The 214,138-nt window shown below is 35.6% G+C and overlaps 2 protein-coding genes across 2 annotated transcripts; both read left to right on the top strand.

Moving 5' to 3' along the window:
* Positions 1 to 41,839: 41,839 nt before the first annotated feature.
* On the top strand, positions 41,840 to 211,308 carry LOC140164383 (uncharacterized). Its single transcript, XM_072187658.1, has 5 exons — positions 41,840 to 42,157; positions 65,485 to 65,589; positions 121,109 to 121,196; positions 172,433 to 172,999; positions 208,856 to 211,308. The coding sequence occupies exons 4-5, from the start codon at positions 172,476 to 172,478 to the stop codon at positions 209,103 to 209,105; spliced, it is 774 nt and encodes a 257-aa protein (XP_072043759.1). The 5' UTR covers positions 41,840 to 42,157; positions 65,485 to 65,589; positions 121,109 to 121,196; positions 172,433 to 172,475; the 3' UTR covers positions 209,106 to 211,308.
* Positions 141,212 to 148,452, top strand: LOC140163495 (uncharacterized). Its single transcript, XM_072186808.1, has 3 exons — positions 141,212 to 141,391; positions 143,010 to 144,171; positions 148,343 to 148,452. Exons 1-3 carry the CDS (start codon positions 141,212 to 141,214, stop codon positions 148,450 to 148,452), a joined length of 1,452 nt encoding a protein of 483 aa, XP_072042909.1.
* Positions 211,309 to 214,138: the final 2,830 nt, after the last annotated feature.

Below are 214,138 nucleotides of genomic sequence, written 5' to 3'. Positions count from 1 at the left end.
GTTGCTTTGAAGATACGGAATTGAAACTTGGCAAACAGTTACAAGAAGGATGAATAAGTAATATCTGACAAAATGACATTGTTTTGTTGTACCATTACAAATTGTGGTTCATTTTCTACATGTAACCTTTTTATGGGACACCTTGTACATAGACTATAAACACATTAGAAAGGTTGCAATAACTTTTTTGATCAAATATGCCACGAAAAAACTCTTGCTTCTCTCTTTTATACCAAAAACTGAAAAGTCCCATTCTAAGAACGGTTTATTCTGTCACATTCACCTTATAGCCACGGGGACTTTCCATAATGTGCCGGGATAATGTGATTCAATACAATGATGACATTGAGTGATGTGGTAATCCCCAAGATATTAATAAAATCTGACCGGATTGTTATCGAATTATAAACTTGATTCGGGGGCACTTACATTACGTGATGGACACCATGCTCATGTATGGACTCTTGAAACGCACCCTATACAGGTATTACTCAGCGCGTGCAAAACATACCCTAAACAAGTATTTTGCTTTTTTTTAACACTAAGAAAGTAAAAATTCATGTTCAAGTTCTTGTTTAATATTAGTAGTTTGATGTTTCTTAATATTTTACCCTACGATGTGTTCTGATAGAAGCCAAGCATAGCATATTTCACCCTTTTTTATTTTGCCATTACACTTTGGTACCCAAGGAAGTATTGTGTTTTGAAAAGTATACCCCTTTTCCTGATTTTTGGCGTTTTTGACACCCTAAACAGGTACAGCGCTGTACTTGCCCAATGCTGAAAAACAACCCTTTTTACTTGTTTTTGTACACGAGCATGGTGTCTCATCTTGAAATACAATCCCCCCCCCCCGGACTTGATTACATGAGAGGGTATTGTCATCTTTCATGAAATAGCTTTGCATGTAAACAAAGACAAATGATCAAATTAAATTACTCAGCGCACGTCACATTAAAGCATTTCAAAAATTTAATCCTGGGTGCCCTCGTGGCTCCCGGTATCCTATGACCATGATGACCAGTACTCTTATGATACTCCTGGCTCTATGGTGGAGTTCGTGGCCATATCCGCGATATCCGTTTTACTCAATCAACCAATATTTTATTGTTGTATATGTCAAGGGCTTTCAGAAAAACCTGGGTGATCAATCTGAATATGCCTAACTTTTTCTGTAGAGGGCGCTTTTCAAAATGGCCGCTAAATGAACTACTTTTGAGTAGCCTATATTTTAGCTCCAGAGGCTCATAGAGATAAGATTTTGGTGTCTATACATATGTTTTCAGGGTCAAAAACAATAGTATAGACCTAGAATATGAATAACTTTTCTATTGAGGGCGCTTTTCAAAATGGCCGCCAAATTGACTACTTTCGCTGCCATTTGTGAACCCCCAAAAAAACTACTAGTATAGACTAATAGAATATGATTAACTTTTCTATTGAGGCCGCTTTTCAAAATGACCGCCAAATTGACTACTTTTGACAGTATCTTAGCGTTAGAGGTTCATAGACCTGACGTTGGTGTCTAAACATATGTTTTAGGATCAAGGAACCCCAAAATACTACTATATTAGACTTGGACGCAGTAGGGGTGGACAGACCCGGGCGCTTCTCAGCAGTTGGTGGTGATCAGAAGTTGGAGCAGACCATCAACCTTTCATCAAAATGCAGCGATGGTGTCATTGGCCATTCCAAGCAGAAACAGTACATCGCTCAATGGCATCTTATCTATCATGAAATGATGGCTGTGAAAAACCTGCACAGAGAATTTACTGGTGTCGACGGGAGTACCTCAGAGGCATGGCACCATCATGAGTCATCATCATCAGTCACTAACAAACAAGAAGGGTACGTTCAAGAGATGATGAAGTTCATTGAAAAGAGAGGGTCACCGTTCTCTGCAGAGTGCCCCAACTTCGTCACCAAGCAGGTGATGACATCAGAAATCAGAAACGATGTACTAAATGCGTACTAAATGGTTTCAATCCAAGACAAACCCAAGAGAACAGTCCAGAAAGTCATCGCAGCCATGAATATGACTGACAAATCCATCGAAGTGGCTAGATATAGAGGTCTTGGCACTGATGATGCCGTACCTTCCCCATTGCTGTTTGGCGATGACGGTTTTGACCAAACCAGAACAGAACCAACTTGTTCGGGAATTAGAGGAAACCCTCAAGCCTGATGACTATTGCTACCGGCATAAAGACGATTCAGCCTTCCTGATAGATGTCATGGCAGCAATCCGCAGAGTGCCTCTATCAGGACTTACAAGTTTCTCTGATCTACTCTCAAAGTTTGCAGAAGCAACTTCTCTGTATCATCACCATGGCAGATGTGATTATATCTTTGACATTTACCATGACGACCCATCGGTGAAAAACACAGAGAGGTTGAGGAGATGTAGCACAACTCCAGTGGAACTGAGCTCAATTGAACTATCTACACCAATTCCAAAGGACATGTCAACGTTCTGGCCGTCAAGCCAAAATACACTGCTGCTGGAAACACTTGTGTATGCATTCTTGCGTGATAGGTCCATGGAAATGCATAAAGAGCCAACTGTTCTTAGCCAGCTATGCATTGACAGTGACAAATGGAAGTGCATAAAGATCCATAATGGAACAGAATATAACATGCAGGACCTGCAGTCTCGAGTTGAAGAGGCAGATCTCCGTATACCCATGCATGTCCTAGATTGTATCCAACGATACTGATGTAACAGTTGCCCTGCTGTTTTATATGGCTACCTTTCTTCACGTGGGTTTTCAGAGCAGGGATACCCATTTTGTCCCTCTCCACATTCTGTATGCAAAATTGGGCCCTCAGATGTGCACAGTGCTTGTGTATGCATTCTTGCGTGATAGGTCCATGGAAATGCATAAAGAGCCAACTGTTCTTAGCCAGCTATGCATTGACAGTGACAAATGGAAGTGCACAAAGATCCATAATGGAACAGAATATAACATGCAGGACCTGCAGTCTCGAGTTGAAGAGGCAGATCTCCGTATACCCATGCATGTCCTAGATTGTATCCAACGATACTGATGTAACAGTTGCCCTGCTGTTTTATATGGCTACCTTTCTTCACGTGGGTTTTCAGAGCAGGGATACCCATTTTGTCCCTCTCCACATTCTGTATGCAAAATTGGGCCCTCAGATGTGCACAGTGCTTCCTGCGCTACATAGCCTCACAGGATGTGACATCACTAGTAAAATAGGCACAACGAAAGCAGCCCTCAAGGCCAACCCTGTGATTTACTTGCAATTAAGGATTTGGCGCAATAACTCCACTAGGTCCTTCTATCCAGCAGGCAGAGCAGTACTTGGTGCAAGTCATAGATGCTGGAAACAAGTGTAGTAATTTTCTGCAACTCAGAGCACATCAATTTCACTTCTCAAAGTCAGCTTCACACCAGAGTCTGCCACCAACATCTAAAGGTTTGAAACCTCACATCTATACCGTGCATTCTTCAATGCATATGCCACCATGCATGTTCTGGATACGCAACTCAACGTCCAAAAAGCGTATCTAGATCCACTAGACTGTAGTTTTCTACACGAGAATGGAAACCTTCTTCCTTCGACATCATGGAGATCATTGGAGCCATGTTGGAGTGTGGTGTGTCATTACGGCAAATGTGCTCGTGTAACCTGTCCTTGCCGTGCAGCAACGGTGAAATGCAGTGTATTCTGCAAGTGTCAGAAGACAGATAGCTGTAGAAATCTCCACAACTGACCTGATAGACAATATCTATGAACCATTATTCTGGGCTATTATTGAAGATAATCAAGTTCCTTGCAAATCAAATGGTAAATTGGTACGGTTTTCTTTCAATCACAACCTAAGTTTTACTGGCTAATGCCTATTAATGACAGTTTTGGAGGCTCCTGAGAAACTCTGTTGACCAGACGAAACTGTCAGGTTAATAGTTATGTCAGGTTAATAGATGTTAAACTTAATGAATAAGATATTCTTAATCCTCCCATTGGACACTATACAAACAAAAGTATAGCCACCAAAACTATGTCTTTGCTTATACATGTAAATAACTAAGTTATAAATAACAATGTTAATTTTTGGCGGCCATTTTGAAATTCAAGATGGCTGCCTCAAAGGAGGTGCCAGTGACTAAACAACTGGTCTTATTGGATTCCTTGGTAGTAAAAACAGGTCTAGACACCAAAATCGTGTCTCTACGCACTCCAGAAACTGAGATATTGTAAAAAGTAATAATTTTGGCGGCCATTTTGAAAAATGCCCTCTATAGAAAAAGTTAGGCAAATTCAGATCAATCACCCCAGTTTTTCTGAAAGCCCTTGATGTACAACAATAAAATCATGGTTGACTGAGTAAAACAGAGATGGCCACGAACTCCCCCATAGAGCCTAGAGTATGAATAAATAAGTCACCTTCGAGCCTTTATATTTCACCCGTATTAATTGAGCATTCCATTATAAATACTCTGTGAAGGTGGCTTTGGCACGGGGCTTGGGAAAAGTTCCTTAAACTGCATAATTCTCTCCTCGTCCTGGATTTCTGGATCTCAGGCCAGATGTTGGTGGCTCACTCTTCATTCTCAAGGCGGTACTTCCATGGTAATTCATAGGCATTACACAATTGAAAACTGAATGAAGACCTGGCACTCCTCACTTACAAAAATCAGAGCGTATACTTCATACTATGGATGACACGGCCTAAGCTAAACTAGCAAGTGTCATGTTGTTGCAACGGTCGACCCGTGGTGAATAGGCATCACGCAGGCTGGGCTAGTGTAAAGCTACGAAGAAGTATTTAGAATAAAGAAGAGAAGTTATTCATTGGTTATGCACCAGTCGCCTTCGGATCCGCATTTTATCCGTAGCACTCCATTAAGGGATCTAAAATGAGCGTTTATTGCGTTTCGACAGTATTTTTTGTGGACATGAGAGCACCTCAGACCTATCGAATTGCATTCTGAATACGAAGCATGTCTTTCTGATATCAAATAATTTTCATTTTTGAAAATCACAATATAATACAAATTTTATGACAAATTATAAAAATTTGATATTTTTCAAATTTTTGATATATAACAGTCCTCGAAGTAAATTATATAAATCCAATGATATATTCTTAAAGTGTATGTAGCAGGGAGGAAAAGCCGACGGTCAATTGAAAATTTTGACCTTTCATATTGAAGATATGGATTTTTTCCCAAAAAGACCTAATTTTTTTGGTGTTTTGGGAAAAAAATCCATATCTTCAATACGAAAAGTCAAAATGTTCAATTGATCGTCGGCTTTTCATCCCGCCTACATACACTTTAAGTATAAATCATCATATTTATAAAGTTTACTTCAAGTACTGTTAAATATCAAAAATATCAATTTTTAATGATTTGCCATAAAATGTGTATTAAATTGCGAATTTCAAAAAATCCAAATTATTTGATATCAGAATGACATTCTTCGTATTCAGAATGCAATTCGATATGTCTGATGTGCTCTAATGTCCCAAAATAAATACTGTCCAAACGTTCATACCCCAGCCCTTAATCACTTTGTGAAGGTGATGCTGCATATTCTCTCCTTGGATTAGACATCTAGACTTGTTTCTGGACTTCGGACTAGACCTTGGTGGCTGAAATCGGTTTGTGGGTACCCAACCGTCACGCATCCCTCTGAGATTGTTCTTAGTGTTGGTATAAGGTCCATCTGTTGTTGCTACGGCACATCTATTATGATGTAACTGCCTCTTTAAAAGTGTAGTATTCGAGGCTGTGTCCATGATGCGTCTCCGCTTTCCACTTGGAACTCCAAGGCCGGCAGCAATGCATTTGCTTAGTGATGTATTGTAGAAGCCACTGCTTCCAATTTCAAATGGAATGTAGTAGGACTGCTCTGTTTTCACATTCGGCTACAAATATTTGGTACTTGCATTTCTTTCTTGCATAGGCATGTGACAAGGTCCCGTCCATCAGGACAGTAAGTTCGATGATAACTACCTTTTTTGTTCTTAATCTTTCAGAATAGATTGTGATACTAGTATCGGGACGCTTTGCTGTCTCTGTAATTTGAGGAATGAAACTATTTAGTTGTGTCCTACATCCATCAGGAGTTCCCAGTCATTGGCCTTCTATAAGATGTTGGTTGCATCTCCATTTTTGGGATAAGCAAAACTGGGCTCCGGTAGGTTGTACCATCTGCAGTGTGAAATCTATAGTAGTGATGAAGTTGGTGTCATCTGCAGTTGTTAATGTAGGTGATTGGAAACTATAGACTGTGAACTTCGAAAGCTTTCGAAGTCATTTTTGTTTGGTACGATAGCGTTATTGTAGATCCACATCTACAAGATCCCATTGAGCTGACCTTTGTCTGTGGTCTCCTGCAGATGCTTCACAGATCATCTGATGGCATCGTTTTCAGGTCTTTGAAGATGAGTTGGCCAAAGAATCGCATTGGCTGGCTGTGGATGGATGCATTCACTTCTCCGTCTATATTTCCGTCTATAGTCAACATTGGGTCTTAAGCCACTTATTAGGTTTTATGTCCCAATGTCTCCGTGTCTTCATGTTTTGTTTAATTGAAGATGTGTTTGCCAAGGAATCGCATTTGATGATTGTGGGTGTACGCAACCACTCTTCCGTCTATATAGTCAACATTGGGTCGTAAGCCACGTATTGGGGTTTTATGTCCCACTTATCTCTGTTTCTTGTTTAATTAGGGGAAATCTCTTCATGGCGTGTGCTCTACATTTAGGGGGCTATCAAATTCTTCGGAAGGGGGTCCCAAATTTACGAAACAGACGGCGTCAATAAAATTACGACCCCTCTATTTTGGCAACAAAAAATTTATGACCCCCTGCCCCACCACCACCTATACACCTTGACCCCCTAAACAGGCGCTAAAATTGTATTTTTTAATAAAATAAATACATTATCTGTGGTCATCTTGTGAGTCTTTTTTTAAATATAATAAATACATTATCTGTGGTCATCTTGTGACTCCCTACATTTTGGTCATCAAACATTTTATGACGCGCCCTATTTTTCTTTCCAAAAATTTATGACCACCAGTATATTTGGGACCCCCTTCACTTTCGAAGAAAACGATAACCCTGTTTTCGAAGAAAACGATAACCCTTGCCTGTCGTCTTAGAAGTGCTGTATGTTTTACCATGTCTTCCCACACCTTGAGCTAGGTGTGTTGACTGGTTCGATTTACGTTGACCTTCACTCGAAGGGTTTGGCTGCAATGAGCTCATCATACCTAGATATTATCTGATGGAATTTGACATTCTTCAGGCCGGTTTTCCACAAGATGGACAAGTTGCACAAGTGTCTTCTATTGCTAACAGCTTCTCCGTCTGTTGTTGAAGCCCAGAGGTCGATCGTTAAATCCGTCCATTTGGTCCAATCTTCCGCTCCAACTCTCGCATGGGCCCAGGGGTGTCAATCTTTGTACGACTTTGAACAAATATATATGAAGATATGGACCGCAGTCTTTTTAATAACTTAATGATTGTATCAGAAAGTGTCACGTAAGTTATCCCACCTAAATGGGTGGAAACGTTCTTTCTGTCTTGTTGCGCGAAGATGAAAATTTATGACGTAATACGAATTAGATGTGTGCAACTCTCTGAGTTGATCGATCTCATATATGTGTGTGCACACTTATAGGTTTTCATACATCTGCTATGGGTTTCGAATGCGAGCATTGATCTATTTGCTCAAATCACTGTTTAAAACATCAAGTTACGGCATGCAGCTAAATCCATAATATCATGACAATTCGAATGCACTACATTACATAATGTGCTTCCGTAAGAAAGTGCAAATTTAAGTGAAAATGAATCTAGATGATTTCATATACAAATGTTAAATATTCCTTGAAATATGGTTAAAATTCTAGAAATATTTTGATTTGTGGGCTTGTTTTTCTATTGACATGAGGCATTTATGACCCGCAAAACCAGAAACATATCAATATAAAGGTAAGTATATATAGCTTGAAAATGACACCAGATGAGGGAACCATTTTGCCAATTAGGTGTTTGTGTAAATGTAATTAAGAGAAATAAAGCAATGAATCATCATTGGGGAGGGGTAAATAGCACTGAATGATGCAAACTATTAATAATCATCTTTGTGTTTGGGATAAGTACAAACTTACAATTTTAGTGACTCTAAACAGTAAATTTCGGCAAGATTTTGGCAATTGTTATGGGCATAAGGCCCGGCATAAGGTTTATTGCTAACTAATGTCTGCCGACATGTTCCTGGTTTCGCAAGAAACGGGTCATCTTTGGTAAAGATGTGGAATAATATGTAGTTCAATTTACTCACGCTGGAGGCTAGCTAGATTAATTCACATACGCAGGACAACCTCAAAGGAAGATTTCCCTCAACACAATAATCACCCACCTTTATTATTAATCCATTTTTACACTTCCTTTACACCGATAAATTGCCTGTACTTTGTTCTCCTCACGTTTCTCTTTTTATGAAAGGAACTTTTCAAATATAGGTAGCGTCAGTGAGATGGCATTAACGGAATATAGCTGACAAAGGATCATCTCAAAAATCACGGTTCAATATCGACGTGAGACAAAATCAGATCCAATGACACATACACGAGCTATTATCTGCTAACTTGGGGCGGCAGTATATAACATGCAAGACTGCCGAAATACCACGCATGTATTAGTTAGGGGAAAAGTTCAATTTGGTGACCACTCTCTGGCTAGTAAGGTTTGACGATTGATTCGACTTCTATGGACCATTTACAAAAAAAATAGCCACCATGTCCCTCGCGAAAATCCCGGCATTTTTCGCTAGAGGCCAAAATCCAAAATGGCCGCCGCCACCATTTTGAAAATTTAAGTTTTGAACCAGAGCACCTATAATCATGCACAAAGACACTTTTTCGGATATGTCGAGTACAAGGATTCAGATTCTGACATTAGTTTGACATTACGGCATCATTTTCACCCAGAAATCCAAGATGGTGGCCGGCACTATCTTGAAAAATTTAGTTTTGAACAAGAGGACCTAAAATCGTGTACAAAGACACTTTTTTGGATAAGTCGACCACAAGGATTTCAAATTTGACATTACTTTGACATTACGAACTCATATTTACCCAGTAATCCAAGATGGTGGCCGCCGGCGACATCTTGAAAAAAAAAAAGTTTTGAACCAGATTACCTAAAATCGTGTACAAAGACACTTTTTCCGGTAAGTCGACCCCAAGAAATCCGAATCTGACATTAATTTGACGTTATAACATAATTTTTGCCCAGAAATCCAAGATGGCCCCTATTTGGTAGAGCGTAAATGTGATTTTTGAATGAGAGCAGAAGCATAAGTGTGTCATTTCCGCCTTATCTGGGGTTCATGTCCCTTATATGGGGTTTAAACTGCCTTATCTTGGGTTTACATCCCTTATCTAGGGATAAGGCGCCTTACCTGTGGTTTAGACGGCCTTATCCTGGGTTTACGTTCCTTACCTGTGGCTAAGATGCCTTAACCTTAGCATATCGCAGTCTAAACCCAGATAAGGCATCTAAACCCCAGATAATGCGCCGTAACCCCAGATAAGGCGCTTTAACCCTAAATGAGGAACATAAACCTAAGATAAGGCATCTAAACCCCACATAAGGTGCCTTAACTCTAGATAAGAGTCGTTAACCCCAGATAAGGGTTGTCAACCTCAGATAAGACATCTAAACCCAAGATAAGGTACCTTACGTACATGGCGTAGGGGACAGCCATACACACAATAAAGGACCGTGTCGTAGCACGACCGACGGAGTGACACGCTTTGACGATATCGCCGCTGGTAGTAAATTTCTTTGCTTTACCTCTTCTGTTTGGCTCAAAATTAAAAGGAAATTCTGACAGTAGGCCTAAAAGCTAACATTTTTATGAAAAAGAAATACTAATCTATTTTTTTATTGAAACGAATTCACTGAAACTGTCAGTTGTTATATAAACTTTTGTGTCGATTCGATAATACCCATTAAAACTGTCAAAGTGTTTCCCAATAACAAACCTTGGATAACAAAAAGTGTCAAGGACGTTATTAACAGGAAGAAACAAGCGTTTGGTCAGGGTAACAAGACAGAGCTGAAAAAGGTTCAAACGGAATTAAAAAGAACTATTAGGGTTGAAAAGGAGGCTTACAGGTCAAAACTTGAACAAAGGTTTACGCAAAATAACATGAAACAGGTCTGGGATGGTTTGAAACTTATTAGTGGTTATGCAAATACTTCCAGTTCAAGAAATTTCTTGCCTGAAACGACTGTTGAATATGCTAATGATCTCAATGATTTTTACAACCGTTTTGACCAACATGATTTCAGTACTGAGATTAGTAGCCTAAGCACCACTCTCGAGAGCAATATGGTGTTTCACGATGGTCGTGTTTTTGAAGTGTCTAGTGATGACGTATGTCATGAATTCCAAAAATTAAACATCACTAAATCAGCTGGTCCAGACAATATAACACCCAAATTGCTCAAATTGTGCGCTGAACAGTTAGCGGACATTTTTGCAATCATGTTCAATTGGTCTTTCAGATTGCAGCTAGTTCCTGATATCTGGAAGCGTTCTTGCATAATCCCCATTCCAAAGAAATCTGTCATCTCTTGTATGAATGATCTTAGGCCTGTCGCGTTAACATCAATTCCGATGAAAGTGTGTGAAAGATTGTTCAAGAAAGCATTGTTCGACTATGTTCAAGACCACATTGATCCTCTGCAGTTTGCCTACAGAAGTAATCGTAGTTGTTCTGATGCTATTTTGTTCTTGTTGGAGAAAATGTATCATCATTGCGAAGGTACTGCTAGGTTTGGCAACACAGTCAGGACAATGTTTTTTGTTTTTTCGTCCGCTTTCAATACCATTCAACCGCACTTGCTGATTCAAAAATTAATGGATAGTAGTAGCGTGCCTAGTTCTTTCATGGCCTGGATTTTAAATTACTTAACCAATCGTTCTCAATATGTCAGACTTACGTCCAACGGTACATTGTCTCATATGCTTACATCTAATACTGGTGCCCCCAGGGTACAGTTTTAGCACCATTCTTATTCACTATTTACACGTCCGATTTTAGATCGAATGACCCTGCATGTCCTGTTATTAAATTTGCGGACGATAGTGCCATGATTGGGCTAATTGCCGATGATGATGATACTGTTTACCAACAACAGCTTGTTCGGTTTGTCAACTACTGTGATGCCAACTACTTAGAGCTAAATGTCTCCAAAACAAAGGAAATGGTTGTTGACTTTAGAACCTCTAAAAGTCGTTCTCCAGGTCCCGTTGTCTTAAAAGGAGGTAACGTAGAGCGTGTGTCATCATACAAGTACCTTGGCATCATGATAGATGACAAGCTGAACTGGCATAAACATGTTGATCACATGGTTAAAAAACTGAACTCTCGCATGTATTGTTTCAGGAAACTGAATTTCTTTCATGTTAATTCTCGTATTCTCGCTTTGTTTTATGATTCAGTTGTAGCAAGTGTTTGGCGATATTGTTTACTTTGTTGGGAGGAACATTACCATAGGGGACAGACAGAGGGTGGAAAGGGTAATTAAAGAAGCTAGTAGAATCATAGGCTCACCACGACAGGCTTTCGAGACAGTGTATACTGATCTTTTGTTGAAAAAGCTCACCGATGTGATGGAGGATCCCCAACATCCACTCCACCATCGCTTGTCATATCACCATAACTCAAAATCTGGTCGTATGCAACTGCCGCGTGCAAATACAGACAGGTACCTGAACTCATTTGTTCCTCAAGCTATTTTTTATCATAACTTGAAGTACCGTCGTTAATTTATGTTTTCATTCCATTTCTAGGGAGTACCCTTGAATTACATTTTGCTTATAATAACTGTTTTTGTATAATGCTTGTTCTCTATTTAATGTAGTTTTATGATCTCATATGTGCATGTAATTTCCAGAAATGGATTAATAAAGTTTAACTTGACTTGACTTGACTTAATGTTTGCAATTAAGACATTAAATCACACCTAGAACAATTACAGTAAAGATTTACCTAATGGTGTACTTGGGCTCTTTTTCCTTGGGGAAAATTTCATCCAAACAAGAATAGGCTAAAGGTTCCGTGTCCGTATTTGCTAGTGGGAATTTTAAGGAAGGATACTTTTAGGTTGTGCCTAAAATTACACTTATGTCAAAGGAGCCCATAGCGACATTAAGCGAATCCTTACGGTATTTTGGCTTTAGTAAAATACCAGAAAATCTTCCTTTAATAAATAATTGGTAAAGAATAACCAAATTAAAATTTGTTCGAAACCGTATATTATGCATGGCTTTATCACGATTAAGTATAGTTGAGACAAAATATACCCAAAAAAATCAGAGTTGAAAAAAGATTGGACCAAATTCATTTTAAAATATTGTACATTATCGGGTACGTAATCACATTTACATTATATCGTTTACTATAAAAGTTTTATAACAAGGTGGTTAAAAATAAGTACAATACAGTTACCTTTCAGAGAAACTCTAAAAATAAGATAAAGTATTGCCGCAAGAACTCGGAATTAGCGAGCTAAAGCCATGTAACTCAGACATCCAGCCGTAAACTAACAGCTTCAATCTGCTTTTTGTTGAATTGACCGATTTTTTGTTCTATAAACGTTGCTAGTTTTAAGAGTGATAAAAGAAGATGCAACAGCGGCGTAATGAAACGGAACATGCCCTAACGCGTCTCAAGACATGATGTAATGTTACCACGCCAACTTTGTGAAAGTCAGAAGCAAAAATAAAGCACATTAAATGAATAAAAATAAGTCTATATAGTACAGATTCTTTCAGCAAATATGGTTTGCTAGATATTTGATATTAAAACGACAACCGTATATATTTGTAGGTTATAATTTTCCATACACATATAGTTAGGTCAGATTAAATTCAGTAAACAATTTTGTACTAGTGCACTTTATAAAAAAACAAACTTTTTCTTAGATAACTCGCACAATGCTACGTTTAAATTAATTTATTGATAGCATGACACAAATTGCTTTGCTACAAAATTCAGCTCGGAGATTTTTTTAATGTTTAAAAACATGATAATACAGTATTATCATTAACTACGATGCTGTTAGGACCCTTGAAAATAGGACAGGGCATTCAGAAAGCGCTCCAAGAGTTTTTTCAATATTGCTTATTTCTAGTCTAAATTCCTATTTTAGATAACAAATTGAAACTTCTTACATATACGTACATACCTTTTCACAATTTCTTTTTCAATTTAAAGCATTTCCAGACAGATCGAGAGGAAGGAGACACGGATTGTTCGAGAAAGCGCTAATTGCTGGCACACTTAAGGGCTGGGGTATGAACGTTTGGACACTATTTATTTTGGGACATTAGAGCACATCAGACATATCGAATTGCATTCTGAATACGAAGAATATCATTCTGATATCAAATAATTTTGATTTTTTGAAATTCGCAATTTAATACACATTTTATGGCAAATCATTAAAAATTGATATTTTTGATATTTAACAGTACTTGAAGTAAACTTTGTAAATCTGATGATTTATACTTAAAGTGTATGTAGGTGGGATGAAAAGCCGCCGATCAATTGAAAATTTTGACCTTTCGTATTGAAGATATGGATTTTTTCCCAAAACACCAAAAAAAAAATTAGGTCTTTTGGGAAAAAATCCATATCTTTAATACGAAAGGTCAAAATTTTCAATTGACCGTCGGCTTTTCCTCCCTGCTACATACACTTTAAGAATATATCATTAGATTTATATAGTTTACTTCGAGGGCTGTTATATATCAAAAATTTGACAAATATCAAATTTTTATAATTTGTCATAAAATTTGTATTATATTGTGATTTTCAAAAAATGAAAATTATTTGATATCAGAAAGACATGTTTCGTATTCAGAATGCAATTCGATAGGTCTGAGGTGCTCTCATGTCCCACAAAAAATACTGTCGAAACGCAATAAACGCTCATTTTAGATCCCTTAAATCGAGAAGAAAAAAGAATAAGAAACAATTTATACTTATTGCATGACCCTCAGATTAAAAACAAAACACAAAAACACATTAATTTATTAAACGTAAAAATACGTCGTTAACTATTAAATAGTCCACGTGGGCGATTTGTTTCGTGATGAAGTTCGTTCACAGAAAGTAATCTGAAATCTGAATCTCTCTTTTCTGCAAAGTAAGGCACTTCTTTCAATGGTTTATTTAAATATCTCTCATCGTATTAATAGTAGCTAGTTCCTAATGCTAGCGCGCTCTGCAGCAGATAATCTTTCTTGAACCTGGTATTCCTCCAGGCCGTATAATAATGCGCAAACTTGGTAAACGTACTTTTTTGTTTGTACTATATAGATTTGGTACGACTGCTATAATCATTTCTGATATCTCATCAATTTATTCGGTGTCCACTCTTCTTCCTGTTCGAAGAGATTCGAGGAGATTCTGAAAAGAGTTCCTGACTTCAACTACATACTGGTCATTAATTTGATTAACATCATACCGTATATCTTCGTGGAGGAGTGTCTCTTTTGACTGACTTAAGGGTTTGTTCGAGTTTCGGCATCCAGAAATTGGTGGTCTGAGCCATGCTCCTACACGGGTATGTTCTTGCTACCGTCACTCCATCTTCGTTTGATCTATTTGATTTCTCAGTGGTCCTCCCATCTGGTGATATCCAGGTGTATAAAGCCTTCTTTTGGAGGGAAATTATCATTAGTTTGGTCTTGCTGATATTGGTCGTCATATGACTATTGGAACCCAGTTGTTTAGTGACTCTCATTGAAACGAGTCAATATCATCGTTGCTGGTACATGGTAGCTTAAGCTTGTAAAGGGTTATGTCGTCTGCGTGTAGGTTATAGCAATGGTGTAAAATTTTGATAATTCTAGATATTTTTCACAAAATAATAAAGTGTGATATTAGATATGTTTGCTTTTAATTTTGAGCCGAACTGATGAAGTAAAATTTTAAAATTAACCATATTTTCCAGCGCCCAAATCACAACACGAATGCGAGTATCATAATCAGCGAATCTGATTGGCTCAGGATCTCGGGATTCCGGTTATTAAAAATCTAATATTTTATCAAAAATACAGCACATCGACCTTGCTTTCCGCATGACATTTCTAATTTATTAAAGTTCATTCGTGAAAAAAACTCGCTCTTTTTGCTAAATGAAGAACGCCTATTTTCATCTTACAATATTGCTTTGAATGCTTTCTAAGTTTACTCTTTTATCATTCCGAAAATAATCCATGATCATGACATGTCTATCATACACAAAATTTATCTAAAGGGGATTAACCGCCTACAAATTACATTGATAATGCAAGTTATGGAAATTCATCCTCTACAGCATTCACACAGCAGAGCCTTTATTTACGTGACGCCCATTTCAACCTGTATGTTTGATGCTTCAAGTCATTTACGAGCATTTTCATAACACTACGTCAGAATGTCCCCGTGGTGCTTGCATTATAGTACTTCTTTAAAATGTAGCTGGAACAATAATACACAGGCATGTCATACATGATCAAAACAGCAAATGCATAAGATGTAAGGGAATAATATGTGACGTGTCATGTCAAAAGGAGGCACTTTTGGGCAGGATCGTAAATGGAGAAATAGCCAAAAATCTGCTCGGGGTGATTTTTTCACAATTTGGGTTTGTTGCGAATTTGTGATGTTATTAATGTTAAAAATATTGTCTGATAGTTTCAGACCCGAATATAACTGGCATCTTGTATCTTTTGAGACATTTTTCAAGGTAATTCCTACTCTCAACATTGTCATATTTTTAAAGGCCGATATCTCAATTTCCAATTATATAATACTATAACTTACAAACTCTTCGTTTAGGAATGTCCGATTACATTGGGGAAAACGGTATTGTGGAGCAAAATATTTCTATATTTAAAATATGTAAAAACCTCAATATTGATAACCTGCCCAAAAGTGTCTCCTTTTGACATGACACGTCACATATATTGAATGGATTTATAAATAAAGCTCGGGCAAACTGAGATATGTGACCAGCTCCAATAAAACCCGGCACAAGTCGTCAGACATGTTTTTGAGTTATAGCAGGGGCTATTTTAGGAGTGAAAAGACACTGCACATTGTCTCCTAGTTACGTCTGTCTCTGTGCCCAAGCAGGCTGTGCGTTGGTAACGGGGGGGGGGGTGCTCGAGGGCTGTGTTCCCCCTCCAGTTTCTGATTTTGTATTTTAGAAATCACTCAAGGTTGCGAAAGGACTCAAAGGGTAGCCACCAACACACAACCTACTATTTTACCTACTACTGCTTATTCAGCAGATCAATGTAGTTAAGAATGTGCTTTTGGCACGCAGACCAAAAGACAAAAAACTGCTTCTGCGCGCAGGCAGTTGTGATTTGTTATTGTGACACACCATTACACAGAATGATATGAGAGGTATTGTAAAGTGAGCAGATATGATATGAGATGTTGTAAAGTGAGTAGGAATCCTGACAATAATGAAGTCATATTTCTTTATGAGTCAAGAGTAATAGGAGAAGAGAAGTTGGAAGATAGCTGATGACTCTTGCATACTCCTCAATGTGGAGGTTCCAGGATATATTGCTAGAAGTATGGATGCCGAGAAATTTGACAGTCGAAACCTTTTCGACAACTTGATTATTAATGGCTGTAAATTATGCAAAGTATTCTTTTTGGTGGAAATTACCATTAGTTTAGTCTTACTGGCATTGGTCGCCAGATGACTATTGCAACTCAGTTATTCAATGTTGATAATCTCATTGAAAAGAATCAATATCATCGTTGCATACGAGCGTATGGTAGGTTATGCTTGTAAGGGGTTGTGTCGTCATGTGTCGTGTCGTCGGTTGTATTCCATTGTGGCGTGTAGTGATTTTTGGTCATTTTTTTGAAAATTGGCACATATGTTTTTAATGATGTTCTCTTCATTTTTCTAAGACTCATCAGTCAAAATTAGGCAATTAATTAGTAATTAATTAATTAAATGTGGCATATAGTTACAAAGTGAAATTTTGTGTTTTCCATAGTGGCGTATCGACCATACGCCACTGTTTATACACATTTTATAATATCGGCAAAAATGAAAAACATTGTATGTCATAGTGGCGTACACCTCGGCCGTCATAGTGACGTATCGGGCCTATAGGCCATTATGGAATGAAGCCGACGAAAAGTAATGCCATAGGGATTATACGGCGACTGGCGTAAGGTTAACGTTAGGTTAGGGTATTGCGTTTTGCGTGTTTTCCATAGTGACGTATAGTTTTGTGCTTTTTGTTGTCAGTTTTCCAGCAATATTATGTATTAATTTCTTTTGAAAAATATATAAAAATAAAATCGATTTAGTTTACTACCGAAGAAATTTTACATCATTTACAAAAAAATAATGAACGTCTGATTTACACAACTCGATTTTAAATTGGCATTTCTTCAAACCCGATTTTCTCGAAAAGTTGTTTATTCGCGGCGCCACACTATACGCCACTATGGAATACAACCGACGGTGTGTGTAGGTTATAGCAATTGTATAATTCTGATAAATCTAGATATTTTTTCACAAAATAATAAAATGTGATATCAGATCAGTGATCAGATATGTTTGTTTACTTTTAATTTTGTGCCGAGCCGAATCTTTTTTAAATTAACCATTTCTTTCCAGCGCCCAGATCGCCACACGAATGCGAGTATCATGACCCAGCAAATCTGATTGGCTCATCAAATCTCTGGATCCCGGTTATTAAGAATCTCATATTTATCAAAAATACAGCACATTGGCCTTGCTTTCCACAGGACATTTCTACTAAGTTCACTCGTGAAAAAAAATCCGCTCTTTCTGTTAAATGAGGCTCATATTTTCATCTTACAATATTGCTTTGAATGCTTTCTAAGTTTACTCTTTTAACATTCCGATAATAATCCATGATCATGACATGTCTATTATACAGAAAATGTATCTAAAGGGGATTAATGCAAATAATGGAAATTCATCCTCTACAGCATTCACACAGCAGAGCCTTTATTTACGTGACACCCATTTCAACCTGTTGATGCTTTAAGTCATTTACGAGCATTTTCATAACGCTTCGTGGTGCTTGCATTATAGTATTTCTTTCAAATGAAGCTGTGATAATAATACACAGGCATGTACTCGTACATGACAGCAAATGCTTAAGATATAAGGGAATAATATATAAATTAAATGGCTTTATGAAGCTTGGGCAAACTGATATATAATAAATTGAGAGAGCAGAAAAAATCAGGATCTCTTTTTCTGAAAATGCAAATTAGCAACTGTGAGTTTGTATCAATATCCACCTTTAGCATGCTGCAGCTTTTCGGTTTACATCCGGGTTTGCCCTGGCAATTTGTGAACAATATGGTCCGTATAATTTATAACTCATTTATATCTGTATTACTATATTTACTTTGTGAGAATCGCAATGCACCTGAATTTATATGCTGTACGTAACATAATGCTACAGTAATATGCTTGAAGTTTGAATGTAATAAAGAACGCTCGGCGTTAGACGCAACTTGTCTAGTTGTCCTCAGGAGCAACACATTAATTCTCGCTATTCACAATAAGGGCGCCGCCAGCGGTTTGCGATGTAATCGTGATGTATCATGGGAAAAGGTCGACATCCAAGTCCGCGCAATACGAATATTACCATGCTATTACATAGGAACACGTGATAATATTTTTTAGTTTGTCAATAAATAACGGTATTACACGCAAATCGATAGAGAAAACATTAATTGTGCACATTTCAAATCACATTATAAAGTATTATTGAGTATCGATTCGCGTGTAACACCGTTATATTGACAAACTAAAAAAATTGCGCGGACTTGGATGTCGACCTTTTCCCATGATACATCACGATTACATCGCAAACCGCTGGCGGCGCCCTTATTGTGAATAGTGAGAATTGGTGATAGTCAGGGGGCACACGTATTCTACTTCATAAAGTTATGCCAAGTCTGACTTTTCATATGGACCTTGTTATTGAACCCACAAGGAGTTGATTCCAACTTGGTTTGAAATTCTCAGTGACAATTTTCATCACTTGAGGGCGCTTTTTCAAAATGGCTGCCAAAATGATAAAAAAGGCTATAAAAAATCAAAATGTTATGTATAAACTGCCTCAGAAATGTAGCTAAGTCTGATTTAGTATGCAGACCTTGTTAATGAACCCATTAGCGGTTGTTCACGTTGATGTCAAATACTGAGGGCGTTTTTTTTTCAAAATGGCCGCCGGAATGACAAAGCTTTACCAGAATTGAAAAAGTAGTGTATAACATGCTAAATTTTAAATGAGATTACTGTGGATATAAATGATACAGATCATGTAAGATGTACTAGTTTCTCTATGTCTCAGTGTTTAATACTTTTATATACTAACTAGCATCGAAAAGGAACTGAACAAGCCAAATATGCACCGCATAATTCTTACAGCAAGTTCAGTATGCAGATCGCTGTACAATTATAAACTGCTCTAAATGGTTTTAAATGATCTGTTAATTTAAAAACATTGCTAAATCTCTTGGAACACTTCTCCTATTGCAATTTGGCTTGATCTAGTGTACTTTAAAGTCAACAAAAGCTGTAGTTCTAAGTAAAGTGACATTATATACAGTAAGCCAAAAAAATTAAGGTACCAGTTGTGTTCACCCCTGTATATCCTCAATAAAGACAAATGTGTCAGAATTAAAACAAGCAGCCGATACCTGTACTCTTTAGCCCTGATTTAAGACCTTATTTGTTGAAATTGGTTGAGAATTGAAGAAACGGTAGTCCTAAACCAGATGAAGATACGAAATAAAAAGTTGCACATTTGTGTTCTAATCAATGAACGCACAACGCTAGTTTCTCGTGCTAATCAATGAAAGCACAGCGCTAGTTGTCTTGTTCGTGAACGCTTTGTGTACAAATCAATAGGGCATGTAATGTGGCAAATTGCAACTTTTAAATTGGCATCTTCCTCAGGTTTTTGGATCGTCGTGTCTTTATTTCTTAAACAATGTCAACGAATGAGGTCTTAAATTTGAGCTAAAAGATGCAGCTATTGGCTGTTGGTTCCAATTATTACATATATGCCTTTCTTTAGGATACACAGGGGGTTAACGTAAAATGATATGTCTTTCAGTGTACAGGGACCCAAACTATGGAACAACATCCCTTTAAACATCAAGAGTTTCCCCCACTGTAGATAGTTTCAAGAGTAACCTAAAAACTCACTTGTACTGATTGTTGCTGTTTAAGCCTTTTTTCAGGTATTATATGTTTTTGTATATATTTTGTGCTGTTATTATTATTATTATTATTATTATTATTATTATTAAGAACAAGCATGCATCAAACAGAAGAAACGTCGTATGTTCTATCATAAGTATAAAAATTGATGGGTTGTTTTTTCTGCCTACATTAAGGGCTGGGGTATGAACGTTTGGACAGTATTTATTTTGAGACAATCAGAGCACATCAGACATATCGAATTGCATTCTGAATACGAAGAATGTCATTTTGATATCAAATAATTTTGATTTTTGAAATTCGCAATTTAATACACATTTTATGGCAAATCATTAAAATTGATATTTTTGATATTTAACAGTACTTGAAGTAAACTTTATAAATCTGATGATTTATACTTAAAGTGTATGTAGGTGGGATGAAAAGCCGACGATCAATTGAAAATTTTGACCTTTCGTATTGAAGATATGGATTTTTTTCCCAAAACACCAAACAAAATTAGGTCTTTTTGGGAAAAAAATCCATATCTTCAATATGAAAGGTCAAAATTTTCAATTGACCGTCGGCTTTTCCTTCCTGCTACATACACTTTAAAATATATCATTAGATTTATATAATTTACTTCGAGGACTGTTATATATCAAAATTTGAAAAATATCACATTTTTATAATTTGTCATAAAATTTGTATTATATTGTGATTTTCAAAAATGAAAATTATTTGATATCAGAAAGACATGCTTCGTATTCAGAATGCAATTGATAGGTCCGAGGTGCTCTCATGTCCCACAAAAAATACTGTCGAAACGCAATAAACGCTCATTTTAGATCCCTTAAATTGGTATTCAGTTTGAAGCTACATATTCGCGAACAAAATGTAAAATAACGACAACGTATTCATCTTGATAGACATATATGCAACGAAGAGAACACGTAACTTATTAATAAAAGTATAATACATTGATTACCCTGGATTGATTACCCACTTATAGAAATGGAAAAATTATAGAATTCCACCAAAAAATTTCATTTTAAAATTGAAATTAGCACTCCCATTGGTATCGACTTCATAAAGCACTATCAAGTGCCGAGAATATATCTGAATTACACATATCCTATCAGGAATTACCATGTCAAGGTGTCTATTAATTATTTTCTATTGAATTTTTGACACATTAATTGTCATGCGCTACAAAATGTAATTTCGGTTCTCAATATTCACAATGCGTATTACTTACTTTTATGAATGCTAAACTTCATCTTCATTCCCACGCTACAAGTTGTCATGTTAGATTTATTAGTATGGATTGCATTAGCAACATCGCATTGTGTGCAATGTTGTACGACTCGCAAGATTGCACTTTTCAAAGTGATGCACTTTTTGACCTAATGTCCCGGCCTAAAGAGGACGTATTCTTTCTTTTTTCTTGTTACTTTTCCTCTTTTGAATATTGTACCATATTCGATATTAGATTACACTGTAATGAGAAGATGGTAGTCACTCTTCTGATTATAAATTACTTTTTGAATTCAATAGCCATGTTTGAGTTGTTGTGTTTGTAAGAATGTTTCACAGATTATTCAGATGCCAGTTATTAAGAATCTCATATTTAACAAAAATAAAGCACATTGGCCTTGCTTTCCACAGGACATTAATTTTCTACTAAGTTCACTCGTTAAAAAACCCGCTCTTTCTGTTAAATGAGGAGCTCCTATCTTACAGTATTGCTTTGAATGCTTTCGAAGTTTACGCTTTTATCATTCCGAAAATAATCCATGATCATGACATGTCTATCATACACAAAATTTATCTAAAGGGGATTAACCGCCTACAAATTACATTAATAATGCAAATAGTGGAAATTCATCCTCTACAGCATTCACACAGCAGAGCCTTTATTTACGTGACGCCCATTTCAACATGTATATGCTTGATGCTTCAAGTCATTTACGAGGATTTTCATAACGCTACGTCAGAATGTCCACGTGATGCTTGCATTATAGTATTTCTAATTAAGCTGGGATAGTAATACACAGGCACGTACATGACAGCAAATGCTAAAGATATAAGGGAATAATAAATTAAATGGCTTTGTGAAGCTTCGGCAAACTGATATATAATAAATTGAGAGAGCAGAAAAAATCCGTTTCTCTTTTTAAAATCTGAAAATGCGAATTAGGAACTGACGTGAGTTTGTATCAATATTAGCATGCTGCAGCTTTTCGGTTTACATCCGGGTTTGCCATGGCAACTTGTGAACAATATGGTCCGTATAATTTATAACTCATTTGTATCTTTATTACTATATTTAATTTGTGAGAATCGAAATGCACCTGAATTTATATGGTGCATGCTGCACGTAACATGCTACATTATTATGCTTGAAGTTTGAATGTAATAAAGAACGCTCGGCGTTAGACGCAACTCGTCTATTTTGTCCCCAGGAGCAACAGATTAATTGGTGATAGGTCTTTCAGTGTACAGGGACCCAAACTATGGAACAACATCCCTTTAAACATCAAGAGTTTCCCCCCACTGTAGATAGTTTCAAGAGTAACCTAAAGACTCACGTGTACTGATTGTTGCTGTTTTAAGCCTTTTTCAGGTATTATATGTTTTTGTATATATTTTGTGCTGTTATTATTATTATTCTTAAGAACAAGCAAGCATCAAACAGAAGAAACGTCGTATGTTCTATCATAAGTAGAAAATTGATGGGTTGTTTTTTCTGCCTACATTAAATTGGTATTCAGTTTGAAGCTACATATTCGCGAACAAAATGTAAAATAACGACAACGTATTCATCTTGATAGACATATATGCAACGAAGAGAACACGTAACTTATTAATAAAAGTATAATACATTGATTACCCTGGATTGATTACCCACTTATAGAAATGGAAAAATTATAGAATTCCACCAAAAAATTTCATTTTAAAATTGAAATTAGCACTCCCATTGGTATAGACTTCATAAAGCACTATTAAGTGCCGAGTGTATATCTGAATTACATATTTCCTATCAGGAATTACCATGTCAAGGTGTCTTTTAATTATTTTTTTATTGAATTTTTGACACATTAATTGTCATGCAATATAAAATGTAATTTCGGTTCTCAATATTCACAATGCGTGTTACTTACATACTTTTATGAATGCTAAACTTCATCTTCATTCCCACGCTACAAGTTGAAGTTGTCATGTTAGATTTATTAGTATGGATTGCATTAGCAACGTCGCATTGTGTGCAATGTTGTACGACTCGCAAGATTGCACTTTTAAAAGTGATGCACTTTTTGACCTAATATCCTGGCCTAATGAGGACATATTCTTTCTTTTTTCTTCTTACTTTTCTTCTTTTGAATATTGTACCATACCCGATATTAGATTACACTGTAATGAGAAGATGGTAGTCACTCTTCTGATTTATAAATTACTTTTTGAAATTCAATAGCTATGATTGAGTCGCTGTGTTTGTACGAATGATTCACAAATCCCTTTGAAATTCAGAATATTGTGTTTTTGATTGCAACATTATTGGTATCCTATTGTTCTCTGTTTGTAATGGGTATCAACAATTTGGAAGGTACACAATTTATAACATGGAATAACGTAATATTCATAATTTTGAGCTTAAATTAGTATAAATAGTATAAATGAACAGAGAATGAAAAGATGACTCACCAAATAGCTTTACACCGCCAAAATTGACATATGGAACATGTATTTTGGAAAATACATGCACATGGATACTAACTCACCTCCACACCATCATCCCACACCCTATATTGTAACTATACGTTACGTATGAATTCACTTGATAAACACTGATAAAGAGGAACGTTGATTTATGTTTTCAATCAATTAACGTCATAAACAGAAGAATATAGCGTGAGGTAGCGATAGCCAACTATAATTTTCCAGTTGTTTCTAATTCGTGGGCTGAGAATTACGAGGTTCTTATTGACAAATCGATGTTTTCGAGTGAATGGCCTTTAAAGAATATAAAAAAACAATAGAAAACAAAGGAATTTATTGGAATAATTGATTTTTAAATGACAGAGCGACACGCTATATGTCATTTTAAAGCTCACAATTGGGAAAACCTACAAAGTCACAACTTTGTCTGTTCCTCAGCCCAGAAAATGTTTTTCACCATGATAGGAAATATTCAGTGTTTAAGTGCCTTTAAAATCTTTTTCTAATTCTTTCGGTTTACGGACTATTTTGCGGCGTTGGTCTCACGTTGTGTGTCGACAGCTAGTAATTACGACAGCGAATCTCAGTCACAAAGCAACTTAGTATCGAGTTCTCTTCAAGTAAGAGCCTCGTCATCCTCAAAATAATCTCCTACTAGAAATTACCCCGCAAAAGAAAAACAACCGTCCATAATTGAACTAAATCTTTTGGAGTGATAAAATTGTCTTAATCTTACGTGCTTCGGCTGTAATACCGTATTGGTTTTATAGAAATTTTTCCCTATTTCCCGTCATGCACTATAATTCCAGGGGGTACTTCCACATATCATCTCCCCGGGAGTGTACAGAGTTCTGTTCAATACATCCTGGCATACAGACATTTCGACATTTCGACTGGTGTCGTCATCGAAAAAGGAATCACGAATAATGGCACACGATATACCTTTCGGGGGCATAAAAAACATTTCTATGAGTTATTGACAAGGGGTCGTCAGGAAAAAAATTTCCTCTTATTGAAACCTAACCTTTAACCCATAGACCTAGAGGTGAAAAACTCAATGACGGGACACGCATTAATATACGGCTGCGTCCGTTTCATTTTTTTCAGAGGTGAACAAGTACGTAAATAAAAATCTCTTACACAGATGTTCTACATCGCTCTATAACTGCATCACCCGTGCATTTAATAATTATATACATAATTAGTAACAACGATGGCCTTCACGAAAATCCACATAATATGGAATCAGTATGCCCATAATAAGACAAAATTATTGTCAAGACAATCGGATGCACACGATCTATGAGGTTGATGGACTACGTCATTCCCCCTGGAATAGTACATGATGGAAAAAAGGGAAAAAGGTCTATTGTAACTAAAGCGCTGCGGGCAAACGATAATTTCAATTTTAAGTCCACATGGATATGGAACCATTTATCGCCTGAAAGTGTCACAAAACAATCTTGGACATATCGCTACATTAAGGCGAAAAGGATGTATCTTCAGATAAATTAAATATACTGCCCAGTGTTTGATTTCAGCCATTTAGTATCACCGCGCGTGGTAATATACTATTTTTTTTTCTTAAATCATCCTAAATAATGCTTGTTGTTTCCATATGTATAGGGTGTACAATCATGACAATGCATTGGCATACATTAAGGTCACCAAAAGGACTGTGTTGCTATTGGTATTCTAGAATTAGAGTAGATTAAATGAACGGTACATCTAGTGTAAGTAGCCACTGGAAAAATACATTTGAAAGCCAAGCAGTGTTCGCCAGACTGCATACCTAAATAAATAACCTTCTTAAAATCCCATCTCGGACTATACACGACAATATCTCAAATTTCATATTGGTTAAATCCAAGAGATATTGAAAGACACACTATTACAGTATCGTATAAAGAGTTTCTTTTAGTTATAGCTACTTTAAAACCCGATTTAGTTTTATACTTTATTTTATTTTTCTTAATATAATTTTCAATCCTAATGTAGCTCTGTGAACATTAGACTCAAAACAAAAACGGATATAAATGTGTAATTATGTGTTTATGATAAGAAATGGACCTTTTTATTTATGGCGATGCTGTACGATGAAGTCAATATCCTAGTCCTAATCCTTTTCATCAGTAGTTGTATCAATTTAAGTCACACAAGTATCTCACTACTCATCTTGTATGCATTGACCTATAAATCCGTTTCTGTGTTGAATCAAATATTCCCAGAGTGGAATTAAAGTTAGAAAGTAGCGACGGTTGTAGTATATTGCACACTGTAAAGAATATTGAGCATATAAATAATTGTTGAAAAACTTTTTTAGCACTGATTTATTCATACCGCGTTCTAGAAGTGTCGTCAGAGTGTACCTAGTGTCACTTAACACGAAAACAACAGTTTTACTTGTAATGTCCGGTAACTTACTCTAGTGATTTCAGTCAGCTCCGAGAGAGTTAAAGTCTAAGTGGTTAGAAATAGAGCAGAAATGAGAGTGAAATGCAGAGCATAGCAGAAATGACCACTGGGATTTCTTCGGTTTATCTTGTCATACCAAAGTGTATGATTAATGAGTTCCTATTCGTTGTTCTTCACAGGAGCATAACTAGGAAATAAATGCATATGGGTATCTCTTGATAACGTCCATATCGGTCACTGATCTCACCTGCACCATAACCACGATAACAGTTTTTACTTCTATGGAAATAGAGAAGGTGTATATTAATTGTTTTAAATTTGAAAGGTCTTCAGCCCATTCCCTCCCCCCCCTTGGCCCAATTATGACCCTCGACCTCTCGTGGAAAGTATAGGGGGCATAGAAAAAAATGAAACCAATTCTAGTTTTATCCTTTGACGTGTAAGGATGCCAAAAATAATAGGTTCCACTAGTCTGATGTAAGAAAAACTAGATGCTAACTCAAATATCACCCAACACCTGTACCATCCTCCAAAGTCACACATTTATCTGTTCCTCAGCCAGCAGAATGTTTTTCACCATGATAGCAAATATTTAGTGTTTAAGTCCTTTTAAGTTTTGTTTATCTACTTATTTCGGTTTTCGGACTGTTTTACGGCGTGGCCTCACGTTGTGTTTCGACAGCTGGTAGTTACGATATCGAATCTCAGTCACAAGCAACCCAAACATGGAATTCTCTTCAAGAGCCTCGTCATCCTTCCCCTACGTACTAGAAATTACCCCGCAAAAGAAAAGCACCCGTCCATAATTGAACTGATAAAAGTTAGGATTCCCACGTGACATCGCATGGTATAAGTTAAAAGTAGATTGAACAATTTGGTGGTGTTCAACGATGTTTATTGACATAAAATTATATACTTTTAGTATTATAGTATATATTTTTATACATGTATTATATATTTTATGTCAATAAACATCGTTGAACATCGGTTTTCTACATTAGAGTAGATTCAATGAACGGTACATCTAGTGTAAGTAGCCACTGGAAAAATACATTTAAAAGCCAAGCAGTGTTCGCCAGACTGCATACCTAAATAAATAAACTTCTACAAATCCCATCTCGGACTATACACGACAATATCTCAAATTTCATGGTGGTTAAATCTAAGGCATATCGAAAGACAAAATATTACAGTATTGGATAAAGAGATTCTTTTAGTTATAGCTACCTTAAAACCTAATTTAGTTTTATACTTTATGTTATTTGTCTAAGTATACTTTTCAATCCTAATGTCACTCTGTAAACATTAGACTCAAAATAAAAACTGATATAAATGTGTTTATAATATAAGAAATGGGCCTTTATACAACTGCCGATGCTGTACGATGATGTCAATATCCTAGTCCTAATCCTCTTCATCAGTAGTTGTATCAATTTAAGTTACACAAGTAGCCCATCGCTCATCTTGTATGCAGTGACCTATAAATCCGTTTGTATGTTGAATCAAATATTCCCAGAGTGGAATTAAGGTTAGAAAGTAGCGACTGTTGTAGCATATTGCACACTCTAAGGAACAATGAGCATATAAATAATGACTGAAATACTTCTTTAGCACTGATTTATTCATACTGCGTTCTAGAAGTGTCGTTATGGTGTACTTATTGTCACTTCGCTATCTTCTTGTAGTTGAGTATAAAAGTGACAAGTACAGTTTTACTTGCAATGTCCGGTAACTTACTCTCGTTATTTCAGTCAGCTCTGAGAGAGTTAAAGTCAAAGTGGTTAGAACTAAAGCAGAAATGAGAGTCAAAATGACCACTTGGATTTCTTCGGTTTATCTTATCATACAAAAGTGTATGATTAATGAGTTCCTATTCCTTGTTCTGCACAGGAGCATGACTAGAAATACGGTAACCCCCTAAGCACTACCTGCCGATCTAACATTGCTTCTGATTGGTCAATTACATGATATCTTCACTTTAATCACCAATCAGAATGGAGCTTTGTAAATAACTCACCCAATTTTTTGCGTGGTGAAATTATTCTAACAATGTTGCTGATTGGTTCAATTGATAATGGCCAATTTGGCCAATCGGCAGGTAGTTCTCATGGGGATTTATATCTCTTGATAACGCCCATGTCGGTCACTGATCTCACCTGTATCATAACCAAACCACAGATATGTGATCAAACCTTAATTCAATTTTCAAATCACAGATATGTGACCAAACCTTCTTTCGGTTTACGGACTGTTTTACGGCATTGGTCTTAGTACGTTTGTGTCGACAGCTGATAATTACGATAGCGAATCTCACAAAACAATTAAGTATCAAATCTTTTAATTCAATTCTCAAATCAGAGCACAGATGGTCAGAGCCTCGGCATCCTTAAAATAAGCTCCTACTAGAAATTACCCCACAAAAGAAAAACACCCGCCCATAATTGAACTGAATCTTCTGGAAAGATGAAATTGTCTAAATGACCCGTGCGGCTTCCCTGACTTCGGCTGCAATATTGTGTTTATTTAACCAGAGCGCTGCGGGCAAAAGGTAATTTCAATTTTAAGTTCACTCGGATATGGAACCATTTATCACCTCAAAGTGTCACAAATAATCCCGGACATATCGTTACGTTAAGGCGAAAAGAATGTATCTTCAGAAAAAGGTAAATACTGCCCAGTGTTTGATTTCAGGCATTTAGTATCACTGTGGTAATATAAGATGGACAACTGGATTTTGTGTCTTCTGAAGTACAGCGTCTTTATATTTGTGGTATATTTTAGAAAAGAATATTTCGGCTGTCTATCTTCAAGCACATGTTAACTTTTTTTTATATAAAATCCTCCTAAATTTGCCTGTTTTCTCCATATGTATACAAGCATGACAATGGGCATACATGGGGGTCACCAAAAGGACACTGATTCTGGTTTTCTACGTAGTAGATTAAATGAACGGTACATCTTGTGTAAGTAGCTACTGGAAAAACACATTTAAAAGCCAAGCAGCTAAAAGTGTTCGCCAGACTGCATATCTAAATAAATAAGCTTCTTAAAATCCCATCTCGGACGATAAGTGACAATATCTTAAATTTCGTGTTGCTTAAATCTAAGGCATATTGAATGACGAAATCAGGGACGAAATGTTACAGTATCGTATAAAAAGTTTCTTTTAGTTATAGCTATCTTAAAACTTGATTTAGTTTTATACTTTATTTTATTTTTCTAATTATACTTCTCAATTATAATCTCTGTGAACATTAGACTCAAAACAAAAACGGATATAAATATGTTTAAAATAAGAAATGGGCCATTCTACAACTGCCGATGTTGTACGATGATGTCAATATCCTAGTCCTAATCCTCTTCATCAGTAGTTGTATCAATATAAGTTACACAAGTAGCTCATCACTCATCTTGTATGCAGTGACCTAAATCCGTTTCTATGTTGAATCAAATATTCCCAGAGTGGAATTAAGGTTAGAAAGTAGCGACTGTTGTAGTACATTGCACACTGTAAAGAATATTGAGCATATAAATAATTGTTGAAAAACTTCTTTAGCACTGATTTATTCATACTGCGTACTAGAGGTGTCGTCATGGCGTACTTAGTGTCACTTCGCTATCTTCTTGTAGTTGAGTATAAAAGTGACAACTACAGTTTAACTTGTAATGTCCAGTAACGTACTCTCGTTATTTCAGTCAGCTCCGAGAGAGTTAAACTTAAAGTGGTTAGAACTAAATCAGAAATGAGAGGCAAAATGACAACTGGGATTTCTTCGGTTTATCTTGTCATACCAAAGTGTATGATTAATGAGTTCCTATTCGTTGTTCTGCACAAGAGCATGACTAGGAAATACGTTAATATGGATATCTCTAAATGCCCATGTCGGTCACTAATCTTACCTGTATCATAACCAAACCACAGATATGTCACCAAACCTTCTTTCGGTTTACTGACTGTTTTACGGCATTTGCCTTACGTTGTGTGTCGACAGCTGGTAATTACGATAGCGAATCTCACAAAACAATTAAGTATCAAATTTTTTAAATTCAATTCTCAAATTAGAGCACAGATGGTCAGAGCCTTAAAATTAGCTCCTACTAGAAATTACCCCACAAAAGAAAAACACCCGTCCATTGAACTGAATCTTTTGGAACGATGAAATTGTCTAAATGACCCGTGCGGCTTCCCAGACTTCGGCTGCAATATTGTTTTTTATTGTAACCAGAGCGCTGCGGGCAAAAGGTAATTTCAATTTTAACTCGGATATGGAACCATTTATCACCTCAAAGTGTCACAAATAATCCCGGACATATAGTTACGTTAAGGCGAAAAGGATGTATCTTCAGAGAAAGGTAAATACTGCCAAGTGTTTGATTTCAGGCATTTAGTTGGCGTTGGCCTTACGTGAATTAAGTATCAATTTTTTTATTTCAATTTTCAAATCAGAGCACAGATGGTCAGAGCCTCGGCATCCTTAAAATAAGCTCCTACTAGAAATTACCCCACAAAAGAAAAACACCCGTCCCCGGGCACCCGTCCATAATTGAACTGAATCTTTTGGAACGATGAAATTGTCTAAATGACCCGTGCGGCTTCCCTGACTTCGGCTGCAATATTGTTTTTATTGTAACCAGAGCGCTGCGGGCAAAAGGTAATTTTAATTTTAAGTCCACTCGGATATGGAACCATTTATCACCTCAAAGTGTCACAAATAATCCCGGACATATCGTTACGTTAAGGTGAAAAGGAAGGTAAATACTGCCCAGTGTTTGATTTCCCCCATTTAGTATCACGGTGGTAATATAAGATGGACAATTGGTTTTGTGTCTTCTGAAGTACAGCGTCTTTTATATATGTGGTATATTTTAGAAAAGAATATTTCGGGTGTTTATCTTTAAGCACATGTCAACCTTTTTTTAAATATAAAATCATCCTAAATATGCTTGTTGACCTGTGATATATGGGGTGTACAATCATAACAATAGGCATACATTGGGGTCACCAAAAGGACACTGTTTCTGGTTTTCTACATTAGAGTAGATAAGGGAGGTGTAATGAGCGTGAACCTGGTTTGGATTCCAGAGGGAGTGTGCCTGTAACAGACACAGCCACCAGAAAAGGACCAGCTCAGATCGCGCGCCAAATAAGTTTGCAGTCCAGAAATTTCATTTTTTTTCTCAGCCTTGAAAAAATAGGCAGAGCTGGGACTCGAACACGGGACCTCCGTGTTGTAAAACCCAGTGCGTTACCACTGAGCCTATTGACAATTAGCTATGAGAAGTATGAAGGTAATCCTTGATATTGCTGAATAGAATACATCAATACTGATAGGCCTATTTATCTAATGTACGATGCTATTCAAAATTAATAGACGTTCCATAGGGGCCTGAAAACTAGGAATATAATGTGAAATGACTATCAATCGATCAATCGATCAATCAATCAAGTTTGCAAGTTATCAACAATTAATCAATCAATAATAAATCGATGTATCATGGAATATTACTAATTACTAACTAATATACCAAATAAATAAATAATTAAGTCAGTAAATAAATAAATAGGCATAGACCTAAATAAATAAATAAATAAATAAATAAATAATGCAGAATGCAGTTAGTATTTTAGTTGCAAAATTCCAAACATTCTATTATAATTTTCGGCTATTTTCTGCTATACACGCAAAGGACCTGTGCCTTTAATATGTCCGCGCCTAATCAATAATGAGTCTTTCACCATGCTCACACACCATGTTAAACTACTGTATCCCTGTAGTATTATCTACTGACCAGGTCCTAACAACTCAATGAAATGGATGCTATAACGTACCCAATCAAGCGAACATATCAAGGTCATATCAGGGCGTTATACAAAGAATGTTCAAAGATCAACGTTTCCAAAGAAGTATAGTAATTGACGTAGACGCAAGCTTTCGTGCGGGAAACATAAACACATAGTCGCCAGTCGTGTACGTGGTTTTTATGAGATTTGATCATAGTGCAGTTTTGTCCACGGCAAATTCACCGTGACCTTTTCAGCCATAAACCCGCTTAGTGAAGATTAATTCGAAATCTGTAGTACTAAACCATTATAGTAATCGATTGTCCAATGCACATGTCTTGCCACGTGATAATATTAATCCAATGAGCGATCGAATTGTCCGCTACGGTCGACTAATCCAATCGATAATGACGCTATTGACATGTACGGGTGGAGCTCCACTGACTGAGTTTTGGGGATTTTTCACTGGTTTGCTATCATTTACTCATCAAGGCGCTCCACCGTTATTATAAGGACTATGCTAATAATTTAAAGATTGACATGTAGAAAATAAACCATGCTTGAGTGACATAAAGTACTAAATTTGTACCTATTACGGTTTGGTGGCACTCCTCTTCCAAACGCGACCAAGTCAGGGCGGCCCGGTGAAGCAAAATGTGCATTGGATTAACACGGGAGGTTAAATAAGATGGTAGATTTCCTTTCTCATACAAATGCATGCTCCCCCGTTATTAAAGCTTGTACCGGATTAAAAATTGAGATATTTTGAAAAGAATAAGTAATTGAAACATAGAGCAAGTATTAAAATCAGAGCTTTTATACTTTTTGATATATGACGCTACCTAGTTCATCTCCTATACACACAGCACAGCGCTACTAGTACGGGTCAATTACCTATGTGAGTGCCCCTGTGTTGTGTGTTAACAATAACTGCATGATGTACGGCGCTGAAGTCTAAAGCTATTCCAAAATCAGTTCCAGACCGGGTTTCCAGACGACAATGTGTGTGTTGTTTAATACAAGGAATTCAAAGTAATTTTATCATCAAGTGACCCACATAGAGGAATACGACATCTATCGTGAGCCAATCTGTATTCTGTTGCCTGCAAAAGCCGACGATCAGGTAAAAATTCTAAAAGCAGCGTGACTAGATATTTGCGTTAATTTCATGATACGTGTAAAACGCATTGAAAACGCCAAATTGCAGTCATAAAATATATAATATTAGTATATCACCCAAGCGAATGTTAACGTAGGTATGTGGAAAAGAACTGCAATAACAATAACAAACTATGTGCCCAAAGAGTTGTCTTTGGCATGTCGCTTTTTGAAATATCACCAAAATATCGAATTTTGGAAAAACGCCCCAAAATTTAAAACAAACACGAACCTTCAAAAATAAATATATATTAGCACTCGGCGGCCCAGTCACTACCTGCCGCTGTGATTTGGGGTAACTCGTTGCTTCCCCTCTCCAGATACCTGTACTTCAAGTTCGCCCATACCCCGCGCCTTAAATGAACGGTACATCTCGTGTAAGTAGCTACTGGAATAACACATTTAAAAGCCAAACCGTGTTCGCCAGACTGCATACCTAAATAAATTCTTAAAATCCCATCTCGGATGATATGTGACAATATCTCAAATTTCATGTTGGTCAAATCTAAGGCATATTGAAAGACAAAATATTACAGTATCGTATAAAGAGTTTCTTTTAGTTATAGCTACTTTAAAACCCGATTTAGTTTTATACTTTATGTTATTTGTCTAAGTATACTTTTCAATCCTAATGTCACTCTGTAAACATTAGACTCAAAACAAAAATGGATATACATGTGTTTATAATAAGAAATGGGCCTTTGCGATGCTGTACGATGCAGTCAATATCCTAGTCCTAATCCTCTTCATCAGTAGTTGCAGCAATTTAAGTCACACAAGTAGCTCACCACTCATCTTGTATGCAGTGACCTATAAATCCGTTTCTGTGTTGAATCAAATATTCCCAGAGTGGAATTAAGGTTAGAAAGTAGCGACTGTTATAGCATATTGCACACTGTAAGGAACAATGAGCGTATAAATAATGACTGAAATACTTCTTTAGCACTGATTTATTCATACTGCGTTCTAGAAGTGTCGTCAGAGTGTACTTAGTGTCACTTATAAATAAAAAGCGACAACTAAAGTTTTATACTTGTAATGTCTGGTAACTTACTCTAGTGATTTCAGTCAGCTCCGAGAGAGTTAACGTTAAAGTGGTTAGAATTAGAGCAGAAATGAGAGTGAAATGCAGAGCATAGCAGAAATGACCACTGGGATTTCTTCGGTTTATCTTGTCATACCAAAGTGTATGATTAATGAGTTCCCATTCGTTGTTCTGCACAGGAGCATAGTCATCGATATTCACCACAAGAACAACTAAGATTGACTAGGAAACACATTTACATAGGCAATATGGATATTTCACATCCATGACGGTCACTAGTCCCAGCACCATAACCATGATAACAGTTTATACTTCTAATGAAAATAGATGTGTAGACCACTCAAATAGCAATTGTTTTAAACTTGACTTCACCCACCAAAAAAAACTCGAAATGATTTATAGTACGGTACGCACATAGTCGCTAACTACTGTTGTCCCAAACCATTCCATAAACAATTTAACAACAGCACATGAACTCGCAGCTAAGAAGCGCATACCTTATACATACCACAATAGACCTTAGTAGCCAGAATTAGCTCCCCGAGTTCCATTATTGACGCAATTAGCAGTGACTTGCTTGTCTTGTTTTTCGCAAGAACAAACTATACATCACTGCGTGGGCTCAGAAACTTAACTGCAAATGTTATACTACGGTATCTTGATCAGAACTGACTGCCAGGTCTTTGTCATTCACTGTATCAGCCCACAAGTATCATAATTACAGATGCAGTAATGAAGAGAGTGGATAATTGAAAACGATTTCTTTTACACAGGGCTTCAAACCCAAACCACAATCGATGACCTTAACAAGTGTGCCACGCTGCAGCTTTGAAGTTGGTAAAATGGATTTTCTAAAACGGTTTTCCTTCTTTCCTGTGTAGCCCTTCCGTACAATGTAGGTCTCTCCCAACGCGTGAGGTGATTCTTCACGAAACATGGCATTTATTTAGCACGGCCTTTAAGCCACACCAGACGCTTAGAAATATACTAGTCCATGATACCATTCCTCATTTGCGATAAGTCCTTCTGCTTCTTCTTCCTCGGTAAGTGTAACATCATAATTATTGCATGGTGTCAGGCACACTTCAAGTCCTATATCGGAGAAACATCGAGACCTTTTGGTGCCAGACTTAAAGAACAAAAAACGGATGCTGAAAAGGCTACGCAAACAGCATTCACTAGAGCACAAAGACATACCTCCATTTCATGGGAGGATAACAAATCTGGGTTTCAGATCACCTTGCAGAGAAATACCAATCAAACTGAGACGTGGAACGGAACAACAGAAAGCGGTGATACATAAAGGAAGCCATCTGGATAAGAAAGAGGGGCTAAAAAGTCAACCGAGACGAAGTGAACTACTTTCTTCCGCATATATATGACCACGTCCTTACAGCACCATCTACGTCAGCTCCAACAGGAAGTAGGTGACGATGTGCAAGAACTAGTCAGTCAATTGGAGAAAGTGTTCACCACGTCTCACCACGAAACTGTCATCGAGGTCCGTAACATCAACCCAACTTTTTGATTTGTACAAAAGTGTTCTGAAATAACTGTTTTACTGACAATCCTTGTGAACTTAGTTGCGGATCTGCGGTTTACGGATCTATGCCTAGCCATAGGTTAATGTCTGCAGACTGCAGACTTGATTCGCGGTACGTACTATGCTGGTTTCATGCTTGGATGTCGCTTGCCGCTGAGCAGCATGACGCATGAGCATTGCAGACAAACGGATACAATCAAGGTTTATAATTGGCTGATACCTCATGCCGCTTGCCGCTGAAAGTATGACAGAGGCATTAGGCATAATCAAAGAACAATAATCATTGCAAACAAAAAACCAAATTGAGACATCTGCCTGAAATGAGTATACTATTAGTACTACTACGACGATAGCAGATGAATGTACAAGGATAAAGAAGCATCCATAAACACATTATTTTTATCACTTTTATTAGTTTCAAAAGTCTTTCTTACTATGTGACATCTCTGGGATGGTAGATTCTTATGCAGTAAATGTATGAGTGACAAATCTTGCATTAAGCAGTGGAAAATGTGACCAATAAGTTTTCACATGATGGCCATATGGCAGGATATACGAACTGGTAGGCGGTGTCGTGATAAGAATTGAATGCCAACTCGTTGTCATTCATTGCATGTGCCCACAATTATACAGATACAATAATGGATGGTACAAACCCAGACCAGAGTGAGTCAATGACCTTAACCACTGTGCCACGATGTACTTTTTACGATGGCAAAATAACGAATAATCTTAAAACTGATTTAACAAGACTATGCGGTTAACTATATATGCCTTGGACTGGTAGAAGCAATGTTTCTTGTCTCACGGGCTTTAATATAGAACTACAAAGGGTGTATCAAAATAAAGTAAAATTCCCCTAGATTATGATTAAAGGTATGAGGTAATTGGTCAAAATGCTTTAGTTTGTAGCCGAATAAACATCTTGTCCTCCGGTAACATAAACTCACTGCGTGTGACAATTGGTATTAGGACTCAGTGGCTATTTTCGTGAAAATGCAGTTGTGCATAGTTAATTTATATAACATTTCTTTCTTTCTTTACAATAATTGACAGAATACCGGCTTACATTCAGATTGCTTTGAATGACCAAGTAGAATGGTGCTAAGATCTCCTAATCTTACACCTCTGAATTTCTTCTTGTGGGGCTATCTAAATCCTCCAGCAGACCTTGATGAATTCCAAAAGACACATAATTGCACAAGTTGACATCTTCAGGCAGGACAGACCTCTCATAAGACGTGGTGTGAATGCCATGTTAAGGTGGTACTACACCCTTGATAAATTTGTGACTACTTTTGCATTTTTCTCAAAAAATAATAACACACTGGTAACAAAAGTTATGTATATTTTAGGGGCAAGGAATCCAGTTACTACACTGGAATTTCAGTGACTCAAGACAAGCGGTCGTTATATATGATAAAAAAGAGTTACTGCACGAATGTATCTCATTTCTTAACATATAATGAACCACTTGTCTTGAATCACCGAAATTTCAGTGAAGTAATTGGATTTCTTGCATATAATATACATAACTTTTGTTACCAGTGTGTAGTTATTTTATGAGAAAAATGCACAATTAGTCACACAATTATCAGGGTGTAGTACCACCTAAGGAGAGCTGGAATCTGCATACAGAGGAACGGTGGCTATCCGTCGGTGGCAAGTGGGAGACTATGACTGTCAATTACTGTAAAGAAAGTGGTCAAGCATGTAACTTTCATTATTGTTTTCATTCTAATTGACTTGGCGCAACTGCTTTTTCCTCGGCTCACAAAAATAGTCACCGAGTCCTTATTAATGTTCAGCCACAAGTGATTACACAATTGTGGGAGGACAAGATTCAGCTACCAACTATAGCATTTTGACCAAATAACTCTTTAAAAATCTAATGGCATTGTTCAAACTGTTTCCTTTATTTTGACACATGAGACGAGGTTTCAATGTAAAATAAATGGCTCAAAAAGAACATGATATAAGCCATAAACGGGAATGGATGAAATATCTCATTGAATTCAAATGAATCTGCCAAAAGGTCGTTTTTATCAAATTTGTCTTATACGATTATTTACGTACACCGACATCCAGCTCATACCACAATAAAACACTATCACAAAATCATTATTAAAGGTCTCAATGGACATACATGCTTGTCAACATATCGTTCTATAGGATTTTGTAGCGGTTTGCGTTGCATTAGATAGTACACAAGTCAAATTTGATAGCAACAATGATTCTTGGTTGAGCGTGTATAACCAGCAACACGAGCAACTCTTTATGTGTATTCAGAATTGTTCCTGTGTTAAGCCTGAAGCCAATCTCATTCTTTACTGTTAGATTCAATACCAGGCAAATATAAGAAGTGTTTTGATCACAAGTTTAAATGAAATACCGTGAGTAGAATTAAGGAATATTGTATTCTATCATTCCATAGTGCTTTTACTGGATTGACAATACAGATGCGTAGAGCAGGTACATTTATTTATGCATATTATATTGTTCAAGTGTTATAATTGCTTTGGAACTAAAGTGTTATAACAATGGCAAGGCTCGTTGATTATTAGTGGCAAAAGAGAGATTTAATTGACTTAATTGACTTAATTGACTTATTAAAAGTTATATTACACTTTATCGTGACGGGTCAGAGGATGTTTAAAGACTTGTTTTCAAGGCAAACCGTATGGAACACACCACTCCTCTGCTGAAAGAACTTCACTGGTTTCCAGTAAATGAGCGTATTACCTACAAACTACTCACATTCGCTTATAAAAGTAGACATGAAACAACACCACTGTACATACAAAATCTCCTAAAATCTCACACATTTTCTGATGGTATGTTCCTACGATCACATGCTGATGGCAGTCTGCTTGAATGTTAAAGAACTCAAACAACATATGGGAATAATGCCTTCTGCAATTCTGTGCCAGCTCTCTGGAACAAATTACCTGTAAAACTTCGTACTTCACATAGTCTGGCCACTTTTAAATCTAATCTGAAAACCTATTTGTTTCCAAACTAAGTTTTTTATTTTAATTAAGTTGTACATTTTACTGTAGCCTAAGATGTAGTGTAAGTCGTACTTTTAAGATCATTGTAAAGCGCTTTGTTCATACTTATGCTAAGGCGCTATATAAATTCCGTTTATTGTTTATTGTAATAATAGTGATGAAACCCATCATTAAAATCGTGTCAAACTGGTATGTGTCACGGGTGTCTAAGAATACGCGGATTTAGGGTTTCTCTACCGGAAGTCAATTTGTGCCGAAATTCCTTCCCACAATGCAATATGCGTATTGCATAACAAAGGAGCCTGATTAACCTCCGAACTGTGTCTATTGTTATGCAAAACGCTTATTGCATTGTAGGAAGGAATTTCGGCACAAATTGACTTCCGGTAGAGAAACCCTAAATCCGCGTATTGTGCTCGTGCTATCGATATTGCATGTTGGATAATTTTGTTTGATATCCTATTTATACATTTTATGGAATTGGGTGTGCCATTTCTTTACAAGTTGCCAAATTTACATGGATTTTCGAAATTAATGGGGTCAAATCAGAGTCAGTATGAATCCTCAATAGCGTAGCCGGGAGAGCGTGACAGGTTGAATACAGTACGTTAGATTCATTCCTTGGCGTGCCCGGGATAGCGTGACGGGTCAGAGGATGTTTAAAGACATTCCCACAACCCAATGGGGTTTCTGACCTTGTATATCTGGCTTTTGTACACATGTGGTACAGTTGATCATACCTTGCATTGGGGTTGTGTGCAAATATCTGGTGTTTTCATCCTATTATTTAACATTAAAACATCAAGACTTATGAATACAATTTATGCAGTGGGACAATATGAATGTTTCCTGTAAGAAAATCAAATATCAGTCCTAAGTCTCAACTATTAGCTCGTTGGCTGCAGTTTTAAAATTACCATTTTGTGTGTGTGGCAATGGGGAATTAGCCTTTAAAATTAGGTTATATTGATCAAATTTCCCAATAATAGTGCATTGTAGGAATGCCTTTAAGCCTCCTCTGGTGATGGGTCTAATGCAATATGCTTGAGTAGATTCGTTCCGAAAGAAATCGCAAAGTTAAATGGAATTGATTGACTTAATGTACAGGTTGTAACAAAAAATATATACAATTTCGAAAATTGTATTAGGCAAACATGACAATTATTGTACTGAACATTTCAATGAAATATGTGTTCTACAAGCGAAGATATGGCCAATTGTGTAAAAGTTGACCTAAAACAGCTTGGGCCACTTTCGTGTCTTTGTGTAGCAAAAGTGATTGAATTGAGTTGAATCATGAACCATCTGGTCGGTGACTTTAAGATGGATAAATGTAAACAATGGGGCATTTGAAGTAGTATTTTAATTTGCGATTTTGAAATTATTATATTATTTATTTACTAATGTCAACTAAGTGAAAGAAAAACATGAAAACCCTTTGCTTTTGTTCTGAGATCTTGAAGATAGGTCTGAGAGTTCATTTTACGCGGCACAAACTTAAAAATTGGCCAAAAGTGGCACAACCCAAGATTAAGTAAAATCGGGCATAGCGTTTAAACCTGAATTAAGAAAGACACCAAATAAAGTATTTCTGTTAGCCAAGATATTACTGATTCTACTGCATATCACATTAACGCCATGACCCCTTTTATTTTTCATGAAAAGCAAAAATGCAATTACTAATTAGGAAAGTAGATTTTACGCAATGCAAGCTTGATATATTCGAAAATGTTAATAGTTACCAAATTGGTTTCCTGGACGATTTAGTTAATTGAATATAGCGTTTGAGCCCGTAGCAGCAATATAAAGAAACGAATTAAAGTTTATCTTTTAGCCAAGATGTTACTGATTTCAAAGCATCTAACATTGTTGCCATAATCTCTTTTATTTATTTCTGAGAAGCGAAATTGCAATTGTATAATTTTTTATCGTTACAGTCTGTATAATTGACTTTATGTATAATTATGAAATATTGCTTGATATGTGGTTTAAATTTTTAAAATATTTGATTGATTTGTTTTCCTACTGGTAGTTCTAACCGGCAAAACCGGAACAGATATCAATACAAAAATTATTAAACAAACTTTAAAATGGCACCAAATTTATTGTACAATTTTACTAAGAGCTCTTCAGGTGTTATAGTTTAAATGTAATTAAGAGAAATAAATGAATGGGATTATTAAAATTCAAGAGATAAATTATTAATAAATCATCTTTTTCTGAAAAGCTTGGTGCTTTGAGATGAATACAATAGGTATTATTATACAATTTTAAAGAATTTTTCAATTTCTATTGTATATGTAATATTTAAAAGCCTTTATTGTTAAATCAGGTCTGCCGACATGTTCCTGGTTTCGTAAGAACGGGGCATATTTTGGTAAACTGGTGAGATAACACCTCCTGACTGAACGTGAAATAATATGTAGCTCAATTCACTCATGCTGGAGGCTAGGGTTAGCATGTCCATACGCGCGCAGGACAGCCTCAAAGGAAGATTTCCCTCAACACAATCCACCCGCCTTCATTAACAATCATTTTTTACACTTCATTTAAAAACCAGTAAATTGTCTGAACCTTTATCTCCTCACGTTTTTGGAAACAAACGTTTGCAAATAGGCAGTGTCAGCAAGAAGGTATCAACAGACTCATCGCTGACAAGTGACCATCCGTCCATCCCGTGATGTTAACACAAGTAAAATTTCAATATCGACTTGAGACAAAATCACGGCGAGTCAGATCCAATAACACATACACGAGCTATTATCTGATAACTTGGGGCGGCAGTATATAACATGCAAGACTGGAGATACACCACGCATGTATGCACCTGCACCCATTACATTTCCAATATTCACTTTTATCACCGATTGCATGCGGTAAACGAGTAACACACTGTGTGAATCAGCTACTAGCAAACGCGATTTGTGTGGAAGTTGGTTGGAGGTGAGACATACGTCGTTCTTTGTGTGGAGTGTGGATGCTTCAGATGTATGGCTATTACTTTCACACACAAAAAAACTTTGACAACATCACAATGGATATTATAGCCTCTGATTTATCACTTGCCAGAGTTTGACATGTAATATATATAAGTACAGGATTCCTGTATCATTATCCCGATTTGTGATTGCAATATATGCCATTGGAAAATATCTGGCGATCGCTTATTGACGATTTTTCAACTGTACGAACGCACCTGTTGGTAAGTTGTCAAGTGATACATTGTGTAGTTTTCTTAATTAAAAATAATGTTCTCGACTGTTAATTGTTTGCGATTCGTGTGGTTACAGGGTGTATCAAAATGATTGTTACTCATCAGCTTTGTCGTCTAATGGAACACCAGCTTCTTCCAAACTCCACATTAGCTCTTCTTCATAAAAGAAGTACATAAATCTACAAATAAGGTGGATGTTATACTGCATTTTGATGTGGCATGGCAGTCTTGGCCATGCTCATTGGATATCAGTGGGTACTAATCATTTTGATACACCCGGTATTATAACACTACCCCGCTACTAGCAGTTATGGTGTTATACAGTCTCTTACGGTTGTATTGTTTTTACGGATGAAATCCCCACAATACTTGTTTTTTACCGAATTCTATTCAAGATCGACTGATTGACTTTTGTCACAATAAAATGTTGAAGGAGGTGACACATACATATTTTGAAATGGACAGAAAAACATCCACGCGTAACTTTGTCTATAGTTTGAGCCACGAATGTCTGCAGCTGTAAGTCGAAACGTCATAATAATAAATAATAATACCAATTTAGAAATAAAGTATATTTCATTATGCTGTAATAAAATGTAACCTTATATTCAAATATTAAAATACGTAATATTGAATTACATACAAATTTAAATACATATGAGATTTTCAACATAACACTTCGCCTTATGTTTGCTTTCCAACATCGGGGTCATTCCGATGATAAACACTATGAAATTTGAATAAGCAGAGTGCGTCACAGATGAGTACACGGCTGAAAACATTTCGTCAGCCTGCTGCCATAACTCACTTTTCAGCCAAATTGAGCTTTTTGCCTAAATCATGTCTCAATTAGTATGTGCACCTGGTGTAATAATGTCGTTAACATTGACCAATCATAAAGGAAATCTTGAATGGGATGAGTTAGGCAATTTTGACAGTAAAAATGGTGAGTTAGGCATTTTAACACCATTCTAACTCAGCTGTTTGTCTGAAGATTTTGCTCTGATATTTGCCTAAGTCCATGAAGTTACAGGCTAAAGTCATTGCAAGTCACATGTAATCACCCTAATGGTTTCTGATGATTCCTTTTAATTTGTCTCGTTATCATTTGTTCTTTCCGAAAGATTGATGAATAGGTTTATATGTATGCTTGAACCATATTTTGTACTATTCCTCAAAACTACAAAAAGTAACTTGGGCAATTATGACAGCAGATTGACACTTTACGGGTTAATAGGGATGCGTTAGTCCAAAAATGAAAAACACTGCACTAGTCCGAAAAAACAACATGCGCTATAATAGTCCGGAAACGTGCGCGGTATTTGTCAGCTTCGAATTAACGCAATGTCGGACTGAAGCATTTTTCCAGATTCGGTAAAGCGCATAGCATTTTAGATTCGGACTAGTGGTGTGTTAGACTGGTAAAGTTACTGTGGCTAAGAACAATAATCCATATTAATCCATCAACATGGTCAAGGAAATCAAATTGACGTTTCAAGACCATGATGACATTTGCTCTTTCCATACTTTTGATCATCAGATAAGCAAAATTTCTGGCAAGTAAATGCTTGGTTACAGCTAGTGCCGGGAAAGCTGATAATTAAACACAATGGATGATACAACTAAAGCAAGATTTAAAATATTACAAATTGAAAGCCAGACCCAATATTAGAAATATGACTCAAACAACTATCTTTCGAGTAAATTGAATAAGATTAATTTTTACTTCTACATTAAAATAATATACTGGTTTCATTGCAAAATCTAGTAGACTTTAACAAAAGGTTACTTTATAGCTATAATGTTTTCGTCCATATTTCGTGCAAATTACCTCCGACATTTCTAAAGACAAGCACTTCGTTATGGAAGTGTTATTTTCTCCGTTCTACTTAACAAATGAGAAATTTGATTCTGCTTAATTTCATCACGTTTTTGTGTGTTAAACTATCGTATTTCCCACTTGTCTGTGAGTATTAGTATCCTACACGTGCTTGCATTATATTGTATCTATCCTGTCCAATTGCTTAATTAGTTTTTATTACATTCATCGTACACGTCGAATCCTTTATAATCTTGCACTTGTACTTGTCGAGATTTGTTTTGCACAAGGATAGAGGAAGCTGTGTGGCATTCCCATCATGCAATGGAATTTACAGTTCTTTGCTACAAGGTCATGGGTTTCCAGATAATTGGATCTTATCAAAGAAGCGCCAACTTATCACTTTGAAACCAATGAAAAAGAACAGAAACCATGTAATGTCGTGCATCAATATTATTGTAATTAAGGGCTCTGGCATCAACATTTGCAGTATTTTTATGGGACCTGAGTGCACATCGGATATATCAAGTGCATTCTGAATAAGAAGAATGTCCTTCTGATATCAAATAATTTTGATATTTTGAAATTTTGAAATTCGCGATACAATGCACATTTTATGGCAAATGATATTTAACAGTCATCTAAGTTAACTTTATAAATCTAATGATATGTACTTAAAGTGTATGTAGCTGGGATGAAAAGCCGACGATCAACTGAAAATGTTGACCTTTCGTATTAAAGATACCGCCACTACTATACATCCCTGTCCATTTCCAATGCCTCACTCTCCTCCTCTCTACCCTCTTTCTTATTAGATGCAACATATGATGTTCTATGTAAAAATATATGCACCTGCTATACTCTTCCTAGAAGTATCCTACCCCATTGTACACGGCTAGCTCTAGTAAAAACAAGCCAATTTACGTGAACTTAATCCACTTGTCGTTAAAGTTTTCACAAACGTCATTTTATAAACTGATTTTTTACATCATGATCACACACAAAAGTATATTCCAAGCTTGACGTTTGGAACAAAACAAAGCCAATTTACGTGAACTTAATCCCCTTAACGTTTTCACAAACGTCCTTTCATAAACTGTTTTTTTTTTTTTTTGATCACACACAAAAGTATATACCAAGCTTGGACCAAAAATATTTTAACCTAATTCAATCACTGATTTTTTGCCCAAACCAAAATAGATTTCCAATAATTGGTCTTTTAACTAGATAATACATAACTTGTAATTTTGTACTGCATGAGGAAATATTAAAACTATCTATTAAATTGACGAATTTTGTGCTTTTGAACCGCCTTCCGCAAACTCTCTAATGTGGAGTATTAGCATACTAATACTATGCAATATCTTTTATTTTACACCTTCCGTGTCACTTTTAATAATAATGATAATTTACAGTTGCATGTAAACAGGAGAGGAGAAATAGAAACAAATCTCGTACCTTAAGCACAGTTAGCAGGTACGTAAGAAGAATAGAAGAAACGGAATTGTTTGCTCAAATTTGGGTAGAAAATATTAAAGTTTAAGTGATATCAGTAATGGTTATAGCATCGGTAATAAATCAAAGACAGCAACAACCAAAAACACGTATAATTATTGACTATGTTTGTGCAATATTGTGCGGCCTGGAGGATTACCAGTTTCAAGAAAGATTATCTGATGCGCAGCATTAGCAAATAACTACTATGTATACGATGAGAGATGTAAATCATTGAAAGAAGTGCCTTACTTTGCAGAATCGGGAATTAAAGAGAGATTCAGAGTTCAGATTGCTCCGTGTCAACGAACTTCATCATGCAACAAATATTCCAGGCGGAGTACTGGTTATTGAAATATTTTTACGCTTGATAAATTAGTGGAAATTTTTAAAAGTATGTTTTGTTTTCTTGTTCTTTCTTCTTCTCAATTAAAGTGTGCCAGCAAGAGCTTTCTCGTCGGTGTTCGAGAACAATCTGTGCCCCCCTCCTCCCGAACTGCCTCCCAAAATGCTTTAACATGCAAATTGAAAATGAAATTGTAACAATGGTTAACCGATGTACTTGTACGTATAAAAAAGCTTTAAATTTGTTTTATGAGATGGGAAATTAGACTAGAAACGCGCTATATCACCGTAAGAGCATGTGAGTGATTAAAAACTGTGAGTGCGTAATCAATCCCTTTAAATCTATTATCTATACATCTCTTTTTCTATTTGTTTTGTTTCTTTCGGTTTACTGACTGTTTTACGGCGTTGGCATCACATTGTATGTCGACAGCTGGCAATTACGATACCGAGTCTCACAATGTAACTAAGTATCAAATTCCTCAATTCAATTCTCAAGTCAGAGACTCGTCATCATTAATGGAAAAATAATCTTTTTCTATAAATTATTACCCTGCCATAATTGAACCTAATCCGTTGAAATTATGAAAACGTCTTAATTACCAGTGTTTGTTTCCTGACTTCGGTGTCATATTATTGTTTCTTATAATCAATCTTACATCACTTTTATTCATTAAAAAGGAAAACAAAAATATACAAGTCTAGATCAGTGCCCCATGTTGATGGTGGCACGCAAGACATAAGTATAAACACACACAAATATAAAACATGTTACAAAACATTGAATAAAAAGGCATAATATAAAACGACAATCAGAAGAGTAAAGAGAGCAGCCTAAAAACAGACCAGACACCCAGATTAACAATATAAAAATATTAAATTTCTAAAAACGGTGGACAAATCCAGGAAGGCTCTTGTTTTGAATGAAAAATACTGAAAGATGAAACAATTGCCAGTTTTGAAAGATTATCCCTGAATATTTTGAAGGAAGTCGGGTTATTGCACAGTTTCAAGATTTCTTTTAAACGATGAATATTGTCTGGTGTAATATATCCTCTTGAACCTACTTCTAAACAAATAAGACTAAATTCGTAACCAGAGTCTTCAATGTCAGCGACCAGGGGGGCATATTTATTGCACTTTCGAACATGAGCTTTAGCAACGTTGAATTCAAAAGGGACAGTTAGCTCAATGATGACTAATCTTTTAATATTTTTCCAAAAAAGACAAATGTCAGGAACCAGGTTTGTAGTTGAACATTCAAAAGGAATTGTTGTGGGGGTGGAATGTTAGTTGCTCTGGTTACCAAGTCGGACAAAATTTGGGGAAGACTAACATCAAAGCCCAATTTAATGGTTTTGACAATATAATTGAGAATGTTGTTGTGTCTCCATGTGAACCGACCTTGTTCAAGGGAAGTTTTGCAATGGTTAAGCACGTGGTGGAGGCCCGGGGGGGTCACTCCCATTGGGGCCTGTACACCATCCGCGATAATGAAAACGCGTAAAAAGGGTAGTTTTTCGTGGGTAGGTACGATACGCGCGTAACGCGTTTAGGGTGTCAAAAACATGAAAAAAAAAAAAAAAGGGTAGCAAAATTGCAATTGCTAAATACGCGGAAATGAAATTTAGGGTATGAAATTTGATGCAAGGAATAAAATCCCTGTTTAGGGTATTGTTTTAGCCAAGGGTTAAATCCTTGTTTAGGTGCTTTTCAAAAGTTGATTATCGCGGATGGTGTACAGGCCACAATGGGAGTGACCCCCGGGGTGGAGGGTCTCACGGTTCCCGCAAGTTCTGAATTTATCAGATGCTGCTTTGCCCCATCGTTTGAGACTGGTCTTATTATTCATTGTGTCACCAAGGGCATTGACCAAAAATTTCAGGACACCGTGGGGAAGATTGTAAATAATGCTCTTCCAATGGTGACATGTTGTTTCTAGAGCAAGAAGATCGAAAAATCGCCCTTGAACAAGGAGAGTTTTAACATGCGATGGAATCCCCGATGGAATCATTAATCACCTCAAAATGTCACAAACAATTTGGACATATCGTCATAAGAAGAAGTGTCTTCAGAGAAAGTTAAGCGCTTCCAAGTCTTTGAATACCCATTATAATGTAGGAAAGAAACAGAAACGAAAATTTTAGACAGCATCAAACAACTCTTGAAGAAAGGAAGGAACATGTAGAGAGATGGAATTGGAATCCAAAATACACGGAGACATGACTGTAAAATAATCTGAAAGAAGATAGCTGACGATAAGGGAAGATATTCGGAAGGACAACTTTTAGAAGGTTAAGAAAACAATAAACAATAACAGGAACCCGAAGTAAAATAACAAGAAGTTATCCGATCGCAAACAGAAGATAATAACCCTGTTAGACAAAAAACGGACAGAACGTAATTCTACAACGAATAGACGTGTATGGGCCGCATTGAAGAGAGAAATATTTTAAATGTTTTAAGAGCATACTTCAATACTCTACTCTAAACACATGTCAGTAACCAAGCAGCTCAGTGTCCAACTGACTCAACAGCAAAATGCACTACACGGAACAGCTTCCTGGGGCACATTCACAGGCGAATACTTGGCACCCAGCAATGGAAATCTGTGAGAATGCGAATGAGAATATAAAAGAATGTTGGTACTTATTTTGGCATTACTGCATAAAAAAGTCCATATCTATCCACATTTATGTGCCATATAGATATCCCAGCAAACACAAAAACGTTTTGAATAACGTTTTAAATAAGTTACATTTTGGCTTTTGGTTTAGGTAAAAACGTTTTAATAACATTAAAATGTCGGGTTATATAAAGGTCATGATAACGTTTTAAAACGTTTTGTATGAAAACACACTACGACAATATTTTTAAATGTTTTCAAAAAATGTTATTGTAAAGTATTTTTACAAACATTTTTGCCAAATATTGTGTCAATACTTAAATAACATTATGTTGAAATATTCGAACCCAGCAAACACAGAAATGTTCTTAAAATGTTTTTTTCAAAACCTTTTAATAACATTTAAATGTCGGGTTACATAAAGGTCATGAAAATGTTTTTAAAATGTTATTGAAAATATTTTGGGCAAACATTTTTCGCAAAATATTTTTTCAACCCCAAAATAACATTCTGTTTAGAATGTTTTGTATCAAGTTTTCAAGAATATTTTTGGAATGTTATTAAAACGTTTTAATATCCTTTATATAACCAGACATTTAAAAGTTTTCTGTAAAACATTTTTGTTTGCTGAGCAGTAGATTATCAAAAAATGTTTTTTAAGGTTATGAAACCGTTTTATACTCTTAATATACCCTTTATATAACCCGACATTTAAACGTTTTCTGACAACTTTTTATAACCTTTTGCGAATGATGTCGAAAACGTTTTGTGTTTGCTGGGATGTTTATAGGGTGCTTTTGTACAGACATTCAGTGGGGGACCTATTTATTCTAGAAACGCAATTATTTCACCTATTTATCTAGATCTTTAAAACAAATGGAACATTGCCATGATGAAAAATACCTATTTAATACTCCTGGATGCCATAGCTTCAAACAAATCTGTCAAATGGCATTATGTTGTCCAACTGGTGGATATCTTGCAAACTCAGTACGTACATTACAATGGCATCCTGATAAGTCCACGTTGAAACACTATCACAAATATCATTAATGATGGTCTCAGTGGACATAGATTCTTGTCAACGTGTCGTGCTGTAGGATTTTGTTGCGGTTTGCATTACATTAAATAGTACACAAGCCAAATTTGATAGCAAAACTGATTCCTGGTTGAGAGTGTATAACCAGCAACACGTGCAACTTTATATGTGTATTCAGAATTGTTCCTGTGTTAAGCCAGAAGCCAATCTCATTCTTTATCTGGCATACCAGGCAAATATAAGAAGGGTTTTGAAATCGTATTTAGAATTAAGGAATATGGAATATTCCCGGGGTAATATTATATCCATCATTCTATAGTATAACCAAACGGATGCTTACAGCAAGTACATTTGTTATGGAATATTATAATATTCAAGCCTATTAACCCTAACCGCCTAAGGGCTTTTTGGAGACGGGAAGGGAAAGAAGGAAGGAATAAACAGAGGAAAGAAGGAAAGAAGTTGCTTGCTCTGGGTGGGATTCGAACCCGAGACCCCTCGCATCGCATGCCAGGCACTGGGTCGGCGACACTTTGCCACGGGTCTTGGGCTTCGCTGGCCAGCAAAACCGTGCCTATATATCACTTAGGGCGATTGCGTCATCACACCACGTGGGATGCATGCACGAACAGCGCATATATCAAGTAGTATTTTGTAGTATACCGTCCTGTTAGGGTTAATGTCAACCACCAAGGATTGCTTTGGAACTGGAACTAAAAGTAGAAAAGCGTTTAACATTGGCAACGCTCCTTGATTATCAATTAATTAATTGTCTAAATTCAATGCACTTATTAAAAGGTTACTCTCCATCCTCGCAAAATATGTGATTGTGTGGGGGTAGGCCTATGTGGTGTGTGTGTGTGTGTGTATCATGATGAAAAGTTGAAGCTAAGTTATTTAGTAACTTTATTTCCCTTCTTCCTGCAAATTTTTGGATCTGATATGACGCTGTAGATATTATTCGTAGCTGCATGCCTGAAGGCAGGGTAAAGCTACACACGTTTGCTATTCAGGCAAGGCTTTCTAACCAAAGAAAAAACTGAAGAAGAAAATAACATCTTACATTAAAGACAAAACTTGCTATCTGATATGTTGAAATGGTTATCAATAAAATTAAAAAACAGCACATTCCCATGAAAATTATGATTTTGATTGTAATATCACCTCTAGCCGTTGGTACACCTTAAAGATGTCCTGGCCGGTCCCGTTATAATATGCAGAACCTAAAGGCTCCGTCCTAATCAGGTTAATTGAATCTTAATTGCGACCCTATCAAGCAATACAATGACCATTTGATATTAGTAATTTAAAACTATGACCTGATTAGCACAGATTACTCATTTGTCAAAAGTGTACGGCACTTCGTGTATATTATTATTAGGTATGGCGAAATTGGTGTTTAAAGTTTAAACAATAATAACGTTTGTGAAAGACTAATTTGAGGAGGTAATACATAGCGAAAACAATTTGTCATTACATATTACTAAATGTAATATCAATATTTAGGATTTAATCATTACATTGATTACATCGTATGATTTTATTCACCTACAAAATGACATTTTCCCCCAATATTGTTTTGTGCTCTTTAGAATTGTCACCAAATCACAACATTATATCTAAATACATTACAGTCAATAAAAGGTCTCCATGGTTCTTTTTAAAATAATTTTAATAAAATTGTGAAATGATAGAAATTGTATTTGAAACACATGAATAACAAAATAGCAGAAAGTACATTTATATACCATGAATACGAGCTTACATTAAAATTGAGGTTGGAAATTGGGTCATATCCAAAGAGTTCAACTTCATGTACTCATCAAATTAAATGTTTCACAATATTGATAAAAAATCAACTTGGTCAAGTTTAGCATACAAATTGTTCTGAATTCTTAGCGTAATACTCGTGTATGTACAAACTTCCTTCAGTCTAATGTACTTTGTGTCACAGGTAATGACTATATTGGATAGAATGATGTTTTCTCAGAATACCAATATGGATTAGAGATAATCATCTATAGACTACCGAGATATTGGCCCGGGATATTGGGAGGTGCTTTGGCTCAGGGCATGGTTGCTGGTTGTCAGTTACGGCATGGGACGGAATTGAGCATGCCCTTTCTTTGTAAGTTGTAGTATTTAAAATGTATTTTCGGTATTGGAGTTGACATCATTAGCGGCAACTTCTTTAATAAAGGAAAGAAAACAGAAGCGGTTGCTGCACGGTTACTCTGATGCTAGTATTAAATAGCGTTTTTCTTAGTTTTATCTATGAATAAACACTTCAAAGAATAAGAAATTAAAAATAAAGTCACCACTTGATATGGTGGCCAAAACTGCGAGTAAAACTAAAAAACCAATAAGAGCCACAAAAAAAACCATGTTAGCTGAAAGCTGAAAAGACATGCCGAGAAATTATTGAATAAAAGAGATTGGTGCAATTTAAAAGGTTGTAGCATCATATCCTGTGTATACGTTTTAGTGGGTATCGACCATGAAAAGTCTCTCCAGGTTGAAAAGACCGCGGTCAGCATAGCAATCTATAGCACACGCTGACCGCCTTTGACAAGGTCAAGACACCCGAAATTCCTAACAGACTCTGAGTCTCTTTGTGTTTTTCCCTAAATATATTTGGAAAGTCATTATGGCAGACATTGGCAATGTTCAAGAAACCCAATTTTCATCTGTTTGTGATATGAGTCCCTTTGTGTTTTTTACTATTTGTAAAGTTATTATGTCAGACATTGGCAATATTCCAGAAACCCATTTTTCAACTGTTTATTTTGATTTTATACACAATTCTAAAGTTTACATTACATAATGCCTCCTTTTGTATATGTTGCCTGTCATTGGGAAATACAATGTTTGAAAATTGGCATGTAAGGCGCCAGTGCGCCAATCATGATATGATAAGGCTCACCATTAGGCCTACTGCCTTGTTGTTGCTACATGAGAAAGATACAATAAATAGCGTATTTAAAACATGACGCAAGTGGCTACTGGAAAAAGTGGTAGGCAAACTGTGCGCACCCAAATAAATAATCTTCTTTAAAATGCGTATGTCTGAGGATATGTGACATCGTCTAGAATTTCTAGTTCTGTTGGTTAAGCAAAGTCACGTTTTTACTGATCAGATTTTGCAGATTGTGTTACTTTTTAAAATTATTTTATCAGTATTGTTGAAGGTTTATCAAAAGAGAAAACCCATACCTTGAATACCTGAACTGGAAGTTTATAGTTGAATCTTAATAAAAATTCCTTTAAAAGGAATAGGGCGAGCAAATGAAAAATTGTCAAGAGAAATGAAAGAATGAGTAAGTCTTCACAATTAAAAACAGGGAAAATATGACACAACATCGATTTCCAATGGGGGAATAACACAAAACGTATAAACAAAGTTAAAAGAGTTTTTAGCTTTATACGTTTATACGTTTGTTATTCCCCCATTGGAGGTTGTGTCATATTTTCCCTGATTTTAATCTTATCTATTGCTTATCCTTTGTTCTCTGCTGGTCAGTTGGAACAGATTTTCCCTGTTTTTGTATTAACCCTTCACACCATAACAGGAGACGTTTTATGTTAACATTTTATATAAAGCATTGTTATAAAACTTTTGTAGATAATAGTTATTTAAAACATTTTCGTAATCATACCTAGAGGTTTTTTATCATCAGATAGAAAGACTTCTGCTCATCTTCTCTGGTGAGACAACAGGGCAGGGTATCTTTCCATATCAAAGTTTAAAAATCTGTCATATCAATTTCCTCAATATGTTGTTTTGATACAACTTATGAGGGAAAAGTTTGATTTTACAATATTTCGATATTATTTTTAACTTTGTAACTTTATTATGATTAACATAACTGTATTTCAAAGCGTCAAACTATATCATTATTTTGTCCCAACAAAAATAATCCAGGGAATAAAATATTCATTCATATGTTTATTTATTTTATTCAACCTGAGCCGTTTCTACTGGTGCACATGCATTCTAATAATTAGCAAGCATCAGCAAGCACTATTTGTCACAAGATTTGAAAAGTAAATAGCATATGTACACACTGAACACAATGCACATACAAGCTGTATTTAAGTACATGCCGAAGCTGTCAGTACAGTATAAAATTATATATATGACCTTCACGATGCTATTAATTTAGCCCAAAGATTAGGAAAACTAGCAAAACTGGTGAACTGGTACTGTTCAAATAAAAACATCTGCAAATCTTGCTGCAATTTCCAAATAGTATTTCTAGTACTTAAATAATTATTTTGTTATTTCTTTTAATACAAACACATTACTGCCTATGACGACTTTATCGTATTACTTACATATCAAAATCAAGTAATAATTACAAAACTTGCAGTAAACTATCACCTCTGTGGGTGTTTGGGATATAACCGGCACGAATATTTTCCTCAACACTGCGGCATGTGAAAAAGTAGGTCAATATTCAGAGAATATAGGGCGGGTGCGGCACGCCGCACCCGCCCAAAAAGGTATGGAGGAAAGAAAGAATAACGGAGGAGAATTGCGTTATATGACATAATGGAAGAAGCGGAAGAATGGAGGGGTATTTTGGATGTGATTGTCCATGTTTCTGCACCGGGACAGGTTATACATTGGTTGTAAATAGCTTGTTTTTTGCCCGATATCGGCATCCAGGTGAATTTTGGTCAGTAATATTTCAACGAACTCTCAAATAATGAGAGACAGTATACTAACGCATCAAATCTCATCTTTTGCTATACGCCTATAACTATATATTCTCACAACTTCCAGTCCTGGTCAATCGGAAGAAGCGTATCGTTTTTTGTGACGTAACTTCCGTAGCTTATCGGAAAAGCGATTGCTGATAACAGATAAGTCACTGGCAAGTCGTATAGCGTTAAGTAGTTGACAAGAAGGCAACTTTGTCGTTACGGCGATGTAAAAACGAAAAAAGATTTCCCTCAACACAATCCACCAGCCTTCATAAACTCTCTTCAAGTTTCCAATTTTCTTTTTTTAAATTTCTAAAATTTCAGAATTGTACATTTTCAAGACCATATTTTGAATCAGCATGAAAATGCATTAAAATGATTACAAACAAGCCTAGTGGTTCATTGGTTCTTATTGATAGTTCTTGATATTTTGAGAAATATCTCAAAACTTGGGACTTTTCATGTTGAATCCTATAGCTAGAACAAAGAGGACTAACAATCAATTTTCACACTTCGTTTACAGCATTAAATCGCCTGAACCTTTTTCTCCTCAAATGTTTGGAAACAAACGTTTTCAAACAGGAGGCAAGAAGGTATCAACAGAACATCGCTGACAAGTGACCATCTCGTGATGTTAACACAAGTAAAATCTCAATATCGATGTGCGATAAAATCACGGCGAGTCAGATCCAATAACACATACACGAGCTATTATCTGATAACTTGGGGCGGCAGTATATAACATGCAAGACTGGAGATACACCACGCATGTATGCACCCATTACATTTCCAATATTCACTTTTATCACCGATTGCATGCGGTAAACGAGTAACACACTGCGTGAATCCGCTACTAGCAAACACGATTTGTGTGGAATTTTGTAGGAGGTGAGACATACGTCGTTCTTTGTATAAAGTGTGGATGCTTCAGATATATGGTTATTACTTTCATCACACACAAAAACTTTGACAACATTACAATGGATATTATAGCCTTTAATTTATCACTCACCAGTGTTCAACTTGTAATATAAATAAGCGCAGGATTCTTGTATCAGTATCCCGATTAGAGATTGCAATATATGCCATAGAAAAATATCTGGCGATAGCTTTTTGACAATTTTTCAACTGTACGAACGCACCTGTTGGTAAGTAATCAAGTGATACATTGTGTAGTTTTATTAATTAAAAATAATGTTCTCGACTGTTGATTGTTTGCAATTCGTGAGGGTGTATCAAGATGATTGGCACTCATCAGCTTTGTTGTCTAATGGAACACCTGCTTCTTCCAAACTCCACATTAGCTCCTCTTCATAAAAGAAGTACTACAATAAGGTGGATGTTATGCTGCATTTTGATGTAGCAGTCTTGGCCATGCTCATGTGATATCAATGGGTACTAAACAATCAATGGGTACTAATCATTTATAACATTAATATAATACTGGACATATACCACTGGCAGTCGGGGTATTATAAAGGTTTTTTTGCGGTTGTATTGTTTTTACGGATTAAATCACCGCAATACTTGTTTTTTACCGAATTCTATTCAAGAACGACTGGATGAAGGAGGTGACACATAAATATTTTGAAATGCACAGAAAAACATCCATCATTGTTTAGGATATACTTTGGTTAACATAACCTGGTACCTTAATTATTTTGCGTACTGTATTCAGACATGTCATGATTCTAAATGGCTGTCAGAATAACGAACAAATTAACATGATAAAAATGTCACAACAAAAGACTGGTTTACGATTCAGACTTGCATCAACATGGTCAAGGAAATCAAACTGACGTTTCAAGACCATGATGACATTTGCTCTTTCCATACTTTTGATCGTCAGATAAAGCAGAATGTATTTCTGACAAGTAACTGCTTGGTTACTACTGGTGCCGAGAAAGCTGATAATTAAAAATGGATGATACAGCCAAGTCAAGATTTAAAATGTTTGCAAATTGAAAGAATTAAAATATTTAAAATATGACTCAAACAACTATTTGTCGAGTAAAATTTAAATAAGATTAATTTTTAATGTACTGGTTTCATTGCAAAATCTAGTAGACTTCAACAAAAGGTTACTTTATAGCTATAATGTTTTCGTTCATATTCCGTGCAAATTACCGCCGACATTTCTAAAGACAAACACTTTGTTATGGAAGTGTTACTTTACCTGTTCATGGAGGACCTCCATGACCTGTTCTACTTAACAATTGAGAAATTTGATCCTGCTTAATTTAATCACGTTTTTTTGTGTGAAACTATCGTATTTCCCACTTGTCTGTAAGTATTAGTATCCTACACGTGCTTGCATTATATTGTATCTATCCTGTCCAATTGCTTAATTAGTTTTCATTACATTCATCGTACACGTCGAATCCTTTATAATCTTGTACTTGTTGAGATTTGTTTTGCACAAGGATAGAGGAAGCTGTGTGGCATTCCCATCATGCAATGGAATTTACAGTTCTTCGCTACAAGGTCATGAGTTTCCTGATAATTGGATTTTATCAAAGAAGCGCCAACTTCACTAATTCATGCTGTCATACATCACGTTGAAACCAATGTAAAGAACAGAAACCATGTAATGTTGTGTGTAAACTGAATGTTATTGTAATTAAGGGCTCTGGTAGCAACATTTGGAGAGTATTTTTTGTGGAACATGATTGCACATCGGACATGTCGAATTGCATTCTGAATTCGAAGAATGTCCTTCTGATATCAAATAATGTTGATATTTTGAAATTCGCGATACAATGCACATGATGCCTCACCTCACCTAGGCTGTTTCATCCTCTGTAGTATGAAGCCCTCTTTAAGAATCTTCCATTTCTGTCTGTCTTGCGCATCCCTTGCCCAAGTGGTGCCTCTATATGCTGTTAAGTCGTCTCGCCATCTTCGTCTTTGCTTTCCTCTTCTACGCTTTCATGTTCTTGGTTGCCACTCGGTGACTCTTTTTGTCCATCTGCTGTCGTTTTTTCTTGCCACATGTCCTGCCCATCTCCATTTTGCTTCCCCCATCATTTCCATGATGTCTTTGACTCCAGTTTTACTTCTTATGTCACTGTTTCTGATTCTGTCACGTAAAGCTATGTTTAGCATATGTCTTTCCATGGCTCGCTGTGTCGTGGTGAGTTTTTGTTCTAGATCTTTAGTTGTCGACCAGGTTTCAGCGCCGTAAGTCATGGTGGGTAACACACATTGGTCATACATAAGCCTCCTTAATGTCATTGGTAGCTTTTAATCGCAAAGGATGTCTTTGTACCTGCCAAAACAACACCAGCTAGCCTTGATTCTCAGTAAGACTTCCTCTCTTGTGTTGTCCTCCATTTTGACCGTCTTGCCCAGATAACTATCTACTTTCTCTATCGGTTTATTGTCAATTTTAATGGACTCTCTAGTGTCAAAGTTGGTCATGTATTTCGTTTTCCCTTTGTGTATTTTTAGTCCAATTTTCCTGCTCTCAGTGTTCAAACTATTTAGCTGAACTTCCAAGTCTTTGACTGATGGTGATGTAAGGGCTACATCATCTGCAAACCTCAGGTCGGTTAACCATTCTCCATCGATGTTAAAGTCTAGTTGTTTGAAAATTTGTTCCATGGCAGCTGTTAATATTTTTGGAGAGATTGTGTCCCCTTGCCGTACTTCCCTTTGTATGTGGATAGGCTTGGAGACATCCTTATCTATGTGGATTGTAGCTGTGGCGTTTGTGTAAATGTCTTCTAGAATCTTAACATATCCTTCGTTAACTCCAATCCTTCTTAAGGCTGCAAATAAGTCACTATGTTCCACCGAATCAAAAGCTTTCTCATAATCTATAGCCTATACAAAGCTTCAGCTGATACTCATTTGCTTTCTCAATCAGTTGGTTCAAAGCATGCAGATGATCAGTTGTTGAAAAGTCCTCTCTGAAGCCTGCCTGCTCTCTAGGTTGATTTTCATCCAAGATTATCTTGATTCTATTCTGAATGATTCGTGTGAAAATTTTATATGCATGTGACAGCAGACTAATTGGTCGGTAGTTTGTGATATCCTCTTTATCTCCTTTCTTATGTAGAAGAATAATCTTGGCTTCCATCCAGGCTGCTGGTATCTTCTTTTCTGTCAATATTTGGTTGTAGAGTCTTGTTAATTGGTGATGATTTCCGCACCTCCTATATCCTACCTCCGTCACTGGATATATCATCAGTGCCAGGTGCTTTGTTGTCTTTCATTTGTTTTACTGCTGTCTCTACTTCTTTAACAGTTACATTTGGTATGTCTGTTTGATCTGGAGACAAGAAGTTTGGTTTTAAATATTTTTACCTAATTCAATCACTGATTTTCAACAATATGTGGTGTTTATTTTGCCTAAACCAAAATAGATTTCCGATAATTTGTCCTTTAACTAGATAATACATAACTTGTTATTTTGTACTGCATGAGGAAATATTAAAACTATTGTTCTTAAATTGACGAAGTGTGTGCTTTTGAACCGCCTTCCGCAAACTCTCTAATGTGGAGTATTAGCATACTAATACTCCGCAATATCTTTTATTTTACACCTTCCGTGGCACTATTAATGATAATGATAATATACACTTACATGTAAACAGGAGAAATAGAAACAAATCTCGTACCTTAAGTACAGTTAGCAGGTACGTAAGAAGATTAGTAGAAACAGAATTGTTTGATAAAGGTTTGCATTTCATCAAATGTTCGTAATTAATATGATATTCCAGTCAACTGCAATATATCATAACACATGACACATTTTACTCCCATCACTCCCATCACTGATGTACCCTTATAATAAGCATGATATCAAATTTAGTTAGAAATATTAAAGTTGCTGTGATATCAGTAATGCTTATAGCATCGGTAATAAATCAAGACAGCAACAACCAAAAACACGTATAAGTATTGCCAATGTTTGTGCATTATTTGCGGCCTGGAGGATTACCAGTTTCAAGAAATATTATCTGCTGCACAGCATTAGCAAATAACTATATACTATGTATACGATGCGAGATATAAATCATTGAAAGAAGTGCCTTACTTTGCAGGATCGGGAATTAAAGAGAGATTCAGAGTTCAGATTGCTCCGTGTCAACGAACTTCATCATGCAACAAATTGTCCAGGCGGAGTATAGGTTATTGAAGTATTTTTACGTTTGATAAATTAGTGGAAATTTTTTTTTAATCTGAGGGCCATGCAATAAGTATGTTTTGTTTTCTTGTTCTCTCTTCTTTTCAATTAAAGTGTGCTATAGCAAGAGCTTTCTCGTCGGTGTTCGAGAACAATCTGTGTCACCCTCCTCCCGATCTGCCTCCCAAAATGCTTTTACATTTCAAATTGAAAGGGAATTGTAACAACGGTGTACTTGTACGTATAAAAAGCTTTAAATTTATTGTATAAGATGGGAAATTAGACTAGAAACGCGCTATATCACCGTAAGAGCATGTGAGTGATTAACAACTGTCAGTGTTTAATCCCTTTAAATCTATTTTTTCTATTTCTGTTTGTTTCTTTCGGTTTACTGACTGTTTTACGGCGTTGGCATCACGTTGTTTGTCGACAGCTGGTAATTACGATAGCGAGTCTCACAATGTAACTAAGTATCAAATTGTGCAATTCAATTCTCAAGTCAGAGTGTCGTATGAAAAAAATAATCTTTTTCTAGAAATTATTACCCTGTCATAATTGAACCTAATTCATTGAAATCATGAAAACGCCTTAATGACGAGTGTTTCTTTCCTGACTTCGGTGTCATATTATTGTTTCTTATAACTTTATAATCCCCGATGGAATCATTAATCACCTCAAAATGTCACAAACAATCCGGGCAAACAATTTGAACATATCGTCGCAAGTAGAAGTATCTTCAGAGAAAGTTAAGCGCTTACAAGTCTTTGAATACCCATTATAATGTAGGAAACAAAAAGAAACAAAAATATTAGACAGCATCAAACAACTCTTGAAGAAAAGAAGGAACATGTAGAGAAATGGAATTGGAATCCAAAATACACAGAGACATAACTGTAAAACAATCTGAAAGAAGGTAAGGGAAGATATTCGGAAGGGCAACTTTTAGAAGGAAACAATAAAAAAATAATATGAACCTAAAGAAAACTAGCACTTATTAAGTTATCTGATTGCAAACAGAAGATAATAACCCTGTTAGAAAAAAACGGACAGAACGTATGTAATACTACAACGAATAGACGTGTATGGGCCGCATTAAAGAGAGAAATAAACTCAACCAATAAAGTATCGAAACGATTATAGATGGTCAGATATATCAGGAACTGAAATATATAGCAAAAACTTATTTAATGTATATAAAGCGCAGCTTTTTCCTGCGCATTTTGATACCTCTTTTGTTGCTCTACGATATCATTTGGTCGTGTTATGGGCGCCTGAGTGGCTTCAAGTCGGATTTTGAAAGTTGCACTTGGCTCCTATTCAAGCCAAATGCGTTGTACTGTATACCAATAAGTGACCATTGCTTTTGTCCGCCAAATTCAAATGACAGTGATGGTGGGCACACCAAGTATTGAGATGTCAGCAGAAAGAGTTCATGAGATAAGTCAGAGATAAGTAAAGGGTAGCAAGTATTGAAGTTGGAAGTCGAAGGAGTAAAATAAAGTAAAGTTCATGGTTAAGTAAACAGAGCACATCTTTGTCTTTTTGTGATTGTGTGTGGGGGGTGTGTGTGTACGACGAACGCATTTGGCTTGAATAGGAGTAAAGTGCAACTTTCAAAATCCGTCTTGAAGCCACTCAAGCGCCCATAACTCGACCAAATGATATCGTAGAGCAACAAAAGAGGTATCAAAACGCGCAAGAGAAAGCTGCGCTTTGTATACATTAAGTAAGTTTTTGCTATATATTTCAGTTCCCGATATCTGACCATCTATAATCGTTTCGATACTTTATTGGTTGAGTTTATTTTAAATGTTTTAAGACCATACTTACTGACAGAAAAGGACCGCAATTATGACTTTATCACCTACCTCAACTGGGCTCAAAAAGAAACTTATAATTTTTCACAAAGTCATATCTTAAAATCTTGTCCATAAAATGAACCAAAATTACACACAGGATTACTTCAATACTCTACTCTAAGCACATGTCAGTAAACCAAGCATTTGTCTAACTGACACAACAGCAAAATGCACTTACACGGAATAGCTTCCTATACCACATTCACAGACGAATAATTGGCACCCAGCAAAGGAAATCTGTGAGAAAGCGAATGAGAATATAAAGGAATGTTGGTACTTATTTTGGTATTACTACATAAAAATGTCCATAGCTATCCACATTTATGTACCAACTAGATACGTTTATAGGGTGCTTTTGTACTGACATTCAGTGGGGACCTATTTATTCTAGAAACGCAATTATTTCACCTATTTATCTAGATCTTTAAAATAAATGGAACATTTAAAAACAGGGAAAATATGACACAACATCCAATGGGGGAGTAACACAAAATATATAAACAGAGTTAAAAACCCGACGTTTCGAAAAGACAAAACTTTTCTTTTTCAAGGAGTAAAAATGAGACCTGCTCTCAATATAGTGGAGACCAGCTCTGATCATAAAAAGTATGGAGAGTCAAATGGGACAAAAGACTAGGGAAAGGCACAACAAACATATGGTAGGCCAAGCAGGTCACAAAGGGGGAAAACGATGTGGTAAGGGAAAATTGAAAATAACCAAAATCTAATGAAAAGGAGGACCACTGACCCCACAACCCGGCACACGGAGCAACATAGCCCGCCTAGGTGGGACAGCCAAGCGGTACCAACGTCTATGTGCGTTGGCTCCCGCTCCCAGACCATGAAGACGGCATGCCAGGAGTGACGAGGTGGTCCGATTTTGAACAAAAAAGTGAAGTGAAAAAGGTATGGGACAGTCCCATACCTTTTTCACTTCACTTTAGTCACTTGAGGAGGTAATACGCAGAAAAAACAGTTTGTCATTACATATCAATATTTAGGATTTCTTCTAGTATGTAATTTAATTTAAATCGGTAGAATAACTAATCATAATTGATCGCATGATTTTATTCACCTATAAAATGACATTTCCCCAATATTGTTTTGTGCTCTATAGAATAATCCCCAAATCACAACATTATATCTAAATACATTACAATCAATAAAAGGTGTTCATGGTCCTTTTTAAAATAATTTTAATAAAATTTGGAAATGATAGATATTATATTTGAAACACATGAATAACAAAATAGCAGAAAGTGCATTTCTAGATTTAACTTGCCAACCAGAGGTGTGATATATATAATATCACTATGAAAATAACAGTATAAAGATGACGAAATATTTATGAAGCACACATTACACCCCGGTAGCAGTAATTTGATTGTGGTTTCCGAAACATGTTCTAAAAATTGAATTATTATATACCATGCATACGAGCATACACTGCACACGATATAGTTGAGGTTGAAAATTGGGTCATATCCAAAGAGTTCACTTCATGTACGCACCAAATTAAATGTGTCACTACATTTATAAAAATGAGGGAAGATTTCACATTGTACTTGATCCAATTAAGCATACAAATTGTTCTGAAATCTTAGCGTTCTACTCATACTCACCACTTGATTGGGTGGTCATAACTGTGAGCACAATTAAAAAAACCCCAATAAGAGCCACAAAACACCGTGTTATCTGCAAGTGAAACAACAAAGGCCGTGAAATTAATGAATAACTGACATTTGGTGTGATTTAAAATGTTAGAGCATCATATATTTTGGTTAGGGGCACATTTTAATGGGTATCGACCATGCAAAAATCTCTCCTGGTTGAAATGACCGCGGCCAGTGTCGTCAATTAGCAATCTATAACACATGCTGACCGCCTCTGACAGAGGCCAAGACACCTGAATAATTCCTAACAGACTGTGAATCTCTTTGTGTTTTTTCCTACATGTATTTGGAAAGTCATTATGGCAGACATTGGCAATGCATTGGCAATGTTCCAGAAACCCAATTTTCACCTGTTTTTGATATGAGTCCCTTTGTGTTTTTTTACTATTTGTAAAGTCATTATGTCAGACATTGGAAATGTTCCAGAAACACAATTTCAACTGTTTATTTTGATTTTATACACAATTCTAAAATTTACATTAAATAAATGCTTCCTTTTGTGTCTGTTGCCTGTCACTGAGAAAATGTTTGAAAATTGGCATATATAGTAAGGCGTCATTGCGCCAATCATGATATGATAAGACTCACCATTCGGCCTACCGCTTTGTTGTTGCTACATGAGAAATTTGAGAAGATAAAATAAATGGTATATCTAAAACATGACGCGAGTAGTTACTGGAAAAGTGTTAGGCAAACTGTGCGCACCTAAATAAATAATCTTCTTTAAAAAGCGTATGTCTGAGGATAGGTGACATCGTCTCGAGTTTCTAGTTCTGTTGCTTAAGCAAAGTCACGTTTTTACTGATCAGGTTTTGCAGATTGCGTTACTTTTATTTGATCATTTTATCAGTATTGTTAATGGTGTCTATTCTGGAATCTGAAAAAGGTATGGAGGAAAGAAAGGATAACGGAGGAGAATTGCGTTATATGACATAATGGAAGATGCGGAAGAATGGAGGATGCTTTGGATGTGATTGGTCATGTCTCTGCACCCTCTGTTATCAGGACAGATTATACATTGGTTGTAAATAGCTTGATTTTTGCCCGATGTCGGCATGCGGGTACATTTTGTTCAGTAATATTTCAACTAACTCTCAAATAACATACTAAAGCATGAAATCTCGTCTTTCATAACTATTATATTCTGACCACTCACAGTACTAGCCAATCGGAAGGAGCGTAGCGTTTTTTGTGACGTAACTTCCGTAGCTTATCGGAAAAACGATTGCCGGCAAGTCGTATAGCGTTAAAGTAGTTGACAAGAAGGTAACTTTGTCAATACGTCGCTGTGAAAACGATACCAGTATTTGATTGTTGGCTAAGATTTGTTCTTTAACCAAGGAAAGTCCTAATCCTATTTACCAGAAACTGTATAAATTTTATTTACACAAGTATCGTCTTGTATACAGTGACCTATAAATCCGTTTCAGTGATGGATCAAGTATTCCCATAAGGTTCCAGAGTGAATCTAAGGTCTTCAAGTAACGACTGATGTAGTAAATTGCGCATGGATCAGAAATATTACAAACATTATTGAAATGCAATAGCATTTTGATAACATATGTAAATGTATCACGTTCTGGTCTCGTAGTATACGGTTAGTGCATTATTTTGTATACGTTGAGTATAATACTAATAGTGGCAATATTCACTAAACCTACTACAGCGATTTCAGTCAGCACAGAGAGAGTTGAAGTTTAAAGTGGCTTGAACTAAAAGCTGAGCCTGATATTTGAATGAAAATGGCCACTAGGGATTTCCTCAGTCCATTTTGTCAAAGTATAAGTGTATGTTAAATAGACGCTCGTTCGTTATTCTGCATAGTGTATAGTCACAACTTTCAAATATTGATAAACGTAAATGTGAACGTATTTAATGGAGTCTGCAGGATCTACTCGTTTTACGATATAATAATAAATCAAGCGTTGATATCGGCGGAGGTTTGACTAATTATTGCAATGATCATTGAAAGTTTGCACATCTTAATACGAGGAGGCAGAAGGGGCAGATCACCAAAAAAAAGCGATAATAAAAAAACGGAATGAATATCAGCTTCAATTATTCTAGACAGAAAATATTTTGCACTGGGCTGTTCTCAAATACAAGCTGAATTCTTTCCACGGCATTTATCTTAAATTCATAAGCACAGTTGATAACGAGTGTTCGAAGCTTGAAAGGTCTTCAGTCCAAATCCTGCTGGGCATTAAGCGTATCCGAGTACTTTTTTCAGGTAAAGCGAACGCTCCCAGCAAACACAAATGTCCTTAAAACGTTTATTGAAATAACATTGAACTGTCGGCATATTGTATAAAGGTCATGAAGCCGTTTAATAACATTCTATTTCGAATGTTTTGCATTAGGTTTTCACAAATGTTTTGGATGCTATTAAAGCGTCTTTATTCCCTTTATATAACCTGACATTTAAACGTTTTCTGTAAAAGGTTTTGTGTTTGCTGGGACTAACATTACTGAGAAATAATATTGGCTTTAAAGTTTTCAATAACACTTGATACTTTTCTTTTTAAACCCATGAAAACCGGAGTCCCAGGGCCCGTGTCACTTTGTATAATAACTAATTCATTGACCGATTGCTTTTCTCTTTTGTCAATATGCAACTAATAGATCGGGCAACGTACAGCTCTATGTTCAGGAGAATGTCATCTACAAAGTACACACACTGCAAAATAGTATTTTAATATCGCTGCAAAAAGAAGAATTCGACAACCTGTAAGTTGACTATTAATCCAATATCCTATTGAATTCACATGATGAACTCAATTGTAATGTTCTCTACATGAAACAATTAAGGGCTGGGGTATGAACGTTTGGACAGTATTTATTTTGGGACATTAGAGCACATCAGACATATCGAATTGCATTCTGAATACGAAGAATGTCATTCTGATATCAAATAATTTTGAATTTTTGAAATTCGCAATTTAATACACATTTTATGGCAAATCATTAAAAATTGATATTTTTGATATTTAACAGTACTTGAAGTAAACTTTATAAATCTGATGATTTATACTTAAAGTGTATGTAGGTGGGTTGAAAAGCCGACGATCAATTGAAAATTTTGACCTTTCGTATTGAAGATATGGATTTTTTCCCAAAACACCAAAAAAATTAGGTCTTTTTGGGAAAAAAATCCATATCTTCAATATGAAAGGTCAAAATTTTCAATTGACTGTCGGCTTTTCCTCCCTGCTACATACACTTTAAGAATATATCATTAGATTTATATAATTTACTTCGAGGACTGTTATATATCAAAAATTCGAAAAATATCAAATTTTTATAATTTGTCATAAAATTTGTATTATATTGTGATTTTCAAAAATGAAAATTATTTGATATCAGAAAGACATGCTTCGTATTCAGAGACAGGTGATTAATAACGCTAAAGAGTAATATTTCAATTTCCTAGTACTCATGTTATTCAGCACCAGGTAGTACAGGACGTCCCAAAAGTCTCTACCATTTTGAACCTTCAATAATTTCTTTAAATAATTGCCAAAATAACAATGAGTATAATACGAGGGTATTTCAACAATTAGCAAGTGACATTTCCCGGTTTAAAAAAAAACTTCCAACATGTCCAATTAGCCTTTTTTCCTAAGCACACAATTTCTGCATAAATGTCTTGGGATTGGTAATGGTCACTACGATGATATTAATATCAAAATTTTCCAAAAGCTAGACACGACCCTTAATTACAATCATAGTTATGAAAGGGCTGCTATATGCAGAAGTTGAGATATGAGGGTGGAGGTAGAACTTTTTGAATGACCCTCGTAGATTATGCAAATAGCACTTTCACTCCTGGCCCAGTTCGTACTGATGATTGCATTTTAATCTTTAAAATATGCTAGACGGTGGAAGACTTTCAATTGAAAAGAACTACTTTCCTTGGGCTTGCGGTTACAATAGGAAGAATTTTACTTATGTTCAACGTTGACCTATCCATCTTGTCTCATCCACTTAGAATTATTGAGAGTTATATCTATAGGTTTATAAGTCAAATTTGATGTCAAAATAGTTATTCGAGCTTTTGCTATGAAAAGGTACCTATAGCCTTTTTGCTGTTGGTTGCCGAATGCTAGATTTATGAACGTCATGAGATTATTGGTTTCAAACATCATTGCATTCCGGAATGCTGTACTCCAGATTATGAATAGCCACCATCCATTGTAAACATCTCAAAAAAAGTAACTAACCCCCTTAAATAATGGTCATTATTCAAAAAGGGGCTATTTGTATTACAAATCTGCAAAATGCGTTGGAAGCAGAATTTTTTTCTGCGCATTTTGACACATCATTTGATGCGATAGCCCAGAAAACAATAAAACTTACATACAAATTTGTACAATACAAAAACAATCAGATATCATTACACAGATTTCCTTCCATTACACTGAATACAAAATCAATTCAATTTACTGCAACTTTCAAATCTTGGGTTACATTGATTTAAATGTACGCTGTGACGTCAATATTTAGTCAATTGCTGCAAATGAGGTGTCAAAATGTACAGAAATAAATTCTGCTTCCAGCGCATTTTACAGATTCGTAATACAATCACCCACTTTTGAAGAATGGACATTATTTAAGGGGGGTTAGTTACTTTAAGAACAAACAAATACTTGGGGTCATGTGAATTTCACATAGTATGTAAACGTCAATAGGTTGTTTGACCTATTTCTTTACCAATCATACACTACTAATAAGTATGTCTTCGCATCATTGTACAAAAAATGTGGATTGAATTTAATCAAGAAAAAGGCCTCCGATAGGTATGGGTACTCGTCTCTCTTAAGAATCGATGCCTTAACCAAAGCTATAGCCAAAGGCTAAATGTCAGGAGTCAAGACTCATGCGGCTTTATTCGCGGCACGTACCAGGCATATCAAAGAACATCAATCACTGTGCACCAAGCGCCAATGAGATTTCAGCTTTAAACAAGTATCAATACTACTCCACTACAATGATAGCAGATGATGCTTGTACAGGGACATAAAAGCATAGGGACTACGTACACACACACGATCGAATGTAAACTTTCAAGTCATTTCTTTCCTTTTCACTTCGAAAGTAAACCTGAACAGACAACTTTTCTCATACTAATAGAGTGATTCGTGAAACAGATGCACAATGTGTACCTCATCAAATATCTCAGTAACATTTTATGAGTGCCAAATTGTTTGTAAAATGCAATGAAAACAGCTGTTCCTGATGAACATAAGTGAGTTGTTAACTGCTTAGGCATAAGCAGGTGTACATGCATGTTGTAGCCTATCCTAATCCCAGTCTTTCACTGTCTCTGCTCACAATGCAGATGAAGAGAACGAATAAGTTATTGATACTGACTATACCTTCTCGGTTCCATCAATCAAGTCACATACTTAGGCACTATACAAGTAAATAAAATCCTTTTCCCACATCCCAGGGAATGTGGGGAAATGATGGGCCTGCAATGTTCGGATTGGTCTGATTACAATTTAAGTATAATACCCCTAGTAATCACTCTAGGCATTATATGCCCCACAATACTTTTGTTTCTGCCATTGCCAATCGCCCGGGTTGCAGGATCAGGAAATTACACAATGTAAAATGTAACACTCCCCATACTGGGTGCATCAAGTGGTTATGTACAGCCTGTCTCAAAAAAAATTGTGCAAGTGAAAAGCGCCCTCTGTGGCAATTAGAAAATACCTTTGTGGCATAATGCTTACATCAACGTCGTAGCTCTCAAATGCCGTTTAGTCTGTTCAATTTGCTTGTTTTAATCTCGAGATATGCTTACTTAAAGCCATATTATAACATTTGCTGAGGAAGATGCCCTCACTGAATTTTTAAAATTCCTTTTTTTACACGATTAAATTGTACTTTATTAAACCAATATACCCTGCAAAAATCAAGACTCTAGGTGCTGTAGTTTTGTCAAAATCTGAGATTTTGAATAAAACGCCGAATCCGGCGCTTTATTATTACGATGGAATTATTAGTCGAACGCATACACGATGTTCATAACACACAGTACGTACACAGCGTGCGAGACGTTGGTATACACAACAAAGGGTCGTACCACAACATGACCGAAGGAGTGGTACGTATTGGCGACATGTGCGCTGGTAGTAAATTCCAATTTTCTTTGCTTTGCCGTAGTTGTTCGGCTCAAAAATAAAAGGGATATATCTGACAGTAAAAGCTAACATTTTATGGCAAAGAAAAGCTAATCTATTTTGTTTGAAAATGTTATAATATGGCTTTAACAACGAAAGGGTAAAATCCAAATTGTGCCACTTTTACTAGGGAAGAGGGCTGTACATGTAAATCAATGATAGCATCAAGTTTAACAAGAGTTCCTTCGTGAAATCAAAAGAATGCATCAATTACACAACATTGTTTTTAATGTTTTATCATGATAAAGGTATAAAATGATTCTCTTTTTACACTTACAACAAAATAAACGATAAATAAATATTTCACATTCTGCTGTAAAATTAAATACATATGCATGTCAATGATTTTACCATATGGTAAATACTGTTCTTTGTCATTCAAGACATGTTAGACAAACAAATATTGCACACTTATAGGTTAATGAACTTTGACAAATTTGACAAATTAATGAAATTAGACAAAATAATGCACGCGCGCTGCTGTTGATGCGTCTAATGCACGAGCCCCGAAGGGGGGGTGCATTAGACGCATCAACATCAGCTATAATTGATTTACATGTACAGCCCTATTCCCTAGTAAAACTGGCACAATTGTGATTTTACCCTTTCGTTGTTAACTAAACATATCTCGAGATTAAAAAGAGCAAATTTGAACAGAGCAAACGGTATCTGAGAGCTAAGACTGTGCCCTTGACGTTCATGTAAGCATCATGTCACGACGGTATTTTCTAATTGCCAAAGAGGGCGCTTTTTACTTGCACAATTTTTTTTGAGACAGGCTGTATAGTCCCAGCTTACAATCCCGTGCCCTACATTTCCTTGGATAGGGGTGGGTGAAGTGTTTGAATAGTGGATTATATGACTGAGCAAACCTGCATTTTCTAAGATGAAACTAACCTTTTCCATAATCATGGCCGATCCTTCCATGAATGAAATATCTCATAGAATCAAAATGAATCCATCCAAAGGTCATTTAATAATATCTTTAGGATCAGTTACGTACATTGATATCCGGATAAACACTATCACAAATATTATCAATAAAGGTCTCACTGGACATAGATAACCTGCTACCTGAAAATGAGAGGAAAGTCGCTAAATTTTATTATTGAATTTTGCTTATAATCCTACTCGTTAGATCATAAGCCACAGATTGATACATAACTTGTCAGGGTTGCTTCCTTACTTGGTACTCAAAAGTCAATATTTCAATGAGTAATCAATTTCTATTATTTTCAGGCATGTTTATACTGATACCTTGTCGGCTTTCCTTTCATTTTCTTGGAACAGATTTTGGCCTTGTCAACGTGTCGCATGATAGGATTTGTTAGTTCTCTAGCAACGGTTAGTGTTGCACTAGAATAGGCGAAATTTGATAGCAAAAATGAATTTTGGTTGAAAATATAAACCAGCAATATGTTTATTATCATACAAGTCAAACAATTGTGTCGATTGAAATAAAGAATTGGATTGTGTTTTAAGCTCGAAGCCAATCTTATGTTGAAACCAAATTCCGTACATTTAGATTCAATACTGTGACGAGCCTTGAGTAGTAATTTGATTTAATCATTTAACTTTGTTAACGTTTAAAGCTATTTCAGGGGAAATCAAAATACATATTTGGAAAGAGTAAATTCATGCATTTATTTGAATACCAAACATTTTGATACATTTTCCTTCCTTAATAAGACATACTCGACCAATAACCTAAATACCTCAATTGCGACATGTCAATACTGGTAACCAAAAATGTGCGTTTGAAAACTTCAATCTTCAGTCTTCACCTTCTTCTCTAGTAAAATTTCGAAGAAAAATCTTATCTTATTCTGTTATGATATGGTTGATGATGATAAATATGTGTGTAATATGCACAACTATTTCACCGTAGATTATTTATTTTGTTAGTTGGTTTATATGTCAAATTTGGTGTCATAATAAATGCACAAGTTTTCTCTGTACAACGATACTTTTATCTTTGTTGTCGCTTGTTATATACTAGAGTTAAAAGAACGTTTAAATCGGTATCGAAACTTTGGGGACGCCTGTATTTTTGCGGCGTTAAACATTGCATTTACAGTGGATTTAAAAAGCGTGCCAAACTTGCATATGCCATGGGTGTCTCGTTATGTATGATTGTGCTCTTCATATCGATGTAAACGCGTTGCATATGGCATATCTTTTGTTTGAATATCCTAGAAACATGAGAAATGAGGCTAAACTAGTTTTGTTAGCTCCTAGTAACGTGACTTATTTACACATTCTGCGATAGATGAAAACTCGAATGTTTTGTGTATAATGTTCTAAAACTATACATGCTTTGTGTATATTTATCATAGACATTTTGCGTACCATTAGAAACACTGTATATTTGTTGGGTAGTGCCATCGTATATTATAATTATTTAAACATGGGGCTCCAGATGTTGCAATTCATCATTATTTGAAACTTCTGATCAACGTAAAATGATTACAAATTAATGTACAAATGTTTGCAAATGTTTCATGAGGTCATTAGTGATTCCGGCATGATCTTTATTCTGAATATAAAACTTAACATACGTTGTATTAATATACTACAATCCAGGAAAAAAAGGTTGGCACACTTTGCCTATCTTTTGGAATATATCTGCCCCGCTCCCCCAATTCAATGTTGGGCCAAGCCATGTTGACAACAGGTCCGTAAGACCTTCCAACATTGAAAGATGGGGAGTGGGGAAGGGTGAGATACAGGGGGAGTCTGTACTTCACATATATTGCATGCATGTTTCACTCGCCTCTCCAATTTTGATAGGGCACGCATTTCCATTGTTTAGTGCAAGTGTGCCAACTATTTTTTTCCTGGATTGTAGCTACATTGAGTTGGCCCCAAACCGGTTTAACATAAATTTGCCAACTGCGTAAACTGTGTATATACACAAGGCTATTGTTTATGCATTTGGTTACATTACAGTCTATCCTTTAGATTTGTTACTTCAGGAATCCAGTATCATGCAGTATGCATCATTTATACTAAAAAAGGTAACCCTTCCTAACTGGAACTTACGTTTGTTATTTGCCAGTATAGTCGTTGTGTTTTAGTTAATAAATATTTTTTTTAAACCTGTGTTCCCTCAAAGTAAGAAACAATATATTGCAATTTAACTTTTTTTTAGATTGAATGCATAAGCTGATACCTGTTAAGTTGGTTTGGCTATCAATAAAAAATACATTTTCATTAAAATAACGATGTTCTTTGCATAGTTAAAATATTTAGTAAAACATTAATACATCTTCTAGGTCTTCGGGCGAATGGCGATTCACCCGATATACGATTTCGGTCAAATTTTAATTTAGTTATTCGTTGCCAAATATTACAAAATATTATTATAGTGGGAATTCCAATTGAATGAACGCAGCTTTCAATAGCTGTACTCGATCCAACCGCGATCATATATCGCGTATTTCAAACTACAACGCGAACGCACGACCTTGGATACAATGCTAACCAATCACGAGTGCGTTGGCATGGTTAGATTCACTTCTTCGTTGCTCACGCACAGTTGCACACGCTGGCGTATATCGCGGAGTGTACGCAAATATTCGTCATGCTATTGAAAGCTGCGTTCATTCAATTGGAATTCCCACTATAGTAACAACTGCCAGTAAATTTTTAGGGACATTTAAGCCAAACTAATGAGGCAGAATGAAAGAAACTCACTTACTATCTTAGGGTGTACTGTGGGGGATTTTTAACGGTTGGGAGCATTCAAGTAGCGTTCTCCGAAAAGTTTTTCGATTAATTCATTTATTTTTCAACATTTAAAAGTGGAAATTAAAATATAGATGTCCAGGTTGCGAAGCCTACTGAAGCTCTGGGGTTGAATAATTTAATCAAAAGAAATGACACACACTGTGACAGAGGCTTCTGAAAAAAAAAAAAAAATGAAATGAAATGCACTCTGTTCTTTGTTTTTTGTATAATAGTGACAAAATTCTACGAAACATAAACTCCACCCCGTAGCGGTAATTTGAAAGTGTTTTAAAAATTGGTTCAAATCGGAAGAGTTCAACTTCGTATATTCACACAATGTTTAATGTGTTGTCGTCTTCACATCATGTACCGATACGTATACATTTGATATAAACACTTTGACTTGACATACTTTTAGCGACCAATGATTACCTTCTTTTGAATCCAATCAATTTTATATCCACGTAAAAACGATGAGGCAACACATTCATTCTGTGTTTGGTTGAAGTGTATGATTTTTATTGAAAGTAGTTTGATTTTGTCGTTTGCATTTCTCACTAGTGGAAATGTATAATGAGAATTCTTTCAAAGCGATGAGAATTGGAAAAAACTATGAAAGTTGAAATTTTTTTCTCATTTCTATGAAACTTTCTCATCCATATGAATGAGAAATACTAATTAATGTATCAACAGCCTGTTGTTTGACACTGAAATTAGTTTGAGCTTCCTTTTCTCACAAAGAATTATTATGATTACTTAATATTGATGCAAAACACCTATATACATTACATTATTTATGTCCAATTTTATGGGTGTACATGAAATGTAAGGAAGTTATAAACAGTATCACTATCTTGAGACATTGTTAATTTATAATCTCACAAATTTCATGTAATTTTCTTTCTTTCTTTCTTTCTTTCTTTTTCTTTCTTTCTTTCTTTCTTTCTTTCTTTCTTTCTTTCTTTCTTTCTTTCTTTCTTTCTTTCTTCTTTCTTTTTCTGTCTTTCTTTCTTTCTTTCTTTCTATCTTTCTTTCTTTCTTTCTTTCTTTCTTTCTTTCTTTCTTTCTTTCTTTCTTTCTGTCTTTCTTTCTTTCTTTCTTTCTTTCTTTCTTTCTTTCTTTCTTTCTTTCTTTCTTTCTTTCTTTCTTTCTTTCTTTTTTTTCTTTCTTCTATATAACACATTGAAAAATACGGCGTTTGGTGTACGACATTGAATAAAAGGAGCGGGAGGGTCATTGAACTGTGGAAGTGTCGCAGCATCTTGGCACTTGATTGTATAGGTATATAGCACATCAGAATGACGGTTGAAACTTAAATTTCCTCATTTATAACAACGTGACAGGTGGGTGACACGTTAATTAGTATTTCTAAGTCATTTGGATGAGAAAGTGTCATAGAAATGAGAAAATTTTCAATTCTCATACTTTTGTCCAATTCGCATCGCTTTGAAAGATATCTCGTTATAAGTGTCTCCCATTGACAAGTACATACTCTTAGAAATTTATTCAAACGGGCTCGTGTTGTTTTTAGAACAAGTGGTGCTCGGTATTTGATTCTGATTCGAATCGGAATATGTTTACAATCCTTGCAGTGAATATATTTTCTTAAAAATATGAAACGAGCCACTTTCAACACACTTAATTCCTGAGGGCCTGATATATGGGTACTTTCCTATTCAATATCAATATAAGTGGAATCTATTTTCATCTCTTTTAAAACATCATTATAAATATGTACACAATATTAAATGTGATACGTTTTTAACTTGTACCGATGACCATACATGTGTATATAAATGATATGACTTAAATTGTCATTACTTTTTGATACCAATAATTAGATTTGTTATTAGAGTCTTACAAACTCATCTAGATGACGCTTAAAAGCACTGTGATGTGCACCCTTACAATAAAGCAAGAGGGTACAAATACAGTACACTATAAATTGAATATATGAATACAAAACCCACCCAAGTCCATACTTCGGCCAAATTGAGTTAAGCATTGGATAGTGTTGCTATACATAGGCCTGTCATATGTATGAAAGAACAACTCAAATTCATCCTCTGTGTCTATTGAGCATGTGAAAAATAGCATGTATGAAAGAATCAACCCAAGTCCATGATTTGAGTCTTGTAACACATTGATTGAAATCCACATGTATAAAAGTCCACTTGTAACACATTCATTGCTGGAGAGTGACTTTTGAAAAAAAAATGGGTTTAATCAAGGAAAGTGTGTGGTTTATATTACATGGCAGAATGCTTATCAACATTATGCATAACTGCATGCTTTATTTTGTATTATCTTACTAGTGGTAATCTCATTCCAACATTATTGTCTTTCTATATGATTCAAAAAACCACCCAAGTCCAGCATTTAAAATGAACCCCACGAAGTCCCTGAAATGCTAATCGTCATACCTAATACAGTTTAACCCACCCATTTGCACGTACAACTTACCATATTGACCAAGTAAACCTAACTGATAGTAGGGTCATATTTGGACCTCCAGTGACCATCCTTTCTGAACAGCAATTTTTTGATGGATTCTTGTACTTTGGGGTATTTTAAACAAAATAAGCTCCTATGTCCCTCACCAAAGTGTGGGCATTAGCTGGGAGAGGCCAAAATCCAAAATGGCCGCCGGCGGCCATTTTGAAAAAGTGAATTTTCGGTATCTTCTGAACGCTTTGGTCGTTTGAAGTCATTAAGGTGTCATTTTCGACTAATTTTGTGGTGAGAAATCCATTAAAGACATTATTTTACCCATTTTTGGCCATCTTCGTCATCAAATCCAAGATGGCCGCCTTTGGCTGTACTAAAAGTACATTAAATCATACAGTACATTGAGAAACAACTCATAAAAATGTATTACAAGTGAACTTAATTCATCGTTTGTATTATAAATTGAACACCGATTCAATGTTTGTAACATTTATTCACAAATGAGATCGTCTGCTACTGAAAACAATCCAAAATGGCCGCCCATAGCAACCAAAATCCTCATAGCAACGCATCAAAATAACAAAAAAAATCAATGTTTTTTGACATATATGTGCATTTATTATACCTATTCTCAGTAAATCAAGGTTGACTGATTGTAAGAAAGTGAAAGAATGGTCATAGGGGGTTGAGGTAAACAAAAAGTTCCAAAATGGCTGCCCTTAGCAACCAAAAACATCACAGTAATGCAGTAAACCTACTATAAAATAAGTGATTTTTGACCTTAATGTGTATGTAATTAGTCTTATCCTAGCAAATCGAGGCCTATTAAATCTATGAAGATACCAGTTTGATCAAAGGAGGTCAAACAAGTCCAAAATGTTCAAAATGGCCGACCAAAGGAGACCATAGCAACCACATTTTACCTAGCAACGCAATAAAATGTCAATAAATCATGCACTTTTTGACCTGGTTGAGTATTCAATGTGTCTTTTTCTAAGTAAATCATATCCTATTGATGGAATGAAGATAACAATTTGGTCAAAGGTGGTCAAACTACTGAAAAAATATCCAAAATGTTCAAAATGACCGACCAAAGGAGACCATAGCAACCACATTTTACCTAGCAACGCAATAAAATGTCTATAAATCATGCACTTTTGACCTGGTTGAGTATTCAATGTGTCTTTTTCTAAGTAAATCATATCCTATTGATGGAATGAAGATAACAATTTGGTCAAAGGTGGTCAAACTACTGAAAAAATATCCAAAATGGCTGACTTAAGACGGCCATAGCAACCAAATTCCACATAGCAATGCAGTAAAATTACTATAAATCATGTACTTTTTGACCTGGTTGAGTATCAAATGTGTCTTTCATAATACATGAAAGCATGAAATGAAGATAGCAATTTGATCAAAGAAGGCCAAACATATCCAAAATATTCAAAATGGTCGAATAAAGGTGACCATAGCAACCAAAATTCAAATAGCAACGCTGTAAAATTAATTAATGAGATTGTCTGCTATACCTCGTAAAATTTAGAAAATGTATATATTTTTTATATTTTAAAAGTCATTGGCTGTTTTGAACCATAAGGGGTTGTTTCTGACTAATTTAGTGATAAAAATCCATTCCAGGTACTATTGTTAGGTTTTCTGGCCATCTTCATCATTAAATCCAAGATGGCCGCCATCGGCTGCACTACTAAAAATCCACTGAATTTTGCAATATGCATTTATTTAAATGAAACCGATAAAACATATGTTTTGAGTGCATCTTATTCACTGTTTTCACTATTAATTCAAAAGCTATTCAATTCTTGCAATATTTATCCACAAATAAGATCGTCTGCTACCTCAACCAAAATGGCTGCCGGCGGCAATTTTGAAATTTGTAAACAATTTTGTATCTTTTGAACGCCCAGACAATTGTCCCAAAATTAGTTTTACCAAATTTTAGAAATTCTAATTAAGAAGTAAATCTTGTAGCCCGTTATGAAGATTCTATCTTCATTCCATCAATGTGCTTTTATGTATACTCAACCAGGTCAAAAAGTACATGATTTATAGTAATTTTACTGCGTTGCTATGTGGAATTTGGTTGCTATGGCTGTCTTTAATCAGCCATTTTGGATATCTTTTCAGTAGTTTGACCACCTTTGACCAAATTGTTATCTTCATTCCATCAATAGGATATGATTTACTTAGAAAAAGACACATTGAATACTCAACCAGGTCAAAAGTGCATGATTTATAGACATTTTATTGCGTTGCTAGGTAAAATGTGGTTGCTATGGTCTCCTTTGGTCGGCCATTTTGAACATTTTGGATATTTTTTCAGTAGTTTGACCACCCTTGACCAAATTGTTATCTTCATTCCTTCAATAGGATATGATTTACTTAGAAAAAGACACATTGAATACTCAACCAGGTCAAAAAGTGCATGATTTATAGACATTTTATTGCGTTGCTAGGTGAAATGTGGTTGCTATGGTCTCCTTTGGTCGGCCATTTTGAACATTTTGGATATTTTTTTCAGTAGTTTGACCACCTTTGACCAAATTGTTATCTTCATTCCATCAATAAGATATGATTTACTTAGAAAAGACACATTGAATACTCAACCAGGTCAAAAAGTGCATGATTTATAGACATTTTATTGCGTTGCTAGGTGAAATGTGGTTGCTATGGTCTCCTTTGGTCGGCCATTTTGAACATTTTGGATATTTTTTCAGTAGTTTGACCACCTTTGACCAAATTGTTATCTTCATTCCATCAATAGGATATGATTTACTTAGAAAAAGTCACATTGAATACTCAACCAGGTCAAAAAGTGCATGATTTATAGACATTTTATTGCGTTGCTAGGTAAAATGTGGTTGCTATGATCTCCTTTGGTCGGCCATTTTGAACATTTTGGACTTGTTTGACCTCCTTTGATCAAACTGGTATCTTCATACAATTAATAGGCCTCGATTTGCTAGGATAAGACTAATTACATACACATTAAGGTCAAAAATCACTTATTTTATAGTAGTTTTACTGCATTACTGTGATGTTTTTGGTTGCTAAGGGCAGCCATTTTGGAACCTTTTGTTTACCTCAACCCCCTATGACCATTTTTTCACTTTCTTACAATCAGTCAACCTTGATTTACTGAGAATAGGTATAATAAATGCACATATATGTCAAAAAACATTGATTTTTTTGTTATTTTGATGTGTTGCTATGAGGATTTTGGTTGCTATGGGCGGCCATTTTGGATTGTTTTCAGCAGCAGACGATCTCATTTGTGAATAAATGTCACAAACATTGAATCGGTGTTCAATTTATAATACAAACGATGAATTAAGTGCACTTGTAATACATTTTTATGAGTTGTTTCTCAATGTACCGTATAATTTAATGTATTTCTAGTACAGACAAAGGCGGCCATCTTGGATTTGATGACGAAGATGGCCAAAAATGGGTAAAATAATGCCTTTAATGGATTTCTCACCACAAAATTAGTCACAAATGACACCTTAATGACTTCAAACGACCAAAGTGTTCAGAAGATACTGAAAATTCACTTTTTCAAAATGGCCGCCGGCGGCCATTTTGGATTTTGGCCTCTCCCAGCTAATGCCCACACTTTGGTGAGGGACATAGGAGCTTATTTTGTTTAAAATACCCCAAAGTACAAGAATCCATCAAAAAATTGCTGTTCAGAAAGGATGGTCACTGGAGGTCCAAATATGACCCTACTATGAAGGAATTAAAATGATACACAGGTTTTTTTCTCAAAATCGCTTCCCATGGACTTGGGTGGGTTTTGGATTCATATATTCAATTGTATAATAACATAATCAGTATTTAATAACATGATCTGTTTTTATTCTGAGGAATTCCAGATCTCAGGATGTAGTGAATGATGACATCATATGGTTCAATACCACTTATTATTTATTACACATTTTTTCAATGGAAAAATGACTAATTTCGGGCAGAACTTTCTAATATTCAGAAATATTCAGAACTCTCACAGTTAAACGTCAAAAATATCAGGTGAAACTAGATGATTTAGATGCCAAATGTCAAAAACCCAAAATGTACTTTTTTGGCTATATAACTTGGTCAATTTCAGTGATTTTAAAGCAGTCTTTCAGATGCCACACAAACAAATAGATCCTCGTCATATTTTCAATTAGTGGCATAACCATATGGGATCTCAGTGAAATTCATACACGCACTGTTGCAACGTAAAATTGTAATGACCTATTATTAATAATTATTAATAATATATGAGACTTTCCAGTTTACTAGTTAAATTCAAGAATTCATATTACAGATGCAACTTTCAAATCTTACAACATCAATATTGGGACCAGTAAATCAAATGAGACAGAAATTAATTCTGCTTTCAATGCATTTTTCAAATGTGGCATACGATAAATTGTTTTGGGATATTTTTCATTTATTAATCAGGTACAATCAAAGATAAAATTAAGACAAAAAGACTAGTTTGCGTCTGTCGTTAGGGCAAATGCATGGCGTGATTGGTTGCTGACCTGCAGAGTAGGCATTTATTTTTGGTCTGGTTGACAGGACATCACACGCAATTTTAATTCGGTCTCGAATTATAGTTACTTTTCTTGATGTGTTTAATAAGACAACTGCCAGATAAGTAAACATGGTAAATCATCGTAATTCATTGATTTCATTAAAGATGTTATTGACTTCAAATGGTATGCATTCTATGGTGAACTGGGTCAAATCTGATTTTGACCGTCTTTATAAATCTGTGTTCGGTTGAGGTGTATAAATTTATTGAAGTATATAGTTTGGTTTGTTATCTTTCATTGCCAAGTACATACTCTCAGACATTGATTCAAAAGGGCCTGTGTAGTTCTAGAACATGTCAAGTGGTTCTCAGTATTGTATGTGGGTACGAACCAGAATATGTTTACATTACACCATCCTCTTGTGTACTGAATATCGTTCGGTAAAAATATGAACGGAGCCACTTTCAACACACTTAATTCCTCAAGGGCCTGGCATTTGGGTTCTTTTCTATACAACATTTTATTTCACCTTTTTGAGACATCACTGTCTATCAAATTCGTGCATGCTGTTGCACCCTTCTCATTCTCTAGTATTTCAGCGTATCTTCTGATGTTATTTTCTTTTTGCTTCCAGATTTGCAATCATTCCACTTTCTTTGCTTTCTCTTTCTCTCTTTGAAGGTGCCATACTTACCTTCAACAGAGTAGGTATTTATTGTCATATTGATTCCACTTCCAGTACTTCAAATCGGTGTTCCAGCTTCAGATGGATTTTTATTGTTAAAATGTTGATTCTTTAGACTTAGAGATTATAGTGAGTGTGATTTGACAATTGGTCATTTCAAATATTGAGTTTTAGTTTTGGTTTTGGTCACGTAGTTTCTTATTATCATGCCTAAGCTCTAGAGTGACGTCATTATTGATATCTTTGTTTGTACCCTTTGTTAGAAACTTAAAATTGGTAGCAAGGCGTTTCGGTTAATCCCTTGATTTTTGGTTTTTGAACAAAAGAGAAATTAAAACTTGAAATGAGGGAATGACCTACTCTCAATTAAGCCTAGTCTTGCTACCACTGTATCTAAAGTCTTATTCAGATTTCATTTGACAGCTTAACGATCGCGTATATGCTCGCGACGTCAAGCGTGTGCATTGGACCTTGTAAAAATAATACGCGCTGGACGGGTAGCAGTACGCTTAATTTGTAAAAGGGAATCTGAATAAGACTTTAGTCTTGTAACATTGACAATATGAAATCTGTTTGGTTTTTAGTTGATCCATTTCCCAGTAGTGTCTCTTTTGTTCTCTCACATTGGCAATTATGAAGTTCCACTTAAAGGAGCATCCTCGCTGATCTTATTTCCATTTCCAACGTTTCCTAATATGAAGACCTGAGCGCAAGAAGGCCGTAAGTCTACTTAGCCCCTCAACATATATACACTAAAGTTGCGTATAATTTCGTATAGTTTGGTAATGTTTTATACATGTTCAGGGGCCAAAACAAATCTTTCACAACCTCTCATGATGTTTTCACCCTGGAACATGTATTAAACATTATAACACCCTAAGAAACTATACGTAACCTTAGTGTATACATGTTGAGGGGCCAAGTGGACTTACGGTCTTCTTGCGCTCAGGTCTTCATATTGATTCCTCTCCTTTCCTGTTTTGCACTTTCGCACTTTTGCTTTGAAAAGACGCTCGCTCTAAAAAATAATGGTGTATTTTCCTTTATCTTTACCTCAAGGCTTTGTCAATATTGTCCTTGATAGCTTTTCCCTTGATGGCCTTAATAGCTTTGTCAACATCTAAGACTATAATACACTATTCAACACTCCCGCTAGCCATGATACCATATCCCACCTTAAATTGTTTATTATATCACGAAAAATAACGTCATATTCCTATAGATAGAAAAATGATTTTTATATCGAATTCAAGTATAGAGAAGAGTACTTTATCTTTGGTGTGAGTGAGGTCAAGTATTTTCTTTCTTTCAGGCATTGAGTGATACCGCTAATGTCATTTTCCTCAATTGCTTCTATCCAGTCAGTTATTAATTTGCAAAATTGATGATAAAAGATTATCATGATAAAACGTCAAAAGGAAAAAAATAGGAATGGTAATTATGGTTTGCGAAATTGGTTGTCATGCGCAGAGCAGATTTATCGTATTATAGTTAAAGACAGAGATAAAAAGAATTGATCGCGTCTGACGTCATCTGCCAATCAAACTCGAGTTTGGTTTGTTTACAAGTGTCGTGATGATGACTTGCTGAACGCGGCGGTATAACCGGGCGTATTATTGTTAATTTTGCACATTTAAACATGCAAACATCTCAAAAGTTAGGTCTTTATACTAGGAAACTTTCTTTCGCGAAGGCACCATGTCAAAAATGTCAAAAATGCCTAGACAAGCTGCCTTTTGCCTTGTAAAAGTACGCAAATTTTCGCCATTTGCTGCTATTCCTTTTCTCCGATCAGCACCAGATAGATCGATCTTCCTTTTTGCGCTATTAACCTGTATTATCCAATCAAATTGACAGGGACATCAGACGCGATAAATTCTTGTTATCTCTGTCTTTAATTATAATGTGTAACGTAATCACATTAATCCGGGCAGTGCATCCACTTAGTCTATTACCTTGACGTGGCAAAGGCACCTTTGTCAATTTTTACTTGAGCTTGTGGTTTCAGATTATGTTGTTATACATAGGTTTCCTTATCATTGAGGTAGCCTATATGACCAGTTAGGAACGGCCCTAAAATCAAACCACCCCATCTCTTTTGCAATTTGTGCAAGGAATCTAGATTCAACATCTGGAATGTAATGTATGTGATATCTTCCCAGCAAACACAAAACGTTTTCGACATCATTCGCAAAAGGTTATAAAAGGTTGTCAGAAAACGTTTAAATGTCGGGTTATATAAAGGGTATATTAAAAGTATAAAACGTTTATATAACCTTAAAAAACATTTTTGATAATCTACTGCTCAGCAAACAAAAATGTTTTACAGAAAACGTTTAAATGTCGGGTTATATAAAGGGTATAAAAACGTTTTAATAACATTCCAAAAACATTCTTGAAAACTTGATACAAAACATTCTAAACAGAATGTTATTTTGGGGTTGAAAAAATATTTTGCGAAAAATGTTTGCCCAAAATATTTTCAATAACGTTTTAAAACGTTTTTATGACCTTTATATAACCCGACATTTAAATGTTATTAAAAGGTTTTGAAAAAAACATTTTAAGAACATTCCTGTTTTTGCTGGGTTCAAATATTTTACCATAATGTTATTTAAGTATTGACACAATATTTGGCAAAATGTTTGCAAAAATAGTTTACAATAACATTTTTGAAAACATTTAAAAATATTGTTGTAGTGTGTTTTCATACAAAACGTTTTAAAACGTTATCATGACCTTTATATAACCCGACATTTTAATGTTATTAAAACGTTTTTACCTAAACCAAAAGCCAAAATATAACTTATTTAAAACGTTTTTAAAACGTTTTTGTGTTTACTGGGTTCGCTGCTCTTCTAAATTCATATATAAAATGTCCGCCCCAGATCAATATAAGTTGCTTGAACATGCTGAACTTGAAAGCATCAACTGTCATTATTTCCATCACTTCCCGTTTATTTTACATCTCGTTGCTATGAGAGAGAATACCTGTAGACATTTTCTTTGCCTAAAGATTTTGCTGCTTCTATTCCTGGTTGGTTCTTGCTGAATGGAAGTAACAGACTAATACAGACCATGTATCAACAGTCTAAGTCACCGCGCATTGTGAATTATCGCATATTCGTGAGGGCCGATTGTTCGATTGTGTCGTGTCTAACAATCACGCCGGTGTTGCGTGCCATCGCGTATACACGATAGAGCGTTGCGTGTCTTCGCGATTACGCAACAGACCGTAAAAATACGCGGTATTAAAGAGCGTAGCAGTTTTGCCTGTCGCATTTCATGGAACAATCGGCCCTTATTATCGGGTGATGCTGAGACTTTGACTGCTTGTATGCGGTCAGTTATCTTTTTCGTCTACGATGGAAGTATACCTCAGCATCTATCTTTATCAGCGCATAGCAATCCGGTGTCATCCTCTATCGTCTAGTGCATCCTTGTCAAGTTACTGTAGCCGGATGCAACTGTGTTAATTTTGCAACTGTACGACGTAATTCTCTACATTTCCTTAATTTCATGAATGTGCTTCTTTTTGTACTTGTAATGGTCTCACAACACAGACAAATTCGTTTCTAATTATACCTTACTTATTTTCATCTATCAGGGTCATACAAATCTAGTCTATCTTGTAAAATATTGGTGTTATTAATACATGTATGACATTGTATGAGTCTTGTATGAGACTTGTATGAAAAAAAGTCATAAGATGTACACTTTTTAGTATCTGTGGGTGTGTTGGGTGGGGTGTGTGGGGGTGTGTGTTTTATGTTTACATGAAGTTACAAGAAAACAGAATAAATCCAAAAAGACTATTCACGTTCCTTTAATTTATGCATTCAGATCACGACCACGGAATTATTTGACCCCATTACTGGTCAGCTCTCGACTAAGTCCACTTAAGTTCCTACTTAATATGGAAGTACTTTGGTTCGTAATATATTAAAATCTGTACCTTTTGCAGAGTTTTCCTTGTATTTTCATAGTACCTATTCACATTCAATTATTATATTTTGCAAAGATAATGATATTTTGTCTGAGAGGCTAATCATAAGAAATATGGTAGGTATCTATATTTGGTATTCTTCATTTGCATGTAAGCTTTTAAATGTAGGACCTGAACCTGCTGGAATTGCTTAAGGTCTCATTCTTACAGTACTCAGAATAACAATTAGAAGGATCCTTACAATATTTTTAATACACTGTATATGTAGCCACAGTATTTTGATTATAAACGCAATTAAGTATATTTTAGCATCCCGAGTTTTCTTTCAAAATATCACGCTTTTTTTAAGCAATGTGATATATTGTTTTAATGGCTTTTAAAATGTGAAGAGCACCAAGCACCGTCTGAAACAACGCAAACGATATCTGATTTCTTATAATGTGGTCTGTAGTGTTTTCTTTATAACTTGTATCTTGCCGGTATGGCCATGTAACGCTGTAATCATAATGTTTAACTTTAAACATCAGACTTCCAAACCCATTTCAATCTATCAGACTTTTAACAATAGGCAACATATTGAATTATGCTTAAATATTGTAAAAAAACATCTAAGGGCAATAAATGCAGCACAACCCTAGCAAACAAGCACTTTTGGTAAAGCTTTGGTATTAACTCTTCAGATACATTTGGCTTGTATGCAGACATGTTCAAAATTGTGGGATGTGTTCATTAGATTGAATTACCCATGGTTGCAAAACTACTTAGCTGAAATGGAAGTAGCAGTAGGAAAAGTTATGGTACATAATGGTTACTGATGCCTCGGATAAGAAGTTCAGCCGCCAGTCCTATGCAAGATCAAAATATTATGGTGCCCATCACAATCTGCAAAATTTGACAACTATCCAGTCCTTGTGAGTAGTAAACAATTTTGGGGGTCTTTGGATACAAATTCTGACACGATTTATCACGTTTTTGTCTGAAATAATGGGCTCCAGGTGAACCCCATAATTAAAAAAATATATTATTAGGAATCTTGTTCACTCTGCAGTGGGTTAATGGTGAGTGGTGTTTCTAGATCGTATCAGCAATCTGTGAGACTGGTCATGATGATGTCACATCAGGCTAGCGGCACTCTGTACAAATTGCCTATACCGATTTCGAAGACAAAACCTGTGGCACAGTCGCATCCCCTGCTTGTGTGTGTTTATCTAGGTCGACGTGACAAACAGTCAGGGTCAAAGAACAGCGCAATCTGTCTGCTGCCAAGATTCGTAATATATTTCTATTAGTCACCTTTTTGTACCGTTCGCAGAGAGCGTGACGTCTGCCCAACAACAACAATATGGGCATATTTTATTTTATTTATTTATTTGAACGGGCGCTTTTAGGCCTATATCAGTGAACACACGCCTTAATTGGCGGTGCGTTCATATATATATAAGACAAAAAAACAAACATTTAAAACAACAACAACAATAACTCATAGGAAAATGAATCACATACATCCAATGACAGCGCCTTTTCGTAGCTACGTCACATTTAGCTCATTCATATCATTACATATTCAAAATCACCTTTCAGGATTTGTGGCGTGACGAACAGACTCTTATACAGGTATCGAGCTTTCGATGTAGCGCCTCTCTTAATTTAGTACTCTCAGGTCACATGGGTTATTGCCGATTGACATGTAAACCATTTTGATTAAAAAGTGCGTGTTTGCTGGGTTACGACTGCACCCATGGAGTTATCCGATTTGATATTCAATCTGCAGCAGCGTTTTAAGATGTCCACACGTAATATTGAATTGATTAATTAATAATTTGTAAGTAACGTCTCGCGCAGAACTTGTTTTTCCACAGGAGCGCTGAATTTCAGCTTTATATTAATAAAATATTACGTAGATGAAGTACGCAAAGTGGTTTGATGATACAATGAATTGTTTTTTCTAAATTCAGATGTAATGACACCAAAGGTTAAGGTGATACTACACCCCTGATAAATTTTATGACTAATTTGGCATTTTTCTCAAAAAAATAACTACACACTGGTAACAAATGTTATGTATGTTATAGAGACAATTAATCCAATTACTTCACTGAAATTTCAGTGATTCAAGACAAGTGGTTCATTATAATGTTAAGAAATGAGGTTCATTCTAGCGGTACCTCTTTTCTTTATCATAAATAACGTACCGCATGTGTTGAGTCACTGACATCATTACTCGTTGATGGTCGATAAACGTCCCAATAAATCGGTCAGTTCTACAGCATAGATATCCATGGCTAACGATGGTTAACTATGGAAACATGTTAAAGGACATCAAGAAAATTTTCTAAGTTATTTATTTTGAGCTCTTTCGAGACGAGTAATGGATATATTCTGTAGCTTTAGGTTTTGTCTGTGACTGCTAATGTGAGGCCGTAGTAGGTCGTACGAGGCTCAAACTCGGTGGGTGGGTGTAGTTCTGTCCTGGCAAGAAGAAGTTTATGTTCGTTAAGTCATCCGACCACGGGGCCCCCCTCCCAGGGGCCATTTGAGGTCAAATGACTAAAAACTGCCATATGGGCATGAAACTAGGTCCTACGGGACTCAAACTCGGTGGGTGGGTGTAGTTCTGTCCTGGCAAGAAGATGTTTATGTTCGTTAAGTCATCCGACCCCGGGGCCCCCTCCCAGGGGTCATTTGAGGTCAAATGACTAAAAACTGTCATATGGGCATGAAACTAGGTCGTACGGGGCTCAAACTCGGTGGGTGGGTGTAGTTCTGTCCTGTCAAGAAGATGTTCATGTTCGTTTTAAAGTCATCTGACACCGGGGTCCGCTCCCAGGGGTCATCTGAGGTCAAATTACTAAAAAGTGTCGTATGGGCATGAAACTTGGTAGGTACAGTCAACATTTAAAACAACATTTTTGAAGGTCATTTTGGGGTCATCCAAGGTCACCACGGGTCATCTGAGGTCAAATTAGTAAAAACTCATATATGGGCATGAAACTTGGTGGGTACAGTCAACATTTAGAGTTATAAGTTTAGATCATTTTGGGGTCATCCAAGGTCACCCAGGGGTAATCTGAGGTCAAATTACTAAAAAGTGTCGGATCGGCATGGATCTTGGTGGGTACAGTGTACATGTAGGGTCAAATTTTTGGAAGGTCCTTTTGGGGTCGCCAGGGGTCATCTGAGGTCAAATTAGTAAAAACTGCCATATGGACATGTCACCATCAGCCTGGTAATCGCGCCCAGCCGAGAACCGCCAAATATGGTAACCACCTAGTCTATTTTAAAACTGATGCATCAATGACTATATTCATCATGTCATTATTGTATCATTCTCACATACATTAGGAAATGAATTTGGAGAATAGAGGCCTTGCATGTGACCAGAGAAGATGTAATAAAGAGGAGGTTGATCAAGCTATCCTCAAACAAAATATGTGTGAGACCGTTACACTCAAAGTAAATGATGAATCACCCTATTTAGCTGCTTAACAATAGAATACCACAATAGGGTTTGAACCCGGGATGGGTGTGATACACAAGTTGCAGCTAACTGCTTTTAGGATAGGTCAGTGTGTGCATGTCATCATGCTATACACAGCATGCATGCAGACCCTGTCATCTTGTCAGATTTCAGATAAAATATGACTGAAGTTATATGGCAAATTATAATTTTTGCTACTTGTTGCCACTTTCAGACTCTATTATTTAAGATAAAGAATGTTATCAATTATCAGAATATCTTTATTAGGTTGGCAGGAAATGACAGGAAAATATATAAAATAATAAAATAGAAATGATCAACAATCATCACCTCTCTAAAAATCCTAAAAATTTCTTCTTTAGAAATTTATATATTTACAAAAAAACGGTGGATTTGGGGGAAATTTTACAGCACTCGATTTCTTTCTTGTATTACCCACATGTGGTATCCCATCCAAGCAGCAGGTCCTTAACACACACGTTTCATACTTTTTAACAAATTCTTTATAGAAACATGGGAAATATTTTCAATTCTGAAGTGAAAATTGGTCAACCATGGGCGGTCACACACATAACATCATAGGATATTTCAAGTGGATGTCTAACTACTTGAGAATAAAGGACTATGAATAGATGCGACAGGATTACCTACGGGATTATCTCAAGGATATAATTCCGTTGACCCTCCTCTTTATTACATCTTCTCTGATGTGACATATCATCCCGTAAATATGGCGGACTACTCAAATGCATTCAACAAAAGCATGATTGCAATCAAATAGGTTGATGACAACATTTGATTGAATGGACTGCACTCCGCCATAACTACGGTGAAGGACACCGGCTCAAATCCTTTGTTTGGAGCCAATCGATAATTTCATGCAGGGCCTCTATACTTTCTGTTAATAAAATACTATGCTGACCTCACACTCCAGTAATTTCAGATCATTGAGCTCAGTAATACATCAAAGAATGTCTTCCAATTCATGAAAACAAATAGATAATCTGCATATCGGATTAAAAGCTTGAGGCATTTCAATTGCAAGGCCCATTACTTATACACCAACAACAACATAGGCCTACAAGTGTATATAATGTAGCATGTGCACACATTATCATGTTGTGGATGGTGAATCAAGCTGCAGTGCCTACCCATTCCCAAATAAATGCAGTGACCAACCCCGCGGTGTTCACTCATGATTGACGTACTGATCATTATGTATGATTTAAACTCATAGGTTTTGGCAATTTGGGAGGGGTGGGTTCAAAATGACCCCATAGGATTATACGGGGTAAAAATTTCAAATTGCTCAAATACCCCTTTCAAATATATCAAATTATTTAAATAAATGAATGAATGAATGAATGAATGAATGAATGAATGAATGAATGAATGAATGAATGAATGAATAAATAAATAAATGAATGAAAAAAAATTGAACAAATTGTAGCGTAGCATTAAAATCATAATAACCATTGCTGGCAGGCGGATTCGAACCAACGATATTGACATTACCAGTCTGATGCTCTAACACTGAGCTATGCCATCATCTAGTAATGAGGGTCGACTTTTTAGCGTATACAGTGTTTGTCTGTGAAAATGCCGCCTTGTGAAATAAATAAATATAAAGTCTCAATTTTTAATTTAAATTTATTTGATAATTTTCTAACCTATATTTTCTTTAGAGCAGGGACAAATATTTCCCTTTTATCCAATTTGGCCGCTAAATAAGAATCTACTTCTTTTATTACTGATTTAATTCCGCGATTTGTTCCATTCAGCAATATCAAAGATTAATGTCAAGCATCTCACGACAGATATTTAGTTGGCTTAGTGGTTTTGCACAGTGCTTTTTAACCGGGAGGTACCGAGATCGATTCCCACCTCTGCCTGCAATTTTTTTCAAGACTGGAAAATAATAACCTGACATTCGCCGCTGACATTCGTACTGCAGAAGCGGAGTTGTAACTTGTTAAACTTTGCTCCTTCCGTAAAAGGGTACATTATTTTGGCACTACATTATTTCTTTTTTCCACATTGCTGGTAGGCCCCTATTAAATATCAAATGGTCATAATTGGCGGTCACTTCAAATCATCGCCAACTGAACGAGGTTCAGGAATGTACTCTCATTGTTAATTGTTGGTTAATCCACCACTTGAACAGGACTTAACCAAAGCAAACAAAGACTTAAGCTTTTTTACGAATGCTATACATAAGTATAAGCTTATTATCCTCTTCAACAATAGGATTAAAGATTGGTGCTTGACTGGAATTACGTGCTAGTGTCATTGGTTATTGTTAAAGGCAATAAGGTGTGTAATTGCAATATTTCCTCTGAATAGGAAAGACTCTCTACATCGAACCATGGATGCTGGTGGTTCGAATTAAGCCCGATCCTGACTCCACTTCGCATCGGTATTCGATGCTGCGATGCTTTTCAAACATCTCAGCATCCAGCGATGAAATTAAAATGTACAGGTGGAGTCAGTATCGGGCTTTAGGAATAAAAACCCAATTCGAAATGATGCGCTTGAGAATTCAACAATAAATAATGGTAGCTCTATTATAATACACATTAATGATAAAATTCCAAAATATAATACGTTTTCTGTCTTTGCTTGTCACGTGGTAGCGATTATATTTTTAAATAAGTTTCAAATGAATAACAACAAGACAAGTGGCCGAGTGGTCTAAGGCGCTAGGCTCATAGAGTACTAAGCGTTGCGCCGTGAGTTCGAACCCCGCCTCTGCCAAACTTTAAAAAGAAGTAAATTAAAATTTGACTTTTTTTAATTTCATATTTGGGAAATGTGACTGGGAGAATTTATGTATGGTGTGGAGTGGTGTGATAGGGCATGTACTTTAACTGGCCGGCGCGGTCCGGTGACTAAGTCTTTATTGGGCGTTTTATCGGCAGTCAACGAGTAATGTTCCAGTGTAGAAACTGGATTCCTTGCCCCTATAATATACATAACTTTTGTTTAACAGTGTGTTATTATTATTTTTTTGAGTAATTGTATAAAATAGTCACAAATTTATCAAGGGGTGTAGTACCACCTTAATTCATGTATAAAACATATTCATCAAAAATGCAGTCAAGACCTGTCAAGTACAACATCTCAGCTTACTGTGTCGATCAATTTAACAGATATATTATTAGCTATATTCTGATGACTCTATACGTGAAAACAGATGATTTTTACTAAGATGGCATCCTAAATAACCTTTTTTCAAATTTCAATCCGGAAATTACGATGCTCGAGGGTTTTAATTGTGAAAAATTTAAATTCCACTTTCTAGAAACATATTTTTAAAAATGTACATAGGAAATGTCATTTGAACCCTTATCTGCATTTTTCTCCTTTTCTTTCTTCAAAGCAATACTGAACGAGTAATTAGACCCTGTTGAATGGAATAAAATGACAATTATTATCATTTTATACGTATTAATCCATTGGCAATAGATAGTGGAAATAAATCAGTGATTACAAACTAATATGCACCTGTATCAACCGCGTTCCTTTTATTTCAGGTTTGTTGGACATTTGCTTTCCGGCATATGAGCAGTAATTATCGGCGGTAATCTTCAAAATTTGCGGAGTAATGTATATACAAGTGACATTAGTCATGTTAATGTAGACGCTAGCCTTTAGCAAAATCTGCTTTCAATTAATCCACCCTGTAATATAACATGCTATTAATGACTCCAATTAGGTTCAATAGCTCGATTTTCCTCTTAACACCCAAGTGTTTTACTTTCCAGACTCTATTTTCACATTTTTTTCTGTATCCATGTACCCCAAAATCACTTTCACATTTTCTGAACCCATTACAGCTGCTCACGCATTTCTGGTAAAATGTTGCCAATCGACTTGGCTTTGATCCGTATAGCGAGTAATAGCTTGAGGTACTGTTTTGTTTTTTTTATCCTACGATAACCTTAATTTTTGTTGCATATAATTCAAGAATGTGTCTTGTATCTATTTTCTGATGACATAGCTGTCGCTTACATAATCACCAGACATGTTTATATTGTACCACATTACATTAACGCACTCCATGCGGGTGTCGACTGCAGACGACAAGTTTCAATTTTTTTTTAAACAATTTCAAAAATTTCAGAATTGTAGATTTTCATGACCATATTTGGAGTCAACATGAAAAATGTATTAAAATGAGTACAAATACGGCTAGTATTGGTTCAGTGGCTCTTAAGATAGCTCTTGATATTTTGAGAAAATATCTCAAAACTTTTTGTGTTGAAGCATATGGCAAGTATGCAGAGCATTAAGATAATAAATCCATGCTACAAATCCCAGGATCCTTTGTATTGTTTCCGGTTTATTCCTGTAAAAGCAAGCTTTTTTCCCTTTCTTGCAATACCGCGATTTTAAGCGATTCAGCGACTTAACAAGTTAGTATAATTTGACAAAACTGTCTACGAATTACCACATTGAATTCCATGTGATTTAGCAAAGTGTAGCACCTAGGGATCCTCAGAATTTAGCACCAGTTCACCACAACTTTAAAAACAGACTACTTTTGTTGATTGTGTGAGATCTTTATCCCCAGTGACACGGGGCCTCACAATTACGGATAAATCTTTAAGTACTCAAGAATATAATCACGTAATTTCTGAAAGATACAGATAAAAGGGTCGCGCCTGGTGAGATATTTTATACTTGAAAAACAAATTATAGAAATTACTCGGGCGAAAGTAACAAAGATCAATGTATAAATGCATCTATTCGAAGGAAATGGCTCATAACAAAAACTTATCAGTAAGTCTTCAAAATTGGTATAAATCCATTTTCGAAGAAAAAATAGGATGATGAATTTATCACAAAAACAAGTTTTATACATCATCGTACATGTAGGGTAGGCCAACATTTCACAGTTGCAAAATTATAAACTAGATGCTGTTATACTATTTTATCTTATGAAATAAGACAAGCACTTCAATTTTATTCTAAAGAATTGAAAATAAAGCAAAATCCCTGTTAACAAATTTGAATATTAAGAGAGAACATTGAGCTTTGTTTTTATCCTGGGATTGTTATATGGCAGGCTTTGATGAACAATATGTAACAAGGCATGTCGGGAAGACATAATATATAACTCCGATTTCATTATTTTAACAAGGTTTGCACGTTCTAACATGATTTGGTTGTCAAATATTCCCATGTTGAAACTAACAAGCGTGTAATATAAATAAGAACTTTGCCTCAAATATTGAAATGTGAGCATTTTAGTTATGTCACTAGGTGTTACCAACTGGGATATGGTGGTGAAAATGAAATGAAAAATACAAAAGAATACAACCAACTTTACTAATACAAATCATCTTTTCAAATACAATAACTAGTGCACCTAAAGCTGCGATGACTTTTTGACATGTTCCCGATATATCAATGATTCTTTTTACCATGTTTAAGCCCAACTGGCCATTCTCTAACATTTGACCTCATACGAGCTTTGACCTTGAGTGACCTCGGTTTGATTTTGTTCATGCTCCCGTGATATGGAGAATTACTTTTAGCCAAATGCGAGCAATGCGAAGATGGTAATACCCATTAAAAAAAGGAAGATTTTAATCTTCCTTTAAAAAGCGTAAAAACTACAATATTAATGAAATAATGCCGAACTGATCATTATATTTATTGGCGTCATGCGGGTTTCTTGACATCATGTGTTTAGCCTAGAAGGGCAAAGAAACATATCAAAGTTAGTCTTTATTAGTATTTGGAGGTTCACTGACTCAATAAGTAGGCTTGTGTTTCAAACAATAAAAAGAAGTATTGAAACCAAGCCCTACTCGTCAGCAACGGTTTGCCTATTGAAATAGATCTTTCAGATACTGACAGTTGGAGATAAGTGATGCCGAGTAAAACAGCGATGATTACTAATTTATCAAATCTCGGATTTGATATTAAAGTTAGATGTTGCCATCAGCATAAGCTACTACAAATTATTTATCTACTGCTGCAGTTAAATGAACTTGATACTTTTTGGAAAACCGTGTGAATTGCTTTTTTCTCGTTAGGCATTCTATTAATCAATTCAAATACTTAGTATACGGTAGTAGTATTAGGATACACATTCAGCAAAGCCACCATTTTCTTTAAAACGTGGCCGATGGAACTGTACTAGTAGAAGGTAAAGCACACATTATTGACTTTGACAATCCTCAGTTTACAGCGTTGGTCTAATTGGTCTAGCCATATAATTATTATTTCGTGCCTCCTTTTTACGTTGATTAAACTTACCCAAATTACTAGTAACTGAAAGCTTTGACATTCTAAGTCCTCAGTCATTGTAGAATATAGCAAGAAATGTACATTATCATCTTTACCTGAAAAACCTTTCAAGATTGCTTTTAGAGCACTTGCTTTTATCAAACTGCTGCTGAAATATAATGTGTTTGACATGGTGTCTTAAACATCCGAAAACCTTTTAACACCATTTACAGAACAGTTTTGTTTTAAAAAGGCGCCTTTGCTCATGTATTTAACGTATTTAATTTAATGTATCCGTCGCCAAATGACATAATGAATCATTGGATTCATTGCCCATTCACATGTCTTCTACCTTAACCACGACGCTCAAAAAGCTCATTTGGTACAAAATGTGAAGAAATGGCCTTTCGCTATCGCTAAAACTCGAACATCACACCTGATATGATGAAACTTAAACTAACTTAGAGTAGCAAGGGAAACCAGTATTACTACATTGTCAATTCTATAACGTGTAAACATACCTAGAAATGACTCGTGTGTCCATAGATCGGTAACAAGAATAATTGAATAAATCCAAACATAATATTGTGCCGAAAGGTACACGGATGTTTTATCAAAATAAGAAAACAATCTCAAACGTTGTAAAATATGAAATGTAATGTATGCCAGTGTAAATGCGGTCATGCGGCCAACTGTCCTACTACTATTTCGCAAACAGCGAAAACTTATTCTAAAACTGATCACATTGTTATTATGTATGACAGTAAGGGACCCCATCGAGCTTGATGGTAAATCAATGGTAAGACACATGTCTTTGAAATGTGATCATGATGGAAAATGAAAAGAAATTTTTTGGCATAAGTGTTTTAAAGCTATCGCATTATGAACGCGTTAACCATTATTTAGCGTTAGTAAACATTAAACGTTATGGGTCGGCACTATAAACAGACCAATAACGTTTATTGCTGTACAGTATGTATGGAACTGACATCCTTCGAAATCGATGGATATTGCAGTATTACTAGTAATATTCCTGTATATACCGCCACTATAAACAGACAGGGTGCCGCGATACCGTTATTCCTGGCAAATGAGGAGGTTATAAAAACTCGTCGAACTCGAATATGTCGCTGGGATAACATATCACCTCCAAAATAGATACTGATCTGTAGTAATAATATTTATAATGCGGCCAGTATTCTTTCGACGGCAAACTTTTCCAAACTGGCCCCGTAATGTGTACCCAACAATCGAATAATAATGCGCTAAAATCAGTGATTTTTACAAACTCTCCTAATATTATGCACCTGTGTCAACTTTGTTGCTTTCCGACGTATGAGCAGTAATTATTGATGGTAATCTTCAAACGTTCCGAAGTAATGCATAACATTAATGTGCAACATTTTAAAGTAGACGCTAGCCCATAGCAAAATCTGCTTTCAATTAATCAGCCGAGGACTATCAACTTTCTGAAAATGCTAGGTGAGATATTGTCGAACATAAGCGTATAGAGACGGAAATATTGTTTGCAGGAATTCAAGTGAATTGTTTCTTCCTCCAAAGTCCTAATTTTGTTGAGAATTCTCTCATTTAACAAAGCTTTTGCCACCTTTTTTACGATATTAAGTGCTCGTTTTGTGTTGTTCGGACACTTAAACTTTAAACTGCTTGAAATCATACCACTGTGTTAGTCAAATAGTAGGAATACTCTATGACATCTGAATCGTGATATTTTCCGTTCAATGTTACCAAGCGTTTGGAGGTCGGTCTCTCGCTGTATTACATCCGTAATTCTTTCTCAGATCTTTCAATAAATTCATTTGGAATGTTAGATTCAACTGTTAACATAGTTACTTTTGTACAATTCCAAGAAAAATGAAGGTGTTAGACTTACATTTTAGTAACGTTTCACCACTACGCTGATGGTTTAATCAGACTGGCAACCCATCACATCTGACTGCCTCCTTTTATAGGCGACAGGAACCGCCGTAGAGGGCGTGATGAGTTGGACAAAGATATTACTGTCAGGGAAGCTGACAGAGAAACTGACAATACCACTAGGTGGCTGAAATGCCCATTATGTTGAATAGAAAATGAAGTAAAATTCTAAACAAATGTGAGTATGAAGAGTGAACATTAAATGCGTAATTTTGTTTTTATCCGGGAATGTTATATGCCAGGCTTTGATGAACAATGAACAATATGTCAACAATACTCTGGTTTTATTATTTTAACAAGGTTTTCACGTTCTAACATGATCTGGTTGTCAAGTATTCCCATGTTGAAACTAACTTTGGCTCTGAAATTCAAATGCGAGCATGTAAATCGCTTGGTGTTACCAACTAGGATATGATGGTGAAAATGCAAGAAATTCAACCAACTTTGTGTCTCGTCCACTGCGTGATTAAATCATGTTATTAGCAGGTTACGATAAAAGTAAGATTACATCGTATTAAAAAGTTTAATATTAACGGAAAACGCTAAAATAATGGCGACATCATGATTACATTTATTGGTGTCGGGGCGGGTTTCTAAACAAGTATATCGATGTTTGTCTTTATTAGTATTTGGAGGTTCACTGACTCAAGTAGGCTTGTGTTTCAAGCAATATTAAGAAGTATTGAAACCAAGCTCTACTTGTCAGCAACTGTTTGATTATCGAAATAGATCTTTCAGATACTGACAGTTGGAGATAAGTGATGCGAAGATTACTAATTTATCAAATCTTGGCTTTGATATTAAAGATAGATGTTGCCATTAGCATTCATCTACTGCTGCAGTTAAATTAACTTGATACTTTTGTGAATGCTTTTTTTTTTCGTTAGGCATTTTATTAATCAATCAATTCAAATATAGTAGTATTAGGATCCAGACTCCGCAAAGCCAATACGCGGCCGATGGAACTGTACTACATGTAGTAGACGGTATTGACTTTGACACTCCTCTTTTACTCAATTTACAGCATTATTGGTCTAGCCATGTAATTAGTATTTCGCGCCTCCTTTTTACGTTGATTAAACGTAGTACCCAAATTAACTGAAAGCTTTGACATTCTAAGTCCTCAGTAGAATATAGCAAGGAAGGTGCATTATCATTTTTGCCTGAAAAAACCCTTTCAACATTGCTTATAGATCACACGGATTTACCAAACTGCCGCTGAAATATAATGTGTTTGACATGGTTTCTCAAACATCCAAAAACCTTATTTTAACACCATTTACATAACAGTTTGGTTTTTAAAAGGCGCCTTTGCTCGTTTATCTAACGTATTTAATTTAATGTATCCGTCGCCAAATGACATAATGAATCATTGGATTCATTGCCCATTCACATGTCTTCTACCTTATTAACCATGACGCTCAAAAAGCTCATTTGGTACAAAATGTGAAAAAAAATGGCCTTTCGCTATCGCTAAAACTCGAACATCACACTGGATATGATGAAATTTAAACTAACTTAGAGTAGCAGGGGAAACCAGTATTACTACATTGTCAATTCCATAACGTGTAAACATACCTAAAATGACTCATGTGTCCATAGATCGGTAACAAGAATAATTGAATCAATCCAAACATAATAAATATTGTGCCGAAAGGTACACGGATGTTTTATCAAAATAAGAAAACAATCTCAAACGTTGTAAAATATGAAATGTAATGTATGCCAGTGTAAATGCGGTCATGCGGCCAACTGTCCTACTACTATTTCGCAAACAGCGAAAACTTATTCTAAAACTGATCACATTGTTATTATGTATGACAGTAAGGGACCCCATCGAGCTTGATGGTAAATCAATGGTAAGACACATGTCTTTGAAATGTGATCATGATGGAAAATGAAAAGGATTTTTTGGCATAAGTGTTTTAAAGCTATCGCATTATGAACGCGTTAACCATTATTTAGCGTTAGTAAACATTAAACGTTATGGGTCGGCACTATATACAGACCAATAACGTTTATTTCTGTACAGTATGTATGGAACTGACATCCTTCGAAATCGATGGATATTGCAGTATTACTAGTAATATTCCTGTATATACCGCCACTATAAACAGACAGGGTGCCGCGATACCGTTATTCCTGGCAAATGAGGAGGTTATAAAAACTCGTCGAACTCGAATATGTCGCTGGGATAACATATCACCTCCAAAATAGATACTAATCTGTAGTAATAATGTTTATAATGCGGCCAGTATTCTTTCGACGGCAAACGTTTCCAAACTGGCACCGTAATGTGTACCCACATTGCATTGCGGTGACCCCTTTATCCCTTTTCATCCATCGAGTAATAATGCGCTAAAAATCAGTGATTTTTACAAACTCTCCTAATATCATGCACCTGTGTCAACTTTGTTGCTTTCCGACGTATGAGCAGTAATTATCAATGGTAATCTTCAAACGTTCCGAAGTAATGCATAACATTAATGTGCAAAATTTTAAAGTAGACGCTAGCCCTTAGCAAAATCTGCTTTCAATTAATCAGCCGAGGATTGTCAACTTTCAACTTGGTAGGTGAGATATTGTCGAACATGAGCGTATAGAGACGGAAATATTGTTTGCGGGAATGCAACAATGTTCAAGTGAATTGTTTCGTCCTCCAAAGTCCTAATTTTGTTGAGAATTCTCTCATTTAACAAAGCCTTCGCCACCTTTTTCACGATATTAAGTGTTCGTTTTGTGTTGTTTGGACACTTAAACTTTAAACTGCTTGGTCATATAGTAGAAATACCGGTAGGCCTACTCTATGACATCTGAATCGTGCTATTTTCCGTTCAATGTTACCAAGCGTTTGGAGGTCTCTCGCTGCATTACATCCGTAATTCTTTCTCAGATCTTTCAATAAATTCATTTGGAATGTTAGATTCAACTGTTAACATAACATAGTTACTTTTGTACAATTCCGAGAAAAATTAAGGTGTTAGACTTACATTTTTAGTGGTGGTTTCATCAGACTGGCAACTCATCACATCTGACTGCTTCTTTTTATAGGCGAGAGGAACCGCCGTAGAGGGCGTGATGAGATGGACAAAGATATTACTGTCAGAGAAACTGACAATACCACTAGGTGGCTGAAATGACCATTATGTTGAATTAAAAAATAAAGTAAAATTCTAAACAAATGTGAGCATGAAGAGTGAACATTGAACGCGTAATTTTGTTTTTATCCGGGAATGTTATATGGCAGGCTTTGATGAACAATGAACAATATGTCAACAAGACATAACGCAATACTCTGGTTTTCTTATGTTGAAACTAACTTTGGCTCAGAAATTCAAATGCGAGCATGTAAATCACTTGGTGTTACCAACTGGGATATGGTGGTGAAAATGAAACGACAAATGCAAGAAATTCAACCAACTTTATGTCTCGTACACTGCGTGATTAAATCATGTTATTAAAATACTGCAGGTTACGATAGAAGTAATATTACAGCGTATTAAAAAGTTCAATATTAACGAAAAACGCTAAAATAATGACGACATCATGATTTCATTTATTGGTGTCGGTGCGGGTTTCTTGACACCACGTGTTTTGCCTGGAAGTGCAAACAAGCATATCGATGTTTGTCTTTATTAGTATTTGGAGGTTCACTGACTCAATAAGTGGGTTTGTGTTTCAAGCAATATTAAGAAGTATTAAACCAAGCTCTACTCGTCAGCAAATGTTTGCTTATCGAAATAGATCTTTCAGATACTGACAGATGGAAATAAATGATGCTGTGTAAAACAGCGATGATTACTAATTTATCAAATCTTGGCTTTGATATTAAAGATAGATGTTGCCATCACCATAAGCTACTACAAGTTATTTATCTATTGCTGCAGTTAAATTAACTTGATACTTTTTTTGCAAAATCGTGTGAATGGCTTTTTTCTCGTTAGGCATTCTATTAATCAATCAATTCAAATATAGTAGCATTAGGATACACACTCCGCAAAGCTCCCATTTTTGTCTTCAAACTGTGACCAATGGTACACTAGTAGAAGGTAAAGCACGTATTGACTTTGACAATCCTCTTTTATTTAGTTTACAGCATCGGTCTAATTGGTCTAGCCATATAATTATTATTTCGCGCGTCCATTTTACATTGATTAAACGTAGTATCCAAATTAAATGAAAGCTTTGACATTCTAAGTCCTCAGTAGAATATAGCAAGGAAGGTGCATTACCATTTTTGCCTGAAAAAAACACTTTTCAACATTGCTTTTAGATCACACGGATTTACCAAACTGCTGCTGCACAGTGTCATCGCCCCGATATCTTCATGGCAGAAAATGCCATGGTAGGTTGAATCCACAGCCACGCATGGCCATTGTGTTCCCACCTGTTTAATAGTTTTTAAATGCATAGTGGGCTGAAGGACATCCGACTAAGGCTAATGACATTAGCCTGTGACTGACCTCTGTACGGTCAGCGAGCATACATTCGCCATTATCATCTGCTTATAGACTGCCTCTGCGATAGTCTCCTACACAGCCAGTTTGTGTCAGTCGGTCTGACACTCGTCGATCCTGTATGTTCGTGATAGCCACATATAGTATGGCCCGAGACTACCTCCACGAGGGTCTACGCTGCGCTATTTAAAATCTTGAATTTTGGTCACTTTTTCAGCTCAAGACGCACGCTAGTTTCTCAAGACGCTAGCTAACGAAGATAATATCCGTTGAACATATATGTTCAAGTGCAAGGAACCAGATCTGGTTTCTTTATACGAAATCATTTATGGGAGATATTCATCATTTTCCACCCCGGTATCCAAAGATTTATCGTCTGAATATCAATCGTGCATAACACATTTATGTGTATCGATCCCGTGTATTCATTTCAGTGTCTCTGGTTGTATAATGTAATTATTAACCGGGCGATGTCGGTGTGTGCTGAAATATAATGTGTTTGACATGGTTTCTCAAACATCCGAACCCCTTATTTTAACACCATTTACATAACAGTTTGGTTTTAAAAAGGCTGCGCCTTTGCTCATGTATTTAACGTATTTAATTTAATATATCCGTCGCCAAATGACATAATGAATCATTGGATTCATTGCCCATTCACATGTCTTCTACCTTAACCATGACGCTCAAAGAGCTCATTTCGTACAAAATGTGAAGAAATGGCCTTTCGCTTTCGCTAAAACTCGAACATCACACTGGATATGATGAAACTTAGACTAACTTAGAGTAGCAGGGGAAACCAGTATTACTACATTGTCAATGCTATAACGTGTAAACAAACCTAAAAATGACCCGTGTGTCCATAGATCGGTAACAAGAATAATTGAATCAATCCAAACATAATAAATATTATGCCGAAAGGTATACCAATGTTTTATTAAAATAAGTAACCAAATGCGGTCACGCGACCAATTGTCCTACTACTACTACTAGTATTATTATCGAAAACAGCGAAAACTTAATCTAAAAATGGTTATTATCCATGACAGTAAGGGACGCCATTTGAATAGAATAGTTACTTTCCGGCATATGAGCAGTAATTATCAAAAGAAAACTTGAAACGTTCCGAAGTAATGCACACCATTAATGTGCATAATTTTACTGAAGACGTTAGCCTTTATTTGGTTGTCAAATATGCTGATGCTAAATTTGCATCAGAAATTGAAATGCGAGAATTATTTTTGACATTTTATTGATGATTTTTGTTCCAAGACCATTTTTCCCAAACTCACGCAGTCCACCCTCGCCCATGTTCTCATTTACTTTTGTTTGGTCACGTGCAGACAGGCAGATATTATTTTCCTCACTCAAAGCATTTCTCATCATTACCTTCGTTCATCGGTTGATCATACTAGGTTCCATATCCCCCAAAACTCATTGCCCGACAGGTGCCAGGGCCTTTTCAGTCATTGGAGCTCAGCTGTGGAACATGGTCCCTCTCTCCATCCGAGAAGCTGTTTGTCTTATTGCTTTCAAAACACTCTTAAAACACACCTTTTTATGCAATTTTTCTGTTCCTTCTGTATTTTTGTTTGTTTCTATTCCAGCCTTGGCTGTACTTTGTTATGGCGCTTAGACTTTTCATAAATATCCAAATGACAGACACAACGAACATAATAAGTACTTGGTGGGGGTGAACCAAATGAGCATAGGAAAAGCGCTCTCCAATTGAAACTTTAATTCCGTTGCCAAATGCCTTCTACATTGACGCTCAACAAGCTTATTTGGTACAAAATGTTAAGAAATGGCATTTCGCTATCGCTAAACCTCGAACGTCGCAGTGAATATGATCAAGCTTGAACTAACTTACAGTAGCAAGAGAAACCGGTATTACTACATTGTCAATGCTCTAAAGTGTAAACATACCTCAAAGTGACTCATGTGTCCATAGATCGGTAACAAGAATAATTGAATCAATCCAAACATAATAAATAGTATGCCGAAAGGTACACCGATGTTTCATTAAAATAAGAAACATATCCCAAATGTTGTAAAATATATAAAAGGTAATGCATATCAGTAAAAATGCGGTCACGCGGTCAATTGTCCCACAACTATTTCGGAAACAGCTAAAACTTATTCTAAAACAGATCACATTTTAATATAAGTATGACAGTAGTAAGGGACACCTTCGAGCTTGATGCTAAATCGTTACAGAATCGGTCTTTTAAATGTGATCATGATGGAAAATATTTTTGATTGTTATATGGCAGGCTTTGATGAACAATATGTCAACAAGGCATGTCGGGAAGACATAACACGATATTCCCGTTTCATTATTTTAACAAGGTTTTCACGTTCTAACATGATTTGGTTGTCAAGTATTCCCATGTTGAAACTAACTTTGGCCCAGAAATTGAAATGCAAACATTCAAATTATGTCACTTGGTGTATACAACTGGGATATGGTGGTGAAAATGAAATGAAAAATACAAAGAAATACAACCAACTTGATATCTCGTACAAAATGTGATTTCCAGACAATGTGATTTTGTTTTCATTTGCTTTTAATAACAATATACATAGGCCTAGATCGACTGATAGGTGTAAGTTTGTGAAATATGGAAATCGTGGACAGTTTTTATTATCTTCATACATTCGAGGACACTGATGACCACGGACACACAACCCAATAAACATTTCATGTAATTATCATAATAATCATATATAATAAAGGAATGTTACTCTTATAAATTATCACACAAACATCCGAATAAAGAAAAGTGCACACTGATGAAAGTTTCGCAATTTACTTTTCTGTGTTGGTTTGCTTGGTTGGTTGGGGTTGGTTAGTTGGTTGGTTGGTTCGTTGGGTGGGTGGGCGGGTGTGTGGTTGGTTGGTTGGTAATTATTTCTTGTGTAAGGGGGGGTGGGTGGGTGTGGGTTACGTATGTTGGTATGGGTGGACGTGGGTGAGGTGGGTGCTTGTATGTGTTGATAGATTCATAGTATGACTCGTAATTAATTTACCACAAAAATAAAAACAAACATTGCACGCGTGTCCTTCGTATTGTGTTTCTCTAATGCTCATAATGTCGGAAAAGAATCAAAGATGTTATAGGAATATAACACAGCAGCTGATAGGTCTATCCCATCATGCTCTGCGGTACCATAGTAGAACTGCACATGTCATAGAAAGTGTACACAAAATCCCTCACTTCAACGTTTGATTACTCGCTTATATCAGAGGAGCTTAGACTTTGGTTTGTAAAAATATGATCTCTAAAGTTTGTGAAACTATCCATGATAGCTCTCAGTATTTAAGCAGCTCTTACTTATGTTTTGTATGTATTTGCTATGGAGCAAGCAGATAGACTACAATGCATGATGGGATACTCCCTCCAGCTGCTGTGGGAATATAATATGGTATTCTAGTAGCATTTATATTATACGACATTGCAAATGCAACAAAGGGCAATATCTCAAGAGGAACAATGCGAAGATTGTAAAACCAATAATAAAAGGAAGATAAGAGCGTAAAAACTCGATATTGAAGAAAAATAAAAAAAATAATGGAAAACTCATCATTATATTGATTGGTATCGGCGCGGGTTTCTTGACACCATGTGTTTTGCCTGGAAGGGCAAACAAGCATTGCCTATTGAAATAGATATTTCAGATACTGACAGTTGGAAATAAATGATGCTGTGTAAAACAGTGATGATTACTAATTTATCAAATCTTGGCTTTGATATTAAAGATAGATGTTGCCGTCAGCATAAGGTACTACAAATCATTTATGTACTGCTGCAGTTAAATTGACTTGATACTTTTTGCATTCTTCTTATTAATCAATCAATTTAAAAACTAGTAGTGTCAGGGGTCCACACTCCATAAAGCCCCCATGTTTGTCTTCATAACGTGGCCGATGGAACTGTACTAGTAGAAGGTAAAGCACATATTGACTTTGACAATCCTCTTTTATTTAGTTTACAGCATTGGTCTAATTGGTCTACCCATATAATTATTATTTCGCGCCTCCTTTTTACATTGATTAAACGTAGTATCCAAATTAACTGAAAGCTTTGACATTCTAAGTCCTCTGTCATGTCAGTAGAATATAGCAAGGAAGGTGCATTATCATCTTTACTTCAAGATTGCTTTTTTGAGCACTCGGTTTTACCCAACTGCTGCTGAAATATAGTTTTTTCAAACATCCAAAAACCTTATTTTAACACAATTTATAGAAACGGGATTCTTTGTGCAGTACTTTGTGCAGTAGACTTTATTGTCCAAGCGTTAGTGTTAGGAAGATGTTTGTTAAGAGTTTCAATGGTTTGTATTTGAGAGCCGCGATGTCATTATAGTATATGATTAAGGAATCATAAGTTTGATTTTGGCCGATTTAGAACTGAACTTCTAAGGTTTATTGCAAACACAATCATTGAAAATGAAGTAGGGAAGAGATCGAGCACAGGCCCACTGTGTGATAAGCTTAAAGACCTATTCATTAATCCTAACCATTGTCATTATTTAAAAAAAACGTGGAAAAGGTTAACAGCGGTCATTGGCAGTATTTGGCAAAGTTGAAGTCCCATTATTATAGATTCATGTCAAATGTCTTGTTTTGTCTTTAACCCTGACTCAATAAAATCTTATTAAATCTTACAAAGAAAACCATTGTGCAATAAGACAAATAGGACAAAAACACAATTTTCTGTAATGTTATAGGATTAAGCAAGCATTTCTATCCATTATCCTGAAAGCAAAAAGCATTAGAGCAAAATAAGTATTTGAGTGGTCGAAGTACATGCATTTTATTATTTAATCTATCATTCCATTAATTTTGTACTTCAGCATCTTATGACGATTGGCTTTGTTAAAACCCTTTTACTATTAATATAGCTAAAAAATACCGGTATTAAAACCGCGTTTAGGCGACAGCTTTGTTCTCAATCACATAAAATAGAGCTAGTGAGGTATTAGGGACTAACAGGGAATCTGATATTGAGGTTTCTCCATGAAGTTTTCTGTATATAATTCGCCATAATGACTACTGTCTTAAAAATCTGTAGAGGTTTTGCCATTATATTCATGATGATTTGTGGCAGGACCTTTTTTCCCCAAACTCACGTAGTCCACCCACGCCATCTTCTCATTTACTATTGTTTGGTCACATACAGTCAGATATTATTTTCCCAAGAAGAAATGTTTAATACATTCGATTTCAGATAAACTATTGGCCTTTATACCAAATGAAAGTTTACGGCGTATGAGCAGTAATTATTGATAGAAAACTGGATACATTCCGAAGTAATGCACACCATTAATGTGCATGATTTTACTGTACACGCTAGCCTTGATTTGGTTGTCAAATATGTTAATGCTAGATTTGCGTCAGAAATTGAAATACGAGCATTTTAATTATTTTTGGCATTTTATTGATGATTTTTGTTCCAAGACCATTTTTCCCAAACTCACGCAGTCCACCCACGCCCATGTTCTCATTTACTTTTGTTTGGTCACGTACAGACAGGCAGATATTATTTTCCTCACTCAAAGCATTTCTCATCATTACCTTCGCTCATCGGTTGATCATACTAGGTTCCATTCCCAAAAACTCATAGTTCGACAGGTGACAGGGCCTTTTCAGTCATTGGAGCTCAGCTGTGGAACATGGTCCCTCTCTCCATCCGAGAAGCTGTTTGTCTTATTGCTTTCAAAACACTGTTAAAAACACACCTTTTTATGCAATTTTCCGTTCATTCTGTATTTTTGTTTGTTTCTATTCCAGCCTTGGCTGTACTTTGTTATGGCGCTTAGACTTTTCATAAATAACCAAATGACAGACACAACAAACATAGTGAGTACATGATGGTGGTGAACCAAATGAGCATACGAAAAGCGCTCTCCAATTGAAACTTTAATTCCGTTGCCAAATGCCTTCTACCTTGACGCTCAACAAGCTAATTTGGTACAAAATGTTAAGAAATGGCATTTCGCTATCGCTAAACCTCGAACGTCGCAGTGAATATGATCAAGCTTGAAATAACTTACAGTAGCAAGAGAAACCGGTATTACTACATTGTCAATGCTCTAAAGTGTAAACATACCTAGGAATGACTCATGTGTCCATAGATCGGTAACAAGAATAATTGAATCAATCCAAACATAATAAATATTATGTCGAAAGGTACACCAATGTTTTATTAAAATAAGAAACATATCCCAAACGTTGTAAAATATATAAAAGGTATTGCATATCAGTATAAATGCGGTCACGCGGTCAATTGTCCCACAACTATTTCGGAAACAGCTAAAACTTATTCTAAAACAGATCACATTTTTAATGTAAGTATGACAGTAAGGGACACCATCGAGCTTGATTGTAAATAGTTACGACATCGATCTTTAAATGTGATCATGATAGAAAACATTTGTATCGGGGATTGTTATATGGCAGGCTTTGATGAACAAAGGCATGTTGGAAATACATAACATAATGCTCCAGTTTCATTATTTTAACAAGGTTTTCACGTTCTAACATGATTTGGTTGTCAAGTATTCCCATGTTGAAACTAACTTTCAGAAATGCGAACATTCAAATTATGTCACTTGGTGTATACAACTGGGATATGGTGGTGAAAATAAAAACTTGATGTCTCGTACAAAGTGTGATTTCTAGACAATGTTATCAATTGTATGAGCCTTGTTTGGTTACATATTAATGTGTGGGCGTGAAAGACATGTGAATATAATGTGCAATGTGCGTAATTTCAGTCTTTTGATTTTGTTTTCATTTGCTTTTTATGACAATATACATAGGCCTAGATGATAGGTGTAAGTTTGTGAAATATGGAGATCGTGGACAGTTTTTATTGTCTTCATACATTCGAGGACACTGATGACCACGGACAGACAACCCAATAAACATTTCATGTAATTATCATAATATTCATATATAATTATACATTATCACACAAACATGCGAATAAAGAAAAGTGTACACTGATGAAAGTTTCGCAATTTACTTTTCTTTGTTGGTTTGCTTGGTTGGTTGGGGTTGGCACCCATAGTGGGTAGGAGAACATGAAAACTAATATGAGATACTGTATTAGGATCACATATTAAGTATCATGTGAGAGTATACTCTTGTACTCCAGAAGAGAGGATCACATATTAAATATTTGACACCATAGAATATAAAAACTAGTAATTTGATAAGTTAAAATAAGATTTTTAACGGAATAAATCTAAATAATATGATTATGCAGTTTATTCCGTTAAATATTTACTCCCATAATTTCCCTCATTCTTCAGGCCCTGCCCTCTATCGGGTGCTAATTTAAAGTTTAAGCTTGATTGCTATTGTTTCTTTGTAAGCCTGCGGCGCAACCTTGAACAATATTGTCCTTTAGATAACGCCCCGTAGCCACCCCCAGCCAGCCCCATACCTCATTTCAATTTTTAACATACCCATATCCTGCGTTTTATATTCCATAGTGTCGCACATTTAATATGTGATCCTGTCTTCTGGAGTACAAGAGTATACTCTCACATGATACTTAATATGTGATCCTAATACAGTATCTCATATTAGTTTTCATGTTCTCCTACCCACTATGGGTGGGGTTGGTTAGGTGGTTGGTTGGGTGGGTGGGTGGGTGGTTGGGCGTGTGGGTGGTTGGTTGGTTGGTAATTATTTCTTGTGTAAGGGGGTACGTGGGTGGGGTGTGGGTTACGTATGTTGGTGTGGGTAGACGTGGGTGAGGTGGGTGCTTGTATGTGTAGATAAATTCATAGTATGACTCGTAATAATTTACCACAAAATGAAAAACAAACATTGCACGTGTGTCCTTCGTATCGTGTTTGTTTGTTGTTGTGTGTTTTGGGGTGACACCGTATTAACAATAGCTTTAAACCCTAATTCTCATAATGTTGGAAAAGAATCAAAGATGTTATGGTAATATAATATGATATTATAGTAGCATTTACATTATAAGATATTGCAGTTGCAAAAAAGGAAGATAAGAGCGTAAAAACCTCAATATTGGAGAAAAATATCAAAAATAATGGAAAACTCATCATTATATTGATTGGTATCGGTACGGGTTTCTTGACACCACGTGTTTTGCCTGGAAGGGCAAACAAGTATATCGATGTTTGTCTTTATTAGTATTTGGAGGTTCACTGACTCAATAAGTAGGTTTGTGTTTCAAGCAATATTAAGAAGTATTGAAACCAAGCTTTACTCGTCAGCAACTGTTTGCCTATTGAAATAGATCTTTCAGATACTGACAGTTGGAGATAAGTGATGCGATGATTACTAATTTATCAAATCTTGGCTTTGATATTAAAGATAGATGTTGCCATCAGCATAAGATACTACAATTACCTACTGCTGCAGTTAAATGAACTTGATACTTTCTGAAGAAATTATAAAGAACCATGGTTTTTTCTCTCTTTGCCATTCTTTATTAATCAACCAATTCAAAAATAGTAATATTCGGGATCCACACTCCGTAAAAACATGGCCGATGTAACCATGGTAACTGTACGAGTAGAAGCACATATTGACGTTGACAGTCCCGTTTTACTCAGTTTACAGCGTTGGTCTAATTGGTCTAGCCACATAATTATTATTTTGTGCCCGCCTTTTACATTGATTAAATGTACCTAAATTAACTGAATGTTTGGAAAGCCAATACAGTTTGAGGAAACCGCTCGAATTAAGCAAGTAAGTAAGCAAATTAACAGAAAGCTTTGACATTTTAAGGCCTCAATATACATGTAGTAGCATATAGAAAGGAAGGTATATTATCATCTTTGCCCGAAAGAATATTGCAATTTAATATGTTTGACAGAGTCGCCATTTACAGGATTTTTTGGACATAATAGGCGCCTTTGATGATGTTTATAAAAGTGGCGTACCGTGGCCGCTCCTATCCCGGGGGGCTGAAGAATATCACATTTTGCCGCCCCTTCCTCAACAGCCCGAAAAGGTTGATCCAATATTTTTTCGGTGGTTTGAAAAAGTGAAGAGCAAAAAAAAATTTACTAATTCTTTTTGCCGCCCTTCATTTTGCCGCCCCTTCTTCTTCCGCCGCCCCTTCGTTTTTGCCGCCCCTACTTTGACCCCAGGGGGGTGCGCACCCAAAGCCCCCCCCCCAAAAAAATGCGCATGCATAACGTATTGGTTGTTTTTGTCCTCTTTTGACCACATTCAACAAGAGGATCAGATTTTGAGGAAGTAGGAATGATTTTGCGGAAGTAGGAAAAGGCCAGAGCACGGGCCCACTTGGTGTTTTGCCTATGGTAATTCCATTTGCTTGGTATTCCATTATTAGTAAAAATGTCAAAAACAAGAGACTAAAAAATACAACAAATTATAACTCTAATTATGATGCCTTTCTATTCATTAAACCAAAAGCATTAGAGCAACATTAGTAATTAAGTGGACGAGGAGCATACATAGTTTAATCTTTCATTCCATTAATTTTGTACTTCAACATCCTATGACAGGCTTTGTTAAATCCCTTTTATGACTAATATAGCTCTGAGGCACCGTCTTGGAAACTGGGTTTAGGTGACAACTTTGTTAATCATAATCAGAGTGAAATGTAGGTGGTATGAAAGGGAATCGGGTTTTTAGGTGTCTGCGTGAGAAAGAATGTTTGGAACGTTACCACAGCGTCTTCAAAAATTTCTAAAAAAAAAGAAAGAAAAAACAACAACTAGACATTCATTTTGTTTAAAAGGTGAGCATTGACATCTTTTTGAAACTTGTATTTCAGTTAAACGGATTTTATTTTTTCCGGCAAACTATTTCAGTTTTTGACAGCATTAAAATAAAAAGAACCAGAACTAAAAGACTTGATCCTAGGAACTTGAAAACTAAAGTCCCGCCCCTTATGCTATATTGATGCACCCTTGACAGGCTGATAAAATCCTCATTTATATAGTCAGGACAGGTATTGTAAAATATATTAAAAACACTTTAGTACACCGAGGTTCTTCATATTAAGCGCTATTATTATAACAATAAAAAACAATGTTATTCACAACTCAGCAGTGTAATTAACTCCATCAGTATTCCGGTCGTTGCTTCGTCCTGTTCTCTTACCGTTACATGCCATAACGTATCAACAATAATGCATTTACCATACCATGGTATTTGGCAATCGTAGGTTTGTATAGCTAGCAAAGGTAGCATTTATGGAAAAGATATTGGTTTCTTTTAAAATGCTATAAATGGTATTTTGAAGTTAAAATAAAACAGAATGTTTAATCACAACTCAGCAGGGGAAATTAAACTAAATTAGTATTCCAGTGGATGTGCCCGGTAGGTTGGGATGTGTGTAAAAAGGGGAAAACGCACTGCTATCATAGGTAGTTTTCATCATGGGCTACATGGAAAAAGGTCATCAGACTTTAAACAGGGTCCAATTTCAAACTTGCTAAAATTGTGTTATGAACCATACCAATGTATCATACAGATTAAGAAAATGTATAGTTTGGATAAGATCAACTGAGAGCGGAAGAGCACCAAGCCGGACACAGAAACTAAAGGCATGGTAGTTATCCCTTATGTAGAAACTGCAGAGGATATTCCGAAACCATAGGATTTCTGTCGCCATGAAGCCACACAACATGCTGAAAAAATTACTTGTACAAGTCGATACCATCAAGACCAGTGGAGTAGTGTACGATATTGAGTGCAAAGGATGTGACAAGTCCTACATTGGCGAGACGGGCGCCTGTTTGGAGTGAGACTCAAAGAACATCAGAAAGACGCTGAAAAAGTCGCTGATAGGAAATACACCAGAAAGAATAAAACTGTGTCAACAACCGAACTTAACATATCAGCTATAACCGACCACATTGCAATAGAAAACCATATCATAAACTGGGAAGAGCCTAAACTACTCGAGAAAGATAGGAACCAGCAAACAAGACTTATCAGAGAAGCAATTTGGATCAGAAGGCGGGGGGGGGGGGGATAATTTTTCCAGCTAGATAGAAAAATGTAAAGGGACATCTTGCAATTATTTATTATCCATGATATGTAAATAAATTGGGTAGATTTAAAAGCGGCTCCGTCGCCTTGACGTAACCTTTTAATCCCCACTACATAAGTAAACACTTTCTAATGCAGTGTCTAGACCATGAGATTGACATTGTATCTTCCCAAAATGCGATTGATTACGTCAGCGACATAGCATCATCAATTTGAAACAAATTGTTTTAACACTTTGACTTGAAACAACTTGGTTTCGCAGATCGTAATATAAGTGTCTAATTGTGTGTATGAGGTTCTTTGTATTTGATTATGAAAGCTAGTCTTTTATAAACACATTTGCCCCATGAAGATCATACAATTTTGCCAGGTTTTTAAAGTTTTTTATGTAATTGTCTGATGTCAAAACATCATAGTTTGAAGGCCCTGGTCAATGAAGACAACGAATGTCTACATGTCGTGGTCTAATTTTCACGAACAGTGGTGTCGGCGTGGGGGTGTGCGTACATGATAAAAACGCCTATCCATTGATATAAACCATGGATGTTAATTACACCACTTATTCTTCACATTGACAGCACTCGGTATATCCTTCCTGTAAGAGAATACCAAACAAATCCCAACTCTAATCCTAACCCTAACCCTAATCCTAACCCTAAATCCTAACCCTCACCCTAACCCTAACATCTCACATAGATTTAAATATGACTGTAATCCAATTATTACGTAAAACATGTGGCTTCTGTTTTCAGAAAATTGTGGTCAGCTTTTTTAGTAATAACTCTTGACTATTAATTTGTAAACAATAGAGGAACCGCATTAAACATAGCTTAAAACGCCCCTCATATTGACAGGAAATGTGAATAACAAAAGTGCATTTCATATGATTTGCAATGCATTCTGGTAACACATTCGTATTTTGATCGCTCCTGCAGTTTATGAGGTGGACTGAGGTGTTGAATGCTCAATTTAATTTATTTGTAATCTGACTCTAGGCTATATAGTCACTAGTGAGACTGTTTGCAAATAAATATTATCTAACCGTCATTTGATCTGCGCCAGTTGTGATCCGCGAGGCGCGTAACAGGGTTAAAAGGCAATTAAGATGATGACAAAACAATAATGGACGGCATTATTGCGTCATTTATTTAACTTGCTTCATATTGTCAAATGTTGTTGCTGTGTTTTATTTGTTGTTTTAAAATAACCATGATAACAGCAAGTTGTAAAATACCATAAAGAAACCCAATATATCATGGCCATATTTAGACCAGCCAATGTTTGATAAAGGACATCTTTGACATTTATAATTATGTAAGGCCAAAAAATTATTTGCTCGCCCTCTACTGACCGACCCAAAATTGGTCAAAATCATCGTTCTTGGTCCTGTAGCGGTATCGGTGGCCGAAGAGGTACCGAATGTGCTTTTTATCGTACCCTAAACATTTGTACGGTTCATTCGTTTATAATAACATTATGGAACTGTTAATTATTATGCTCGATACAATTTATTATTTCTCCAGGGAGTGATGTTAAGAGTCATCGGTACCTAACCGGGCACCGATAGTTCTATAGGACCAAATTGGATGTGGTGCCTTACCTTTTCCTTGAATAAATTCACTAGGTCTGTGATTTATCTATACCATCAATAATTTCATCACATCAAGGCCCGTCAAAACTTACGTTTCTGGACGTTTCATCAACCATTGGTTGACTTCATCATGTTGCTGTCTTGAAGTGCTGTGTGATATTGAGAGCAGCGTCATTCCCGGTGTCAAAGTTCTTGTGCAACACAGGGTTTTATAGATGGGAAAGGTGGTAGGCCCTCTCATCTCTATTTAGGAGATTGCCACTGTTCTTCCGGATCCAGATTGCTTCTTTGATCGATCTTGGTTTGCTGTTTGTTTCCTTATCTATGATGTTGGCCCTCTCAGTTTATTATGTACATAATTGTCCCTAGCAAAGTGGTTTGAAATAGCTGACCTGGTTTGGTCAGTTGGCACAGTAGGTTTAAAAAAAACCAGAATCATAAGTTACTGACATGTATCATGCATCTAAGTGGAAACTGTATACAATTATTGTTAAATGACCATTGATAAAAGCAATATTCACCCGATATAAAAAAGGCGCGCATCTGTAATGAACACAGGCCCCTACAACACTGGCAAACACGTTAACATGCACATTAGTATGTTTGCATTTCGACTGAAAAAACATTGAGAAAGGAGGCCCAGAGTAAGGAAAGTTAGCATTAGTGGCTTAATTGACGATAACGCTTTTCTTTTATATTAGCCATTTTTATCGCATCTACTTGCTTGAATGTGTGTGTTTGGATATAGAGGGGTGCGTTAGGTGGTTGCCAGCAAACGAGGTCACACACTCGTTTTTCACATTTAAACCGTGGATTACTCTGCAATGGGGTACTGTCCTCGGTTCAAGGAGGTCTGAAAACTACCGCTTGTCTTATGTATTTGTGACATACGTCCTCTATCATCGTACGTGAGATACAATGTCCGTGATCGCAATGTTAAATTCCATGCACATAAAAAGTACACAAACAATGGCGGAAAACGTCCTCAGTATACTCCTAACGGCATCCACGTTTGGAGGCGATTACACATCGGGGTGTGAAGGTATGGGGTTAATGTATGGTAGGGTCTAGGCGGGGGCCTGGGTGTTGCGTGTATGTGTCTGTTTCTGGGTAGATAAAGCGTAGTTCTTCTGTCCAAACAATTTGTTTGGACAGAGTTTTACTTACATCATGGCGTGGTAACTATCTAAAGTTTGTAAAGCACTGCATTTTTGTACGATTCCAAACATCGCTGAACTATAAACCTTTAAAACCACTATTGGCAATTTACTTACTTAACTTTTTATAATTTAACCTTGAAAGAACCCCGTGAAGCCATTGCTTACGGCACCTATGTTTTGCTGCTAGTGTAGTGGTCTTACAAAACTCTTATGTTTGCTAGCTATATCATGTAGCATGTTATCACCAATATAAAGTTTCAAAATATGGTTCAAATCAGATTAAATAACATGGGCTAGACTGGCTCGTCAAGGGAAAAAACTACATCTGTACGTAACAATTGTCAGCGTTGCTATCGCCGTGATATTTGAAACTCATGAATCTGCTCGGGTTTTTTCTTGTTTATTTTTTCGATTGTTGAAAAGGGATACTTACTGACAATTTTTTTTGTGTTGGTTATAATAGAAACATTGTTAAATTAAATCAAATCGTATTGCCTGTACATGCCACAACCTTTACAAGACATAGCAGTATCTGTTTAAAGTTAAAGTTCAATGTCTGGTGGTTTTACTCCACGATGCAGTGATAGAAACGATATCTTGATCATGTAAAATAGCCAAATAAAGCTTCAAAGAAACGGTTAGTTTAATATTCATGACACGAATGGGTACTAATTATATTTAAATAATTTGGGACAACCTCTATTGATTTGATATTAATGGGTGAGTTCAATATACTCAAATGATTAGGTTAAAATCATTCTACAACTAGCAATGTATGCGTCTTACATCATAACCTTATTATCTATACCCATGGATCCAATATTTGATTCCCCGCAAGCTTCGTGAAAATAGCTTATAGCTGTTTTAAAAGTAAACTATTCTTGTTATTACGGGGGTATAGTGGTGCAGTTAGACCAGATTGACAAAGATCGGATGAGATATAAAACGCCATGCGAGAATAGACAGGTATTTTCACTGCATTACTCAGGGGGTCGCGCACTCTCTTCTACGCACATGAATTTGAATGCAACGAATATATAAAATGCGACACTTGAATGAGGACAATAATTATACAATCCTCGGCGAGGCACTAGCCTTTTTGTATTTGAATGTGCAAATATCATCTAGCTGTACACGCTACTCGTCTATAAACAACCTCGGAGTGATTCACAAACATTGCACACAAGCAGAATACAAAATAAACAAACCAAAAACAATATCACACAAGTTACGGGGAGGTTTGCAAACGAGAAGATGCAAGGCAGCAATAAATGTAGGATATTTCTCATTAAGGGATTATGGAAACTTTCGGGCCTCATAACTGCTAAATTGAGAATGGCAAAGACTTGATCAGTTCATCTGTGAGGTCAAATATTGCCCTAAATGCTCATTTTTGGACAAAAATCCTAAAAACGGTTTTATTTTTTAAAAGTAGATAAAAATATATAGATATTTCCTAGATATTTTATCTCTTATTGTTTGGACAGATGTCGTGGTAACAATTAAAAGTTTGTAAAGCACTGGACTTTTGTACGATTCTCAACATCACTGAACTATAAACCTTTAAAACCACTATTGGCAGTTTCCCAGCAAACACAAAACGTTTTCGACATCATTCGCAAAAGGTTATAAAAGGTTGTCAGAAAACGTATAAATGTCGGGTTATATAAAGGGTATATTAAGAGTATAAAACGTTTTCATAACCTTAAAAACATTTTTTGATAATCTACTGCTCAGCAAACAAAAATGTTTTACAGAAAACGTTTATATGTCGGGTTATATAAAGGGTATAAAAACGTTTTAATAACATTCCAAAAACATTCTTGAAAACTTGATACAAAACATTCTAAACAGAATGTTATTTTGGGGTTGAAAACATATTTTGCGAAAAATGTTTGCCCAAAATATTTTCAATAACGTTTTAAAACGTTTTCACGACCTTTATATAACCCGACATTTAAATGTTATTAAAAGGTTTTGAAAAAACATTTTAAAACATGTCTGTGTTTGCTGGGTTCAAACATTTTAACCTAATGTTATTTAAGTATTGACACAATATTTGGCAAAAATGTTTGCAAAAATAGTTTACAATAACATTTTATGAAAACATTTAAAAATATTGTTGTAGTGTGTTTTCATACAAAACGTTTTAAAACGTTATCATGACCTTTATATAACCCGACATTTTAATGTTAAAAAACGTTTTTACCTAAACCAAAAGCCAAAATATAACTTATTTAAAACGTTTTGAAAACGTGTTTGTGTTTGCTGGGTTACTTAACTTTTTATAATTTAACCTTGAAAGAACCCCGTCACGGCCCTGCAAGGTGCTAACTCTTCAAAGTGTTCATAGTTCTGGTCGCTAGGGTTCAAATCCCCGTACATGCATGGAATCCTACGTAATATGTATCATGTTCGCTTCCATCTAGCGATCAATAACCTGAATAACCATTGTGTAATTCAATTCAATGCACAAGCTCATACACATGTGGTTCTTTGATGTCAATCGCATACAATATAACCCGTGATCAATAATGAACGTTGGTCAAAAGACGAGCTTACTGAAGTGAAAAATTATGTACATGCAGATTCATCATTTATGCATATTGCCTTGAAAATCATAAAAAGCAACTGCTTGATCAACCCAAATGATTTTATTAGCGTTATTTCTAAACCAAATTTCAAAACCACAAAGTGTTTTACGTGACTTTTGACCCAGAAATGTATGAATTTGATGAGAAATTGTGATGAAAAATAATATTTTATTCAGATTCAGAAAGAGAAAATCTCATTACACACGTTAATTACATCACAATCCAAACATAGATGGGTAAGTTCATGGAGAATGTTACAAACTGTTGTATCTTTTGCCATATTGTTTTTCTATAGGGAATAATGTTTTATCGTTAAAATCGGACATGAAAACAAATTATAAGAATTGTGACCTAACACTTATGAAGGCTGTATCTTGAGAAAGCGCATGGTCTAATGCTAGAATCTTGGCAAAGACACTCTGGTGAAATAAAGACAAATATATGTGATTGATTTTGTGTGACTTTTGAGCGTTAAATGTTTCAAAATTTAAAAATGAACAAAATGCGAGTAACTATGATGTCATCAACATGACAATAATATTCATGATAAATAATTATTGCTCCCTAAAAAAGAAATGGTTAACAAATGGTTTGAATACATCGCACGACCTTATAGTAACTGTATCTAGAAATTTGTGCAAGTTACTTGTCAATTTTCGTCAGAAACGAGCTTTTTCTACGGTCACTGCCCAGCTCATTAGCGCGATATGGGACCTGGGATATTCTTTACCTCGAGTTTACTGCCCTCTGTTGACGATATGACTTCGAACTCTTATCAAGGAGATCTACGAAGTGCAGGGCCGTGCCGTGAAGCCATTGCTTACGGCACCCATGTTTTGCTGCTAGTGTAGTGGTCTTACAAAACTCTTATGCTTGCTAGCTATATCATGTAGGGAATGGTTAGTTGGCGAGTTATGTGGCGGTGAGTTAAGGGCGAGTTACTGTTAGACCATTGGGCGAGTTACTGTTAGACCAATGGGCGAGTTACTGTACTGTTAGACCAATGGGCGAGTTACTGTTAGACCATTGGGCGAGTTACTGTTAGACCATTGGGCGAGTTACTGTTAGACCATTGGGCGAGTTACTTTTAGACCAATGGGCGAGTTACTGTTAGACCATTGGGCGAGTTATGGTTAGACCATTTGGCGAATTTAATTTGTAATTTAAATTTACAAATTTAAATTTACAAATGGGAACATTTTTTTTGAAGTTGAATTTCTACTTTTTGCATGATTGTAATACTCAATGGTGTACAGCATGTGAACTTTAGACTAGCCTGGAAGAGCTTTAATTACAGTAAAAGTTAAGATTTTGTATAATAAAACCGGAGATCTCCGGTTCACTGATCGAGTGGTGGCTAAACACATTGCATGCATTAATGAGTCATTCAATCAGTGACGTATAAACTGTGTGCATATCGCTATTAGTCTTACGTCTTGTTTGTTCGTCCTAGCTGTGTGAAACTACACCAATATTCATGATAATAAGATGATCGGCGAGCTAACACACACATTGTCTAGGCGCTGGAATGAAATAGCAATTTTCCTCGTTTTTGCCTCACTTGTTTGGCTTAAAATTAAAAGAGGACAATGTGATCAGTGAAAACTAACATTTTAAAAATAGGAATCTATTCTTTATGCAAATCACACATTATGGCTTTAAAGGAACTGACCAAGATCCAAATTTCCAACCTTTACTTTTTTTCCACACTTGCAAACTCAACAACATCTTTGACCAACTCATCATGCCCTCTATGGCGACTGCTGATATAATTGAAGACCAAATTAAAAAGACTAGTTTGCGTCGGACGTCATGGTAAAGGCGCGACTTGATCGGTTGCTGATCTGCGCAGTACAGCATTTTGGTCCAGTTGAGAGGACGTCATATGAAAACTAGTCTCTTTTTTTTGGTCTTCAATAATAAAAACAAGCAGAAAACAAGGATGGGCTGCCAATCTGAAGAAGCTACCAGTACGGTAGTGAAATGGCACTAAATTCGAGTACATATCATCTTTTACTTCCTTTTCCTTAGAACTAGATACAAAGAAAACCAATATACAGTCTTTAATGAATATTCCAAAGATCTGATGTTATTGATTCCCATGATCTGTGCCATGAAAACACAAGAAACTATTTGGGTTTATTGAATCTCACCCCCCCTTGCACACACATGACACACCCCCACCCCCATACACAAAACAACTTACTTTTTGTTTTTTTGATAGAGTTCTGATGCTTAGTTTAGTCATATAATCAGAATGCCCCCAAAATAATCATGCCATTTCTTGTCTTCGTTCAGTAATCATTCCCACCAAATTTCATGAACATACAACGATCTATGACGATTTGACCTTGGGTGGTCCCAAAATGACCGTCACATTTTGTGTCTCGCTTCAGTGTTCGTTCCCACCAAAATTCATAAACCTGTGACAATCTATAGTGATTTGACCGCAGATGACCCTGAATGACCCCAAAATTACCTTAACCCAACTCCCATGCTCTACCCTACCCACCACACCTTAACCCACCCCAAGCTACAGTATAACTGCTTTCCACCCTGTTCCTACACTACACCACCACCATCTTAGCATATAATTATCCACCCAATGGTCTAACCGTAACTCGCCAATTGGCCTAACAGTAACTCGCCCAATGGTCTAACAGTAACTCGCCCATTGGTCTAGCAGTAACTCGCCCAATGGCCTAACAGTAACTCGCCCAATGGTCTAACAGTAACTCGCCCAATGGTCTAACAGTACATTAACTCGCCTAACGGTCCAACAGTAACTCGCCCAATGGTCTAACAGTAACTCGCCCAATGGTCTAACAGTAACTCGCCCATAACTTACCGTCACTTAACTCGCCATTTATCCATCCCCTATCATGTAGCATGCTATCACCAATAAAAAGTTGCAAAATGCGGTTCTAATCAGATTAAATAACATGGGCTAGACTGGCTCGTTCAGGGCTCATCGACTTCCCAAGTTTGAATGTGCTCGGTTTTTTTCCTTGTTTATTTTTCCGATTGTTGAAAAAGTGATATTTACTGACATTTAAAATGAATTTTTTTGTGTTGGTTATAATAGAAACATTGTTAAATCAAATAAAAACGTATTACCTGCACGTGCCATAACCTTTCAAAGACATCTGTTTAAAGCTACAGTTCAATATCTTATCATTGTACTCCACGATGCAGTGCTAGAAACGATATCTTGGGCATGTAAAATAGCCAAATAAAGCTTCAAAGGAACGGTTAGTTTCATATTCATGACACGAATGGGTAGGCCTACTAATTATATCCAAATATTTGGAGACAACCTCTATTGATCTAAAATTAATGGGTGAATTCAACATACTCAAATGAAGCTTTTAAATTATTCTACAACTAGCAATGTATGCGTCTTACATCATAACCTTATTATCTATACCCATGGATCCAATATTTGATTCCCCGGAAGCTTCGTGAAAGTAGCTTGTAGATGTTTTAAAAGTAAGCTATTCTTGTTATTACGGGGGTATAGTGGTGCAGTTAGACCAGATTGGCAAAAATCAGATGAGATATAAAACGCCATACAAGAATAGATATCATTTTCACTGCATTACTCAGGGGGTCGCACACTCTTCTACGCACATGCATTTGAATGCAACGAATAAATTACGACATTGGAATAAGGACAATAATCCTATCCTCGGCGAGGTATTAGCCTTTTGGCATTTGTATGTGCAAACATTATCTAGCTGTACACGTTACTCGTCTATAAACAAGCTCGGAGTGATTCACAAACATTACACACGGAGAATACAAATAAGACAAACCAAAACAATATCACACAACCTCTGATCACACAAGTTACAGGAACTTTACAAATGTTTAAGTTGCGCGGATTGTGTTCATATAATGTGCAGAGTGCACTAATATAAACGCTAATAAAACCGCGTATGAAGGGTACTAATAATTGAGCACTGCATAATGTGCGACCTTATAACCTAAACACTGAACTTTCTTAACTTTAAAAGAAAGGGTAAAATGATATATTACATGTGAAAACTTAAGATTCAAGCCATATTCAAGACTATCCATTCTGAATAATTTGTGCATGCTGCAACAAATGTCATTGGAAGCAGCTTGTGACCGATTGTTCCGTAGCCGATCGATGTTTCGGCTGAGACATAAGAATCAATAAATTAATCTTCGGGTATTTACGTTTAACGCATTTTCTATTTATTTCTTATTACAGAAAACTACGATTTCATCTTCATGAACGTCATTGAAAATATTCCTGTCGGTATATTACCGTATGAATTACATTGACTGGGCGTATACCTGTAAGTATATAACTTCTTTCCATAAATCAGCTCCATTCAAATCCAGGCGGGGTATTGATCTCATAATTCTCTGTATTCACTGGTACCAAAATCTACTACTAGTCAAACGAAAGAAGTATCATGCTCTCAACATGGTCACCCAAGACGAACTCATCTCCGCCAGTCCCCACTTTGTTTACAAAAGGGTAGTCTTAAAATTGCGATGAAATGTTAACATAGGAATCGGAAGCATTCTTATACAATGATATGCAATAAGAAACCTTGAAACAACCCATTGCTTAGAATAAGATTGGTGGTTATTCTGAAACTACACTAATTCCAAATATTCGCTGTTCAAAATAATTGCACACGTGATAGTTTTACCAACATGGCCATAGCTATTATTCATCTTCGGAATAATGGAGCAAAAGACAAAACAATTATCCTATGTGAATGTCGCCTATTGTGATTGTGGTCAACACTGTTCTGAAATTGCGAAAAATCGTTTTTAATTATTGTTTTGTGTATTTAAAAACCTTATAAAAACAGGCATTTCCCTCTCCCTATCTTTTCACGAATGCATTGTATATACTATTGCAAATATGACCCCCCCCCCACCCCCTACCCCCAAACAAAAACAAACTAGAAACGTGAATAAGTCTAGATTGGCTAAGAATATTACAATTAGAGAATAAACGATACATTTTTGTTTTTACTATCCTCTACCGTGTGATACACGAATAGGTCCAATATTTTGAGTAGTGGATGCCGTTAAATATTATTTTGATAACTAAACATTGTTTTATTTAACAAAAATTAAGTTTGAACATTATTAATTTAGACTTGAACACTACTTGTTTATTTCGCTTACCGGGAGCGCTTTCGAGGAACTTCCGCGTCATCAACCGACGTTGTTAGCTCTGACATGTCTGATGTTTTCTTGGAAACGGCTAGAGACCAACCTGATCAGGTGACATCACACTTGATGACGTCACCGAAGTTGGAAGTTTCCCGCCCCTGGTGCCGCTGGGTTTGATCAGGTTGTCCCACACAGGATCTAGTTCCAATCCTGTGTCTCGGTTTAATGAAGGTCCCTGCTGCTTGATCTGGATAGCTTCCAGGACCCTCCTGGGAAATTCTTTTGTTTCTTTCTCCAGTACTTTTACGTTGTCCCAATCTATTTGGTGCGTGTTCTTGCTCGCTTTTACATGTTCTTGTACAGCCGATTTAGAGCCAGCCGCTTTCGACTTATGTTCTGCAAGTCGCTTTTCTACCTTCCTGCCCGACTAATCAGGTTGGTCTCTAGCCGTTTCCAAGAAAACATCTGAGCTAACAACATCGGCTGATGACGACGAAGTTCCTCGAAAGCGCTCCCGGTAAGCGAAATAAACAAGTAGTGTTGAATTCTAAATTAATAATTTTCATTGTTATTACCACTACGTATGAATCTGCAATTCTATATATAAATTAAGTTATCTTCATGAAAACTCCCCTTTTTGTGAATTGAACGAAACTCGTTTACGCTTTTAGTCGCGCGTACTGCGATCTCGTTCGCATTTTATTATAGAAACGCGATTGCTGCCATCTAACGTGTGATAGACGGCATGCAGAAACCAATGAAATTCAGCGCTAACAAGCTAAACCATAGCCACTAACTAAGAATTCCAAATTGATGAAATGTTTCACAGAAGACCTTTAAATGAATTTCAGAATCCTTTTGCGCTATTATGTTAAATTCCCAGCCTGTAATTCCAGGCAAGTAATCATAACAGTGTGAATTATGATTTGATAATCTTACTTGCTTGCACAATATAAATTAGAAGTGGGAATAAAAAGCAATATATTAGGTAGTTTGGTATTTTAGGATAGGAAAATAAGAATTAGGATATCATGATTTGTTCAAAAATATATTTATATGCCTCGAGTGCTTTCTAGGTTATTACATTAAGTTGCGCAGCCATGGCCGTGTATTTTTTTAACTGCCTGAAACTTTCCTACAGTTTGATATTTTGTGCTCAATTTGGGAATGATACTGAATATATTGCACTCGTTAAGACTCGTAATTTAAACAAGCGCTACAAGAATGAATGAAAACTAATCTTGTAAACATGTACGGAAGCACCTTCTATTGTCAGTGTATTAGCACAATGTATGGGTTTCGCACTTTAATTAAACTGTCCGTATCTTACTCGAGTTTAATAGTAAGTTGGCCTAAAACATGTTAATGTGACAAGACCTGTTTGTGTAAGCTCACTCTTTAGAATATATTGTTATAGAATTTTTATCAACAAAGAGAATTTAAAAAGCAATTGACCCGCGAAGTTTCTTTTTGTCTTAAATTTGTTTAAAAATCCATTGGTAAAATATGTTTCAATAGGGTACGAAAACGTGTGTGTGAACATTCACATACCGTGGAAATAAAGGTTATCCGTCGAACGTGGTAATAAGAGAGCAAATTAAAAGCCGTTTTTAAGCCCTTTTTAAGCTAATACGAGGTAATTCCTCAGGTAATTCCCGAGGTAATTGAAGTTTTTTGGTACAGTGACCCAGATGTAAATAGACCCAGTTCTACTAAATTAAGTTGGGAGGTATCCGTCCGCAAAGCACAATCTTTAGTTATTGGATGACTCTGCATGGTATCGGTATTTGGAGCCAATTGTTGTTATCTTTGTGAAAATGATAACAAGTGAAAGTAAACATGGCAGGCTGGTTTAGAAGGAATATAAATACCGTCTTTTGAGGTAGGCTGGGATATTTTTGAGTCAGCTTTCCTTTGTATGTGCACAAGAAGCTAAAAGATTACTAAAACGATCACAAGATCAAATACAACCAAACCTATGAATACCGGCGTATGGGAGTAAGAATGTCAACAATGCAACATTGTTTTGCGCACCGTTGTGCTTTCGGAATGATATTTCAATATCCAAAATGTTTAAATAACTGCTTCTCTTGTGGACTGTTTACAAATAATAATGTTAACATAACATGAATAATGATGAACCAATATTTACTTTTGGATTTATTATGTCATTTTTAGCTGAAGTTGGACTGGAAAACCTGTGTTATTGCGGTTTGAAAATTATGTGATCCCCTATTTCGGTCTGAAAAATTATATGCCCCCCACGCACACATATAGATCCAAAACAAAAGGTCAAGAAATGTATCTTTTATTAGGAATTGATACGAGCTGTAATGACAAAATCACCGTTTCCCAGTTATCACACGAATGCACAATAATAACACACATATACACGTATTATGTACAAGTAATACATTGTGTCAATACGGTTTTATTGGCACGGTAAATGCCGTGCTTGGATTGATATTCTTTATTACAGCATACGTATGGGCACGGTGTACCCCGTTGTCAAAATACCACGTGCTTTAGTAAAGTAATAACGCCCTCTGTTGGTCATAATTCACTTTAGTGCGTATATTCAACGTAGTGAAGAAATAATATTTGAGGTAATATGCGACCCCATAGAATATAAAAAGCAGAATATTTGTATGTTAAAAATCAAAATGATGTATGGGGCTGGGTGGGGGGTGGCAAAACTCAAAAACAATATTGTTCAAGGTTGTGCCGCAGGCTTATAAAGAATCAATGTTGCTCCAAAACAATAGCAAACAAGCTTAAACTATAAATTAGCCCCCGAAAGAGGGCAGGGCATGAAGAATGAGGGAAATTATGGAGTAAAGAGTAACAAATGCAAAAGTATGAAATGTATGACGAGCTTTCCGTAAATATAACAGAATTTTCGTTATCAGCTCGTCACCCTTAAGGTTAGTCTTGCTTTCTTGGTCTGCGGGGCCCTTATATTGGGGTCCCGCTTGAAGTGTTTAGTCGTCGTATGGGAGTCGCAGGCTTCGGACCTGCCGGCCCTGCGGCCTTGATGTTTTTAGGCGATACTGGGCCCCAGCATCAACAAACAATAATGAGTAACCTTAAGGGTTAAAGGGTTTTTTAAATTAACCTTAAATTAAAACTTTGATTAACCTTAATGTAACGACCTTGAAATGTAACTTCTAAAAATACTAGTTTTTATATTCTATTGTGTTATATTACCTCAAATATTTATTCACTACGTTGAAAATACGTACTAAAGTGAATTATGACCAACAGAGGGCGCTATTACTGTACTAAAGTACGTGGTATTTTGACAACGGAGTACACCGTACACTTACGTATGCTGTAATACAGAATATCCATCCCAGCACAACATTTACCGTGCCAATTCAGTATCGAAGTTACGTAATGTTACTATGTCAACGGGATCACGCGCTAGAGTAATGAACCACGATCGAAATGATCACCACATAAAGTATATGGCACTCGAAGGCATACCAAAGTAGCGTGATCCGGTAACCAAGAGAATTACGTAACCACTTCGATGCTGAATACGGCCGTATTGACACACGTGTACATATGTGTGTATTAATAATAACACACTGTTTGATTTAAGTTAACATTATCTGAATTTTTAATAAAAAGTAAAATGTTATTGAGAATGATTGTATACTTGAAAAATATTTGCACATACAGTATAATCACATTAATAATCTACTACTTAACCGGCAGTCTTCGTCTTGTTGATTACAAAGTTCTGTTGCAGTCAATTTTCCGGACGACTGAAGTATACCCTGATTCACTTGTCCTGCGAATATTTTTCATCGAAGTCAATCGTTGACTTGAATTTATATATCCTTGCGTATAAAATCTTCGCACAGATGACAATTCCCAAAATGCTGCTGCTTTCATCTTTTACTCAAAATCTCCGCTAAACAGGCTTTTTCGGGCACTGATCCACTGTATTGACAGTTGCTTTTAATGCAACTTTAGAATTAAATACAGAATTAAATTGGTTTGTTTTTGCTATTTCAATTTTAAATTTGATGCATTCAATTTGAGTTATTTTATGGTAATAAAGGGGATAATTACTTTCTGTGTTGTGTCTCATTTTATCCGAGAACCCGTTTTAGTATGCAGACCCACCTGTCCAGTGCCCCGGAAGACGCACCGATCAAGATTAATTTCCTAATCAAAGAGTATTCCAACGGCAACATCAAATCGCGTTAACCAATGGCGTCCACCCATTACTCACCTTGCCACGATACTGTGGATAATCTACAGCATGTAGCAGAATCGAGTTATAATATAGCCTACATGTGAAGTGCCACAACTTGGTGAAACAGAAGGCTCCGCCATGCAGTACATAACTTAGCTTGGGTATTATTTTGTGAAGCCCAATAAACAATTCATCAAACCATTCACTTTTTGTAAAGATGTTGGTTTTTGGGTTTTTTTTTAAATTTGTTTGGGTTATTTTTGACATCCGTGCCATGTATGGCCAATATTACTAGCTATAGCCCCCAACGCATAGACCATGCACTCGTAAACTTTTCAGCAGTGTAATGGGTCTTTTACTTAAATAGAAAGTCTTGTGTGCCGCAAACCTTTGCTCTTAAAATGATCTACTCATTTTTGAATAGCAACTTGTCAAATTTGACAAGAGAAATTATTCAGATAAGGACATAACATATGTCTCTTCAAAATGAATCAAATATCTTTTCAAAATTAATCTGATAACATGGAAAAAATGACCACTTATGGGTTCGAATTTCAGCCAGCTTAATCATAGAAATTCAGTAAGACGCACTTCAGTGGCTCACTATTCAATAAGAGAGTCTTATCTTCGAAATTGTATAAATAAAAATATCAAATACAATTTCTTAAGTATATTTACTTTGCTCAAATCTTGAATTTGTCACAAATCTGTTCTGACGCGTTGTGTGCTTATACATAACGTTTATAAAATAAATATATTTTCGATCGATGACATTTGTTCGAACGAACAATATTGCTGAAACGTAATACGTGTATTATTGTTCTTCTGGATAGAGCATGAAATTACATTGCACAGACCCGAGTTGTAAAATAAATCGTTAAGTCTTTGCAGCATTTTTTGATTCTGTCTAATAGAAACGAATGATGTCTTTTCACAACGCCATCCATCTTGTGAGATAGTTTAGTTTTAGTAAAACTGAAATGAAAACAACTATATACTGCTTTTATATACCTTGCTGGGTAAATGTACTAGCAGCGCCAAGAAAGTATTCGAACACTTGGAAAAAATCGAATCTTACAGCTCAACTGATCATACTTTTCCTACATTCGACCATGGAAGAAAGAGATAAGAAGGAACCACAACGAACGCATTCACTTTGTCCACTCCCTTTACCGACATTTAATTGACATTGTTATTCATGAGGATTTACTTTGATCAATACCCCGCGTTAAATAGGTGATTGGTATTGTACTCCATGTATTTGCATGTCTTCTGGAGCGTGTCTGAAGGATGATTTGAACTAATGACCTTCGGTGCAAGCACTCTATAGGATTTTCTCTGGTGACGTGATCATCGGTCATTGATGGCCTACATCTTTTTCTTCCATTTCGCCCAATTTTCCCGAACTTTGATGACTTTTTTCTCAGAGTTGGCAGTCTTTGGCAGTGAAACGAGTTAGCTAGTTACGATTATACACATATAAACTATTAAATTAAACAGGTTTTATGTACCGGACTCAACCGGAACATTGCGCATTATTTAAGAACATTTTGCATCTATTTTTCATCGAAAAAATCACCAAAATCTTACCTTATTTGCTAAAGATGAAACTCAGCAAAAAAACGGCCGATTTTGATGACCTTTTCGATGTGTTAAAGGACATTTTCTACACAACACGATCAAGAAAACAGTTTGACTGTAGATCCCAAAACAAAGCTACTATACAAGTTCAGAGCATCAGTGAAATTCCATAATCTTACTTCTGGGTAGCGTTTGTTTGTTCTTGGATGGGTTTGTTATAGTTTTTTTCCAATTATGATTTCGCCAAGCATCGATCGCGGTAAATGGATCATACATGAAAGTAAGTACCATGGATAGCTTTTCTTTTCATGCGTCAATAGATAAGCGGATTAAAACTTGGCCGATCGAAGTCGTTGTGGTTCCTTCTCATCTCTTTCTTCCATGATTCGACCTTGCATGATTTTTGAGTTGACACAGTCATGACAATAACTATAGATACTTGACAAGACCATTAGTAGCCCAGTTCTGAACCTTTTCATTGATCATTCATAACAATAGGTATCTGATGGATCAGTGAAGATAAGAAGGGATTATAATATCCGTAACCTTGATATTATAGTACATCTCGAGGAAAAAGTGCAATGGACATGTTTTCATTTTATGTTTCAAATATCCCGCGCATGAAAATTGAGTATTTAACCCAAAATGGAAAATGGAACAATTTATTGGAAATCTGTTTTAACAGATTTTTTGACATCTTTTTCTGCACTGTATTATACCTAAATTAAGAAATTTGATAAATATTCAAAGAAAATATAGGTCATCCAAAAATTGTGATTTTTACACATTTTGGGGCAAAAAAGGAAAAATAAGCAAAAATATCAAAATCTGTCTAACAGTTTCATTCATCAAGTCATAACAAACGGCCTACATGCTTAATTTCTAATAAAATATTGAAATTGTGAAAAATATAGGTATTTATTGATTTTCATGTTTTTTCTTGCAAATATGCTAATAATATGCAAATTATGAAATTGCAAAATAAAAAGTTTCTACATAGCATACATCTTTCAAGTATGATGTTCAAAATGACAGACATCAAAAAGAGATTCGATGAAATGTAAAGGTGTAGTAAAAATTTTGGCATGGACTGTCTGGTTAGGCAAAGTACGGTAAGTTGAGCTGTACACATTTTGACACCTCATTGATTCAATTGGACCTCAAGATGTAATGTTACAAGCATTTGATTAGACGAAGGTCCAGTTTTAAAAGTAACAAACTGACCTATAAGGCGAAACAATTCCGACAAGCGCAACAAATAGACAACACAGTTTCTTCAGTCAAGCTTTATTGAAAAAACAGTGCGTTTTCATTTTAGTTTTTTCTTCTCTGCACTTTCAAAACTTTTATTTTATTTTTTCAGTTCTTTTGTTTCAGTTTTCGTTTGTTCTTTTGTTTTAAGATTTAAATTTTAAAAAATGGTGAACATTAATTATCCATCCATCTCTATCAAACCGGAAGTCTAGTCCGTGGATTTTTGAATAGGCCAGTTTGTCACTTTTAAAACTGGACCTTCGTCTAATCGAATGCTTGTAACTTTACTTTTTGAGGTCACGTTGGGTTCAATGTAGTGTAATATTGTGCAGGACTAGATAGTGTATCTAAACATGGTTTAATTTTAAAATTGGAATACTTTTCGGCAGAATATATATAGCGGTTGGTTCAGGCATCCGATTCCTATATTGAAGCAGTACCGGGGAAAATTGGGCTTTTGAGCAAAAATTAAATAAACCACCCATTATGCTGTACTTGAGAAATGAAGATAAAGTGCTGACTTGTATATAGGATAATTGACAATCTCAATATCTGAAGGTTTGTGTTTTAAGTAAGATCTCTATTGAAATTAGGTCAGCAGATGAAACGAAAAACACAATAACCCAATTCACTATTTCCGAATCAACTTGAGCCTAATATTTCATCGAGTGACTGACGATATCCATATACTCACATTAGTCAACTAAAGGAAGTAATACACGTGCGTCAGAAAAAAAATTATAGAATTATTCCGGTATGTTGGAATCTGAAAAGCATCACCTACATGTCTACACTAAGTCAAATAAATGAATGAATCGCTTAAAGGAATATTTCGTGATTCTAGCATCCTCTTTTATGGTATGTTGAAGTAGATATCTATGAAACAAAGGTGATTCCCAAGTTGATTCCGATTTTGCAAGTTGTGCATGATTATGTATATTATATTGCTCTATAGGCCACAGTGCTGTAATCTCGAATCTCGTTCTGTGAACAGAACATACACATTTGAAAAAATTTTATCAAGCGAATGAATCTGCAAGTCATTTTTGCACACAAACATTTTGTAGCTAGAGGTTTCCAATGGTATAAAAATCTCAACTTTTTCTTTTAGAAAATAGCAGGGATGAGGCTGTTGATCAGGAAATACTCCCTTATTAACTGATTTACAAACACGGATAACATGCGTGGAATAGGTTCGACATTTATATTCTGTCTTTTTTTTTTTTTTTTTGGGAAAACTGAAAAGTGAAGTAGTTTCTAATGATTTTGTGGTAATCGCTGTTGATTGTAGTCTACTTGTATTCTTGTCACATTAAGACTTTACTCTATGAGAATTCATTAAATGAATTCATTAATTTCTCTTACGCTATATCATTTTCATCAATCAGATAACAACATATTTCACTGCATCTGCGTTTGCAGGTGGCAACGCACCTGCTTACGACGGACCCATAAGTATATGGTCAATTCCAGCGAAAGCGGGACAAAATTCTCCCTATGTTAACTTTCCACTTTAAAATGTCATTAATAAAGGAAATCACGTTATTGATGGAGCATATCATGTCACGTCCAATGTGCTCTCTTTGTGCATATAGGCCTTTACTAGCAAGTCATACCAGGGGACAAGTTATGATGGCTTAAATGAATTGGCGTTACCCACGAATTCAAAGATAAAGCACCATATATGTCATTGAATGTCCTTCAATCAAAATGAAATTATTACCGTTAGAAAGACGTTTGCATGATCTCTCATCATATGTAAAACGATTGAATTCCACCAAAGTTTGTGGACTCTAGAGGCCATTAAGTCAATTTGGCTATTAATAATTTTGCTACCCGCGTATCAAAAATAAAATGATCGTTCTGAAAAATGTTAAGTGAATATGCCATAAATGACTATATCATGAAACGAAGTTTCGTTCTATAATTCTGAGGTCCAAGTGATTATTTTATGCAAATATGTTTTACCCATAAAATTCCATAAAATCAAATTTGACGTTACCCACGTATCAACTGTTACCCACGAGTCCAGCCAATATAATTGCCATAACTTAAATTAACATTTAATGACTTTGGACACTGAATTTAGTTTGACAAGCGCTTAAACTTGTAAATCGTAAAAATACGTTCACCGCTTTAAAAAATAATCTAAGACGGTTTAAACTTTTGTTACCCACGAATCCCGAATAGATGCTAACCTTGAAAAACAAGGAGATTGTTTATTTTAAGTTTAAATCAGCACATATTCAAGCCATGGGTATGCTATAATTTTTACAGTACTTAAAGTTTATGCACCTAAGAAACGCAAACCCAAACGGTACTATAGTACGAATTCGGCGTTACCCACGAATCCAAGGATTTACTCGTAAATTATATGTTTCTTATGCATCTTAACATTTTGAAAACATGCGAAATAGGTTCCAAAACAGTCCTGTTTAATAGCGTCCTCTTGAAGGTATACTGAAGCTGTATCATGAAGTTTTGATTGATTATCCTAAATTACCATTTTTGGGTAAATGCAATTGGTTAGAGAAACGGGAATCATTGAAACACAATGGAAGAATAACCGCATGATGGTTTCCAACCTTCTGTAATATTTTCTATTTTGCCGCTTACCAATACATACCTTCAAATATGTGTTACCCACGAACATTTTAGTTACCCACGAATCCCTACTTAAATTATAGTTAACAATGTATTGATAGTGTTTTAGTTCATAGGAACTCTCAAACACGAGTTAATAGAATATTGCTGCATGAAAATATGGAATGATTTTACTAAAATAATAATATAAAACTGTTTGCTCTGTCTATTTGAATTTGGCAACTTCATTATTCTCAACATTTTATACCCAAAATGCCATAATGATCCATTCTAAATATTCCATGTAGTTTGTATTTTGATTAAAATTCATTTTAGTGCCATTGCAGCCTGAATTATTGACATACGGAAATGTGTTTTTTATTTTTATTTAAAACAATTAATAGGAATTGTTATTTTCCAGACGCTGTTATCCGTCCGAGATCCTCATCCTGCGACGAGATACAAAATCTAACTTTATATTTATATGAAGCATTTATTCTAATCTTTCGAAATAATACAGTAATGTTAAATGACAGCCACTTTGGAAAGAGTTCGAAGAATTGACACAATCTTAACTGTACACCTGGTTCTTTCTTAAAATTTGTAATAACCAAAATATTTCTCTGTAGATATATGTAATAAATTCTATTTTACGTTCAAAGTCTTCACCGATTTCTAGTGTATATGAGTCACACATAAAATATTGAAAGATATTAAAGAAAGTGAAATTTTATGGCGTACAACAGGTGAAAAAGGCTTGAATTCGTGGGTAACATGCATATGCGCATTTAACACTTTATTTGGTCTAGCAAGAAAAGTTATTTTTCAATCCGATGGCACTTCCACCTGATGATTCACTAGATATGATCGTCTCATTTGATAAGTCTAGAATTGAAAAGGAAAACATTTTCAAAATGGCCCCCAGAGAGAATTTTGTCCCGCTTTGGCTGGAATTGACCATATATGGAGGTAATTAATGTTTTTCATACCGTACTACAGGGTGTATCAAAATTAAGTATACAGTTTGAAAAATGCCGCTACATTAAAAAGTACGAGGTCTGTGGTCAAAATCTTCTAGTTGATAAAATAATCGACATCTTGTCCTCCTATAGCTGAAAAATCACTGGCGTGTGACCAATAATAAGGATTTGGTGGTTAGTTTTGTGAACCGAGTACAAAAAGCAGTTGCGCGAGGTCAATAAAAATCAAAACAACATACAATTAAAAAAAAAATTTCACCACTGTCTTTAATGTTTACAGTTATTGACAGTTTTAGTCTTGGTCTTCCACATGCCCACAATTCTTCTGTATGCAGATTTCGGCTCTTCTCAACCATTGTCAACATGGCGTTCACACCACGTCTAATGAGAGGTCTGTCCAGCCTGAAAATGTCAACTTGTGCAATTATGCGTCTCTGAAGTGCATCAAGGTCTGCAGGAGGACTTGTGAAAACATTTAATGCAAACTCTGCTTCATCGCCAATGATGAAATCTTCCAGGACACGTAGGGGATGGGCAAGAAGCCACTGACAGAACACAGTGCGACGTTGGTGATCTGCTTGCTGAAGTTGATGTCTCCTTATCGTCTGATAGGGATGAAATCGCAAGTCAATGATCTTCTGTTAAAGATTGCAGATGGTATTCCAAGTCCATTTCGACGGCAGCTAATTTGATCTCCTGCTTAAATTGCCCCGCCTGCAGAGTGTTACGGACTGCTAGGATATTAGCAGCAGATCTTCCAATTCGGGGGCGACCACAATGTTCTCTGTTCAGATTACGACTCGTTCCAGTTATCGCAACATTTTTGTAAATAGCGCCACGTGAAGGGGGACGTGCATTTGGGTATTGCTGACGGAATCTCCGAAGCACTTCTGCTGGACTCTGGGTGCGATGGTACACTGCAACAAGGAAGGCCCTTTGCTCTGGCGTGTACTGTGTAGTATCCATTTTAATGTTGCTATTCTCCTTGTCAAGTAAAACCTAGCATATGTAAGGAGATAGTTGCCCAGATTTACGTCAAATGTCACATGTTATGTAACTCACACATGCACAGGATTGGGACCTAACAATGAGGACAAATGATCTGTACACCTGCATGTTTCTCTTGTCTGCACAACAATAACAAGCATTTAAACCCAATTGACTTCGCACAACTGCTTTTTGTACTCGGCTCACAAAAGTAGCCACCAAATCCTTATTAATGTTAACACGCCAGTGATTTTTCAGCTGTAGGAGGACAAGATGTTGATTAAGTTATCCACTAGAGAATTTTGACCAAAGACATCATACTTTTTAATCAGGCGGCATTTTTCAAACTGTATACTTAATTTTGATACACCCTGTATATGATATGTATTACATATTACTCCATTTTACTATGTCAACTATGCTTTCGTATTCCTTGCTATAATTTAGGAGACACGACACGGCTTTGATTCGTTCGGGATTTAGGTGAATCGTTGCCGGATTAATATCAACATTTTCTTTTGAGAATTGTCTCTGACATCTCGCCAGAAGTATCACAAATTTATTAATTCAAGTTGTATACTTTCTTTAACACAAAAAATATAGACTAGAAAGGTCAACTAATAGCACGCTTAACGTCGGTCTACTTTTAGGCGTAGTGGTAAAAGTCTAACATTTCCCGCCAATTACTAGCTGATCAAACTATAGTTTCTTTCTCTTCTGTGGCCTTTAGTTTAGAATAAATGCATGATATTAGCTGCATTTTTCAGCTGTTTAAGTAGATGTCCGCCTATTGTACGTCCCGTTGCTGAATTCCATGTGGAAATTCCAACGTGCCTGCGTACCACGTCCATGGGAAAAAAATCTGTAATCTAAGTGATGTGACACAGCAACGTGTGGACAATCAATTTTGACCTTCTGACTCAAAACTGGCGCCACATTCTTATTTCAAATTTTGTGTCAGTGAATTTGTCACCAAATACTCCATCAACGATGCTCGTTAAGAATTTGCAAAAGCATTTTGAAATGGACTTTCCAACTTTGAGAAATTAACCTTTGAATTTGGATAAAGTTGTTTTTGGAGAAAGAGGATCTCTGCTCGTGTTTAACAATGATTCATCAATGTCTTTTCATAATACAGTAACCACTAAGCAATGTCTGAGAACATTATTAGGTTGTGGCATATATCGCTCTCATAACAATTGCCAGCCGTCGTATCATCCTGTCATTGGATTATTGATCGGTCTACATCGCGTGCTCTTACAATGAGTAACATGATCTATATACATGCACATATTTTTGTACCGATGTCTTGAAATTCGAATTACTTAAAAGTTTAGAACAAACTTGATAGGCGTTGATACTAATCCTATTCACGGAATTATTTGTTGCCTTGTGTACTCTACTTAATGATAAGTTGATTTGCAGAATGTGAAATTATTTTGTTGATTACTTCTCCAGTTTTTATTAGATGTTAAGGGCTTCGGTATGAACGTTGGGACAGTATTTTTGTGGGACATGAGAGCACATCAGACATATCGAATTACATTCTGAATACGAAGAATGCCCTTCTGATATCAAATAAGTTGATTTTTTGACATTCGCGATATAATAGACATTTTATGGCAAATGCTTTAAAAAATTTATTTTGATATTTAAAAGTCCTCGAAGTAAACTGTCTAAATCTAATGATATGTACTTAAAGTGTATGTAGCTGGGATGAAAAGCCGACGATCAATTGAAAATTTTGACCTTTCGTATTGAAGTTAGGGATTTTTTCCCAAAACACCAAAAAAATTAGGTCTTTTTGGGAAAAAATGTATATCTTCAATATTAAAAGGTGAACATTTTACTCAAGCCAACCTTGAAACAAAAGGGAAAGTAAAAATTGCATGTAAATCTCAAGATTCAAGCCATATTCTAGATAGGAAATAGATTGAGGCAGAGGCAGCTGCGACAAATAATCTACAAATGCCATTGTAAGCAGCTTGTGACTGGGACGCCTGGTGGGACGTAATAAAAAATACGAACAGTTATCAAGGCTTCACAGATTAATTTTCGGGTATTTTGTTGATATCTTATTACAGATATCTACGATTAAATCTTTTTGAACGTCATCATTAATATCTTCGTCGACAAATAACGTATGGGTCGTAGAGCGTATATCTGTAAGCATATATAATTGCTCTCCGAATTAGCTTTCAATTAAAATCTATATGAGGACTTTACATACAGCGAAGAGATTAAAATAGGAATCGAAATTATTTCACTGTCGATCTTTGGTTCCACTTTTCATGTACATGTACTAGCTATAACAAAAAACTAGTGCAAATGTGACCAAAAGACTTGAGGTTTCATCTCAATTGGCCGAATCTATCCAAAACTTACAATTACAAATTGATGAAATATTCCACAGAAGACCTTTATATGAATTACAGAATCGTTTGTGTGCAGTAAATTAAATTACGATTCCCACTCAAATTGTGATTACCATATGAAATCCCAGGCAAATATATAAAAGTAATCATAATATTGTGAATTGTGATTTGATAAACTTATTTTGTTTGCACAAGATAAATTAGAAGTGGGAATAAAAAGGAATATTGAACAGTCGTCTTGAGATCAGGTAGTTTGGTATTGTAGGAAAATAAGAGTTTAGAATATCACAGGCATATTGTCTAGAGTGCTATTTAGGTTATTGAATTACGTTGCGCAGCCGTGGCCGTTTGTTGTTTTGAACCTTTTATTTTTTGTCTAAAACTTTCCTACAGTAAGACATTTTTGTGCTCAATTTGGGAATAACACTGAATATATTGAACTCGTTAAGACTCGTAATTTAAGCCAGAATGAGTGAGTAGTAGAATTAATATATAAAATTTCATCTGCTAAATAACAGTAGAAACTGGAGTATCTTCTGTTGTCAGTTTGGATGACAACAAACGTATTAGTTTCGAGCTTTAATTAACTGTCCGTAAAAGTTGGCCTTAAATTTGTTAAATGGGACAAAAACATCTTTTTGTGAGCCCACTCCTAAGAATATTGCAAATATTTCAGTATTTTTTTTATCAAAGAAGAAAATGATGTAGTATAACCTGGACCTCTTCAAGACTATGTACGTCTTTAACAAAAACCACGTTGATGCAGATAGCGGCCACATCCGATCATGGTTGTCAATCTTGTCCTTCACATCATTCCGAGAACTAGATATAGCTAAAATTTCATAATTTGCGGTCTGTTACATTTTAAACAAGCATAAGCGTACTATTTACCATTTTTTACCTATTGAAAATGAGTTTTATTGCTTAATATATCGCTTTTATATATCGTCAATAATTTAAGTAACTTGCAAAAATAAAAAAATGAAATTCAGTATAGAGGCACTTTAAATGTTTACTTTTTGCAACGCGAAACATCTTAACGTCAATATTGTATAAATACAAATCTCAAAAACAATTTCCTAAGTATATTTACTTTGCCAAATCTTGAATATTTCATAAATCTGCTGTGAAGCGTTGTGTGGTTACATATAACCTGTAAAAATAAATGTATATTCGATTGATGGTATTTGTTCGAACGACGGTTCTTCGAACGAACATTATTGCTAAAATCATACCTATATGATTGTTATTCGGGATAAGGCATCATATTACTTGACAGAGACCCGAGTTGAAAAATAAATCGCTTTGTCTTTAATTTCCATCATATGTTGTCTCTTACTAGTAGATGTGAATAATGTCTCTTCCAAGCGTCATCCATCTGGTGAAATATTAAGTTTAGTATTAGTAAGACTGAATGAAAACATGCATACCTTCATATCATATTGCTTTTATGCGACTTCGCTGGGTAGATGCCAATTTATTCATATTCTGTTACAATGGTTCAACGGGCAGGCCACTCAACAAAAGGTTGCTTCAGTCATCCGATTCCGATATGAAGCGGTACCGGGAAAATATTAGCTTTTGAGCAAAACTTGAACAAATTAAACGCATACCGTATTATGCGGTACTTAAGAAATGGAGATAAGATTCTGATTTAGATAATTGACAGTCTCAATATCTGAAGTTCCGGAGTTTTAACTCCCTATATACCTACAAAACTCCTGAGAAGCGAAAGCAATACATTTTGAGATCTCTCTCTGTATCAGAAACGAAAACACAATAACACAATTCATGATTTCCGAATCAACTTGAGACTGCAAATTCACCGAGTGACTGAATATTCCACATACTCACATTAGTAAATCAAAGGGAATTATATGTCGGACGAAATTATAAATTTCATTTTCTACAACAAGTCATACAAATAAATTAATTACTTATTTAAATCAATATTTGTTCAAATCAGCCATTGAACTACCAAACTGCAGTGCATTTTAATGTCGATACACTAAGCCAACAATCGCATTTATATTTCCAGGTATTGCAGTTCTTGAGCTAAGGGAAATATATCCAAATGAAACTTTTAAGCATTTACTCTGCCGAGAAATTTTATACCAGAGGAGGGGTTCTTCGAAACATTTTGTATGGGGATGTGCCACGCAGACTTCCGAATGCTGATTTAATCTATACCTTATACCAATTTTTCACAAAAAAAGCCCAAAAGTTTTTTAGCCGGCACCATTGTCGGGCCAATTGGTCTCCGTTGAAAACCGACCCATTGATATACCAAAATCGCTGAAAAGGTGCCCCAAAACCGTGACACATCCCTGTATACCTTCAATCAGAGAACCCCCCCCCCCCCTGATTTGACACGACATTCCTTATATCAAGCATTGAGATCTCTGTTATAAACCCATGCTATTTCCATTGTGTGTTAGTTTTATTTGTTTCAATATTTGAGTGCAAACTCTGCCCGGTTATACTCACTTCCGACCCACCTCAACTGATTGAAAAACGTTAAGGGATCTGGAATGAGCGTTTTGAGCGTTTCGACAGTATTTTTTGTGGGATATTGGCCATAAAATGTGTATTACATTGCGAATTTCAAAAATCAAAATTATTTGATATCAGAAGGACATTCTTCGTATTCAGAATGCAATTCGATATGTCTGATGTGCTCTAATGTCCCACAATAAATACTGCAAACGTTCATACCCCATCCCTTAATAACATACACAGGACAAGTTTCCGCTTTTATTCTGCCTCTCTTTTAAGATTTTCTTTGCTCAAAGGCAAAAGTTATGTAGTTTCTAACGATTTTGTGGAAATCACTTTTGACAGTAGTCTATTTCCATTCTTACCATTCAAAAACAATAAGTGTACCACTTCACACCTTTTATTCTTTATTTTATTTAGGTACCGAATTCTCTTACACTTTATTGTTTTCATCAGTCAGACAACAACATATCTTTCACTGCATCTGCATTTGCAGGTGGTGACGCACCTGCTTACCACGGACCCATACGTATTTTATATGGAATTGATTACTGTTTTTTCACTCAGTACTATGATGTATTACATCTATATGCCATCTATAATGCCATCTATATAGTCAACTAATTCCGTGTTTATTGCTATAATTTCGTGGATATTTTATCTTCAAATGTCTGTCGTGGATATTTTATCTTCAAATGAACTTAGAGTAGGTTCAAGATGCAAAGTACTAAAACTGCATGTTTCATGGTCTTGTGCTAACACCATGTTCTTTCATGTGTTAGCTTTTCTAGCTCGAGATTACTTTATCTTGATGAACGCAGAAACCTGTATAAATCTTTGTGAGAAAATTCCACAGTTAACTTTTTTGACAGTTCACCACATTTAACCCCTTTCATTATTGACATACCTTGTGAAATCTAAATAGCCTTACCCAGTTTCTCTTTGTTTCATCTCAGTTCCATCCGTCTAATTTTCTTTTCAACAAACTTCAAAATAGTGATTGATTTATTGCATATTTTGCTGTTCACAAAAAACTGCCCAGGTGCTATGTTTATGGTCAATCATGAGAAATGTGTAAACAATTTTTTGATAGATGGTCATATTGGTCCCTGGTAAATAACCAGGTCCAAACTCTTCTTCTCACTTCATAATATGTTTTGAGCCATCTGAACTCGGCCTAGATCTGTGTATTATTTTGAGATGAATCATGTATGGGAGGATGTTTGTAAGAGACATCAGAAAAGGACTAACTCGGATCGGGCGCCGAATAAATTAGCATTCCAGATATTGCATTACTTTTCCCTCTTGAAAAAATAAAAGTTGCAGAACTGGGAACCAGGAACGCGTATAAAAACACTAAACCTGTGAGAAGTATTATAACTCGTATTATAACTACAATAAAGATTTCTTCATTTCGAAAACCTGTCATCATATCAAATTATCATGTTAAGGGTAGACGCGGTATTGTTGGTCAAAGCAGCCAAAATATCGAATTTCATTATCTAAATCAATATATTATTGAAAAATTACACTTACAAAAAGTTCATTTTACAAATCATATACTTTGAAAACTTGCTTGCTTATTGTTGTTAAAGAGTTATGTACGTTTTACAAAAGCGTTGTTGTTTCAGCCCTAACTAAAACCTAACTCAGGAAACACAGGTATATAAAAGAAGTATATCTGTGATATTTGAATCCTTCTACATACTTGCTGTGAAATGATCAATGCAATTTTTGCTTAAGCTCCCTACAATTCACAAGATGTTGTGAACTACCAAATCGCAACAATTTAAAATAGTTGCTAACCTTAAATGCACCCATTCATATGAAACTTGTTTGTGAATTAGGTTAAAGCGATCAATTTCACTACTGTCAGAAGAGGCATTTTCTCAAAACTGAATGTGTACTTGAAAAAAAGGCGAGTGTTATCCCCATTTAATTGATTTAATCGTGTTGATTGAGTATCTATAATACAGGGTCCTCTTGGTCATGCACATCTTCATATGTGCGATATTTTTATGTATCTTGGAATATGTTTTTTAATCTGGGCAAATACAATGACGTTAAATGATATGAATTATGTACCTAATATACTTTGATTTTCTATTTTTTGAACGAATATCTACTTAGCCTTTTGGGCATTGGACAATTTTCTATGTTCGACGCAATGTATTGTGGGATACCGTATTCTTTGGTCAGGGGACGATTATGCTCTGAAGGCGGAAAACATGAATGGGCTCATTCATACATCTGTAGAACTGTTGGGAATATACTTTGGCTTTTGTCTGTGTCCACAGTGGTGTTTTTATCAGCACTTCATTAGCAAGTCTGGGTGGAATATATAGGACATGATATATAGGGAACCGGAGCTTGCTTTCTTTCTTTCTTTCTTTGTATGTTGATGTATATTATGATTCATCCAGTCGTAGAAACAGAGGTGAATTATAAATAAAATACTGGAATAACTTACGAATTTTGCGAATTTTCATCCAATCTCATTGGACTTCATCTGGCAACTGCAAAGATGCTCCGGTATTGATCGTAGTCGGAGACTGGTCACGTGTCAATCGGCAAGGAATATTGACAATCGATGAATCCCAGGCGTGCGACAGTTGGAATCTCAGGCCCCTCGTTTGTTGAGGGATGGCTTCTCCACTCGTTCCCAAATCGCTTCACGAACTCCCCGCTCAAACCACCTCTCCTCACGATCTAGAATGATAGATCATTTAGATCCAGGGAAATCTGAAGAACTTAGACAAAGGATTAGTTCTACGTTACGCAACAGCAAACCACCTCCCTCAAATCTAACCAAAGAGGAACGTGCAGCGTTAAACGATCTGGAAAAGGATAAAAGTATTATCATTGTCCCCGCTGATAAAGGAAAATGTGTGTGCGTACTTAATGAAACAGACTATAGAAATAAGTGCAGTGAACTATTAAGTGACAACAACACCTATAAACGGATCGGTTATGAGAACAAACTGTTAATGTTAACTCAACTCTTTCTGACTTTAGGCCAATTGATATTGGTATTCCTCAGGGCTCAATTTTAGGTCCTTTACTGTTTATCATTTTTGTTAACTGTTTACCTAATGCTGTGTCTGAATGTAAAACTGTAATGTATGCTGACGATACCTCTTTAATGTGTAAAGCTAAAAATGAATCTGATCTTAAAATTCAAATGGAGTCATGTCTAAGTAGGGTAGCTGAATGGTTCAAAGTAAACAAACTCACTTTAAATGTTGAAAAGACTAAGTTTATGATCTTTGGTACAAACAAAATGCTTGAAAAGTTCAACAATGTACATTTATTATATAACAACAATGATATTGAAAGAGTAGATGAGTTTAAATATCTAGGTGTAAAATTTGATAGCAAGATGTCTTGGTCAGCTCACGTTGATAATGTTAGTAAAACTATTTCCAAAAGAACTGGTATAATAAAACGTATAAAATATTTCCTTCCATATAAAACCACTGTAATGTTATCAAATGCTCTTGTTATTCCCCACTTTGATTATGGCAGCATGGTCTGGTCAAATTTTAGTGTAGAGTACCATAATAGGCTTCAGGTACTTCATAATAATTTAGCTAGAATAATTCTCTCAGCAGATATAAGGACACCAACTAATGATTTAATGAATACATTGCAGTGGGTTAAACTTGATCAAAGATGGCATAATACTCTATTAATGACTGTTTTCAAATGTTTAAAGAACGAATATCCATCATACTTATCTTCTCAATTTGATTTTGTTCATGATAACCATAATCATATAACTAGAAATCATACTTCTAATACATTGATTGTTCCAAAATTTAAATCAAATTCAGGTCAACGTACTTTTCACGTCAGGGCAGCCTATGCATGGAATTCTTTGCCACCGACAGTAAGAGCGCAGATGGAAAATATGACTTTAGGCCAATTTCAGTCAAAAATTAAAGAAATTTAGGCCTGTCTTTATCTACATTTTGTTCATTTGCTTGCTTATTTTTGTATAAATATAATTATTGTATTTCTGTATTTTGAATCATGGTATTTATAATTTTCTTGTATTTGATGATACCATTATACTTATTTGTAATACTAGTATATTATGTATGCTATTTTTATAAATATTGTGTATCGTAATATATTTTGTTACTATAACATGTATACAATGAGGGCCTGCTTGAAAAGCAGTGCTTGTCACTGAAGCAGTATTACCCTCAATAAAGAAAGAATAAATAAATAAATCCTACAAGTGGTTATAGAAAGAAGGTTTGTCAATTTGTCAACAAGTTAGAAACTGACGGAGCGATTATTGACAAGGAAAAATACAATCTCATCCCTCCTACCGAGCCAAGTGTTCCTGCTTTCTATGGCTTGCCAAAAATTCACAAACCAGAACCAATCCCCCTTCGGCCTATAGTCAGTTGCATTGGTTCTGTGACATACAATCTCGCCAAACACTTGACTAAAATTCTGTCCCCCATTGTTGGTAAATCACCCCATCACATTACCAACACGCAGGACTTTGTGGACAAAATTAAAGACATTGAACTTGGTGATGATGAGATAATTACCTCTTATGACGTCACAGCACTTTTCACCTGTATACCCCCTACGGAAGCGATTAAGATTACAAGACAGTGTTTAGAGGAAGACAGCAACTTGGCAAATAGGACAACTTGGACTATCGACCATATTATTGAAGCGGAACAGTTGTGTCTTGATACAACCTATTTCTCCAACAATGGCCAGTTTTATAGACAATTATATGGTTGTTCCATGGGAAATCCCATTTCTCCAATTATTGCCAACTTGGTTATGGAATGGTTTGAACAGCATGCACTAGAGACATACCAAGGTGTTCCTCCACGACTTTGGCTACGCTACGTAGATGACACCTTTGTGATTATCAACAGACACGAACAGGACAAATTCTTTACACATATCAACAGTATTAGTGACAATATTAAATTCACTCAAGAGAAGTGCACGGACAACAAACTCGCATTCCTTGATTGCCATGTCCAAATTAACAACGAACGGAAGCTCACAACAGTAGTTTACCGTAAGCCGACCCACACAGATCATTACCTGCAGTTTGGGTCGCACCACCCACTCGTCCACAAACTTGGGGTCATACGCACTCTCCACTATCGCGCAGAAACAATCATAAGCGAAGAAATCAACATTCCGCATGAGAAAGATCACATTGATGGAGCTTTAAGGAAATGCGGTTACCCGGACTGGGCCTTTGAGCAGGCCAAAAGAAAAATTGACGCCAAAAAAGCCCCAGTAACCCCCAATGAAGACTCTGAACAAGCCACTCGCAAAACACTGATAACTATCCCCTATTGTGCTGGTGTCTCTGAAAGAGTAAAGAACATCTATAAACTCTTCGGCATCACAACCGCGTTTAAGCCGGTAAATAAATTGCGCGGAAAACTAGTGCATGTTAAAGATAAGCCCCCCAGAGACAAACAGTCTAACCTTGTCTACGGTTATAAGTGTGGGGATTCGGACTGCACAGAAGCGTATGTAGGAGAAACAAAGCAATCCCTTAAAGCTCGTCTTGGTCAACATAGACGGCCTAGTTCTACTGACTGGCAACCGGATTCTGCTATATACGCTCATGCCAAAACATCCGGACATCAAATCGATACGGAGGATGTTATCATTCTAGATCGTGAGGAGAGGTGGTTTGAGCGGGGAGTTCGTGAAGCGATTTGGGAACGAGTGGAGAAGCCATCCCTCAACAAACGAGGGGGCCTGAGATTCCAACTGTCGCACGCCTGGGATTCATCGATTGTCAATATTCCTTGCCGATTGACACGTGACCAGTCTCCGACTACGATCAATACCGGAGCATCTTTGCAGTTGCCAGATGAAGTCCAATGAGATTGGATGAAAATTCGCAAAATTCGTAAGTTATTCCAGTATTTTATTTATAATTCACCTCTATCTGTTTTTGTCATTGTATAATGTACTTTTATATGGTAGCCTTATATACATGATATATGTAAATATTCTCTATTAAGAGATGTGTTAGCAGGCTATATCGTATGACCTACGGGAAAACACATACATATGAATAGAAAACTACTTTGGCATATATATATTTAGATCAGACATACACACGGGGGCATAATATGACATTACTGTGTCGTATAACGACTGATCTAGTTTTCAAAAATATGAGTTGGATGCATGAAATAAATAATAAATATGGAAACTTATTGAGTGTAAGCATCCGTCAAAAAGCCGCAGAGGATAAACTAAAATAAAGAATATTTACCATTAGGATGTACTAAGAAATCAGCTTGAAAAAGTGCATCATTTATTTATAGTCTTCATCGCTGCATGCTTCTCATCAAAGCATGAAAAGATTATATGACAACGATATCCACATTTGGGAAGTCATTCAATCATCAAATGAAATCAGGAAATCAGCAATGAATATGTCATATCCCAAATGGAATAATTTTATGCAGTTATATATTTAAAGGGGCATAGTGAGATTCCACAAAACGTTTTTAACATGTACATAATGTTTGTCATATAATCAGCATCTGAAAGATATAGTATACAAATATTGACTGCTGTGAGGGGCATGGTTAAAATTATAGGCCCGCGGTGATCTCAAAACCATGCTATGACCCGAGGCGCAGCCGAGGGTCATAGCATGGTTTTGAGATCACCGCGGGCCTATAATTTTAACCATGACACGAATAAAGCAGTCAATATTTGTTTTATATGCCTCATTAATATTTTGTCATCTGATTGGTTAAAAGGCCTATTTTATTGTTCATATTAGGCCATGGTAAAATTTACAAAGAAAATTTTTTTCGTTATGAACCGATTGCGTCACCGCAACTGGCAGGCAGCGCGTTGGCGCCGCGTGCGTAATGCGACAACGCCATCGCGCGCGTGGAGTTTGATCGGAACGCACACCGCGTGATGTGAAATGACTATGCCCGGAGAATAGTCTTTTTAAAAGACTATTGCCCGGGGAATAGTTCAGTTTTTACGAAATTCTTAAAAAAGGAGGGCATAGCTAATTCAATGACTGCACTTTTAACCTATTAGATGACAGGAATCTATTATGAGGTATATAATTAGACCTATAATCCGAAATCAGCGTCTTTCATGAAAAATTGTATGATTTTGTAATCAATAATCCCCCGCCCAATAGTTCAATAGGAGATAAGCATATTATGGCGCGCTCAAGCAAAATATGTTTCCATTTTTCAAATTTATATATTTTATCGGTAATATAAAAACCCATAAAACGGATCACATATTTGAATACTAATTGTCCAGTTTCGTGCGAAGAAGCCCAAGGTTTAGAGTTACGATGTGACTTGCTAAACAACGTCCAATGGTTCATCCCGAGAAATAGCTAAAATTTCACAATTTGCGATCTATTACATTTTCAACAAGCATAAGCGAACTATTTACCAATGGTTCCAAAAGAGAATGAGTTTTATTGCTTATATCGCTTTTATATAGTCGATAATTTAAGTAACTTGCCTCATTAAAAAATATGAAATTCAGTATAGAGGCACTTTAAATGTTTACTTTTTGGAACGCGAAACGTCTTAACGTCAATATTGTATAAATAAAAATCTCAAAAACAATTTCCTAAGTATATTTACTATGGTCAGATCTTGAATATTTCATAAATCTGCTCTGAAGCGTTGTGTGCTTACATATAACCTATAAAAATAAATGTATATTCGATCAATGATATTTGTTCGAACGACGGTTCTTCTAAACGAACATTATTGCTGAAACATTATCCATATATGATTATTTGGGATAAGGCATCATATTACTTGACAGAGACCCGTGTTGAAAAATAAATAGCTTTGTCTTTAATTTCCATCATACCGTATGTTGTCTCTTACTAGTAGATGTGAATGATGTCTCTTCTAAGCGTTATCCATCTGGTGAAATATTAAGTTTAGTATTAGTAAAACTGAATGAAAACATACATACCTTCATATCATATTGCTTTTATGCGACTTCGCTGGGTAGATGCCAATTTATTCATATTCTGTTACAATGGTCCAACGGGCAGGCCGCTCAACAAAAGGTTGCTTTAGTCATCCGATTCCGATATGAAGCGGTACCGGGAAAATATTAGCTTTTGAGCAAAACTTGAACAAATAAAACACATACCGTATTATGCGGTACTTAAGAAATGGAGATAAGATTCTGATTTAGATAATTGACAGTCTCAATATCTGAAGTTACGGAGTTTTAACTCCCTATATACCTACACAACTCCTGAGAAGCGAAAGCAATACATTTTGAGATCTCTCTCTGTATCAGAAACGAAAACACAATAACACAATTCATGATTTCCGAATCAACTTGAGACTGCAAATTCACCGAGTGACTGAACATTCCACATACTCACATTAGTAAATCAAAGGGAATTATATGTCGGACGAAATTATAAATTGAAACGAGCTTTTTTACATATGTTTGAGAATAATTTTCTACACTAAGTCATACAAATAAATAAATCACTTTAGGTGAGTGGGGTGGCAGAAGGTATTTTGTTAAGTTTAGCCATTTAACTACAAAACTGCAGTGCATTTCTTATAATGCTAAAGGACAAATTAGAGTAATAATTGAACTCACTGTTCCAATGGAGGAGAACCTGTCCAATGCATACGACAGGAAAAAGAACAAATATCAATAGTTTCTAGCTGAGTGCGAGAATAGAGATTATGCACCCACTACTTCTAAACTGAAGTAGGAAGCAGAAGCTTTTACAATACCTAAACATGCTAAAGCAAATGTCTTGCAGCTTTGGCAGCTCCCAAGTGGGAAGAGAAAAATCATCATGGACACAGCCTTCAAGATTTCAGTCAAAACATAGCATTTAACCAGATGGACCTAACTTCACAAATAGGGCACTTTGTGGGAAGAGGGGCGGTTGAGCGCTCATAAAACCGGTTCAACCCGCCACAGTCTGACAGTGTTGATGTTCAACCTATAAACTATTCTGCAAACACACCTTTCATAGCTCTACACTAGTCCTGCCTGCTGCTTTACATCACCTATAAACTATTCTTCAAACACACCTTTCATAGCTCTACACTAGTCCTGCCTGCTGCCTTACATCACCCGGGCCGACCGTTGCAACGGTGTGGCACTTGCTAGTGTAGCTTAAGCTTTGTTATTCATAGGCTTAAGCTGATTTTGCTTCCGGATGCTGACTTACTCTATACCTACTTTTTGCCAGCCATCAGTAAAAAATACCCCAAAGGCACCAGTTTGGCCTAATTTGGCGCTTTTAAACCGTTGTCGGGCGCATTGGTATCCACTGAAAACCCACCCATCGATATACCAAAATCGCTGAATTAGGTACCCCAAACCGTGACACCCACCCCCGATACCTTCAACCAGGAGAACCCCTTACTCTCTCCCAGGAGTTCATGCATATGGGATGGATATGACACCCCTTATATTAAGCATTGAGATCTCCTTCATAGAACCCATGCTATTCCCCTTGTGTGTCAGTTTTATTTGTCTCAATATTTGAGTGCAAACTTCGCCAGGTTATACTCCCTTCCGACCCACCTCAACTGATTGAAAACCGTTAATAAGTAAAAATACACAGGACAAGTTTCCGCTTTTATTCTGCCTCTCTTTTAAGATTTTCTTTGCTCAAAGGCAAAAGTTAAGTAGTTTCTAACGATTTTGTGGAAATCGCTTTTGATAGTAGTCTACTTCCATTCTTACCATTGAAATTGGTTAAATTGTACCACTTAAAACACCTTTTATTCTTTATATTATGTAGACTGTACCGAATTCTCTTACACTATAATGTTTTCATCAATCAGACAACATGTCTTTCAGTGCATCTGCATTTGCAGGTGGCGACGCACCTGTTTACGACGAACCCATGCGTATTTATATGGAATTGATTACTGTTTTTCACACAGTACTGTGATGTATTACATTATTATGCCATCTTTTTGTCAACTACTTCCGTGTTTCTTGCTAAAAAAAATAAAATAAAAGCGCATTGATTTATAGTGCGCTACGCACAGGCACAACGCTTAGACGTTGATCCACAAGCCTCAGCACACTTTACTTTGCTATAATTTCGTGGATATTTTATCTACAAATGTCTGTCATGCACCTTAAGGGGTAGTATATGGGCGATTCGTGGTTTCAATTCCAGAGGGAGGGTGTTTGTAAGAGATATCAGAAAACTCGGATCGGGCGCCAAATAAATAAATAAATAAATAAATAAATCAGTTACCTTGGAAAAGAAACAGCGTGGTCTAACAGTTACATTGAAACAACGTGGTGACAGTATACAACCTTGCCTTAGACTTCTTTCAACTTTGAAACTTTCTACCATTGCTTGTTTTTACTGTAGATTCCTTGTTTCCATATATCTTGATGTCCAGATTCCCTGTAGGTGTTTGGGGAAGGCTATGTGTTGCACTGTTTTCCATATTTTATTATAGATCACCCAGTCGAAGCACATACACTTATTGCATAAATAGAGCAATAATAAACTCGTATTTTAACTACAAAACAAGTAAACAAGTGTACGAGCTTATGTCGGAATAATGATCGAGAATAAATATTGAATCTGGTTAAAGGCGCACCGTTTTTATTACGTTACGTACGTGACATATTCAAGTATCTGTTTTTTGTCATTGTAACGTAGCCTACTTATGCTAGCATTATATTTGTAAATATTCTCTATTAAGAGATGTGCTAACAGGCTATATCGTATGACCTACGGGAAAACGCATACATACACATAGAAAACTACTTTGGCATATATATATATATATTTAGATCAGACATAGACACGGGAGGCATAATATGACATTTCTGTGTCGTATAAGGCTTGATCTAGTTTTCAAAAATATGAGTTGGATGCATGAAATAAATAATAAATATGGAAACTTATTGAGTGTAAGCATCCGTCAAAAAGCCGCAGAGGGTGAACTAAAATAAAGAATATTTACCATTAGGATGTGCTAAGAAATCAGCTTGAAAAAGTCCATCATTTATTTATAGTCTTCATCGCTGCATGCTTCTCATCAAAGCATGAAAAGATTATATGACAACGATATCCACATTTGGGAAGTCATTCAATCATCAAATGAAATCAGGAAAAAAAAAGCAAAAAAAAAAAGCGCAGTGATTTATAGTGCGCTACGCATAGGCACAACGCCTAGACGTTGATCCCCAAGCCTCAGCACACTTTACAGGTGTTTATGACTCAACAATGAATATGTCATATTCCAAATGGAATAATTGTATGCAGTTGTATATTCAAGGTTAGCAACTATTTTAGACTATTGCGATTTGGTTGTTCGCAGCATCTTGCGAATGGTAGTGAGCTTTGGCAAAAATTACATTGATCATGTTGATCGTTTCATAGCAAGTGTGTAGAAGAATACAAATTCACAGATATACGTTTGTAGGTTCTGTGGTTTCTGAGTTATGTTGTAAAGAGGGCTGAAACAACAACACTTTTGTAAAACTTATTAACAACAATAAATCAAGCAAGTTTTTAAAGTATTTATAGAATGAACTTTTGCATAACATCAAAGTGTTATTTTTCAATAATATTTTGATTTAGTTATTTTGCTGGTTCGACCAACAATACCACAAAAACTTTTTTAACGTACGTAATGTTTGTCATATACTACTCAGCATCTGAAATATATAGTTTGAACTATAATCTGAAATCAACGTCTTTCATGAAAAATTTTATGATTTTCTAATCATTAATCTCCCCCATAGTTCAATAGGAGATAAGCATAATACCGCCCGCTAAAATATGTCTCATATCTTCAAATTATAGATTTTGTCGGTAATTAAAAAAACTATCAAAATGATCACAGATCTGGATACTAATTGTCAAGTTTCGTGCAAGGAAGCCCAAGGTTTAGAATTACGATGTGACTTGCTAAGCAACGGCCAATGGAGAAGGACATAATGGGGTCTTCCACCTGCCGGGGTCTTTCAAAGTTATGGATATGAGAGTATACGTGCGTTCCAATAAATTTATTGACAAAAAGCGGTGAAAATGAAGAAAGAATGCACAAAGGTGAAATGGCGTTTGAGAAGCAGCAACATGCGATGCAAACAGGTGAAGAAGAGCGCAATTTATTTCGACGCATATCCTCTTTAATTTGCATTTGTTTGTCAAATGCCTGCTCCTCCCGTGAGAGCGCATTATCAGCTTTTCCCTGTCTATATCTATAGGCGAATCTGATATGCAGTACGCTCAGCACAAAATTATTGACTGTTGGAATAGTCGAAGACACAAAGGTAGGATTCATTGAGTGCATTGTTAGGGATCGATTCCTTACCAAAGAAATGACAATGTTCATTAAAGAAAGGTAACCCAAAGTTATTAAGACAGTATCAGAACTTGCTGACTATTTACTAAAACGTTCCTAGTTGGCGGGGTCCATTGCATGCCAGGTAAGAATCCGAACAGCAAATGTCTCTATCCTAATAGTATCAAAGGACCTAAGGCAGGTGAAGCTTAAGCAGTATGCTTCCACTATATTTATAAATACGTATTTATATTTAAGTGACTTTCTAAATTATTGTTTATTTTGTTCAACTTTGAGATTATATTGTAAACGTTTCAGTCGATAAATATTTTTTTCCGTCGGCAAATACTTTCAAAATGTTGCTTTTGATAACATATTACAAATTCTGAATCCCCCATGTGTAATAATTTTGCTATTCAATTAATACTTAAAAGAAAACCTCATTCATGTCCAAATTCATTTCAACGGATCATTGGTTGTACTGAATAATGGTACATGGGTAACTGAGGGATCAGAGACAGAAAGGTAACGAAAATACCCAATGTATGGGATGAAAACATCATTTTTGGAAAATGTGATTATTTTTGACCAAAGAAATTTATTTTTGGAAATGGGACATTTTTCCAATTTACAAAAAATAAATTTCAAGTTACGTAAAGAAATGTTTTGCAGTGTTATTTTCCAAACGTCGAACAAATTGATGAAATAGAATTTGAACAAGATGGTATGCCGAAAACACTGGTGGAAACCAGAAGTCAGCGTAGAGACAAGGTAAGGGACCGTCTCCCAATTCTCACGTTAATTTTAACGTGTACTTAACGATGGAAATTTTTAACGGGTAAAATCCAAAATTTAACGTGTGGTTAACGTAGACTTACATACAATTTAAAGTGTACTACCAAGCAAAAGTAACGTGGTGCTTTCCCACTGCGTGAGTGGAAATATCATCTATACATTTTCATCCAATTGCCCCCTTTTAACATTTTAATGTAAGTTATTCCAGTTCATCTCAGTGGTGATTCAATGACAGGCATGCAACACGATGCTATTCGATACCCACGTTACACTCCAAGTTACACTCCACGTTACACCCCACGTTACACTTCACGTTACACTCCACGTTACACTCCAAGTTACATTCCACGTTACACATCACGTTACACTTCACATTACACTCCACGTTACACTTCACGTTACACTCCACGTTACACTCCACGTTCAACTCCACCTTACACTTCACGTTACACTCCACGTTACACTCCACCTTACACTCCACCTTACACTCCACGTTACACTCCACCTTACACTCCACCTGACACTCCACGTTACACTTCACGTAAAATCAACATATGCATATGGGTGCCATCAGCCTCACGCGTACCTTCTTTAATGACATCCACATCTTCCAATTATTATTCAATTGTATTCTATTTTTTATTGTACCGTGTAAAACAAATTAAATTTGATTGCAATTTGATATTAGAAGTGGAGATCCCAAATAAATCATGAGAGTATAGTGTAGCAAATCATGTGGAAAGGGGTCAGGCTAAAATAAAATACTTGAAATAAATATTGGCACATTAGTTTTTATGTATACATAATTGTATCTGCTTTGCATTTTTAACACATTATATTTCTATTCATAATGTCAAACAATAACATTCTCTAAAAGTCTTCGTGAGGGTAAACCATGTAAGCCAGAATCAACTTAACATAGCATATTGAAACTCAACTGCGTCGAATTATGGGGACTGTATTTCGCTTTAATTATAACGAGTAGTCATCGCTTTAGAATAGATACGCTATATGACTCCATCAACACTGGTATTTATTTTATATAAAAATCGAAAGATTCATCAACGCTGCTCACATTGAGCTATTTTTGTATCTTGCTTGCAAATTGGGTCAACACCTCACTTTCTTCCCAATTAAGATCTATTAACCTACTGAAAATTAAACTGGTGTTAATTGCATTTAATTCAGCAGAGATTTGGACTGAACAATTATGCAGTTTTTAGATGAACAACTCCACACGTTTCAATTCCAGTCGTTTTTTCCTTCGCAACATTAATCAATCTAATTTATCGGAGTTAATGTGTTTTATAACAAACTACTACTGCAACATATGTCAAGCAATTGTATCCTCCCATCGATCTTGTATTTAAAGTTGTCAAAGAAAAACGTGAATATTGGCAATCTGGCTCTTTCTAAAAGTAGTGTCAAATGCAAACCAATAATTGTGTAAAGTAATTGTCATTTCGTATTCATCAATCAACATTTGAAGACCAGAGCGCAAGAAGACCGTAAGTCCACATGGCCCCTCAACATGTATACACTAAAGTTACGTATAGTTTCTTAGGGTTTTATAATGTTTAATACATGTTCCAGGGTGAAAACATCATGAAAGGATGTGAAAGATTTGTTTTGGCCCCTGAACATGTATAAAACATTAACAAACTATACGAAATAATACGCAACTTTAGTTTATACATGTTGAGGGGCCAAGTGGACTTACGGTCTTCTTGTGCCCAGGTCTTCATTTAATGACCTGCATATCACGGAAACGTAACTGTAATTTGATATCTTATTTGCAGTGCCGTACGAGTTTCGATCCCTAAAAGCGTTGGATTTTATATATTTGAATGTTCGTACGGGCGCACCATTTACAAAGTGAAGGAGTTCCTGCTTAATTGTTATGTGAAAAAAATCCTTAGCAATACTGGCAATCGAATCTAATGAAGAAGAACAAATAATGAATATTTACTTTTCATCAGCGCATATACGAGTTATCTATATGACAAAATTAGATCTACCAAAACACGTTTCAAAACGTAAAAAGGGGCCAAGTTTAAAAATTCTTTCCTGTGTGGCTTTTCACCCTTTTTAAAACTTGGTCCCATTCAGTAAAGTGGTACCGTAATAACATGAAGAATGAGTCCTAATTTCTACATGCAACAATTAGGTTTAAGACAGTTCGAAAGCGGTGCAATATGACGTAGGCTATGTATTATCATAAACATTTGAAGGTTTATGTTTCATTATATTGCGTGTTCATAAAGAGTAGTAGAGTATTATATATACTTAGCAAATTGACTGTCTGTCAACCTGTTACATATTATAGGCCCTACATCTGTACATAAGGCGCAGGATCGCACAAGACGATGAAGAATTTAACAAAGTGAGTATTTGCTACTTTTGCTTAAATCAAAATACATTATAACGTCTTTACGGAAAAACTTCAATCAAGCACGAACATTAATTAATTTACTCTACAAAATGAACACTGACAATTAAGAAAACAAACAAGTAGCCTAAAGATGACTTCGTATGGGTCTTTAGAAACTTTCATAAATGGGACCAAGTTTAAAAAAGGTGAAAAGCCACACAGGAAAGATTTTTAAACTTGGCCCCTTTTACGTTTTGAAACGTGTTTTGGTAGATATTAATTCTTTTTTGAGGTAAAAGATATTGCGCGGTAAGTGGTTCTTTGTAGCCATGCGAGGCGAAGTAGTTGGATATCCATATTTCGCGGTTAATGGTTCTTTGTAGACCTGCGGGGCAAACTAGTTGGATATCCATATTTCGCGATGAGTGGTTTTTGAAGCTTCGAGGGCAAACTAGTTGGATATCCATATTTCGCGGTTAGCAGTTCTTTGTAGCCCTGCGGGGCAAACTTGTTGGATATCCATATTTCGCGGTTTGTGGTTCTTTGTAGCCCTGCGGGGTAAACTAGTTGGATATCCATATTTCGCGATGAGTGGTTTTTACAGCTTCGAGGGCAAACTAGTTGGATATCCATATTTTGCGGTTAGCGGTTTTTTGTAGCCCTGCGGGGGCCTATGTTCGATATCCTCATTTCGCGGTTAGTGGTTTTTAAAAGACCCGTAACAACCCCAATCAGCTGCATGGGGTAAAAGAATTATTTAAAAAATAATAGATGAACCCTATAGTTTATATATGTATTTTCCTGTCATTTCCTGCAAACCTAATAAAGATATTTTGATAATTGAAAATAGTCTTTATCATAAATCGTATTGAAAGAGTCAACAAGCGTCAGAAATTATAATTTGCCATGGAACTTCGGTCATATTTTATTTGAAATATAACTGGATGTTATAGGGTCTGCATGCATGGTATGCATAGTATGATGATATACAGACACTGACCTTTCCCTAAAACTATTAAGCAGCAAGTTGTGTATCACACCCATCATGGGTTCGAACCCCTTTATTGTATTTTATTGTTAAACCTGAATAGCGTGATTACTTTTGAATGAGCGGCAGCACACATATTTTGTTTGAGGATAGCTGGATCTATTTCCTTTTCCTCACATCTTCTCTGTAGTACAAAGCTGTCTTTTTATCTAGTGTTTAGACAATGTTTACTCAACCATTGCTATCAATGGATGTTGCCATTTTTGACGACTTCTAACTTTTGAAATGCCCAAAATGAATCAATAAAACCGTGTATAAGATATTTGCGGGGATATTTGGGCGCGATTACAAAAATTAGAAAATAAATGGGCACTTCTGGGTTGGGTATCTATAGAGGCCCTGCATGAAATTATTGATTGGCTCCAAACAAAGAATTTGAACCGGTGTCCTTCACCGTAGTTATGGCGGAGTACAGTCCATTCAATCAAATGTTCATCAACCTATTTGATCGTAGTGCAGGGTTATGTGTGTGAGACGAACTGTCACGGTAGATTGCAATCATGCTTTTGTTGAATGCATTTGGGTAGTCTGCCATATTTACGGGATGATACGTCACATGCAATGCCTCTATAGATTCTATAGAATTTAAGTATGATATATTTTCGATGGTAATATATTTTCACTTTCAAAGTTTGTAGTTTTCATAATTGCAATTTCTGAATATTATATAAAAGGTGGGAATAAGTCTATAAATGAAAGAGTATCGGATCATTTTGAATGTTAATAAATACGAAACGCCGGCGGTAGACACCAGCAATATCAGGGATTGCCGCGATTCTTGCAGTAGCTTTTATGAATAGAATACAATAGTGGATACAATAGCGGATACAATAGCGGAACAATAGAGCTCTCTTACGGGCAAATAAACCTCGTCGCGTTTTGCTAAACTTCACTTCTTCTTTTTCATGAACTAACCGTTATTTCATTAAGTAACCGTTATTTTTAAAACTTGGCAAAACCTCGACGCGAGGTTTTTAATTAACAATAACAAAGAAGTAATATGTGAAATATATACTCGAATTAATCAGATTATCTCGTTGATATCACTTCGGCATATTTTAGATAATAATTATAATTGTAATAATTTCATAGAGTGTTTGGATAAATAGAACTCAATTTTAAATGAAATGATCGTCATTAACTGGGCTGCAATACATGTAAAAGGAATTTGTATTTATGGAAACCTAGTAATTCAGATACATGTGATTTTTGTAATACAATGTAGTACAGATAATTTGGAACATTTCTTTATGTGTTCAAATAACAACGCAATTTGGATTAAATTTTCAAACTTTAGCTGTCAAATGGAAAATTGCAACTTGTTTAAAATAAACCTGAAAAACATTTTATGTGGGTGGGATATTGAAAGTAATGGAAAACATTTAGCAAATATTTAAATTGTTTTGGCATGTTTTGCCATTTACAAATCTAGCATAATATACATTGGTATTGGAAAATATATACCTGTATTGATGTTATTTACTCAGGAAATAAAAAGAATTGATCAAATGATGTTGAATTTAAAACAAACACTGATAATAAATATAGATAAAGAAAAATGGAATTACTGTAAAAATATATGGGAATATTAAGTGATGATAAAATATTTACATTAACAGTACCAAACAGAAAAAGAGAAAGTAAGAATATATAAAATTTAAGAAATAAAGGCGTAAGCTAGACAATTTATTGTCAAAGAGAAAAAAAACCGCGCTGCAGTTCAAACATCTTTACACAATTGTAAAATAGCAAACAATATTACACTTTAATGCTTATTAATACCCTACTGTTAGTTGAATCATTTTCTTACGATCCGTGACCATTCATAGCATACCTTTGTTTCTCTGTGGATTTGACTAGATGGACATATTCTAAGAAAAAATAGCTCCTATGTCCCTCCCAAAAATGGCGGGAAAATCTATTTATAGCTCATTTTCCAAAATGGCCGCCGGTGACATTTTGAAAAACATGAATATCTATATACCATGTTCTGGATAGCCTATAATGACAAATAATATGCCGTTTTCCACTATTTTTGGCATGCCCAACCTTTTAAGATAAAATTCAAAGTGTTGAGAGGTCATCTTGACCCCTAAATCCAAGATGGCCGCCAGTTCCATATTGAAAAACATGAAAATCGATATATCATGAAGTGGATAGGCTATAATAACAAACAATGTGTCGTTTTCAACTATATTTGGCATGCAAAACCGTTTAAGATCATATTCAAAGAGTTTGGGGTCACATTGACCCCTAAATCCAAAATAGCCGCCAGCGCCATATTGACAAAAACATGAAAATCTATATACCATGAAGTGGATAGGCTATACTGACAAACAATGTGTCGTTTTCCACTATTTTTGGCATGCCAACTCTGTTTTTGTCATATTCAAAGTATTTGGGGGTCATCTTGAACCCTAAATCCAAGATGGCCGCCAGCGCCATATTGAAAAACATGAAAATCGATATATCATGAAGTGGATTGACTATAATAACCAACAATGTGTCGTTTTCAACTATTTTTGGCATTCAAAACTATTTAAGATCATATTCAGAGAGTTTGAGGTCACCTTGACTCCTAAATCCAAGATGGCCGCCAGCACCATATTGACAAAAAGATGAAGTGGATAGGCTATACTGACAAATATTCAACTATTTTTTGGCATGCCAAGCCTTTTCAAGTCGTATTCAAAGAGTTTGGGGGCATCCTGACCCCTAAATCCAAGATGAGTGTCTAAGCCATGTCGGAAAACATGAACATCGATATTTAAGGCCAATACTTATTTATATTCATACTTATACTATAGATTTTGAAAGTGTTACCTTAGTTCTTTCAGGAAAGTTGCACGTTAAGAGCATGTTATGGAGAACAGAACAGACACTGAAGAGCTACAGAGCAACCAAGTAGAATGCATGCTGAAAGATCATTGCCATGTAAAAGACAGTTTAGAAAAAGTAGAGAAATGGGAGAACATTAAGGACAATTTTTTACAATGGAAGGGCCTTGATAAATTTCAACATGTCAATATAACAGTGGAATGGGATAAAGGACCTAAGGGTTATCATATGCATGCTACTTGTTGTACCACGATGTCTAACACACACGCTCACTGCCAAGCTACAAAACGCAAGCACAAATCTGAGAAATCAAAAAAAAAGCTGGGATGTCATCTTTCTCAGGACCTCCTCCCAAGAAACTTCGTTCAAGTATAGGTGTTCTGCATGATAAGGCATTGTGCGTCCGTAACCGGGACAAAAAACACTTTTGTTACTTTTGACACAAGAGGCATGGAAAAGGTTCAAGGCATTCACTATCTACATTGCAGATGAGGATACAAGAGAGCGGTTAGATATGTTAATACCGTCAATCCCAGACAGGCAAACAGCATTTGGCTTGGAAATCAGATACCACCGTCATTGCTGGCGTCAATATGTCAGCAATCAAGCGAGGGATAATCTCAGTGAAAATGCAGAGCATCTACAGCATGTTAACCTTCGGGAGGGCTCAAGCTTTGTTCTTTCAACATATCCAACAAGTCGTATTTAAAGATCGTGAAATACGCATCCTTGAAGGACTGCTCCGGCAAGATTACATTCGCATTACTTCAAACTACGGGCACTTTTCCCAAGTACGGTCCAGCTACCTCAAGGAACTTCTGATCAAAGAATTTGGAAAAGTCATAGGATTTTACGAACGTATTCAGAAGAATGTTAGTGAGCTTGTGTATGATACAAGAGCTGCTGATACATACATCGAGGCCGCGCTGTTATCACTGCATGGGAGTAACGGATGACCAGTTGGTCAACAATGTCGCAACACGACTTAGAGAACAGGTCATCAAAAGAACCACTATTCCTTGGCCCCCGTACATGCATGAGTTGGAGCAAGATGAAAACTTGAGTGAGGTCCTACTAAAGCTCATTACCTGGTTGAAAAACCTAACACAGGTTCAGCTGATGACAACCCAAAGGTCTGATCAACTTCGTCAATCTTAGAAAGCAATCATTATTTACGACAGGGGTTGGCATTTTGAAGGGGGATCCCGATTTTTTTAATCTTATCTTGGGGGATCGAAATTTTTGTTGAACCAGGAGGGGGATTGTTAAGTTTTAAATAGAGAAATTCGTGAAAACAAGGGCGGAATTTGAAAATTTGCTTTCCCCCCTCGCGTCCACTCAAAATTGTCAGATTCCCCATTTTAAACTTAACAATCCCCCTCCTGGTTCAACAAACAATTTTGCGTTTCCACCTCAAGATCAAATAAAAAAATCGGGTTCCCCCTCAAAATGCCCATTCCCCCCTGTCGTAAATAACGATCTCTCCCTAAGATTGACGCAATTGATCGGACCTTTGGGTTGTCATCAGAATAGACCTGTGTTTTTTCAACCAGGTAATGAACTTTAGTAGGAGCTCACTCAAGTTTTCAGCTTGCTCCACCTCATGTATATACGGGGGCCAAGGAACAGTGGTTGTTTCGATGACCTGTTCTCTGAGTCGTGTTGCGACATTCTTGACCAACTGGTCATCCGTTACTCCCAGTGATAACACCGCGGCCTCGATGTATGTATCGGAAGTGCTTGTATTATACACAAGCTCACTAACTTTCTTCTGAATACGTACGTGAAATCCTATGTCTTTTCCAAATTCTTTGATCAGAAGTTCCTTGAGGTAGCTGGACCTTACTTGGGAAAAGTGCCCGTAGTTTGAAGTAATGCGAATGTAATCTTGGAGCAGTCCTTCAAGGGTGCGTATTTCACGATGTTGAAAGAATTAAGCATTTTCACTGAGATTATTGATTGCTTGATTACTGACATATTGACGCCAGCAATGACAGTGGTATCTGATTTCCAAGCCAAATGCTGTCTGCCCGTCTGGGATTGACGGTATTAACATATCTAACCGCTCTCTTGTATCCTCATCTGCAATGTAGATAGTGTGTGCCTTGAACCTTTTCCATGCATCTTGTGTCAAAAGTAACAAAAGTGTTTTTGTCCAGGTTACCAGACTTTTGTCCCGGTTACCAGACTTTTATGGACGCACAATGCCTTATCATGCAGAACACCTATAATTAAACGAAGTTTCTTGGGAGGAGGTCCTGAGAAAGATGATTGCTGACCGGACATCCCAGCCTTTTTTTATTTCTCAGATTTGTGCTTGCGTTTTGTGGCTTGGCAGTGAGCGCGTGAGCTAGACATCGTGGTACAACAAGTAGCATGCATATGATAACCCTTAGGTCCTTTATCCCATTACACTGTTGTATTGACATGTTGAAATTTATCAAGGCCCTTCCATTGTAAAAAATTTGTCCCTAATGTTCTCCCATTTCTCTACTTTTTCTAAACTGTCTTTTACAGGGCAATGATCTTTCAGCATGCATACTAGTTTATCAGTCTCACTTTCAAAATCTCTAGTATAAGTAATTGAGTAAAAATAAGTAATTGGCCTCATGTGTGTCACATCTTAAATATCGATGTTCATGTTTTTCGACATGGCTTAGACAGTCATCTTGGATTTAGGGGTCAAGATGCCCCCAAACACTTTGAATACGACATGAAAAGGTTTGGCATGCCAAAAATAATGGAATATTTGTCAGTATAGCCTATCCACTTCATGTTTTTGTTAATATGGTGCTGGCGGCCATCTTGGATTTAGGGGTCAAGGTGACCCCAAACTCTTTGAATATGATCTTAAATGGTTTTGCATGCCAAACATAGTTGAAAACGACATATTGTTGGTTATATAGTCAATCCACTTCATGATATATCGATTTTCATGTTTTTCAGTATGGCACTGGCGGCCATCTTGGACTTAGGGTTCAAGATGACCCTCAAACACTTTGAATATGACAAAAAAAGATTTGGCATGCCACAAAGAGTGGAAAATGACACATTGTTTGTCAGTATAGCCTATCCACTTCATGGTAGGCCTATATAGATTTTCATGTTTTTGTCAATATGGCGCTGGCGGCTATCTTGGATTTAGGGGTCAATGTGACCCCAAACTCTTTGAATATGATCTTAAACGGTTTTGCATGCCAAATATAGTTGAAAACGACACATTGTTTGTTATTATAGCCTATCCATTTCATGATATATCGATTTTCATGTTTTTCCATATGGAACTGGCGGCCATCTTGGATTTAGGGGTCAAGATAACCTCTCAACACTTTTAATTTTATCTTAAAAGGTTGGGCATGCCAAAAATAGCGGCAAACGACATATTATTTTTCATTATAGCCTATCCAGAACATGGTATATAGATATTCATGTTTTTCAAAATGTCACCGGCGGCCATTTTGGAAAATGAGCTATAAATAGATTTTCCCGCCATTTTGGGAGGGACATAGGAGCTATTTTTTCTTAGAATATGTCCATCTAGTCAAATCCACAGAGAAACAAAGGTATGCTATGAATGGTCACGGATCGTAAGAAAATGATTCAACTATGTAGATCTTTATAATTATATTGTGACGAACCCGGGTTGTGAACAAAATCATTACTCTATGATTACCGACAAATCAATCAATTGAAAACATTTGAAAACAGGAAATGAATGGAGTGTTAAAACAAAATCTAAAGTGCTTGTATCGTAGGAGTTTATAAGGACTCTTAAAACATCACCACTATAGCTAATATTAGACGCTTCTTAAAAATTCATTGCAAGTTTAAATGTATTCTATTTACCAGTTATTTATAAATCTGCATTAGTCTAACGAACGTGTGAATTAAAACGTCAACAAGTTGTTCGAACTGTGTACCTTTCAATTATTCAAACTTAAAGGCCCACTCAAATTTTTTTTTGTAAATTGCTTAAAAGTGAAGGATAAGTCATTCAAATTGTCATTTGGTATTTTCGAAATGAAAAATTTGGCAAAAAACAAAGAAAACAGCAGTATTGACAAAGTGGAAGCCCCATTCAAATACATGTAGCTAATTTATATACTGTCAGTATAAGCAGGCTATGTTAGCACATTTAGAACAATGACAAAGGTACCAAAATCTGAATTTTGATATTTTTACGATCGTCCGGATGAGAAAATTACTGAATGGGCCTTTAAAGCCAGCGTGCATATTTCATCCACCGACTATAGCTAACATTATTTCTCTAGTCTTCTCTTTGCTATTTAGCTGTTAAGTGCAATCTTACATTATTCAGCCCTCGGTCATTGCTTTATACATGTATAGAAAAGAGTCTGTTTCAAGCACTGTATGCATAAGCATAGCAAATCTTTGCTTTTCGTAATTACTAGACTGAATTGGTCTAACTTTTGGAATAAATTCAGTCAGGAAACGGTGTATTGATCAGCAATCATTAAATCAATATTTGTTATTTTTAATCTTGGAAGTTCATCGTAATGAAAAATCATTAAAACACTCTTTATCGTCGTGTTTTTAGACAATATCGGACATATTTATCGCGAAGTTGCATTCGTCGAAATCCATAACCTTTACTCGCGTTGATACTCATATTTTCAACCAATGAGCTAAAAAAAATTATATTGATTTACCACATATTTGGGTGTGAAATTGATTTCGGGGGTGGGCTGGATATTTGTTACAACAAACCACTCCATGTGCATTTAGGGTAAACCAGTAAAGATCTCCAAATGTTTTCTTTAACAGGTGTCAACAAAATCCCTTATTTTATTATCTTAAAAGTGAAACACATGTCTGCCCATGTGTCAAACAAAAGTGTTTACACCAACTTGTTTGTGGTATCTGTAAACGACAGTTCATCAAGTAAGATGAACTTTGTTCATGTAGGATATCTGAAAATGTCAATTGATTGTGTGTATTTTATTATCATTAAATCAAATATGCAAAAATTACTTCAACAATAAGACTCATTATTATTGATTATATAAAATACAAGACCATCAGTACATTCCCGATGTCTTTCTTGGTGGTAAGTGTTGATTGGAAAGGCAGCTTATTACTCGTAGTGAAAATGTGTTATTCAAATCAGCAATTGTGCTAGATTGTAGAGGAGAATCGTAATGTGATTGAATTAGGTTAAAAACGCGCTAACTCACTTGGGAAGGATAGAGACTTGACGTTTGTTAAGTGTCTGTTTCGTTTCTACGCTCCTGATAAGAGTGAATTTTGCAGGTATAGATCCTTCATTTCGAGCCATCACCCTGGATGGATTAGCAGGCTTTATATAGCGTGTGACCTCCTGGAAAACGCATTATACTAGTTTATTGAGAGTAAGCACACTCTCTATAACACATGTATTTGAATCACAAAGCCCTTGAGAAGCGATATGTGATATATCTGTGGCATGTAAACAAAAGAAACAAATCTTTAAAAAAATCAAAGGATGCATAGGTCAAGGGATACGTTGCAATATTCAAAGCAATCATTGCATTTTGCCTACTTAAATAGCTTTGTAGAGTATCCTCAGAATACTGAAAGTATTAGTAGTTTCAGCGCTTGAAGAGCGTTGTTGGTGTGATGCTGCGATTGCTGGACAGGTGTGGTTATTGTGTTGGTTGTTGGTTGCGTTGTTGTTGTCACTGTTATGGACTATGCTATGTAAGGAATTAATTCTTCTTGCATACGATTATATAAACTGGCCTCAAAAAGAAACTTATAATTTTTCTCAAGGTCATATCTTAAAATCCTGTCCAAAAAATTGCACACAGGATTACTTCAATACTCTACTCTAAACACGGGTCAATAACCAAACAGTTTTCCAGATGACACAACAGCAAAATGCACTGACATGGAACAGCTTCCTGGACCACATTCACAGCCCAATAATTGTCACCCAACACAAGATATCTGTGAATAAATGGAATAGTGTGGAACAAGACCTGTTTCTTGAAGAAAGTGTGTGAAAAGCAGAAGCAGCCCCGTTCCACACTATTCCACTTACTCTTTTGAACTGTGTAAGGATCTAGTACGCATTCTCACAGATTTCCTTTACTGGGTTCCAATTATTCGCATGTGAATGTGGTCCCGGAAGCTGTTCCGTGTCAGTCGAATTTACTGTTGTGTCAGTTGGACAACTGCTTATTTACTGACATGTGTTTAGAGAAGTAATCCTGTGTGTAATTTTTGTTCATATTTATGGACAAGATTTTAAGATATGACCTTGTGAAAAATTATAAGTTTCTTTTTGAGGCCAGTTTACATATTTTATATGTATAGCATTTGGGTCATTCAACTAAAATACATCGATTAGAATGATTTGTGAGTAAGAACACTACTCTACACCAACGCAGAACAAACATAGCATGCTTACCTTCACACATATTGTGAGGTGATTATATGCATACGCTATTCACGGTTGTTTGATGTACAGCCTGTCTCAAAAAAAATTGTGCAAGTGAAAAGCGCTCTCTTTGGCAATTAGAAAATACCGTTGTGACATAAAGCTTACATCAACGTCACGGGCGCAGTCTTAGCTCTCAAATGCCGTTTGTTCTGTTCAATTAACTTGTTCCAATTTCGAGATATGTTTATTTAACAATGAAAGGGTAAAATCACAATTGTGCCACTTTTACTAGGGAAATCAATGATAGATGATGTTGATGCGTCTAATGCACTCCCCCTTTCGGGTCGCATGCATTAGACGCATCAACATCAGCACGCGTGCATTGTTTTTGTCTAATGTCTCTCCCAACAAGTAATACGCGTTCATTAACCTATAACATGTATAAGTGCGCAATATTTGTTTGCCTTTTAACATGTAAGACTAAGAGAACAGTATTTACCATGATAAAATCATTGACATGCACATGCAGAACAGCAGAATGTGAAATCCATTTTTACAGCAGAATGTGAAATATTTATTTATCTTTAAATCTCTTTTAAGTGGAAAAAGAGAATCATCATTCCTGCATCATGACAAAACAGTAAAAACAGTCAAAAATTTTTATATTGTGTAATTGATGCATTCTTTTGATTTCACGAAGGAACTTTTGATCAACTTGATGCTATCACTGTTACATGTAAAGCCCTCTTCCCTAGTAAAAGTGGCACAATTGTGATTTTACCCTTTCGTCTTTGACTAAACATATCTCGAGATTAGAACAAGCAAATTGAACAGAACAAACGGCATTTGAGAGCTAAGACTACACCCGTGACGTTGATGTAAGCATTATGTCACAACGGTATTTTCTAATTGCCACAGAGGGCGCTTTTCACTTGCACAATTTTTTTTGAGACAGGCTGTATATAGAATTGGCTTCATTATTATCCTAAATCATATTTCTTTATTTGCAAGGGGTAGGTGATTAATACCTCCATTAAAACAGCTTGAATAGGTGAAACAAGCAACAAGGAAATTTTATAAACATATTTTATCACACAATAAAAGGAATTATTTGCATTAAAAGCTTGAATGAGTAATTTCCAGTTATTAAATAGCGCCACCAATTTTGTCATTAAATGATATAAAAGTGAATAATTTTGTAAAAAGGGGAAACTAAAGTTGAGAATGACTCAAAAGCATCTGTATACATTAGCATGATATCACATTTAGCTGTTTAAGCCTAAAGTTTGGTTGTGCATGATGTTTTGTTTGAAAAACTAATAAATGATCCCCAATTTTTTTTTTTTCTTGGTGAAATTGTTCTAACAATGTTGCTGATTGGTCCAACTGATACTGAAAACTTCTTTTAGACCAATAGGTAGGTAGTTCTCATAGGGTTAACTTACTAGTTCAGGGTGTCCCAGAATGACCTGTACCGGGCAAGCTGACTTTTAGCTATGAATATCATTGCAATATTAGTCATATTGTTTGTAGTTTTTACCCGGGTTTTTTACATTTAGCTTACTTGAGAATTTGAGATTTTACCTTTTTGTACCTTTCTGATTGCTGGATAATGTACTGGCTGTTGGCAAAGCAACTTTTTAAGAATGGGTCAGTTGATAACAATCACGAAAAGATGAAAGACCGGGAATTAAAGGATGAAAGTTTGTAACAGATTCATCAGGATCGTTAATGAAAGTTCTAAAAACAGATCCAAAACGAATAAATTAAGTACTCACTAGAAATATTTAGATTCTTATAAGGAATTGAACTAATATAAACATCTCGAAAAAGTAATTACCCCTTAAATAATAACCATAAGTCAACAACGGGCTATTGTATCACAAATCTGTAAAATGCGCAGGAAGCAGCATTTATTTCTGCGCATTTTGACACCTCATTTGTAGCAATTCTCGCTAATCGCAATAAGGGCGCCGCCAGCGGTTTGCGATGTAATCGTGATGCATCATGGGAAAATCGTGATGTATCATGGGAAAAGGTCGACATCCAAGTCCGCGCAATACGAATATTACCATGCTATTACATAGGAACACGAGACAATATTTTTTAGGTCAATATAACGGTATTACACGCATGGTAATATTCGTATTGCGCGGACTTGGATGTCGACCTTTTCCCATGATACATCACGATTACATCGCAAACCGCTGGCGGCGCCCTTATTGCGAATAGCGAGAATTGTTTTATTGTTTTCTGAGCTGTCGTATCAAATAAGGTGTCAAAATGCGCATAAATAAATTTTGCTTCCAACGCATTTTACAGATTTGTAATAAAGCAGCCCGCTTTTGAATAATGGTCATTATTTAAAGTGAGGGTAATCATTTTACTTTTTGAGATGTTTACATCATTGACCAAGAGGCAAACAAATTACCCGATGGATGAAAGAGGCCATCTGGATAAGGAGTAGCGGTAACACTATTATGCAAGGGCGAGGGGGCGTACAAACTTGATCGGATCTACGATCAGATCATCGGCAAGCAATTTATGTGACGCCATCAAGATCAGTCACAAAGATTGCCGGTAACATCTAGAAATACTACCACTTACCAAACCAGAATGAACAAGATTCCTGGTAGGAATCGAAATATTTCTAGTGAGTACCTCTTTAGTAATTGGCTTGCTTTGGATCTGTTTGGAGGACTTTTGCTTATCAAAGGATGAAAATAGTTTGAATAGGATTCTTTAGCACTCCCGATGGGTTTAATCTTTGTTATTAATTTATAAAAAGAGTGAAAGTAAACGAAAAGGTCTAGCCTCATATTTTATTACAACAAGTTATTAGCCCCAAATCTTGTTTTCATCATATTTATACTAAATGTATCATAATAGCTAGCATCGTTACCTACCAAATCTCAGATCCCGGGTTAGAAAACCTTTTTATATTCTTTTAACTGGAATGTTAGACGGCGCTATTCCATTTACCATACACCCCGCTTAATAAAATTGAGCCAGCTTAACCTTAAGGGTATACAATGTATTGTTGGTCGAAGCAGCAGAAAAAAAAGTAGTTCACAGCATCTTGCGAATGGTAGTGTGCTTTAACAAAAATTACATCGCTCAATTCATAGCGAGCGTATAGAAGAATTCAAATATCACAGATATACTTTTGTAGGTCCTGTGGTTCTTGAGTTATGTTGTAAAGAGGACTGAAACAACAACACTTTTGTAAAACGTTAACGTATACATAACTCGTTAACAACAATAAATTAAGCAAGTTTTCAAAGTATATGATTTGTAGAATGATCTTTTGCAAAACACCAAAGTGTTATTTTTCAATAATATATTGATTCAGATAATGAAAAAAAATGTGTGGCTGCTTCGACCAACAATACCTCGTATACCCCCGCGTATACCCTTAAGACGTTGACACTAATAAACGCCTTCAATGATAGTGAGTTTGATTTCTTCTGGCGCGGTGATCAAGTGTTTGTTTTCATTTGTTTTCATAAATATAATACGCTGCCAACGCGTCAGATTGTGAGAAAGGGCGTACTTGAATAACACTGTTGGAAGAGCTGTATAGTACATGTAGTAAGCCTTGGGGAGGGGAAATTGTGGGCGCTCTAGCAATTTCACGCAGGGTGAAAGATGGTGTAAAATTTCGTAATAACACAAGAATATATTAGAATGTTATGATGTGATAATATTTACTTTGTTATTTAGGTCCACTAAATATGACCTGAACAAAGAGAATTCAAGAATTATTTCTAACCGAATATTTACTGGGTAACCCCGACGTCAGTGGAATGATTACAGTACAACTGTGAAACATCATCCCTAGTCAAGGTGTGGTGGTAGCAATATAATAGTATACAAATATTAACTCGAGGTGAAAGATGGAACAATACATCTTTCATCGAGTGATTATATTTCGACCATTACACGAATTTAAGACAGTTAATATTTGTTTTATATCACTCATGCATAAATTCTATTACTAAAATACTATTTAAGGTAGGAAATACATTTTTTCATCAACATAACATCATGTTTTGCCGTGATATACTTCACATTTTGGGGTCCACCCCATAACTAAATCGGCGAATCCAAGAGTCAGCGCACGGCTTGGCGCAGGCGCACTACGGCAGAGCACTATGATGGTATTAATATTAACTGGCTATGAGTACGGTCGAAATATAATCACTCGGTGAAAGATGGATTGCTCCATTCCACGAGCCGGAACGGCGAGTGGAATGGAACAATACATCTTTCACCGAGTGATTATATTTCGACCATTACACGAATTTAAGACAGTTAATATTTGTTTTATATCACTTATGCATAAATTCTATTACTAAAATGCTATTTAAGGTAGGAAATACATTTTTTCATCAACATAACACCATGTTTTGCCGTGATATACTTCACATTTTGGGGTCCACCCATATATTAAATCGGCGAGTCCAAGAGTCAGCGCACGGCTTGGCGCAGGCGCACTACGGCAGAGCACTATGATAGTAAAGACTATCACACGGAGAGGGTGATGGTAAAAATGATAAATGGTAATCAACCAATGAACTGTCTAGCATTTATGTATGAGTGATATAATAAAGACTATCACACGGAGAGGGTGATAGTAAAAATGATAAATGGTAATCAACCAATGAACTGTCTAGAATGAGTGATATAACACAAGTTGTGTAATGGGTTTATTTACAAGGTGAATAATGTCCTACTGAACACTCGGTGTTTAATTGATAGGCTTTTGCAATGGGTATTAAAGATACACGTTTTTCATGTTAATGGTTTCATTGGGTTATCCGTCGGACAAGTTTATATTTGTCCGACGGATAACCCGATGAAACCTTCAACTTTTATTCCGTGTCTCTCACCTACTTGACAATTAGTGGATTTTTAGCGGGTTCGCCGTCGGACAAGTTTAGAACTTTGAAGCTTTCGTCGTCATGAATAGCTCTCACTTCTTCAGGACAAAGTACCTAAGAATGTGAAATTTAGACCGCCCCTTGCCTACTGATGGCTCTGTAATGAGCCGTTCACTGAAGACTGCCCCTTGTCTACAGAAACAAGCTCACCTACTTTAAGTTAGGCACAACATCTTATTTGGTCCTATAGCATTATCGGTGCCCCGATTGGTACTGATGACTCTTTCAATCGTACCCTGAACACTTTCATAGTGCTTTCGTTTTTTATTAAAATGAAATACAATAACACTATGCAAATGTTATTTATTATGTTTAATACAATTTATTACATCACGAGGGTATGTCAAAAAGATTCATCGGTACCTAACCGGACACCGATAGTGCTATAGAACCAAGGACGTGGTGCTTTAAGATTTATTGAGGTGCCCGTTTTGTTATGTTTTCTATTGTTTCCTGCTCGTTATTTTTCTTACATTGCAAATTAAAAATATCCGTCATTGGTCTGAGTGAATTAATCAAGCGCAAGAAGTACAATGTATGGAAATGTATTTTGCCATCAGGGGCGAGATGGCCGAGCGGTCTAAGGCGCTGAGCCGTCGGCCGGGATAATACGATCTGCGTGGGTTCGAGCCTTGGGCTTGCCTTTGGTGAGAATTCATTAACCTATCCCAAAATGTTCCTATAAGGTCGGGAATCCTGCAATTATGTTCAGTTACTGTGAGGTTAGTGTATCAGAGATATTTTCTCTGAAAGTGTGAAGCAGCTCTGCTTCGAAGCAGTATAGAATATAATTGTAGAATTCATCTCGCCCCCATACACTACGTAGCACATGCAGATATATGTAGTGTATGAACGGTGTCTCGTGGTTCGGAAAGTCACGTAAAGTTGGTGGTCCCGTGTACAGGAAGAGTCAAATCCTGTGCACGTTAAGTGTCAGAGCTATTCGAAAAGAGAAGGGGGACCATCCCCGGTTCTGATATCTGTATTCACCTCCTCTAAGTTCCAGAGGACTTCCAGTATAGCTCAAATGAGCTGCAATAGGAAGTACTAGAAAGGAAAGGAAAGGAACATGTTCAATTCGCCAACATGACGCCTGGTCACGAGGGGGACATGTCTAAAGTTGCCTTAGAGAGGAAGCCCCACCAGAGCAGTTCTTCTGGGGTGAACCAAACCTGTCTGGTTATCAAATTAATCAGTGACAAGGTTATCTCTGAATTTCACGGGTGCCAATTGATGAAATAACATTAAAACATCAATTAGCACGTCAAATTCAGAAATAACCTTGTCACTGATTAATTTGATAACCAGGCAGGTTTGTTTCACCCCAGAAGAACAGGGCTTCCTCCTTAAACTGGCAAGCACAACATTTAATAATCAAAGTTGCCCATGTAATTTGACGTAATGACAACATTATGAAGGTTGTTTCAGATTGATTACGATGACGACAAAGTTGCCGATTATTGCCAGAGATTGCTTGTCCACTTTCAGCAAATTTGTAAAATGTATGAACCAATTTTGCCGTTTTTCTGGCGTTGGTCATTTTCCTCTGTGACATGTGGTCGGTGTCAATGGGTCCAAACCCGTTGCAACCCTCAAATTAGCTCAATTTGTACTCCATGTCTCCCACCTACTTGGTTGTAAAGTTAAGATTGGTTGAATTATTGTTTTCTATTGTTTATTGCTCCTTTATTGCAACCGTCATTGGTCTGAGTGAATTAGATCGAGTCACAAAAGAGTGAGTTGGTGTATCAGAAAATATTCCTTACCTAAAGTAAGAAAAAAATGTAGAAAGTCACCATGTATGTTGCTTGAAAGATACAGCAGGTCTTATAATACATCTAGTTAACATTGCTTTCTACGGAAGCCCTTACTCCTACTTCTCTCAAAGCCAGCATGCATGGCCTCATTGAATATGAATAAAGACTTTGATCGTCGCCTGAGAGGACAAAAGAGCTATACATAATTAATAAAGGAAGTGAAATACTCAGGGTATCCCAGTGAATACGTATCAATAGGGCTGCTGTATAAATAGTTTAGCTGATAATTTGATACTAAAGCGTCTTTCACGAGATACTGAATGAGAGACAATGATAATAAAAAGAGAATGACAGACAAAATGTGAGGGAAAGATGGCGAGAATGACGTAAAAAAATTGGGGTAGTTACCGCCTAAGAAACTTATGCTATACAGGACATATTGCACATTTTTCCAGTTCAGTGGTTTAGAGAAAATAGAGCCATTCACGGGCTATCACAGTCGGCACATAGTAGCTCACTATACAGCCTTTCCGCCCAAGGTCGGAATTACCAGATCATCAGGAGCTTTTTAAGAAGGTGATTACTGATTTGGCGCACAATCTTGCCTTATAAAATGTAATGGAAGCGAGGTGATATGAATCAGATGACGTGGTTTCCCTTTCATGTTCATAAAAATTTCAAACATTCCTATGTAATTGATATATAAAAATTTACCACTTAATGCAACAACTTTCTTTGTTTGGCTCCAAAAAGTCTTGTGGTTTTACCTTAAAGTGGAAACCATTTATATTGTGGAAATAAAGCAATAACATAGCATTATAAATTTCATCTAAAGACGAGGGTTAAGAATTGTTAAGAATTAGCTTATTTCATAGTCAGAAAGAGTGGACATCCATAATCCAAGTTTCAATGATAAAAGTATTGATTATAAGGAAAAAGAAGAGCGTTATGTTTTATTTGTCATAGTAAAACTATAGCGCGCTCAAGCAGTATTTTTGTGTGCGCCGGGTTGTATCTTTCAGTGCGCATGCAGAGATGCAATGAATAAGTTTGAAATGCTTAGCCAGTGTTTTAGTGGGGGATTGGACGCAAAGCCAAATTTTTGTTCCCAATTTTTTACATTTTGTATCCATTTTAATGACACTTTACTCATTGCCGTTCCCATTTTATCCCTGTAAATTTTCAAAAGCTCTTCCTGGCTGCACCCCTGCACCCGGGATTCATACTTACCTATGCCTCCTCTCCATTTCCTGCTGTACATTGTGGAGAGAAAAAATCACCTTCGAAAAAGAGTATCATTTGGATATTAATCATAATGAAGATGTTCATAATGAAAACTAGAAAGGAGGTCTGAATAACCACGAAATTCTAGTTACTCATGGTTTGTATAATGACTATAAAATGTGTACTTTGCGTGATCTTTTTGAAACATCTGCATAACAGGAACTAATGCACATATTGTTTTATAATTTTATTCGCAGTGTGAAGACTTGATGCTTATGAAACGGAATTATTTGTATCTAGATGTCACTTCGCCTTCTTATACCGCCCTCTATTTTCAAAGTTGCCAAAATGAGGGAACTCAGCGATTTAGACAGATCGGCCGCAGAAGGATTTCTTGATCGAAGACAAAGTGATTATATAGACCCTGATGAGCGAGATATTGGCACAGAAACTTCTCTTATGGAAGATGTCGGATGCGTAGGATGTATTGTTGTATGCCTTCTTATACTAAGCCCTCCTACTGTACTTGTTGGAGTTATTTTACTTTCCACTGGTGCCATATTAGGACAAGCGCCTGTGTTTGGTTGTGGATTAGCCGTGATTGTTGGTGGCGTCGTTATGGGAGCCGGATCTGCCTTCGTGTTTGTGCGCATGCGATCAAAGCCTATACCAATTTCACCCTCCAGAGCTGGATCAACCCGAAGAAGACATTCACATAATGCTCAAGGTTCATTCAATCATCCACGTTCTGGTTCAAGAGGCATAGAACCTATGGAAGCACATACAATTGAACTAACGTTTTGTACTTCAGAATTACAAACAGGGTAAGACAAGTTCAGATCCGAATAAACAAAAAGGGATTTACCTGACAAAGCAACCTAGTCACCTCAATAAAATGATTATATGAACCATTCTACAACTGGTCTTTAAAATGGTCATATCAATCATTTTAGTGCAGTGATAGCGCCATCTGTTGCTACTAAGTTTATGCCGAATATAAAACGTTTTGAAGATGTATTTAACACCATAGAATATAAAAACATGTAATTTGATAAGTAAGGTTACAAAGAAATATTTGTAAGGTTACGTAAGGTTTTTTTAAAAAATTATAACCCAATTTAGTAACAGTTAAGGTTACGCATTCAAGTTAATGTTATTCGTCTGTGCCCCAAAATTTTTATTTTGCCCCCCTGACCAAAAAAGCTGGCTACGCCGCTGCAGGGATGCAAGTTTTCCTGCTTTTGCAGGAATTCCTGCTTTTTGTTACCCCAAATTTACGCGCTTTTATTGATTTCCAGCCCGTTTTGTGGCTTTATAGCACTAATTTACACGCTTTTTCAGGCTTTTCCTGCAAAATCACTTCAGGCCACTTGCATCCCTGAAGATAGTAGTTTCTGAATCATACCTTACAGCAAAAGGTGTGGAGAGATTTAAAAAATTATGGTGATCATAATATGCGCAAAGATGTGTTCTGAGATGTCAATGACGGCAAATAATAGAGAAATCACCAAATTACAAAACGCAAAGCGATGGAAGGGACAGATTCAAACATTTTCACTGCTCTCAAAATTTTTACGTTCATTGCCGGCACGAGACAATGCATGTGCACTATTTGAATAAGGATAGTTGTATGCCCGATAGTTGCACATTCTGTTGAAATTAGTTGGGTCTGCTACTGCGGGAAACGTTGACGGAGGCGTATTACGTAAAACTTTTGAATCTGTACCTTTCATCGCGTTCGCGATTCAAAACTTGCTGATGTCTGTATCATTTACCGCCACTGATATACGGTATTGAATTAAAAACCTACCTTTCGCACATTATGGTCATCCTGATTTTTCTACCTTCTCTATTAATGAATCAGAAACTGCTACCTTATTCCTTGTGCTGACTGTATATACCATACCATAATATACCATACACCGGGATAATAATCTGATAATAATAATATAATAAGAGTGTTATATGCGACCAGACAAGTTTTTCTGGGAGGTATTTAGGGGTTAATCAAAAAACTACTGATTATGCTTTACTTGTCTAATGTACAGTTATTCTTCAAACTGTTTAAACTTCAGACCATATTTGTTCAGTTTTGGTAATTTTGCTTAAATAATACAATTTCTGCTGGATAATACAATGAACTTATATAAAATGAGCCAATGAAACTACTGGTCATATTTATATTTCCATATGTAGGCCTATTGCAGTTATTGAGTTATGACAAATAATAGGCAAAATTAAAGTTTCTGTTCTTTCCCCTCTCCCAGGAAAACCCATACTTAATGGGAGAAAATATCAATATTTAAGCACAAATGCCAAAATCTTATGGTATTTTGGTTGTGTTAAGCCAGAACTTATGGAGTAACCTCTGCCCTGTCATTAAATATTAGGCAGACTTTATGTTAAACGAATTATGCAGATTAAGTTCCCATATTTGAATTAGTATTATTCGTAAACTAATACCGTCAATACGCGCATTTAGGGTTTCTCTACCGGAAGTCAATCTGTGCCGAAATTCCGTCCCACAATGCAATAAGCGTTTTGCATGACAATAGATACAGTTCGGAGTTTAATCAATATTCTTTGTTAATGCAAAACGCATACTGCATTGTGGGAAGGAATTTCGGCACAAATTGACTTCCGGTAGAGAAGCCCTAAATCCGCGTATTGTACTTACAATCAACGAAAAAAGTCCTTGGAACGCTTGGCACACTCTGTCGAAATTCCGTGCAGAATTTCTTATGTTCATGGAAATGACCTATATTGTGTTTGGGAAGAAACATGACATCTACAACAATGATTTACCTTCCCTCTCCCCATCAAGCAATGTTGGAACACATTGGGGAACCGCTGGAGACATTGGCATTTCTCAACATTGTACGGGGAGAGGGGTGACAGTTTTCCGTTATTTACACGCAAGCGTTCCAAGACTTTTTTCTTTGATTGTCTCTACCGAATGCAAAATATTTCATCTAAATTTCGTTTTTGTTTCATAACTCAAAAACGGAATGTCGCATGAGCTTCAAATTGCACACGATTTGAGAGTGGATTATATGCTTTGTAATCATAATAAAATTGTTGCTAAAGAATTTGGTTTATTAAGGAAGTGGTCATTTTAAACACCCCCTATGCTAAATTACTCACGTTTCTTAATCATGGCTCTAAAATGCTCTAAAATGTCGTTTTTGTCCATAACTCAAAAACAGAATGTTGTATGAGTTTCATATTGCACCAGATTTGAGAGTAGATAATATCCTTTTGAATCATAATAAAATTGTTGATAAAAATGTTGGGTTATTTAGGGAGTGGTCACTGAAAATACCTCCTATGGTAAATTACACAAGTTTCGTAATTATGCCTCTACTGTAAAAACCCTCAAAAACACTACAAATACATTTTTTACAATATCACAATGTTTTGCAGCATGTTTCCAAAATATTTTCAATGTTATTAAAACTTAAAACATTTTGTACCCTTTATGATATAACCCAACATGTAAATGTTTTCTCTAAAACTTGTGTTCGCTGAGTATAGGCATATATAAATGTCTTCTGGAAAACTTGTGTATGCTGAGTATAGGCATATCCGAGCGAATCAGAACGATTATGATGTAACAATTTGAAACAACTCATTTCTGAATATTATTTATATTAAAACACGCTTTAGCCATGAGAAAAAACAAGAAAAGAAAAAAAAACACAATTGAATATACTTTTTTTTTTAAAAGACCACCACTGGGACTCGAACCATTCACATCGGTCATAGTCAAAAGGTTATCAGTCTGAGGACTAATCCGCTACGCCACGCTGCCATTTCGCAATCGAAGTAACAAGTTTTGTTCTTTTATAACTTTTATAGTAGTCAGATATCGGGGAAATTGTAAACTTGTATAGAGTGCTTGCACGAAAGGTCATGAGTTCAAATCATCCTCCAGACACGCTCCATAAGATATGCTAATGCATGGAGTACAAAGAATTACTTTGATCAAAACCAGTTAAACAGGTGATTGTTATTGTACTCCGTGCATTTGTATGTCCTCTGGAGCGTGTCTTTAGGATGGTTTGAACTTTATGATCTTCCATGCAAGCACCCTATAGTAGAAACGGCAAAATGTATCAGTTTACCATAATGACAAAATGGTCCAAAATCGACATTTTATGTTTTAGGCCGCATCTCACGAAGCGTCACGTTCGTTTACATTTGCTATACCAATTGAAAATGTTTTATTGCAAAAGGAATGAAACATTCGTTTCATATATGAAATTTGTTAACAGTTAAGTTTATTACCAATTTAAATTGAAATAAATACGCATAAACAACTCATTTCTGAATATTATTTATATTAAAATACGCTTTTGCGATGAGAAAAAAAAAACAAGAAAAGAAAACAAGAAAACAACAATTGAATATACTTTTAAAAAAGACCACCAATGGGACTCGAACCACATCGGTCAATAGTCAAAAGGTTATTAGTCTGAGGACTAATCCGCTACGCCACGCTGCCATTTCGCAATCGAAGTATTAAGTTTTGTTCTTTTATAGTAGTCAGGTATCGGGAAAGTGTAAATTTATTGTATAATGGAAATGGCAAAGTGTATCACTTTACCATAATGACAAAATGGTCAAAATCGACATTTTATGTTTTGAGGCCATCTCATGAAGCGTCACGTTCGTTTACATTTGCTATACCAATTGAGAAAGTTTTAATGCAAAGGAATGAAACATTGATTTCATATATGAAATTTGTTAACACTTTACCATTTTGAATTGAAAGAAATACGCATATATATTTATTTCAATTCAAAATGATACCTGACTAAATAAAAGAACAAAACTTGTTACTTCGTTTGTGCAAAAACATTCAGCGTGTGTAGCGGATTAGTCCTCCGACTGTTAACCTTGGCTATTGACTGATGTGCGCGTTCGAGTCCCAATGGTGGTCTATATTTTTTTTAAGTGTATTAAATTGTTGTTTCTTTTTTATTTTATTTTTTTTTCATCGCAAAAGCGTATTTTGTTATAAATAATATTCAGAAATGAGTTGTTTCAAATTGTTACATCATAATCTTTCTGATTCGCTCGGATGTGCCTATACGCAGCAAACACAAGTTTTAGAGAAAACATAAATTTTATATGTTAGGTTATATCATAAAGGGTACAAAACGTTTAAATAACATTCAAAAAACATTTTGGAAAACATGCTGCAAAACATTGTGATATTGTACGAAAAATGCATTTGTAGTGTTTTTGAGTTATGAGACAAAAACGACAATTGACTCGGTGTCATACAGAAGAGGGCCATAATTACAAAACTTGTGTCATTTAGCATAGGAGGTGTTGTCAGTGACCACTCCCTAAATAACTCAACATTTTTATCAACAATTTTATTAGGATTCAAAAGGATATTATCTACTCTCTAATCGTGTGCAATATGAAGCTCATACAACATTCTGTTTTTGAGTTATGGACAAAAACGACATTTTAGAGCAGTTTAGAGCCATAATTATGAAACGTGTGTAATTTAGCATATGGGGTATTTTCAGTGACCACTCCTTAACTAAACCCAATTCATTATCAACAATTTTATTATGATTGCAAAGCATATAATCCCCTCTCAAGTCGTGTGCAATATGACGCTCATACAACATTCTGTTTTTGAGTTATGGACAAAAACGACATTTTAGAGCAGTTTCGAGCCATAATTATGAAACGTGTGTAATTTAGCATATGGGGTGTTTCAAATGACCACTCCTTAAATAAACCAAATTCTTTATCAACAATTTTAATATGATTGCAAAGTATATGATCCACTCTCAAATCGTGTGAAATTTGAAGCTCATACGACATTCCGTTTTTTTTGAGTTATGAGGCAAAAACGAAATTTAGATGAAATATTTTGCATTCGGTAGAGACAATCAACGAAAAAAGTCCTTGGAACGCTTGGCACACTCTGTCGAAATTCCGTGCAGAATTTCTTATGTTCATGGAAATGACCTATATTGTGTTTGGGAAGAAACATGACATCTACAACAATGATTTACCTTCCCTCTCCCCATCAAGCAATGTTGGAACACATTGGGGAACCGCTGGAGACATTGGCATTTCTCAACATTGTACGGGGGGGAGGGGGTGACAGTTTTCCGTTATTTACACGCAAGCGTTCCAAGACTTTTTTCTTTGATTGTCTCTACCGAATGCAAAATATTTCATCTAAATTTCGTTTTTGTTTCATAACTCAAAAACGGAATGTCGCATGAGCTTCAAATTGCACACGATTTGAGAGTGGATTATATGCTTTGTAATCATAATAAAATTGTTGCTAAAGAATTTGGTTTATTAAGGAAGTGGTCATTTTAAACACCCCCTATGCTAAATTACTCACGTTTCTTAATCATGGCTCTAAAATGCTCTAAAATGTCGTTTTTGTCCATAACTCAAAAAACAGAATGTTGTATGAGTTTCATATTGCACCAGATTTGAGAGTAGATAATATCCTTTGAATCATAATAAAATTGTTGATAAAAATGTTGGGTTATTTAGGGAGTGGTCACTGAAAATACCTCCTATGGTAAATTACACAAGTTTCGTAATTATGCCCTCTACTGTAAAAAACCCTCAAAAACACTACAAATACATTTTTTTACAATATCACAATGTTTTGCAGCATGTTTCCAAAATATTTTCAATGTTATTAAAACTTAAAACATTTTGTACCCTTTATGATATAACCCAACATGTAAATGTTTTCTCTAAAACTTGTGTTCGCTGAGTATAGGCATATATAAATGTCTTCTGGAAAACTTGTGTATGCTGAGTATAGGCATATCCGAGCGAATCAGAACGATTATGATGTAACAATTTGAAACAACTCATTTCTGAATATTATTTATATTAAAACACGCTTTAGCCATGAGAAAAAACAAGAAAAGAAAAAAAAAACACAATTGAATATACTTTTTTTAAAAGACCACCACTGGGACTCGAACCATTCACATCGGTCATAGTCAAAAGGTTATCAGTCTGAGGACTAATCCGCTACGCCACGCTGCCATTTCGCAATCGAAGTAACAAGTTTTGTTCTTTTATAACTTTTATAGTAGTCAGATATCGGGGAAATTGTAAACTTGTATAGAGTGCTTGCACGAAAGGTCATGAGTTCAAATCATCCTCCAGACACGCTCCATAAGATATGCTAATGCATGGAGTACAAAGAATTACTTTGATCAAAACCAGTTAAACAGGTGATTGTTATTGTACTCCGTGCATTTGTATGTCCTCTGGAGCGTGTCTTTAGGATGGTTTGAACTTTATGATCTTCCATGCAAGCACCCTATAGTAGAAACGGCAAAATGTATCAGTTTACCATAATGACAAAATGGTCCAAAATCGACATTTTATGTTTTTAGGCCGCATCTCACGAAGCGTCACGTTCGTTTACATTTGCTATACCAATTGAAAATGTTTTATTGCAAAAGGAATGAAACATTCGTTTCACATATGAAATTTGTTAACAGTTAAGTTTATTACCAATTTAAATTGAAATAAATACGCATAAACAACTCATTTCTGAATATTATTTATATTAAAATACGCTTTTGCGATGAGAAAAAAAAAAAAAGAAAACAAGAAAACAACAATTGAATATACTTTTAAAAAAAGACCACCAATGGGACTCGAACCACATCGGTCAATAGTCAAAAGGTTATTAGTCTGAGGACTAATCCGCTACGCCACGCTGCCATTTCGCAATCGAAGTATTAAGTTTTGTTCTTTTATAGTAGTCAGGTATCGGGGAAAGTGTAAACTTGTATAGTGGAAATGGCAAAGTGTATCACTTTACCATAATGACAAAATGGTCCAAAATCGACATTTTATGTTTTGAGGCCGCATCTCATGAAGCGTCACGTTCGTTTACATTTGCTATACCAATTGAGAAAGTTTTAATGCAAAGGAATGAAACATTGATTTCATATATGAAATTTGTTAACACTTTACCATTTTGAATTGAAAGAAATACGCATATTTTGGACCAATTCAAAATGGTCAATATAAGAGATGGTAAACTGATAAACTTTTATAGCCATTTCTACTATATAAGCAAGATACACTTTCATATATTTTACACTTTTCCCCTGATACCTGATCACTATAAAAGAACAAAACTTGTTACTTCGTTTGTGCAATGGCAGCGTGGTGTAGCGGATTAGTCCTCCGACTGTTAACCTTTTGGCTATTGACTGATGTGCGCGGTTCGAGTCCCAATGGTGGTCTATATTTTTTCTTTAAGTGTATTAAATTGTTGTTTCTTTTTTATTTTATTTTTTTTCTCATCGCAAAAGCGTATTTTGTTATAAATAATATTCAGAAATGAGTTGTTTCAAATTGTTACATCATAATCTTTCTGATTCGCTCGGATGTGCCTATACGCAGCAAACACAAGTTTTAGAGAAAACATAAATTTTATATGTTAGGTTATATCATAAAGGGTACAAAACGTTGAAGTTTAAATAACATTCAAAAAAACATTTTGGAAAACATGCTGCAAAACATTGTGATATTGTACGAAAAATGCATTTGTAGTGTTTTTTTTTTTATGAGACAAAACGACAATTGACTCGGTGTCATACAGAAGAGGGCCATAATTACAAAACTTGTGTCATTTAGCATAGGAGGTGTTGTCAGTGACCACTCCCTAAATAACTCAACATTTTTATCAACAATTTTATTAGGATTCAAAAGGATATTATCTACTCTCTAATCGTGTGCAATATGAAGCTCATACAACATTCTGTTTTTGAGTTATGGACAAAAACGACATATTAGAGCAGTTTAGAGCCATAATTATGAAACGTGTGTAATTTAGCATATGGGGTATTTTCAGTGACCACTCCTTAACTAAACCCAATTCATTATCAACAATTTTATTATGATTGCAAAGCATATAATCCCCTCTCAAGTCGTGTGCAATATGACGCTCATACAACATTCTGTTTTTGAGTTATGGACAAAAACGACATTTTAGAGCAGTTTCGAGCCATAATTATGAAACGTGTGTAATTTAGCATATGGGGTGTTTCCAATGACCACTCCTTAAATAAACCAAATTCTTTATCAACAATTTTAATATGATTGCAAAGTATATGATCCACTCTCAAATCGTGTGAAATTTGAAGCTCATACGACATTCCGTTTTTGAGTTATGAGGCAAAAACGAAATTTAGATGAAATATTTTGCATTCGGTAGAGACAATCAACGAAAAAAGTCCTTGGAACGCTTGGCACACTCTGTCGAAATTCCGTGCAGAATTTCTTATGTTCATGGAAATGACCTATATTGTGTTTGGGAAGAAACATGACATCTACAACAATGATTTACCTTCCCTCTCCCCATCAAGCAATGTTGGAACACATTGGGGAACCGCTGGAGACATTGGCATTTCTCAACATTGTACGGGGGAGAGGGGGTGACAGTTTTCCGTTATTTACACGCAAGCGTTCCAAGACTTTTTTTCTTTGATTGTCTCTACCGAATGCAAAATATTTCATCTAAATTTCGTTTTTGTTTCATAACTCAAAAACGGAATGTCGCATGAGCTTCAAATTGCACACGATTTGAGAGTGGATTATATGCTTTGTAATCATAATAAAATTGTTGCTAAAGAATTTGGTTTATTAAGGGAGTTGTCATTTTAAACACCCCCTATGCTAAATTACTCACGTTTCTTAATCATGGCTCTAAAATGCTCTAAAATGTCGTTTTTGTCCATAACTCAAAAACAGAATGTTGTATGAGTTTCATATTGCACCAGATTTGAGAGTAGATAATATCCTTTTGAATCATAATAAAATTGTTGATAAAAATGTTGGGTTATTTAGGGAGTGGTCACTGAAAATACCTCCTATGGTAAATTACACAAGTTTCGTAATTATGCCCTCTACTGTAAAAAAAACCCTCAAAAACACTACAAATACATTTTTTTACAATATCACAATGTTTTGCAGCATGTTTCCAAAATATTTTCAATGTTATTAAAACTTAAAACATTTTGTACCCTTTATGATATAACCCAACATGTAAATGTTTTCTCTAAAACTTGTGTTCGCTGAGTATAGGCATATATAAATGTCTTCTGGAAAACTTGTGTATGCTGAGTATAGGCATATCCGAGCGAATCAGAACGATTATGATGTAACAATTTGAAACAACTCATTTCTGAATATTATTTATATTAAAACACGCTTTAGCCATGAGAAAAAACAAGAAAAGAAAAAACACACAATTGAATATACTTTTTTTTTTTAAAGACCATCACTGGGACTCGAACCATTCACATCGGTCATAGTCAAAAGGTTATCAGTCTGAGGACTAATCCGCTACGCCACGCTGCCATTTCGCAATCGAAGTAACAAGTTTTGTTCTTTTATAACTTTTATAGTAGTCAGATATCGGGGAAATTGTAAACTTGTAGAGAGTGCTTGCACGAAAGGTCATGAGTTCAAATCATCCTCCAGACACGCTCCATAAGATATGCTAATGCATGGAGTACAAAGAATTACTTTGATCAAAACCAGTTAAACAGGTGATTGTTATTGTACTCCGTGCATTTGTATGTCCTCTGGAGCGTGTCTTTAGGATGGTTTGAACTTTATGATCTTCCATGCAAGCACCCTATAGTAGAAACGGCAAATGTATCAGTTTACCATAATGACAAAATGGTCCAAAATCGACATTTTATGTTTTTAGGCCGCATCTCACGAAGCGTCACGTTCGTTTACATTTGCTATACCAATTGAAAATGTTTTATTGCAAAAGGAATGAAACATTCGTTTCATATATGAAATTTGTTAACAGTTAAGTTTATTACCAATTTAAATTGAAATAAATACGCATAAACAACTCATTTCTGAATATTATTTATATTAAAATACGCTTTTGCGATGAGAAAAAAAACAAGAAAAGAAAACAAGAAAACAACAATTGAATATACTTTTAAAAAAGACCACCAATGGGACTCGAACCACATCGGTCAATAGTCAAAAGGTTATCAGTCTGAGAACTAATCCGCTACGCCACGCTGCCATTTCGCAATCGAAGTATTAAGTTTTGTTCTTTTATAGTAGTCAGGTATCGGGGAAAGTGTAAACTTGTATAGTGGAAATGGCAAAGTGTATCACTTTACCATAATGACAAAATGGTCCAAAATCGACATTTTATGTTTTTGAGGCCGCATCTCATGAAGCGTCACGTTCGTTTACATTTGCTATACCAATTGAGAAAGTTTTAATGCAAAGGAATGAAACATTGATTTCATATATGAAATTTGTTAACACTTTACCATTTTGAATTGAAAGAAATACGCATATATATTTATTTCAATTGGTAAAGTGTTATTTCATATAAGAGATAAACGTAAAACAAATTGTATAGCATATGACGCTTCATGAGATGCGGCCTCAAAAAACATAAAATGTCGATTTTGGACCATTTTGTCATTATGGTAAACTGATACACTTTGCCATTTCTACTATACAAGTTTACACTTTCCCGATACCTGACTACTATAAAAGAACAAAACTTGTTACTTCGTTTGTGCAATGGCAGCGTGGTGTAGTGGATTAGTCTTCCGACTTTTAACCTTTTGGCTATTGACTGATGTGCGCGGTTCGAATCCCAATGGTGGTCTATATTTTTCTTTAAGTGTATTAAATTGTTGTTTCTTTTTTTTTATTTTTTTTTAATCGCAAAAGCGTATTTTGTTATAAATAATATTCAGAAATGAGTTGTTTCAAATTGTTACATCATAATCTTTCTGATTCGCTCGGATGTGCCTATACGCAGCAAACACAAGTTTTAGAGAAAACATAAATTTTATATGTTAGGTTATATCATAAAGGGTACAAAACGTTTAAATAACATTCAAAAAACATTTTGGAAAACATGCTGCAAAACATTGTGATATTGTACGAAAATGCATTTGTAGTGTTTTTGAGTTATGAGACAAAAACGACAATTGACTCGGTGTCATACAGAAGAGGGCCATAATTACAAAACTTGTGTCATTTAGCATAGGAGGTGTTGTCAGTGACCACTCCCTAAATAACTCAACATTTTTATCAACAATTTTATTAGGATTCAAAAGGATATTATCTACTCTCTAATCGTGTGCAATATGAAGCTCATACAACATTCTGTTTTTGAGTTATGGACAAAAACGACATTTTAGAGCAGTTTAGAGCCATAATTATGAAACGTGTGTAATTTAGCATATGGGGTATTTTCAGTGACCACTCCTTAACTAAACCCAATTCATTATCAACAATTTTATTATGATTGCAAAGCATATAATCCCCTCTCAAGTCGTGTGCAATATGACGCTCATACAACATTCTGTTTTTGAGTTATGGACAAAAACGACATTTTAGAGCAGTTTCGAGCCATAATTATGAAACGTGTGTAATTTAGCATATGGGGTGTTTTCAATGACCACTCCTTAAATAAACCAAATTCTTTATCAACAATTTTAATATGATTGCAAAATATATGATCCACTCTCAAATCGTGTGAAATTTGAAGCTCATACGACATTCCGTTTTTGAGTTATGAGACAAAAACGAAATTTAGATGAATATTTTTGCATTCATAACTCAATCAACGAAAAAATGTCCTTGAACGCTTCAAATGCAAATTTTTATTGTTCATGGAAGAGGGGTGACCTATATTGTGCGTTTGTAATCATACATAAAAATTTTACAAGCAATGTTGGAACACATTGGGGAACCGCTGAAGACATTGGCATTTCTCAACATTGACAGTTTTCCGTTATTTACACGCAAGCGTTCCAAGACTTTTTTTCCTTGATTGTCTCTACCGAATGCAAAATATTTCATCTAAATTTCTGTTTTTGTTTCATAACTCAAAACGGAATGTCGCATGAGCTTCAAATTGCACATGATTTGAGATGGATTATATGCTTTGTAATCATAATAAAATTGTTGCTAAAGAATTTGGTGTATTTAGAAGTGGTCATTTTAAACACCCCTATGCTAAATTACTCACGTTTCTTAATCATGGCTCTAAAATGCTCTAAAATGTCGTTTTTGTCCATAACTCAAAAACAGAATGTTGTATGAGTTTCATATTGCACCAGATTTGAGAGTAGATAATATCCTTTTGAATCATAATAAAATTGTTGATGAAAAATGTTGGGTTATTTAGGAGTGGTCACTGAAAATACCTCCTATGCTAAATTACACAAGTTTCGTAATTATGCCCTCTACTGTAAAAACCCTCAAAAACACTACAAATACATTTTTTTACAATATCACCATGTTTTGCAGCATGTTTCCAAAATATTTTCAATGTTATTAAAACTTAAAACATTTTGTACCCTTTATGATATAACCCAACATGTAAATGTTTTCTCTAAAACTTGTGTTCGCTGAGTATAGGCATATATAAATGTCTTCTGGAAAACTTGTGTATGCTGAGTATAGGCATATCCGAGCGAATCAGAACGATTATGATGTAACAATTTGAAACAACTCATTTCTGAATATTATTTATATTAAAACACGCTTTTGCAATGAGAAAAAACAAGAAAAGAAAAAAACACACAATTGAATATACTTTTTTTTTTAAAGACCACCACTGGGACTCGAACCATTCACATCGGTCAATAGTCAAAAGGTTATCAGTCTGAGGACTAATCCGCTACGCCACGCTGCCATTTGGCAATCGAAGTAACAAGTTTTGTTCTTTTATAACTTTTATAGTAGTCAGATATCGGGGAAATTGTAAACGTGTGAAGAGTGCTTGCACGAAAGGTCATGAGTTCAAATCATCCTCCAGACACGCTCCATAAGATATGCTAATGCATGGAGTACAAAGAATTACTTTGATCAAAACCAGTTAAACAGGTGATTGTTATTGTACTCCGTGCATTTGTATGTCCTCTGGAGCGTGTCTTTAGGATGGTTTGAACTTTATGATCTTCCATGCAAGCACCCTATAGTAGAAACGGCAAAATGTATCAGTTTACCATAATGACAAAATGGTCCAAAATCGACATTTTATGTTTTTAGGCCGCATCTCACGAAGCGTCACGTTCGTTTACATTTGCTATACCAATTGAAAATGTTTTATTGCAAAAGGAATGAAACATTCGTTTCATATATGAAATTTGTTAACAGTTAAGTTTATTACCAATTTAAATTGAAATAAATACGCATAAACAACTCATTTCTGAATATTATTTATATTAAAATACGCTTTTGCGATGAGAAAAAAAAACAAGAAAAGAAAACAAGAAAACAACAATTGAATATACTTTTAAAAAAGACCACCAATGGGACTCGAACCACATCGGTCAATAGTCAAAAGGTTATTAGTCTGAGGACTAATCCGCTACGCCACGCTGCCATTTCGCAATCGAAGTAACAAGTTTTGTTCTTTTATAGTAGTCAGGTATCGGGGAAAGTGTAAACTTAATTGTATAGTGGAAATGGCAAAGTGTATCACTTTACCATAATGACAAAATGGTCCAAAATCGACATTTTATGTTTTGAGGCCGCATCTCATGAAGCGTCACGTTCGTTTACATTTGCTATACCAATTGAGAAAGTTTTAATGCAAAGGAATGAAACATTGATTTCATATATGAAATTTGTTAACACTTTACCATTTTGAATTGAAAGAAATACGCATATATATTTATTTCAATTCAAAATGGTAAAGTGTTAACAAATTTCATATAAGAGATTAAGGTGTCATTCCTTTTGCATTAAAACATTCTCAATTGGTATAGCAAATGTAAACGAACGTGACGCTTCATGAGATGCGGCCTCAAAAACAAAAATGTCGATTTTGACCATTTTGTCATTATGGTAAACTGATACACTTTGCCATTTCTACTATACAAGTTTACACTTACCCCGATACCTGACTACTATAAAAGAACAAAACTTGTTACTTCGTTTGTGCAATGGCAGCGTGGCGTAGTGGATTAGTCCTCCGACTGTTAACCTTTTGGCTATTGACTGATGTGCGCGGTTCGAGTCCCAATGGTGGTCTATATTTTTCTTTAAGTGTATTAAATTGTTGTTTTTTTATTTTATTTTTTTCATCGCAAAAGCGTATTTTGTTATAAATAATATTCAGAAATGAGTTGTTTCAAATTGTTACATCATAATCTTTCTGATTCGCTCGGATGTGCCTATACGCAGCAAACACAAGTTTTAGAGAAAACATAAATTTTATATGTTAGGTTATATCATAAAGGGTACAAAACGTTTAAATAACATTCAAAAAACATTTTGGAAAACATGCTGCAAAACATTGTGATATTGTACGAAAAATGCATTTGTAGTGTTTTTGAGTTATGAGACAAAAACGACAATTGACTCGGTGTCATACAGAAGAGGGCCATAATTACAAAACTTGTGTCATTTAGCATAGGAGGTGTTGTCAGTGACCACTCCCTAAATAACTCAACATTTTTATCAACAATTTTATTAGGATTCAAAAGGATATTATCTACTCTCTAATCGTGTGCAATATGAAGCTCATACAACATTCTGTTTTTGAGTTATGGACAAAAACGACATTTTAGAGCAGTTTAGAGCCATAATTATGAAACGTGTGTAATTTAGCATATGGGGTATTTTCAGTGACCACTCCTTAACTAAACCCAATTCATTATCAACAATTTTATTATGATTGCAAAGCATATAATCCCCTCTCAAGTCGTGTGCAATATGACGCTCATACAACATTCTGTTTTTGAGTTATGGACAAAAACGACATTTTAGAGCAGTTTCGAGCCATAATTATGAAACGTGTGTAATTTAGCATATGGGTGTTTCCAATGACCACTCCTTAAATAAACCAAATTTTTATCAACAATTTTAATATGATTGCAAAGTATATGATCCACTCTCAAATCGTGTGAAATTTGAAGCTCATACGACATTCCGTTTTTGAGTTATGAGGCAAAAACGAAATTTAGATGAAATATTTTGCATTCGGTAGAGACAATCAACGAAAAAAGTCCTTGGAACGCTTGGCACACTCTGTCGAAATTCCGTGCAGAATTTCTTATGTTCATGGAAATGACCTATATTGTGTTTGGGAAGAAACATGACATCTACAACAATGATTTACCTTCCCTCTCCCCATCAAGCAATGTTGGAACACATTGGGGAACCGCTGAAGACATTGGCATTTCTCAACATTGTACGGGGGAGAGGGGGTGACAGTGTTCCGTTATTTACACGCAAGCGTTCCAAGACTTTTTTCGTTGATTGTCTCTACCGAATGCAAAATATTTCATCTAAATTTCGTTTTTGTTTCATAACTCAAAAACGGAATGTCGCATGAGCTTCAAATTGCACATGATTTGAGAGTGGATTATATGCTTTGTAATCATAATAAAATTGTTGCTAAAGAATTTGGTTTATTAGGAGTGGTCATTTTAAACACCCCTATGCTAAATTACTCACGTTTCTTAATCATGGCTCTAAAATGCTCTAAAATGTCGTTTTTGTCCATAACTCAAAAACAGAATGTTGTATGAGTTTCATATTGCACCAGATTTGAGAGTAGATAATATCCTTTGAATCATAATAAAATTGTTGATAAAATGTTGGGTTATTTAGGAGTGGTCACTGAAAATACCTCCTATGCTAAATTACACAAGTTTCGTAATTATGCCCTCTACTGTAAAAAACCTCAAAAACACTACATAATACATTTTTTACAATATCACAATGTTTTGCAGCATGTTTCCAAAATATTTTCAATGTTATTAAAACTTAAAACATTTTGTACCCTTTATGATATAACCCAACATGTAAATGTTTTCTATAAAACTTGTGTTCGCTGAGTATAGGCATATATAAATGTCTTCTGGAAAACTTGTGTATGCTGAGTATAGGCATATCCGAGCGAATCAGAACGATTATGATGTAACAATTTGAAACAACTCATTTCTGAATATTATTTATATTAAAACACGCTTTTGCCATGAGAAAAAACAAGAAAAGAAAAAAAACACACAATTGAATATACTTTTTTTTTAAAGACCACCACTGGGACTCGAACCATTCACATCGGTCATAGTCAAAAGGTTATCAGTCTGAGGACTAATCCGCTACGCCACGCTGCCATTTCGCAATCGAAGTAACAAGTTTTGTTCTTTATAACTTTTTATAGTAGTCAGATATCGGGGAAATTGTAAACTTGATAGAATGCTTGCACGAAAGGTCATGAGTTCAAATCATCTTCCAGACACGCTCCATAAGATATGCTAATGCATGGAGTACAAAGAATTACTTTGATCAAAACCAGTTAAACAGGTGATTGTTATTGTACTCCGTGCATTTGTATGTCCTCTGGAGCGTGTCTTTAGGATGGTTTGAACTTTATGATCTTCCATGCAAGCACCCTATAGTAGAAACGGCAAAATGTATCAGTTTACCATAATGACAAAATGGTCCAAAATCGACATTTTATGTTTTTAGGCCGCATCTCACGAAGCGTCACGTTCGTTTACATTTGCTATACCAATTGAAAATGTTTTATTGCAAAAGGAATGAAACATTCGTTTCATATATGAAATTTGTTAACAGTTAAGTTTATTACCAATTTAAATTGAAATAAATACGCATAAACAACTCATTTCTGAATATTATTTATATTAAAATACGCTTTTGCGATGAGAAAAAAAAACAAGAAAAGAAAAAAGAAAACAACAATTGAATATACTTTTAAAAAAAAGACCACCAATGGGACTCGAACCACATCGGTCAATAGTCAAAAGGTTATCAGTCTGAGGACTAATCCGCTACGCCACGCTGCCATTTCGCAATCGAAGTATCAAGTTTTGTTCTTTTATAGTAGTCAGGTATCGGGGAAAGTGTAAACTTAATTGTATAGTGGAAATGGCAAAGTGTATCACTTTACCATAATGACAAAATGGTCCAAAATCGACATTTTATGTTTTTGAGGCCGCATCTCATGAAGCGTCACGTTCGTTTACATTTGCTATACCAATTGAGAAAGTTTTAATGCAAAGGAATGAAACATTGATTTCATATATGAAATTTGTTAACACTTTACCATTTTGAATTGAAAGAAATACGCATATATATTTATTTCAATTCAAAATGGTAAAGTGTTAACAAATTTCATATAAGAGATTAAGGTGTCATTCCTTTTGCATTAAAACATTCTCAATTGGTATAGCAAATGTAAACGAACGTGACGCTTCATGAGATGCGGAATAAAAAACATAAAATGTCGATTTTGGACCATTTTGTCATTATGGTAAACTGATACACTTTGCCATTTCTACTATACACAAGTTTACACTTTCCCTGATACCTGACTACTATAAAAGAACAAGTAAACGAACGTGATTACTTCCCCCACTTTGCCATTACTATACAAGTTTACGATACCTACTATAAAAGAACAAAACTTGTTACTTCGTTTGTGCAATGGCAGCGTGGCGTAGTGGATTAGTCCTCCGACTGTTAACCTTTTGGCTATTGACTGATGTGCGCGGTTCGAGTCCCAATGGTGGTCTATATTTTTCTTTAAGTGTATTAAATTGTTGTTTCTTTTATTTTATTTTTTTCTCATCGCAAAAGCGTATTTTGTTATAAATAATATTCAGAAATGAGTTGTTTCAAATTGTTACATCATAATCTTTCTGATTCGCTCGGATGTGCCTATACGCAGCAAACACAAGTTTTAGAGAAAACATAAATTTTATATGTTAGGTTATATCATAAAGGGTACAAAACGTTTAAATAACATTCAAAAAGACATTTTGGAAAACATGCTGCAAAACATTGTGATATTGTACGAAAAATGCATTTGTAGTGTTTTTGAGTTATGAGACAAAAACGAAAATTGACTCGGTATCATACAGAAGAGGGCCATAATTACAAAACTTGTGTCATTTAGCATAGGAGGTGTTGTCAGTGACCACTCCCTAAATAACTCAACATTTTTATCAACAATTTTATTAGGATTCAAAAGGATATTATCTACTCTCTAATCGTGTGCAATATGAAGCTCATACAACATTCTGTTTTTGAGTTATGGACAAAAACGACATTTTAGAGCAGTTTAGAGCCATAATTATGAAACGTGTGTAATTTAGCATATGGGGTATTTTCAGTGACCACTCCTTAACTAAACCCAATTCATTATCAACAATTTTATTATGATTGCAAAGCATATAATCCCCTCTCAAGTCGTGTGCAATATGACGCTCATACAACATTCTGTTTTTGAGTTATGGACAAAAACGACATTTTAGAGCAGTTTCGAGCCATAATTATGAAACGTGTTGTAATTTAGCATATGGGTGTTTCCAATGACCACTCCTAAATAAACCAAATTCTTTATCAACAATTTTAATATGATTGCAAAGTATATGATCCACTCTCAAATCGTGTGAAAATTGAAGCTCATACGACATTCCGTTTTTGAGTTATGAGGCAAAAACGAAATTTAGATGAAATATTTTGCATTCGGTAGAGACAATCAAGGAAAAAAGTCTTGAAACGCTGGCGTGTAAATAACGGAAAACTGCCACCCCCGCTCCCCTTCAAGCAATGTTGGAACACATTGGGGAACCGCTGAAGACATTGGCATTTCTCAACATTGTACGGGGGAGAGGGGGGGACAGTTTTCCGTTATTTACACGCAAGCGTTCCAAGACTTTTTTCGTTGATTGTCTCTACCGAATGCAAAATATTTCATCTAAATTTCGTTTTTGTTTCATAACTCAAAAACGGAATGTCGCATGAGCTTCAAATTGCACATGATTTGAGAGTGGATTATATGCTTTGTAATCATAATAAAATTGTTGCTAAAGAATTTGGTTATTTAGGAGTGGTCATTTTAAACACCCCTATGCTAAATTACTCACGTTTCTTAATCATGGCTCTAAAATGCTCTAAAATGTCGTTTTTGTCCATAACTCAAAAAAACAGAATGTTGTATGAGTTTCATATTGCACCAGATTTGAGAGTAGATAATATCCTTTTGAATCATAATAAAATTGTTGATGAAAATGTTGGGTTATTTAGGAGTGGTCACTGAAAATACCTCCCTATGCTAAATTACACAAGTTTCGTAATTATGCCTCTACTGTAAAAAACCTCAAAAACACTACAAATACATATTTTTACAATATTACAATGTTTTGCAGCATCTTTCCAAAATATTTCAATGTTATTAAAACTTAAAACATTTTGTACCCTTTATGATATAACCCAACATGTAAATGTTTTCTAAAACTTGTGTTCGCTGAGTATAGGCATATATAAATGTCTTCTGGAAAACTTGTGTATGCTGAGTATAGGCATATCCGAGCGAATCAGAACGATTATGATGTAACAATTTGAAACAACTCATTTCTGAATATTATTTATATTAAAACACGCTTTTGCCATGAGAAAAAAAGAAAAGAAAAAAAACACAATTGAATATACTTTTTTTTTAAAAGACCACCACTGGGACTCGAACCATTCACATCGGTCAATAGTCAAAAGGTTATCAGTCTGAGGACTAATCCGCTACGCCACGCTGCCATTTCGCAATCGAAGTAACAAGTTTTGTTCTTTTATAACTTTTATAGTAGTCAGATATCGGGGAAATTGTAAACTTAGATAGAATGCTTGCACGAAAGGTCATGAGTTCAAATCATCTTCCAGACACGCTCCATAAGATATGCTAATGCATGGAGTACAAAGAATTACTTTGATCAAAACCAGTTAAACAGGTGATTGGTATTGTACTCCGTGCATTTGTATGTCCTCTGGAGCGTGTCTTTAGGATGGTTTGAACTTTATGATCTTCCATGCAAGCACCCTATAGTAGAAACGGCAATATGTATCAGTTTACCATAATGACAAAATGGTCCAAAATCGACATTTTATGTTTTTAGGCCGCATCTCACGAAGCGTCACGTTCGTTTACATTTGCTATACCAATTGAAAATGTTTTATTGCAAAAGGAATGAAACATTCGTTTCATATATGAAATTTGTTAACAGTTAAGTTTATTACCAATTTAAATTGAAATAAATACGCATAAACAACTCATTTCTGAATATTATTTATATTAAAATACGCTTTTGCGATGAGAAAAAAAAACAAGAAAAGAAAACAAGAAAACAACAATTGAATATACTTTTTTTTAAAGACCACCAATGGGACTCGAACCACATCGGTCAATAGTCAAAAGGTTATTAGTCTGAGGACTAATCCGCTACGCCACGCTGCCATTTCGCAATCGAAGTATTAAGTTTTGTTCTTTTATAGTAGTCAGGTATCGGGAAAGTGTAAACTTGTTAGTGGAAATGGCAAAGTGTATCACTTTACCATAATGAAAAAGGTCCAAATCGACATATATATGTTATTTCAATTCAAAATGGTAAAGTGTTAACATTTGCATACCAATTGAGAAAGTTTTAATGCAAAGGAATGAAACATTGATTTCATATATGAAATTTGTTAACACTTTACCATTTTGAATTGAAAGAAATACGCATTTATATTGATTTCAATTCAAAATGGTATAGTGTTAACAAATTTCATATAAGAGATTAACATTCCTTTTGCATTAAAACGGTATACGCAAATTAAACGAACGTGACGCTGAGATGCGGCCTCAAAACATAAAATGTCGATTTTGGACCATTTTGTCATTATGGTAAACTGATACACTTTGCCATTTCTACTATACAAGTTTACACTTTCCCTGATACCTGACTACTATAAAAGAACAAAACTTGTTACTTCGTTTGTGCAATGGCAGCGTGGCGTAGTGGATTAGTCCTCCGACTGTTAACCTTTTGGCTATTGACTGATGTGCGCGGTTCGAGTCCCAATGGTGGTCTATATTTTTCTTTAAGTGTATTAAATTGTTGTTTTTTTATTTTATTTTTTTCTCATCGCAAAAGCGTATTTTGTTATAAATAATATTCAGAAATGAGTTGTTTCAAATTGTTACATCATAATCTTTCTGATTCGCTCGGATGTGCCTATACGCAGCAAACACAAGTTTTGGAGAAAACATAAATTTTATATGTTAGGTTATATCATAAAGGGTACAAAACGTTTAAATAACATTCAAAAAAACATTTTGGAAAACATGCTGCAAAACATTGTGATATTGTACGAAAATGCATTTGTAGTGTTTTTGAGTTATGAGACAAAAACGAAAAAATTGACTCGGTATCATACAGAAGAGGGCCATAATTACAAAACTTGTGTCATTTAGCATAGGAGGTGTTGTCAGTGACCACTCCCTAAATAACTCAACATTTTTATCAACAATTTTATTAGGATTCAAAAGGATATTATCTACTCTCTAAGCGTGTGCAATATGAAGCTCATACAACATTCTGTTTTTGAGTTATGGACAAAAACGACATTTTAGAGCAGTTTAGAGCCATAATTATGAAACGTGTGTAATTTAGCATATGGGGTATTTTCAGTGACCACTCCTTAACTAAACCCAATTCATTATCAACAATTTTATTATGATTGCAAAGCATATAATCCCCTCTCAAGTCGTGTGCAATATGACGCTCATACAACATTCTGTTTTTGAGTTATGGACAAAAACGACATTTTAGAGCAGTTTCGAGCCATAATTATGAAACGTGTGTAATTTAGCATATGGGGTGTTTTCAATGACCACTCCTTAAATAAACCAAATTCTTTATCAACAATTTTAATATGATTGCAAAGTATATGATCCACTCTCAAATCGTGTGAATTTGAAGCTTTATACGACATTCCGTTTTTTGAGTTATGAGGCAAAACGAAATTTAGATGAAATATTTTGCATTCGGTAGAGACAATCAACGAAAAAGTCCTTGGAACGCTTACACACTCTGTCGAAATTCCGTGCAGAATTTCTTATGTTCATGGAAATGACCTATATTGTGTTTGGGAAGAAACATGACATCTACAACAATGATTTACCTTCCCTCTCCCCCCCATCAAGCAATGTTGGAACACATTGGGGAACCGCTGGAGACATTGGCATTTCTCAACATTGTACGGGGAGAGGGGGTGACAGTTTTCCGTTATTTACACGCAAGCGTTCCAAGACTTTTTTTCGTTGATTGTCTCTACCGAATGCAAAATATTTCATCTAAATTTCGTTTTTGTTTCATAACTCAAAAACGGAATGTCGCATGAGCTTCAAATTGCACATGATTTGAGAGTGGATTATATGCTTTGTAATCATAATAAAATTGTTGCTAAAGAATTTGGTTTATTTAGGAGTGGTCATTTTAAACACCCCCTATGCTAAATTACTCACGTTTCTTAATCATGGCTCTAAAATGCTCTAAAATGTCGTTTTTGTCCATAACTCAAAAAACAGAATGTTGTATGAGTTTCATATTGCACCAGATTTGAGAGTAGATAATATCCTTTTGAATCATAATAAAATTGTTGATAAAAATGTTGGGTTATTTAGGGAGTGGTCACTGAAAATACCTCCTATGCTAAATTACACAAGTTTCGTAATTATGCCCTCTACTGTAAAAAAAAACCTCAAAAACACTACAAATACATTTTTTTACAATATCACAATGTTTTGCAGCATGTTTCCAAAATATTTTCAATGTTATTAAAACTTAAAACATTTTGTACCCTTTATGATATAACCCAACATGTAAATGTTTTCTAAAACTTGTGTTCGCTGAGTATAGGCATATATAAATGTCTTCTGGAAAACTTGTGTATGCTGAGTATAGGCATATCCGAGCGAATCAGAACGATTATGATGTAACAATTTGAAACAACTCATTTCTGAATATTATTTATATTAAAACACGCTTTAGCAATGAGAAAAAACAAGAAAAGAAAAAACACACAATTGAATATACTTTTTTTTTTAAAAGACCACCACTGGGACTCGAACCATTCACATCGGTCATAGTCAAAAGGTTATCAGTCTGAGGACTAATCCGCTACGCCACGCTGCCATTTCGCAATCGAAGTAACAAGTTTTGTTCTTTATAACTTTTATAGTAGTCAGATATCGGGGAAATTGTACACTTGTATAGAGTGCTTGCACGAAAGGTCATGAGTTCAAATCATCCTCCAGACACGCTCCATAAGATATGCTAATGCATGGAGTACAAAGAATTACTTTGATCAAAACCAGTTAAACAGGTGATTGGTATTGTACTCCGTGCATTTGTATGTCCTCTGGAGCGTGTCTTTAGGATGGTTTGAACTTTATGATCTTCCATGCAAGCACCCTATAGTAGAAACGGCAAAATGTATCAGTTTACCATAATGACAAAATGGTCCAAAATCGACATTTTATGTTTTTAGGCCACATCTCACGAAGCGTCACGTTCGTTTACATTTGCTATACCAATTGAAAATGTTTTATTGTAAAAGGAATGAAACATTCGTTTCATATATGAAATTTGTTAACAGTTAAGTTTATTACCAATTTAAATTGAAATAAATACGCATAAACAACTCATTTCTGAATATTATTTATATTAAAATACGCTTTTGCGATGAGAAAAAAACAAGAAAAGAAAACAAGAAAACAACAATTGAATATACTTTTAAAAAAAGACCACCAATGGGACTCGAACCACATCGGTCAATAGTCAAAAGGTTATCAGTCTGAGAACTAATCCGCTACGCCACGCTGCCATTTCGCAATCGAAGTATCAAGTTTTGTTCTTTTATAGTAGTCAGGTATCGGGGAAAGTGTAAACTTAATTGTATAGTGGAAATGGCAAAGTGTATCATTTTACTATAATGACAAATGGTAAACTGGTAACATTTGTTATTTTAATGCAAAGGAATGAAACATTGATTCACGTTCGTTTATATATGAAAAGTTTTAATGCAAAGTGAAATATTTTACCATTTTGAATTGAAAGAAATACGCATATATATTTATTTCAATTCAAAATGGTAAAGTGTTAACAAATTTCATACAAGAGATTAAGGTGTCATTCCTTTGCATTAAAACATTCTCAATTGGTATAGCAATGTAAACGAACGTGACGCTTCATGAGATGCGGCCTCAAAACATAAAATGTCGATTTTGGACCATTTTGTCATTATGGTAAACTGATACACTTTTGCCATTTCTACTATACAAGTTTACACTTTCCCCGATACCTGACTACTATAAAAGAACAAAACTTGTTACTTCGTTTGTGCAATGGCAGCGTGGCGTAGTGGATTAGTCCTCCGACTGTTAACCTTTTGGCTATTGACTGATGTGCGCGGTTCGAGTCCCAATGGTGGTCTATATTTTTCTTTAAGTGTATTAAATTGTTGTTTCTTTTTTATTTTATTTGTTTCTCATCGCAAAAGCGTATTTTGTTATAAATAATATTCAGAAATGAGTTGTTTCAAATTGTTACATCATAATCTTTCTGATTCGCTCGGATGTGCCTATACGCAGCAAACACAAGTTTTAGAGAAAACATAAATTTTATATGTTAGGTTATATCATAAAGGGTACAAAACGTTTAAATAACATTCAAAACAAACATTTTGGAAAACATGCTGCAAAACATTGTGATATTGTACGAAAAATGCATTTGTAGTGTTTTTGAGTTATGAGACAAAAACGAAAATTGACTCGGTATCATACAGAAGAGGGCCATAATTACAAAACTTGTGTCATTTAGCATAGGAGGTGTTGTCAGTGACCACTCCCTAAATAACTCAACATTTTTATCAACAATTTTATTAGGATTCAAAAGGATATTATCTACTCTCTAATCGTGTGCAATATGAAGCTCATACAACATTCTGTTTTTGAGTTATGGACAAAAACGACATTTTAGAGCAGTTTAGAGCCATAATTATGAAACGTGTGTAATTTAGCATATGGGGTATTTTCAGTGACCACTCCTTAACTAAACCCAATTCATTATCAACAATTTTATTATGATTGCAAAGCATATAATCCCCTCTCAAGTCGTGTGCAATATGAAGCTCATACAACATTCTGTTTTTGAGTTATGACAAAACGACATTTTAGAGCAGTTTCAAGCCATAATTATGAAACGTGAAATTTAGCATATGGGTGTTTCCAATGACCACTCCTTAAATAAACGAATTTTTATCAACAATTTTAATATGATTGCAAAGTATTTGTGAAATTTGAGCCATAATTTCCGTTTTTGATGAAAAAAACGAAATTTAGATGAAATTTTTGCATTCGGTAGAGACAATCAACGAAAAAAGTCCTTCAATGACACTCTGTCGAAATTCCGTGCAGAATTTTTATGTCATGGAAATGACAATATTGTGTTTGGGAAGAAACATGACATCTACAATAATGATTTATTCTTCCCTCTCCCCATCAAGCAAAATGTTGGAACACATTGGGGAACCGCTGAAGACATTGGCATTTCTCAACATTGTACGGGGGAGAGGGGTGACAGTTTTCCTTTATTTACACAAAAGCGTTCCAAGACTTTTTTCGTTGATTGTCTCTACCGAATGCAAAATATTTCATCTAAATTTCGTTTTTGCCTCTTAACTCAAAAACGGAATGTCGTCTGAGCTTCAAATTGCACATGATTTGAGAGTGGATTATATGCTTTGTAATCATAATAAAATTGTTGCTAAAGAATTTGGTGTATTTATGGAGTGGTCATTTTAAACACCCCCTATGCTAAATTACTCACGTTTCTTAATCATGGCTCTAAAATGCTCTAAAATGTCGTTTTTGTCCATAACTCAAAAACAGAATGTTGTATGAGTTTCATATTGCACCAGATTTGAGAGTAGATAATATCCTTTTGAATCATAATAAAATTGTTGATAAAATGTTGGGTTATTTAGGAGTGGTCACTGAAAATACCTCCTATGCTAAATTACACAAGTTTCGTAATTATGCCCTCTACTGTAAAAAACCCTCAAAAACACTACAAATACATTTTTTACAATATCACAATGTTTTGCAGCATGTTTCCAAAATATTTTCAATGTTATTAAAACTTAAAACATTTTGTACCCTTTATGATATAACCCAACATGTAAATGTTTTCTAAAACTTGTGTTCGCTGAGTATAGGCATATATAAATGTCTTCTGGAAAACTTGTGTATGCTGAGTATAGGCATATCCGAGCGAATCAGAACGATTATGATGTAACAATTTGAAACAACTCATTTCTGAATATTATTTATATTAAAACACGCTTTTGCCATGAGAAAAAAAAAGAAAAGAAAAAAAACACAATTGAATATACTTTTTTTTTAAAAGACCACCACTGGGACTCGAACCATTCACATCGGTCATAGTCAAAAGGTTATCAGTCTGAGGACTAATCCGCTACGCCACGCTGCCATTTCGCAATCGAAGTAACAAGTTTTGTTCTTTTATAACTTTTATAGTAGTCAGATATCGGGGAAATTGTAACTTAGATAGAATGCTTGCACGAAAGGTCATGAGTTCAAATCATCTCCAGACACGCTCCATAAGATATGCTAATGCATGGAGTACAAAGAATTACTTTGATCAAAACCAGTTAAACAGGTGATTGGTATTGTACTGCATTTGTATGTCCTCTGGAGCGTGTCTTTAGGATGGTTTGAACTTTATGATCTTCCATGCAAGCACCCTATAGTAGAAACGGCAAAATGTATCAGTTTACCATAATGACAAAATGGTCCAAAATCGACATTTTATGTTTTTAGGCCGCATCTCACGAAGCGTCACGTTCGTTTACATTTGCTATACCAATTGAAAATGTTTTATTGCAAAAGGAATGAAACATTCGTTTCATATATGAAATTTGTTAACAGTTAAGTTTATTACCAATTTAAATTGAAATAAATACGCATAAACAACTCATTTCTGAATATTATTTATATTAAAATACGCTTTTGCGATGAGAAAAAAAACAAGAAAATAAAAAAGAAAACGACAATTGAATATACTTTTAAAAAAGACCACCAATGGGACTCGAACCACATCGGTCAATAGTCAAAAGGTTATCAGTCTGAGGACTAATCTGCTACGCCACGCTGCCATTTCGCAATCGAAGTATCAAGTTTTGTTCTTTATAGTAGTCAAAGTAGTTTAAGTAGTCTTATCATTGTATAGTGGAAATGGCAAAGTGTATCACTTTACCATAATGACAAAATGGTCCAAAATCGACATTTTATGTTTTGAGGCCGCATCTCATGAAGCGTCACGTTCGTTTACATTTGCTATACCAATTGAGAAAGTTTAATGCAAAGGAATGAAACATTGATTTCATATATGAAATTTGTTAACACTTTACCATTTTGAATTGAAAGAAATACGCATATATATTTATTTCAATTCAAAATGGTAAAGTGTTAACAAATTTCATATAAGAGATTAAGGTGTCATTCCTTTTGCATTAAAACATTCTCAATTGGTATAGCAAATGTAAACGAACGTGACGCTTCATGAGATGCGGCCTCAAAACATAAAATGTCGATTTTGGACCATTTTGTCATTATGGTAAACTGATACACTTTGCCATTTCTACTATACAAGTTTACACTTTCCCCGATACCTGACTACTATAAAAGAACAAAACTTGTTACTTCGTTTGTGCAATGGCAGCGTGGCGTAGTGGATTAGTCCTCCGACTGTTAACCTTTTGGCTATTGACTGATGTGCGCGGTTCGAGTCCCAATGGTGGTCTATATTTTTTCTTTAAGTGTATTAAATTGTTGTTTTTTTTATTTTATTTTTTTCTCATCGCAAAAGCGTATTTTGTTATAAATAATATTCAGAAATGAGTTGTTTCAAATTGTTACATCATAATCTTTCTGATTCGCTCGGATGTGCCTATACGCAGCAAACACAAGTTTTAGAGAAAACATAAATTTTATATGTTAGGTTATATCATAAAGGGTACAAAACGTTTAAATAACATTCAAAAAAAACATTTTGGAAAACATGCTGCAAAACATTGTGATATTGTACGAAAATGCATTTGTAGTGTTTTTGAGTTATGAGACAAAAACGACAATTGACTCGGTATCATACAGAAGAGGGCCATAATTACAAAACTTGTGTCATTTAGCATAGGAGGTGTTGTCAGTGACCACTCCCTAAATAACTCAACATTTTTATCAACAATTTTATTAGGATTCAAAAGGATATTATCTACTCTCTAATCGTGTGCAATATGAAGCTCATACAACATTCTGTTTTTGAGTTATGGACAAAAACGACATTTTAGAGCAGTTTAGAGCCATAATTATGAAACGTGTGTAATTTAGCATATGGGGTATTTTCAGTGACCACTCCTTAACTAAACCCAATTCATTATCAACAATTTTATTATGATTGCAAAGCATATAATCCCCTCTCAAGTCGTGTGCAATATGACGCTCATACAACATTCTGTTTTTGAGTTATGGACAAAAACGACATTTTAGAGCAGTTTCGAGCCATAATTATGAAACGTGTGTAATTTAGCATATGGGGTGTTTCCAATGACCACTCCTTAAATAAACCAAATTCTTTATCAACAATTTTAATATGATTGCAAAGTATATGATCCACTCTCAAATCGTGTGAAATTTGAAGCTCATACGACATTCCGTTTTTGAGTTATGAGGCAAAAACGAAATTTAGATGAAATATTTTGCATTCGGTAGAGACAATCAACGAAAAAAGTCCTTGGAACGCTTACACACTCTGTCGAAATTCCGTGCAGAATTTCTTATGTTCATGGAAATGACCTATATTGTGTTTGGGAAGAAACATGACATCTACAACAATGATTTACCCTTCCCCTCTCCCCATCAATCAATGTTGGAACACATTGGGGAACCGCTGAAGACATTGGCATTTCTCAACATTGTACGGGGGAGAGGGGGTGACAGTTTTCCGTTATTTACACGCAAGCGTTCCAAGACTTTTTTCTTTGATTGTCTCTACCGAATGCAAAATATTTCATCTAAATTTCGTTTTTGTTTCATAACTCAACAACGGAATGTCGCATGAGCTTCAAATTGCACACGATTTGAGAGTGGATTATATGCTTTGTAATCATAATAAAATTGTTGCTAAAGAATTTGGTTTATTTAGGAGTGGTCATTTTAAACACCCCTATGCTAAATTACTCACGTTTCTTAATCATGGCTCTAAAATGCTCTAAAATGTCGTTTTTGTCCATAACTCAAAAACAGAATGTTGTATGAGTTTCATATTGCACCAGATTTGAGAGTAGATAATACCTTTGAATCATAATAAAATTGTTGATAAAAATGTTGGGTTATTTAGGGAGTGGTCACTGAAAATACCTCCTATGCTAAATTACACAAGTTTCGTAATTATGCCCTACTGTAAAAAACCTCAAAAACACTACAAATACATTTTTTACAATATCACAATGTTTTGCAGCATGTTTCCAAAATATTTTCAATGTTATTAAAACTTAAAACATTTTGTACCCTTTATGATATAACCCAACATGTAAATGTTTTCTAAAACTTGTGTTCGCTGAGTATAGGCATATATAAATGTCTTCTGAAAACTTGTGTATGCTGAGTATAGGCATATCCGAGCGAATCAGAACGATTATGATGTAACAATTTGAAACAACTCATTTCTGAATATTATTTATATTAAAACACGCTTTTGCCATGAGAAAAAACAAGAAAAGAAAAAAAAACACAATTGAATATACTTTTTTTTTTAAAGACCACCACTGGGACTCGAACCATTCACATCGGTCATAGTCAAAAGGTTATCAGTCTGAGGACTAATCCGCTACGCCACGCTGCCATTTCGCAATCGAAGTAACAAGTTTTGTTCTTTTATAACTTTTATAGTAGTCAGATATCGGGGAAATTGTAAACTTAGAGAGAGTGCTTGCACGAAGGTCATGAGTTCAAATCATCTTCCAGACACGCTCCATAAGATATGCTAATGCATGGAGTACAAAGAATTACTTTGATCAAAACCAGTTAAACAGGTGATTGGTATTGTACTCCGTGCATTTGTATGTCCTCTGGAGCGTGTCTTTAGGATGGTTTGAACTTTATGATCTTCCATGCAAGCACCCTATAGTAGAAACGGCAAATGTATCAGTTTACCATAATGACAAAATGGTCCAAAATGGACATTTTATGTTTTTAGGCCGCATCTCACGAAGCGTCACGTTCGTTTACATTTGCTATACCAATTGAAAATAAAAAAAAAAAAAAGGAATGAAACATTCGTTTCACATATGAAATTTGTTAACAGTTAAGTTTATTACCAATTTAAATTGAAATAAATACGCATAAACAACTCATTTCTGAATATTATTTATATTAAAATACGCTTTTGCGATGAGAAAAAAACAAGAAAAGAAAACAAGAAAACAACAATTGAATATACTTTTAAAAAAAAGACCACCAATGGGACTCGAACCACATCGGTCAATAGTCAAAAGGTTATCAGTCTGAGGACTAATCCGCTACGCCACGCTGCCATCTCGCAATCGAAGTATCAAGTTTTGTTCTTTTATAGTATCGGGGAAAGTGTAACTTAATTGTATAGTGCAAAGGAATGAAACATTGATTTGTTATATTTTAATGCAAAGGAATGAAACATTTTTTATTATGAATTTACCATTTTACCATTTTGAATTGAAAGAAATACGCATATATATTTATTTCAATTCAAAATGGTAAAGTGTTAACAAATTTCATATAAGAGATTAAGGTGTCATTCCTTTGCATTAAAACATTCTCAATTGGTATAGCAAATGTAAACGAACGTGACGCTTCATGAGATGCGGCCTCAAAAACATAAAATGTCGATTTTGGACCATTTTGTCATTATGGTAAACTGATACACTTTGCCATTTCTACTATACAAGTTTACACTTTCCCCGATACCTGACTACTATAAAAGAACAAAACTTGTTACTTCGTTTGTGCAATGGCAGCGTGGTGTAGCGGATTAGTCCTCCGACTGTTAACCTTTTGGCTATTGACTGATGTGCGCGGTTCGAGTCCCAATGGTGGTCTATATTTTTTCTTTAAGTGTATTAAATTGTTGTTTTTTTTATTTTATTTTTTTTTCATCGCAAAAGCGTATTTTGTTATAAATAATATTCAGAAATGAGTTGTTTCAAATTGTTACATCATAATCTTTCTGATTCGCTCGGATGTGCCTATACGCAGCAAACACAAGTTTTAGAGAAAACATAAATTTTATATGTTAGGTTATATCATAAAGGGTACAAAACGTTTAAATAACATTCAAAAAACATTTTGGAAAAAACATGCTGCAAAACATTGTGATATTGTACGAAAAATGCATTTGTAGTGTTTTTGAGTTAGGAGACAAAAACGACAATTGACTCGGTGTCATACAGAAGAGGGCCATAATTACAAAACTTGTGTCATTTAGCATAGGAGGTGTTGTCAGTGACCACTCCCTAAATAACTCAACATTTTTATCAACAATTTTATTAGGATTCAAAAGGATATTATCTACTCTCTAATCGTGTGCAATATGAAGCTCATACAACATTCTGTTTTTGAGTTATGGACAAAACGACATTTTAGAGCAGTTTAGAGCCATAATTATGAAACGTGTGTAATTTAGCATATGGGGTATTTTCAGTGACCACTCCTTAACTAAACCCAATTCATTATCAGCAATTTTATTATGATTGCAAAGCATATAATCCCCTCTCAAGTCGTGTGCAATATGACGCTCATACAACATTCTGTTTTTGAGTTATGGACAAAAACGACATTTTAGAGCAGTTTCGAGCCATAATTATGAAACGTGTGAATTTAGCATATGGGGTGTTTCCAATGACCACTCCTTAAATAAACCAAATTTTATCAACAATTTTAATATGATTGCAAAGTTATGATTTCTGAAAATTGAAGTTTTATACGACATTCCGTTTTGAAACCAAATTCTTTATCATGACCTAATTTTAATATGATTGCAACAATGATATGATCCACTCTCCCCATCAAGCAAATGTGAAATTTGGGGAACCGCTGAAGACATTGGTTTTCAACATTGTATGGGGAGAGGGGGATGAAGTATTTTGCATTTACACGCAAGCGTTCCAAGACTTTTTTTTCGTTGATTGTCTCTACCGAATGCAAAATATTTCATCTAAATTTCGTTTTTGTTTCATAACTCAAAAACGGAATGTCGCATGAGCTTCAAATTGCACACGATTTGAGAGTGGATTATATGCTTTGTAATCATAATAAAATTGTTGCTAAAGAATTTGGTTTATTTAGGAGTGGTCATTTTAAACACCCCTATGCTAAATTACTCACGTTTCTTAATCATGGCTCTAAAATGCTCTAAAATGTCGTTTTTGTCCATAACTCAAAAACAGAATGTTGTATGAGTTTCATATTGCACCAGATTTGAGAGTAGATAATATCCTTTTGAATCATAATAAAATTGTTGATAAAAATGTTGGGTTATTTAGGGAGTGGTCACTGAAAATACCTCCTATGCTAAATTACACAAGTTTTGTAATTATGCCCTCTACTGTAAAAAAAAACCCTCAAAAACACTACAAATACATTTTTTTACAATATCACAATGTTTTGCAGCATGTTTCCAAAATATTTTCAATGTTATTAAAACTTAAAACATTTTGTACCCTTTTATGATATAACCCAACATGTAAATGTTTTCTAAAACTTGTGTTCGCTGAGTATAGGCATATATAAATGTCTTCTGGAAAACTTGTGTATGCTGAGTATAGGCATATCCGAGCGAATCAGAACGATTATGATGTAACAATTTGAAACAACTCATTTCTGAATATTATTTATATTAAAACACGCTTTAGCCATGAGAAAAAACAAGAAAAGAAAAAACACACAATTGAATATACTTTTTTTTAAAAGACCACCACTGGGACTCGAACCATTCACATCGGTCATAGTCAAAAGGTTATCAGTCTGAGGACTAATCCGCTACGCCACGCTGCCATTTCGCCATCGAAGTAACAAGTTTTGTTCTTTATAACTTTTATAGTAGTCAGATATCGGGGAAATTGTAACTTATAGAGTGCTTGCACGAAAGGTCATGAGTTCAAATCATCTTCCAGACACGCTCCATAAGATATGCTAATGCATGGAGTACAAAGAATTACTTTGATCAAAACCAGTTAAACAGGTGATTGTTATTGTACTCCGTGCATTTGTATGTCCTCTGGAGCGTGTCTTTAGGATGGTTTGAACTTTATGATCTTCCATGCAAGCACCCTATAGTAGAAACGGCAAAATGTATCAGTTTACCATAATGACAAAATGGTCCAAAATCGACATTTTATGTTTTTAGGCCGCATCTCACGAAGCGTCACGTTCGTTTACATTTGCTATACCAATTGAAAATGTTTTATTGCAAAAGGAATGAAACATTCGTTTCATATGAAATTTGTTAACAGTTAAGTTTATTACCAATTTAAATTGAAATAAATACGCATAAACAACTCATTTCTGAATATTATTTATATTAAAATACGCTTTTGCGATGAGAAAAAAAAAAAAAAGAAAAGAAAACAAGAAAACAACAATTGAATATACTTTTAAAAAAAAGACCACCAATGGGACTCGAACCACATCGGTCAATAGTCAAAAGGTTTTGCCATTAGTCTGAGGAAAGTGTAAACTAATCCGCTGGTCCATTTTTAGTTTTTGAGGTCACGCTGCCATTTCAAAGGAATGAAACATTATTTTGTTTTGTTAACATTTATAGTTAGTCATTTTGAATTGAAAGAAATACGCATATATATTTATTTCAATTCAAAATGGTAAAGTGTTAACAAATTTCATATAAGAGATTAAGGTGTCATTCCTTTTGCATTAAAACATTCTCAATTGGTATAGCAAACGTAAACGAACGTGACGCTTCATGAGATGCGGCCTCAATAACATAAAATGTCGATTTTGGACCATTTTGTCATTATGGTAAACTGATACACTTTGCCATTTCTACTATACAAGTTTACACTGTCCCCGATACCTGACTACTATAAAAGAACAAAACTTGTTACTTCGTTTGTGCAATGGCAGCGTGGTGTAGCGGATTAGTCCTCCGACTGTTAACCTTTTGGCTATTGACTGATGTGCGCGGTTCGAGTCCCAATGGTGGTCTATATTTTTTCTTTAAGTGTATTAAATTGTTGTTTTTTTTTATTTTATTTTTTTCTCATCGCAAAAGCGTATTTTGTTATAAATAATATTCAGAAATGAGTTGTTTCAAATTGTTACATCATAATCTTTCTGATTCGCTCGGATGTGCCTATACGCAGCAAACACAAGTTTTAGAGAAAACATAAATTTTATATGTTAGGTTATATCATAAAGGGTACAAAACGTTTAAATAACATTCAAAAAAACATTTTGGAAAACATGCTGCAAAACATTGTGATATTGTACGAAAAATGCATTTGTAGTGTTTTTGAGTTATGAGACAAAAAACGACAATTGACTCGGTGTCATACAGAAGAGGGCCATAATTACAAAACTTGTGTCATTTAGCATAGGAGGTGTTGTCAGTGACCACTCCCTAAATAACTCAACATTTTTATCAACAATTTTATTAGGATTCAAAAGGATATTATCTACTCTCTAATCGTGTGCAATATGAAGCTCATACAACATTCTGTTTTTGAGTTATGGACAAAACGACATTTTAGAGCAGTTTAGAGCCATAATTATGAAACGTGTGTAATTTAGCATATGGGGTATTTTCAGTGACCACTCCTTAACTAAACCCAATTCATTATCAACAATTTTATTATGATTGCAAAGCATATAATCCCCTCTCAAGTCGTGTGCAATATGACGCTCATACAACATTCTGTTTTTGAGTTATGGACAAAAACGACATTTTAGAGCAGTTTCGAGCCATAATTATGAAACGTGTGTAATTTAGCATATGGGGTGTTTCCAATGACCACTCCTTAAATAAACCAAATTCTTTATCAACAATTTTAATATGATTGCAAAGTATATGATCCACTCTCAAATCGTGTGAAATTTGAAGCTCATACGACATTCCGTTTTTGAGTTATGAGGCAAAAACGAAATTTAGATGAAATATTTTGCATTCGGTAGAGACAATCAACGAAAAAAGTCCTTGGAACGCTTAGCACACTCTGTCGAAATTTCGTGCAGAATTTCTTATGTTCATGGAAATGACCTATATTGTGTTTGGGAAGAAACATGACATCTACAACAATGATTTACCTTCCCTCTCCCCATCAAGCAATGTTGGAACACATTGGGGAACCGCTGGAGACATTGGCATTTCTCAACATTGTACGGGGAGAGGGGTGACAGTTTTCCGTTATTTACACGCAAGCGTTCCAAGACTTTTTTCTTTGATTGTAGGTTTCGAGGGAGGGTTCTGTACATCGTACTTTGTGGATTTTTTTTTGAGCACCAAATTTGGAACATACGCACAGTACACTGGGTCCGATTGGGGCCGTTTTTCGGCAATTTTCCTAAAGGGATTTTTTTGCAATGGTTGGGGGCACGTGTCCCCGTGTCCCTATGATGCTACGCCACTGTACAGCGCTCCTAAAAGCCGAGATTAACAGCACTTCATCACTCAAGACTCAAGATAAAAGTCATTTACATGTAGTTTGTGTGTTTCTTATTTTATCGTCAGAATATTGGATAAAGAGAATGTTTCGGATGGCGCTCTACCAAACGGTGCGGATGGCGCTCTACCAAAAGGTGCGGATGGCGCTTTATCAAACGATGTGGATGGTACATTACCAAATGATGTTGACGGTGCTTTACCAAACTCAGAATGTAGAGATACAAATAGTTTACCCAACAATACTACATGTTCTATCAAGGAAAAGGATGACACAACGAGAACTCCAATATTAGCCCAGTTATCCTTGGTTTCATGACAGCAGTCATTTTGGTTCATTTTTGTAATATGAGTGTTGCAATGACAAGTATGAGCTACTGAGCGTAGTTTATTGACGTTTTGCAATTTCTTTCATGTCATACGTGTCTTTCGGGAAATGTGCCGATATAATGTAAAACATTAGTTTCTATTCAGTGTATCAAAATAGCTGTTGTGGGTCGGTACTTGAGAAACATCACTTTGCACTCACATCCAGTTAAACAATATGCTATATGTACGGTATGACATCATATCATGTGAAACTCTCAGTCCAATGGATCTGTTTTTAAGTGTGCTTTAGGCTTGGCTTTAGGTCTGCTATTGTTGGCAGTATGCTTCGACTATATTTATAAATACGTATTTATAAATACGCACGTGGCCACCGCCGCGCTGCCATAACAGCTTATGTAGGCCAGTAAGTCTCGAAGTGACCTTCTACATAACAGGTGGCCTTTCTGTACATTTGGATGCAAAGGAGGTAAACAACACGAGACTACTCTGCATCAAAATAGTCTATTTTGTTAAACTTTGTGATTATTTTGTAAAGGTTTCCTTCAATAAATATTTTTCCGTCGGCAAATACTTCAAAATGTTGTGTTTGATAATATGCTACAAATTCATAATCCCTATGTGTAATAATTTTGCTATTCAATTAATACTTAGATTTAATAATATTTATCTAAAGAATTCCTATCCTTTTCAATGGCATGAGGACTTAGTCACGTTTGCTGGTCTTGGTATGTCGTACCCATGGGTACAAGTGCGTATTTATAAATACGTATTTATAAATAAAGTCGAAGGTAGCTGGTTGAAGTCTAGACAGATTTTGCTAATGCGTACAACATTATAATTCACCAGTACAAGATGACAACCAAATACGTTTGGTATACATAAGCGTCGTATCGTGATATCTGTAAGATAAATTTTGTAGATTTATTCACCACTGTAGGTGATATCCCAATCCATCACTGTCAATTGCGATGTTTTTTATTAAATCTCGTCATAATTCAAATTTGACATCTTGTGCCATGTAAGTAACTTTGATCAACAAACGTTCAATTGTAGACAAGCTTTTGCTTTATCGAGCGGCTTACCATATCAAGTTACGAGATTATGTATTTTCAATATAGGATACTGTTGATAAATTGTGCCCAGGGTGCGGAATCAATAATAATTTCTTTACGAGCAAAGGGTACTCAAGATCATCAACAGTGCACGCACGACGCAACACAACATAGTGTGCACACCATATTGAAGGTTATGAATTTTCTGGATGTTTTGCTATCATATAAGCTCATATAGCCGATACTTTCTGACAATTTGAGCTAATTTGCTAGCAACACTTTTGAGTTTATACATCCATGATAAAAAATAGTTACCTGATCAGATTTAAAATTTGAAACATTGTGTCTTTGTAATCATCACAAAATGGTATGAAGAGTAATTGTGTATTAATGTGATTTTGTACTTGTAATAATATTTAAAATCACCTGTACATGCCTTTTTATAAATTTGAAATCAAAATGACCTACAATTGTACATATTATGGATTTTTTTGTATGTAATGAAATCCTGTAAAGAATCTTTATAGAAACACTATTTAATTGTAGAATGAAGGATGACACATAAATCATTCCGTATTCTTTATATTATGAGGCCCCTGACTGTTCCCAACCGTCCCGGTGTTCAAATGGACCCCAATGGAAATAAGCTTCAATAGAGGCTTTCTTGGGTTATCCAGGGTTGTCAACCCCAACAAATCAAATCAAATCAAAATCTGTACACATATCTCGCAGTCAATTTCGAAAGAGTAAGCTGTTAACCCCAATCCATCCTAATGTTGTTTTGATATGTGGCCCTTAAAATGACTCATGAAGGCATCCGATTCGTGAAGGATGTGAACTGATTCTGATATCAATTATTTTCAAACTAGGTAAAAGCGATATATATGTGGGGTGTACGTGTATGTACGTGTGTAGGGGTATGGGATGTATGTAGGGGTGTACTTGTAAAGCAGATAGAAGTGAGGACATTATTCTATACTATAATATGTACAATGTGAGGACAGTGAAAAAATGTGAGGACAATTTCAATTAAGGTTACACAAGGTTTTTGGATCTCCATTAGTTACAAGTCCTCACTACTGGAGTCTCTGGCCTCAGCCCTGCCGGCTTGCGGCCTTGATGTTTTATGTTGATACTGGTTTATAGTGGTTCAAAGCTTAAAAACATCAAAGCCGCAAGACCGACAGGCTGATGCCGGAAACTCACATGAAAGTACGCCCATCTTGCGTAACCTTAATGTATTGTTATAGATCTAGACAGTCCATCACCCATACATTTGACACCACAGAATATATTATTCTTATTTTGATATTAGGCCTAATGTTTAATTTTACCCATTAATCACGTAGATATATATACATGCACACAATTTACATTCAGTGGTGTCAATTGTCCTCGCATGGACATGTTTTCACATACATATGTCCTCACATAGATATGTATTCATATCCATATATACACCCATTATACACCACCATGCATACATGTCCACACATAACATATTATATACATGTCCTCACATAGGCCTACATGTTGTGACATGATCTGGTCCATGGGGGGCCAAAGGAAGCTAAAGGAGGCATTTTTGAAAATTGAGTTACTGTAATTATTACAATACCCATACAACAGGCTATCATTTACTGAAAACACCAAAGGTCTAGCATACTTGGTTATAAAGTTACGACGTTTTTTGATGTCTATTTTGATGCTCCATATTTTTACCTTTATCTCAGTTCTCAATTTGCCGCCTTTGGCCCCCATGGACCAGATCGTGTCATGGCTTTACAACTGGGTGTATATGTGTATGAATGTATAATGTGTTAAATCAAATTCTTTAAATATTCAAATCTTTGGACAAAGTACCTCGAGAGTGTTTGTTGTTGTTTTTTTTTAACGTAAGCATTTCTCACCTATACTTCTTTATGTAAAATCCAGAAGTTTTAAGTCTATGGAGCTTTGGACTTGCACAGCTAAGACGCTGAAATAGCTAACCAAATGGCTTCGAGTCCTACTCGTGTAGCCATGATCATGATAAAGGTCTTCCACTTTTGGGCTAAGGCCGTCACACTTGATTTTGGCCACGTATTTCTCCTGGTGCCTCTGACGAGCAAATATTTGACTTTGAAAAGAACAAACCTACACAAATTGAAAATCTAGAATAATCAAACTGAAATGATTTTTGAAGTCAGTAAGTACAATCCTGGTATCGTCCACTGTATTCCCTGCTAATGATCAAATTGTTATTGTAGGGTGTTTTGATATACTTTTGGTATTTCGCATAGTAAAAGTTCAAAAATAGTAGCCGCTTTTTTGTGAGACAGAACTAAAATATCGTGCATCACAAACTAAATTAGCGTAACTATGGTAACGAATACGTATGTTCTGCCAATTTCAATAGCATAATAGACACAAAATTGTTCCATCCCATTCCAAAGTTGCGCTTGGCCGTATCATTGTTGCTTTTGGTGTTACAGTGCCTAAATATCTATGAACTTTCATTGGTTAGCCTTTCAGGTCAGCTTTTGAATCTTTATCTTTTTGTCTTTCAAAGACAATGGCAACAATTATTGGGCTATTTTGAGGTACCAAACTAAGAAGTGCAAAACATATTCGGGATTTTTTCATTATTATTTGAACAGGATTTGCTACATAGGTTTTGAGTTATAAATTATAATCTTCCAAAACATGAAAAAGGACGTTGTTACTTTTGTGATGTATTTGTTTTATTTGTAACAATTAAAAACGATGACTATTTTGTTTACAACAATTGGTATGTTAGTGGAGTGGTCGTGGTGGTATCCCATGTTAATGCCGAATTTCTAAAAAACAGTCATATCCAGGATACCTATTCCAATACATTGACTATCATGGCGAAGAAGAGTTTCCATTTATATTTCGCACAAAAAGTATGTTTTATACAAAACAAAAGTAACTTCTTAAAGACACAGAGATAAATAAATTACCAAATAAAGATATCGAAAAATTTTCTGCGTATTTTGATACGCGTCATTCGGCACGATGCTATACGCCCTATACTATACGTAGTTGAAAAGCAAATGGTGGAGTTTCTCAAAAGTGACTAATTTGAATATTTCCTCCTTTAGGCTAATTCTCGTTGCCTTTTGTAACGGAGAGCGACTAACGCTCACTACCCTGTAAGGCTGTAATTATAAGCTACGTGATTCGAGGACGAAAGTTCATGTAAATGTTGTCATTAGGCGACGAAAAAGAAAACCCTGTTCTACAGGACCGACCGACCCAGATTTTAAAAAAAAAAAAAAAAAAATGTTCCTGTACAAATGAATGCCGACCCAAATTTCGGAAATTTCAGGAACAATTTTTTTTTTGTATCTTCTCAAATTGCAAATTATTTACAGATTTTAGTGATTTTTTTTGGTCATTTCAAAAAAAAAAAAAAAAAAAAGCCGACCGACCGACCCAACTTGAAAGGCCCGTCCGCCCATAGAACAAGATTTCTTTTTCGTCGCCTTATCGAATGCTTTTTTTCCATAATTAGGAATAGGAGTGGTATATGCAATTTTGTAAGTTGAGGAAATACAGTTGCAACGTACGAAATGCATGAGGTATCAAAATACGCAGAACAAAATTCTCCATCTATCAACCACTTTAGTTGATAATTGATTAGGGTTTGATTGTCTTCAAGAAATTGTTTTGTTAAGAATACTTCTTGTGCGCGATATATATTTGGTTTGTTATAATTTCAACTTAAGGGTACATGCCGCATGGAGTTTCATTCAGGGGGCGTGTTTGTAAAACAACACAGCGCATTAGTAAAAAGAATAAAAAATACTAAAATTTTCACAGGGGTTCGAACCACTGCCAATTTCACTGAATGCTAAAGATGCCTATGCTGTGCCACGGTGACTGTGGTTAACATTCGGCGATTTTCAAAGATATACATATCAACACGTTTCTAGTGTATTGAAAATCATTTTGATTTTGATTTTGG

This window comes from Amphiura filiformis, chromosome 11 (genome assembly GCF_039555335.1).
Source record: "Amphiura filiformis chromosome 11, Afil_fr2py, whole genome shotgun sequence".
Classification (NCBI taxonomy): Eukaryota; Metazoa; Echinodermata; class Ophiuroidea; order Amphilepidida; family Amphiuridae; genus Amphiura; species Amphiura filiformis.
The sequence above is the reverse complement of the archived record's forward strand: the minus strand, read 5'-3'. Positions and strand labels throughout refer to the sequence as shown.

What these genes read in the sequence shown, in the direction of transcription:
- LOC140163495 (XM_072186808.1), top strand. Translation starts at nt 141,212, where the DNA reads ATGATAGATCATTTAGATCCAGGGAAATCTGAAGAACTTAGACAAAGG. An exon ending in ATAAAGGAAAATGTGTGTGC is followed by an intron (nt 141,392 to 143,009) that starts GTACTTAATGAA and finishes ACCAACACGCAG; the next exon opens with GACTTTGTGGACAAAATTAA. An exon ending in GGATGTTATCATTCTAGATC is followed by an intron (nt 144,172 to 148,342) that starts GTGAGGAGAGGT and finishes TTCATCAATCAG; the next exon opens with ACAACATGTCTTTCAGTGCA.
- LOC140164383 (XM_072187658.1), top strand. Translation starts at nt 172,476, where the DNA reads ATGTCACTTCGCCTTCTTATACCGCCCTCTATTTTCAAAGTTGCCAAA. An exon ending in ACTTCAGAATTACAAACAGG is followed by an intron (nt 173,000 to 208,855) that starts GTAAGACAAGTT and finishes TTTTATCGTCAG; the next exon opens with AATATTGGATAAAGAGAATG.